General features: G+C 47.3%; 1 protein-coding gene and 1 non-coding gene across 6 annotated transcripts; one reads left to right on the top strand and one right to left on the bottom strand.

Moving 5' to 3' along the window:
- The first annotated feature begins 34,903 nt into the window (after window positions 1-34,903).
- Window positions 34,904-258,911, top strand: LDLRAD3 (low density lipoprotein receptor class A domain containing 3). 5 transcript variants are annotated; one of them, XM_064576631.1, is made up of 7 exons: window positions 34,939-35,018; window positions 93,271-93,468; window positions 104,064-104,210; window positions 141,066-141,191; window positions 156,692-156,826; window positions 253,718-254,063; window positions 255,936-258,911. In XM_064576631.1, exons 3-7 carry the CDS (start codon window positions 104,123-104,125, stop codon window positions 256,174-256,176), a joined length of 936 nt encoding a protein of 311 aa, XP_064432701.1. In that variant the 5' UTR covers window positions 34,939-35,018; window positions 93,271-93,468; window positions 104,064-104,122; the 3' UTR covers window positions 256,177-258,911. The 5 variants fall into 5 exon arrangements, with proteins under 5 accessions (XP_045749848.1, XP_045749850.1, XP_064432701.1 ...); XM_064576632.1 differs by lacking the exon at window positions 93,271-93,468 and adding an exon at window positions 56,298-56,475 and having other exon boundaries at window positions 34,942-35,018; XM_045893892.3 differs by lacking the exon at window positions 93,271-93,468 and having other exon boundaries at window positions 34,904-35,018.
- Window positions 50,467-50,539, bottom strand: TRNAR-CCU (transfer RNA arginine (anticodon CCU)). Its single transcript has one exon. It is a non-coding gene; the product is annotated as a tRNA-Arg (tRNA).
- Window positions 258,912-266,781: the final 7,870 nt, after the last annotated feature.

The raw sequence follows: 266,781 nt of genomic DNA, 5'->3' as shown, positions 1-266,781 counted from the left end.
TCCTCTTCCCTTGGAATTTGGAATGGAGACACTATCTAGTTGCATCAGTATCTTCGTGTGATTGGGCCTATAATATAAAACCTCCAGAATTGGGGTGCCTGGATAGTCAGTTAAGCGTCTGCCTTCAGGGCAGGTCATGATCCCAGGGTGCTGGGATCGACCCCGCATTGGGCTCCCTGCTCAGTGGGAAGCCTGCTTCTCCCTCTCCCGCTCCCTCTGCTTGTGCTCTCTCTCTCTGTCAAATAAATAAATAAATAAATAAATAAATAAATAAATAAATAAATAAAATCTTGAAAACGAAAACAAAAAACACCTCCAGCATCATCAGGCAGCTGTTTTTATGCCATTTGAGATGTGAAGAAAAAGCTGATGCTTGGGAAGGTAACAACGGAATAGATACACAGAGAGAAGTGGACACAAGTTTTGGCTCCAAGAGACACCTTGAAATTCCCCCCCAAACCCCCCATCTAAATCCAGATCCAAGCTAGTTCTGAAGAGTCCTAACCAGTACTGTGAGAACACGATGTCCCTTTTCAGGGATGATGGAGGATTCCCCAGCATTTGGGGATCATCATTAAGAACTTCCTGTTCCCATTAGTCAGAATGCTGTGTGTAGAAAACGGAAGACAATGAGTTATCCCTGTCCTAAGTCCGTCCCAGAACTGGTTACAAAAGTTGGCTTTGTCTGATTTAAATCCTCACTATTGGTTCAGTTTCTAATGCTTTAATTCTTTTCCCTAAAAAGTATTTAAACAGAACGCTCCACAGTACAAACAAGAAGTCCCTGCGAGACCTGAGCACTGAGGGGGCAGGGAGCGGAGTGCTGGACCCTGAGCTGGTTGCCTTTCATCCTCACCGCGTGCTATGCACCAATCAGGATGAAACCATTGCACCAGCGAGGACTCGGAATCTCAGAGAAACACACTGATTTTGTTAGGGTTCACATGGCTAGAAAGCCATTGGGGGATCTTAAACCCGGGTCTGAGAACCAAAACTGATGACTTTTCCACTATTCCATGTTTTATACATTTTTACAAAGTACCTTGATTGGAGGTCCTGTTGGGTAGACTCTGGCTAACAGCCTTTTGACCCTGGCTATGAGTATTTGCACAATCTAGGATGTTCTGTATATTCAGGGAGAGAGACGGTGATGTGGGAACCACATCCTAGCACCAGATCTCCGAAGGATCCTTTTGCCTTTCCTAAATTGAGCATTGCTTCATCTGGTAGGAAAAGAAAATAGCCATCTTTAACACCTTATTTATGGTGGAAAACCCAAAAGCCAGAGGAGGCGGGTGATGGGGTGCAAGATCCTTAGCTGGACCCAGAAACACTTTGCAGCCCTCTGGGTCCCATTGTCTCAGTAGGTGTATATTCTCAAGCTGTTGATTTTTCTTGCCTAATTAAAGCTGATTGGAGTTTCAGAGTTTGGCTTTGTGTTAGTTTTCCCCCATCTTTCACATACTCAGACTCACATACTGTCTGCTCTTGCCAGTTAGCAAGAACGTTGGAGGAGAGTTAGTCCCAACTGTTGCCAGCCCGGATGGGCACCTGTCAGGATGAGATTAGGTGGATTCAGGCAAAACCATTTACTTCAATGTGGTTTGTTCCTCGCAAGACTATCAACCAAATGTTTAAATCAAACTTTCTGAACTCCCCCAAACTGACACAGAACACAGCGCTACCCATCTGGAATATGTTGTAAATTGGAACCAAAATTTTACCCTCTCCTGCTGTTAACTCTTCCCTACCTTAGATGCCCTACCCTAGATAAAACAAAGCATATTGAATGCTTTGTTTTATCTAGATTTCAAAAGCAAAGGAGCTGACTTGTTTTTCTTCATTACACAGAAATGTTACATGCTTATTTTAATGCATTCCAATGTTACAAACTTAAAATGTAGAGAGGGGAAATTTGGATTGGAGTTTTTAACACAGTCGGTAGCCCTTCCTATAAACCTTGCCAATGTCAAGAACGTCTTAAGGAATGTTAACTACAGGAAAACTCCGATTTGTCAAATGTCAAAATGCCCACGGAATGGGAGGTTCCAGGTCATCTCAAGAGTTAACCAGAAAATCCTTTTCACATTAACCCTTGATGTTGAAAATCTTACCGAAAACTATGAGTCGAGTTTCCTGCCTTAGGAAGCACAGTTTATTTCCAATGCAATCTAATTCTTCTTTGATAGCTGAGGGTCAGGCTGGACCTTGGGCTAAACCTTCTGGACCCCAATTCCCATTGTCCAGAAAACAAAACAGGAGATTGGGTAGAATTTGTCCTTGACCCTCAGACATGTTTTTGAAGTTCCCCAAATAAGCTTTTTCTTCCATGTATTTTGCTCCTTTTCCCTTGTATAGGAAAAAAAAAAAAAAATCTGACTCAACTGAGAGTTTTGCCTTTATAAATTCCAATGAAATCAAGATTTTTACCATATTTAAATTTTCTCATCTAGTTCTAATGAAAGATGCAACTGCGGCCTCTGCCATCAGGAGTGAGGGGTCATCCTTCTCTATCTGGCCTCAGAGGAGAAAGGAGAAAGGAGTCCCTCCCCTAGGACCCCCCTCCACCTCACCCTCCCCCAGGTAGAAAGTAGATGGCAGGGACCTTGCATCTGGTCATTTCTTCCTAGATCATTTGTCACTGGCTGGGCCAGGGTTCCTGCACCTTGGCAATACTGACATTTGGGGGGACAATGCTTTGTTGGAGAGGCTGTCCTGAGCACTTTAGGAGGCTTAGCAGCATTTCTGGCCTCTACCCCCTGGAAGCCAGTGGCATTCCCCCAAATCCCCAGTTGTGACAACCAAAACTGTCTCCGGTCATTGCCAAATATTCCCTAAGGGACAAAATTGCCCCCAGTTGAGGACTACTGGTCTAGACGAAGGCACAATTCTTCTTCCCCCGCCCCCGCTCTTGTCAAGATTATGAGATTTCTTGACCTTGGCAAGTAATTTCATAACATATTTCCTGTGCTCTTTCACGGAAGAACAAAAATAATTCTCTGATGAAAGTAATATTTTGACTTGAATTATGTGAGGCAGGCCTTGGTAAAATAAAAACTGCAGGTTCTGCATTGTTTCTGGAAGGCAGTAGATTTGTTTTCTGCATCAAGCCTCATTTTGATTTTAAATGCTGAATCTTCATACTTTCCTAATTTCCCTGGCAGTTACTGTCATCATGGACATCAAGTCAATGCCACAGCCACAGCCTCTTGTTTTGGGCCGTCATCCTCAATTTCTTGTGTGTGTCTAGCTCAGAAATAATCTTACCACTGTTACTGCTTCCTAATGCTTAATAGATTTTTCAGCCATTGGTTTTTCAAATCCATTATTCTCTCTTTCCAGTGGGTTGAGTCGTGTTCAGATTTTATATTCTTAAAGAATACTTAGTTGATTTCAAAAATCTGCCAAATTGGTTAAAATTTGAGGGGTTAGTTTCATATCCCTGATTTTAAGCCTACAGAGAGTTAGTTCAGCTATAGAAAGAGGTAGAAGTTGGGCGCCTGGGTGGCTCAGTCATTAAGCGTCTGCCTTTGGCTCAGGTCATGATCCCAGGGTCCTGGGATCGAGTCCCGCATCGGGCTCCCTGCTCAGCGGGAAGCCTGCTTCTCCCTCTCCCGCTCCCCCTGCTTGTGTTCCTGCTCTCGCTATCTCTCTCTCTGTCAAATAAATAAATAAATAAATAAAATCTTTAAAAAAAAAAAAAGAAAGAGGTAGAAGTTAAATTTTTTTGGATAAGCAGATTTTCTGATCTTAATCAGAGTTATCCCACATATGTTGATTATCAATTTTCAAACAATTAAATTTTATATTATAATATGTGTATAGGTACATACACTCTCTCTTTCTCACACACACAATTTTCCAGATTCATCAGATTTTTTTAGTGTTATTCTTACTTAGATTGTAAAAAAAGAATACAAAGCTATGGGTATTCTCTGACTATATAAAAAATTTCCATGTACAAAGGCAGAGCCTAGGATATAAAAATTTAAATAGTTGTGTTGGTTCTTGCTGATTTTTTTTCCTATCCAAAATTTTCTATAAATTGTTGTTTATATAAATGACCTCTCAAGTAGCATATTGTCAGGGAGTTCACTAAAAATAAAAAAAAAACAACAACCCTAAAATGATGAAAATTTACTCATTATATCAACCACCAAGAGACCCTCACTATTAACATTTAGAAAACGTTTTTTTCCAGCCCGTTTTTTTCCTTTTGCAAAACTTAGATCACTCTACCCAAACAGCCCTTCACCTGGTTTCTTTTTATCAAGTAAGCGTGGATATAAATATAATCAGTGTATTCAAACTGCAGAATTTGGATGATTTGCAGTTCTTCATTATTCTGTGGCTAATGCCACAGTGAAAAGCTCTACACATAAATCTTTGCACACATGTCTGAGCTGCACTTTCAACTAAAACTTGAAAAGACAAATATAGGGTCAAGGGGTATGAATGTTTTAAGATTCACTACACACTGCCAGATTACCTCCAGAAGGCTGTGCCCATTTTCAGTCTTTTTATTGGCAATTCTCTTGAAGGGCTTCCATCTTGTTCCGTCAGCCTCCAAGTCTGTGAAGACATTTCCCATGGGACGTTCTTTGGATATGTCAATGTAATAAGATCCATCTCAAGATATCTGTCAACAGCCTCCCTGGGCCCATCTCGAACCATCTGTCAATGGCAACTTTAATATATTTGGGGAAGATGCTGATGCAGTTGCCAAAAACAAATTTGCAATTGAATCAGGTTTTCCAATCAGTTAAGTTGCAGAATTGAACTGTGTTAATGACATGTGACGATCTCAGTACAATATCCAGAGACTTCGTGTAGGGACATGTCCTTGTAGATTTAAGAGCAGCTGCATGGGGGTGGGGGGGGGGATGTGGATTACCTTTCACATGAATTCTGTAGGGCTCTCACCATCCCAACCATGTTGTAAACTTGGCAGCAAGGATCGACTGCCAAGCTTTAGCTTCGGACAAGACTGGGGAGAAAAACACCCCTTTGATGCAGGGCTGCATTACGTAGGAAGTGCTGCCTGCCACTGGACTAAAACATGCAGCGGATACCTTGTAGTGGGTATATATTCCATGCCACCCAAGGATCTCTGACCAATCAAGTAAGTGTGATAACTCATGTGCTCCCAGGAAATGGAAAGGATCAGCTTCCCTGCACCCTACAAAAATGTTCTATAGATTGGAAGGCGCTGTACGTATATGAGTTTACTATGTTTGTCACTGTATTGTTATAAGCTCCGAACTGGCTCTGAGATCTGGATATTAAAACATCTAGGAACTATCTGTTTTATTTTGGATGCACAAAATCGTAAGTGCCAGTAATTGCCTGGTATCACCTCCTCTCCAGCCCCTCCCTGGTCACTTGACCTCTCTAAAGAATCACGAAGCCCAAATTAGACTTTAGCTTTCCAGGGGTTGGCATATGCTTCAAGCATTCAAATGGCCAGAGTTGTCTCTGTGCTCAAATGTGACAGGTTCTTTTTGTTCTGTACCACTGGCTAATGGAGTCACTTTCTGAAGTGTCACAGACAACACAAAGTCCCCCCAGACATCTGCTGTTTCTTAGCTCACTGGACCATATGGTCCCCTTGGCATCTAGTCCGAATGAAACAAACCACCTAAGCCAGAGCAGGTAGAAACCACAAGCATCATACAACAAACAGAGCCCAAGGCCCATCGCCCTGCCACCAAAGAGCAGACCGGAAAGGCAGGCCTGACTTGAAAGGCTTCTCACTGTAAATCGCTTTACTGAGAATGGGTGGGACTTAGCCACCCTCAGACAACCTCAAAGCATCTTAAGAGCTTCACCTGGATGTGTCCTTTTGGGGATAACAATGGCCTGAATTGTTTCTGTATCACAAGGCAGCCTAAACTCAACAGATGGCATTCTCCTGGAATGGAGACCAGAATCTGGCCCATGTCATCTGCACGGGTTCTACGGTTCTATGCCCACCCTGAAGGTCGGGAGAGAAGAGTGGGGATTAGAAGACCTAAGATATATAAGGCACCTTTATTATTTCATGTAGTTGTCCCAATAATCCTACAAACCGGGACTTTTTAACTCTTTCACAGAAGAGGAACCTGAGGCCCAGAGAGATTGAACATCTCACCCAAGGTTACACAGGAAAGAATTGGCAAAGCCAGGACGCGAACCACAAACCGCCGGACTTTATTTAATGTCTGTTCTCGCCGTCACAGTATTGTGGAGGCTTGGGTGAGGAGATTCCTTCGGGATTGGCTTCTGAAAGGACCTTGTTGTGCCTACAGATCCACAATCTCCCATCTCTTTGTCAGAGTTGCTGTTGAGCTGGTGGGGGAAGTGAATGGAAACCATGTGAATCAGAGAGAGATCTAATCAGGAGAACTCAAGAGATTTTATCACTTTAATGAAAAATGGCTGTTACAAGACAGGGTATGTTGCTTATAAGTTATTGAAATTTTTATGTTAGTTTTTCTGTCCAAAGGAACCCATACTATTCTCTATCAAAACAAATAATTTGCATATCTTCTTCCAGGTTTTTGTTTAGTCTCAACTCCCACGACCTAGGAGCCTTGACCATTTACATTACACATAGAACTTAGAATTGCCTTTCATTTTTCTTCCATCCTGAATCAGTGTGGAATTCTAGACAACTCTAATATGTATGATTATGGCAAGAAGAGGCTGCCCAGAGAGGGTCCCGCTTCCCAGTCTTCTCTGCCTCTAGCTGGGCCCACGTTACTGGATATTGCCAAGAGACTGTGAGGTCATTGCCATTCCAAGGTAGGTAAGTAGCAGGTGTGCTCCTCAAACTCCCTCTCTCCCCTTCCACCTGGATGCAGCGAACCTTGAGGCTCTGGGAGAGTGATTCTCAAACTTGAATATGCATCAGAATCAACTGGAAAGCTATTAAAACACAGATTGCTGGGCACCACCCTGGAGTTCTTATTCCACATATGTGGTTGGGAGCCGAGAATCTGCACATTGTGTAAGTTCCCAAACGTTGTTGCTGCTGGTCTGGGAACCACGCATTAGAACAACTGCCTTAGGGGAATGCTCTAGTGAAATGCCTTCGTACTCCTCTGGGGGTATCTTAAATATACGGGTGCCCAAGCAGCTACTCAAACCAGGGAAATCAGAATCTCCTAGGGTGGGGCCCATGTATTAGCATTTTTAAAGCTCATCAGGTCATGACAAAGTAGGATGAAAGTTGAACGCCATTAACTTAAACTTAAAGTGGAGCCTTACATACACTGAAGGAACTTGAGTTCTTAAATCACTAAGTATAGGAGAGCAGCCCGTCAGTGAGAAGGATCCACCTTAGATTGTTATACGAATAAGAAGTAAACTTGTATTGTGTTCGGCTGTTGAAATTCTAGAGATGATTTGTTATCTTAGCCAGCATTATCGTAATTTGATAACATAACTATGAAGAACAACCTTTCAGAAATTCTTGTTTTACCTCCTGCTTTGTTCTGCTCTGAGAGAGTATGGATCTGATTAATTCCAAGACAGTTATTGGCTGACAACTTTCCAAAGGTGGACATTTCAACAGAAATAAGGTTACAGCACATGTAACATATGAATAGTCTCTTGTTCTCTGCCTTCCTTGTGGCCAGAAAGGCAGGGCGGCCCTAGATGCCCCTCTCCCCACCTCTTCACTTTCTCTCTCCTTGGACACGTATTCATCCTCCCACTGGAAGCAGATTCAGAGTCCTTGACTCTGTAACCAGATTGGGCCCAAGATGGAGTGGCTTATCCTAACCCCATACCAGCAAACCAAAACAGTTAATTTTCTGGGCTTAGCACTCCCAGAAAAGGAAGGTCTAGGTCAACTGACTGGTTATATCTGAGCATTGGAACCGAACAATGAAGAGAAAGAACATGAGGTCCAACCTTACTTACTTGAATTTCCATTCAGGTTTTGGACCAAAGCTCTCTCTAAAAATAACTTACTTACAGCTCCCCTGGGGCACTGGGGAGAGATGGGCTTGGTAGGCCAAGGCATGATTCAGGTGATTCTGGGTCCCCTGCCAAATGTCTTCATATACCATCACTTAGCTAGAAAGATGGTATAATTGAGAGGATACCAGAAGCACTTAAAAGGCATGGTGACCAAAAAAAAAAAAAAAAAAAAAAGATACGGAAGACTTTTACTGAGGATTTCAACCCATGTCTGTTCACTTTGAGGTAGGCCCAGCAATAACTTGAATAATAAACTAGACAGATTTCCCCGCCATAAAAATGTCAGGTTTAGATGGAAGGGAATGGAAAAGCTAACGGCTCTAAAAGTGTATTTTGCAGACTTTGCTTTCTCACGATAAATGTAAAGGGACCAATACCCTCAGGTGAGGATCACTTTCCTGGCTGAAGGGCTGTGAATGCCCTTCTTCAGGCAGCTCTTATTCTCAAAGCTTTCTCTCAATTTTCTCTATAGGGCAACAGGCAACTGTTTCAGCTGCAAGAAACAAAATCCAATCCAAGACAGTACAAGCCCGAAGTAAACGGTATTGAATAACGTATCCGAGGGTCTGGAAACAGGGCTTGCTCAGACATAGACTGATTCCAGAGCTCAGGCACCGTACTCAAGAGTCGGTGTCTCTCTTGTTCTTTTCCTAGCTTGACCGTAGTCTAAGACCACTGCTCCCTCTTGGCAGTAAGCAGGTTACCTGGTCTCCAGCCTCACACCTCGGTCGAGTCCAGCAAGAACATCTCCTTCCCAGAATTCCCACCGAAACCCTTATTGCCTCTCTAAAGGGCTCCAATTAAGTCACATGATTATCAATGAACCAATCGTTGGCGGTCAAGGGAATGCCACGCACTGATTGGCTGAGCCTAAATCACATGCTCCTCCCTTGAGTCAGGGCTCTAAACCTTCTAAAATCATGTGACGGAGAAGGGGGAAAGGGGTGGTGGAGTTGTAAGAAGAAGCTGGGACGGGTTCCGGGCAGCCAGAGAGCCAAAGAACCCCTAAGTTCCAGAGTCAGCCCCTGAAAATTCTTCAACTGTTTCCCTCGCAGAGGCAGTTCAGCAGTCCCCTCCGATTGCCTACGCAGCTTTTCCAACAAGTTGCTATAAAGGGAAAAGATGGAGGCAAGCATAAATAAGCCTGTAAAGGGACCACAACTCGGGCGCAAAGATCTTCTGAGAAGCGGAGAAAGCAACCACTGGAACTAGTCATTGTCATTTTCCCAGGCAGGGCAGCCACCTACACGGCGACTCAGGAACTGAATACCAAGGGCTGGGGATTACTCACCTTCGGATGAAGACCCATCAGGCAGAAGCCTCCTCTCCTGTTTGCCCGGGGCCGCTTCTCTCCGTCCATTCTCTTGACACACACATAGATCCTTTTATGATGCTCCATGGAAACCAGAGATGCAATGAATCAAAAGTGGTCAGAGGAACCATTGTTCTCCCTTGTAAAATAACTGAACCCTTGTTAATTTGTTGCCAGTCTTTAATTTCTCCCGGAGAGCTCCCCGTTGGACGGTGACTGTAAACAGGAAACCTGAAACCCTCTGTCATCGTCGGTATGACTGACTGTTTGTGGGCAGCTGCAGGGGCTTGCCATCACAGCGCGTGCCCCCGGGGTTGGACCCTAGTGGGGACATGAGCAGTATACATTTAAGATAGAACACCCGGGGGAGAAAGCAGAGGCTCAGAGATGAGGCAAGAAGCAATTTGAAGTAGATGAGAGATTTGCAAGGATGGTAAAATAACTCTTAGTTTTACCTGGGGTGCAGTCAGCATGACCCCACGCTGCGGCCGGAGGTGAATATAAAAATCCCTTAATTTCCCGTAGGACAGCCGGACGCGGACTCCTGCTACTGGGGATACTGGAGCTTTGGGGTAATCGAAGTAAATCGCAAGGCGGAGTATGCTTGAGAACTACTCCCACATGTGGCTCTTGCCCATGCCCAAGGGAACCCTTGTTACAAAGACGGCTCCCTGGGAAGGTTAGGAGCGAGGACTCTGGTGCCAGACTGTCTGGGCGTGAGTCCCGGCTCTCGCACTCAGTAGCTGTGCAGCTGTGGAGAAGTCACCTCACCTTTCCCTGCGTCAGCTTCCTCATCTGTAGCGTGGGCGTAGTAACAGTAGCTCCCTCCACGGGCTATTGTGAACATTAAATAAGTTACTATATGCAAAGTGCTTCCACGTGTAAGCTATCATTATTACTAACTGCAGAGGTAGACAGAGCAGCATAAGAGAACATAATGTATTATCTTCTGTTTTCTGGATTTATTTATCCAGGGGTGCAGGGCAGCCTCCATGGGGCAGCGGAGGCTAAACCCAACACCAGGGATCAGATTTGTATTTCCTTAGGGGTCTGGCACCTGCGCATCTACCAGTTGAGGACCCGGAGTCATCACTCTCCTTCGCTATGCCTGGATCTGCCTCTTCCTGGGAGGATTAGCAACCGAATGATCTCTGAAACTCTTCCCACAGGGCTGTGGTCTCAACCTTTAAACCTCAGGAAAGTCTTCATGGCTAACCACAATGGTCAAATCTATAGTTCTCCAAATCTGGTACTTTTCAATATAGATCTCCAAATCTGGGTTATTTTTGCTCCTGCATAGTGTAAACTCTGGGAGGATGGGGAGTGTGTTGTGTCCATTGGGCACTGTCTCCCTGTCTAGAACCAGGTGGGCACTGGATTTGTTTATTGAGGGAATAAATGGATGAGTGGATGAGATCAGCCTCAACTTTCACTGCACTTGGAACATCACCCTCATAGCCCAGGCTGAATTATGCCCAGTTCCATTTGCTCGGCAGTGACTGATGCGTGGTGCTCAGCCCTGCTGGTGCTTTCTGGAGCTTTTGTAGATTTCCACTCTGTTACCCCTGGTAGGGAGCCATCCCCCACCCCCCACCCCCTCACACGCCCAGAAAAACAAATTAAAGTGTAGTCTAAATCCATTCCAAGGAAAAACAAAAAAGGTTTTCTTCAAATAAAAAATAAAATCAAGCAGTGTTGTCTGTGAAAGAGGCACTTTACCAAATGAAATATTGCTCCTGGTAAGGACCAAATGCGTTACTGGATGCATCCATTGAAAACCTAGGCATTGTCTTCCAGGTTGATTCTGAGGTCTCTGCACTTTTCATTGCCTTGAGCCGTTTTGCAACATTGTAAGTTGTAGCTCAGCCATAGCAATACAAGTAATTCTTTTCTGTAGACATGTATATGAGTTTTCTGTTGCTGTTTAACAAACGCCCACAAATTGAACAGCTTCCTGTAACATTCATGTATGATCCTGGGTTTTCTGTGGGGTCAGGAGTCCAGGCGCAGGTTAGCTGGGTCTTCTGCCCAGGGTTTCAGCACACTGACGTCATCTGTGGTTCAGGTTTCTCTTCCTAGCTCACTGGTGGTTGGCAGAATTCATCTTGCTGTTATAGGACTGACGTCCCTGCTTTCTTGCTGGTGTCACTTCTCAGGTTCTAGAGGCCCCTTGCCCTTCCCTACCATGTGGTCCTCTCTAGCTCAGCAGTGTGCTTCTCAAAGGCCAGCAGAATCTCTCATACTTCAAATCTCTTCCTTTAAGAAGGGTCCAGTAGTCTTTAAGGATTCGATTAATTAGGTCAGCCCCACTCAAGGATAATCTCTTTTTTGATTAATTCAGAGTCTCGGAGATTTAATTACATCTGCAAAATCCCTTCACCTCTGTTACCTGCTGTAACCTAATCGTGGGGAGAAATCCATCAGATCCACAGTCCCGCCCATCCACAAGGGGAGGGGACGATCCGGGATATGTGCACCAGGGGCCAGGCATCTCAGGATTCTGCCTACCACAACACGCAAGTGAATTTTGAAAATTGTCCCCACCATCCTCCCTCCAGCCAGTTTTGCATCTATTAAGCAAATTTATATCAGCCTCTCTGTGTAGGTACCTGCCTTATGAATCCTGCTTTCAACCTGTCCTATCATCTTACTGGTTCCCTAATTAATGAATGAAGGAAGTAAAATCTTTGACACGTGTTCATTTTATATCACTATGAATTATGATTTTACCTTTAAAATTATTATCCTTTAACATCCCTTTAATAGTTATTTCATAGATTCTCTCAAAAACAATGGATGTGTTGCTTACTTTTACATGCATAATTAATGGGCTCTTTCCCTTTTCCGGAAATTACCCCAAAGACGTATTCAAATTGTACTTCTTGAGACCTAATAGTATTTGCTTCTTTGAAAGGATGATGTTTCTTGCTTTTTCTGATCTCACTTTAAATGGCTTAATCCTGGCACCCAGTAATACCACTACCATTGCCTGAACATTAAAGAGGGGTAGCTAAGAGCCTCACCTCACCACCTCTAGATTAATTTCCTTGTTAGGAATAAAAAGTATCAAAGGGCTCTACTGACCTTGTCTTCTGGAATCTTGGGATTTTGCTACTGGGAGGAGCAGAGGGTTTTCTCCTCTCTCTGTTTAAAATAATGTATTTTTTCCATTACTAGCAACAACTTTGTGGTGGTGGGATGGGGGGGGGAGTCAATAAAATTAGGTATTACCTACCTGTGCTTAGCAGGGTGCCTGATACCTAACTGGTGTTCAGTAAAGGCTAGCCCTCTGCTTCCTTTCTAACAAAGTGAAGAGAAGAAAGACATGAGGGGCTCCTGGGTTCCCTGTGGTATCCTAGGATCGTTTAAACCCCTTGAAGGCAGAGCATGATGACTTGTAGCCCAGTCCTGCTTGCTTTCCTAAGCAAAGCACAATCTTTCTTCTGCCGGAGAAGCAAATGAAAGCTTAATACCAGCTAAATAATACATAATAGTGGTATCATTATCCTGTCTTCTTCCAGTCTGCTAAGTTTGTAATGCATAAACGCTTATTGAATGAACAAAATCAAAGGATGCGAACTGTTGTAAAGTGGAAGGAAAGATTCTGATTAGTCTGGCAGAGTCCAAGGCCATAGGCACTGTATTCTGCTTCCCTTTCTCTAGTGGAGAGCCAGGCTGACATTGTGGACAATCATTACAAAACAATTTTCCTGTCCCAAGTTTAAAAGGCAGCCATCCAGACTTTACAACTGCCCCCCCTTCCCCATGCTACCTCCTTCTCAAGTATTGTCTCTCTTTGCCTCTGTCTTCCAAAGCAAAAGCTGTACCTTCATGGCTCCTGCCTCAAAGCCATTAACAAATATTGAGCATGTTTCAGCAAGGTGTGTCCTGGAGAGACAGAAAACCCACATGACTGCCTTTATCCATTTTTCATGAGTACGTGGTAAGAATGAAACAACAACCTAATTTAGAAAAAGCATTAAAGAAGGGACTCAAGATGGGGGAGGAGGTGTAGTTTGCAATGTTGAACTTGAGAAGGCGTTCAAGTGTGAGCAATGCAAATCTTTGCAATTGCCTTTGAATCCACTGTTACAGGTTACACTGTCAGCCAGCTGTATTGATTATTTTTATGTAATTTATTTGTTAAAATTCCTGCTAATGGACACTTCTGAATCATCTTCTGCATTTTAATGTACCTAATACCCATTGATCATGTCATTGGCTTATTGGTTACCTATTTTGCTGCCAAGTGATTCTCTAAGATTGCTTTTTTCATTATACATTTTCATTCCAGGAACAGCTTCTATTGTGTCCCATTACACTAATGGAAATTATTGATATGGAAATTACTAGGCCCTGAGCTTAAGAATGTTGATACACAATCACATTGCATTTCTTCAAGTTGTAGAACTGTTCTTGTATAATTAGCAGTAAATATTGACATGTTAGTGAAATTAGTGAATTTATGTAATTCAAAGCAAAAGACCAAGAAACATAGTTAGAAAGGAAAGGAAACTCCAGATATTTTGCATAGCTATGTATACTTTGGTAAAAATAAATGTAGTGAGTTTGGATTTGTGTTTAATACTCTGTGTTAAAAATTCTTTAGCATCCCTTAGTTAAATACAAGGGTGTTTTAGATTATAGTTGCTGTAAACATGCCCATGTTACAGGTAGAAAAGTTAGCCCCAGGGTAGCTAATATCTGCCTTGTGTTGTCCAATATGGTAACCACTAGCCACATTTGGCCGTTGAACATTTGAAATATAGCTAGTCTGAACTGAGATATATTGTAATTATAAAATGTACACCAAATTTTGAAGACTTAGTGTGAAAAAAATGTAAAAAATGTCATTAATATTTTATTGATCACATGTTGAAATGATAGTATTTTGAAGAGTCAATAACAATAAAGTATATTATTTAAATTAATTTCATTTCTTTTTTTCTCCTTTTTTTTTAAGTGTGGCTACTAGTAAAATTGATTACATCTCTGGTTCCCATTGTATTTCTATTGGACAACACTGGTCCAGCGCAAGTCCTAAGTGGGTAGCGTCTAGCACTGTGCTGTCCAATAAGGTAGCAAATAGCCACTCAGGACAATGATGTCCAAATGTAAATTACTTAAAATGAAATATAATTTATAGTTCCGATTCTCAGTTGTACCAGTCACATGTTAAATGCTATTGCCAAATATGACCAGAGAAAACTTACATCATCCCAGAAAGTTCCGTTGGAAATGCTGGTCTAGCACATCCCTAAGCAAGCACTGCCTCTCTGCTAAGCCATTGTCCATTGAGGCTGTGATGAAATGCAATGAGAATAAATGTATCATATTAAAGATAAAACGGTGCAAAGAGTGATAGCGTGTGGTTAGCAGGCAGGATTATTACATATGGTATTCATCCTTGGAAGTAGTAACCTCTAAGTGCGGCTCAGCGTGGAGCTTCAGACATGATTTTTATCCATCAGGGCAATCACCTAATTTTGACGGACAGAAAAGATAAAAAGCAGGTGGAATGTGCTGGAAACCCTTTGGATGCTTTAATAAGTTTGAGTGAACAAGAACCTCTGTGCCGGCCCTCGGCCCCTCTCTGTCAGGGGTCTGGTATCTGATGTCCAAAGAAGTTAGACTACGAAACACGGTCTGTTGGCCTAGCAGCCAGATAGCACCAACGCTTATGTTCCTGGGCCAACCGCCTACCTGATATTAAGGGGGTAATGAGAACTGTGTGTTTAGGGGTTGGGGGGCTGCAGAATGGGAAGGCCAAAGACTTTAAAGTAAGCACTTAAGGGGAAATGTCTATAAAGTCAAGAGTCAAAATTATTCTTAAACCAACACCCTCGGAATCACAAGCCAAAATTAATTTATTTAGTCTCTCTTTGCTTTTGGCCGTGACCTCTTTACCCTAGAGCCAGAGAAGGCCCAGGTTTAGTCAGAAAAATACGGGGAAGGGGGTATAAAAGTAAATGAAGGAGAGCTTCTCATTTTCTTTCTTTGGCACACACTCTTTTTCTCGATGGCAGGGCATGTGTGTCTGAACACATTTATTTGAATGCATACATGATGGAACTCCTCTGTAGTCTTGTTGCCTTTATTTTGTTTGTCCAGAAGTGAAGATATCAGGAGAACTATCCCTCATGAGTACCTGCATGTCATTATTGTACCCAGTTTTCAGAGGAGGAAACTGAGTCTCTGAGTGGTTAGTTCCACTGTCTAAGGTCACTAGCTGGTTAGTAGCTAAACCAGGAGTTAAGCCCGGGTCTCCCCGGAAGTCAAACTCTTTGTTGTACATCAAAATACCTGTCCTGGGGACCCGAGGTGGGACACAGTGGGATTCCCTGCCACTGGAATTAATGTGGGTATAAATGAGTTAATACTGTATATTGCTTCTGAGGCATAGGATTTAGCCTGTGAGAGTCTCCATGGCCTGGAGTACAGAGGCTAAGAATCCTTGTCACTGATAAATGATCTGCAGGCTCTTAATCCTGATTCCATATTACTCATTTGTAAAGCAGTTGGCATATTTGCACTGAGCAGATTGCTCTCTCTGCCAGCTTAGCTTCTCATGGCAGTTTGGGATTTTTTTTTTTTTCCTTTAAGATTTTATAAAGCTGAGTATAAAATGGGAATGTTTTCATAAACGCTTAAGCATCTTTAGTGAAGCTAATTTATAGAATGTAAATGTTCCTCTCTGGCAATTTAAACCCAAATTCCTCAGCAGTGGGGGGTTGGGGCCAAGAAACAGGAAACTGCTCTGTATCATTGTTCGTGCTCAACAATAAAAAATTAAATGGCCTAAAAAGTGCAAGCCAGAGAGATTTTTTTAGACATTCTTCTGGATCTGAGCGCTGGTGATGAACACACAAATTGGATGCTTCTTGTCATTTCTTCCCCCGGGGCCTGGCAGCTTGCCTTGTACCCCTGGGTGACTCAGCACACATGGCCAGCACCATCCTGAAGTCACCTTTGCCAGCAGCTGAGCTCACCGCCCTTCCCTCGGGAGCCCACCTTGGGCATGGCGTGACCAGGGAGCCCGGCGCCTGCGTTGTGCAAGAGCAGGAGGCCCTTCCTGCGACACCTGGCCCAAGTCTGCAGCGACGCTCCCACGGAGCTACTTTCTGCTTCTAGTTTATGTCCCCATTCTTGTTTTAGTGTCTGTTTTTGTTTGCAAATTATGAGATGGCATGAAATCTGCCTTCACTCTTCTCCTATGGAACCAAGCGGTATAGAAATAAGTAGATATTTTGTACATCAAAAGGGGAAGTCTTTTCCTCACTTCTTACCTATGGCTTTAGGACTCCATCCCCTCTTTTGTCCTTTCCCCTCCTCCCCCAAACCCAAACCACAGGAAACACGCTAAATCCTCTCTGAATGGGACGAGATGTTTTTTCTTTTAATTGTGCATAGCTGATGCCATCCTAATCATCAGATGGAGGGATTCTGGACACCGTATAACAGCAGAACTAATACAACAACGAACATTTAAGAAGTGCTTTGTTGGGGCGCCTGGGTGGCTCAGTCGTTAAGCGTCTGCCTTCAGCTCAGGTCATGGTCCCAGGGTCTTGGGATCGAGCCCCGCATCGGGCTCCCTGCTCCGCGGGAAGCCTGCTTCTCCCTCTCCCACTCCCCCTGCTTGTGTTCCCTCTCTCGCTGTGTCTCTCTCTGTCAAATAAATAAATAAAATCTTAAAAAAAAAAAAAAAAGAAGAAGTGCTTTGTTGTGCCGAGTCCCATATAATAGGTACCTCATCTCATTTCATTCTTACAAGAATCCTGAGACCAGCGCTGACATCATCATTCCTATTTTGCAGATGAGAAAACTGAGGCTCAGAGAGATTCCGTAACCTGTCGACAGCCACACATGTATGTGGCGTGGCAGGGTGGGCACCCTGGTCTGTGTCACGCCTACCACGTGCCTCAGTGCGCGGCAGCTCTGCTTTGCAGGTTGCCCACGATGAAACAGAACGACATTGCTCACGCTGACCTCCAGGCTAACAGAGACAAGACGACAAGGTAAATTCAGGTACAGCTCATTACATGACATAGCTCTGTATTTGTCCAGAATATGGTAGGCTCTGTTGCAGCAACAAATCCCAAAGTAGCAGTGTTTTAGCACGGCAAGCGTTCATTTCTTGCTTGTGCAAAATCCGCTGCGGAAGCTCAAGCTGTCTGGAGACATGGCGTGTGTGTAGATGCTTCCGCTGGGAGTCCCAGCTGAGTCCAGCCTCTGACTCATCCCATCCCAGGCACCAGACACGTGAGAGAAGAAGCCTCTAGATGATTTCTGCTCTTAACATTTCCAGTCACGTCTGGCTCGTCATGTCTTCCTAGCTAAGGCGCCAGACACCGAGGAGCAAGGTAGGCATTGTGTCCTGTATGAAGTTCTGGCCCACAGAAAGTATGAGTCTTCTAAAGTGGTTGTTTTGAAGGCAGTTGTTTATGGGGTGATGGGTAATCTCAGCACACATGCTGGATTTGCCTATGCTGCGGGCTGTACCTTTCCCTCACTCAACAAATACTTGCTGAGCACATTTGAAGAGCCAGACACTATTCTGGGCACACATCAGTGAACAAACAGATGAAGAAACCTGTGTTCATGGGGGCTTATATCTGACAGGGAGAACAGTTGCTGGCTTTTTCAAAAGATATATATTTTCAGTATGCCTTTCTAGGTACAAAAGTAATATTCACTTATTCTATAAAATTTGAGAAATACAAAAAATGTTTAGAAAATGCAAAACACTCCCATACGAAATAATAATCATCATGCAGAAATAATGCATTCTCTCTATTGTATTATCTTACTCTCTCCAAAACTGGAGTCAGATTATTATAGTCAGCTTTATATTCTACCCCCACCCCCATTTAGACAGTATTGCAAACTGTCATAGCCCATTTGGGCTGCTATAACAAAATACCTGAGACTACTGACTTGCAAACAACAGAAATATATGTCTCACAGCTCTGGAGGCTGGCAAATCCAAGATCAATTTGCCAGAGCACTCAGTATCTGGTGAACACCCAGTTCGTGATTTGTAGATGGCAACCCTTTGCGGTGTCCTCACGTGGTGGAGGGGACACGTGAGCTCTCTGGGGCTTCATGTATAAGGGCACTAATCTCAGCCCTGAGGGCTCCATTCTCGGGACTTAATCTCCTCCCACAGCCCCCTCCTCCTAATACCATCATCTTGGAGGGGAGAATCTCCACCTATGAATTTGGGTGGAGGACACACACATTCAGCCTGGAGCACCAACTTTTCTTCCTATTGCTAAAATGTGATTTTTAATCATATTTTACAGACTGCATCTTGTTCCAGATGGTAGCTATACCAATTATTTAACTATTCTGCAACTATCCTACATTCTTTTATTTTTTATTTATTTTATTTTTATTTTTTAAAGATTTTATTTATTTATTTGAGAGAGAGAGACTGAGAGAGAGAGAGCATGAGAGGGGGGAGGGTTGGGAGGGTCAGAGGGAGAAGCAGACTCCCTGCCAAGCAAGGAGCCCGATGCGGGACTTGATCCAGGGACTCCAGGATCATGACCTGAGCCAAAGGCAGTCGCTTAACCAACTGAGCCACCCAGGCGCCCACTATCCTACATTCTTGATTTCAGTTTTTCACTGGGGTAAGCAACGTCTTGAAGAAGAACAACCTTGAACGTGAATCTTTGGCAGCGTCTCTGATGAGTTGCTTCGAATGTAATCAGAGAAGTGGGATTACTGGTTCAAAGGGTAGGCGAATGTTCAGGTTCTTAAAAAATATTGCCAGGTTGCTTTCCAGAACGTTAGCACCAATTTGCATTCTCACCTGTATTTTATGGGATGCCGCTTTCATACTTGTGCCAGGACTCAGTGTTGGAGTGTTTCTAATCTTTGCCAATTTGTTACATTGAAGAATGGTATTTCATTTTAAGACTGGTTCACCGTCTAGGTTGCTCGCTAAGATGGAATTTGCCTAAACCAGAGTTGTCATCCCAGCTCTGGCTCCCTTAATAACAAGATAGGCGACCTTAGGAAGACTCAGTTTTCTTTCTGTCAAATGGTGATATTTATTCTGACTCCTTGGGGTACTGGGTGGATTCAATATGTTGAGGTTCATTTATTTATTTTTTAAAGATTCTATTAATTTATTTTACAGAGACACAGCAAGAGAGGGAACACAAGCAGGGGGAATGAGAGAGGGAGAAGCAGGCTTCCCGCTGAACAGGGAGCCCGATGTGGGGCTCGATCCCAGGACCCTGGGATCATGACCTGAGCCGAAGGCAGATGCTTAATGACTGAGCCACCCAGGCGCCCCATTATGTTGGGGTTTATGAAGTGTTTAATACTGCGCCTGTCACAGAACAGCTAAATGGCAGCTATTATTATGCAGGTGACAATTCAGCAATTACCAACCCATGAAGGGTTCCAGCCTTTTTTCCTTTCTCTGTGTCTTGGAGAAGATTCTGGTTTTCCTCCATTGTGTTTCTCTCCCTTTCTTCTCCTCTGAAGAGAGGGGTGCCATTCTTTTGGGTTTTTGTGAATTAGAATCCGAAAGAATGAAAGAGAAGGACAAAGAAACACGGTGGCCAAGGACAGGTGACTCAACACCCCGTGGCTAACAACAGAGGTTTCTGCACATGGGTCTGCTGTTGGCTGTAGGCAGGCCGATGGTGGCTGGGCTTAGCTGGGTGGTTCTGCTTTGGACTGTGGGCTCCCTGGGCTTGGTTCCAGGGTTTATGCTTGATCCGGGGCCCACATGGAATGAGCAGAAAAGACACAGGGCGTGCTGTCACAGTAGATCACCCGAGCAAAAGGGCTCAAGCCAAAACCCACAAGCAAACTTAAGGCCTCTACCTCTTTTGCACCTGCTAATATTCTATTGGCCAAAACAAGTCACATGGCCCGGTCCAGCATCAGTGGGGGTGGGAAACCTCCTCGTCCCACAGTGTGAGAGGGAAGGGAAGGAATATGTGCTGGATGAATGATCATAGCAAATGTTTCTGGGAAATTTCAGGAAGAGGGTGCTGGATAGTGTGCAGTGTATAAAGCAGGGAGGAAAGAAAAAAGATCATGACACGTGTTGGATGTATGTGAGATTTTACGAGTTAAAAACTTGTCAATTCGTTTCATCTGGTTGGCCTGGGCTTTATCAGATGGCACTTCCCCTTGGGACTGACCCAAGGTACAACGGCTTCCATAGCATCACATATTGGAAACAATCACTATCTTCTCTACGGCTGCATCCTACATGCTTCTTTCTCTTTGGGTGTTGTAGACCTTTCAAGCATTTCCTCTTTCTTTTTCTCCCACTAGGAGAAAAGTATGGGTGGTGGCTTCCTAATTGTGATTTACCAAGTGCCCACAGGAAATGTGTCACACGTCCCCTCAGCATCTCATTTGAAGGAGGGCAGACAGCACGCTTGACAGACCTTGTTGGACAGGAGGGCCCAGGGGCAGAGCATGAGAGCAGCCTGCTCAGTCTCAGTCATGACTCAGAAGCTCCAAATTCACTTACAGAACCTTCCAGTGAAGTAAAATTGGGAGTGAGCACAGGGCGTGAGGAGATAAAGCCAGAAGGGCTCTAATGAGAGGAACCGTGTCATTTCAGGATCTTTATCGCCTGAGCAGAAAGTTTCTCCTCGCCTCCCTGGAGATCATTCACCTGGAACCTGACAAGAGCCGAATGTCTCTGATCTCCAGCTTTGCTTATCTCTGCAGATGGCTGGCACATCACATATAGAATATTCCCCCACATTCCCAGTGCTATGAGGGGCTTGTTAATAAATTCATCCCAAATTGTAATTCTCATTCACTCTATCGGTAGACCAGCTGAACATGGACAAGACAGCTCTACTTATCTCTCTAAATGTATCTGTCTTTAACGTTATCCAAAACATTTTTGTTTTGTTTCAGAGGGAACAGTGCTCTTTAAAAATCCAAGCCAGGAAGAATCATAGACTGCGTCAAGAATTGCACTAAATGATGGGTCCTCAGCCTTCCTAGAGCTGTGGTATGGAGCATCAGTGGCCTCGATACCCAATGGGCTTCCACTGGAAATAATGGGCAATATTTGCACCTTTAAATATGTACGGATATTGGAGAGTTTGGGGGCAGGGAGTGGTGTGTAATTCTGTGTCAAGTCATTAGGAGACATTTTTCAGAGTTTTAAAAATCTACAGCCAGATTGGCTATCTTTCTCTATTTCCATAAAAAGAAGGGAGTGTTTATATAAAATCGTCCCTACTATTGTTTCTCCCTCACTCCCCCCCATCCACAAATAGTTGCTCTTTTTTTTCTTTTTGGAAGTCTCATTATAAGCAATATTTTCATGTGCTTAAAAGCTTAGACGCAGAAGTTGGATAACACAGGTTTGAATTTCAGCCATTTCTGTGACCTTTAATAAGATACTTTACCTTTCCATGTCTCTGTCTCTTCTTCTGAAAATGAGGAAAATAATAGGACCTACTTTTGGAATGTAAGGTCTACAGAAAACCTCTTCACTTGGCCCACCTAGGATCTGCACTGTGGCTACAGGGGAAGGTCCCCCCCTCTCCCCCGCTGAGTCCCACCAGCAGCGTCCACTGAGTGTCTCAGCTTTTCTGCCTCAGGGTCTTTTCCAAAGAGGGGCAACCTGGAAGTGCAGAGGTTTAACTCTCAACCAATGGGAGACAGGAGTCGGTGAGAAGTTTCTCATTCCCTGATTCAGAGGGATAATTTGAGGTGTGGTCTATGCAGACCCCAGAGGGTGCAAAATCGGGCCTGAGTCTGTTGCCCACAGCACTAACCAACTCAACAATGCACCTTTTCACTGACTTTTCTCCAGCTGTCATCATTATCGTCCCTCCCCCGCTTCTGCTTCCTGGGATCACCTCCCAATAAACTGCTGGCCCCCAAGTCCTTGTCTCAAGCTCTGTTCAGGGGGATCCCACCTAAGAAAGCTCCCAGTAAATATTTGCTGGCATTATTCTCATGGAAAAACCTTTCTATTCCCAGGAAAACTAATGTTGGAACCAAAATTCAAGATGCACATTGAGACTTTTTTTTCTCATTCGATGTTTTATTTAAATTGAAAAATATACAAACTGATAAACATTGCTTCATTTTGGACACATTTGGCAAATCCTATAAAATCCTGGAAACTCATGGAAACGATACTTCTTTTCCTTTCCTGGCACTTCTCACTCTTGCTTGGGGGAGGGGCTGGGCAGCTGGTGTGATGTAGGAGGCACTCAGGGGATTCAGTGCTATTTGCCAACTAGTCCAGAAGTGTTTTTTTATTTTTTAATAATTTTTTTATTCTGACAGTTGGCTGTCTAGATTGATGTATGCTGCCTGAATGTCAGTCCTGGTTGTCAAGATTGACATTAAGTTCTCTAAACTCTTTTACCCAATTCCCTTTTGATCCCAAATATTGTCATTGGCAAGACAAGTGAGGATGAAGATTCTATCCAGTGACCATAGAATATCTTTCCCCCTCAATGCAAAGCCAACTGGCCCATCCCAGTATCAACTTTGGCTTCACTGGCACCATGCTGTGACGTTCAAGCCAACTGACCTACGTGGTCAGCTTCTAGCATTACCACAGTCTGATCTTTCCCCCTTGGAAATTTTCATTGTAATTACTTTGGAGTTTTGTTGTGATAGGCTTCACGGTTATGTGGCAGGGAGCTGAACATTGTGGGGTGGGTTGGCACACTCCTTAGGATGGGCTAGCATGGGCAAATGTCCTCCTTGAAATCTGCTTTTAAATTCAATCCCTCCCTGGCTTGGCTACAAAGGCACAAGCATTGCCAAGGTGACTTTATTATGTGTATCCTGGAGTATATTCCCTTTTGAGTATGTAGCTCCATTTCCTGGAATTATTATTTCTGGTAGGATTGGGGTTGATTTCTGGCTACCTATTATTTTTCCAGCTGAAATGTTTTATTCGTCACTTTGTCATTTCATGAAGCTTTGTGAAAACACCCGTTTTCCTCTCAGAAGGTCGTTTTAGAGGGTGTTACTGCTCTCAGCTTCTCCATCTTCCAGGCCATGGTGGTATACAAGAAAGAGACAGGTTGCAGCGCTCACATAATTGACTATAGGACTTTGTGCTTAGAACTGGATTTTTCTGAGCTTTTGTTTCCTCAACTGTAAAGTGGGAATAAAGATAGGATAAAAGGGATCATGCAAATCGAAGTATGAAGCAATCTAAGATATTCTTTTATTCAGTAAATATGGAAGGAACTTTCACCATATCAGCCATAGTTCCTAGCCTTAGGAAGCTATAGTTCAGTGGGGGAAAGAACACATAGGCAATCTTAATGGGCAATTAGGATCAAAATCTTAAGTCCTACCAACAGGGATAAATACAGGGTATTACTAGAGCACGTGGGAAGGAGGCTTAACTCAGCCTTGAAGGCACGTGGAAGGCTTCTTGGAAAAAAACATGAAGATTAAGAGTTATTAATAATAATATTTAGTTATAGTTAGTAGGGTATTTACTGTGTGCCGAGTAGTATGCTAAGCGCTACTTCATTTAGATGTCACAATTGTGCCTATCTCATAGGGGTCTTTACCTCCATTTTATAGTTGAAGAAACCAGCTCAGAAAGGTTAAATAAATTACCCAAGGACACACAGCTAAGTGGCATGGTCAGACTTTGAACTTATTTATTTTTTATTTTTATTTTTTTAAAGATTTTATTTATTTATTTGAGAGAGAGAGAATGAGATAGAGAGAGCATGAGAGGGGGGAGGGTCAGAGGGAGAAGCAGGCTCCTCGCTGAGCAGGGAGCCCGATGGGGGACTCGATTCCGGGACTCCAGGATCATGACCCGAGCCGAAGGCAGTCGCTTAACCAACTGAGCCACCCAGGCGCCCCAGACTTTGAATTTAAATTTGATTCTAGAGCCCTTGCTTTTATTTTTATTTTATTTTATTTTAATTCAAGAACCCTTGCTTTTAACAAAACAGATTTTGCAAATCTGTTCATGCCAGGTCCCTGCTTAAAATCAACCATTTGTGCCTTCCTAATGTTCATAGGATAATGACTAAACTTACCATGACCTTATCATGACCAAAAATCTGCTGCCCACTCCTCTGGTCTCACCTTTCACCTCTCTCTCTACCCCCGACCCCCATGACAGTCAGCCTCAGCAGTAGCTCATAAAGAATGTACTCAGCTAAGCCCGAGCTTGTCCTGTGGACAATGGAGGCCATGGAAGTTTCCAGCAGATTGAGAAGGAGCAAGACAAGATCTGAGAAGTTTAGTTAAGAGAGTGTTGAAGCAGCTCAGCCACAGGTACATGGGATCTCAAGGAAGGGAGGGGCAGGAGGGAAGGAGAAGGGGTAAACTGGATTCAAGAAACATTCAGTAGGTAGAACAAACAAATGGTGGTAACTGGTCATGTTGGGGAGAGAAGGAATGCAAGGGGTCCATGCGGATTTCTGGCTTGAACGACAAGGTAGAAAGTTCTAGCTACATTTAAGGAGCTATGATTAATGACTGACAGAAGGAAACAGAAACAGAAAACACAGTTCTACGGTGTTTTCATTATATGTATGCTGAAGGGTCCTGGAAATTGTAAAAATTTCCCTTCTTGGTCTTTTTTGTTCTCTCCCTTCTGCACTGAAAACTGTAAAAAAAATCCTTTTTCTCTGCCCCCGGCCCCCATCCCACAAGTTGAACTACAAACCCACATAGTGGCAGCTCCAGATTAGGCAATCAAACAGCTCTCAGAATTAAGCTTTTAAACATTAAAATCAATCAAGCCCAAAGAATCTAGCTCAAAATGAAGAGGTATTTAAAAGAAGTAGGCTGAGGTGCTCTGAGAAAAACAACCTTCATTATTAAAGCAGAGTTTTCACAGTGCGGGGAGAAAAAATGTTCCAATATAGTCTGATTGAAAATGTAAATCTGTTTACCTTCCAGATGGTCTTTTTGGTGAGTGCTCTTATTAAAATCTACTGCTTACCTGTTTGTCTATGAAAGAGAGTGAGTTACTTGGGGAAGGTCATCAGACCCAGGTAGGCTAGAATCATTTTCTTGCATTTGTCACTGAGTGAATATCTCCTGTGACTTTTGGCTTGTTAGTTAATTACTATATAAATTTCCCTAAAAATGGAGGTCTTATTCAGTGTTGGGTTCTTTTCAGAAATCAAGTGTCAAATGTTCATGTTGCTTAAAAAGATGGTTTCTCTCTTCTCTCTTCATGTCTTCCACTCCCTTCTTGATCCTGTGGTACATTTGTCATACTGATATTATGACATTAAAATTGCTTTTGTATCAGTCGACTTGGATGCCTAGAATATCAGGTCAACAGGGTTTGGAGGCAGAATTAGTCTATTGGAGAAACTGGAAAGAAAAACGTGCTTCTTAAGTGAGCGAGCTTCAAGTGGATTTATATTCAACAGTGACATAAGGGTCATATGTTCATATACCAAATAAAATATTACCTGTATCAGCGCTGTTCAAAAGAAGTATGTTGTGAACCTCAAATGCAAATCATATATGAAGTTAAAACTTCTCTAGCAGCCACCTTAAAAAAGCAGAAAGAAACCAGTGGAGTTAACTTTAATATTATTTTATTTACTTCTCTATATCTAAATATTATATCTCAACATGTGATCTTATGGAGATCTTTTACATTCCTTTTTGTACTGTCTTTGAAATCTAGTTTGCATTTTATACTTCGAGATGTCATAATTCAGAAGAGACACATTTCAAAGTTCTCAATGCAGCTACATGTAGACAATTGTAGCTGGTGGCTACCACATTGGACGGTGTAGATCTATATAGTCCAAGGACAGTTTTTCCTCTCAAGTTAATAGGCCAAGAGTAGGCTTACACATTTAATGAATCTACCTTCCCCCCGTTTCCAACTGAGAAAGAAAAAAAAAAAAATGGGCCTGCTATGAAAACTGGCAAAATGGCTCTGATGATAAATTGCAGGTTAAATTCATTTTCATATAATTGTTTCTTGGTTCCAGGACTGGTCACAAGTGAAAAATCACCCTTTTTTAGAATATAGACAACTTCATTCAAGGGGCAGTAAAACTGAGGCATTAAAATAAATAACAAGCTGCATTTTTTTTTTTTTAATGAGAGGTAAAAATGTCATCCTTTCAGATGATGCAAGATTTTCATTAGTAATTGTCAGTAGATCTCTCTTTCGTAAGCTAGTGACTATATTAAACATGAATTACAAGAATTCTGTTGGTTCCCAGCAGGACTTTTCTGTAGGTTAGTAGATTTTTTTTAAAAAAGTGTATGTATATATATATATGTACATTTGTATACACACACACACACATTTGGCAGCTCTGGATGACTTTAATTTCTAGCTGGGAGGACTCTCCTGCTCAGCATTTTGGTGGTGGTGGGGGAACTATAATAATTAGATGCATTCAGAGAAGTTTTCTAGGAGTTGAATTGTGTTACATAATAAATCAAGTTCTTTTTGATGTGCTGAGCATCTTTACCTTTCTAGCCCTAAACCCAGTGAATGTAGTATCTTTCAAGCTGCAAACACATTCTGAGTTTTATGAATTGGAGATTTTTTGTTGTTGTTTTACAGAAGGCAGTAAGGTTCAATGTGGTGTTGTGGAAATTCTTTGGAATCAAAAGGATCTGGCTCTGAATCTCCATTTTCCCTGGGTTATTTTGGGCCAGTCACTTGAATTCTCTGGGCCTCAGATTCCCCATCTGTGCAAAGAGGTTGATAAGATTTGACTCAGAGGTTGTTGTGAAGGTAAGTATGATCATACATGTACGATGTCAGAAACAGACCCTTGATTAGTGACGATTCTCTCACACTGCCTTCCGCAGGCTACCAGGTGGGATGCAATGATGTTAAGTGTTCACAGGCTCAGTGTTTGTGGTGGTCGAGCTGTCAGCCAGAGCTGTGGTCTCATCTGAAGGCTTGACTAGGGGAAAATCTGCTTCTACGCTCACTCACGTAATTATTGGCAAGGTTTCGTTCTTTCTGGAGTGATGGATTCAGGGCCTTAGTTCCTCACTGGCTGTTGGCTGGAGGTCTTTACAGTTCTTGGCCATTGGAACCTTTCCATAAGGCAGTTCACAAAAAGGCAGCTTGTAAACAAGGGGGAGAGAGACAGACAGACAGACAGACAGAAGATAGGGGTGGAGAATAGGACCCCAAGTGTTCTTGTCACCTAATTTTGGAACCAACATCCCATGCATTTGGCAGTATTCTATTTGTTAGAACCGAGTCACTATGTCCAGCAGCACCCAAAGGAGGGGATGACATAGGAGTGTGAATATGAGGAAGGGGGATCCTTGGAGGTCATCTGAGAGGTTGCCCAACACAGATGTCTGCAGCTTTCACCTTCACGTTTCCTGGTATTCCTTCCCCTTCACACGTAGGTCCTAAGTCAGAAGAGCTGAAGAAATCGGAACTCTGAGCCAGGAGCTCTGGTAATTGCTTCCCATAGCCCTTATGATACCAGATGTTATACTCTGTGGTCATTGCTTCCTTTGGTATGTGTCCACCTCCCCAATTAGACTGTGAACTCCATGAAGATGGGGACACGGCTTTGCTCACTGCAACAATCCAGAGCCTAGAGCACTGTTTGACACAGAGCCGGTTCTCAATAAATGTTTGTCAGATAACTAAGGGAAGGAGTAAGGATCCTTTTGCTTTATACAATGACTCTAGGAGGCAGGAGCAACTATTATGCCCATTTCACAGGAAACTGAGGCTCAGACAAAGTGACTTTCTCAGCCTCACAGAGCTAGCAAGTGGTGGGACCTAGGAGTTCAAGTGTATCAAACTGCCTCAAAGCCTATTCCCTCAGTCACTTGATGCTGTGGTCTCCTGATTTTATGTTGGGGGAAGTCTGTGTGTGTGTGTGTGTGTGTGTGTGTGTGTGTGTGTGTGGTGCTTTTTGGAAGAGAAATAGTGTCTTCATCCACCACGTAGTCTCTCAGTAGGCAGCTTCCATCACCCACCCTGGTCTGGAGTGGAGCAAGTCTTCCTTGGCTCCATCCTCAAGTGAATTTCTGTGTTCTTCACATACAAGAAAGAAGAATGGAAAGCACATGAAGGAAAGAGGAGCCCCTGTGAAACCGTGTGCCACAGAGGTGACTCCAGAGGTAGAACTTTCTTTGTTACCTCTCTGCCTGATTTTTACGAAGCTAATGAAGCAAATGCCTCCTTGTTTGCAGGAAACTTTTTGTTTTGTTTTGTTTTGTTTTTTAAGATTTTTTTTTTTTTTTGAGACAGAGAGAATGAGAGAGAGAGAGCACATGAGAGGGGGGAGGGTCAGAGGCAGAAGCAGGCTCCCTGCCGAGCAGGGAGCCCGATGCGGGACTCGATCCAGGGACTCCAGGATCATGACCTGAGCTGAAGGCAGTCGCTTAACCAACTGAGCCACCCAGGCGCCCAGGAAACTTTTTGTAAATACAGTTTTTCCTTAGTCCTTTTAGTGGTTCTGCCTCTTCACTCCTCTAGATGGTTCTAATTCTTCTTCAAGTTTGAAATGGTCTTTTTGAAATGTGAAAGGCCCGAATCGTAGATGCTTTGGAAGAAAGGTAGTGATAATGACAATAATAGAAAAACAAACCATGATAACAACCAAACTAACATTTATTGAGTGCTTACTATGTACTAGGCAAAGTTCTAAGTGCTTTCCATGTATTCGTTCATGTAAAACATCTCATAGAACCATGAAGTCAATCCTACGGATGATTTTCAAGGCAGATGTACTAGTTATCTATTGCCACATAGTGAATTACCCTGAAAGTTAGTAGATTAAGGCAACAATACACATTCATGATCTCTGCCGGCTTCCCTAGATCAGGAATTTGGGAGTGGCTGGGTGGCTCCACCTCAGGATGTCTCCTGAAGGCAGCTTTCATCTGAATGCTTCGTTGGTGCTAGAGGCTTGAACCATTCCAAGACGGTTCATTCCAATGGCCGGCAAGTTGGAAGGAAGCTCAGTTCCTCCTCACGTGGCCCTCTCCGCAGGGCTGCTTGAGTGTCCTCACCGCATGGTGGCCGGCTTCCCCGGAGCCAGGCATCTGAGACACAAGGAAGAAGCTGCTTTGACCATTGTGACCCAGCCTTAGAAGTTACCCAGCGTCACTTCCACAATATCCATTGGTTGCAGAGGCCGTTCTGGGGGGGAGGGAACTGTACACGTGCGTGGGTACCAGAAGGTACCAGAAGGCAAGGGTCTTTGAGAGCCATCTTGGGGACTGGCCACCACCGCAGCTTTTTGTGATAGGAACCACAACCACAACCACAGCTACCTTTTCTTAAGCAATTGCTGTGTGCCAGGCATGTGCCAAAGAGTTTACATACGTTATCTCATTTCGTCTTTTTTTTTTTTTTAATTTTATTTTATTTTTCTCATTTCGTCTTGAAAGCAGCCCTAAGATCATAGTGTTCGTATTGTGCCTGTTTTACCAGTAAGCGAATAGAGGCTTGGAGGGGCTAATAACCTGCCCAAGGACAGAGCTAGGATGTGACAAGTGGAAAGAGCACTGGAGCATATCCCAGACCCTGGAGTTCAAGCCTAACTTGTGCGTTTTACCCGTGATGTGGCTGGGGCCGGCCGTGTGGAGTGATGGGACAATGTAGGGAGCTGGGGAGCATTGTACCAGTGACCCAGAGGAACGAAATCCCTTTGTCTCTCCATCAGCAAAGGGAAGCCATGTTGAAAGCACACATCCAAGGACAGAGTGTGGCACTTGGTAAATAAGTAACAAACGCAATCTGGTTCTGATTTTTATTAAACCGACTGTGAAAAAGACTTGCAACTGGCCCTCTGTGATCTGAACAATTAACATTAGAACATATCATGCTTTCCAGAAACCGAATGCCCTGTGTTTTTGATGGGATTCTAAAGAACTGAGAAAGAGGAGAGTAATGGAGTATAAAGAGTGAGTTCACCTCCTGCCCAGCATATATGGGGAGGAGGTTAGGAATGATTCAGTATGAAAACAACTGAACTTAAAGAGAGCTTTGCATTTGTTCAAATCATTTCAAGGACATTAGTACATTTAAAAGAAGTGAGAGAAGTACATTAAAAGGATTATTCACCATGACCAAGTGGGATTTATCCCTGGGCTGCAAGGTTGGTTCAACATCCGCAAATCAATCAATGTGATACAGTACATTAACAAAGGAAAGAACAAGAATCATATGATCCTCTCGATAGATGCCGAAAAAGCTTTTGACAAAGTACAGCATCCTTTCTTGATCAAAACTCTTCAGAGTATAGGGATAGAGGGTACATACCTCAATATCATAAAAGCCATCTATGAAAAACCTACAGCAAATATTATTCTCAATGGGGAAAAACTGAGAGCTTTCCCCCTAAGGTCAGGAACGCGGCAGGGATGTCCACTATCACCACTGCTATTCAACATAGTATTGGAAGTCCTAGCCACAGCAATCAGACAACAAAAAGAAATCAAAGGCATCCAAATTGGCAAAGAAGAAGTCAAACTCTCACTCTTTGCAGATGATATGATACTTTATGTGGAAAACCCAAAAGACTCCACCCCAAAACTGCTAGAACTCATACAGGAATTCAGTAAAGTGGCAGGATATAAAATCAATGCACAGAAGTCAGTGGCATTCCTATACACCAACAACAAGACAGAAGAAAGAGAAATTAAGGAGTCGATCCCATTTACAATTGCACCCAAAACCATAAGATACCTAGGAATAAATCTAACCAAAGAGACAAAGGATCTGTACTCAGAAAACTATAAAATACTCATGAAAGAAATTGAGGAAGACACAAAGAAATGGAAAAACGTTCCATGCTCATGGATTGGAAGAACAAATATTGTGAAGATGTCAATGCTACCTAGAGCAATCTACACATTCAATGCAATCCCCATCAAAATACCACCCACTTTTTTCAAAGAAATGGAACAAATAATCCTAAAATTTGTATGGAACCAGAAAAGACCCCGCATAGCCAGAGGAATATTGAAAAAGAAAAGCAAAGCCGGTGGCATCACAATTCCGGACTTCAAGCTCTATTACAAAGCTGTCATCATCAAGACAGCATGGTACTGGCACAAAAACAGACACATCGATCAATGGAACAGAATAGAGAGCCCAGAAATGGACCCTCAACTCTATGGTCAACTAATCTTCGACAAAGCAGGAAAGAATGTCCAATGGAACAAAGACAGTCTCTTCAACAAATGGTGTTGGGAAAATTGGATAGACACATGCAGAAGAATGAAACTGGACCACTTCCTTACACCACACACAAAAATAGACTCCAAATGGTTGAAAGACCTCAATGTGAGACAGGAGTCCATCAAAATCCTAAAGGAGAACACAGGCAACAACCTCTTTGACCTCAGCCGAAGCAACTTCTTCCTAGAAACATCGCCAAAGGCAAGGGAAGCAAGGGCAAAAATGAACTATTGGGACTTCATCAAGATAAGAAGCTTTTGCAAAGCAAAGGAAACAGTTAACAAAACCAAAAGACAACCGACAGAATGGGAGAAGATATTTGCAAATGACATATCAGATAAAGGGTTAGTATCCAAAATCTATAAAGAACTCATCAAACTCAACACCCAAAGAACAAAGAATCCAATTAAGAAATGGGCAGAAGACATGAACAGACATTTTTCCAAAGAAGACATCCAAATGGCCAACAGACACATGAAAAAGTGCTCAATATCGCTCGGCATCAGGGAAATCCAAATCAAAACCTCAATGAGATATCACCTCACACCAGTCAGAATGGCTAAAATTAACAAGTCAGGAAACGACAGATGTTGGCGGGGATGCGGAGAAAGGGGAACCCTCCTCCACTGTTGGTGGGAATGCAAGCTGGTGCAGCCACTCTGGAAAACTGTATGGAGGTTCCTCAAAAAGTTGAAAATAGAGCTACCATATGATCCAGCAATTGCACTACTGGGTATTTACCCCAAAGATACAAAAGTAGGGATCCGAAGGGCTACGTGCACCCCGATGTTTATAGCAGCAATGTCCACAATAGCCAAACTGTGGAAAGAGCCAAGATGTCCATCGACAGATGAATGGATAAAGAAGATGTGGTATATATATTCAATGGAATATTATGCAGCCATCAAAAGGAATGAGATCTTGCCATTTGCAACGACGTGGATGGAACTGGAGGGTATTATGTTGAGTGAAATAAGTCAAACAGAGAAAGACATGTATCATATGATCTCACTGATATGAGGAATTCTTAATCGCAGGAAACAAACTGAGTGTTGTTGGAGTGGGGGGTGGGGTGGGAGGGATGGGGGGACTGGGTGATAGACACTGGGGAGTGTATGTGCTCTGGTAAGCGCTGTGAATTGTGCAAGACTGTTGAATCTCAGATCTGTACCTCTGAAACAAATAATGCAATATATGTTAAGAAAAAAAAAAAAAGAAGAAGAAGAAGAAGGTAGCGGGAGGGGAAGAATGAAGCGGGGGAAATCGGAGGGGTAGACGAACCATGAGAGACGATGGACTCTGAAAAACAAACAGGGTTCTAGAGGGGAGGGGGGTGGGAGGATGGGTTAGCCTGGTGGTGGGTATTGAGGAGGGCACATTCTGCATGGAGCACTGGGTGTTATGCACAAACAATGAATCATGGAACACTTCATCTAAAACTAATGTTGTAATGTAAGGGGATTAACATAAGAATAAAAAAATTAAAAAAAAAAAAAAAAAAAAAAAAAAAAAAAAAAAAGAAGTGAGAGAAAGAGAGAGAGAGACATGTGGAGAGTAAGCCAAGTACACTAAATCATTCCTGAAGTTGAAGTTCATGTGCCCAAAAGGAACCTAAGGAAACAACAACATTGGTGGTGGGTCAGATCTGTTGTCCTACATTCCTAATGGTTGAAGGAAGTGAGCCGCTGACAGAGAAATTACTTGCTTTCTTGGGTATCACTAGCAAAGGCTAGGGGCTTCCTGGAAGAAATGCACCTACCCACCTATGCCTGAAGTCTTGCACACAATTTTAGGAACTTTAAAACTCCCTGAAGCTCATGGGATAGTCTCTCTACTGTTCATGGATTCCAGGGTATAATCCCTGAATGCTAAATGTTGTGGAGAATTTATTTATATTTTCCATACTAGACAAACTATTTTGTAACATGGAACTTGCTAAACTTTCCTACATCACATCACATTTTCTCATTACTTTGAACTGTCATCGGTATTTTTAAATTTTGAACTGATCCACTTCAGCTGTCATGTTTCCAGATTAGAGCTGACAATTAAAACATCACTGAATCTCAGCTTGCCTTCAGTGCATCCCCAATGTGATGCGGGATTCCCGGCTACAGTCTCCCTGACTCGTCCTCCCAACACCCACACCCTCTGAACTCCTCCAAACAGGTATGACTTATATACAGTATAATTAGCCCTTTTTAGGTGTGGCTTTTAGGAATGCAGTTGCATAGGTTTTGACAAATGTATAAAGTTCCCTTGTGCCCCTTGTACTCATCTCTTTCCCATAGACCCAGACCCGGGTAACTAGTGATCTGATTTTGGTCTCTACAGTTTAGCTTCCCTCCTCCTCCCCAGTCTTCTGAATGGAATCATACAGAATATACCCTTTGGGTATATTTGGATTCTTTTTCTTAGCTTGCTTTTGGTATTTGCTCATGTTGTTCCATTAAATGCTATAATACAGTTTGTTTATCCATTCACCAGTGGATGGACACACGAGTTATTTCCAGTTTTTGGCAATCGTTATTAGTTTTTTTCTTTTTTTGGGGGGTGAACTTGTTGGGGCAGCAGGACTACTCTGCAAACTGTGCAAAGTTACACAACTTTACACATTTAGGGAGGGTGAGGGGATGGAGAGTTGTGCACTGCATTCTTCCACCATCTAAATCCTTTGGCAGTTTTCACTAATGCTTCTTGGAGCTCCAACTGCATTCGAGCAGCTGTTCATTTTGCATCTGGGCGTATGCCTTTACATTTTTTCTTTTCCGCGAATCGGGGCCCCAATGTTCCATTGGTGTGGTATTCGAGATCCAGATGAAATAACTCTCTTAAAGGTGTTAGCTTCCCTCCTCCACGTGTGGTTCTCAGATGGCAGCCTCTCGGAACCACCTAGACGCTTGTCAGAAAAGCAGAATCTCAGGCCCCACCCCAGACCTACGCGGTCAGAGTCCCCATTTTAACAAGAAGCCCAAGTGTGTCAGACGCATAGTAAAGTTTGAGAAGCACTGGTTGGTATTCCACTCTTGCTACTAAAAATAAAATGCACATTTTCTCATAATATTTGGCCCTTTCTTCCAAACTTTTTCTGTCTCTCCCTGGAGTAACCTAATTTTGTAGTTAAGTAAAGAACTCCAGCTTGGGTCCGGGGGAGGGGGTGAGCGCCCCATCCTCCAGGATGGAGGAGCTGAGGGAGGAGGAAAAAGAAAGAGACGAGGCGGAGAACAGAGCCCGGGCTGTTGGGAAATCCTCGCAGCCCAAGCGGGAGGCGGCAAGGCCGAGGCGGCCGGGCGGTCGGACGCCCCCTCGGCGGCCCCTGCGACCGGGCACGCGGGACGGGGCGCGGGCGGCGGCGCGCGCGGCGGGGCGCGGGCCAAACTCGGCGGAGCGCGGCCGGCGGCCGGGCCGGGGCGGGCGGGGCGGGCGGGGCGCGCGGGCGGAGGGACAGCGGGGAGGGCGGGGCCGGCGCGGCGAGAGGCGGGGTCAGCGCCGCGGCCGCGGGGGCAGCGACGGCGCCGGGCAGCGGGAGCCGCGGCCGCGCCATGTGGCTGCTGGGGCCGCTGTGCCTGCTGCTGAGCAGCGCCGCGGGTGAGTCGGAGGGCGTCGGGCGAACTTCCTGCGGGGCGCGGGGCGCGGGGCGGGGGCGCGGCGGCCGGGCGGCCACCGCGCGCCCTCCCCGCGCCGGGGCTGCGTCTCCCGGCGGGCGTGCACGGAGGGCGGCCCCCGGCGCCGGGCTGGCCGGGACCGGGGCGAGGGGGCCGCGGCGGGGTGCGCGCCGTCCTATTGTGTGGGCGTGCGGGCCGGCTGGTGCCGAGGGCTGTGTGCGCGGGCGGGGCTTTGTGTGCAGCCCGGCTCCGGGGAGCCCGGCTACTGCCTCGATTGGGCGTAGCTCCAGTGTGTGTTTGTGTGTGTGCGTGAGTGTGTTGTGTGTGCTGGGGAAGGGAGGAGGGGACGGGAGGGGAGGGGAGAGAACTCCTCCTTGATCCCCTCTCCCCAGCCTCCCAGTGCTCCGCGCTGTGCGAGCCTCCCCAGGGCGTCTTCCCGCATCTCGCGTGCACCCTTGTGCCTCAGTTTCCTCCTTGGACGTCGGGCGGGTAGCATCGCCGCTTCTTTCCACTCCTTCCTGGGACTGTTTGGCTTAGGTAAAGAGAGATGAAGCAGGGCTGGACCTGGGAATTATTAATCTTTCCCACTGATCCTGGGAGCAGAACGTTTATTTGACATCCGACCACCCCGACTTGTCCCTCAGCGGGCGCCCGGGCTTCATCTGACGGCCCTTTGAACCTGGCATCACCGTGGTGGTGCATCCTGAGGTCCTGGGAAGCAGCAAGCCTCTTTCCCTTCCTGACAGCGTGCTGTCCCCTGGAACTTTTCTGCTGATGTGGGCACGCTCTGAATTCCAGCCCAGGAGCCCTTCCTCCTCTGCCCCGGCCCGCTGGCCACAGCTGTCAGCTGCCCTCCTCGGCTCAGCCCGCCCCCTGACGTTTATTTCTGGGCAGCTGATGCCCAGAAAGTGGGTGACAGGGCCCAATGAACTTTCTTCAGCAGAAGCTAGCTTGCCTGACTTTCGTGCTATCCACGTACCTAATTTATGCCTGATTTCCCCAAGTGCTTGTAGCTGCTTGCTGTGGAGGTGTTGGTGGTGCTGTGTTTGTTGGGAAGTTGAGGCTCACCTCCTTCTGAGCTGCCCCCCCTCAACATGTGCATTTGGAAAAAGAAATCTCCCACCTTCCTTGAAGTCCCCTGTCCTGGCCATCCTCCGAATCCACTGGGCAGCCTTTCCCCTCTCAGACCTATGACATCATCCCCGCTCCCTTTTCTCCTGGAGACCCCATTTTGATGTGGGTTTGCTGTGTCTTCCAGTGAGTGTGGAATGGTGGTGGCTACTGTGGGTTTTCAGCCAAGTCTGGGGGAGAGTGCCCTGTTTCTCCTGAACTATCAGGCCACACCAGGGAGGGAGTCCATAGGGGGCACTGGCAGCTACAGGTAGGTGTGAATGATTATGTGGGGGCTGCTAGAACAGGCAGCTTTCTGGGCATCTCAGATGGGAAGACGTGCCTGAATTCATGCTCTCCATGTACGGAGCTGTGATAGGTCCCATGATAACACCCAAGTAGGACAGTCTGGAAGCTGGCTCTTGTATGTGTCCTCCGAGTTGCCTGTGGCTCAGTGGAAACATATTTTTTGCACTTCCCAGTTGGTACTGGGTTGCTTTGGTGGAGTCTCCATGTCTGTAAAAATAGCTGTAAAGTTAATTTTGTCCTTCTCTGGTCAATGCTAGTTATTTAATACGTGTGTACGTATAAAATAGGGTTCAATAAACAGAGTGGGGATAGAGAGATTGGGGGTCATGGAACTGCCTGACTTGTCCCTGTGGTGGTTTTCCATTCTCTGGGGTCATTGCACCTGTGTGGCTTTGAATCACAGTTGCTGGTTTAGAAACTTCTAGGCAGGTTGGGGGAGTGTGCATTTTTCGTGTTACATCAAGCATCATCTTTTTGGCATGAATTCTGCATCGACCCACAGTGTTACCAGAAATAGGTTCGGTCACTTTTCTTGATGCCACTGGGTGCCCCTGGCCTCCCAGCCCAGAGAGAAGCCTGTGTGGTTCAATTTGGGGTTCATAGTGGGAACAGAGGCTCTACCCTTCTATCCCATATCCAGCTTCTCGATCCTCTTCTGGAAAGTTGAAACAACAAGAGAGATTATAAAAGCCAATACTTCGGACTGCTGTCTCCCCTTTGAGAGTTTGTGGAGAAAACTGGGGTCTGAGTTGAGCCCTACTCTCAGTTCTGGGTCTTTGCAGGGCTGGAAGGCCACCGACATGTCAAGAGCAATTTGGAGGCCTTTATTATTCAGGAACCTTCTCAGACACCTCTTTGTGTTTTCTTTTTCTTCCTTTGTTTATGTTGTTTGTGTCAGGGAAGTGAAGCATCGATTTTTAGCTGTTATTTTTTAATGTATCCTGTGAGAAAGACCCGGCCCATCCAATGTCCAGGTTTTCTTCACGCGGTGGATTTGCTGTGTTTCAGCGCACAAATGGTGAGATGTGTCTACTTTAGGTGGCCATGCCCCGCAGGTCGTCAGCCTCACCTCCTCCCGGGCTGACCTTGGCTTCCACTCCCTGACATTCTCTTTCTGTCAGTGAACACGCTTGACTTTCCCCCATGTGTACTCCCAGGAGTGTGAGTGCTGACCTTTTCTCCTGGAAAGATCTACTTAATGGCGTGAGCAGGTGGGTTGTATTACGATTTTTAACTAGCTGAGGAGCCTCGCGGGCCAGCCCCGGCACAGGAGGCTGGGCACTGTGCACCCATACAAATAAACACACCTTGTCGCTTTTCATCTTCAAAGAGATGGGACAAAGGCTCCCTCCTGGCCTGTGAGGGGTTTTTATCTGATGGCCCACTTAGGCCTCTGACCTTGATAGGCGTGGGGGAGGAGCGGCAGTGTGAGTAGGAAAGGGCAGGGTGGTCAGTTCCTGGCCTCCAAGACTGACATAGACATCTTTTTTTTTTTTTTTAACCAGAGTCCCCAGGGTAACTTGAAAGTGGGCTTGCATCTCACCTTCATGAACATTTTAGAGAATGTTGGCATTAGGAGAGTTGGTAGTCAAATCATCTCACGTGAAAGCGTTAACCTTTACAGCCTGGCCTGTTTGCATATGGGCACAGGGAGTAAAGGGGACCCCATATTTATGGCACATGTATGTGTGAGATGCTTTGCTTGCCACTTTAAACGCGTGATCTTGTTGAGTTTTTCCAATGATACTGTGTGGCAGGAAGTCATTTTACGGCTTAAGAGATCCTTTAGACCCAGGATGCCAGAGTGGAGGACTGAAGCTTGGATACTAACTCTGGCTTCTTGTTTGCAGGAATCATGCACGCAGCCTCCATGCCTTTCCTCCCACTTGGCTTTTGTGAATTTGACAGTCAATGAAATTGTTTCCCTAAACACCCCTCCTCCCTGAATCTGTTCACTTTGTGGTCACTGCTATGAACTTAAGCGGTTGGTGTTCATGGGAAATACATAAAATAAATCTCAGTCCTTGAGGAAAGATGGAACTTTTCAAAATAGCGTGATGTATGTATGCATGATGGGGAGGCATTATGCTTGGCAGGAAGATACCATGGGCCACGGTTGGATTTCTTGCCCTGAATTGTAGTCACTTGGGGGGTTTGTTTTCATTCATTGAGATCTCTTTGTATATATTCCCCCTTTCTTTTCTTTTCTTTTCTTTCTTTTCTTTTTTCTTTTTTAAGAAGGCTCCATGTCCAGTGTGGAGCCCACCTCGGTGCTCAAACTCACAACCCTGAGATCAAGACCTGAGCTGAGATCAAGCGTCACATGCCTAACTGACGGAGCCACCCAGGAGCCCTTTCCCCTTTTCTTATACATTTGTTATATTTTACAGTTAAGAAAATAAAAGCTACTATATGTCATGGACCGATGGAACTAGTCTTAGCGATGAGATAGTCCTTGGGGACAAATATAGTTTTTTAGATCCCCCAGGAGCTATTTTTGGTTGTGGTGTTTTCTTGTTTGTTCTCTTTTCCTCTTTCTCTCTCTCTTTAGAATATTTTGGAAATGCTTGGGTAGCTTTTTTTTTTTTTGCCAGTGTCTGTACCTGACCACCAAGGAGATTTTTAAGATGGTCGCTCCTGTATGTGTGTGTGTGTGTGTGTGTAAAGGGGCCTTTCTTTCTTTGTAACTGTTGTAGAAGAATCTACTTTTTTGGATACTGGGGAGAGCCATTAAAAATGTTGGCTGAGAGAGCAGCCAGGTACTTTGAAGATGCAGCATTTGCTTGTCGCATCACTTGCTTGACGTTGAATATTGCTTACCAGGGTAAGTGGACTTCTGTGATAGGGCGACTGCCCAGTCAGAGGGATGGCAGATGTTTATTTCAGGCCGGGCTGTTAGAGTTCCTGGATGTGGTTGTGGGGATTGGGTTGGTCTAGTGCAGAGTTTCCCAGCCTCTGTGCTCCATTTTGGGCTGCATAGTTCTTTGTTATGGGGACTGCCCTGCCATTCTAGAATATTTAGCAGCATCATTGGTTCTAGATGCCAGTAGCGGCTTCCTCCTCCTCCTCACCTCCCGCAGGAGGTTTGGTTTGTGCCAACCAAACATGTCCCCAGACGTTACCAAATGCCCTCTGGGGGCAGAGTCACCCCTGGTTGAGAACCCCTGGTCCAGTGTGAGCAAGCCCCCTCGCCATGCATCTTGAGCATTGTGACTGCTCATCCTAGAAATGTCTTCTAGATGCACTGGGTCAGGGTGGCCTCCTCCTTCCAAGGGATCTTTTAATCATCTGGTTTCTGCTTTCTGTTTCCACCGCCCCACAAGTTCAGTGGGAAAGTACAGTCGTAACTAGACATGCCCAGCACTGCCCCCTTTTTCTCTCACTTCCCCTTGTATCATAGTGAAAACTTCCGGAATTTTAGATTGTAGATTCGGTTCTCTGGGGAGAGACTCCACGAGGAAGGTGACGGCTGATGACCCAAGCCACCTGGTTCCCTGAATGTTAAACCGGGGAGGCTCGCCCTGCCTGGAAGTCAGCCTTGGGAGCTGTGTGTTGAAATCTTAACCCTGGAAGTCCCCCTTCCTCAGCTCTACAGAGCAGTCATTGTTCCTCTCGGCGCCCCTTCCCCTCCCCGTCATTCCTTGTCCCTTCCCATCAAAGGGCTTTACAACTTGAGTCGGTTCTGCAGGTGGCGGGGAAAATCATCGGCACCAGCGGCAAGTTGGTTTGGGGGAAATTTTCATCTTGGACTTTGTTCTCTGAAGTCTTTTTAGAGTTAGGCTCCATGTCGCTTTAGAACACTTGGATTCCTTTAAGACACTTTGCCTTCCAGCTGTCGTTTCTCTTTGTTCAACGTCCAGCCTCCCTCGAGTGTTTTCCTTCCTCCTCTCTTCAGACCAGCAGCATGCATTGTCTGCTGTCTTTTGTGCAGGAAGAAAGGAGGCACCACGATGAGGGATGCCGGGCCGGCAGGGGACAAGTGCGTGTGACCTCAGGTCAGGCACCTGCGCCTCCGATCCAGTCCTCTTCCGAGAGCCTTCCAGTGAGGAGGAGCTCTAGCTTCCCAAGCACGCCAGTGTGGGTTCCCTTTCGTCTTTGGATCAACTAGAAAATTCTTTCAAAGCTTTATTGGGCTCTTCATCAGCGCGGTACCAGATCGGCCCTGTCCACGCACCGCGCCGTGCTCTAGGGGCATGAAGCTGTGTCACACGTGTTCTTTGCCCTTGAAGTACCAGATGATCTGATGAGGGACATGGAGTTGTTTACCTTCTTTCTTTACCTGGGAAGGCATTCTTCTGCAAGCAGTATCTCGAAGGCGTTCATGAATGGGAGGTGTACTGATGCATCCCCGACCGTGATGGGAACAGAGCTGCGGGGACGTCACAGAGCCTGGGCGCATGTGGATATGGCATCTTTGGGGATATTTAATGGGTGGGTCCTTCTTGAACAGGTTTCAGAGGTGCTTCTTTAGCTTTCCAGTTAGAATATTGGGACACACACGTTGGTGTTCTGAGACTTGTATAGGTCTTGGCTTCTGGAATTTGAAGAAGACTCTTCTGTGGCTTGTGTGCAACAACCTTCTTTATTGATCTGTGAATATGTCATATTTCTTGTGTCTTTTTGTGGAATCTAGGTGCATAGTAAGGACTGCCCCTCATTGAAGGTTTGCTCTCTCTGGCAGAGTGCTGAGGCTGTACATAGATTATTTTCTTGTAATCTTCTTGAGTTGAAAACATGACACAAATAATATATTAAATACCTGCTCATTAAAAAATTCAAACAAAACAGGATCGTTAAAATAAAACATTAAAATCTTCCTTCGTCTTTCAGTTACATTCCTCTCTCCTTTCCTAAATTACTGTTAACTGGTACCTATCATTTCAGCTGTAATAGGGATTTATACATACACACAAGCACGCGGAGTTTAATGAGCTCATACTTGTTTGTATTTGTAGCCTTTTGACTTGTTGTTTTCACTTTATGTCTTTTTCATGTAAATACTTAAATACTATTCTGTCACTTCTGCTTTGAGCTGGTGAATTGGTTACATCTTCCTCCCACCCCCACTCCTGTTTGGACAGTTCAGTTATTCCAAAGTATTTGGCATTTCCTCTTTGCAGTAAGGCTTCAGCTCTTTGTGAGTATCTTCCTCTGTTAAGTGCTTTATTATTTTTTTTAAGATTTGTTTATTTGTTTTAGAGAGAGAGCAAGAAAGAGAGCAGGTGCTCACCTGTGCAAACAGGGGAGGGGCAGAAGGAGAGGGAAGAGAATCTCAAGCAGCAGACTACCTGCTGAGTGTGGAGCCCGATACGGGGCTCGATCTCATGACCCTGAGATCACGACCTGAGCCGAAATCAAGAGTTGGACACTCAACCGAGCCACCAAGACGCCCCTCTCTCTTAAGTGCTTTAAAGTTCTTGGCTCTTGCTTTGCAGAAAATTACAGAATTGCGTCATTTTTCCAATGACAGATATTTTCTTCCCTATCACTAAATTTATACTGTTTCCTTGCCTTTTTGTAGACATGATAATTTTTCATTTCAATGCAGAATTTTAGGGTAATCTTTTTTTTTTAAGGTTTTATTTATTTATTTGACAGACACAGCGAGAGAGGGAACACAAGCAGGGGGAGTGGGAGAGGGAGAAGCAGGCTTCCCGCTGAGCAGGGAGCCCGATGCGGGTCTTGATCCCAGGACCCCAGGATCATGACCTGAGCCGAAGGCAGACGCTTAACGACTGAGCCACCTAGGCACCCCTAGGGTAATCTTTTAAGAGACATTCTGAATAGCAGGTGGATCCAACCTCTGCCATAGTGTCAATGCACAGAACTGGACAGAAGTGAGGACACCATGAATGGCTGTGACCACGTTTACCCAGGTAGTGCCAGGACCGATAAATCCCAGCATCCGTCCACCCTGTGCTGTCACAAGATGCTGTTGGCTGTTTGAGCACATCTTGATTTCAGAAATGTTTTAATACTAAAGATAAATTAGGCACATCCTGATTTGAAACATGTTACAATACCAAAGGTATGCATTTTCTTGACCATCTTTCAGTTCTTATATATCTATCCATCTTTTAAAAGCAGCTTTAAAAACATCTTCTGGTACATGTATATACCATAATTCATTTAATGCTTCCTCAGTGCATGAATCTTATTTCATTTTCAAGCAGTTTATTCAGGTAGGTGGTATGCCCTGCCATTTTGTAGATGAAGAAACTAGAAGGCTAAGTAATTTTCCCACGTCCACAGCCGGTAAGAGGTGGTTTCAGAATTGGCACAGAAGACCTTACCACTTGGACCTGTGCTCTTCACCACTGGCTTTACTGCTAGGGACCTGTGCTCTTCACCACTGGCTTTACTGCTTTGGCATTAAATAGACACTCAAACTCAAGTTCAGGTATGCTACAGGAAGCAGGAGTACTCCCTAGCTTGTGCTAGACAGTTCCATCATTGGGTAGTGATGTCAATAATGATTCCATGCTTGTTGTATTAGAATGATGTTAGAGATCCATCGGAGTCAGAGGGTGTCCTAAGTTGATTTATTCAAGTGGCTTGTCTTTGGCAGATTTAAACTGATGTTCTGCCACTCCTCCCTTTGGAGAACTTGTCATTTTAGGTATTTAAATTGGCCTTTGTGGAGGCTTGTTTTATTAAAAGGGACAATAACAACAAGCAATTATCTCAACACCAGGCGACTCGCCTTTGAATGTATTAATGATGGAGACTTTTTTCTCCCCTGTTGATGGAAATATTTTGTGGGAATGCCAACCTGAAGCAATTTCTTTTTGGTCAGTACTTCCCTCAAATACTGCTGGGGCCAAAGATAAAGGCCCACTGTTTATAAAGTCCAGAAATAGGTTTTCAGACAAAAATAAAGTGCTGATTATAATGCCTCCTATAAAAAAGAAAAAGTGAGGTTTTTTTTTTTTTAATTTTTCTGACCCTGAGCTTAAAGCTTGTATGGTTCACATACGGGAGAACTTTTTCTGAACTCGTCATTGATATTATTTATTGTGGAAGGTGAAATGTTAATGTACTGCACTGGAAAGAAAGTAAAAAATAATTCGCCCCATCTCGTTGCCTCGTTGTGGGCAGTGGGTCGAGTCTTGTGAACAAGTAATGCCACAGGCCTGCCAGGTGTTAATAGCTCTAGGCAGAGCAGAGCGAACCTCAGGATTCCAAACTCTCCCATGTCCTCTCCTTTTCATGAGTCATTGTGATATCAGGAGACCGTTAATTGGGTGAATTGGCTGGTGCTCAGATCCAGCTGTGATTTTTGACAGACAAATAGCTCAGTGTGAAGACGAGGTTGTCTCTGGCCTGGAGAGAGGCCTGGAGAGAGGCCACGGAGAGGGAGGGCAGCCATTTAGCTTACTCTGGAACAGGCCTTTGGGAACTGGGTGCTGGAGGGACATGGAATTTATGAATAACTTGATTGAGGAGACTTGCAAACCGAAGGAGCCAGTGTTCCACGTGGGACACTTGTGTGTCTCTTGGCATAGAGAAATGAAAGCATAAAGGGTGTTTGATTTTATTGCATTAAAAATCCCTGCTTGTTATTATAAGGCCCAGTGAGGTTCGCTTTGGGGATATCAGAAGTGCATCGTCTTTGATGGCGGCCCTGGAACTTTCCTTCAGCCCCAGCCTTGAATCAGAGCAGTGTTCTCCGGGAGTCACTAAACTAATTGGATGTGGCTGAAAAAGGAGTTCTCATCATACTTGTAGCTCCATGGTCAGTTGAAAAAAAAAAAAAACTCCTCAATTGGTTTGGAAAGTTCTAAATATAACTTGTTTTTTATTATAAAAATAAAATGGGGGGTTTGGGGAACAATGGAAGGGTGACTAACAACAAAGGGTGTCTCATCAGAAAAAAATCCCAACACCGTAAAAAAATGTTGATGCCGAGAGAAACCAGAACAGAACTGAAGAAAGGGTTTCAAAAACAGATTTTGTGAAAGCCTCAGCATAAACTTGACTAAAAAGCACGATAGTAGCACGTGAGCCTGGCTGGCTGGCGGGTCCTGGGGAAGCAGGCCTGGAGAGAGTTGGTGCTAACTACTGTAGAAGAGATGAGGTTGAAGACATGGCCTGTGTCAGGAATATTCTGTATGAGTGAAAGATAGAACCAGCCTTGGAAGTGTTAGAGAGAAACATCCTGGTGGGACCTAGGATGGGCAGCAGTGATGCAGTCAGGTGGAGATTTAGCATGCCCCAAAGTCATTTATGGTGCCCAAGGAGGTGGTAAGGACAATACAGGAAAAACTAACAGATGTTGAAAATATGATAGCGATGCCCAGTGTTTGAATTATAAACATATCAGAGGAGTTGGAGATGCTCAGACATTGGAATATATAGATTCGGGGAAAGGAATACTGCCCAGCATCAAGAAGAGAGTATCGGGATCTTTTGAAGGTACTCATAAAATGTGACTCAGCCACAATCCTCAACAGAAAAAAGAACTCTTCCTTTCTTGCGTGATTAAAGTTCCACGGGGCAGAATGGGGTCAGGCAGATTCCTTGATGGCTGCCTTGGTCTGGTCCAGCCTCTGAGTCAGTGCTTGGCATAATGTCAGTCACACAATAGGATATCCCGTAAGTTTCCTGGAAGGATTGGAGGTGACACGAAGAACATGGACTGTGATTTTGAAGAAGAGAAGCAGGCGAAGGAAGAATGAACCTTCTCTTTCCCTAGTCAAGCTAGTTGTGCCCTTTGGTGGCACATCATTTCTACTCCGGATTTTGGAATGGTCTCACTCATTTTCAAAGACCTACAGAGATCTTTACCAGAGATACCCGTGGCTTAAAAAAGACAAAGAGGAAGAGGTCTTGGACAGGGAAGCAATGATCACCATTTTAAAATCAGGGGATAAATTAGACATATGTTGTGAGGCTAGCATGTGGCATATAAAAGGGTTTCGGACAGGTCAGTAAAAACTGCTCTGCATCTTAATTCCATTTGAAGGGAGTTTGCATAGTTTGCTTAATGAATAAGAGAAGTTACCAGGAGGAAAAGGTGAAAACAGTTGTGTTTTGTAAATATCACTGTTAAAAGTGTTAACTAGTAAGAAACTTAATGTTATCTTCTGGTCCAATTTCAAAAGAAATAAAAATTTGCTGCTGAAACCACATCAATGATTCCAGGAGGGAAGTGCATTAATAAATATAATCTTAGAGAAAAGTGGAGAGTGATATAAATACATCAGTTATAAGAATCAATGTAAAACAAACTGTCACTAAGTCTTACTGAAAAAAAAGAATCACCCAACTATTCATTGTAGGAGACATAGTAAAAATCAAGAGCCAGAAATAGAGTGAACAGTTAGGGAAATAAAATCCATTATGCAAGGGCTACTTTTATGGCATCAGATAAGTAATTTCATAGCATTAAGCATTAAGATAGATAAACAGGGTTACTGCATATAGCTAAAGGTTCATTAAACAATGAATATCTGATAATCCCATATAAAAAGACATGAAGAATTAGGAACATAATTAAAGGGTGCTTTAATTCATAATTGTGGAAGGTTCTTCAAGTATAAAATTAGCTAGTGCTTGCCAAATTTTGGAAGGTTAAAATACTTAAAGGTTACATAATTTTAATGTTTCAAAGGAAATGTCCATGAGAAGAGGGAACTGCAGACCGAAAGTGTGTGGGGGATGGTGGGGGGGGGCCTGACATGTTCCTCTGGACACTCGGGGCAGGTGTTCTTCCACACACCTGCTTCCTGGGCTCAGGGAAGTGTTTGCTAACAGAAGCTGTGGGCATAAAAAGTCCTCCCTGCTAATGAGATGAGAAAGTTGATTAAGCTTCCAGTTGGGCTGAGCAGGTCTGACAGCATGGTGGCTGCCCAGGGCCAGTGTCTGTGCAGGAGAGTTTCCAAGGGCAATTTAGGGCCTGCCGTAGGGATGGCCAGGAAGGCTTTGAGAAAGTTACTGAGAAGGAAAGTATCGTTTTGCTTTTATAGATTAGCAAGCATTGATAGTTTTTAAAGTATGAGCAGACATTTTCCTGGTTGAGTAGAGTGTATTTTCTCCTTTAAGATTACAGCGTAAGGATTATCATGTATAACTTTGCTACTCAAAGTATGGTCGGCAGGCCAGCAATGCCTGAACCAGCATCACCTGAACCAGAATCTACTTTAGCAGGATCCTCAGATGAGGGGCGCCTGGGGGGCTCAGTTGGCTAAGTGTCGGACTCTTGATTTCAGCCCAGGTCATGATCTCAGGGTCATGAGATCAAGCCCTGTATTGAGCTCTGCACTGGGCGTGGAATCTGCTTAAGATTCTTCCTCTCCGAGGCACCTGGGTGGCTCAGTCATTAAGCGTCTGCCTTCGGCTCAGGTCATGATCCCAAGGTCCTGGGATTGAGCCGATGCTTCCTGCTCCATGGGAAGCCTGCTTCTCCCTCTCCCGCTCCCCCTGCTTGTGTTCCCTCTCTCGCTTTGTCTCTCTCTGTCAAATAAATAAATAAAATCTTAAAAAAAAAAAAAAAGATTTTCCCTCTCCCCCTCCTAAAAAAAAAAAGAAAAATGAGATCCTCAGGTGATTTATGCACATATTGAAGTTCGGGGAAGTGCTGATGTGGTGCTGGGGTTATAGGCTTTCAAGGGAGTCAGCCTGGGTTCGCATCCTGCTCACCGCCTTGACCTTGGCCAAGTTTCTTAAACTTTTATCAACCCACCGTATCTTCATCTGTAAATAGGAATAATAATGGTCCTTGCCATGTGGAAATAGTTTAAATGAGATACTGCACATAAAGCATTTAGCTTTTACAATTGCCCACTAAATGTTAGTTGTTTATTTTAATAATTATTCAGGTTTATTATAAAAATTTGGAGAGGAATTTAGAAAAACACAAGTTACAGTGCTACAGACTAAAGACTGTTAACACATTGGTTTGTTTTCTTCTATTGTACATACTTCTGATCATGCTGGGAATGTATTTTCATATCTTGCTCTTTTCGCTTGTGAATATAGCATAAGCATTCTTCCTTGTTAAAGTCATGGGGGGCAACAAATGGTCTGACATCATTTGTCACCCAGAATGGCTGGGTGGCTATAAAAACCACCTAACCCAACCAAGTCAGTGGCGAGCTCTCTCAGCTCATTTCCTTGTCTGTACATAGGGGATATTATCTGCCCCATCTAATTTTATGTGGTGGTTTTGATCCCATGAGAATCGTGTATTCAAAAATATCTAGTAATAGGTAAGATACTGTTCACATCTATGTTATTGTAAGTGGATGGTGTTAACATGTAGGAAAAGCCAAGAAACATCATTCCCCGTTGTCTCCACAATTTCACTTCTAGGACTTTATCCTAATTAAATAGTTTTGAGATGTGTACAAACATTCAGCTACAGTGATGTGTGTGGCAGCCTGGTTTTCAATGGTGAGACACGGGAAGCAGACAAAAGACTCATTAGAGAGTGAGTTATCCCCTCAAATGCTAAAATACTATGCGGACAGTAAGACGGATGCTGTAGACCTGCTCTCTCAATAAGCTACCTCCTAGCCACATGTGGCTACTTCACTTTAAATTGGTTAAAATTAAATAAAATCAATCAGGAAGTCAGTTCTTCATTCATACCAGGAAGATTTCAGGGGCTCAGTAGCCTCATGGGGCTGTTGGCTCTCTTTTTGCACAGCTCAGAGGCAGAACATTTCCATCATCTCAGAAAGTTCTTTTGGATGAAGCTGCTCTTGAAGAATAGTTCTTACATGGAAAGAAAATTCTTATGAAACAATGATTCAAATTTGGAGGGAGAGAGAAAGAGGGAGAGAGGGTGTGTGTGTGTGTGTGTGTGTGTGTGTGTGTGTGTGTGGTAAATTGCCCCTTGGTGCATGGGGGGACACCATGGCATTTCTTGATTTTTCTAAATTTAGGCAAATCTGGCCCTGATAGTCCCCACTCATCAAAAACTTGAGATTTGGTGCAAGTTGGTTGTTGAATCTGCCTCCCCCTGTAGGTTCTCTCAGGACACTGTGACCTGACCTGGGCTTTGGTGTCGCTGTTGCTTTTTGTTCCAAAGCCTGTTGCCTGGCATTGGACCTTCTTGTCTACCCAGCACTTCAATCCATCGCGTCACATGAATTCACTCCCCATACATTTCACACAGTGATTTACAAGAGTTGGGGGGAGAGGAGACCTCTGTGCTCCCTTCCCCATTCAGATCGGTAGTGTTACTGATGGGGGCGGGGAGAAGGCTGAAACCATTCCACAGTAAACAGTAATAGTAATAACAAAATAACAACAAAATTCCTCTTGATTTACTTGGAAATCTGGGCTCTGCTTTTGTCTGGCTTGTGGATCCTAGCGGGCACGGCGCCGGAGGGCTCTGCAGAGGTAGTCCCTCCATCCCCTAGCCCTTCCAGCAACTTCTGTGCCCAGGCACCCAGGCCTCAGTGGGAATATACTCCCTTCACCTTGCCAGTGGGGTCAGCTGAAACAAATAACCCTTGCTCTGACTTTCTTGGAGATGGTATTGGTGCCCAAGCGATGCCCGTCTCCTGTTGGATTTTTAGAAATGATTCTGAGAAGGGATGGTGGCTTGCGGCTCATTCCTCCCCCCACAGCTAAATGCAGCCATTATGTGTGGAGTGTATGCCCTTGTTTACTGTCTGGTCCGACTGTTGATTTAGACCGTGTCTGTGTTTGCACAGTTTCCTCTTCACCCTTCAGGACCCTGCCAGTGAATCTCCTTGTCTAGAAAGCGGTCCTCCCGTGTTTGACCCCCAACCACAGAATTAAGTTGACTTTTTAAAAAATTTGATATATGGGTATACTGCAAAAACGATTACCACAGTAAATTCACTTACATCCATCACCTCACAGAGTTACACATTTTTTTTTCTCTCGTGATGGGAAGTTTTAAGATCTACTCTCTCAGCACCTTTCAGACGTACAGTGTGGGGTTGTTAGCTGTCGTCACTATTATTATAACTGGAAGTTTGTACCTTTTGACCACTGTCCCCATTTCTCTACCCCCACCCCTGACTTTTGTCAACCACCAATCTGTTCTCTATTTCTATGAGTTGGGCTTTCTTTTTTTTGGATTCCCCATATAAGGGAGACTCCATACAGTATTTTTCTTTGTCTGACTTATTTCACTTACCATAATCCCCTCATGGTCCATCTGTGGCTTTACAAGTGGCGGGATCTCCTTCTTTGTTAAGGACTGAGTAATATTTCTTTTTTTTTTTTTTTAAGATTTTATTTATTTATTTGAGACAGAGAGAGAGAGAGAGTACACACAAGCAGGGAGGAGGATCAAAGGGAGAGGGAGAAGCAGACTCCCCACTGAGCAGGGAGCCCGATGCGGGGCTCCATCCCAGGACCCTGAGATCTTGACCTGAGCCGAAGGCAGACGCTTAACCGACTGAGCCACCCAGGCGCCCCAGGACTGAGTAATATTTCATAATCTCACTTCCTCACGGCTTCCCCTGCCTTGCATTTGCCTCTGCTTTGCATTTTGTTGGACTCAGTTGCATGGTATTCCAATTTATTTGTGCTCGTCCCCTATACTTGAGTGGTTCTTAAACCTAGATGACTATGAGTAACCTGGGTGCTTTAAAATAACATGCTGTTTTAATTACTTTAAATTCTGGAATCTTTCAAACATCATAAAAGAACTCCAAGAATAATGTACAGATACCAATGGACCTATCACGCCAATCTATTGGATTTTTAACATTTGTTATTTTAATTCAGGTTTTTTTTTAAAAGAGAGAAGCAGAATCAGATCTGATCAAAGACTTCCCCTCATCTCAGGACTTTGTATTTTGCCCAGAGGTCACTGCTGTCCTCAAGTTGAGGTATATCCTTTCTGTTTATGTTTTAATCTCTTACCATAGTTGTGTGTGTCTGTCTCCAGTGCCTAACATTTTCAAGTGTACATAAATGCTATCCCACTGTGTATATTTTTCAACGTACTTTTTAGGTATTCTTGCAGTGTTGGGGTCCACCCATGTTGCCACATATAGATACAGTTTTTTTTTAAGTAGACTCTACACCCGACCTGGGGCTTGAACTCATGACCCCGAGATCAGGAATCACACGCTCTACCGACTGAGCCAGCCAGGTGCCCCAATATAGCTGTATGTTTTTAACTGCTGTAAGCTATTCCATTGTGTAAGTATACTGCACTTTGTTTATTCATCCCTTAACAAGACCTTTAAGCTGTTACCACGACTGGCCCCACTGCTGTGGAAATCCTGTGCACCAGAGCAGGACTTTATAATATTCTCGAGGTAGAGTCGCTGGATCAAAGGGTTTGCACATTTCTAACCTGACCAGATCTTGCCAGCTCACCTTCTAAAATGGTCCTACCCTCCACTGCCCCATTAGTGGTTACGAGAGCACCTGTTTTCACACGTTTCTCCTGGTATTTAGCATTTAGGGTTCTTAGTTTCCCAAGGGCACAAAGTGGTTTTAATGTCCTTTCCCCTAATGACGAGCCAGGGGAGTGTGGCAAGCTGGGGCCAGGCCTCAGCCCATCCCCGACTCCGCCTCCATTTGGATGTAGATGGAGAAGCCTGAGGGCCTTCCGCAAAGGCTGGTCCATGTTGGTGTGGCAGGAATTTCCAGGTCCGGACGTCCAGCTTTTAGGGCCGGCTGATAAGGGTAGAATGTTTCCTCTTGACATGGACTCAGGGTGCTGCTTCTCTGGCACAGCATCTAGAAGGCAGGCCCGTGCTTGACTCTCTGACGGCTGCTGAGACCACAGAACTGAGAGTGCGCCTTGCTGAGCAAACCAGCAAAGCCGTGGGGGGCCACTTTCTGGACCCTACCGCTGCTGGAGGTGTGGGGCGTGATGACCCAGAAGGCAGGCTCTTGAATCAAATGGTCTGGGTTCAGATACTGGCTGTTGACCTTAGGCTGGTTGCAGAGCTTTTCTGTGCCTCAGTGGGCTCTTTAACCCCTGATGAGGATACTGCCAGCCTCCTGGCATTCTTGGGGAGAATGGGCAAAGCCATGTCTGCAAGGTACCTCTTAGCCCAGTGCCCCTGGCTTCATCAGCACTCCTCCCACGTGCTTAACTAATCCATGCTCTGAGCCTGGGTTTGAGGGCTGGGAGTGTCATTTACGTCAGGATCCCCAGTGCCTACACGGAAGTGGGTGTTCAGTGAACGTTTGTTGAATGAATATGAGTTTCTGCCTACGTATGCGCATCACTTCGTACGTACAGCAGGTTACGTTAAGGCTTTTGAGTTTTATTCTGAGAGCCATGAGGGTATTTTTAACTAGAGACTATTGTGATCCCCTTTGTAGTCTTAAAACAAGAGATGAGGACTGTTGGTCCACTGGACATTTATCAGTCCTAAAATTTCATGAACTTGAAGTGAGGTTTTTCTGACTCATATTCACATGACTTTTAAAAAATATATTCTTCCCATTTCCCCCCTTCCTGAGATGTTTCTTCCCTGCCTTCATGGTCTTTTTGAAGTACATTCAAATGGCTTTCTTCCTGAAAATACCTAAGTATTTGGAGTTTGCCCTTGGGCTGGTCTACCAGTTCTAGGGGGTGGTCTCCTACATGACCTGGGATATATTGAAGGGTCAGTGCTAAGTGTGATTCTGGAAGCAGGGTCCTGAGAATTCTGGATATATTAGAGTTCTGCTGCACATTCAGATGGCTCACCTGGGTCTGTGGTACTGCAGTAGAACACTTTGTCCCATAGTAAGTTTTGTATCGAAGGGGGTATGCATACCCTGCGGAGCCATCATGCAGGCAAAGTGACTGAGGGTAATTTTCCATATGTTGGTTTGGTGCTGACTTCAGGGGAATGAACAGCTTGCTTCGGGGAGGGTCATTAAGTTTCCTGGGTTCTCTGGAGCACCTCCTTTTAAATGAGTTCCTAAGGTGAACTGAACAGCCTCAAAGATTTTGAAAGAGAAATGCCCTTTCTCTAAATACATTTAGAGGGACTGTTTAAAGGAAGCCCTGGTTGTTCCCTTTTCTATTTAAAGAATTTTCATTTCTTTGAGAAATGGAGGATGAGAGCAGAATGGGAAGAAATGGAAATCTCCGTGGACTTGAGTTATTTGCACACATTGGGTACTGTAAAAAGGCCATTTAGTGGATTTAGAAACGAGGGGAGGGGGAGGGGACAAAACAGAGTAACAGGCTGGCTTTGTAAAATAAGTAAATAACACTGCCACTTGGAGAAGGTGACTCGGATGAAGGTAGTAAAATAATGCGGTAAAGATTAAACCCAAAGAAGACAAGCAAAACAACCCAGAAGTCAGAAGTACAAGGTTGTCAGTGCTGATGGGAGAGCAAAGTAGTCAGAATTGTGGGGGGAGGAAGGGCCAGGCCCCAAGGACAATGGATTTAAATCCCATTGGATTCGAATTTTAGTTACCGTCCACAGGCATTTCCTGAAATGTGGGGATGGAAGTAAGTGTGTGTGTGTGTGTGTGTGATTTGGGGATGGAAGTAAGTGTGTGTGTGATGTGGGGATGGAAGTAAGTGTGTGTGTGTGTGTGTGTGTGTGTGTGTGGGTATGTGTACCCGTATAAACCGTGCTAGCCGTGGTCCTGGGAGGACATTTCACATGGTACACAGGAGGTCTTCATCCTGTATCAGCTTATCTGTTTTAAAATGATAGATCAGGGACTACGTCACTGGGGCTTTTCAGAACAGTTATTTATTGTTCCCTTATCTGTAAGACACTCTGGCAGGTCCTGCTGGATATCCAGTTTTCCCCTGACTTTAAGTAAGGAGTGCGGCAGGAGAGGGAGAGCGTGCCCATGGATTGGTCTCAGTAAGGCGTGGTGTAGTAGTGTGGAGAGCCGTCCGGCCCCAAGAGTGGCACGGACCTGATGCCGTGGAATACCGAGGAGGTCCACACTACTCCTGCTGTGATGGATAAACAAGGATTGGGAAGAAGGTGCTGATGCGGACTTGGAGGAAGGGGTGGGAGATAGGCTGGAACGCCAGGCTCGCATGCGCAGAGTCCCAGAGGAAGGAAGGTATGCGGTATAATTGGGGAACCCCAAAGATGACAGCTTTGCTGGAGTCTCAAGGAGCAGTGGGAGCCAAAGCTGGAGAGAGGGCATACTCTACGATGACTACTCCTGTGTTCCCAGTTGTTGGCATTTCCTGTGTCCCAGGCACCACGGAAAATGCTTTACTCAAGATCCCTAGGAGGGGTGCCTGGGTGGCTCAGTCAGTTAAGCGTCCATCTTTGGCTCAGGTCATGATCTTGGGGTCCTGGAATCGAGCCTTGTGTCAGACTTCCTGCTCAGCTGGGAGTCTGCTTCTCCCTCTCCCTCTGCCCTCCCCCCCACCCCCCTTGCTCGTGCTCGCACTCTCTGTCTCTCAAACAAAATAAATAAAATCTTAAAAAAAAAAAAAAAGATCCCTATGAGATAGGGACTGTCACCATCACTACTTGACCCGGTAAGAGACTGATGCTCAGAAAAGCCAGCAACTTGCAAGGACATGGGCAAAGGACAGGCGGCGGGCTCTGGGCTTTCCCAGCTGCCGGCCCCATGCTTTGGAGGGGGGAAGGGGTGGTGGTGAAGAGCATGCATGCCAGGGAGAGCTTGGGCTTGTGTGGTGGCCACTGGGAGGCCTTGGCCTAGATGGAAGCGGTGTAGCCAGACTGGGGTTGGGCAGCACGCAGGCTCCCGTGTGTGCGAGTGCTAGGAGGGCCCGCATGTGCTGTCAGATGCAGGCTGCCGGGGAGGGGCCTGGATTTGGCGACCTTTGAGCCAGCCATTTCCCTGGAATGGTGAGAGCCGAAGCTGGGTTTGTAAGTGAGGCTCAAGCAGTTGAGCTAGGGAGGAAGTGCAGGCCACCAGGCGTCAGGAGAGTCCCAGACTTGGATTTCTGGACCAGGAAAATGATGAAAGATAAACCCTGAAAGGGTGGGCTCCTGATGTCAGGTCACCTACTTTTATTTGATCAAATGAGAACAATGTAAAAAAAAAACCGAAAAAACCCACCCATTCTTTTATAAAAGAAATCACATTTTACTCCACAAATGTAGGAATTTCTCATCCTCAGAAAAAAAGATGGTCTTTTTAAATGGAACAGTTTACTTGTAGGGAGTTCCCAGCAATGGATCCTGAATGTCTACGATTGTTGCTGACCGGTGAACACCTTGCAGTGGACCTGGGTGTTCCCACACACAACATTTGGGACCCACTGGTAGAGGCTATTTTGTCCCCAGGCATGACTTCAGGGGATGGGGAAGGAAGCTGCAGGGCTGAGGGGTCGGGGGAGCGGGAGGATGCAGGTGCCCGGTGGCGTTCAGGCTTGTGGGTGTTTAGGATTTCGAGAAGGGTATTCTAGGGCAGGAAGGAGGGAAGAGTAGTGGAGGGGGCAGACCGACCATTTATTTAGCACCTGGCAGGAAGGCATTAGGAGACATCTCTCCCTTAATCCTTTTAAGAAGCCTTGGGGTGGGGGATGGGGCAGAGGTGCTGCTGACCCCTGTTTGCCAGGTGGGGACCCTGAAGGCACAGGTGTCTGGTGTATCTGAGTTGTCTGACGGCGGGGTCTGACGGTGGGGTCACGTAGTTGAGGTTCGCACGGAGCCTGACACCTTCTTTTATTTCTGCATGTGGGTCCCTAACTCCGGGATGGCATTGGCATGCCGTTTGGGAACCTTTTCAACGACTCATTTAATTTATTTGGAGTAACCGTAGTGAGGTGTGGAGGCACTTCTGATTCCCTTGGGGACTTGTGTGGTTGGTCGTCTTGTGACTTGGGGACCGTTTCGGTTGGCGACGCTCCTCAAGAGCAGGATCATTGTTTGGCAATTGGCTGATGGGATGACACAGATACACAGATTTCCACTTGGTGACGAATGGTCCTTTCTTAAAGGTGTCCAGTGTGTGCACCGCGCCCAGCTCAGCTTCACTCTTTTGTATGTGGGTTGGGGTCCTGGGATCCTTGCATGAAGGTGGCAGCTGGGGCTCCAGGGCTCTCGTTTGTCCCTCTCGTGAAACCGCAGCTCAGGGAGAGGGAAGGAGATCCCTGAGCAGGCAGGATTCGAACCCTGGCCCCAGCCCTACCAGCCCAGACTCTTCTCGCCTCCCTTCCGTGGAGGGGGGGTCTCTCTCTCACATTGGCATGAACCACGAAGCTCGTAAGGGAATCTTTGAACAGCTGTACAAGGACGGTTTCAGAATTTCAGACATTTTCCTCTTTTAATGGAAGCTCTGTCTGGCTAGTTGGTTAATAGGGGCCAGGGTCTCCCAGGCCGCTCACTTCCTAATTTCCCAGCAATATCCACGGAGAAAATCCACCCTGCAGGGAGCTTATGACTTCATGAGCTCAGTCAAAGTCAATCTCACGGCATGGGCAGCAGCTTTGATCGTCTTGATGGGTGTTTTGGTTTCCACCAAGGGGGGGAATGAAGAGAGGGGCTTCGCCCAGGATTTCTGCATCGCTTCACTGGCCTCACCGTCTTGCCTGGCTCTCCTGGGAAGGCGCAATGTGCCTGCCCAGGATTCAGCCTCAGCCTGGGGCTTTATCTCCCCTACAGCCTGAGGGCTTCCAGGCCTTTGTTTCTGGAAGTTGTTGCTCCGCTGGAAGGCAGCCAGATGATGGAACCAGAGGTGCACACCTTGAGGAAAGCTTTTTCTGCATTTAGAGGCGCCAAGGGGGCTCCTTCCTGGCAGACCTGCTCCTCCCAGGAGGAGGCGTGTGGGGCCCTCGTGCATGTGGGGGGTTTTCTCAGACAGACCCACTGATAAAGTATTTACATCAGGGTCTTGGTACCCAGCCCTGGTTTGTTTGTTTTTAAAGTCTTAACAACACATCAGCCGTTAGGATGCCGGCTTGTTAGCTTTTGGTTTCTTGCTTGCGGTTTTTGTTTTTATGAAGAGTGGAGAATCCAGGCCTGATCTTCTGAGAAGGAGCCTGCTGTGTGGGAGAAAACGAGTCCCTTGTGTGTCTAATAGTGATGAGGCTCCCGCTTGTCGGACGTTTGCTGTGTGCCCCTGCCTGCAGTGTTCTCGAGGCTTCGCCGCATTCTCGCTGCCATCTTCCCATGATCGTCCAGGTGGGTTGAATTGTGTCCATAAAAAAAAGGTATGTTCCAGTCCAGTTTTGAACGCGACCTTATTTGGAAATGGGGTCTTTGCAAATGCAGTTAGTTAAGAAGAGGTCATACTGGATTAGGGTGGGTCCTGATTGCAAGGACTGGTGTCCTTATGAGGAAGGGACACACAGACACACGCTGAGGACGATGGCCACGTAAAGACAGAGGTAGAAATTGGAGTGATGTAGATACAAACCAAGGAACACCGAGGATTGCCAGCAACCACCAGACGCTAGGGGAGAGGTGAGGAAGCATTCTTCCCTGCAGCATTCAGAGAGAGCACAGTCTTGCCGACACCTTGATTTTGAACTTCTAGCCTCCAGAACTGTGAGAGAGTAGATTTCTGCTGTTTTAAGCCATCTGGTTTAGGACAATGGAGCCCTAGAAAACAGTACAGTAGGGATTACCTAGAAGGGTATTAACCCCATTTTGCAGATGAACAAACCAAGGCTCAGAAGCGTTAAGCATCTTGCCCCAGGTCACTCCGCTTCTGTGTGGAGACGGACAGATGGGGTGATGGCATGATGGTGCTGCCAAGTCCACACCTTCAAGGGGGTGACTCTCTGATGCTCGCTATTTAGGACACCTGGGGTTCTTCAACTGGAGACAAAGACAGGGAGTCTCGAGCAGGGGAGTGTGGGGGGATCCATCAGGGTGTCTTAAGGGAAGGAAGATAGAGGACCAGAGGAAGCACAGGGGCTTAAACTTGTCTATTAATGGTTTGTTTTTAAATTGGCGATACATATAATGGTACAAAAATTGAAGAACACATAGTGAGAACATAGTTCCCTCTCTCGCCCCTGCTGTCTTGTTACCCAGTTTACTAGTTATCAGTTAGTTATACCAGTTCTCCAGCCCGGAGGAAACCAGTCCTCAGATCCTTGTGTGTTCTTTGAGAGCTAGCTGTTTAATATAGAATATATAACATCTAATACACAGAACATTTGTAGGGTCTTTATATCATGGGGTATGTGTATAATACTGTGTGTATATAACATCAATTTAATGTCTTTATAATCTACGTGCTTTTCTACCACTTGCATATATATATATTTTTTGATTTGAATTTTGTTGTTTTGAAAAAGAAACACAACCAGATGGTATGATATTCATAAGGTACCAAAGAACACACAGTGAGAAGTCTCCCTCTTACCTAATCCCCAGCCCCCCCTCATCTCCTCCCTGAAGGCACCTGTTTTCTGGTTATTCTTGTTGTCTATTTACTGAATATATCTCAGAGATCTCTCTGTCAGAACAGAAAGAGCCGCCTCATTTATTTTTATGGTTTATGGTATTCACGGCATTCTGTTATGTGGCTGTACCATAAATTATTTAATCTATCTGCTGTTGCTAGCTAGGATGACTTACATCTTTGCTGTGACAAACAGTGTTCTATTAAATAGCCTTATACGTAGGTTTTTTAAAATATCTAGAGAAGTGGAATTGTTGAGTTGAAGAGTTAAGTGCATTTGATGTTTTGATGGTTATGCCGAACCGTCCTCCAGAGAGTCTGTTCCAATCTCCCTGTCTCCAGCCATAAATGAGGGTGCTGATCTCCCCACTGCTTTCCAACCCACTGTGTTAGCAACATTTTATCGCAGTTGGTGCCTTATTTTATTTCTCTTATAACGAGTAAGCATCTTTTCTTTCTTTCTTTTTCTGGGGGGTGGGGGGTGAGAGTGCGAGAGAGTGGGGGGGAAGCAGAGGGAGAGAGAGAATCTTAAGTACGCTCCACGCCCAGCACAGAACCTCATGTGGGGCTCCATCCCACAATCCTGAGGCCATGACCTGAGCTGAAATCAAGAGTTCGATGCTTAACTGACTGAGCCACCTGGGTGCCCCTGACTGAGCATCTTTTCTTGTTGATGTACTTTAATTTCTTATGATTTGTGGGAGCTAGTTTTAAGGAAGTTAACCCCTCCGTGATTCAAGTGGCAGATAGAGGGGCGCCTGGGTGGCTCAGTTGTTAAGCGTCTGCCTTCGGCTCAGGTCATGATCCCAGGGTCCTGGAATCGAGTCCCAATTCGGGCTCCCTGCTCAGCAGGAGGCCTGCTTCTCCCTCTCCTGCTCCCCCTGCTTGTGTTCCTGCTTTCACTGTCTCTCTCTCTGTCAAATAAATAAATAAAATCTTTAAAAAAAAACACCAAAAAACAAGTGGCAGATAGATTTTCTCACTTTAGTTAGATTGATTCATCCTTTCTAGATGAAGAAATTCTTCTAAGTTTTCATGTCACATGCAGGCCTTCCTTGCCCAGATTTACATATTAAAAAAAACTCGTTTTCTTTTTTGGATTCATTTTTCATATGTCAATCTTTCACCCATCTGGAATTTATTTTGGTGTCATGTGTGAGTCAGGGATTCAACTTTATTTTTTGCCAGGTGGCTATCTGTGTGTTCCATTCATTTATTAAATAATCCCTTCCTGTCCCCAGACTTGACCTGCATTAGCTTTCTTTTGCTGTGTAACAATAGTACCACAAACTTGGTGTTTTAAAACAGCACACGTTTATTATTTCATGTTTTCTGTGGGACAGGAGACTGGGCATGGCATAGCCAGGCTCTGCAAGGTTCTGGTCGAGGGGTCAGCTGGAGCTGCGGTCTCATCTGAGGCTCAACTGGGGAAGGATCCATTTCCAAACTTGCGTGGTTGTTAGCATTCATTTCCTCACAGGCAGCTGGATGGAGGCCTCATTTTTTTGCTGGATGTCGGCTGGGGGTTGGTCTCTGTTCCTTGGCATGTCACAGCATGGCCTTTTGTTTCATCAAGTCAGCAAGAGAAAGAGGGGTCCTGCAATGTTCTGTAACATAATTGCATACATCCTGTTGCTTTGCCTTATTCTGTTGATCAGAAGCAAGTCATGGGTCCTGTCCGCATTCCAGGGGAGAGGATCACACAAGGGCTTGACACCCGGAGAAGGAGGAGGCTCTGCAGGGGCCTTCTTAAGGGTGTGTCTGCCAGCCTACCTTACTATACTTTAAATTTCTTTTTTTTTTTTTTTTTTAAGATTTTGTTTATTTCTTTGAGACAGAGAGAATGAGAGACAGAGAGCATGAGAGGGAGGAGGGTTAGAGGGAGAAGCAGACTCCCTGCCGAGCAGGGAGCCCGATGCGGGACTCGATCCCGGGACTCCAGGATCATGACCTGAGCCGAAGGCAGTCACTTAACCAACTGAGCCACTCAGGCGCCCTATACTTTAAATTTCTATGTATATTTGAACCCATTTCTGAAGCCCCACCAGCTTTGGAGGCGTGGTAGAGGAAGAGAAGGCTACATAAAGATGGGGAGGAGGTGCTTGTCTTTCCCGACTCCCTGCCATGAGCCTAACCAACCCTGGCCAGTTGCAGACTCTGTTTCTCTGAGACCTTTGGCAGCTGGCTTCATTCCCTGGCTGAACTTGACACAAAGGCTGCCTGCTACCTTCATGCCCACACTCTGTGTCTCCAGACTGAGTTAACCTAGCAACTGCTTGGGTGTAAAGGAAGTTTGCAGCTTTACTTCCATGCATTTGAGCTGGAATTCTGTTTTATTAGAGATTATGTTCATATTGGTGAATATTACCTTTTAGCTGCACCACTGCCTCGAGATGAAATCCAGTTTGATGTTGCAACTTGAAAGTGTTATCCCAGTAGAATGCAGTAATCGGACAAACTGTGTGTGGGGGTTAGAGATGCTGATGGATTGGTACCAGTCCTCTTCCCTGGAGAGCACAAGCATGCAGAACAGGCCTCTGGAAGAAGGATGGGAATTCTGGCAGCTGTGTTCTCTTCACACTTCCTTGTATCAGTTTTATTACCTATGGTTTGTTCCCCCCCCCCCCCCAAATACCCAGTTAGTTTCCCAAAGGTTGTTATGGACTGATTGGTCTGCTGGCAGTAGAGGGTTTAAACTGTAATTAAAAGATGATGGGGGCACCTGGGTGGCTCATTCGGTTAAGCGTCTGACTCTTGATTTAGACTCAGGTCAGGATCTCAGGGTCGTGAGATGGAGCCCTGCGTTGGGTTCCACGCTGGGCATGGAGCCCGCTTAGGATTCTCTCTCTCTGCCCCTCCCCCCCCATGCACTCTTTCTCTAAAAAATAAAATAAAATAAAAGATGATGGGTTGCAGCTACCACAAATAGTGTATGAACTGGTGTGCCTGTGGTGTGAGCTCGGGCACTGAGTTGCACAGGGTGGACAGGTATAGGAGGATGCAGTCATTCTTGATGGAGGGAGGGGAATGGAACCTGTCCATGGGCCAGGACAGAGAGTTGGCTTGGAAGAAGAAGGGGTAGTAAGGGATTTTTTTAAAAAGTGGAAGGGTGTGAGACCAAAAAAGAATTTTAGTGTTGTTCCGATGTGCTGATGCTGGTAAAAACTTCTCAGAACAAGTGAGTAAGGAATTGAGTGGCCAGGCTCAGGAGAATGGCTGTTTAGAATATGCCTTTGGCAGGGTTGGAGAATCAGTTGATGCAGAGAGGGCCCCATTTCGCTATCGGGTAGGAGGAGTTGGGAGAGCTTTCATTTCCCTAGGAGTTTAGGGTGCTGGCTGGGGAACTGAACTGGTCCCACAGTTGGGGACCATCAGGGTTGAATGAGCTGATGTTGGCAATAAACCTGTCAGGTAATTCTTTGAAGTTGCTGCCAGTGAATTGGATCATGGTAGAAGTTGAACTTGGAAGTGTATACATGTAGATCCTTATGGGCCTTCACAGTCAAGAAAAGGATTGTTAGAGGGATTAATTCTGTGGATCCCACTCTTCCAGAAATGTGGAGGGTCAGTGTCCTAGTAGGAAAAGGAAGATTGGTGGAGGTGACCCAGGACTTATAGGTGGTGGGGCTGGAAAGTTTGTCCCTTGCAGCAGGTGATGCGAGCTGGCCAGGGGAGCCTCTGCAGGGGGCTTGTGTATGGGAGAGAGGGATGGGGGGCCTTGGGAGAATGGATGATGGATGTTTACTGGAAACACTGGCAGATGCCACCAGGAGGGAAGATGTTGGTATGTCTTATGCACACTCTTTAACCCTCTCTTGGGCCAGTGGATGAATTTGGTTTCATTCATTATCAAACTTACCATGTTCCAGGCATTGTGGTAGGCACTTGGGTATCCTGAGTTGAAAAACACACAGTCTGTTCTCTCTAGGAACTCAGTGTAGTGGGTGTGGGAAAGACACTTTGAAGTATCTGAGATGATGTTGGAATAAATGGGACTTCTTTTCCTGGAAGAATCTGTTTGAGTTGAATTCTGTTTTGTGGCAGGGTGGAGAGTGACTTTGGTGGTCTCTGTGTTTGTGTGTGCATGTTTAGCTGTATCGCTTTGGCTTTTTATTTTTCTTGGACTCTTGGAAATATGTGTGCTTAGAATATATTTGTAAATGTGTTTTGTTTGGGTGCTCTCAGTCTATTGAAACTCAAGCCAAATTCAGTAACTTGATTTATTAGCATGAAAACTGCATTGCTCAGGCATGTGCTTAGCCCACTGAGTGACTTTCAGAGCTTTCTGGAGGTAGGTGATTCAGGGTGGCTTGATGGCTCCATGTATCAGGGACCCAGGCTTCTTTCTTACACCTTCTCTGCTAACTACTCCATGGCCTAGAGTGACTGCTTGAGTACCAGCCATGACATCTGAATTCTAGTCTGGAGGAAGGAGACAGACCCTTAGTGGAATGAGCTCCCTCTTAAGGATCCTTCCTGTAAGTCACATACAGGACTTCTGCCTACATCCGTTGGCCAAAATGTAGTCTCACAGCCACATTCTGCTGCAAAAGAGACTAAGCAATGGGCTGAGGTCAAATCGGGAGCCCTCCTAGTAACTACAGGAAGAAAAAACACATAATAGGGGGTATATGCAGGGGTTAATTATGAAGGGAAATAGAGCAAATACTAGAGTCTTACTTCTGAACTCTTGTTTTAGGACAAGAAAGGGTGCCGCGGTACCTGGCTTTGCTAGGTTAGTACATTACAGGAAACATGCCCGATCCTCCCGGGCAGCTTTGAAAGAAGAATGAGAGTTATCCTGGAGAGTCCAGGTAGGGAGAGACCCGATAAGGTGCCTTAAGGTTGGGGGGCGGGTAGGGAAAATGGACAGTGGCGTCGAGCCAGAACCCCACGTCCACTCTGTGCTGTGGATGCCAGTTTTCAGGGCTGCAAGGCTTCATGGAACATGCCCCAGGGCAAGCTCTTTTTATTGATTCATGACAGCTTATGATGCTCTGGGGTGATGCAGGGTAAGCTGGCCAGTTGAAAATAACCAGGAGCTCATTCACATTTTTGGGAGGAAGGGAAATGGCATTGAAGCATCTCTCCCCATTCCGGCAAAGGCAGAAATGCAAACTGTCGCCCTCTGTGAGCTGGATCCTGCCTTTCTCAGGCCTCACGCTCCCTCGAGGTTCGCATACATACGGCAGTGCAGAGCTGCTCCGTCCAGTCCCCTGCCCAGGGTGGTAGGGTGGTCCGGGGCTGGGCAGCCTCCTCCGTTCCGTTCGTGACTTTCACGTGACACATGTCTGGTACTGATGTGTGTTCAGTGTTTTCCTGCACACATCAGCTCTCCTTGAGGTCCTAAGCTCCTGGGTTCAGTGGGGGCTATTTCACACACATCCTCGGGTCCCCAGCACAGCTGTGCTTGGCGTCTGTGGCTGGACCCCGCGCCCTAGACTTGAGGGCCCCTCCAGGTGTCAGTCCTGGAAGGGTTTCCATGTTTTCTTAGCCTCATGGTCTCACCTAAGCGGGAGGCACTGCTTTACCCAGAGCAAATTATTGAGCAGGAAAAGATAGTTAAAGGTAAATTTATCACCAGCTGAGCCCTCCAGAGTCAACTCATCGAAACATTTACATTTTAAACACCCACAGTCAGAGTGGTTTTCCTAGCAGTCCTAATGCCTTGGGTGTTAGGGAGAGCGAGAAGGAGTTCTTTAGCTTCAATGCCGTTTTTGCTTTGAGGGGTACAGCTACTGAAGCACATTTTCTGTATCCATTCATCCGGTGATGGGTACTCAGGTTGCATCTGCATCTTGGCTATTGTGAACAGTGCTGCAGTGAACATGGGGGTGCAGATACCTTTTCAAGTTCGATGAGTGTTGGGATCGTGAGTCTCAGAGCTTCTGGTCCATTTGTTTTACGTTGTTGCTGTTCTTTTGCTCTTCTGAAGGCATTGGGTAAGCAAGGTTATATTGAGTCAAGTTAGCTCAAGTTTTTCCCTAGGTACCCTGCACAAGAGAGAATTTATAAGATATACCGGACCTTGTAGCTCTGTGCAGAGACATACGGTGTGGATGTCATACCTGGGACAAGGTTCCTGAGCCAGTGGCTGTCTCCTGCAGAGGGATCTCCTGGTCTCTTGATTCCAGCCTGCCTTGCAACTGTTTTGCCATATGTGTCCTTGTCTTGTCTCTTCTTATTAGCCAACTGTTTATCAATGTGGAGCTTTATCAAGACTGTTAGAGAAAGGTCCTATATCCTGTGGGGCCACGTGATTCGGTGGAGGCCAGCGGCGTGGGAGATGAAAGAGTTCACTGGAGGCAGAACAAAGGAGATAGAAGTTTATGGAAGACACTGCAAGGGAGTGGCCGGCAGGACAGCAGAGGAGAGACCCTCTGCCAGGAGGCAGTGGTGGGGGGCTGTGGTTAAAGGGGAAGGTGAGGAGACATGGGAACGTATGGGATTTTCCTTTTTTGGTACCTGTGTCCCAGTGTAAGTAGCCCCTTGGTCACCTAGGACTTAATGGTGGCTATTTTGAGGTGGGTGGCCTGATGGCCCTGTCTGGATTCAGTCAGGGGGTCACTGTGGACCCTTCTACCTTACTCAGATGTCCATTGCTCAAGTTGGTTGCCTAAAAGCGGCCTCTACTTATCCCTTCTCTAGGAGTGGCCAAGCTGGCTTTAAATATTGTTGCCTTTAAAATAACAAGGTGATAGAGATTTTTTTTCTTTTCTTTTTTTTATTTGAGAGAGAGAGAGAGAGTGAGAGAGAGCATGAGAGGAGAGACGGTCAGAGGGAGAAGCAGGCTCCCCGCCAAGCAGGGAGCCAGATGTGGGACTCGATCCAGGGACTCTGGGATCATGACCCGAGCCAAAGGCAGTCGCTCAACCAACTGAGCCACCCAGGCGCCCGAGATTTTTTTTTTTTAATGGAGCCTCTTAATTGAGCCTTAATTTCCATGGAAGTATTTTTATAAGATTTATAACTGTATTTAGTTGCTCTGTAATGGTACCACCAATTTGCATAATGCTGATCATCCAGGCAGTCCAAAGTAATTTATAGCTAGGTCTTCATTCATTACCAGGTGGCAGATAGTATCCCCATTCTGTTGCTGGGGAAATTGAGGCTTCTTAGAGAGAAATATATGACCCATAGAAAGTCAAACCACAGAGGGAATTACCACCAGGGTTCCCTGGCATTTGTCTTTCCTTCTCACCAGTGACTTTATCAGGATGGGCACAATCTCGTTAGGGAACTAACCTACTGGCGGTGATTAGTTGGTTTGAGTTACTCCTTTTAGAAATGAGATTACTGTTTCTCTTTGCATACATAAAATGGAAATTTCAATTCACTTTGCTCACCCACCGTGAAGGTTAATGAAGGAATGTGAGCTTTGTTAAGCAGTTTGGGAGAACGACAGTATGAGAAATGTTACGTTGTTAATGGTAAACTTGGGCTCTTGTAGGGCGCCTCGTGGAGGCGGTTTCTGGTTTTCCCAATTACAACACAGGTGCTGATAAATCCCAGTCTCCTTCCTTTCTGTCTAACCCAGCCGAGGACTTCTTTCAGAATATTCCCCTACAAACCAGATGTTTTGAAATAGCTTGTTGCCAAGCTGCAATTATTAGATAATAATTTGTAATGTTAAAACATTAATGGAAGACATTTATAACTGAGAGAGGAGTCCACTGGAAGGATGTAGTTATTGTTACCACGCTAATGTGTTTGAACAAAGACATTCGATGTGCTAATTGCTTGGCATTTAGGCAAGTGGACACGTTTTATTGGCCCTTTTGAACCAGTCCTGGGAACCTTCAGGACCCCCAGCCACTGGGGACCTCAGTTTGGAAGTTGCTGATGGAGACCCCTGGGCCACTGCTGACCCCAGGAGAGTTAAGGCATTATCATTTAGGTTTTGGTTTTCATATTGGTTGGGAAATTTCATGTAAAAAAAAATCTAGGAAATCTTTCTCTCGGGGGCCCATGGTCTACCTAGAGCTGTGACTGGTTCTTTCAGTTCTCTTTTCCCCATGCTCCGGGTCAGTAGGCCACACCTTGGGGAAATACAGACCTCAGTGGGAAGGTCGACAGGGAGGGACAGCCAGGACTCTGTAGGCAGAGTGACTTGAGCCTGGACCCCAGCTGTGTGACTTTGACTATGTCACTTAACCTCTCTGATCTCAAGTTTCTTCGTCTGCAAAATGGAGGCAGTATCCACCTCAGTGGATTATTGTGAGGACTACATGGGATAGCATTTATAAGAAAGGGGTATCACAGACTAGCACCCGGTAGGCTCTCCATATTGTTAGGAACAAAGTAACTCGTGGACACGGAAGATTCTGTTGGCAGGTACACATCCTGTTGAAAGATTTGCTCTCATATCCTCATACTTTGTAAGAGTACATCTCTCTAATGGTCATGCAGATAGTCCTAATACTGCGATGTTCCCCCCTCCCTTTGGGGAGGGAAGTCAGTTCCATGGGGCCCTTTCTTAGCCTGCAATTTGCCCAAACCGCCATCATCACAAGCCGCCCTCTGGCAATATGGCCTCGGAAATCCAAGGGTGTTTGGCGCCTCCCCCCGAGTTGGCATTGCCCTAGCTTCAGCTGTGAGCAGGAGCCGGCGGTAGCCCTGCCCTGCCCAGGCTGGGAACATGGTGTGTGTGTGGGTATTCGAGGCACGCTTGGGGCGCCTGTCAGAAAAGCTGCATTTTCTACTCTTCATTCTTCCATCGAAAGCTGAAGAAAGGTCCTTTCTTACTTGGCCTCATGGCCTGCGAGTTGGAGCTCTTTGGTCCTTCCTTCCTCAGTTTTATTTCCTCAACTTTTCTGGGTTGGTGTAATTAGTCCCATGTTTGGGGCCTCTTTTGTAAACTCTTTGAAGACAAGGGCTGTATCTACCCTACTTGGGACATATTGGGTGAAATAAAATGTATTATTAAAGTGAATTGTACTTGTTCCTTTTAACTTTCTGGCTACTAGAAACATAAGTTACATATGTGGCGTCACTGTGTTTCTAGTAGACAATGCTGGTTACAGCCCCCTCTCTCTGTCCAGTTAGTACCCTGTGTGGACCCACCTGGGTCGTATGGCTGGGTGGAGGGTTGGGGGCAGAGGTGGGCATGAGGTGCTCTGACTGGCTAGCTTAGACCACTGTAGTGAGGTCTAGTGAGTTGAATGGTCACCCCTCAAAAGATTTGTCTACCCCAAACCTGTGTGTGAGACTTTTGTCCTCCAGAATTGTGAGGGAATAAACCTCTGTTGTTGTAAGCCAGCCAGTTTGTGGCCACCTAGGTTTACAGCTCTTCTAGGAAGCTCCTACACTAGGAGATGGCTGCCCATTATCTCTGATGGAGGCTGGGGAGGAATCCCCGAAAGGAACCGGAAGAAGCTAATGCAAAAACTGGGCTGGGCTATTAAACTGTCACTGTCACAGTCCCCTGTCCCACCCTGTAGAATTATTCTGGAAATTAGAAGTGATGATATATACAAAGTGCCTAGCTTAGTTTCCACAGTGAAGGAAGTTTTCTTTATTATGGTGAAAGGTGCTCTGCCATTCTCCTTAACCTTGGCAACGAGATAGAGGGTGGTTGTGCCAGTAATTCTAGTAGTTTGGAGGTATTTCATGTCTAGGTGGCTCGTGAGGCTATCCTCCAGGTTTTTGGGTTATCTCCCCTATTTAGTTGCATGGGGAAGAGGAGAAACAGTTTGCTGATTATGAGGGTTTTTTTCCCTGCTTGATTAGAAATCTCCTTTCTTTTTGGTGCTCATTAAGTACTTGAATTGTATCGCTCCATTTTTGGGAAAATAGCGTTACTCTAGTTTACCTAGAGATTTTGGGCTCCCCTTAAGATGTTAGAAAAGGCTCTCACACTACTAATTGCAAAATAAACATTTCCAGCCCCATGTGCAACAGACATATTTGGCCAGTATTTATGTTGGTGGGGAAGAGAAAGAGTATTTGTTGACTGTCTACAGTACGTCAGGCAGTTTTGTGCAATCAGTTCGGTTAATTTCTCATGCAGGGCCTGCAGGGTATTATTGCTTGGTTGATAGACTCTCTGGGGTGAAATGACCTGTCCGGGGGCACATCCTCAGTGGGAAAACTGAGAGTCCTATTCCAGCCAGTCTTGCCTTTTCTCTGAGGAAGTGGTGACATAGCAGCAAAATGTGTAAAACAGGTCATCTGGGCTAGTCTCATTAGGTGGGAATTGGGTGGGGTGGGTTGTGGGTGGGGAGAAACTCTGTGCCCTCCCCTGGAGCCCTCCTACCCAAGCTGACTGGGAGGCATCTCTGCAGAGCTCATTTCGAGAATCATTTTTCCTTACTTGATGCCTCCCTCACTCACCTTCTCTCTGATTCTGTGGATCGTCCGTTGCATTTGTCCCTTCAGTTAACAGACTATAGCATTTCGAGGTTTTCATCTGAGATGAGTCAGAACATGAAGTAGGCTCCACGGGAGAGAGTGTTTCTGCAGATTCCATAAGTTGGCCTGCCGAGGTGGTAGAACTTTCAGGCGAATGGGATGGTGATGCTGAAAGTCCTCACTGGGGCCCTTTCATGCTTGGGCTCCACCCAGGCTCTGTGTCTTGGAAGGTAACCTGCTACTTATTTATGGTGGTATGCTCACATAAGGATGGATGTTAGAGAATGTATTAGTCAGAGTATGATAGGCCTTTGCTGCAGTAATAAATTTCCCCAATAGTTCATTGGTTTAACACGTACAAGTCTACTCTTCACTTACACAAAGACTCTGCGGGGGGGGGGGGGGGGTGGCAGGAATGGGAGGGGCTCTACTCCTCATGATGACTTTGTCCAGGGCCGATCAAGGCTCTCCCGCCTGGAACATTGGCGTAGCAAGGGAAGAGTTTGCAGGAGTTGTCATGTGCTGCTTCTTCTGTTCCTTACCCTGAAAGTGATAGGAATCACCTTCCCCACATTCCATTGGCCCAAACTAGTCAGCCTGGGAAGTGAGGGCAATGGGGCGGTGCAGATGGGGATGGTGGTATAGATGCCAAAGATGGAGGTGAGTACCACTCTTTGTCACAGATGGTGGAGAGCACACCTGTTGATGATGGGTTCATTAAATCCAAGCCTGTGCTCAGGCCCATGTACTTGAGAAAAAAATTTAAGAGCTGGGCTCCTCAGAGTCAGGGGCTGTATTTCTGTAAATCTCTTACCGGGCTCTCTTCCTCACACTTTCTCAGCACTCAGCGGATGTTGGTTGTGTTGAATTCATGAGACACTTAAAATCTGGGTCTGATTGACAGTGCCACTTCTTTTAGACATTGGGTTCGGGTCCACTCTGATCCAGGATGGCCTCTTCTTAACCTGATTACATCTGCAAAGACCCTCTTTACAGGTTTAGGTCACATTCACTGGTACTGTCAGAACTTAAACTTATCTTTGGGGGGTGGGGAGACACAATTCTGCCCTCTATGGTAGTATAGGTAAAGGCTTAACACAGTATGCACACACAGTAGGCCTTCAATAAATAATAGTTTCCATTATTCTTCTCAGGAGAGTGTTTGGGAAAACCCATGCGGAATTTTCTGACTGAATTTTGCTGTATTTTCAGACCTTTGAGGTTTATAGTATCAATAAAACCAGAGCATTTTCTGTTGTTGTTGTTGTTGTTGTTTTTGTAATGCACAGCTTTTATTTGCAATATGATGTTCTTCTAGGGTATGTATATGAGATGCCATGCATCTCAATTACGGAATGGGTTTGGCATTCAGATTTTGAGTGACTTTCTTTCGCCCAGTACTGTCGGTTTCCTTCTGGCACTTTTGTCTTGCTTAACGATGCAAAATGGAAAATGCACACAAATGGTTCCCCAAAATGAGGACTGTCGTTATTGCTTCTTTTACCTCTGGGGCCCCAAACTGCAGAAGCTTATTTACTGCAAGGCAATGAGGGCTCTAAATCTCCTGCCTCCATATATTACATTCTGTATTACACTCAAACATGGCGAAATTAATTGTGGCCAAGGCAGGGGAGACAGGAAAAACCTATAATGGTTTATCATATTTTGCAGGCTTTGTGAGGGCCATAAATTTAAGCATATAGGAATTGTATTTATTCCTTAGATTTCACAAATTTGTCATGTACCCTTTCTCTGAGGATGACAAGTTCTTTAAGACAACAGAGTCTCGGATTTTGAAGTAGAGAGGGGGCAGTGATGGAGATGTTCCCGGTGTCCCAGATGACCACAGAGTCGTCCCTCTCAAGCTCCTTGGGTTACATGGCTGTTAATAGCTAAATTATTAATGCAGGTTTGCTGGTGGAGGGAAGCGGTTTTGAGTATTGCCTCTCCTCTAACATCAGCTCTTTTATAGCCACCATTGTAGGAGTCAGATTTCATATGGAACAGTTTATAAATTGAATAGTGTGTGTGTGTGTGTGTGGTGGAAAGAGCTGCCGTCGCCTCCATATATCTTGTGAGTGCTCTTGTGAGTCTGAAACCTTGCGATGCAGGAATTTACATCTTGGAATTCGATCAACTTGGACCTGGCTCAAACAAGGAAATTGACCTATTCCTGAATTCTACTGATGGTTCAGCAGCTTCTGTCGCCATGGAAATGCCCTGTTTGGATAGCAAAGTTGCATATTCCAAGGGTTGAAATTGTCTGAAATGTTAGGTTCTTTTTTTTTTTTTTAAAGATTTTATTTATTTATTCATTCATGAGAGACAGAGAGAGAGAGAGAGGCAGAGGCAGAGGGAGAAGCAGGCTCCCCGCAGAGCAGGGAGCCTGATGCGGGACTCGATCCCAGGACTCCGCGATCATGACCTGAGCCGAAGGCAGATGCTTAACCGACTGAGCCACCCAGGCGTCCCTGAAATGTTAGGTTCTTTAAGATGATAGTGAAGCACTTTGGCCCACAGATTCCCCTGATGGCTGTGTCAGTAGGAATGCAGCTTTGATTTGATAATCTTTATTTTCTTTTCAAAGCAAAAGTCGATAGATTGATTTTAAAGAAAAATCATAGAATGATGTAGCTATCCCTTGGTATTACCCCTGTAGCCCGCTGGCATCAAACTTTGTTGACAGTGTCCGAAAGAAACACATTTATATGTCTGCACAAACATTTGTACACGAATGGTTCATAACTGTGTTTTTCATAATAGCTCCAAAGTGGTAACTACCCTGATGTCATCAGTAGATGGATGAGTAAATAAATGCGTTCTATACATGCAGTGAAATATTATGCAGCCATCAAAAGGGATGAAGTACTGATGCGTGTTACAACACGACTGAACCTTTAGAACATTATCCTAAGTGAAATAAGTCAAACACAAAAGACCACATGTTGTATGATTCTGTTTATATGAAAATGTCCAGAATTGGTAAATCCATGGAGATGGAAAATAGATGGGTGGTAACCCAGGGCTGGGGTGAGGGTTTGAGAAGAGCTGGGGAGTAAATGCTAATGGGCATGTGGTTTCCTTTTGGGGTGATGAAATATTCTTAAACTGATGTGGTGATGATTATGTAACTCTGAGTATACTAAACACCTCGAGTTGCATACTTGAAGTGGGTAAATTTTATGGTATGTGAATTATATGTCAATCAGGCTGTTAAAAATCACATTTGCAGGGCGCCTGGGTGGCTCAGTCGGTTAAGTGTCTGCCTTCGGCTCAGGTCATGGTCCCGGGGTCCTGGGATCGAGTCCCACATCGGGCTCCTTGCTCTGCGGGGAGCCTGCTTCTCCCTCTCCTCTCCACTTGTGGTCTCTCTCACTGTCTCTGTCTCTCTTTCTCAAATAAATAAATAAAATCTAAAAAGAAAATTAAAAAAAATCACATTTGTAGCACAAGCTAGATCATTTATATGAAGCTGAATCAAAACCTACTCTTTTGTGTCTGATACATTCTGGTTGATTCCAATCTATTCCATTCTGTTTCTTTAAAAAGTTGCTAGATGTGACCCACCACATTGATTTTTCCATAACCCTCATTTTTATAGATTCCTTTCCATTTTACTGATGAAAAACACTGAGTCCCAGAGCTTAAGAAGTGGGTGCAAGGTTACCCAGTGTATTAATGACTAAGTTGAGACCATAAGCTGTCTTCTCTGACACGCACACCAGCTGCGCTAGCCTAGAGGTCTTTTTAAAAGATTGAGCAGAACTTGGGGTTAAGAAAAGGTACTGGCAATGAATAGCCTCCTTGTCGACACCTTCACATGGAGTCTGGAGTGGTTAGGAAAGCTCATGCCCTAGAGGATGGCTGGTTGCATAGTTTTGCATCGAGCACGGTATTCAGTACCTGGAACACCACATGGCCACAGTGTAGGCAGGCAGCCCCACTTGTTTATTTTTCAAGAAAAGATGCTATTTTCTGAGTATATCGCAGGGTAAAAACTTCAGAAATTTCTTGCTGCCTGTCATTTAGACTACCTGGCTTCCCTAGCCCTTCCACTGAAAGTAAAATTCAAGGTAGGGATGGATAGAAATTTGAGAAAATACCTATAGGAAATTAAGGAGAGAAGGGAAGCTGGTGTTTCCCTATAGCTTGTGACCCCGTTTGTTGGTGTCAGTGAATTGTCAATGAACATGGCCTTGGCCAGAGATGCAGACAAGAGAATTTTCCTGGAGTAGAGGATGGGGAGGGAGGTGGGGGTGGAGGTACCCAGAGGGGCCTGGTCATTGTGTAGACTTGTACTGCGTTCTCTACAGGGTTCATTTCAGGGGCCCTAGGAGCCGATTTAGACCTGCTCTCCCCTCCTATGTCTATGGGAGGCCATTTCTTGGCCACGGCTGTTTTTTCACTACGTTTTGCTCAACATTTGGACAGAACTCTGTACCTCCTTGGTTAATTATTTGCATAAATATTTGCTTCATCCCAGCAGGGCCATTTCCTGTGTTAAAAAGACTCACGTGGATCTAAAGGTTTTTCTTTGCTTCTTCCCATTATGAATGCGGTGCTGATCCAAGGGGCCCACCTCAGGAACAGAAAACCTCCTGTGCACTCCTTCCGGGCTGGCGGGAGGAGGTGGGTGGAGGAGCGGCCTGGACTTCCAGGGGGCTGGTCTTCAGCAGGGCTCCTAGGGTTGCCCCCTTGGTGCCTAGAAGGGAAATCCGCCATTGGCTGGGTTTCAGGACAACAGCCAGAGGCCCCTGTGCGTGGTGGCAGTGTGGGGTGGAGCTCTGTTTCTGGACCAAGAACCGATGTCCTTCTTTGCCTGGGTTGAGAAAGCCAGGGGCTAGGAGCACAACAAAGATAATGAGAGCAGCAGGTATAAATAATACGTAACAAAACAGTAATGGTTAACCTCTTTTGGGGTCAGTCTCTTGTAAACTGTGCCACCTTCTTTTTTTTTAAAAAAAAGATTCATTTATTTTAGAGAGAGAGAGGGAGAGTGTGTGTGCACATGCAAGATTTGGGGAAGCGGCAGAGGGAGAGGGAGAAGCAGACTCCCCGCTGAGCATGGAGCCCAACGCAGGGCTCCATCCCACGGCCCTGAGATCATGCCCTAGCTGAAACCAAGAGTCGGGCGCTCAACCAACTGAGCCACCCAGGGGCCCCAAACTGTGCCAGCTTCTCAGCAAGAGAGGCTGAGATGCTCCCAGCTCTGGCAGACCTGCCTCCAGGCCCGGCCCCACCATCTGCTCCCGTGTAACCTTGGGAATGCAATGCCTCCCCTTCCGAACCTCAGTTTTCTCCTCTAGCACACGCGGACCGTGATATGCTCGCCTTGGGGGATGACGGGTGATGCGTGCCCAGCACATCCTGTACAGAATGGCCCGTATTCCGTGCTCAGAAATGATGGCTGTTTTTCTGGTTGGGGGGCACCTTTCCTCGTTCCCACTGGACAGATCAGCTGCTGAGGCCCAAGCAGGTTGTGCAGCTTCCACCAGGTAGTTCAGGCCTGTCTGACTCGACCTCTTCATTTACCGCTGTGTTTTCTGTGCTGGTCATCTGATGGCTACGGGTTGAGCTTATCGAAGACACCTGGCTGCCTTGTCTTGCCGGAGGGAATTGACTCTCCCAGGTGACCTCAAGGATGTTTGCAGGGGGAGGGCTGTCCCAAAGCATGTCCCTCCCTTCCCTCTTCCTCTGTTCCAGGCACTGCTGAGGCGGAGGAGGTGTTTTCCACTGCCCTTTTGAACTGAAGCACTCAGCTGATTTCTGGTCGCACACATTCCTTTGTCTTCCAGTTTCAGTATGCGTGTGCCTTCTGTTCGTCTCATCTGTTGGAGATTATAATCTGTCGTGGCAGATAAAGGCCCTTTCCCTCCCTCTCCTTTGATGATGGCAAACATTCCTCGGGGCTAATAAGTATTGGATGCACCCAAGAAAGAGAATAAACACATTTAATCCTAGATTGATTCTCTGAGGCCTTCCCGCTCTGTCTCCTCTGGGCCGGAGCATATTCACCCTTTGTCAGGCTTGTGTGCTGAGATCACTTAGAGCCTGGTGGACAAGATGATTAAAAACAAAACAACCAAAACAATTCTGGAATGAACCTCTGGAGAGGATTACCCTGAATTCCCTGGGAGACTGTCCTCGTGGGTCCAGGGAGGTGGAAGGTGGGGGTCCGGGAGCGTGGGGCTTATTTGTGAAGGCTGCAGCTCTCTGATTGGGGCCTGGGTCTGACGGCTCAAGGAATCCCAGGGACTCAGTGTAGTAGCGGTAATAGCAATTTAAAGCAGGCTCATTACCGGGCCGGTTATTGCTTTTGTTCAGAATGGCCCATCTAAGTCAGGCCCTATTAAATACAGCAATTTAACTGACACTTAGCCTCTTTAGGGAGATAAATTATCCTTTGGCCTGGTCACCTCCACTTTGAAATTTGATCATCGGTACGAGCCCGGGGAGAGTAGTTCAGGCAGATGCGTGGGCTCACGGAAGCCCACATTTCAGTCACTTGTTGGGCATGCATTTAATGAGGACCTACTCTGTACCCGACACTGTGGAAAGCCCTGGATATTTGGTGAAAAGGGAGATGGCGTGCGCCCTGCTTTTCAGGTGTTCCCAGCTTTTGTTCAGTCGTGAAGCAGTGAGTGGGCACCTAATGTGTGCAGAGCCCCATGCTTGCCAGTGTACAGGGGGCAGAATAATGGTGGAACGTGTGTACCACTGGGGCTCTTACCCTTTTGTGCCGAGGGCCACTGTGCAGTCATTTACCTGGGTACAGCCTGGAACCGACCGAGCATTCCAAGAGAGGTGCAGAGAGTGCTGTGCGCACGGAGGAGGGAGCGTGTGATTCTGTTGGCTGGACTGAGGAAGGCTTTATGGCAGAGGTGACATCTACTGATCCTTGAAGAAGTTCCCCCTGGTGAGAGGAGCTTAAAGCAGGGCTACTCCTCCGGGGCCCAGACTGAGGCTGCTCCGTTGCTCATCTGTCTTGACACTTGCACGGTCGCTGCTAGGTGTTCTCGGCTTCTCTTTGCATGCCTGCTGTGTTCTCATCCTACCCCACTCCTGCCTTCAGGCTTTGTGTGCACACCATCCCAGCCCCCTCTCCCTCCTCCTCTTCCAACTTAGCTCCCGTGTGTCACTGGCCAGCATGGGCCCTACTCCTAAAGACCCTAAGGGAAGAATTACGGGCCACCTCTTCATCTTTTCTGGGCATGCCATGCATGCCCCTGGCCCCTGGCAATCCCATCTTGGATGGAGGCCCCTTTCGGGTGCAGGCAGCAGTGGTCAGGGTCCAGCACAAGCGACAGTATCGTGACCCACTCATCAGGGGCCCTGGGCACAGCAACATCTAGGAAAGGTGAGTCATGTGTCCTGTGGGTCCAACCTTGTGGCTCAAGAGGTCTCTGCATGTACCTGCGGAGACGTGTGCGAGGATGTTCCCCGTGGCTCTGTTTGCATTCGTGAAACCTTGCAAACAGTCTTACTGACCATTTAAGGAGACTGAGTAAATAATAGATGGCGCCATCATAAAGTGGAGTGCTATCTAGCATAAAATGAATAGCCTAGATCTTTACACACTGATGTGGGCAAATCTCTAAAGAACTTTAGAGTGGGAAAGAGGAAAGATCTGTGATGTAGGCCACTTGAGTTTATTTTAAAACCTCAAAAACTGCATGTTTATTTGTTTGTCCATGTAGTATATATGTATACAGTGTGTGTATGTGCATCATTATATATATATGCACCCATATGTATGTTATATTTGGGTGTATATATAAATATATAGTATATATATAAAATGCACACGTGATTGAATTATGCATGTGTGGTAAAAGTAGAAAACAGAAAGAAGATACACATGGGGCGCCTGGGGGGCTCAGTCGTTCCTGCCCTCGGCGGGAAGCCTGCTTCTCCCTCTCCCACTCCCCCTGCTTGTGTCCCTTCTCTCGTATTCTCTGTCAAATAAATAAAATAAAATCTTAAAAAAAAAAAAAAAGATACACACCAGGATTGTCGTTACCTCTGGGATGATAGTTGGGAGGGGCCTCTCAACCATCCATCTCAGTGGTGTTTTATTCCTTAAGAAAGATGAAATATGGCAAAATATTAATGTTTGTGAATGTGGGGATCTAGGTATATGAGTCTACTATGTTAAAATCTCTACTTCTTTATATGTTTGAAATATTTCATACTGTTAAAAAGCACGTTTAGAGAATGGGCGATTATGTGGGGTGTCTAGAGTGTAGCTTGTGAGGGGGGTAAAAAGGTAGGTGAAACCTCAGTCATGGAGGCCGAGAGTCTTGTAGCCCGTGGGGTTCTGGATGTAGGACCTGGGGGGAGACATGGTGTGCGGACAGCGATGTGATCAGTCTTCAGTGTGAAGAGTCTCTGCGGGGAAAGAGCTCAGGGGCCCAGCGCTTGGGTAGGAAGCTGCCGTAACGGTCCAGGCAGAGTGGGGAAGAGTCAGATACAGGAGGGAAGGAAGGATGACTCAGACAGCCTTGAGGTGAGCAGCAGGACCTGGTAAAGCCAGGATGTGGATAATCACATTCTCGTGGAGCCCTTGCCTCTTGGAGGAAGTCTTGGCTGCTGACACGGTAGAACTGGTTTACCCAGACCCCAGGGCTGCGCGATCTAGCAGTTCAGTGGGACCTTCTCTGTCAGGAACATGCCCGGAAAAGCAGGTTGTGGTTGGAAAGAGAGCTTGGAGAAAGCAATGACTCTGAGGAGAAGGTGGTTGTCTTCCAGAGTCTGACCGTTCAGGTATTAAATCCATAATGTTTCGAGGTTTGAGTGTCATGTCGACGCGTGCTCACAATGGAAAGTACCTATCGTATTTCCAAGTTGCACGCTTGAGGCCATTTACCACAGAAAGGTTCTGTGGAGGGCGTCTTTAAAAAGCTCCATTTATGCATTACTGTGCATTGTCTTTATCAAAGAAATATCTTTTAATCGAATTACTAGGCGGAAATGGTCTCTTGAGAGTCAAAGTGCAGCCTGCTTTGTATGACAGATGGCCTCCATCCCCATTACAATTGTGAAAAATACCTCGGGGGACCTCCCAAAAAATTAAAATTGTGAGAAATAACTTCTATTGCTATTTTTCCTGTTACTTGTTGTTGAAAATTCAGTTAACTGCCCTCCTCCCTGCTTTTTTTAAAAGGCTCTGGCTCTTTGTCTTAGCACCCACCCTGGGCCATATTGGATTTTCCCAATCCAGGTGTCAGGCCCCTCCCAGACTGGGGAGGGTCCCCCAGAATCTTACCTAGCTGCAGGGCAGTAAGTCTCACCTCACAGAAGGGGCCTCAGGAGTTCACAACTGTTGCTCCAGATAAATGGCTTTCCGCTGATTTTTATCTTGGCCTGGTTAAGTGGGTCAAGGGCCCCTATGGTGTACCTACCCCATTGCTTCCCACTTCTTAGTAGAAAAGAATGGGAGAGCGACCACCTAAGTAATAAGGTGATATTTATACAACAGAAGCTCACAGTCCTCCTACATATTTATTAATATAAGGACAGCCATTTCCTATACAAGTTGTCAGCTTTACTCATTAGCCTTCTGGTGCAGTGTAACCTTGCACATGTTATTAGGTTACCGTACAATTTTGGTTAGGTAAAGCCATACACATTTCCAATTTTGGCAAAGAATGTGCAATTTCCTGGAGTCAGGATTGAGGTCGTGACCTTGAGGGCTCAGGAATTCCAAGCTTAATTAATCCACCAAATGATGATTACTGAGAGGAAATGTCCTATCGATATTAGATGCGCAAGATGCTGGTCTGGCTGTGACAAGTCACTTTTAGGAAGGCCTGATCTTAACGTATCTGGTCAGTCGAGGCAGTGTCTCCTCTTGGAGTGAGCATGTATCTCTGGAAGCCAGCCACGCTCCCTTCCAGAACCCTTTTCCGTGGAAATGTAGACTGTACGCAGATCTTAGGGAACTCACGTGTTGCTTTCCCCCCATACTACCTGCGTTTTCTCAGCCTTGCTTTCTGGCTACAGTGGAATCCCTTCCATCAGGAAACCTGTGAGCTTTCCAAGCAGGGTCGTGTCAGAGAGATTTCGTCTTACAGTAAAAAGAGTCCTGCCTCGTCTGCTTCTTGGAAGGAATGGGCTGTTTTCGGTGCCTTTGCCTCTTGTCTGAGAAGTCACACTCAGGGAAGGAGACTTCGTTTCAGTTCAGCTTCGATCACATAGCCTTCCTTTGGCTGGAGAGGGAAGGACCCCTGATTAGGGTCCAGTTACATGGTAGCCATCGAGAGAGAGCTCATTCCGGTAAAGCAGAAGGAGAAATGCCAACCGAGTAACTTAAAAACCCACCACCAGGGCGCCTGGGTGGCTCAGTCGTTAAGCGTCTGCCTTCGGCTCAGGTCATGATCCCAGGGTCCTGGGATCGAGTCCCGCATCGGGCTCCCTGCTCTGCGGGGAGCCTGCTTCTCCCTCTCCCACTCCCCCTGCTTGTGTTCCCTCTCTCGCTGTGTCTCTCTCTGTCAAATAAATAAATAAAATCTTAAAAAAAAAAAAAAAACCCACCACCAGCGGCTACGATAGCTGTGCTTTGAAAACGGCCAGCTCACTCCCCATCCCGCTGCAAGTACGGGCTCGGGGCCCTTGTGCGCAGTCCCATTTCATATAGTCCTCTAGCTCCAGCACTTTGGCCCCCTTTCACCCTGAAGCACATAGGCTGCCTGGTTATTGGGTTTACAGTTAACTCCAGTGAGGGGAAAAGAATTTAGGAGCTCTTCTAGAGGGGTTAAATTTTGGGCTCTGCTACTTAGGAGCTGGATGATCTTGACTTTTCCTGGCCTTGGTTTCTCATGGATGCAGTCGAGGGGATGGGACACCTCCCAGAGCTGTTCCAAGAATTAGATGGAACAGCTCCCGTGAAGGCACCGAGCTGTGTGCCCATCTGAGGCACTGAATGAGCGGGGGGGTGTTTTCTCTTTCCCCCAGAGCCCTGACGAGCATCTGCGGGGGTTCCTGCGTTGCAGAGCAGGACTTTGAGTGTCACACAGACCTGGTTCCACTACTCTCTGATTATGTGTGACCTTGGGCAAGGAATTTAACTTTCTGAGCCTCGGTTTCCCTCCTCCATAAAGTTGGCACTAGCTCCTTCCTGCCTCGTGCGGCTGTAGGGACAGATCAGTGAAAATGCAGGCTTCTTGCACGCGGTTCAGTGCCTGGCACGTAGGCAGTGCTCTGTTACATGGGGTGAAATCTGATGGGCTAGAGCCCATGGGTCCAGCCCTCACTTCGGGCCGCATCTGCCCTGCTGCACCTGATGTGCGTTCTTCTCCCCGCAAGAGGAACGAAGCTGCTGCTCTTACATCACCAGCATGTTCAGTTTTCAGCTCTCCTGGTCCCCTATTTGGGTCTCCATTCGGGTCAGTCCGTTTTCAACTCCACACAGAGGGCTTTCTATCCGTGGGGAGAACGTTAACAATCCCAATTCCGGAGTTTTGGAAAAGTCTCACCTCCCCAGTGGGCATTACTTATTTATGCTTTAATCTTTGCAGATTACTCTGAGTTGCTCTCAAGCTCTCCCGAAAGCCCCCGGTAAGTGGAAAACAGTGCACGCACCCGGGGTAATTAATGCGCTTTGTAGGAGCGAGGGAACATGTAATTTGCAAGAATGTGTGTCAGGACCCACCCTGCTAAATTTATACCCTGTAATTTGCAATGTTAGCTGGCACCACATTGGCAGATTGGTGAGTCTAGCCTACCTGCTTTGCAATTATAGCTGCTGGCCAGTGTTGCAGGATTGAGTAACTGGAGATCTCAATCATTTAAGTAAATGAGAACCGGCTCCCGGGACCCATCTGAGATCACCCTCTGGTAGAGGAGGCTGGTTAATGATGTTTCCTTTGTACCAACTTGAGATCCTCTGATGAGGGCAAGGAAGGAAAGAGGCCAAGACACAAGTCTTCAGGCTTCCCTGGGTGTGGGCAGACCGCAGGCCGTGGGAAGGCCTCTCCACGGCAGCACCCCCCGCCCCCCCCCGACGAGCCTTTAGAAAAGAGAAACACAAAACTAATATAACAGAAATGGTTTTATGGTCTGTTTTATGAGCTGCATCAGCTTTCATAATCGGCTCTGGGGAGATTCTTGTTAGTTCTTAAAACTGGAAGTCACTTTGCAGCCTCTGCAGACCAGTGATTTTTGTAAAATCCTCATAAATTTTCTTTTTCGGGGGAAACCTGCAGGAGAATCTTGTAGGTGGACATGCAGGCTTCTTGTTCTGTGGGGTGCTGCGAGGAGGGTGTGAGCTGGCTGGGTTTTCCCGTGGTCATGTTTTTGTGGCCGGATGAGAGAGTCGGGCAGAAGACAAAATGAATTGTAGGCAGACTCAGCCCTGGTATGAAGCCCGGATCCTCAATTACTACATGTGACCTTGGGCAGATAGTTAACCTCCCAGAGCAGCCTTTCCTCATTTGTGAAATGGAGCTAATGATTCCTTTGATTAAAGCTGTTATAAATATTAGATGTTTGTAAAGGCATCTGGCGCATAGAGAACACTCAATAAATGGTAATTATCATCAGAGCCATTTATATTCGGGGAGGGCATATTATTTATCAGTTGTAAAGAACGCTTGGCTACACAGACCAGGCAGCATTGGGAAACAAATTGGGTAGAATCCTCGATGCTCTCAAAAAGCCATTTGTGTGTCTACCCCGACGTCGGAAAACATGGGTTGGATTGAGTCGGTGCTGTCAACGGGAGGTGGGCTTATTGCTAAAGAGAAGCCTCCCTCATCCCAATTCCAGGGTGCTTTGCAGAACATGGGATTCCCATTCGGCCTTGGGACCGCCTCAAGGCTTGAAAAGTATAATGAGGACTAGAGAATCTGGAGAGAGCTTTTTTCCCCCAGGAGTTGGTTGAGCCCAGGGACCAAAGCTTTAAATGCTCCTATTTCAGGACACCTGGGTGGCAGAGTCACTTGAGTGTCCTGACTCTTGGTTATAGCTCAGGTCGTGATCTCAGGGTCCTGAGCGCAATCACAGCTCAGCACGAGTCTGCTTGTCCCTCTCCCTCTGCCCCTATCCTCAAATAAGTAAATAAATAATCTTAAAAAAAAGAAAGAAAAAAGAAAGAAATGCTCCTCTTGCAAGATTGGGTTTGCAAATGCATGGCCCATTGTGCGGGTCTCCCAGTCCTGTGGCGCTCGAGCATGGTGGGTGTGTGCCTGTGTGCCTGGGTCTCCTCCTACTAAACATTTATGGGCCGGTGGACTGCAACTGGGAAAGGCCTGGGTTTAACTGGCTCAGTATTAATAAGCATGTTCCAGAGAACTGAGGCCTTTGTTTTGTCTTCCTAAGAAATTAATCCCTTTTTACTCACTGCATTTCTACAGGAAACTGTGCTGTGTGCAGAAGAAGTACTGCTTTATTTTCCTTGTAGGCTTTCCAGCTTGGACTTTCTATTTCCGCTGAGGCCTTGTTTTTAAAAACATGTTTTTACAGCAGAACTACAACTGTGGAGATTATAGCGGTCTCTTACCACTTTGGTTATGAAAATAGTGTATGGTAGTGATTTTATTTCTTTTAATCGACCATTCTCTTGCCTGCCTTTTTCTCCGAGTGGGGCTGTACCAGATAGCTCCCTCCGTTGTATTTTTTTCTGCCTTCTCCAGCAGCCTGAGATCAATGCCTAAGTATGCACCTTCATTTTCCTCCTGCTTCCTGGTACCTGGTGAAACGGATCTTACTGTTCTAACGCCTGTCCTTCTCCCACATGCTGTTCCATAGTTGCTTTTCCACCTTTTTCTTCCTGGAACTTCCCTGGAGAGCTCATTTCCATATCTTGGCATCACTTCCTAGGCTCCACATCCCTTTTCTGCCCCGAGATGGACCTTGTTTCATTAAAATCAAGTGTTTCCAGACTCCAGTTTAGGTCCACTGGTTTGGGAACAGTCCTTATCAGCAAGACCTACGATGAATTCTCCTTGCAGAATTTTGTGGACCGTCATGGTCTCTTGGCTGAAAAGAAGACTAAGAAGATAGTACAGAAGATGGGACTGTGGTGTTTTTCACTCTCTTCCCTGAAAAAATCAGTTTCCAGTAGAACAGAGGTGGATGTCCCCCTGCCCTCGCCAAAGAGTTCTTTCGAAAGGGGTGAAGGTAGAATCGGAGGATGAAATGAAGCTCTTTGGAAAGAATGGATCTCCCGCCCTGTTCTATCCCATGCTTAGACCCCCATGAGTGGGTTTGGTGCTGCTCAAATGCACATGCCATTCCTTCTGTGATTGATTTGCTTACAGAATGTAGCAGAAATTTAATCCCTGCAGAAAACGCCATGAGTCACTTCATCTCCTGCATGAGCCTCTTTGTTCTTATTATTATTACGGAAAGAAGCACATCAAGAGGCAGGTCTAAGAAAACATAGTTTTCAGAAGGCTTGTTTTGTTTGTCTTACAAAAGCAGTTATTTTCCAGAAATCAGTAACCAGGATCAGGAATTTTCCAGCTTTGCACACATACCCACCAATTCCAATCTGATTCTGCTTTTTTAAAATCTGTGTTTGTTGCCTCTGGGGTTTTGAAGAGTTGAAGGAAACTAACTGGTCAGGATTGTGTACGGAGTGCTGAGGCCTCAGAATATGCCCCGAGTGTAGGAGATGGAAGGATGTCCTCTCCACGGGTGTATTTGTGTCTGGGTTTTGTGAACGAGCAAATCTGAAGCCCAATGTAACTTTCTTTATTGCTAATTACATTTTGGGATTGCCTGCCCCACGCTCTAGTGGTGCAGCCTAAGGAAATGCAAACAAAGTGCACCCTTAGCCTAAGCAACACGTGCAACTAGGGCAGTGGATCTGCTGCCAAAAATACCATCTGCTGTTTTCTAGAGCCAAAGATTGATGACTTGCGTTGTTTCCTCCTTCAGCGAATAGAAACTCAATGTATTTATTCATTTAACTTTGACCAACCTTTCGTAATATTTCTTGTTAGAAGGGGGACTATCTGTTGGTGTTAGTAAATTAAGGCCCAACTCTTTGGTTCACAGATAGACGCCTAAACATTTCCAGTAGCTTCCCACCCAGATTTTCTTACCATCTCCCCTACCCCGCTGTCTTCCTGTGTGGGGCTGTCACGTTAACCTACCTGAAGTATTACCTCATGTCACTCCTCTGCTCAAAAACTTGCTGTTGGGGGCGCCTGGGTGGCTCAGTTGGTTGGGCGACTGCCTTCGGCTCAGGTCATGATCCTGGAGTCCCGGGATCGAGTCCCGCATCGGGCTCCCTGCTCGGCAGGGGGTCTGCTTCTCCCTCTGACCCTCCCCCCTCTCATGTGCTCTCTCTCAAATAAATAAAATCTTAAAAAAAAAAAAAAAAAAGAAGAAGACACTGAAGAGACACAAGCCCAGGCAGATGGAAGGGGAGAAAGGGGAAAGCTCCAAGAAGCCAGAGTCTCTCCAGATGGAAACACTCAGAGGAGATCCAGGTCCTACTCATCTTAACTTGGTTTTTGCTGAGCACTGTATTTTGCTCTTTTGTTGCTTACTCTTGAGAAGTTTTAAACTCTGACAAAACATAACCAGGAAAAATCTAACCTAACAGAAAGGTAAGATATCTGGACTAAAAATGCATTCGAGGGGCGCCTGGGTGGCTCAGTTGGTTAAGCGACTGCCTTCGGCTCAGGTCATGATCCTGGAGTCCCGGGATCGAGTCCCGCATCGGTCCCTGCTCGGCAGGGAGTCTGCTTCTCCCTCTGGCCCTCCCCCCTCTCATGTGCTCTCTCTCTCTCTCATTCTCTCTCTCAAATAAATAAATAAAAAATCTTTAGGGCGCCTGGGTGGCTCAGTTGGTTAAGCGACTGCTTTCGGCTCAGGTCATGATCCTGGAGTCCCTGGATCGAGTCCTGCATCGGGCTCCCTGCTCTGCGGAGAGCCTGCTTCTCCCTCTGACCCTCCCCCCTCTCATGTGCTCTCTCTCTCTCATTCTCTCTGTCTCAAATAAATAAATAAAATCTTAAAAAAAACCCAAAAAACAAAAAAAACTTGCTGTTGGGGTGCCTGGCTGGCTCAGTCAGTAAAGCACGCAGCTCTTGATCTTGGAGTTGTGAGTTTGAGTCCCACGTTGGGTGTAGAGATGACTTAGTAATAGTAAACAAAGGACTGTTGCTGTTGGTTTCTCACTGTGCGAAGTGAAGCCTGAACTCCACAGCCTGGCTTTTAAAGCTTTTCTCAGCCTTTTGTCCCTCTTTCCTCTTCGTGACTGCTGGGTTTCCTGCCTCTGCCTTAGCTTAACGTTTTGTCTGGAATGTAGGTCTACATTTTACCCGCTCTGCAAAGCCAGCCTGGTTGAAAACTGTGCTGTGTAGCATTCCACAGTGCCTCCCTGAAATACATGTTTCCCTTTTAGTGATTCCTACATCCTACTTTCTACTCTTTTCTTATGGCATCAGTAGACCCCAGGTTTTATAATTACGGTGACTTAGGTGCACGTCCTCTCTTCTGGTTAACTGTAGGCTTTGAGTGTGCTCATATCTTGTACTTGCCACAACCTGAAGTATATTAGGTGATCAGTAAGTTCTTTTTGGGTGATTGAATGCATCAGTTAACTGAATGAATGCTTACCACAAAACCGGTAACGGGTCGATATTAAATATAAGCACCTTGTTCTGTGAACCCGGTACAGCGGCTCCGTGTCATTGTCAGAGAGAACATTAGCTCAGGCAGTTTGGTGGTGAGAACACAGCAGTTCCCCAGTTTCAGACTGGAAGGCTCTCCCACACTTCAGATATATAATTGTTAGGATTTGTGTGTCAGAAGTTCTGCTCTCCCAAGAAGACTCCAGTTGTGACTTTGAAAGGGTGGCATTGCAGCACATGCTTTCTTCATAATAAGGCGGTCTGTTTGTGCTGTCTTGGGAACACGATGGTGGTGGAGGAAAGAGTGTTTGGTGAGCCAGATGGACCTTGATCTGCAGCTTGTTTGGCATCTTGAACCTCAGTTTTTTCATCTGTAAAATGAGGATAGGATGTGGTCAGTAGGGATGCCACAAGGCACTAGCACCCAGTGGGTGTGCTGTGATGTAGGCAGGGAAGGGTGGCCTGTCACCAGCACTTGTAAGTGTGTGACTTCATCGTCTGCATAGCTGTGGTCCAAGAAGGTGGGCGGAGCCACAGCTGTTGTCAACACGAAATGCTTTTTTGTTGCTGCTGTCCTTGAAGGTAGTTTCCTCCTATTGAGTTTAATCAGTGTCTTTGGATCACCTCCCATCTGTAGTCTAAGTAATTAGAGATTAGGAATTCTGAATGCTCTATCTCTATCAAAGATGTGAACCTCTGGGAATTTTGAACCGGGGAAACACTGTGGGTGGAAAAAGTAGGAAGAAAGCACGGTGCTTGGGGCAGAGAATGGAAATCCATGGGATGTTTAAATTCCTATTTCTCTGTGACAGTTCTGAAGTTACTTCTTAATTTTGGACTATAAAAAGATCTGTGTCTACATTGGCTTGCCCATCAATGATTATATTTGGTGTACGTAGGGCTGGAGATGCTGTTCTTATTTGTATGGACATCCTGAGACCTAACCGGTCTTGTAAATGTTTCTGGGCTTTCTTCTCTCTTGTTCTTTAGTAAGTACTGAGGATAGCGCCTGATTCAGAGGAGTCTGGTGAAAGCAAATGTTTTCCTGAAAGTATGTGCTTGCTCCCAGGGTCCCTCAGCCTCTTGGCAGCTTGCTTATGATGAGGGACTTTGAAGGACGGGCGTCTTTTCCTTTGGATGGTGTTTTATAGAATCAGTTCCCTGCTCTCCTCCTCACATGCTTGTAACCCCCAAGGGAGTGCGTTCGAGGTTTGTTCCTTGAAGTCTTCCGGACTCTCACTGACCAGCTTTGCTGACCCCTGAGGCTGGACCTTCCGGGGCTCAGCTCCTCCTGTTTATGTGTTGTCTGCTAGCATCTGGAAGGCACCGGAAGACAGCTGATCAAGTCTGGGTTTACTGGAACCCCCTTTCCGGCCCCCCTTAATAAAGAAACTTTTTTTTTTTTTAAGTCTTCAGTTGATTCTTTCTTTTTCAGGCTTTCCTGTGTGATTTTTGGATCTGTGGCTTGCTGCTGAACTGTGTGGGTCTGTGATTCTTGGGTCGGGTGAGCGTGGCCTGAGGTGTTCCTTGCACATCTCACCACCCGCCTTGCTCTCAGTCTGAGCTTGGAGCAGGTCTTTCCGTGTTTATACAAGTTTGGGATTTTTCCTGGGGTGGGGGAGGTGTCAGGAGATTGAGTTGCTCTGGTCTGAAGTTCGAACAGAAGCTGTTTGTTTCGTGGGCACATAAGAAACTGATCTGAGAGAGACAGACAGAGAGGGGTGCTGGACAGGAACGTAATATATCTGTGTAGGAAACACAATACATGGTATTATCAACCTGGCCTTTAATGAAAATGCGGTAACACCGTTATATAAAACGATGGTCCCCGTTGTGCCAGATAAATCAGAGTTGCCGGAAGGATGCAATGGGTGGGTATCCCGATGATGTCTTCAGATCAGAGACTCCCCTTGGCTGGGTGGCAGTCCTCGCTGCTCCGTGCTTTCCTGCCGTGCCCTCCGGAAGTAGCAGCCTCCTTGCTGGTGAGCAACAACCAACTGTGCTTTCCTTGAGCTGAGGCTCTTCTCCCTGAACATCTGGGCAGTGGTGGTAGTAACTTGGCAGTGCCTTTTTGAAAGGATGATTGTAGCAAGGGAGGGAGGGAGCGAGAGAGAGAGAGAGGGAAAGAATCAGGTTCAGACTTCTCACTTAGGTTCAGGTAGAGATCAGCCTTCAGTTGCCTACTTTGTGGGCTCATCGACTATAAATCATTCTGGATCACTTTTCTCTCCATATATTTTTCTGTAAACTCTACGTTTGTCTTTTTGTGAAAGACAAACAAAAACCCTTTTTGTTTGACAAAAGAGGGCAACCCCCCAAACTAAACACATGGAGAAGTTTATTCAGACCCCAAGTATCCCTGATAACCAAGACGGACCCCAGGAGAGTTTGGGGAGTGAGGGCAAAGGTGACTGGATATGGTGTTGGCTTGGAGGAGGAGTCACACCCCTGGTTTAGACTCGTTTTGGATTGAGAGCTGGAGCAGCCTGGCAGGCCTTCCGGATGCTTCCTGCAGGCTCGTTCTTCAAACGGGTTCAGTAGATGGGACCGCAGAGCCTTGTGCCAGGCCTGAGAAGTTTGCGTGCTTGGGGTTTATCCGGGTGGGGCTGATGCCATTTTGGGCATTGGAGAAAAGCAGTGAGGCTGTTTTGATAGGAGAAAATGAGCAAATCAATTAAAAATAAATGCTGGACATTCCATTCCCCACTGCTCACACTGCCAGTCCCCTGCCCGTCACCACACTATGGCACCAGCGACCATTGGACTTGGCGTGACTTTGACGAGTGCATTTGCCAGTGGCTGGGGCTGTAGAAAAGAAAGGACAGAGTCAGTGCCTGGGAGCTAGCTTCCCATTGGAAATATTTCCTTTTAGTATTTAAGTAAACTTGTTACAGAAATTTAACATACATAGTAAAAAGGGCACAGATGTTTAGTGGGGAGCTCGGTGGATCTGCACGAGGTCAACACACCTTGGGGACCAGTGCTCAGATCAGGAAATAGAGCATTACCAAGACCCCAGCAGCCCCTCTGTGACCCCACCTGGTCCTCCCACCCCTCTTCTTGACTTCCCACATCAGAGATTGCTTTTGCCTGGTTCTGCACTGGCAAGACTGGGAGTGTCTGGTTCCTTTCACTCAATGTTAAAAACATCTAATTTCTGTCCCCTTTTCCAGGAGGTGGGTTGTGGGATGACCCTCCACCCAACTTAGGTTGAGAGGGTGACTCCAGAACCTTGGTGACCAGAGACTCCCCACCAGCCTCGGGCTCCCAGGTCCAGCGCTCTTGCTGTAGGCGCCCCCGTCTTCCAGCAGAAAGTGGGGCCTCCTGCCACCTGGATGATCCAGTGGTGAGGAAGCAGGAGTCCAGAGCAAGCTGTAATTGTGGGCTCGCAGTGAGCACAAGCACGCCTTGGAGAGACACGCTGCATTCCTCACAGCAGACAAATGAATTTCTCCCCCTCGATCAGAGTCCGAGCTTGGACTCCCACGCAGGCCGCCGATGTGGTGCTGGCAGGAGGGAAGGGCGGCGTGGGGCCGTGGCAAGGTGGCTCAGGAGCTCTCTTGTGGAGTGGAGCTGTGTTCCGAAACGGAATAGAAGGGAGTAAAGCCTTTGGGTTATTTCCCAGAATAACTCATTAAGAAACAGCCACGCCCAGGTTTCTCCAAATGATTCCCTATTGGGTTATTTATTTTTTTAGTTTTTTAGCTGGGGGCCAACACTTGGGGCTTTTTGTTTCATCATCATGTAAAAGGGCTTTCGCCCAACTTCTCTAAAGTTTCAGGGAATGCTTCGTCTTTTTTGAATGTTGTAGGTTGGCGACAAGGAGGACCTTTTCCTTTTGGCTTTTGCTGCTTAAGGTTAAAGATGCTAACAGCTGCGCGTGTGCGTGCGTGAGCCCGTGAGTGATTTGTTACCGTGCTTTGCAACCGGGTCATCTTGGTTACTTTTCTAACTTCTTCAGCCATATTTACCATGGAGATATTTTAAGGAATTCGTTTCAAAGGAAAGATGCCAATAACAACATACTCCTATTTTTAAGAGACTTTTCAGGTTCTTCCCTGAGAGTTTATGTTCTAGGACTTTGCAGAAATGAAGGTAAAGACAGGTGCCTGATATTATCATGTATATCTCTAGAGATCAACAGGAATAGCTTTTGTTATATGTATTGTTTTGCAGCTTGCTTCCCGCCCTCTGACCCTCTTGTGGATGTTCTTCCTACAGGCTGTGGTCTAGCACGGATACGGCGTATCAGGTTTACCTATCTCTCTCGGTCCGTATTTAACTTCTTATTGTTTTGAGCGTGACAAGTAGGTATATAGGGGGAGAAAAACCCTATGTGTTTCTCTATGCATTTATATATTCCTAAGCATGGATTCCTGGAAATGGAATCCAAAGGTAAGCACTATAAATAGTGCTGGGTACTGCCAAATGGCCTCAAGAGGGTGCACCAATTTATACTCTCACCGGTAGGATGAGAGTCCCAGCTTTCTCACATCCACACCAACTCTCAGAGTTACCCATCTTTTTAGCTTTGGCCTCTCAGATTGTTTTTAAAAATGGCACATCCACTTGAATTTGTTAACTACTAGTGAGGCTGTGCACTCTCCTTCTGTGTTTTAGCCGTCTTTATGTTCTCTGACCTGCTCGGTCATTTTCTTTATCCATTCTTCTTTGCACTTTTCTTCCTGATTTTTAAGGCGTTCTTTGCAGCTAGGGTTGCAGAGCATTGCTCTAAAAGATTGAGGAAGAACATCATCTTGATTGGCATTCCTGCCTCTCAAGTCCACAAAAGATCAGTAGTCTATCTTCTTCTTGGCACTGGTGAAAGGCACTGGTTTTCTGTTTGTTTTTATTTAATTAGGTGAAATTTTTCCTTCTGGCTGGAAAGTCCCTGCTGTCTGTAAATGCATTATTATTTGTGTAGCACGGGGCGAAGCGTCATGTGCAGAGGAAAGTGAGCGGTGCCAGGCAGGGGTTGGCGCCTGTCGGAGCTGATTATCGCCAACATTCAGTGAGAAGCTGGATCCCTTGCCTCATTTCTCTTGAAAAACCCTGGTCTCTCATGTCTTTAGCATAAAGGCGCATGATCGACAAAAGAAGGGACAGGGAGAGTCTCTCAAGCCGTGTTGGCAGTTCTGCTTCATTATGTTTCTTTATTCTGCTGGAATTTCCTAGATCAGGGCTACTACTTCAACTCTTGGCAGGTTCACGTTGGAGCCAGGATTCTTCTCTTCACGCCCAGAGCCTGGGGACAGTCGCCACCTTCCATACTGGTAAACAAACTGGACTGTCAGTGCCGAGGATGTCAGGGCTGCCAGGAATGGGAGTTGCCAGGCTCCTGGGTGTCTGGGCTCCCATGGCCATTGACGACGGAGGCAGAGCCTTGACCACACCCCTGTAGGCCCCTTCATTCCACCAGGCGCCCCTCGCTGCCTCCACTAGCAGAAGGCTTGCTGCTTTGCCTGGTCTGGAGCAGAGTCCCAGCCCAGAATGCCACGGTCTTTGGTACAGCTGTCATTACTCCCTGGATACGGAAAGAAACAAACCAAAGGCCAAGTGTAGGGTGCTGTTGGTTTGGGATTTACCCTGGGGAGAGGGGAAATCAGCCTCCGTGTGGATGGAGGCCTGAAGGCTTGACTGAGGCCGCCTCCAGCCCAGTATGGAGTGGAAACAGGGCTGACTCTTACAGGTGTTTTCAGCTGCTAGATGCACCTGAACCTGGTTCTGTTTCCCCGCCCCACGAACGTGTCCACTTGTGATTTCTTGTGAGCTGGCTCTGAGAGAATGGGTCATCCCGGAAGGTTGGATCTGTTTCCTGGGCAGCTGGGCCAGATCTTGCTGACAGCCCATATCATACACAAAGTTCTCTTGCCCAAGAGTTCTGGAGGCAGGCTCTTATCTACTCAGGTTATGGTCAGGTTCTGGTCGAAAGTGTTGGGCTATCTTTGAATATTTTATATTCATCCATGAAGAATGATTGGCTGAAGGTGAAGCCAAGCCAGGCATGAAGATTGCTTTGTAGAAAATCCCAGGGTCCATGGACCTCTCAGGAAAGAGAATAATAATAGGAATAAAAAATATTTTTGCTTCCTCCCCCCACTCTCATTTTTTAAATAAATGACTTTAGATCAAATTATTATCTGAGCATGAAGAAATATGTTTTTGTTCCATTAATCTTAAGCTGCATACAAATGTGGACTGTCTACAGGGTTGAGAAATAATCCTGACTTGTAGGAATAATCCATAAAATGTTTGGTGAAAATGATTTTCGTAATATTTTAGCACAAAGAAGCACCGTCGGCATTTCCAGTCCACCCACACTATTTAAAATTTCCTCATTCTCTTTTTCCCTCCCTTTCTCCATCTATCCATCCCAACAAACATTCTGTCTTTGGTTCTGGGCTACATTAGGACACACTTCTTCTGCTGGTGTAGAAGTTGCTCATGGTGGGGAAGATGAGCACACAGGCAACGGAGCACTGTGCGAAGCGAAGAGAGAGGTTTGCGGAGGTTATGTTGGGAGGTCTGATGGGAGCTTGTAAAGTCACCCGGCGGGCTAGGACTGAACTGTAGGATAGACTGGCCAGGACATACAGTCCTCCTATGTTGACCCTAGGACTTTGGGCCTTACCCTTAATGGGATGGGAGCCAAGAGAAGATTGGAAACAGTGAGTGACATGGTCAGATTTGCTCTACTGTTGGTGAAAGATGCCTTTTAGGAGTCGAGACCGGAGCCAGGAAAAGCCAGCGAGGAAGCCATTAATGCAAAACAGGCAAGAGAGTAGGATTCGAACTGGGGGGTTGGGAGTGGTAGAGATGGTGAGGAAGGATGGGGGTGGGAAATAGTTAGCACTGGTTGATTGATGTGGGGGGGGTGGTGAGGGAGAATGGGGGCTGGTGGTTCTCCCAACAGAAAAGCCAGTGATGGCAGGAAGAGCAGGTTGAGAAGAAAAATCAAGAGTTCCGTTTTGGACATGCTGAGCTTGTGCTAGGGATGGAAGGATCTTGAGCAGTAGGGGACGGAAGTGCAGCTGTGGGAGGAGGACGGAGTTAGCGGAGAGTGCTGAGCTGGAGGCTGAACCTAATGGCGGATGAGGCAGCTTTATCCAGGGAACACGTGTCTAACTCTCAAGCAGACGGGAAGCAGAACTGAAGACCATTGAGGGATGCGTGGAGGGAGAGGAGTCTCCAGGTGACTGAGGGGAAATGGTCAGGGAGCCAGGTGTGTGGGGGAGGCCGAGTTTCAGGAGGAGTGAGTGAGCCAGCCGGGCCACTGCAGTGGAGTGGTGAATAAAGTAAAGATTGAGCAGTAGCCTGTGGATTGAGCAATTAGGAGGCCACTGGTGGCTTCGTGAGGACAGATTCAAGGAAGTAAAGGAGGGTGGAAACCAGCTGGGTGTCCGGGAATTGAAGATGGTGCAGACTAGAGGATTTGCACCTTTTGAAAGGTTAGTCATGGTCTTGGGTTCATCAGGCCTCGGACTTCTTCCCAGTGTCTCGGTGCTGAGCTGCCTCTGTTCGCGGAGCGCTGTAGAAGCCTCAGCCGGAGCCTCCCTGTGGGGCACACTCGATTTATTGAAAATCATTTATCAATGAGCAGCTTCCTTCTGATGTCTCCTCTTGCCTGGTGGGATTCTGTTGTGTACCTTTCGAGGTGGGTCCCTTATACTTGAGATCACCCTTCCTCTAATTATTAATCCTGTAACTACACTAGAACGGTATGTCTTGTGTCAAATGGCATATTACGTGCCTACATTACATCTAGCCTTTATGTAATGGTAATTATTTAATAGTGAATAATAATAACTCTAACAAGTGAACTCTGGCTCATCTTATGTCCTCTGTCTGCATGCTGTCTTATAAAATGTGTGCAAATCCCAGAAGCTTCCACTGACTTTTAAGTTATTTTAGGTTTTCTGGTGTGAGGGGAACACACCAAGACCCCTTATGTTTTTAGCTCTGCCCCTGTGTGACTCTGGTACCAGATGGCCAGAACAGCCCTTGGGTTGCCCAGAGAGCTTGGCAAGGTTGTATTTGGTCCATTTCCATTTTATAGATGAGGAGACTGAGGCCCAGAGGGTAAAGCCATTCCCTGAGCTGGGGAGCGGTGGAATCAGAATTCAGAGTTTGTGGGCTCCTGGGCTGACCTGAGCGAGGCAAGCTCTATAATCCCTCTTTCATCTTTAATTCGATTTCTCTTCTGGACCGTCATCATAAGCTACTCTCCACAATCTGGAAAACCCAAACAGGTTAGTCTTCATGGTGTCAGCCCTTTGATTTACCAATTCCAACAAGTCTCTCTAGAAGGTAGATTGCTCACTCTGAAAGCTGTGCTCATTCGGATGTGCATACTGAGGCGGGGATGCCAGCAGTAAATACTGCTTAACTCTGGCACTTGCTAGATGTACAAACATCATTTGCTCAAGAAGTCAGCTAATTCCTCGTGATGGAGGGCGTGTCTTTGTGCCCTGAGCGGAGGGAGTGTTCCCGCGTGAGCAGATTGTAGAAGCTGGCTGGACTGGTTTAATGGATTAAACCTCTTAAGAAAATTTAAGAAGACGTACCAGTTAGTATGTATTCTGCCCTTGCTTGGTGGTAACAGGCTGGCGTTTGTGATTTCCCTGGCAGAGTTCCTCCCCTGATCGGAAGTGAGAAGCCAAGCCACCGTCCATTTGCTGAGGCGTGATAGAAGATAGTGGATGATCGGAGTGAACCCGAGAGGCCCTTGAGTCCCTAGGGAACGGGAGGCAGGTCTGATTCCGGGTGCCCTGGAGGTGACTTCCTCCAGTTGCAGAGGTGGATGGGACCGGCGGTGTCCGAGCACAGGCAAGAGCCTCTTGGGTTCCCAGGGTGTGGGAACCTGCCTTTTGACGGGCTGGTTGATCTCTGGGTCTGAAGTCCCTCTGTACTGAAAAAGGAGGAAGTGCCTTGAGTACCTGCCTCGAGGGGAAGTTTTCGGTTCTGTAGGGGAGGAGCTCTATGTAATCCCAGGTATTATTTTTAAATGCTGAGGAATGTATCTAGGACAGGCAGATGGCCAGTGTTTGCCTGCCATGGGGACTGGGTCTGTGTCCACAGAAGCAGGAATAGCAAGTTGAGAGTTAAAAAGGAACTTGGACATCATCTGTTCCTGCCTGATTTTACACATGGGAAAACTGAGGCCTGGGGATGCGGAGCAAGTCCTCCAGATCCTGATGGTGAGGCCCACGTACCTTTCTCTTTTGACCTGCGTCATAACCACGTTGTCCTGAAGGGTGGAGTCATGTTTATAGTTTGGCTGCTCTTAAAGATCCCTAGGGATGATCCAAGAAGTGCTACTTATTTCTTAGGAATTAGCAAACTGAGACTAGTGTGTGTTAGAAGAGACACAGTCAAGGTCACGTTGTGAGCTCCTTAGCTATGTTCTTAGAACGCAGGGTCTGTTCCCTCAAGTCTTCTTTTTTTGCGCCTAGGTGACATGCGCTCTTAGGCAGCCAGCCCCACTTGCCCGGGCTGTGCCCTTTCCAGGGAGGCAGGTAGAGAAAAGGGTCCTAGCCTCTGAGTACCAGTGTCAGTCAGTACCAGCTCTACGAGGAGAGTCAGGGAGAATGCATGGAGGCAAGGAAGGAGTAACCAATACCAGTCCGGTTTATTGAACCCCAAGTATCCGCCAACTACCCTATTATATTTACTTTATCCCTTTATCTATTATATGTATAGATTCTCTCTCTCTCTATCCCTCAGCAACCCTGTCCGGGAGGTGGGGTTACCCCAGTTTTGCAAGCGGGGAACTTTAGCTCAGAGAGGGTAGCTCACTTATCTGAAGTCACACAGCTATAGAGAGTCAGGCATTTGGCAGTTGTGGTTGGGCGGGCCAGATCAGAGCCGGGCCCCTCTTTGCTTGGCCTCCTGCAGCCCCTCGTGGAGGGGTGAGGGGGCAGATGGCTCGGGCTATTCTCAGAAAGACAGCCTCACCCACCCCGATGTCTCAGGGAGTTAGTATTTAAAAAATACCTGACCTTCTGGCTGGGCCTTGCTATTTTTATTTTCGGAATGTCATGGCTTAACGAGTTGGGTGGGTAAATCTATCTTATGAGACGTGTGTATTTTTTTTCCTCCACAATTTGCTGCTACTATTCTGCGACTGTTGCTGCCTTCAGCAAATGAAAAGAGCTCATGATAGACCGAATTTCCCAGATGGATGTCCTTGCATTGGCTCTTTTTTCCCCACTGTGAACACTTGCCCCTTTTTATCTCTCATCCTTTTATAGTTGACGGGGCTTTTGAAGCTAGGGTATCAGTGGTAAATGGTTCCATATGTCTTTCAGATATTTTTCTCAAATATTAGCATATTTTTTGTTCTTTGTAATAAATTTTATTAATGAAACATTTTTTTGAAGGACGGGGAAAAGTACCAAGAATAACACAAAGCCTGTGCCTTCCACCCGGCTCCGCTGAATTCTAATACTCCGTCATGCTTGCTTCAGATTGTTTTAAGGAAAGAAATCTTACATTTGAAGTTCATCGTGTCCCCTCTGATCCCATTTGCCAGAGGGTAACCACTCCCCTGAATTTGCTATTTTTCTTTCCTGTACATTAAAAATTTTTTTTTTTTTTTTAAGAGAGAGAGAAAGAGAGCACGCCCTTGAACGTGTGGGGGAGGGGCAGAGGGAGAATCTCAAGCCGACTCCCCACTGAGCGTGGATCCCAACACAGGGCTCAATCTCACGACCCTGAGATCATGATCTGAACCAAAATTGAGAGTCAGACGCTCAACCAGTGGTGCCACCCAGGTGCCCCTAAAAGAAATACTTTTGCGTCTGTATTTATCCATTAAAGTCTTAGAGTTTTCCAGCTTGATTTTAGTGATATTCTGCAACTGGCGCTTTTTTTTTTTTTTTAAGATTTTATTTATTTATTTGAGAGAGAGAGCAAGCACAAGAGGGTGTAGGGTCAGAAGGAGAAGCAGACTCCCCACTGAGCTGGGAGCCCAATGCAGGACTCGATCCCGGGACTCGATCCCGGGACTCCGGGATCATGACCCAAGCAGAAGGCAGTTGCTTAACCGACTGAGCCACCCAGGTGCCCCTGCAACTTGCTTTTTTTTCACTGAGCATTACGTTTCTCAGCTTGTGGATTCATGCCACCCCAGTTTGTTACATTGAAGCCCTGGGTAGTATGCCGTTATATGAATGTGTCCTGATTTTTTCATCCATTCTCCTTTTGATGAACATTCAGTTTGTCTTGCAATTTTATATCCTAACGGTACCAACAGCGAAGTTTCTCTTGGCTGCTCTCTCTCGTGCATTTCTCCTCGGGCCTGGGGTATGTGCCAGAAGAGGATTGGTGGGGTCAAAGGGTAGCAGCGTCTTCCGCCTCACAAGAAGTTTCCGGGTTGCTCTACTGAGTTACTCCGCCACGTGTGTGAGTTCCTATTGCTCCCCATCATCTCACCACTTGAAAATGTCAGACTTCAAATTTTTGCAAGTCTGATGGGTGTGAAAGAGAACTTTCTGGTTCCGTTAATTACTTTTTGATTACAGGTGAGCTCGAGAATATATTAAGTGGCATTTGAATTTTCTCATCAGTGAAAGTACCTGTTCATACGCTCTGTCCTGTTTCCTATTGGGTGGCTTGTATTTCCTGATATAGTCTTGGAAAATCCTAGGTAGTGATCTTTGTGGGTCATAAATGTGGCAGATGCAGTCTTTCAGTTAGTGGCTTACCTTTTAAGTTTGTTTGTGGTAGCTTTTGTTGACCAGGAGTTTTAGACTTTAATGTGGTCGTATTTATCAGTCTTTATACGGTCTATGCTGCGTTTGAGTCTTATTTCAGAAATCCTTCCTTACCCTGAGTTCATAAAGATATGATTTTCAGCCTAAATGAAGCTCATTTTGCTTTTCTGGCCTGATTCCTTGGTTTGGTTTGGTATTTTCATTTTCCACATTTACCCTGCCTAGGTGTCTCTGTGCTGAGCGCAAAGTAGGCTGCAGAATGGTCCCCAGGGACTATAGGGATTATGACAGCCATCCCCAGGCAGATAGGGCTGAGCTGAACCTGGGGTCAGAGCAGAATCCTTCTTGACCCTGTGGCTGTTTCTGAGAGGTGCTTAAGTGCAGGGTTGATTGGCCCTCTCTTAAGACTGGCTTATCAGCAAGCCTGATAAAATTGGTCATAAAGCTGTCCCCTGTCTCGTCCTTCAGAGTAGCTTCACTGCCCGATTTGCACTTCCTGCTGCTGCTGATTGCAAAGCTAAAAAGACAGAAGGCTTTCTCACCGGGGCCCGACTCCCTGGGCCTGACTTGCAGTCGGCCCTTGGCGAGGGCACCGGGGTGCGTAAGAGTTCATCTGGTGGTTCTTCGCTTCTGTCCCTTTCCTCCAGTGTGCTCAGAAGTGTCTGCAGAACCGATCTCATTTACCCATTGTATTTTGGAAATATAAATGGATTCAAGTAGGGTTTAGATAAAGTCGCAGAACGTGAGAGGGTCAGAATTAGAAGGGGCCAGATGCGTCATGCCTATTTCAGTCAGCAGGTGTTTACGGAGCGTGTGCTGGGTGCCTGGCACCTCACTAGCTGCTGACCCCACAGGGAGAGCAGGTTAGCTAAGAATGGTTTTAACATTTTTAAACGGTAAAAAAAATTCAACATTTGCAGTAGCTTTTGATGATAGGGAATACTAACTTTGAACCTTAGTCAAGTGCAACATTACCTGCTCCTTCCCCCCCCCCCGCAAATTCTTTTCTTTAGTAGCTCTGTATCATGGAAAATTGTTCTCAATTATTAGAACATTTTGAATTTCACCAATAAAAATTTTGTGGAATATTTTTTCCCCTCCTTTTATATAAGTACCTGTATATCTTTAACTTGGCCTCCTGTCCCACACAGCCTAAAATATTTGTGGCCTGGCCTGAAAAGTTTACAGACCTCTGTGCCGGCTGCTAGCTCTGTGAATTTGGGCAGGTTACTTCTTCAGTCTCTGTTTCCTTGTCTGCAAAACGGACTGCCTGTTTCATAGGGCTGTTGTAAAGGAATAAGAAGAACTGATGTCAGACTCCTGCCGTGTGTTGAGCGCTGCAGTAGAAGATGTTAGTTAAATCTTCCCTAGGGGAAAGTCAGTAATAACCAGTAATAACCAATTTCTTAAGGGCTCTTAAGGGGAGCCTAAGGAGGGACAAGGAGCAGGGTGTGGTGGGGCTCCATGCCCACCCCTGAGGGTCTGCACACGAGGAGCCTAGCCCTCCATCCTTGCCATCTAGCACCCCCACCCCCCGCCGCCGCCCCGCCGAGCTGTGGACCATGGACCTTGCAGGGGCTGCATCCTGAAGGCTCTGCAAATCCCCACGACATTAATGCCGTTCCTACATAATTTTCCTCATGAAATGCAATGAAGCATAACTAAAAAATGTAAGTAACAGCTTCAGGCCCTTAATGAGGCTATAAATATGGGACAAAAATAATTTATAAGGCTATTTCCTGGTGAAGAGCTGTCCTTTTCCTAGAACTCTTCACTCTCTCTTTGCTTGCCCCATCAATACTGGCCATTGGCTTTCTTTGCTAACTCATTTGGGGAAGGAAACAAAGCATTTATCATCTTGTAGGGGTTCCTGTTTTGCATTTCCTGCGAAGAGCAAATAAGAAACGTGTGAAGTGCAGATGCTGGGCAGACAGCTAGGCTCACTCGCTGCTCAGGTGACTTGCTCCATCCATCAGTTGTTCCTGCAGCAAAATTACACCTGATCTTCCTTCAGTGTCAGTGTAAATAGGATGCATTTATGTGTAAATGTGGATTCTGTGTAAATGAGACATTTTATACCTTCTCACCAGTTTCCCCGGGCTGTATCTTCCTTGAACAGATGGGTAGGCAGAGTTTGGGGCTACTGGCCTGTTCTCCCGGGGCAGAGCTGTGTGCAGAGTTAGAGCGAGAGACCTGGCTGTGCGTAGGTACTGGAAGCCAGAGGCTCACCCTCACGCTGGGCTCCCTTTTGATGACAGCCCGTAGGCAGCTCAGCAGGAAGCCATTTGTCTGATGAGAGCAGAATGGCTCTGGGCTGTGCTTGGGACAGATGTCTGGTGGAGCAGTGTGGAGTCCAGGGGACCTTTGGGGATTTTCCAGGCATGTTTATAAACAAATCACGGCAGACCAGCTCCCTTGGTGCTTTGCATCTTGCCAGGACATGGAACGTCTGTGCGTGTCGAAGAAGGGAGTCAACGGGAAAACAGATGCTGGTTTCCAGTGGCCCCATAGCTTTATGCCTATTGGCACCGGGCAGTGGGAAGAGGGGTGTTAATTCTGCGGGGAGGTTTTAGGGCGGCTCTATTTGAGAGCTGAAAAACAGCATGCGGAGCTGTCCGTACGTATGTTTGTGTCTTGCGTTGTTGTTCCTTGAGCCTGCAGACCAGATTGCCAGGAGACAGGATAAAAACGAAGGCAGCTGGACAGAAATCGGAAGGCAGGGCCTGTCGATAGCTTGCAGATGTCAGTTCTGCTCTGCATCGTGGCCAGGAGCGTCCTGGCAGTGGGGATTAGTGGAGGGAGAGAGCAGAGCATGTGGAGGCCCCCGGCCGGTAGAATAGATTTCCCATTTCTCAGCTGGAAAAGTCGACATCACTAACAGTGCACGTTCCAGAAGGGGAGTTTGGGTGGATGCAGCAGCTGTCTTGAGATTTTGCAGTTGCTCCAGTCTTGGCCCCCTCATCAAATATAAATTTGTGGGTGCCAGAAGTTTTGGAAGAAGCTGCTGCAGCAGGATGTTTGCCTTTGCCCGCTGGGGGAGGACTTGGAATTTTTTTTTTTCATTCTTGGTGCAGATGGTGGAGTTATTTTAAGTTTAAGTGATATGCTGCAGTGAAAATGGGCAACTCTTTCATTTTTCAGCTTAATGAAAAAAGAAAAGGGAGAAGGAGAAACCCCAGCTAGCCGACTGCGTGCTAATGCTTGTCTTTTTTGAATTCTAAATGTATCCCACGATGCTGAGGGATAAGTATTTCAGCCACTAGAAAGTCCTGCTGTCGGGCTGGAAAGATTTCTTATCTCTTTTAAAGCAGAAGGGGTAGTAATTTACCTGCACACATCCAGATACCCCTGTGTTCCTTATTTTTAACTATGTATGTCCAGATCCCACTCGCTTTCTTGGGGATGAGGCAGGGAGTGGATGGAAAGAGTGTGAGGGGTGGGAATGAATCATAACCGAACGCTTGGTTTTCTTCTTAGAGCACCCACAGACACCTGCTGGGGACCTACCGGGCGCCGGGGGCCAGGGATGCGCTGAATGAAATGGCGCCCCTCTGCCTTCCGGAGGGTGCAGCGTGGTGGGGAGGGAGTGTAGACGCGGCAGTAAGCACAGATGGGATAAAGGACAACACAGGACACTGTCAGAGTGAAAAACCGGGGGGACCCGCATTAGACTGGGTGTCGATGAAGAGGTCTCGGCTATTAAGTGATGGGAAAGCCGAGGGCTGAAGGACGAGCCAGAAGATCAGCCCGATGCATGAGTTTGCTTCGGGTGCCACAGAGTGGCTGGCTCAAACAACAGAAATGTGTTTCCACACAGGTCTGAGCTCAAGGTTGGGGTAGGGCTAGTTTCTCCTGGGGCCTCTTTCCTTGGCTTGCAGATGGCTGTCTTCTCCCTCCGTCCTCCCCTGGTCTCTCTGTGCGCGTCTGTGTCTCACCTCTTCTTATAAGGACACCAGTCATGTTGGATCAGGGCCTGTTCGCATGACCTCATTTTACCTTAATCACCTCTTTAAAGACCCTGTCCCCAAATATAGCCACATTCTGAAGTACTAGGGGATAGGACTTCAGCATATTGAATGGGGGTGGGGCGCACAGTTGAACCTGTAACACCAGGTGAACGGTGGGCGGAGGAACGGGGTCAGCAGGTAGCCGTGCGCGGAGTCCTCGGTGCTGGGAGGACACTCCTCATCAAGGAGGTGAGGTTGCAGAGGTGGACAGGCCGTGGAAACCACAGCACGAGTCATAGGTTTATTAATCAGGGCTCTGAGAGGCCATCGGTAGCACTCTAAAACCCCCCTGTGCTGTGAGGAAGAAGGAACTGGGGGGCATGAGAAGGGAAATGGTTTCCTCAGACTTCCTGAATTTCTCGGCCTCGGCACTATAGACATTTCAGGCCGGATGATTCTTTGTTGTGAGGGGCAGCTTTCTGCATTGTCGATGTGCAGCTTTCCTGGCCTCAACTCACAACCAAAAATGTCTCCAGACACTGCCTGTGTCCCCCGGAGTCGAGGGCGGGGCGCGGGGGGAGTGGGACAGAATGGTCCCCTGTTGAGAACCACCTCTTTAAAGGGGACAAGAAGACGTGGCGGTTTGGAATGGGATCATGCCACTTTAATAAAGCACATCGGATGGGTTTAAGGAAGATCTTCAAATTCAGAGCCAACAGGATTTAACTTCTCTTTGCCTTCATTTCTCCTCATGCTTTTGAGTTCGGTGATATGGTCACTTCCCTGGAGCGCAAGGCCCCGTGCCCCGTGCATGCGTCGCGGAGTTGCTCAGAAGCACAGAGCGTTCTCTGGTCCTGCCCCTAAACCTCCGCAAGCCCGTGGCTGGCAGGACCACCTGTGTGTCACGGGCGGATATTTAGTGTCTGTTCTACGCCCTCTCATTTGTCAAGTCCGGGTCCCGCCAGCCCATGGACTCTCGGGAGCAAGCACTTTGCAAACTAATCCAACCGATTTTCTGGCTCCGGAAATCTGTTTATTAGAGCAAGATTTCACAGTTGCAGTGACTTTTCCAGGGGGCTTGCCTTCGAGGAGCCAGCTCTACAAAGGCAAGGGTGAGTGATTTCCAAACCAAACAGAATGACAGTTACATTCTAGAGCCCCAAAGACTTCCCAGGGAGCTTGCTGGTGAAGCCCAGAGCAGTTGTGAGTCAGCAGGTGGAATGGGTGGGCGTTCTGGGTTGTGTATTCCGTGTCTGGCTGGGGTCCAGCACCTGGCCATCCCTCCAGGCTTCTCTCCTACGATTGCCCTTCTCCTGTGATTGCTCTTCCTGAAGGTGGTGAATTGGTTTCACGTTTTTCTCAGGGTTGGCGGTGGTATTTTGGAGTCCGGTCTTGAGAGGGAGTCCAATGCTGAGTGTGGGCTCAGGGGACACAGTGCCGTGACGCGTCATGTCTGCCCCGGCACTGGGGTAAGGAAAAGGGCACGATCTTTTTGCAGTCCCTAACAATCAGAGCTGTGCGGTTTTTATTCCGTCCCCTTCAGTGCCCTGGGCTGAGCCTCCCTGCGCTCTTTTCTTCGGGCCTGAAGGGCCCTGTGTTTCATCTCTCCCATCTGTCAACCGCCACTGTAAATGCCACCTCTTTCCTGGAACCTTTCCTTAACGCCCTGGTTTATTCTTTATCTGAAGAACATGGTGGGGGGGGGCATTCAATGGCTTTTCAAAGTGAGGAAGTGTCATGATCGATTTGCTCTTTAGAAAGGTCCTGCTGGCCACAGAGGAGGACGTTGGGGGGGGGGGGGCGGGGAGGCCAAGCTGGGAGACTGTGGCGTCATGCTGGTAGGGGTTGGAGGTCACTTGGGCTGGAGGCGAGCCTGTAGCACTGTGACCGGCATGTGGGGCTTGGTGGGGGTGGGGTGGGTTGGCCCTCCGTGTGGCGGAGCGAGGAGGGGTCAAGGAGATGTTCAGGGTTCTGGTGTGGGTAGTTGGGGCAGGGTGAGGCCCCTCCTCAACTTACAGCTTCTGTTCTAGAATTCTTCAGTGAACTAAGGAAGCTTATTTTCAGTAGAGAGACATGCACGTGGATATTAATTCAGTGCAGTGGGGTGGGTGGTCTATGAGGAATATCCGTGGCTGACGTGGTTCTGCTTGCCTGTGACTGTGTCCTTTCCAATTTGTTGTTACCTACTTGTTCCATTGTAAAATATTTTTAGCATGGCCTCGGTAGTATGAAAGCTACACAACAGAGTAAGGGCTCATTTCTGCTTGGAGAAGTTGGGGAATAGTTCATAGAGTAACAGATGTTGTATGCGAAAGGGTACATAGGGTTTTATTTGGAGACTCATAGGTAAAAATAAGAAGCTACGCATGAGAGACTATGGACTCTGAAAAACAAGTTGAGGGTTCTGGGGGGGGGGATGGGTTAGCCTGGTGATGGGTATTAAAGAGGGCACGTTCTGCATGGAGCGCTGGGTGTTATATGCAAACAATGAATCATGGGACACTACATCAAAAACTAATGATGTATGGTGATTAACATAAGATAATAAAAAAAAATAAGCTACGCAAAGGCTAGTGGCATGAAACAGAGGTCATGTCAGGGATCTGGCATGAGATGCTTCTCTTTGGTAAAGCTTGTGAAAGAGGATCATGGGCCCTGCTCTGCTCTTCTGGTCCCAGGCAGATCTGGGCATCCCTCTTTCTCTGCACCTGGCAGTAAGATCATTACATACCCTCATGCCTTCCCGGCCTGAAGGGGGGAGCCCCAGCGTTCAACTCGAAGTGGTTAGGACCTGCACAGGTATCTGGTCATGAATGTTCAGTAAATTCTTATTGAAGATTCAAGAGGGACCCGTGGAGGTCCTGGTCTTTTTCTCTCCTTTTCCCCTAAGACAACTTTACTTCCAGATGGCTCCTTATCTCCCGGCCATTGACCACAACTGGCTCAGACCGATGAGATCCGTCAGATCCTGGCTCCCTTGAAAATCTGCCCTGGGGTCCATTGGTGGATGAATTCAGCACCACTGCCCCCGTGACCTTGGCCTTCCCTGTTTGCTTTCCAGCCTAAGACTTGGCCCTTTCATGTCAGGGCCTTGGCAGTTGGTGACTGTGCTCAGTGGAGTGGGATCTAAATCTTGGGGCTTGGTTCTAAACCTCCAGGAACTCTTGGCAAATAGTCCAGTGACTTCGGAGTCCCCCGTGGGGGTTAGAAGGCCTGAGTTCAAGCTTCAGTTTGGCCTTTCCTCCCCATGTGACCTCTGGTGGGTTGGTGGGCTGAAGGAAGATGGTCTTCCGGTGTTCCTGCTGACTGGCCCAGGTTCAAATATTCAGTGGTTGTAGGGTCCCGGAGTCCAAGGCCTGGAAGGAGCCCGAAGTTCCTGCTGTTGGAGGCAGTGGGAGCCCAGTGCTCACTCCTGACTTGGAACCTTCGTTTTTAGCCACTGCTGATGGCCTGGAAGAATGTTTGGGTTTTACCGAGTTTTTCGACAGAGAAAGAAGAAAGTCCATGAGCACCTGCCATGTGCCGAGCACCTGCTACAGGCATTCCCCATATTTTTCCATTTAGTTCTCTTAGAGTGCCTGGGGTGGGGTGGATTGTCAGTCCATTGTGCAGATGAAGAAACTGAGGCCCAGGGAAGTTAGGGCGCCCACCGGAAGTCTGACGTACGTGACCCACGTCGAACAAGAGCCTGTTCAGTGGTGGGGGCGTGGCTCCTTGCCACCTCTGCCCGTCTGACCTCCCCGTCCCCTCTCTCCTGCAGAGAGCCAGCTGCTCCCTGGGAACAACTTCACCAACGAGTGCAACATTCCGGGCAACTTCATGTGTGGCAACGGGCGGTGCATCCCCGGCGCCTGGCAGTGTGACGGGCTGCCCGACTGCTTCGACAAGAGTGATGAGAAGGAGTGCCGTGAGTGGCCAGGCCCTTTGCCGGGGTGGGGGTGGGGAAAGTCCTGGGGCCGCGGGGACGAGGGCCTGATCTGGCTCAGACCCTGCGCACTCCGCATGCCGCAGGCTGGTGGGTTTGGGGCTCTGGCCAGCAGCCCAACCCTCTCCACCCTGTAGCTCTGCCAGGGACAACAGAGGACCCCTTCATCAGGCTCTACTAACCCCCACCCTGGGGCGCTGTCTTTTTTGCTTTTGCTTTACGTATGAGGACTCTGAGAATCCCAGGGGTGATGTTGTAGCTTCAGCATCTCCCAACTAGCAAGGAGCAGATCTGGATTTGAACTCAGGGCTGCCTGACCCCAAGGCCCGGGCTGGTAACCATCTTTCACGTCTTGTACGCTGTGAAATGTTCTTTCTGATTAAATAAGGCGTAGCGTCATGCTAGGTAGCCCACACGGAGCTGGTAGCGAGTAGATAGTAATTTGCTGCCACTTGCCCTTTGCTCTGCTCTGCTCCCCTTCAAATGGGCACCACCAGGAGCTGGGGGTTCGTTCTTATCCTCCCCACCCACCTCCTTCGTCAGCCTCTTTTCTATTCTGTGCCCTCGAAATATGCATGAGATTTGAGTCTGTGGTGATCTACAAGAAAGGAGGCACCGGATGGGAGTGAGGGCGTCTGGGGTGTCGGATGATCATGCTCCCTGCCCTGTAGAGTGTAGTTCTCTTCTGCTCCAAAGTTGGGCGCTGCAGAGTGAGCTTGGCCCCGGCACCCTGGCAGGCGGGAGTGACACCTGAAGAGTGCTGGGCCCAGGGTTGCCTTGTGGGTCACTGCCTTGGGGACCACACAGCTGGACACTGGTTCTTGTTTGGCTCGTCCGTGGGCTTTAGGCACCAGGCCACGGGGCCTCACTGACAGCAGAACTGTGTGTTCTGGCTCCGAATCTGCTCTCTTTCTGGAAGCCAGCTGAGGAAATGGCTGAGGAGAGGATGATTTGAACTCTCATGTAGCTGTTACTGGGGTTTGAGGCCCAGTCTGTTGACGCACAGGAAGGAGAACTGGGTTGGAGTCCACCTCTGGAGCCAGCCTGCCCATCCTCCTAATGCGCTCCCTTGGGCAGGCTGCCCACTCAGAGACTGGCCCTGCGTCTGTCATGGGGCCCGGTATCCCTGTTTGCCTGCCCCTCACTCTTCAGAGAAGGTTTGGGAGGGGGTGGATTAGGAATGTTTTTGTGGGGGGGGGAATATTCATTTTGTTTATTGCCTGTGACTTTTTTCCAAACAGACCCGTGTACATAATGCATTTTTATTTTTGCAGAATTTTAAAAAAGTATTCATGTCTGTTTCAGCTTTCTCTGTGTCCAGGTCTTCAAAATTGCTAAAACGTAACGTTTGTAATTTTGAGTTACACATGAGATCGTGCGCGTGAACTCTGTAATTTGTCTAGTTTTGAGCATTATTAAACACTCCACGAAGATGTGCGATGAGCATTTTTGGAATACAGTGTGTCTGTGAACTCTAGTAAATGCTGATTTTCTTTAGCCGAGCTGGGAGTATTCGGGACAGGGTCAGTTTATGAAAGCGTACGGGGTTTGGACCTGAGACTAAGTTTTATTCCCAGCTCTGTCAATAGCAGCTTTGTGATGTTAGGATACTCTGTGACATTCTGTGTCTTGTGTCAGTCCAGTTCCATGATTTCAGAATTCATGCATAAACTGGAAAAGGTGATGGAAAGAGAATATTAAAAAAAAAAAAAAGATGGGGCAGGCAGCAGCCTGGCGCTGTTGGGTTTGATTTGGAACAGGCTTGTCTTGGCTGTTCTCGGTCTTTTTTTTTTCCTCCTAATTTCCTACCCTTAACCCCCAGGCATAATAAAGACTTGACTGGCATTTATTTAGTGTTTCAATCAAAACATAATTTTAAAAACCGTGCACACAAACACACGCATTAAAGAACCTCTCCTCTGTTGCCTTTCTTTTTTTCTTTTTGTCTTTAAATCGTAACAACAGAACATTAAAAGGTTTAGGTAAGAGAGGGAAGGAAAAGAGGTCCTTTTCTAAAACAAATTCTACTTGCGTTTTGAATTTCTAACATATTTCTTCCCAGTCCAGGGGTTGAGGGTATGAACACTGGAGATAGACTGTCCATATCCCTGTGTTCCCTCCCACACCTCTGCCCAGATCACACGCTACATGATCTTAGGGAAGTTACCAGGACGTTCTAGACCTTCGCCCTGGGGAGGATTGAATGAGAATGCCTTAGCCTCCTGGTGCCTCAGTGTCTTCCTATCCAAAGTGAGACGAACAGGGCTTCTGGTAAGCATTGTTGTGAAGGTTAAATGCACGTTGAGCACACAGCACAGCGCCTGGGGATTGTAAGCAGTGTGTAGACATTAGCAGTCATGGGTCAGTCCATACATACTGTTTTATACAGGTGTTGTCATGGCGATGTGTGATGGAGTTACCCGCTTTTTTCTACTTCACATTAGAGGCCCTTTGCCAGATGACCATATTTAGCCTTCACGATTGTTGTTTTGTGAGGTTGCCTCCTGTCCCATCACGTTGGTGTGGTGTACCTACCCATTGCCCTGTGGTGGCTGTTTAAGTGTTTGGGGTCACTGAAGGAACTTATCCACACCTGGAGGGTAGTATACACGATGGCTTCAGCCCGAGCCAGGCTGGGCCCCGCTGAGGTCTTCAGGGTCCCAACTGCACCATCTTTCCGAGGGCCCTTTGAGAGGAGCTGCTGTGGAATTCAAATGCCACCTCTTTGTCCTTTCTTCGATTCTTTGGAACAGTGTGGTACTTAATGGGGAGGAGAGTGAAGGTGGCTGATTTCCTCGCCACGGAGAGGTGATTGCCTCAAGTATCCTGTGAAATAACTTTGGCATTTTGAAGATAGTACACTTAAAAAAGAATTCTTGCCCTTTCCGAAGGGTGAGGGAAGAGCCTGGAGAGCTCTGTCGTGGTGGGATATGAGGCGGTGAGAAGGATTTTCATAAGACAGGAAGAAGCTTTTCTTTTATCATAAACATAATAAAAACCACAAACTGTAAAAGTTGGGGGAACGGGGAGGAGAAAAACAACATCGCACCTAAAGTCTGACCTCTAACAGAACCACTGTTGGCATCTTGGAAGTTTTTATTCAGGGCTTTTCCCAGCTGAAATCACTGTGGATATGCAGTGTTATATTTTGATCTTTTTCTCCGGTAACATTTTGACCTTTTAACATTTTAATGTATTTTTTCATATTTCTCTATCCGTTTTAATGGTTACAAAAACCGTCCATTCACACGGTATCATATAGTTTATTGACTCGTGATTTGGCATTTAGGTTGTTTCCAGCTTTCCACTGTTAGAAATAGTGTTCAATGTTGTGAACGTGAGGGTGGACATGACTTTCCTCCTGTTTTGAGAGATTTTCTTAGGGTAGGTTCTCAGAAGTGAAATTACTGGGTCAAAGGACAGGAGCCTTTTTTGGTTCTTGAAACCAGTGCCTGCTTGTTTTGCTAAAGGTTGTATCAGCGTGTGCTCCTTCGCTGGCAGTGTGTCAGAATTCTGGTTTTATTTTAGTCTTGGCAGCATTGGGTAATATCTCTAAAAAATATTTTTTCTGGCCAATTTAGTAGAAAAGTTATATATTTTCATTTTTTTAAAAAATTATCTAAAGAAATTGAGTGTTTTCCCATAGCCTGTTTACTAGTCATGTTTCTGACTTTGTGAAGTATCTATTAATGGACTAGAATAAAATTTCCACCCGGGTTGAGTCATTAAATTTTCCACCTTGTGAATCTGGAGAACCTCTGCCTTAGAGTTTTGAGAGAAGAGGCTCATTTTGGGATAGTTTGAGTGAATTTCTGCTTTTGGTTGATAAAATGCCCTCAAAGGTCATTTTATTCAAATAACTTTTTTTTTTTGGTAGTAAAAGGAATAGAGATGTTTTAGAAAAACGTGGAACACACACGAAAGCAGAGATACTTTTAGAGTTTCCTCTGGGTTGCCCTGTCCCAGGCACTTTGCGCTATATTAACTCATTTGATTGTCACAAGCCTTATGAAGAAAGGACTGTTGTTATTTCCAGACGAGGGACCTGAGCCACAGAGAGATTACTAGAACTGGCCTGTTGTCCCAGAGAATAAGTGCCCATCAGCTTCCTCCACCAGAGACCACAGGCTTTCTCTACCTGGGTCTCTGTTATCGTGCCAAATCGGATTCCTCTGTATGTTACCACTACTAACCTGCTTTTGGAAAAAACCGAGAAACGTTGATGATGTACTTCTCTGCAGATGATTTCGGAAATGGCCATTAGCGCTGTGAGTCTTTGCAAGAAGAGACTGTAGTGTAATTACTGCTACACACTGTAATAATAAAGCAGCAGTCCAGATTTCCGGAACTTATGTGTGACCTGGAGTCACGAGCCTTAAGATCTCCTTCCAGCTTGGTGTCAGATTTTAGCTGCCATGTCTCTGTGTCCTGACCACATGGGGGAGAGGTCTTGGAGTTTTGAGTTCTGTGTCACGAAGTGCTCTTCTTTGAAAAAGGAAATTGATCGATGTCTTCGATCAAGCATGTACGGACTTTCACGTCTCAGGCTGAGTGTGTGTGCGCGCGCATGCATGAGTGCACGTGTAGGTGGGGGTGGAGAGGAGATGGGGATGAATTCAAGGATCTTGTCAAATGATAAAATTTTAATGGAATGCCAAGTCCAGAGACAGAAAAGTACAAAAATGGAACTTGAATTTTACTTGCTTTTACTGTTTACAGCCATTTCTTGAGCACGACTTTTCATTGCTCTGGTGTGATGGCAGAAATCCATGAGAGGCTTTGGAGGACAAGTTTGGAATAAGGGACACCCAAGAAATAAAAAGGGGGAGGAAAATAGGGTGGGGGGGACAGAAACTCTTTATTTCCTTTTTATTCCTTTTTATCATCTTTCTCATCTTCTGCCTCTAGGTGGCGCCACATGTAATGTTTTTCTTGTAAGCCTGCTACTGGGCAGGCAGAGATGAGGGCCCGGAACTGGAGTCTGAGTTATTATCTGTATCAAATGTCAGCAGTAATTCAGCTGTTCCACCAAGGCACCAGTACTTGGCTCACATGCAGAATTCCCTAGAAACCGGGAAGTGGAAATTTGTATCCTTATAGAAAGGGGAGATTTGGACGCAGAGATACAGAAGAGGAAAGACTCCGTGAAGACATAGAGAGAAGACGGCCATTTAACGCCAAGGAGAGTGGTTGCTCACAGCCCTCAGAAGGGACCAACCACCTGCTGACACTTTGATTTTGGACTTCTGGACTTTGGGGCTGTGAGACAATACATTTCCGTTGTGGAGGCCACCAAGTTGGGGCACTTTGTTACCACAGCTCTCAGTGGACCAATCCGGGCATCTACCCATCTCCCTTTTGTTCTTAAAAGATTGTTACGTGGTGGGGTGCCTGGGTGGCTCAGTCGGTTGAGCATCTGACTTAGGCTTGGGCTGGGATCTCAGGATCCTGGGATCCAGCCCAGCCCCCCTCCCGCCGCCCCCCCAACCCCCCGCCCCGTCAGTGTTCAGTGGGGAGTCTGCTGGTCCCTCTCCCTCCGCCCCATCCCCACCCCTCCTGCTCATGCTGCTGCACCCTTTCTCAAATGAATAAATAAAATCTTTTAAAAAGTTGTTACGTGCTGATATAACAGGTAACATTCACAGGCATCCCTGCTTCTGCTCTTTTCTTTAATAATTTGAAAGTAAGAAGCGTACTGTTATAGGATGGATTCTGTCCCCCCGAAAGATACGTTGAACTCCTAAGCTCCAGCACCTCAGACTGGGGCCTTATTTGGAATTGGGATCCTTGAGGATGAATTAGTTAAGATGAGGTCATCCTGGAGTAGGGTGGGCCCTTAATCCAGCGTGGTTGGTGTCCTTACAAGAAGACAGTGTGAAGATCTGAGGGAAGAGGGCGAGCTGACGGCAGAGGCAGAGGATCGGGGTGATGCAGCTGCCAGCCAAGGAACGTCAGGCTCTCACGGCTGCCACCAGAAGCTGAAGAGAGGCAGGAAAACGTCCACCCAGAGTCTTGGAGGGAGGGAGGCCCTGCTGATACCTCGATTGCAGTCTTCTTTCCAGAAATGTGAGAGAAGAAATTTCTGTTCCTTAAAGCTGCTCAGAGTACGGTACTTTGTGGTGGCAGCCCCGGGAATCTGATACACTCACTTCCCGAGGGCAGTTAAAACCATCTGGGCTGCAGCGGGCCCTTTATTACCCGCCTCCGGCCATGCCGCCAGGCCTCCCCGGGCCCGGGAGCCGTGTGAGATGTCCCTTTTCCTCCGGATCTGGGATCTGGCTAGCCGTTGTTAAGGGCTGAATTTCAAAAGCCTTCTGAAGACGTCGGGCTTCACAAAACAAAACTGGAACTTGAAAGAGTCTAGAGAATATCGTTGCGGTTTAACAGTCCGTCCATTAAACACTCGAGAACGAAAGCTCGCTGTCCTTCGTGGCATTCCCTGTGTGGGAGGAATCCACGACCTGTGTGTGTTTACGACACCTCTTTTCGAACTCCGTCTTTTTGTTTGTTCACATACTTGTTTTAAAACATCTTAGGTAATTCCGGGCGTGCCCCCCACTTCACTGAACGGGTTTCATCTCGAATGTGAGACCATAAATCCTGTAGTTGGGAACAGGGGCCTTGGGCCAGCCTCCACTTATGACCTCTGAGGCCCTGGGCACCATCTTCCTGACTGTACCTATTTCCTCATCTGTAAAAGGGGGATAGTGATGGTCCCTACGCCAAGGGTGATATTGAAAACAATAGTGCTGTGTCCAGGCCATAAGCCAGTAAGAAAGGGTCTGACCTTGAACAATAGGCACTGTTTGCTGGTACAGCTAGGGTGAAGATCAGCCCTGCTGACCACAGGGCACTGTTGTCGTTAACGAGCTAGGAGCTGGTGCCTGGCACGGGTTAAGCATTCAGTAAATGCCAACCGACATTATTCCCTCAATAAGCACTATGACATTCTTGCTGAAATCCAAGGCTGTTGTGACATTCCTGGCCTGTGCAATGCTGGACATTACTGGTCCAGCCCGCCCCTGGCCCACCTCTTCTAGAACCTCGCGTTCCCTTCTCCTCCACCCCCCCTCTTCCTGCTCTACCCTGGAGAACCTAAGCCAGGTCAGGACCTTCTTTTACTGGGTCAGTATCTTCTTTTCCCTTTAGAGAGTCTTGAACACACAGTTGTGAGCTTTTCTGAAATTCTCTTTAGCTGAGAGCTCCAGGGAGCCAGCCACACACCGCAGCTGGTGCAGAAGGGAAAGGAACAAATATTTGAGGGTCCGAGATGAGCCTGGCAGGCTCTCGGGGCTGCAGGGAGGGAAGTTTAGAGGGAGCTCTCCTGCATGCAGTTGGGGACCTCTGGTTAATGGACCTGCCATTGGCCCCCGCCTGTAGAGTGGCCACATCAGCTTGCTCCCAGCTCTGCGGCAGCCTTGCACAATTAAGCACCTAAGTGGATTTTGATGATGGCATTTTGCTTCATTGCTCGAACAGCCTTCTTCAGTCCCCGCCTTCGCTACACTGGCCTGAAACCCGCACCGTGCCCTGCAGCGGCCTGCAAGGTTTTTGGCCTAGAACTTGTACAAGAGACAGCCTTCCTGGTCCTCTTCCTGCCCACTCCCCCGGGCATGCCCCCTGTGCCCTGCACCCACGTGAGGAGAGGCTTTCAGTCCAGGTGTTGGGATCGCAGCCTGAATTCCCAGGTGGTCACCCAACAGCTACACACAGACTTTCTGGCTTGTCGAGCTCTACTTGACCTAACACGAATTTGACCTGCTGCTCACTTTTCTAAAAGGGCCCTGTAGCTCTTTGAAGATGCTGGCAATTTTTTACACCCCGGAGGGAAATACAGAGTGCTCTGAAACTCTCCGAGTATATCCGTTTGCTAGGCTTGCGATAACAAAATAGCACACGCTGGATGGCCTCCAACAACAGAGAGGCATTCTCTCACCTCATGGGTCGCTCGACGTCCAAAGTCAAGGTGCCGTGCTCTCTCCGAAGGCTCTATGGGCCCTTTCCACGATGAAAGAGTACTCAGAACTGCTAGTGGGTGTGTAGGCAGCCTGTGGGAGTTCTTTGCCTTGAAGCTTCTCGGGGCTGGGAGGGGCTCTTCCTGTACCTTGCTGGGAGCTCTCGGCCTTCCAGCCCACCTGGAGGAAGCGGGGAGGGCTCCCAGCCAGGCGGGGCTGTAGTCAGGTCTCCTGTGTCCTGGCCAAGGACACTAAAAACAGAGATGAGCTTCCAGTGTTTCTAAATTGGGAACTTGCACCTAAAAGTCCGGATTATCAGGTATTCTAGAAAGATCAGATTTCACGTTAGGATACTTTTCTGCGCTCAGAGAAGCTCCATCTGTCATGTGTCTCACCATCTTGTTCATGTGAAGGCTTCCAGTAGTTCTTTAGTTCTGAGACAGGCATCTTTTCATGTTTTCCCATCTCTGGAGTGGAGACGCCTCTTATAATGGATGGGATAGGAAAACACGGTGTCCTAGTTTTAATTGGCCAAGTTTTTTCTTTCTTGGTTGTATGTAAAACAGCGGCATGCCTTGCAATCCATGGTGTGTTGGGTTCAGTGAAATAGAATTTTCTCTGATTGTTAGCATGCGATGTCTCAGCCCAAAGTTGTGACATTTCCAAACCAACAGATGCACCATGTGTACGTTTTCCTTAGGGTGCTTGAGGACAGGATGCAGGTGCAGAGTCGGGGGCAGGGGTCTGGTTCTGGAATCATGCCGCCTGGCTTGGATCCTGGCTCTGTCACAGGTGAGCTTTGGGACCTGGGTGAGGTACTTAGCCTCCATTTCCTTAAATCCTGAGGAATTTCTATGCGGATTAAATGAGCTTAAGAACCTTAAAAACCTTCTAAGTAGCTGCTGGGACATAGTAAGCCCTCAGTAAATTCTAGCTGTACTCTTAGTGGCTGTGTGGAGTCACATTTCTGGTTTAGATCCCAGCTCCGCCCCTGGCTAGTCACTTCCTTTTGTGGAGCCTCAGTTTCTTCATCTGTGAAACGGGAACAGGTCTGAAAAGGGATGTGGGAAAATCCGACGTGCAGGAGCTGACGTCTGGTGCATAGCAGGCAATTAATAAGACCCGCTCTGCCATCTTCTGCCTTCCCCCCCTGTACGTGATTCCCTGAAAGGGAGAGTCTCCAGGGTGGCCAGAGAATTTTTGATCCAGGCTTCTCTGGGACTCCTGCAGTCATCAAACATGGCCTGGAAGATGCTCTGTAGCTTCTGCTTTCCGGCAGGTTGTCTAAGCTGAGGAAGGTGGACGGTTCTACTTCAGAAGTACTGTGAATGTTAAGGTCAGCAGCACATTTGTCAAAATGAACATCTGCCCTTCCCTGAACCGTTTTCAGAAGACGGAAGCCAGGGACCCCATGATGTTTGTTTTGAGGGGTGTGCTGTGGGGCAGCCCAGGATGGGGGATCCCCTATGCCAACTACAGTGCTCTTGAGCCCCCATCGGCCCCCCAGAGGGTGAGAAGGATCAGACTCTCTACCAGGGTCCTGATGCCCCCTCCCTTGGAACTGGGACAGGGGACCCCAGACTCTGGTTGGGGGAGAGGTTGAGGTGTAAGGTACTCTAGAACCTAGAGAAAAACGGAGAGGAATTTGTCCTAATTTGGTCTTTTCCTGGAGGAGAGCTGCTCTTTCATTTCTGAAGTTACCAGTACCCCCAGCTCTTACAAACTTTTGTCTCGTGAGTCATGGCTTCCCTCCCACCTCCCTGCTGGGGTCATTCCAGGCCTATCTGGTGCTGACAGAGAGACTCACGTGGCATCTACCAGAAACCCTGTCAGATCCCTTCTGGTTTCCACTGTCCCTCCCCAGTGACACCAGTTGCTGTTGGGGAATTGCCACCACTTTCTCAGGAACTGCCGATCCCCATGCCCATACTGTCACCAGTTGAGAAGTTGGTGGCATGGAGTCATCTTGAAGTCATCTTTTAAATCAGCTCCTGCACAAATATCAGCCTCACTCCATCTTGCCAGCCCTCCCCACCTTGTGCAGAGAACTCTGTTGTTATCGGCACTGCGTGCTGTCTTTTCCCTGCCTGCAAGGGGAGAATCTTAAGGAAGTGGCTCGGAGCTGGGGGTGTTCGAGTATTTCCCTCACGCTAGAATGAGTGTGGCCAGGTCGCCTGGGCCCCTGTCGTTCAGACACGCTCTTGGTGCTAGGACTTGGCTGTAGCCGCACCATGTTGTCAGTGGTAACAGGCTCCATAATGGCTAATAAAATTTAAATGGCTGCAAAATCACAGGATGTCAAAAAAAAAAAAAAAATTTTTTTTTTTTTCCTGGCACGTCGAGACAAATTTTGCTGATCCAAGTTAGGCTGTGACCGTGCAGTCTTTTTATTTTTATTTTATTTTTTTAATGCAGACTTGTGCTTTTATCTGCGACACAGCTAGTTTGCAATTGCCTAATGGCTTTTTAAAAAATTCAGAGACAGGGCGCTTGGGTGGCTCAGTTGGTTAAGCGACTGCCTTCGGCTCAGGTCATGATCCTGGGGTCCCGGGATCAAGTCCCGCATCGGGCTCCCTGCTCAGTGGTGGGTCTGCTTCTCCCTCTAATCCTCTTCCCTCTCATGCTCTCTGTCTCTCATTCTCTCTCTCAAATAAATAAATAAAATCTTAAAAAAAAAAATTCAGACACAGATGAGAAAGTAATAATTAAAAGAAGAGGATGTGGTGCATTCATGTAATGCAGACACGTGACCAGAGAGATTCGTTTGCTTGTAACACTTGAATAGTCTTTGATGGTTTAAAGTGGGAGAAGATGTGTGGGGGGGGGTGGATTTGAGGTCAAAAGCTAACTGTATACTCCTCTTAAAAAAGCATTTCAGGAACTTTGGGCTTTTCACATTGTTAATATCATGTCCTTTGCCCCGGTTCCTGCAAAAGGAGTCCCATAAAATGTAGGGAATGACTTAGGGGTAACAGGTTTTCTAGCATCGGTGGATGAAGGGAAGGGACTGAGATCAGTTCTATGTGGGTATTTCGTGTTCTACTGCCTGGAAAAGCATTGGGTTCATTCCAAATTAGAATATCTTCTCTGAGTCCTTTGGAAACGAGTGGCTTGCATGTACCAGAGTTGCTTATTTCTATCATCAATGCCCTTCATTTGGGGGAGGTGGGGATGAGGGTGTGGAGGCAAGTAGATAATCAGTGTCTCCGATTCTCAATAGGATTTAAATACGCAGGGACCCAAAACCATCTTGGTTCCTGTCGACTCCTGTTGGGTGGAAGTGTTGTTGGCTTCTCGAGTTCTTTTGGGATCTGGCAATAAGCTGGTGATGTTTACCAGCCTCCTGTGCTAAGAGAAAATGCTCAGAGAGGGTGGCCTGCTTACACAGTGATTTGGGGTGGTCACCCAGCGTGATGTATTTTTCTCTCTTGGCCATTTTGAACATTTTGGCCAATGAGTGGGGAAGCCGTGGCAGGAGCTTGCTCGAGCCCATCACCATCACTGTGCTGCCTGTCCCTGGGCCATTTTCTGTTGAGCTCCTGGCACAGCCTGCCCCTTGACGCTCTCCCAGATACTCACCATGCTTCCAGAGCCCGGGCAGCAGGCGGGGCAGCTGGTGGGAAACCGAGGGAGGCTCTGTCGCGTGACAGGGAGCAGATGGTCCTGATGCAGAACGTGGCGGGCCTTGGCCACTTGCTGTCTCACATTAAAAGCCAAACCAAGGCTGTTTCCAGCTCCCTGAGATGGAGGATAATGGCCAGTCTGATGCTGGGAAGGGGAAGGGAGACTGTGTCACCTGCTGCCCACAGTTGGGGTGTGTTTCTGGAGTACAGCAGTGACCGTGCCTGGTGCTTTGACTCAAGGCCGAACACCCTTGAGTGCCCACTCCCTTCCCCATGCTGCCACCACTCAGGACCTCCTCTGAGCTTCTCCTGAGTTGGAAATGGAGGTGAGCCCCTGCTCCCCTCCCCCTTCTCCACTTCTCGGTTAGCTTTTTCACAGCATGCTGGAATATGGTTCTAATGGTAACTTGGGGAAGAGCCTGTCTGGCCACCCTGACCTTGGGGACAGGCTGTGGAGTAGCAGTTATGACTCAGGCTGTATTACATAAGTCTGCTGAGACACAGACCCCAGGATGGGATTAGGCACCCTGGAGATTTCCTGGGGGCGGGAGCAGGAGAAGACAGGGAGAGCCATGATGGTTTAGCACCTGAACAAGGAGAGAAGGAAGGAGGAGGAAGGGGAAGGGAGGAAGAACCTCAGACTGCTGTGTGGGTCCACGAGTGGTTCTGCCAGGCCCATGGGATATCCTAGTTGGAGGAGTCCTGGGTCCCTCAGGGATGGGCCTGTCTTAGCACACCTGTCTTGCCCGGTCAGTGTCTAAGAGCAGCTCATGGGAGGTCTGGCTTTGGCCCAAGTCCTGCTCTACCACCTCCCAGCTGTGCAGCCCTGGGCAAGTTGCTGCACCTCTCTGTGCTTCCTATGCCATGTCTGTGAAATGGGATAGGAATAGTGGCGTTTCATTGGGTTATGCAGATTAAATGGCTCTCTGGAAAGCTCTTAGAACAATACCTGTCACATGGTAAACATTGAACAAATGCAGTTCTTGTCATTGTCCTGTGCTCGAAATTGTCCTGTGCAAAAGGCATGGTCACACAGTCGTAAATGCTGGCCCGCTGTTGTCTGACAGTCACCAGACTTACCACAATGACATGACTAATACCTTTCTTGAATGAGTAAGAGTGTCATAGTGTTCTCTCGATGGCTCAGGGGGAAGCTGCTCCACCTAAATTTGACAAAACCAAAAAATAAAAAAAACCCAAACCTAAACAACGAAGTTTCCTTGAGTTTTCTCGTGAACAGTGACTGAATGAAGCTCTTGGCTGTCACCCCCTGGGGCTCTTGGGCTCTAGGGACAGTCCCCAACCAGCATTTACTAAAGTGGGCTTGGTGGGTCACCTGACTCATCTGTTCACGTAGATTTGGGGGTGACTCCAAACAGAATCTCCAGGCGGGAGGCCCAGGAATCTGCATCTTCACCGGCAGCCCACAGGAGTCTTGTGCTCACTGCCCTGGGGTATGAATCTCGATGAAGGAGAAAGTTAGGACAAAGCTTGTCTTGTCAGCCTCTTAAGATATCAGGGAAGGAAGGATACCCAGCAAGCATCCCTTCTAAGAAGCCCAGGCAGGTGAGAAGCATCCCAGCTAGTGTGTTGGCCTCCAGAGCAAAACCTTCTGACCCCAGAGCGCCGCGCGATGTGATGGCCATGTGCGAAGGGTTAGTGATTGTTTGCTTTAAGGTGCTTTCCTGCGTGCTGTCTCCTGAGGAGAGCAGACGGATCTCAGGTACCATCCCCGCACTGCCCACGAAAGGCAATGCCTTCATCTCAGCCAGAAATGAGATTCTCAGCAAGAGGTGCCCAGCCTTTGTAAATCTCAACAAGGAACGCCAACAAGATTAAATCACCATTAACAGTGGGTGTCTTGGGGAGGTGGGGTAATGGACTACTCTTCTTTTCTAACATCTTATTATTTTTGCATGGGAGGCAGTGTGTGGAGTGCTTCAGGGGGCACGAGCCTGCCTGGGTTTGTCCTGGTTCCTCTGCATCCTGGGCAGGTTATTTAATCGCTCTGTGCCTCAGTTTCCTCATGTATAAAACAGGGAATAATCAAATAGAGGGAATAATCAAATACCTCACAGATTTGACATCTGTGTGTTTAGACAATGCTTAACACTTAACTTGAGAAGAATTAGTTACTGTTATTAATAATCACACCATCATCTTCGTGTCCATGCATCAGGTAGCTGTAGGATGATTGAAAAAGAAATGCAAAGAGTCAGGCTGCTCAGATTATAGGAACTAATGTGCGAAGGGTCTAGACTATCTGATATAAAGGCCAGTAGGAGTTTGCAAGGATCCAGCTGTCTGGTTTGGGGCCTGACTTTTCATCTCTACAGCGAGGGGTGAGATGCCTATCAGTGTTTGGGACTTTGTTTCTTGGAGTGCTAAGGGTTAGTGCCGCAGTGGAAGGAAGGAGGACAGCAGTGCAAAGGGGGCTTTGGACTTGACTTGGGCTCATCTCTGTGAGAGCAAAACAGCTACAGTTTTCTCTTTTAATACCTGGTGGGTTTGCATAAGATTTTTTTTCCATGAGGGTTCTGCGGTAAACAGACAAAATGAGTTGAATCCCACTGGACCGGTTCCCTAACAAGCCCCCATTCCCCCTTGGCTCCCTTCTCGGCACCTGCAGTTCCGAAGACAGCATCGTGATTGTCCTTTTCCAGGACAGAGCTTACTTAAAACTACCGTAGATGAGAGTCCTCGGAAATTTGTTTTGCACCATGAGCCCACATCTGCTTTTTGGGACTCTTTAGTGATAGCATTGGGGTGCCTTAGTTACTAACGAGTTCCCTGTTTTTAGACCTGCTCAGGCTTTGGGCGATTTCAAGTTCTAACTTCATTAATTGCTGGTTGTGTGACTGGGTGATGAATATGAGGATATAAGCAGAGGGTACTTTCATACAGTGAATGGTGGGTGTCAGGGACCTAATTGCTCTAATAATCAGAAGTGACTGGTGAATGTCTGCTTGGGATCCTCTTTTTTTTAAAGATTTTATTTATTTATTTGACAGAGAGAGACACAGCGAGAGAGGGAACACAAGCAGGGGGAGTGGGAGAGGGAGAAGCAGGCTCCCCGCAGAGCAGGGAGCCCGATGCGGGACTCGATCCCAGGACCCTGGGATCATGACCTGAGCTGAAGGCAGTCGCTTAACCAACTGAGCTACCCAGGCACCCTGGGATCCTCTTTCTTACCCCAGGAGAGACCTGTTCTTGGTTGCAGACAGTTTCTGGGCAGTGCCATTCTGGGCAATGTCCTTTCAGTGCCGTTGACCCTGCCAATGAGCCATGAACCGTTAGGAGCCAGGCCCCTTCGTGTTATGACAGGGGCTGCCTGGAAACCTTGTATGAGCTCATCCAAGAAGTTGTGGGGTCCCTTTTTAAAGCAGTCTCCCTAATACTAGCAGTCAGCCATCCTCACAGACAAGGCCACGGACATGGTTCCTAGAGCATCCCTCACGTCCCACTCTTCCCTTTGTACTACAGGGTGTATTTTAGAAGAAACACGAACCATGGATTGTATAACCATGCTCTGATACAAACCACATCTTGGCAAGTGTGAACGACTATGAATACAATACGTATGTGAAACATACTTCCCCTGTGTTCCTCCTTAGCGTTCTCGTTCCCGAGCTAGTTTCCCCCCGTGTTCTGCATTTCAGAAATACTTTGTTTTTCATTCCAGACAGTGGGAGGACAAAGGCAGATTTGTTTCATCACTTAATTTGCTAATTCTGCCAGGCTTTTGCTCCCACTGATCAGCAGTCCTCCTTAAAGTCTTCTATGTGAGGCTGGCCTTTGAGAAAATTACATGGGAGTGGTATCATATTTACCCTGTGTGTGACTGCAGAGGACATGAGTACAATCAAAACAAAACAAATAATGGAGGAAACAAAACAGTGCCTCTCTGAGTGAATTTTAGGGTAGGCTGGTATGCCACAGCTGAGCAGAGCAGGGGGTGCAGGCTCTTCTTTTGTTCTTGACTCTGCATGGAACGTAGGGCGTGTGATTTTACTTTATTGAGCTCTCCTTTCCTTCTACATAGAAACCTACTTCTCTGGCATCTTCCCAGAGCTATGGTTATTTTATAGGATTGACATCACCCAGTTCTTTGACTTCGCTGCTGATGGGAGTACAGAACTGTTAAAAAAAAAAAAAAATTAACAGAGGCTGCTGCTTACGAAGGCTGAAGATGGATGGATGGATGGAAGGATGGATGGTGGATGGATGGATGGATGGATGGATGGCTAAATGGATGAATGGGTGGGTAACTGGATGGATGGATGTATGGATGGATGGAAGGAAGGAAGGATGGATGGATGGATGGAAGGAAAGGAAGGAAGGAAGGATGGATGGATGGATGGATGAATGGGTGGGTAACTGGATGGATGGATGGATGGATGGATGGATGGATGGATGGATGGATGGATGGGTGGATGGATTGATGGATAGACTGATGGATAGATGGGTTGATGGATGGATCAGTGGATGAATTGCTGGATGGATGGATGGATGGATAGATAGACAGAACCTCTCATTCTATAACCAAATCCCTGCCCAGAAGCCTTCCTGACCTTCCTCTTTATTCTAGGTACATACCCTGCCTTGTTCCTGCTCCCATAACCCTTCTCTGCCTTTGACTTTTAAACCAGCAGGTGCAGTCAAGAGTGGTAGGTACCATCTTCTAGGTAATATTAGAAGCTTCAGGACAACCAGGAAAGGCCCTGCATACATCTTGTTCGCTGTTATCCCCACACCAAACAGTGTCCACTGCCGGCACATGGAAGATGCTCAGTACCCATGTGTTGGATGAACCAATGAAAGAACAATGACTGTTGACAAGAACTTATTGGAGCAAATCTGTGCTTTCCTTCTTGTATCCCTCTTGTACTACTGCTCTCTCAGAGCTGGTTTTCTTTTACTGGGGAGCCAGATGGGATTGCTAAGCAGGAATAGGATTCCTTCCACCTATAATACACACACACACACAACTTCTCCCTCAGGACTTCTAAAGGGGTCACCTGCCTGATTTGCTTTAACAACCTAACCTCCTGTCCTCCTTTTCAGCTTCCTCCATCCTAATTCCTCCTTGCTAATTAATCATTCTTCTGAGGGTAAATATTCCTCCAGGCTCTCTCCTTTTCCTTTGGGTCTCAAGGGGTGTGACCTCTGGGAGAGCCTTGTCTTTCTCTCTCTCTCTCTCTAAGCCTTTGCGTAGACACCTATTATTATCAGCTCAGTCATGGTATCCTGATATTTTGCTCGGATTTAAAGATGAGAGGCAGGGGCTAATGAGGGGCTTTCGTGCTCAGGAACACAGGGCACCCGGCAGCCTCAGCGGCTTCTCCATTTAATTCCGGGCTTACAGGGACACTCACTGTGCTTGGCCCAACCCCGGGGTGGGGGGTGGCTCACAGCACCTTCAGCCCACAGCCCCGGTGCCTGCGCTCAGAGGAGAAGCCAGAGCCCTGTCAAGGACTCGAGCCCCTGGTCTTCCTGGGGTTAGCATGCTTTGGGGCAGAGAACTGTTGCCGTGGGGATGCACTCTGGCTTTTCTGGGCCTTAGTTTTTTCATCTGTCAAGTGACTTTTGACCTTCTCCAGCCCCGTTACAACTACAGCTGCCTGTGATTTAAAATCGAATGTCCTTCCCTTTGTGAAAATGCAGAATGGTTTTCAGGCACCTGAACGAATGGGTTTAGGTTTGTTGAGGCTTATGCAGAATGGTGGTGAACCTAAGTGAGCATGTTACTGTAGGGGCTCTGGGGTCAGACTATAAAACTCGGAACTGTGGACCAGGCACTATACCCAGTCTCTGCGTGGCTGATCTCATTCAGTCCTCACAACCGCCCCAGGGGGTCAGTTCTACCAGTATCCCCATTTTACAGGTGAGGAATTGAGGCTTGGAGAAGTTAAGTCATTGGCTGAGGGTTTGGGTGGTGGAGTCACATTAGGACCGCCGACTGTCAGGCTTGAGTGAGCAGATTGACCTGTCTGCTCTGCTGCCCCCTGCAGGTAGGTGTGTGCCATGGCGGATGTGTGCCGAGAGGTTTCCAGGCTTTCGATGCAGGTTCCGGCCTTCCTGGTAACAGGAGGGCATATTGAATGCCCTGCTTATCCCATTCCCATGCAGGAAAGGATTGCATGTGAAGTGTCTGCAGTTATGCCTGATTGCTCCTCTGCCCGGAGGGTGAGGCAGGGGCCTGAAGCATCAGAACCTGGATGGAGGTTCTTTTCAGTGATTCTTTGCTGTCTTTGTAAAAATCAGCCGCAGGCAGATCTCAGGGCAGTCTGCACTAACTAGGTCTGGCAGGAGGGTGCCTGGGTACCTCTCCCCTCTGCCCCCAGGACCCTCCTTCCATTCGAGTCTAGAACTTCTCAAATGATATCTATATATCGAAAAGGCATGGGGGTCTTTGTCAACTACAGATTCTGATGGAGTGAGTGTGGTGGAAGGCTGATTGTCTGAATTTCTAACAACCTCCCCCCACCACCAAGGGTTGTCAAATGCGGGTGGTCTACACTGGGAGCAGAGAGGGTCTAGAGGCCATGGTTTCCAGGCTGCATCAGAATGATCCAGAGGCCTCAGTAAGCGGTTTCCCAGGACCTTCCTGGGGAATCCCAATCACCAGCTTGAGGATGGGACCCTGGAGCTGAAGGTGTGTCTGGAACTGCACTATGAGAGACATACGCACTCGGTGGCTCCTAAGCCTCTGTGGTTGTCAGAGTCGTCTGTGGATTCAGGCCATCCTGGCAAAGACGACAGGCCTGGACTGGGGCTAGGCCACTCTGCGTGCGTCCTGTTTCCCCAGGAGAGTCTGACCTGTCCTTGGGTTTGGGAGCTCACCTCCTTGTTTTGGCCCCAAACTCTCCCTCAGACCAGAGTCCTTCAGGATCCTGCTCTGTGCCTACTTTGTGACTTGGCCCTCTGCCATCTGGCTTTCGCATGCGCTACAGTAATGAATTTGCTCAGGAGAAGATGACAGGAAACCCCTGATTGTCAGATCCAGCGCTGAGATCTGACCTTACCTGGCCCCCCAGCCATGTCAGACACCATGGACCACATCCTTCACTTCCATCGTTTGCTTGCTGGGGTTCCATCCAGTGTCTCTGAGCTGCCCCTCTCCCTGGTGGGGAGCCCTTCTCGGGCTGTTTCCTGCATCATCATTCACCAGGAATAAATTCCTTCCTTCCCATCCAATATTTCCTTCTCCCCTCACCTTGGAGACCTCCTCCACTTCCATAAACTAGTGAGGCCCAAATAAATATTTCCTGAATGATCTTCCTGAACCACGTATCAGATCATGTTGCTATTCCCTTGCTTAAAACAGGAGGTAGAGGACTCTGGAGCCAGCCAGCCTGGGAACCTGCCCTGCCCCTTGTCAGCCAAGAAGTCTTGACTGAGTCGTTGAACTTCCCTGGGCTGCCACTTTCTCCTGTGGAGGAGGGGATGAGGCGCCTTATCTATGTAGAGTGAGTGCCTGCACTGGGATTGGTATACTGTGAGCACTCACTAGATACCTGCTTTGGAGGGTTTTTTTAATCCTTGCTGTGAGGAATATGAATAACAGCAGCCTTCCAGTGGCTCCTGGGTCCCCCATGGAGTAAGGGGGACTCTGGAGTGTGACTCACAGAGGCCTTGGGGCTGGCTCTACCTGTTTCCCCGGCTGCAGCTCCCCCCCACCCCCCTGCACATGTCCCCAGCCACCCAGGCTCATTCCCCCACCCCCGCCTTTGCACACGCTGTTTCCCTCTAGGACTCTGTCCTCCAGCACAGCCTTCAGCCTCCATGGTGCCTCCCCTGCCTCCCCCAGGAGTAAAGGGCCATGTTCTCCTTTGTGCTTTCCTCCGTCTCACGGGTTCTTCTAATGCATGTGTCCTGTACCGACTTGACTCGCTTATATGTCTGTGTCTTCCTTAGACTGTAAGCTCCTTAAGTCCTTTGGCCTCCCTGGCATTGGGTATGGCTGACTCAGTGGGCTGTTTGAATGAATGACTGTGTGACTGTGAAAATCAGCAGTGGGCCCAGTGTCAGACAAGGCAAGCACTGGTTTGAGATGATCTTACCTTGTTATGGACGAACACGTAGGAATCATCCTTGAGGCCTCCTTCTTGCTAACGCCCCCTCTCTGATCTCATCTGTTTGCAAGCCGGGTCAGCTCTACCTCTAAAGCAACGGTTCTCAAGCAGGGTGGTTTTGGCTCCCCTGGGTTATTTGGCAATGTCTGGCTGGAGACATTGTTGGTTGTCACAACTGGGGACACTGCTGGCCTCTAGTGGTGGAAGCCAGGGATGTCGCGGAACATCCTACCCTGTAAGGGACAGCGCCCCCCCCCCCCCCCCCCCCCCCGCCCAAGGACTGCTCCAGCCCCAATGGTCTAGAAGCTTCTGAGTCCCTTCACTGCTGTCCATCTTCCACACTCCCACCCAGCTCCAGGCACTATTGCCGTCTCCTGGAATGGCTTCCTGCTTCATTTGCCTCAACGTACTCCAAAGGGCAGCTGAGTGATCTTTTTAGAAAAGTAAATAAAATCACTCCCCTGTAATGTTTCCCCCATCGCTTTCACTTCTTCGCTGGACTGGGGAAGCCCTCCCAGACTGGTTTCTGCTTTCCCCTCCTCGCCCCCTGGGCACTCAGCTCTAGCCCCTCCTGGTGTCTGTCCTTCCTATTCAAGGGTCGCAATGCCGGTCATGGTCGTCGGTGTGTTTTTGTGATGGGCTCTCTGCCCAGGCTGCTCTCCCCTCTCATCCCTGCATGGCTGACTGCTTCGTGTCATTTAGATCTCACTGGAACTGCTTCTGCCTTTGAAATTCCCTTCCTGATTATCCAAAGCAAGTATGCACCCACTATCACATCTTCTTACATCTCCATGGAACACTTGGCACTGTCTGATTTTGTGTCTCTGTTTGTGAGAGCTCCATGAGGCCGAGACCCACCCCCTCCCCGCCCCGCCTGGTGCAGGGCTGTGTCCACGCCTGCCGAGAACAGTGCCGAACATCATGAGTTACCGTGGAGTGTGGGGGGAGCAGGGGTGATAGTAAGAGCTTACATTTATGCGGTGGAGCTAAGAAGTGCTCTAAATGACTTTCATTTATTGCCCACAGTCGCTTTATGAGTTGGCTACTATGATCACCACCTTCATGTTACAGTTGGGGAAACTGAGGCACCGAAATTATGTAACTTGCTGGAGATCGTGTTGCTAGATGGGCCCGAGCTGGAACTGGAGTGGAAGCAGTCTGACTGCCGAAGCTGCTTCGTCCCCTTACCCCACCACACTGTTGAGGAGATGAATGTGGAATACAAACGATGCATTCCCCCCGATCCTTCCTGAGCGCACACATGTTATGCCACCCTTTTCACAACTGGGATTTTGTCTGCTCTGGGTTCAAATTTTTGACTGTCTTCACATTTTGTGGTTTATTCCCTTATGTCTGGGTTATGAGGAGAGTCCCAAGACTGTCTTTTTTCTTAAATGGTTAGGTTTTGGTGTTCTGTACACTTGACTCTGACTCTTTATCATGTTTCCTTTGTTGTTTTGGCCACTAGGAGACTCATAGTAAAATTTGAGCCCTGGTGCTAATAATCCTGTAAGACTTTATGAAATGTATTTTGCCTACTACCTTCTTTTCTTCTGCTTTCCCCCATAACATTCCATTTTCCTTGTTTGTTTTTTTAAAGGTTTTATTTATTTATTTCAGAGGGAGTGAGAAAGTGTGATTAGTGGGGGAGAATATGGGGAGGGAGAGTGAGGAGGGGAAAGAATCTCAAGCAGACTCCAAGATGAGCGTGGAGCCTGACATGGGGCTTGATCTCACGACCCCGAGAGCATGACCTGAGCCAAAGCCAAGAGTCAGACGCTTATCTGACTGAGCCACCCAGGCACTCCCACTTTCCTTGTTTTTTACTGATTTTTTTTTTTTCCCTAAGCCAGCTCAAACAATTTATGAGTTGAGATGGCGCAAAAACAAATATATATGGAAAGTGTGTCCCTGGGCACATTAATCTCTCTGATTGTCAGTGTTCTCTAGGCAATGTGGGTAACCAGTGTTCTCAGTTTTTTGGTGGAATATAAATTGGATAAAGTCCACCAGAGTGCCTCAGGACCCATGACAAACATTTAATAAGTGTTAGCTTCTTTATCTTTCTCCCTCATTTACGGTAAGAATGAGGGGCTCTCAAGCTACTGCCTGGTCTAGTGGAGTACTGGAAGGCCCGGGTGGTTTAATATGTCCTATTGAGCCATTCCTATCCACTGCTAACTGGTGAGCTCCATTACAAAGACCCATAGCAAAGACAGCCCATCCTCTGGTCCTGTTTTTGGTACTGTTTCCACAACAGTAAATTGGTTTTTGAGCAGCAGGAAGATATTAGGTATAGTAGGTGGAAGAGTCCCTGCCACTGTGCAGTGAAGAGGTACATGAAGTGTAGCCTGACAAATAGAAAGCGCTTACTGGGAAGAAAATGAGTCAGACTCCAAGAAACTTTTTATTACTATGGCAACGGCCTATTTGGCCAGTCTCTCTTTGGCTAGAGCATAATATACCAGTGAAGAATGTCAACGGTTATGTCTCAATTGCTTATTAGCTCATAAAATGTCCTAATTTATATACTCATTGTTCCTGGAGAAAATCATCCTATTTTACGATGACCCAGTCACCCATTTCTTGGTCCTAAGCCACTTTGGGGCTTCACAAAAAAACAATAATTATAGTAATAAAAGCTCTTAGCCCTTACTGATACCAGGCATCTTTTCATTTAATCCTTACAACTACTTTGTAAGGTCGGTTTCATCATCCCATTTTACAGATGAGGGAGTAAATCCCAGGGCAGTTAGTTAATTTGCCCAGGGTCTCAGTTCTGGGAAGGAGCGGAATCAGGATTTGGATCCAGGTTCCGTTTGATTCCTAACCCTTTGTGTTTTGTTCTTCACCATTAATAGAGAGTTATTTCTTTCTTTAAATGAGAAAAGGCAAAAGTTCAGGATTGACTTTTTCCTAGTATAGGGTTCTCCACCCTTGAAACTGGTGACATTTTGGGGCCAGATAATTCTTTATTTGGTGGGGGGAGTGGCCTGTGCATTATGGGACATCTAGTAGTTTCCCTGGTCTGCCCACTGGAGGTCAGCAGCACTCACTCCTCCCTTCCCACCCACAGTACTTTTTTTAAAGATTTTACTTTTAAGTAATATCCACACCCAACATGGGGCTCGAACTTACAACCCCATGAGCAAGAGTTGTATGCTGTGCCTACTGAGCCAGCCAGGTGCCCCATCCCACCCCCAGTCTTGCCACATGTTGCCTGGGGAGCAAACCAGAAGAACTGGGCAGGAATTTGGCCAATTTAGTATCTTCCTGGAAAAGAGCAACTTTTTTCATTTCTGATGTCACCACTCTCTTGGATCTCAGAAGTTCTTAGAAAGCTTTGTTTCTTTATTTAGTTGTATTCAGAGAGGTATGCAGCTCTTGCCACTGCCTAATTTTAGAACATTTTCATTACCCCCAAAAGAAACCCCATTCTTCCCTCCCCTAGTCTCTAGGAGCCACTTTCTTTTTTTTTGTCTCTGTGGATTTCCCTATTCTGAACATTAAATGGAGTCACATACGATGTGGCCTTTGTGTCTAGCTCTTTCACCTAGCGTGATGTTTTCCAAGTTCATCCATGTGGGATCATGCATCGGTACTTCATCTTTTTAATTAACAAATACCATTCCATTGTATGGAATTATAGGGGTACAACTTCGTTATTTTGCATGTGGATGACCCAGTTGTCCAGCCGTTTGTTGAAAAGACTGTCTTTTTCCCTAGTGACTTTTTTTGGCACCTTGTCAAGCATCCATTGACTGTAAAAGTGATGGTTTATTTCTAGACTCTCAATTTTATTCTGTTGATCCATATGCATTTGAATCTGTAGATTAGTTTGGAGAGTATTGCTGTCTTACTTAGTCTTCTAATCCATGAATATGGGATATCTTTAATTCTTGAATATGGGGTGTCTCCTTTAATTCTTCTTTAATTTCTTTGGAGAGTATTTTATAATTTGCAGTGTACAGATCTTGTACTTCTTTTGTTAAATTTATTCCTAATGCTATTATAAGTGAAATTGTTTTAGTAATTTCATGTTTAGATATTTGATTGCTGGCATGTAGAAATTCAGTTGGTTTTGGTATATTCATCTTGTGTCCTACAACCTTGCTGAAGTTGTTTGTTCTAAGAGATTTTTGTGAAAAAAAAAAAAAAGAAAGGGTTTTTTTGTGGATTTGAGATTTAAAAAAAATATATATGCATTTACAGCTATACATTTCCCTCTCAATACTGCTTTAGCTGCATTTCATGAATTTTGGTAGGCTGTATTTTTGTTTTCATTTATCCCAAAGTATTTTCTAATTTTATTTGTGTTTTTTTCTTCCACTCATTGGTTATTTCAGTATTGGTAATCACGGCTAATTTTCACATAGTTATTTCGGTATTGGTAATTATTGATAATTTCCACATAGTTGTGGATTTCTCAGATTTCCTTCTGTTACTGATTTCTAATTTTATTCCACTGATTGGAGAACATACATTGTATGATTTTATCCCTTTTAAATCTATTGAGGTTTTTTAATGACTGAACATCATAGGTTTGGAATACGCTGGAGAATGTTCCATATGCACCTGAGAAGAACGTGTGTCCTGCTGCTTTTGGATCGTGACTTCTGTGGATGTCTGTTAGATGTGGTTGGTTTATTGTGTTGTTCATGTCATCTCTTTTCTTGTTGATCTTCGGCCGGGTTACTCCATCCATTATGAAAGTGGGGTACTGAGTTCTCCAACTCTTATTGTTTAAATATTGTTTCTCCCTTCAGTTCTATCAGTTTTTGCTTCATGTATTTTGGGGCTCTGTTTTTAGGTACATATAATTATGTCTTCCTGATGGAGTGACCATTTCTTTGTCTCTAGGAATTTTTTTTTTTTTATCTTAGCTTCCATTTTGTTTGACATTAGTATAGTCACTCTAGCTCCCTTGATTTTTGGGATAGTTTCTTTCTTTTTTTTTTTTTTTAAAGCTTCCTGGGTTATTGTAATGTGCAGTCAGGATTGAGTCACTGCTCTTATAGGATAAGTTAGAAGCTGAGGGTCAGTGTGTTGTTTTTAAAGCCAGCCCATAGCTACAAAGAGGTGATATCCATGGGATTATGTGACTCCCGTGACTGGTTTTGAAGGCATCATGGAAACCTCCAGATGGCTTTGGTGAAAACCTTTCCTAGAGCCAGATTTGTGGTGGGTTAAGCAGTATTTCCCTGAAGCAGTTGTTTTCAGGTTACCCCATGACAGATGGGATGTCCTCCTGCTCAGCTCATGTCTCTGAAGGCACGCCCTGTTGTTCTTTGGGTCTCCCAGCCATTTAATCCTCCATCATAGGCCTTTCTCTGGCACTCTTTGCTGATGTCTCAGTAACAATCCAGGAGAGAGTCTGAGCTCCAGGCTTCTTCTGTTTCAGTGGATGTGTGGGGAGGGGCACGTGAGGGGGGCTGTCAGAGACACTTCCAGGAGGCTGATCAGAAATCACAAGTCTGAAGGTAGAGAGTATGCACAGAAATGAAAGTGGAAGGGAAACCTCAGCGTTTACCAAGGGCCCAGAGGGTGGGAGGGGGTAGAGGCTCTGAAAAGTCAAACTTTCTTCTTTGGGCAAAGGTGATGTCCCTCATTGCCCAGTAAGATGGAAAGTGATGTAGAATGGGTTATCCTTTATTCATTTTTATTCAAACCTGAGAACTTTGATTCTCACATCCTTCCCTTCCCTCCACTTTTTTTTTTCTTTTTCATTCCTTCCCCCCTCCCCCCACCATTTCTTAGGAGTTGCCCTTCGGATATCACCTTTTCTTGGATGATGCCTTTATCAAAGTATTCTTTTTAAACTGGAAACTAGTCTGTTCTAGCATGTCTGTTCCCACATCTGTTTTTCATCCCAGGGACTCTGATCCACTGTCAGGAAGTTTTTCCTCCAAGCAGTGAAAAGCCTCCGGAAGCTAAGTTATCTGACCCACATTTATTTATTATCTTTTTAGAGCTTTTCCTCTCAAACTCTGTCTATAGAAGACTCAGTTGGGAATGTCTTGGTTTCCTGCTTATGGGTTCTCTGGAATTTTCATTCCAATATATAGAGACATATAAACATACCTTCATGCACATATGTATGTGCATCGCAAATAGCTAAAATAAATAACCTGAAAAAAAAAACAAAAAACAAACCTTTAGGTTATAAGATAATGTCCTAATCCCAAACTTGCTGACTTTTTTCCCCTTTCATTCTTAAAATTATTTTAAAGGGCCAGGACAGGCACTTTGAATCCCCTTATTGTTTATAGTACCCTTTTTCCTGAAAGCCCAAAGAATATTATAGACTTGGCTCTTCAGTTCCCTCAGGGCTTTTTGGGAGTGAGGAGGATATTTCCATGTTACAGAGCCTCATCATTTCCTTGTGAGTCCATAAAAATTTTCTTCATAAAAAACAGATCTGACCTGCCTCTTTCCTTTATAAAGATGTCCACTGGCTGGCTCCTGGGTTAAGTGTCCAGATCCCTTCCTGCCTCTCCCACCCCCATCTCCTGCCACATCCATGTCTCCACGCCCTAAACCTTCCCATATCTTTGCACAGACGGGCCCACCCTGTCGCAGCTCTGAGCTTTTATTCTCATCATTCATTTTGCCTGGAAGGTTCCTTCCCTCTCTCTCTTCACCAACACACCCCTACTAATCTCCTAGCCAGCTGACATGGTGCTCTTTTGTGCTGTGCATTCTGGGCCCACCAGACTGGGGCAGAAACTGTTTGAAAATGGTAGTAATAAATAATAACAGTAATAATAATAGCTAATGCTGTGTAATAATGCCGTGCAATATTATAAAACACTATATGCAATACTATATTTTGTGCCATGTTAAATAATAATAGCTAATATGTACTATATGTAATCGTAGCTAATACAGTATTAACCATCATAGCTAATACTGTGTTCTGCAGAAAGACTAAGCGATCATTGTATTGTTTCATTTAATCCCCACAACAACCCAGCGAGGTAGGTACTATTTTTTTTTTTTTAAAGATTTTATTTATTTATTTGCGAGAGAGAGAATGAGAGGCAGAGAGCATGAGAGGGAGGAGGGTCAGAGGGAGAAGCAGACTCCCCGCTGAGCAGGGAGCCCGTTGCGGGACTCAATCCCGGGACTCCAGGATCATGACCTGAGCCGAAGGCAGTCGCTTAACCGACTGAGCCACCCAGGCGCCCGGTAGGTAATATTAATATTGCCATTCCCTGATGAGGAAATGGAGGCACAGAGAGGTGAAATCAGTTGCCATAAATCATATGTCCAATAAGTGGTGGAGGCAGCATTTGAACCTTGACAGTACAGTGTTGAAAGGCAAATGTTTATACAGCTTATAAAGCACTTACCACATCTCATTGCAATGATCTGTTATTGCCCTTTGTTGTCTTTTTTTTGTTTTTGTTTTTTTCCTTCTTCTTGGCCAGGTGTTCCTTAGCTAGGAGCAGCTTGCTAGCAGAAGTTATGTTTGAATGTTTGATTCTCTTTGCAACCCCACTTGGTCCGATGTGTGGCATAGAGGGTCTGAGAATTAACATGAATGCAATGAATAACTGAACAAGTAAGGCCTTAGTCTAAACATTATTTTGGTTTCTACCTCATTTTTCTCAGGGCCATCCATATATGGGAAGAAGAGCAGTTTGTAGACCCATGGACCATGTTTGGGAGGAGAAGATACGATCAGATCCCTACTAGATGTCAAGCATTGCGCTGTTTTCTCTACATGCAAAATCTCATATTATTTTCCAACAACCGATGAGATCTGTGCTATCTTTATGCCCCTTTTACAGACAGGGTCACTGAGGTCAAGGGGGGTTCAGTGACTTGTCCAGGGTCTCAGCTATTATGTGGCAGAAAGGGCATAGAAGCTCAGATGCTTCTGAACCCTAAGCGCTTCTGACTTCTTAGCCCCAAGGCTGCACACCTCCTGTTCTTATGAAAGAGGAGATGTTTAGAAACTGTCTATCCGACAGTCTTCTGTTGAAGCTGTTGCAGCTAGATGCCTTCTTTCTGTATTTACATTCCAATGAGCTTGTGATCTTTTGCTCTCTTCACTCCCCGATATGTATCTCTGAAGCAGCCAATATGGTGTTTGAGGAAGAAATTGCAATATCTGATCGATAGAACTTGGAGTTCACTTCAGTAGTCACACAGAGTCGAACTGCTGGAACAAGCCAAGGGCTTTTTTTGCTCAGGTAATGATGAATGTGCAAAGGCCTGAATTCCAGGTGTGGATTTAGCTTTCTGGGGTGTTTGTCCTCTGCATCAGGACCACAATGAAATACCTTTTTTTCTCTCATAGGCTTCTTAGAGAATCCAGGCATATGCTTTTTTAAAACAGCCTGTTGCTTTTTATAAGGCTCTTTTTGCTTCCTTGCTTCCAACCATGAAGTCATGTTTGACTTTTCAAGGGAACCACGGTTTGACATTTTACAAAATGAACCAAGGGACTGAATATAGTAGCATTTTTAGATCCATTACTTCTTGCGCAGTTTTTAGCCAGTGATGCTACATGTAGGCGTTCGCTTTGGGGAAGGGAGGCGGGGAGCATTGTGCATGTTGATTCAAATTACATGAATTTTATCATCTGATGTTTTTTCTGATTTATACTTTGGTGTGGATAATTCTCTTTAGTGTGAGCTGCATTGCAGCTAGCTCAGGGCACATTTCTTATGAGAAATAAGGTTTTACATTTTTTTAATTAAGGAAAACATACCAGGCACTTTTTACTGATCTGAGAAACAAGTTCATACTGACCCCCTTTCAGTTCTCCCCATACCACATTGTTTCTGCCCCTGGACCCTTGCACGTGCTGTTCCTCCTTCTTGGAACAGTCCCACCAACACTATAAACTTTTCTCTGTGGCAGAGCTGTCTCCAGTGTATCCTTATTCTTTGCAGGTATGACACAGAGTTTGTGAATTAACATTAGTGGAATGAATAAATGAGCAAGGCCTCAGTGTCTAAACATTACATCGGTTTCCACCGTAGCTATATGTGAAGTGTCTTTGCTGAGGCCTGCTTTCCTTTCAGCAGCCTTTTCTGTCCTCAGACTCACTTTGAGATTGGGTGTCCTCTAGCTCCCCCATCAGAGCACTCCTGGCATTGCATGCAGAATCTCATTGACTTGTCTGTGTCCTTCGTCCACTCTCAGGGAGTATTGTTTGAATCACCACAGAACTGACTCAGTGCCTGACAGATAACAGGATGCTCAGGAATAGTTTGTTATTTGTCCAGAGGGGGCAGTAGACACTTTTTGGGCCCTTTATCCCTATTTTGTGTTGTGCACAGGTAAAGTGTAAATCCTTAAAATGTGGACAGAACTGGTTGAGGGTTTTAAAGTTCCAAAAGGGCCTTTTTGCTAGGACAGCAACTATTTGAATACGAGCCCGCAGCTTTTGTATGTAAAGCAGAGTGATTTTGTGTCTTGCATGTAAACATGGAGGAAGAGAGAACCTGTTGAGTTGGAGAAAGATCATCAAGAGGCCCATGGTGTCTCCTATGCTATCTGGGATATGAGTGCTAGAGTTGACGGGGGCTGGTAGGCAGAGGAGGCCCTATAGGAGCCTTGTAGCCACAATTCCTGGAGTGGTTGCTGGTCTATGCCATGGCAACATCAGAAAGAAAGGACTGATGAGGTCATTTGTTCTTGGGGCATAAGATATCAGTAGAATCTGTCAGGTGGGGTGGTCGCATGTGAGTGTTCATTGGAATCCTCTGTGCTTAATACGAATGCAGATTCCCCTAGGGGAGAGGTATCCCTGGAGATTCTTCTGCAGGAGGATCATTGACAACCTTCTTTGTTAAACACTGCCTCACAGGACAGGACATTCTAGAGAAATGTTAGCAAGCAGGACCGTCCTTGGAGTGAGAACCTGCCCTTTGTCGGGCCCTTAGAGGGGATAATGCAGCTGGGAAAGTTAGCTCAAGGAGCATCTCCCGAAAGGAGGGACACTTTGCATTAGCCCATGATTAGTGTAAACCAGGGAAACCAATTCCAGCAGAGATTGATGCTCTGCACCCGGTGCAAATTTTAAAAGATAAAAAGAAGAGTCATGGTTTCCTTGACTGGATAGGAATGTCTCCTACTTGGCAAAGTAATGAAATACACAGATGTTAAAATGAAGAGAGACAGAGATAAATGGAGAATAATAGAGCACCGGGTGCAGTGAAGGACCAACCTAACATAAACATAGAGGAACTGTGGGATGTTCTCAGCCTGTGTGCTTCTAGGAATATCATTGCCAGCAGGGGAGAATCGGCCTATCTCCGATGGACGATCTGGGGCCGGAGGCTGTTTCTGTGGCCAGCTGTGGCCAGAAGACGGTACCAGTTCCTCTGGGAGGAGGCAGTCGATGATCAAAAGGATGCCAAAATGTGAAATATGCATATCCTGGGACCTAGCAGTTATACCTTCAAGAGATACTGTACAAGTGGGGAGAATAACATATGCATCTATGTATGCATTGTTTATTGAAAATACCCCAAGTATGCATCAGTCATGGGACTTACGGGTGCAGGGTAGCTGCAGCCAGTAAAAGTGATAGTGTGGGCCCGTAGTTATCAACATGAAAAGATGTCACAATAGATTGGCAAGTGACAAGAGCAAGTTTCGAATAGCATCGTGTTTCATGGGTGCATTTAAGCAAAGCTATATGCTCAAATTTCTGTGTATTGATTTAGTCAGTAATTAACGTGTGCGCCAGGCACTCTTCTGGGCATTGGAGATCGAACAATGAACAAGACCATGGTCCTTAGCTATTCAGAAGGGAAGTGCTTGGACCAGCAGCATTGACATCACCTGGGAGTCTCAGGAATACAGAATCCCAGGCTCCACTCCAGACCTACTGCATTTTAATGAGGTCCTAGGGCGATCCATTGGCACACAGTGGTTCTTGAGACCATGCTTCAGGAGCACGTTTACCAAAATGTCCACGGTGGCTTTGGCTGGGTGGCAGCAATTTGGGGTAATTTTTACCTTTGTGCGTTTTCTCTGTAGTTTGAATTTTTCACAGTGAACTGTGTCATGAGTTTATGAAAGCCAGGATGTTAATTTTACAGAAGAGCTTAAGGCTCCTGCTTCTGGTTCTTCGGGCTGTCACAGGCACACACTGGCAGGATCCTGGAGCAGGAATTGGAGGCAAGCAGGGGGGTGGAGATCGTAGCTGTTGCTGATTTGGCCAACTACAGACATCTGGAAGAGAGACCCCAGATACCTGCCAAAGCCTGAGAGATGCTGCAGGTCTGATGAGCGAGCTCCCGGCTGTTCTGGCTGAACAGAGAGGCTCTGGCATGGTGGCTCTTGTCCGACTCTCGTGGAAGGACCACGTGGGGAGGGTCTGGGCTGGTAGCCACGGACGCCGCAACGTATAACTGCTAGGTCCCAGGATATGTATCCTCCAGGACCAGTGAGCAGCCCTGAGCCCTTTTGGGGCTGACTGGGAGCCACAGGCCTGATGCCTGGTCCAGAGCGTTTCTCTCCACGGCTTGGAGAGTTCTTGCCACGTGGTAGAGGGGCTTTCAGCCTCATGGGATCTCGGCCAAATCTGATCCCCGGGATGGGATTTGGCAGCTCATGACTCAGTGGCACCCTGCCTCAAGCATATTGTAATGGACAGAGGCTAGACTCGGGGACTGAGAACTGGATTCTAGACCAGTGTGATCCTAAATAGCTGTGTGACTTTGGGCAAGGCTCAGACTGCCTCCTTGGGCCTCAGTTTTCTCCTTTGTGAAAAGTGAGAATTAGTTACTGAGCGAAGCTGTGCCTGCAAGGATCGGGTCTTTGTTCTGCGGGCCTCACCGCGTGGCCACACGGGGACGTCTCCTGGTTCCCCTCTAGTCCTGACATAATCCCCAAGTACTGGTCCGAGGACTCTTGTGTTGTTTGTCCTGCCTTTTGGAGGCTAAAGCGGCTTTCCGTGGAGGACAAGAGTGAGCAGAGATGATCGCAGATGTGTTGGTGTGTGTCCTCGCTGGCAAAATAAAAAGTTGGCAACTGTTTTAGCCCTTGACGCACCCCCATCTCTTTTTTTTATTTTTTTAATTTTTTTTAAATTTACGGATCCGTGAAAAGCAGAACTGTGACAATCAGGCTCTAACGAGGGAGAGGACACGGATTGGGAAAGAAACCCACCCCCAGGAGAGCGCTGGTTCTTGTCCTCCCACTGGTGAAAGCTGCCTCCTTGGAAAGTTCAGGGAGCAGGTCCTCGAAAAACAGTGAAGTCAGGTCATCGGTGGCCTGGAGGCACCCTGCCCACCTTCGTCAGGGTGATATTAGACATAGTAGGCCTCCCACCTTCTGCCAGGGGCTGCTGAGTTTCACGTTGAAATCTCCCCCCTTCGGGGAAACGGCGGCCAGGGGAGGACTGCTGTCAGCGGCTGGCTTCTCTCACAGCCTCAGCCAGGTGCTGTGATCCGCCTCACAGGTTGCCTCAGCAGGAGTCCGATGGCGCAGGTGTAAATCGTAGCAGGACGGCCGCCTCTGACCGAGACCGCTGATGAGGCAGCAGGTCTCATTGGTCATTCTTGAAAAGGGGGCAGGGCCAAAGAGCTGGTTAATTGAAGGGTAGCTAATTCATTTATAATTACTCATATTCTTTTTCTTCGTCTCCTAAAGCCTAGTCCTTTGGAGCTGGACTGGGGCTTAGAAATATCTAAAGAGGGGCACCTGGGTGGCTCAGTCGTTCAGCGTCTGCCTTCGGCTCAGGGCATGATCCCAGGGTCCTGGGATCGAGCCCCGCATCGGACTCCCTGCTCGGCGGGAAGCCTGCTTCTCCCTCTCCCACTCCCCCTGCTTGTGTTCCCTCTCTCGCTGTGTCTCTCTCTGTCATATAAATAAATAAAATCTTAAAAAAAAAAAAAAAAAGAAATATCTAAAGAGGCAGAGGAGCGGATGAGTCAAGAGCAAGGTTTGAGCCTTGACTCTGTTTATTAGCAGTGTCAAGCGCCCTCACCTCTGGACCTCAGCTCTCCTATCTGTGAAATGGGTTTTTGTGAGGAGTAAACGAGGTGATATTTCTAAAACCCAGAGCATAATGCTTAACCCATCGTCAACATTCAGCCAGCTAGCTACTGTTACCCAGTCCCACTCTCTTTTACAGGCTCATCTGTGCATTCAGCAAGTATATATTCCCTGGTGTTGGCACTGTGGGGTACAGCTCCGTCGAAAGTGGTGAACGAAAGTATTTAAACGAGTATATGGTCATCATTCAAACAGCACAGCACAAAGTCATGTCCTTTCCTAGGAAGGAAAAGAAGGAGAAGCAGAAGGAGGGCTAGAGAGACCAAGGGTGGGAGTCCGAGTTTCTGGGTCCACAGTCCAGTGTCTGAGTAAGTGGAGGCATGGACCCTGCGACCCTGGGAGGGGGACGGGCAGGGTGCATGCAGGTCCCGAGGTGGGACTGTGGGCGACAGCTCCTGGAGGAGCAAGGAGGCCCGCGTAGCCAGGCAGGGACCCCAGGTACCTGTGCCCTAAAGAGGTGTCCAGAGCTGCATGATGCTGTGATAGGGGCTTTAGGCATTGTTAAGCTGCGGTGACGTTGTGAATGGAGGTTTACGAGGAAACAGCTCTCAGATGTCCAAGCCTATAAGCAGCCGATCAGCAGCCCCGAAAGGGTGGCCAGAGCAAGGCCTGCTGGTCCTCTCGTGTGAGCATCCGTCGCTGGGTCTTGCCTCTAACCATAGTTACTGTGGTGTTTGCTAAATGGGGACTTTCTATTTCCCACATCCACTCTCTGTTTAACCATTGGAATTCTTCTATAAGGAAATACTTCCCTTCTTCCCCATTTACTTATTTATCCAATGATTTATGATGCCGGATGGACTCACAGATATTTATTGTATTCTCTGGGGTATAGTCCAAAACTGTCATTATTTTGTCACTCAAGTGTTGTAGCTTTGGCCATTGGGGAGCTCCTTCAGGTTGACTCTTGTGTCCTCACATGCGTCCATCATATTTTGAGCACTTCTTTACTCTCTGGCAACACAAGACACTCCAGGTTCATCTTGAATTTCCCCCTGGAATTAACCACTTCTCCAAGGAGCCCTGGTTCCCTTTATTGGATAATGGTATTTAGAAACCAAGATCCGGTGCTGGGTGTGCTCATTTGCTATTGGAGTGTATTGCTTCTCGTCTTTCTTAGCAGATGGAACTAGAAAATATATGTATGTATGCTGACCCATGCACACACCAGATCAATATTTCTCTCTCTTGGGGCACCTGGGTGACTCAGTCGATTAAATGTCTGCCTTCAGCTCAGGTCATGATCCCCGGGGTCCTGGGAGTGAGCCCTGAATCAGGCTCCCTGCTCAGCATGGAGTCTGCCTCTCCCTCTCCTCACTGCTTGTGCTCTCTCACGAGCTATTCTCTCTCTCTCTCAAAAAATTAAATCTTTTAAAAAAATTCTATAAATATTTGTCTCTCTCTTATCTATCTGTATGTCTCTCTGCCTATCTATCTATCTTTACAAATCTTGACTTCATACTGATGCCTTTACTTCCAGTACAAAGCCTCAGGGATCATTTAGCCTCTCCACTTTCCTTATTTCTAACTTCTTCCTCTGAGAGTGAGAAACCTCACGGTTATTATTTGCAATATATTTACTTATTTGTTCAGTCCTAGTACACACAAAGTAGTTTCAGAACTGCTAGTCCATAACCCTGTGACAAATAAAAGTAGAGTGCCCTATTTGTGTACAATTCTCTTTTTCCTTAGCCGTATGGAATCCAGGCAAAATAACGGTTTCCCGAGTTACTTAGGCTGGTTCTCTTCTTCCCCACAGCCTTCAGTGTGGTGGGCTTACTCATCTATAATCCAGTCACATTCACTTTTGCTGTTTCTATCATATTTTGAGTGTCTGCACACATACATCCGTGTGGATGATTTTAATTTTTTACTGTTTGGGTGTGTGAAATATTGGGGTTCTAAGATTCAGAGCTATATAGACTCATCCCGCAGCCTCGTTCCAATCTCATTTCTCCATTCTTTCCACCCCTTTTCCACCCCCTGTATATAACCAGGCTCTTTAGTTTCTGATTTGTCCTTCCTGTGTTTCTTCTGCACAGATGAACCAATCCATGTAGATTTTCTTATATCCCTCTCTTTTGCTCATATAGAGGGTTAAAATATTATAGATACTCTTTTGCACTTTGCTTCTCCCCCCCCCCCCCCTTAACAGTATATCCTGGAGATCATTTCGTATCACTTCATAGAGATCTTCCATAATGATCTTTTTTAACTTTGGCGACCAGGAAAAAAAATTAGCAGACCAAGAAGTAATTTTTAAAATTCTATAACTGATGATGACGATGATAAATAGCATAAGTATTACCATTAATTGAGCATCTGCTGTATACCATGGTCTGTGCTAAGAAGCATTTTGTATAGATTATCTCATCGAATCCTTCCTAGAGCCCTGGGTGGTAAATGTTACCTCCAATTTATTGATGAGGAAACTGAGACTCACTAATATTTAGAAACTTGCCCAAGTTCATAAAAAGTAGAGCCACAATTTGAACCCAGACACTGTCTCCCAAGTTTGTGGTTTTGAAGAGCGCACCAGCACCATTACAGAAGTTCCAGGCTGAAACAAAGTGTTGGGAGTTTTTAAAACCTAGGCACGTCCCAGGCCTTAAAACCCTATTGATTGTGGATCACGCTTGCCAAAGTTGGCATGTTCCTGATGACAGGAACATGAAGGTAATGTACTACCTGTTTGTTCCCAAGAAATGTCCCTTCCTTCTTGAGGACCATGGGTCCTGCCTCTATGGCAGGAGATGAGAGCAACGCTAGTCAGGGCCTGCTACCTGGGATGCAGCAATAGATCTGATCTTACACCCTGTAATCACAAGCTAGAGCAGCCGGCACCGTTCCCGGGAAAGCCCATTACCCCGCAGGGCTGTTTGGTTCGCAGGACACTCAGTCAATCCCGAGTTACAGCAGCTTCTGTTAAAACTGTTTGTACAGCAGGAGTGGAAGAAGAATTTCTCTGAACTGGAGTCTGGCTTCTGTTGTGAGAAGTGACAGACTGGCAGAGAGCTTGGCTTCTGGAGTCTAGTGCCAAGGGCCTCACCCCAGTGTCCCATTTTCTAACTGTGTGGCTTTGGGTGAGTCACTTTACCCCTCAAAGCACACCTCTGACATTGGGATAAGAACCATACCCATCCTCGTCAGCGGTCCCCAAGACTGCCCCCAGGCTCAGTGATTTGCTGGGAGGATTCCATGAACTCTGCATATAGTCATATGACTTACGATGGTGGAAGGACACAAAGCAAAATCAGCAAAGGGAAAAGACAAAATGGAGTGAAGGCCAGAGGAAACCAGGATCAAACTTCGAGTCCTCTCCCAGTGAAGTGGTACAGGATGCATTTAATTCCCCAGCAGCAAGTTGTGACAGCGTGTGATAAATATTTTCTCCTGGGGAAGCCTGTTACAGACTCAGTGCCCGGGGTTCTTAGTGGGGGCTGGTTACGCAGGCGCTGTCTGCCCAGCATCTACCACAATCCCAAACTGCCAGAAGAAAAGCAGGTGTTCAGCATAAACTGCACCGTTCGAATAAACAGTTTAGGCACAGGGAGCCGTTCTTAGGAGAGAATGGTGCGAACCTTCCCGAAATCCAAGTTCCCGGAAGTCAGCCACGCGAGGGCCAACCTTGCAGGCAAGCAAGCCTCTTTGCAGGGTAGCCGTCTCCGTCCGGTGGTGTTAATTATTTTCTGCACACCTTGCCACTGGGTGGTTGCTGGGTGGATTGAGTGAGGGCATCCACGGAAAGCTCTGGTCACGCTGCCTAGAATGGGAAACACTTACTAAATGCAGACAATTAATTTGACAGTCAGGGAATGAATTGTGAATGGTTCCTTAGCACCTTCAGAGTGGGTTGCATCCATCACCCCTCGGCTCACCCGTTCGTTCCTTTGTGCAGCACATTCTGGCTGAGCCCTGCTTTGTGCAGGGGCCATGTCAGCACAGCAGGATTAGCCACCGCCTTCCTCGAGGATGCTGCGTGCGGGCTCCCAGTGTGGCTGGGCGTTGACAGTGGGTGGCGGGTGGTAAGAGGTCTTTGGGGACTTCAAGGGAAATGTGAAGGGACCCCTTTGCACGCTCAGTTGGTGGGATGGGTATGCCAGAGGTCAGAAAACGTAAGCTCCTCATGACCTGCTTTTTGTCCTGTTTTGCCTCCTACAGCCAAGGCTAAGTCCAAATGCGGCCCGACATTCTTCCCTTGCGCCAGTGGCATCCACTGCATCATCGGCCGCTTCCAGTGCAATGGGTTTGAGGACTGTCCCGACGGCAGCGATGAAGAGAACTGCAGTAAGTGCCAGGAGCGCCCGGCCGCCCTCCCTTGTTCATTCCGCTGGGCCCGGTGCCTCGGGCGCCGCCCCTCTCCTCCCTGTGCTCCTCACTCCCGTGAGCTCGGGTGTCTTCTCTCCTTACCCGCATCCTGCTTGTGCAAACATGTAAGCGCTCAGCTCCCATTTCGTGGGGACTCTCTGAAGTGCTCTGGGCCTGGGCCATACTTTGTTTTCTGCTCCGACAATAGCTTTGCAGGTGCAGGTGTGTGGTCCTCATCAACAGATAAGGCATCTGAAGTGTGGGGACGTCGGGGAGCTCAGCCAGGGTCCCACAGGTCATGAGGGGCAGAGTTGATTCTCTGCTCCTTCGCCCCTTCCTCTGATGGACTGTCCCACTCAACAGCCTGGCTTGATGTGCTGGTTTTCCTTCCCACTTCGAAAGATTTTTAAAAAGATGTTGATGTATTTTTATATATATATCGGAAGAAAATATTTTTGAAAAAAACGCCCATATAGTATAGAAAGCTAAAGTTCTCCTTGTTTTGTGGGACTGCCCCAGTTCCTTTTACTTGCTGTATAATATTCCAAGGCACCACACAGACAGACACACGCCCCCTCTTGTTCTCTCTGCCCCCCCGCCCCCTCGCCTCTTAGCAGTCTTGGTGTGGAGCTCCCACTCCATGGCCCGGAGACACGCAGTCCCTTCCTGGCCAGCATCTCTGTATCCAAAACCACTTCACACACAGCAGCGTCAGTGACCTTCTGGCTTCTCTTCCCCGGGACCTTTTGTGCCGTATCAGCTCTCCCAGCAAATGGCTTTGGAACTTGCAAAATATGAAAAAGCATAAGGGAAAATGAAACTGCCCAGAATGGCACCTGGTTCGGATGTGGCCTTTTTTGTGCCAGGCCTTTCTGTGTCTCTCTGCCTCCCTCCCTCTCTCTCTGTGTATGTATGCATGTATGCGTACGTGTATATACAGGTACATGTTATTCATTAGGATTGTTGTCGTTATTCATGTAATTGTTATTTATGTTATTAATTTTTTTTCAAAACATGTTGTAATGATTTCAGTGATTGCTTTGAGAAACTGACTTTCCCTTACCCTGTTGGTTCTGGTATAAGCCTCTGAAGAGGAGGGAGACCATGTCCCCTATTATTTATGCCTTTGCAGGGAATAGTCGCTGTGCCCACGCAGTGGGGACGAGGAGTATCGTATATAACTCTCCCGTGTGCCTTCTCCTTTTGCCTTAATTCATCTTCTGGCTCCCAGATGGCAGAAATATGGCTAGATTGCTGAATGGAGAGTAGAGTAGCAGAAACCCACCTTAGCAGGAGGAGGCAGGCACTCACTAGGTAGCAGCCTGATTGAGCAGAATGACTCTGGAGCTGAAAAGCCTGGCCCCAGATTTGTGTTCTGCCCTGATTAAGCTGGGTTGGCTGTGCTTTATAATCTCCTTGCAGAGTGGTGTCCTCGTCTCATGAATTGGGGACACCAAGAGCCTGCTTCCTGGGTCGTTGTGGCAATTAGATGAGGTGGTACCTGAAAAGTGTTCAGTGTGGTGGCTGGCAAGGGGTAATTGATTTTGAAAACCCCTGGTGACTTAAAACGAAGCTGTGAGTGATGAAGAGGAAGACCCTATTTACTAGCATTTTGCCTTTGGCTTAGGATGTCCAAGGATGTACTTGTTTTATATTTCACTAAGTCCTTTAGTAAGTGTGTATCAGCTTGATCTTAGCTTCCTGCTGTCCATGGGGATCTTATAATCTAAGGGGGGAATTTTATATATATATATATTCATATGTACATACTAGAGAATAATTCAATGGCAATAAAAAGCAAGTGTGATACATTCTAGTACATACATTCTAAATGATTGCACCATTCTGCATATTCTCTGCCATATTAAAGATGCTGTCTGATTTAAATGTTTGGAGATTGGTCTTTAATTGTCTAAATGATTTAATTATATCCATTCCAAATTCAATCATTGGGGATTAAGCCAGCATTTCCCTCTAGCATATCTAACATCTAAAAATACTGGGTTCTAATTCACTATTTTGAAACTGGTAAATAAAAGGAGAGAATCCAGCATTTATCCTCCTTTTCCTAGATGCTTTGTACTTGTGAGTAATTAAATAGCCAACAGATAGAAAAGGGTTTTTTTTTTTTTTTTTTAATTGAAGAATACTAACTAACATGGAAGAATGAGAGGATTAGAGTATCTGTTTTGTAACCCTGGTGAAGAAATGGATCATCAGTGGCTCCTGAAAGCATTAGATGAAAAATTGATGGGGAGCTTTACAAGGTATGGATGGGGCTGAACATGCCTGGGACCAGCCATCCATCTGTTCACTGAGAGCTCTGGATTAACACTCTACCACTTCAAGTAGAATGTAGAAACCCTATCACTCGATCTCTTTACGTTCTGGTCGTCTGAGATAGTACGTCTCCATACACTCAGAACCCAAACAGGCAATATTTTCATTTTTGCTTTCAAGTCTCAAATGCATTTTAAAGAACTCCAGTGGAGAAGAATAGTCTGTTATTCTATTTACCCAGAGACTTGCCATTTTGGTTGCTCTTCCTTCATTCCTGAGGTTCCAAGTCTCCTTCCGATATCATTTCCCTTCCCGCTGAAGCCTTTCCTTTAGCCATTCTTTTGAAGCAGGTCTGGTGGTGACACATCCCCTTGTCTCCCTTCATCCAATGGTGTCACGATTTCACTTTCATTCCTGAAGGATATATTTATTGCATATAGAATTCTGGGTTGACAGCTCTTTTTTAAAACGCTTTAAAAATGCCATGCCCTTCCTCTGGCTTCTGTGGTTTCCTATGAGAAATTTGCAGCCAAGCAAATGGTTTCCGCATAGAAAATGCATCATTTTTCTGGCTGCTCTGAAGATTTTTTTTTTTTCTCCCAGTCTAGCTCTCAGCAGTTAGAGTATAGTGTGTCTGGCTGTGGGGATTTCTTTGAGTTTATTCTGTGTCGGGTTCTGTTTGAATCTGTAAGTTTTCATCTTTTGCTGTACTTAGGACCTTTCCAGCTGTTCTTTCTTCAGATTGTTTTCAAGCACTCTGTGTCCTTAATGGGATTTGAATAACATCTTTGGATCTTTTGTGATTGTCCCTCAGGTTCCTGAGGCTCTGTTCAGTTTTTAATCAATTTTTTCCTTTCATTGTTCAGGTTGGATAATTCCTATTAGCCTTTTGTCAAGTTTACTTTTTTTCCTGTCCTCTCCAATTTGCTTTTGAGCCCGTACAGGGTGGTCTTTTTTGTTTGTTTTTTGTTTTTTAAATTTCAGTTACTGTATTTTTTAGTCTTAAAGTTTCCTTTTGGTTCTTTATATCTTTTTTTTTTTTTAAAGATTTTATTTATTTATTTGACAGAGAGAGACACAGCGAGAGAGGGAACACAAGCAGGGGGAGTGGGAGAGGGAGAAGAAGCAGGCTTCCCGCCGAGCAGGGAGCCCGATGCGGGGCTCGATCCCAGGACCCTGGGATCACGACCTGAGCTGAAGGCAGTCGCTTAACCAACTGAGCCACCCAGGCGCCCCTGGTTCTTTATATCTTACGGGTTCTTTGCTGAGACCTCCTATTTTCCATTTGTGTCAGAAATTTGTGTGATTGCTGGCTTGTTGGAGTCTTTCTGGAATAGCTGCTTTAACATCTTCGTCACATAATTCCAACATCTGTCTTATTTTGGCGTTGGTGTCTGTTGATTATCTATTCCCTTGAGAATGGAGATTTTCCTGATTTTTTGCAAGGCAAGTAATTTTGGATTATATTCTGGATATTTTGATGATGATGTATGACACTCTGGATTTTGTTTCAATCCTACAGAGAATGTTGATGTTTTTGTTTTAGTAAGCAAATGACCCTGTTGGGTTAGGCCCCGAATTCCTCACAGCCCCTCGGTGGGCTGTGGTTGTTTTTCCAGTGCTGTTTGGATCCGTGCTACCTCTTCACCTACTCTGGTCAGTCTGAGACCTGGGCAGTGGTCTGTGAGTTTGGTTCTCAAAGTCTTGGGTGGGCTGATTCGGAGCAGATCCATGCACGTGCCACCTGGGGATCCGCCTAGAAGTTCATAAATAACTTCATGGACTCCCGCTCCACGACCTCTCTGATCCTTTCCAGTTTCCTGGGACTCTGATGGGGGAGGGAGGGAATAGTAAGCCTACCACCACTTCAGCGATAGTTCAAATTTTGGTCTTCTTCCTCAGTTGGGCTGCTCTGGTTTACTTCGCAGAATCTGAAAGAGCCGCCATATTTGTCCAAGTATTTGGCTAGGTTTTTATTGCAGCTGCATTCAGGGAGAGAGTCAGGGCTGGTGTCATGAGTGCGTCTGACCCAGAATTGGAACCGCTCACAAGTCAGTCTGAGCCTCACAAGAAAAGAGACAGCCAAATGTTGTTTGCCTTTGGATGTGAGCTAGCAGGAACACACGTCATCACTGAGAGTTGTTTCTGCCTCTGCTTCCAACCTGAATCTGATTGAACCTCTAAATCTGCCCTAGGCAGTTCTGGCTGCCATAACAGAAGGCCATGGATTAGGTGACTTAAACAGAAACTTACTTCTCTTAGTCCTGGAAGACCAACGTGCAGGGTACCATCATGGCTGGGTTCTTGGTGTGGGCCCTCTTGCTGTTGATGTCCTCACTTGGCCTTCCTTGGTGCTCGCACACACAGGGAAATCCCTTGGCTGCTCATCTCATAAGGGCCCTAATCCCATCAGGAGAGCACCACCTTCATGACCTCATTTACCCCAGGCTCCTCCCAAAGCCCTCCCCTCCCCAAGACCATCCCATTTATTAGGGGTTAGGGTTTCAGCATATGAACTCCGGGGGACACAACATGCACTCTGTAACACCATCCATTAATTCACAGGAAATTCAGGGATGGGGAACATGTTGGCGGCCCCCTGGGGGACAGACTGCCAGATCCAGAATGTGGGAGATTTTGCAGGACTCCCATTTCATCCATTAATACATTCTAAGAAAAATTAGAGCAAGAGGGAACCTACAGACTGAAGGGGACTGAGAAACAAATCAGTGAAATGCCATGTACCAATCTTCTTTCAATCCCAACTCCAACAAACCAACTGTTTAAAAACACGCACACACAAAATTGAGTTAATTGGGAAAATGTGAATTGTGGTTGTATATTTGATGATGTTAAGGCATCATTGTTAGTTTCCTAAAGTGTGAGAATTATTATTTTTTTTGAGAGAACAGTGGGAGGAAATGTGTGTGCATGCACAGAGAGATGGGTGGAGGGAAAGAATCTCAAGCAGACTCCACAATGAGCGCAGAGCCTGATGCAGGGCTCAATCCCAGGACCCCGAGATCATGACCTGAGCTGCCAAACCAAGAGTCGGATGATTAACCTCTGTTGAACCACCTGGTGCCCCGATATTCTGTTTAATATTTTTAAAAAGTCCTTATATATAAAGATGTGTATGTACATGTACATATATAATATCTAATACCATATTAGATATTTATAATAATAATAAGTATAATAATGAAGTATATAAAGATGAAATCACAGGGGTAAGGGGTGGGGGTAGAATTGAAATAAAATCGTCAGTGAGTTGATAATTTTTAAAGCCAGGTGATCAGAACATGGGGGTTCACTATGCCAGTCTCTCTTTTTGGATATTTGAAATTTTCTCTAATAAAATAGTAAAAAAAAAAAAAAAAAGATAAAAGAGAGGTTTTGTTGGGTTATGTCTTGACTTTTCATAAATAACAGGAGAGTCTTTTTTGTTTTTTTAGATTACATTTATTTATTTGAGAAAGAGAGAGAGAGAGAGTGAGCTACGGAGTGAGAGAGTAGGAGCGGGGGCAGGGGGGATACAGAGAGAGAAGCAGGTACCCCGCTGAGCAAGGAGCCCGATGTGGGACTCCATCCCAAGACCATAGGATCATGACGTGAGCCGAAGGCAGACACTAACCGACTGAGCCACCCAGGCATCCCAGGAGAGTCCTGTTTTTAAAGAACTTTGTTTCTGTGGACACAGTTTCCCACCTTTTGCATTCATCAACTCAGGAGTGAAGATAAGCAAGAACTAAGATTTCCTCTTAGAGGCTCACATGCTGAGATTTTACCGCTTTGCTTTTTGTCCTGCCTCCCTTGGTTGCGTTCGGCTCCCTCTTCTCCCCTGTGCTCAGATGTCCTTGGCTGGAGGTGGGACGCTGGCTCAGCTGGCTGCACAGCCCTGACCTGGGTCCTCGTTCGGTGAGGATGGAGACTCCTGCCCAGAACCAAGATGGCAGGGTGACCTGGGTGACCTCCATGGACCACTGATTCAGGCTAAGGAGCTCCTGCTCTTGCTTTCAATGTAGCTGTGCCCAGAAGAACCACCACGTCCTAGACTATGTTTTTTCCACCGCTGACGAATTCTTGCCCGTCCCCCTGAACAGCTGCTTGGTTTTGCCAGTGTACCTGTGGTTTTTGTTCACAGAGCCCCTCAGTGCTGCCTTATTCCCAAAGCTCTCTTCGTGTCAGCCAGATTAGATGCTGCATTTCCTCGGTGGCGCCCTCAAGGAGTCAGGCCTGCATCGCATGAGCTGGGGGAGAAGGGGGGTTGCAGTAGGGGGACCCTTCCACCTAGTCTCCAAAGCCCCCTCATCAACGTCTCCTTAAAGACTCCTTCCTTCTGCTTAAATGACCTGCTTCCTTAGGGAAACACCCCTGGTTTGCCAGTGCTGGGCTGGCTCATTGTTGTGTGTGTTTGCACACCATCCTGGGCCTTCTCCAGATAAGTGCCACCGGAAAAGAGTGGCCTGCCCTGAGCTCCCTATAAAGAAATAACTCCTGGGCGCCTGGGTGGCTCAGTTGGTTAAGCGACTGCCTCTGGCTCAGGTCATGATCCTGAAGTCCCGGGATCGAGTCCCGCATCGGGCTCCCTGCTCGGCAGGGAGTCTGCTTCTCCCTCTGACCCTCCTGACCCTCCCCCCTCTCATGCTCTCTCTCTCTCAGTCTCTCTCTCAAATAAATAAGTAAATAAAATCTTTAAAAAAAAAAAAGAAATAACTCCATTCCTCCCCTGTCTCCTTCCCCTGCCTCACTGTCCTTAGTACTGCTTTGTGTTTATTCTGTCTTCCCTGCCACACCGTGACCTCCTGAGATGGTATTGTTGTCAGGTTCACAGCTGTATTTCCAGGGCCAAGTGTGCAGTCTGGCTCAAGCCTTAGCAATGCAGTAAATATATGTGGACTAAATCGCATTTCTCGTGCTTCATCTTCATTGCATATTGACCTGCCTGTCTCCCCACTAGAATGTAAGGTCTTTAAGAATACAGACTGGGTGGGGCACCTGGGTGGCTCAGTTGGTTAAGCAACTGCCTTCAGCTCAGGTCATGATCCTGGAGTCCCGGGATCGAGTCCCGCATCGGACTCCCTGCTCAGCGGGGAGTCTGCTTCTCCCTCTGATCCTCCGCCTCTCATGCTTTCTGTCTCCCATTCTCTCTCTCAGATAAATAAATAAAAAATCTTAAAAAAAAAAAAAAAAGAATACAGACTGGGTTTTTTTTTTTTTTTATCCCTTGTGCCTAGTAGAGTGCTTTATTTAAAGGGAAAAGTCAATAGTAAATGTCTGTTGAATGAGTGGGCCAACCAGCTAATCAGACAAAGGGTTAAAGCAGGAAGACAGGCAGCCAGGATGTATTCCTAACGTATGGATGTCTTGATCCTCTCCCGGGGTCTCAGATGTGTACCCAGAGGGCATATTTAAGCCATACATTGTTCATTAACCCCAGCTCCTACCTTTCTTTCAGATTCTCATCTTCTCTCCATAGTTTCTATGCCAGGCCTGTGCAAGATACTGCAAAGGATGTAGAGAAGGGTCAGATACAGGACTCTGGCATTGTTGAGATTACACTCAAGCAAGGGAGACAAAAATACTCACATCCAAATAATTATAATACCGGGTTGGCTGTTGGGAGTGCTGTGGGAACCAGTGATGGGGGGATTAGTCCTTCTGGGCTCATCAGAGGGAGCTGTTGAAGGAGATGGACCTAGGTGGATGGGTACCATTAAAAATTGGCCCTACAGTTCCATGGGGGGTTTTCAGGCTGAGGGCCCAGGCAGAGGCTGGGGGATATGCAAACTGCAGGGTGTAGATGATCGCTGAGCACTCCCTATACGTATGGCACATTTCTTTTTTTTTTCTTTTTTTTTTTTTAAAGATTTTATTTATTTATTTGAGAGTGAGAGAATGAGAGAGAACGCATGAGAGGGGATAGGGTCAGAGGGCAAAGCAGACTCCCTGCTGAGCAGGGAGCCCGATGCGGGACTTGATCCCGGGACTCCAGGATCATGACCTGAGCCGAAGGCAGTCGCTTAACCAACTGAGCCACCCAGGTGCCCGTATGGCACATTTCTATATGCTTTGCATGTACAATTTCATTTTAGGTTGGTAATATTATTACTCCCCTCCCCTTTTTAAAAGATTTTATTTATTTACTTGAGAGAGAGCGAATGCACACGAGCAGGGAGGAAGGGGAGAGGGAGAAGCAGACTCCTCGCTGAGCAGGGAGCCCAATGCGGGACTCGATCCCAGGACCCTGGGATCATGACCTGAGCTGAAGGCAGATGCTTAACCGACTGAGCCACCCAAGTGTCCCTGGAGATTGTATTTTATACCCAATGAGGAGCAGTTGAACCTGAGCCAGGTGCAGGGTGAGGAGAGGGAAAAGGTCAAACGTGGTTGGAGCCTGAAGAGCTGGGACATGGTGGTCCCTTTAATAGGAATGGAGTCACAGGAAGAGCGAGAGAGGGGAGGCCGTCCATTTCAGACATGCAGGGTGTGAGGTGAGGGGGTATTCAGGCCGCAGTGTCCACAGGGTATCAGGGGAGTGATGTTTATTGCAAGAGTAAAGGTCTGGGAAGCCATCCATGGGAAGGCGGTGGTTGAAGCAGTGGACTTGGATAAAAGGCAGGCGTGGATGTTGGACAGGAGGTGGGCATGTCCAGGAAGCCTTTAGAGGGAGGAGGAAACAAACTGTCATCAGCAATGAATCAGAGTTCTGCCACTGGCACCCAGTGGACTCGAGAAGGGTTTTGAAAATTCAAATCCTCTGAGTCCTTAGAGACTCAGCAGGACTGAGGACTCAGCCTCCTGCGTCTTGCCTGGAGTGGTAAGCCTCTCCCTGCCGGCAGAGACTCAGAAGAGGTGCTAGCTCCAGAACGTGGCCACACATGGGCCACGCTGGCCCAGTGGGCTTGCTGGGAGAGGCCTCGTGGAGCAGCCCCTGAAAGGAAGGCAAAAACCCTCAGCTGGCTGCACCCAGGCTGCCTCTTTGAAGGTCGGGGCTACAAGCATTTTCCCGCACAAAGGGAGTAGTGCTTGGTAATGGGACAGATGATTTGCAGAGGGGCTTGGGGCCCTCCATCCTGGCACAGAGGAAGGCTCTGGGCAGCCCATCTCCCCCAGCTTCGTGGTTTCCAGGGAAACTGGAGCTGGAAAGCAAAGCTCTCCCTGGAGGCCATGAGGTTGGGATGCTCGGTGAGGAAGTGAGCAGTAACTGCTAGGGGATGGGGAGCAGATGGGAAGCAAGGGAGCTGGCGATGAGGAGTTTCTCATTGATGTGTTTGATGAAGAACCCTTTGAGGTGGAAGAGGGGCCGGCTTCACAGACTTTAAATGGATTAAAGGCGACATTTCCTACATCCTGCTAGAGACAGATTGCTTCATTTCCTGTCTTGAACCCGGTCAGTTGCTTTTGGGCAACCGCAGTGGGCCCTGGGTCCTTCTCCTTCAGATGTGGTTGAAGTAAATGCTGCCAGTTGAATTAACCACGGAGCTTAACCTTAACTCCTTCCTCTCTCCCCCCTGGCAGGGAGAGACAGGTTCTCTTTCCTGAGTATTGTGGGCTGGGAAACAGATCCTCAGATCCCTGTGTTTGTTGTGCTAATAATAACTGAGGAGCTTTGGAGTCTGCTGTTGAGCTTTTGAAATCGACTACAGACAATTTTCTCCATTCTTGTTGAGATAAATAATGTTCCTCTTTCTAGTTAACTGAGTAAAGTAATACATTTCTTGGTGACTGGTAAACCTTCCCAAGGACAAAGAAAACATACATTTGGATCGCATTAAGTGTTGCTAGACAACACTGAGACATAACATCCTAATGTAGGAAGCATCTGCTCGGTTTATGAGCTCTCCCATCGAGCAGTTACTCCTTTAGGGTCCCAGGTAGGGTTCCATGGGACCACCGGAGCCCGTAAGACTCTACCCCTGTCCACCCAGAGCCTCCAGGGTTGGTCCGCCATTGTCCCATGCGCTCACCCTGAAGTTTGGCTGAGCCTGGTTGACAGGTGCAGAGACCTTGGAAGAAATATAGTGAAACTTCAGGGGGAGTTGCTCCTCTGGTTAAGCGAGTCTGCCCAATAACTGGAAGTGTTTATGCCTTGGAGGACCATGGTTGACAGGGATCTCTCTGTGATGTGTTGCATCCCGGTTTAATCAGTGTTTACCTTGATTGGCGATAGCACAGGGCCCTTCTTAGGAACGTTAATTTTTAGACGGGGCTGTAATACAGGGTTGCTTTTGGCTCCTTTTAGAACTTTCTGGTCTCTTTTGAAACTATCTTAGGCTGCTCTGCTTTTGGAATTCTTAAGGCAGCTTCTTACAGCTTTTCTGTCTTCTGCCATAGTTGTCTGCTTTTATTTCTTGCCAGCAGTTCGTCTGCGAAAGGCAGGCAGCAAATCCGCTCCCTTCTAATTTGCTGTGGTCTTGGCAATGCGAACGCAAGCCTTGTTGGAATTTACATAGGTGGAGAATCAATAGATCCTGAGGGAGGTGAAGCCTTGAGGGCCCCTCCAGGAGGAAGCTCCGGGCCCTTGAAGGGCATGCACTTTGCCTTTTTCTCTGGCTCGCTGCTGGGTTTGGGGAGTGTTCCTGTAGCCTCTTCTGCCTCTGTTTCTCTGCCCTCCAGTTGGGTGGTGGTGAGGATGTGCTGTTTTACGAGGGGCCGTCGATAAGGAGGAACCCCAGATGTGGGTGAGTGCCAGCATGGGCTTGTGTTATGTGAGCAACTGGCCATCAAAGTGTGGAAGATACTAAAAACAGGTGTTTGTGGGCCAGAGGGCATTTTGTGAGGGAAGAGTAATGGAAAAGGAAAGCAAGTGATCCCTGAAACATTTCTACCAGACAAGACACTTCAAAATTTTTAGTGCAATCTTTCAAACATACTGAAAAGGCAAAGTAGAATTAAATGAACACCTGTGTCCCCAACACCTGTTTTTTTTTTAAAGATTGTATTTATTTATTTGACACAGAGCGAGAGAGCACAAGCAGGGGGAACAGTAGAGGGGGAGGGAGAAGCAGGCTCCCCACGGAGCAGGGAGCCCTACGTGGGGCTCGATCCCAGGACCCTGCGATCATGACCTGAGCCGAAGGCAGCCGCTTAACCGGCTGAGCCACCCAGGCACCCCACCACCTGTTTTTATAAGTAAAGTTTATTGGGACACAGCCATGCTCTCTGTTTATGGATTTTCTATGGCTGCTTTGCATTGCAATGGCAAAAGTTGAGTAGTCCTGACAGAGACAAAGGCAGAATGGTTAGCAAAGTTAAATACTTAGAGGAGCTGGCCCTTTATAGAAAAAGTTGGCCACCTCCTGCTGTAGAATTCTGTTGTACCAATGTAGCACATTGTATCTGTTCTCTTGTGGGTGAACATTTGGGTCATTTCTCATTTTTTTTATTTTACAAACAGTGCTTCAGTAAACATTTTTGTTTTTTCGGGATTCTCCCTGGAGTGTGTAGTTGGAAGCGACATTGCTGGGCTAGAGAGCATGGACACCTTTTTATTGGATATTACTAAATTGGTCTCTGAGGTCGATCTCCCAATTTGCACTCCCACTGGTGGTCCCCGAGACCACCACATCCTTGCCAACAGCCTGGTATTTTAAGACCTTAAGTTTGGCCAGTCTGCTGTGGTCAAAGTGGTGCTTCATTACCGATAACAGTCAACGTTTTTTCCGGTTGTTATGGACCATTTGCCATTCCTCTTGTGGCACTTGCCTGATCGTGTCCTTTGCCCATTTTCCTACTGAGTTGTTCGTCTTTTTCCTCTTGTGTTGTGAGAGATCTTTATATAACCTGGCTACTAGTCCGCTTGATTATATGCGTTAAAGCCAGTCTGTGACTTGGTTTTCAGTCAGTCTGGATTCTTTATTGGAACTGTGTTTTAAGGTATCGTCAGTATTAGTTCATCCTGAAGATGTGTGTGGTCTGTCTGTACACGTCCATGCACACACACATATATGTAATGTATATGTGTGCACATATGTGCATGCGTGCACACAGATGACTTCTTTTCCGTGTGTGAGTTTGTAGGGTTGAAAGGGTGTGAGGCTGAAGAAAAGTAAGTAGATGCCAGCCCTGTCAGCAAGGTCGATTGAGCACAGATCCCCCACCAGGGTGTTCACGTACTTGTGCAGCTGCCCCAGCTTGGACCAATTAGAGCGCCTTTCCGTCGGAGCGAGCTGATTGCTGCTGACACTTTGGCTGCAAACACGTGACCCACAAGGTCCCAGGGAAGCTGAAGGCCGCCACCACGGGAGGCCGAAGGGTTTGGAGGGCTGCCTTGGACAGAAACCAAACGTGATTTGTGGTTTGAGCTTCCCCATTTTGGTTTTGGCTGAAATCAGACCTTGGTTTCATTCTGATCAAGTTGAACCGTCCTCTGGCCCACAGCAATTGAAATAATTAAAACTTATATTTTCAGGCCAGACTACTTTGGGTGACTTTACACTGGTCCATTATCTTTTTTAAAACCAAGAGCACTGGCTTCCTCTGTCCCTCTGTCTCCTCTGACCTTTCAAGTCAAACTTTCTGAGTTAAATAGTTAAAGATATTAAAAAAGAAAAAAACCCAAAAAACCTCTGCAGTCCTTTGGGTTTATGAAGCCCTGTGAAGTCTTTAGCCCTCGCAGCCCTAATCTGTGTGTATCTTAACAATAGCTCAGTGAAGCGTAGGGGGAAGATGTATCACAAATGCCGTCTTGCAGTTGAGGTCCGCCAAGGGACATCACAGCTGACTTGCCCCTGTTACCATCGCAAGCTCCGTGCTGGGCCTGGCACCCCGATCTGGTGCTCTTCCTACCACGTGTCATACAGGTTGGGCTCAGTTCATCCCCAACATCCAGTATGTCCCCTCCTCATCATCGCCAGTATTGCCTTATGCTGGGAGGGCCACGCTCACGGGACCGATGCAGACATAACTGGGGGAACGTGTCTAACACCCCCTGAGCATGTGCTGTGAGTCAGATTTTGCACTGCACGTTTGCTCACATGTCATCTCATTTGATGGACAAATTAATGCTCCAAGCAGGGCTGGCTTCACGGGCCTGTCACCTGCATGGTTATACAGGGCCCAGCTCAGCTTGGAAGGGGCCCTTCTTGAATTTTAAATTTTGAACAGCTGACCCTACATTTTCAGTTTGCACCGGGCCCCACAACTTACACAGCCAGTCGCATCTACAGGCAAAGACACCGAGGCTCAAAGAGGTGAAGTAATTTGCTCAGGATTACAAGCTCATAACTGGCAGAGCTGGGATTGCACTGATTCCTACTTTGCTACTTCATTTATTGAAAATAGAGCTCTGGAATGAGCCTTATTTGAATTGCGCTGCAGGGAACAGGGGAACAAGGTAAATTGTGCTGTGGAAATACTGATCTTCTGTGGAGATTTGCTTGTGTGTTGTTAAGTAGCTTTGCGTTGGCCTCCCACTGGCCAGTTGCTACCCACTTCCTTGAGGGCAGTGACCATACCTGTTACTTGTTTTGGAGGTTCTGGAAGTGCCTAGAACAGGGACCCTCACAGGGGTGCTGTTCAGGCTGACCAAGTAGGCTAATGGGCTTCTTTGATTGCAAAGAAATGGAGACCACTGAGTTCACTGTGGTGAGCCATAAAGATACCTGAGGGATTAAGAGGCTGGTCCATAGTTACAGAACCAGAGGAATCCAACACAGCTCTTGGACCACCAGATCATCCCATCACTCCCTGGGTAGCAGAGGTTCACAGATTCCCTGACTCAGCTCCTCCTTCTGGCTTTGCTTCTCTGTGTGTCTTACGCTACCAACCATTTCACACGTGACTCTCCCAGGAGATTCAGGTTTTGCCTCAGGCCCTTCAGAGGCATCTGGAGGTTAACCATGTGGAGTGAGGCATCACCTTCTGGCCATACTGGTATGGTACAGAGCGCTGCCTGGTGACTTGGGAGGAGGAGCTTTTAGAATGCGACAGGGTAAGTCTTATCCTGTCCCACTCATTGGCTGGCCAGTTTCCCAGGATGGTCTTTGAGTCAGCCATCTTAGAAATGAGCTCACTGCTTCCTGAGCAGGACACGCTCCTGGCAGGAGAAGGTTCTCAGGGTTCCCATGAGCTCACTGCTTCCTGAGCAGGACACACTTCTGGCCGGAGAAAGTTCTCGGGGTTCCCGTGAGCTCACTGCTTCCTGAGCAGGACATACTGTGGCTGGAGAAAGTTCTTGGGGTTCCTGTGAGCTCACTGCTTCTTGAGTAGGACACACTTCTGTCTGGAGAAGGTTCTTGGGGTTCTTATGAGCTCACTGCTTCCTGAGCAGAACACACTGTGTCTGGAGAAGGTTCTCGGGGTTCCCCTGAGCTCACTGCTTCCTGAGCAGGACACACTTCTGGCCGGAGAAAGTTCTTGGGGTTCCCGTGAGCTCACTGCTTCCTGAGCAGGACACACTGTGGCTGGAGAAAGTTCTTGGGGTTCCTGTGAGCTCACTGCTTCTTGAGTAGGACACACTTCTGTCTGGAGAAGGTTCTTGGGGTTCTTATGAGCTCACTGCTTCCTGAGCAGAACACACTGTGGCTGGAGAAGGTTCTCGGGGTTCCCGTGAACTCACTGCTTCCTGAGCAGGACATACTGTGGCTGGAGAAAGTTCTTGGGGTTCCTGTGAGCTCACTGCTTCTTGAGTAGGACATACTTCTGTCTGGAGAAGGTTCTTGGGGTTCTTATGAGCTCACTGCTTCCTGAGCAGAACACACTGTGGCTGGAGAAGGTTCTCGGGGTTCCCCTGAGCTCACTGCTTCCTGAGCAGGACACACTTCTGGCCGGAGAAAGTTCTCGGGGTTCCTGTGAGCTCACTGCTTCCTGAGCAGGACACACTGTGGCTGGAGAAAGTTCTCAGGGTTCCTGTGAGCTCACTGCTTCTTGAGCAGGACACGCTTCTGGCTGGAGAAAGTTCTCGGGGTTCCCGTGAGCTCACTGCTTCCTGAGCAGGACACACTGTGTGGCTAGAGAAGGTTCTCGGGGTTCCCGTGAGCTCACTGCTTCTTGAGCAGGACACGCTTCTGGCTGGAGAAAGTTCTCGGGGTTCCTGTGAGCTCACTTCTTCCTGAGCAGGACACACTGTGGCTGGAAAAGGTTCTCGGGGTTCCCGTGAGCTCCCTGCTTCCTGAGCAGGACACACTCCTGGTTCCGGGAGTTCTACATGGGACTTGCTGGCCTCCCTGGTGACCTGCTCTGTTTTCCCTTCACAGCGGCGAACCCTCTGCTTTGTTCCACCGCCCGCTACCACTGTAAGAATGGCCTCTGCATTGACAAGAGCTTCATTTGCGATGGGCAAAATAACTGTCAAGACAACAGCGACGAGGAGAGCTGTGAAAGCTCTCAAGGTAGGAAGCCTCCAAAGCTTTAAAAAAAAAATTGCATCACCACACCACAGAAACATCGAAAGCAACACCTATACCCCCTCCAGATACAACAGCCATGTTAATGTTTGCACTTTACCTTGCAGCCCCTCTACCCTTGTTTTTACCTCTAACGCACCTACCATTTTGGATTTCGTATTTCTCCCATATGAAGTAGCACGTATATGTTTTCTCTTCAAAACCGTAATTCGCCTCGGCTGGGTTGTGTATGGTCAGGATGCTCTACCATGGTTTTCTAAATTGTTGCATTGTTGGGGCCCACCTGGATTGTTTCCTTCCCTTGCATTACTTCTTCAGGATAAATTCTGCACAGTGGGACATCCGCACAGTTCATGGCTTACACCTCCACATGCAGCTGTTGGAAACAGTTTTTTCTTTTCTTTACAGGGGTACTAGCCTGGTCTGTGCCTGTCAGTGTCACCTTCATATCCCGGGCATTCACTGCTGTTCTATTTTTTCCATTTTTGCTAATTTAGTAGTCATATAGAGTGATAGCTTCCCAAATGCTTTAATTTGCATTTCTCTGATTATGAGCAGAGTCAACATTTTCCCCCGTGTGTTTGTTTACTACTTTGTTCCCTCTTGTGTGAATTTTCTGCTCCTATCAGGACTCTTGATCTCAGAGCAATTTTATGGAATCTGAAGGGATGCAGTTGGGGGGATGGGAAGGTGAGTTTTTTAGGGAGTCCAGAAGGATACAGCGGGGTCGTACCCTCCTCTGTTAAAACTGACCAGGCACTTTTCTTTACTCATTGACTTTTTTTCTGGTAAACACGTATTTTTTCAGTGATTAAAAAAATATATAAAGATTTAAAAATGTATATCCATATTAAGGCATCGTAAAAAATATATATTTCTAATGTTGTAAACTGATATGATCTGTATGCAGTCACTACTCTTTTCACTTAATATCCTATTGCTGTGATTCACCCACATTATTGTTTGTTGGTAGAGTTCATTTGTTTGGACTGTTATTTGGTATTCTTCTGTGTGTGTACCACAGTTTATAGATTGAATAAAATTATAAACCAGAAAAGCAAGAGGAAGGGGGCTAATTGTTTAGCTCATATGTTGGGAGGCAGGATGGATGGAATAAGCTCCGTGAAATTACAAGTAGGTCCTTTTCAAAGTCCTAGCCTTTATTTTTGCTGATGTTTATTATGTTATTAAAAATAAATAAATGAATGAATGAACGGGTCTTACGTAGGCCACTGGTGAGGGTAGGTCACACATCAGAGATTATGACCAGTCCAAGTCTATATGCCTGAGGTCCATAGACAAGAAAAGATAAAATGTTTATCAACATAGATTTTGCCAAAACTTGTGCAGAGAACAGCTCTGGGAGGTGAATCTTGGGTAGAATTAACTTCTGATTGTCCTCGTCTGGAAAATCCTCTCCTTGAGTTTTCCCTTTACTAGTGATTCTCAAAGTATCATCCCGAGACCAGTATCACCAGCATCATGTAGGAACTCTTTGGAAACACAGAGCTCAGGCTGCATCCCAGACGAACAGAATCAACCCAGGAAGTAAACCCAGCAGTCTGTGTTTTAACGAGTCTTCCAAGTGGTTCAAATACATGGTAATTCTGAGAACCACTGTTTTATACTAACTTTAGAGAGGTTTCTAGTCCTGTAATTTGCCTGGGAATTTCTTCTCTTTCGTTCTTTTTTTTTTGCTTTTTTAGAGAGCATGCACAAGTGAGCAGGTGTGGGGGTAGAGGGAGTGGGTGAGAGAGAATCTCAAGCAGGCTCCACACTCAGTGTGGAACCTGATGCAGGACCTGATCTCACGACCCTGAGACCATGACCTGAGCCAAAATCAAGAGTCAGATGCTTAACTGACTGAGCCACCCAGGAGCCGCTTTCTTTTTTTTAAGAGAGAGATGAGAATTCACAAGTGGGGAGGGGCAGAGGGAGAAGGAGAGAGGGAGTCCCAAGCAGGCTCCATGCTCAGCACAAAGTCTAATGCAGGGCTCGATCTCACCACCCTGATGTCATGGCCTGAGCTGAAACCAAGAGTCAGACCCTCAACCAGCTGAGCCACCCAGGCACCCCTTGCCTGGGAATTTCTAAACTGCTGATCGAATAGTAAGGTGCTTCTAGCCTTCACACAACGTCAAATTTTTATAAACCAAAACATATGCCAGTCTGTCTCCTATGGCATCTGCCATCAGCTGTGATGGATATCAAGTAGGGAAGAACAATCACTAAGTCAAGGAAGTATGAGCATAGATAGGAGGGCTGGAGGAACATTTTCTGTAAATACTATTTCTTACATAGTTTACTATGTGTTCATGTATCTTAGACTCACCAATGGTGCCGTGAGATGTTCAGCAAACGACCCCTAAGTCTAAAACTTGGTTTTGGCAGCATCCCCCTACCCTCCACATGCTTGTCCCTGCATTTTGCTGAAGCAGATTTTTTGCTCACTCTTAAGAACCATCTCTCTGATGGCTGGTTGAAATTTGTATTTCTAAGTCCAGCTCCTTTCTCTCTCTCTCTGCATTGTATTCTTGTATTATAAACACGAGGTGTAGAGTAAGTCAGAGGTGGACACATGCACACGAAGCCCAGCTCTTGGCAAATACATGATGTGAAGCTTCCCTTAGAATCTCAGCTTTGTGCCTTCTGTACCCAAATGACAGCCCTGTGGAAAGTGAGCTCTCAGAAAACAAGTCCCGTCGGGACGTGGGAGACAGCTGTCTGGTGCCTTTTAGTAAGACAGCCTCCGAGCAAGGGTGCCCGTTGTGGAGAGGCACTGATGCTAATTACCAAAGAACAGGAAGCGTGCCTTTTCCCCCCCTCGAATCCCACAGATCCTACCTAGTAGCATGGAGCCCAGCACAGAGTGGATTCAGTAAGTGCTGTATACTAGAAAAGATGTCTTTGTAGGGTGTTATGTTATGAAGCTGTGTTTATTTATTGATTTTTTGAGAAAGAGAGGGGGAGCAAGCGAGTGTGCGAGCGTGAGCAGGGGGGAGGGGCAGAGGGAGAGGGAGAGAGAATCTCAAGCTGACTCCACGCTTAGTGCAGAGCCCGACATGGGGCTGGATCTCCCTACTCTGAGATCGTGACCTGAGCTGAAATCAAGAGTCAGGCGCTTAACCCCCTGAGCCAGCCAGGAGCCCCAGGAAGCTGTGTTTAATTTGTCGTATTACAGTGTATATGTGTTTAAGCTTTGCAAGTTCAAGTATGCACAATCTATTAATAAGTATTTTACTGTTGTTTAAATAGAGTAGATGATTCTGTCATTCCCTCAATGGGAATATGCCCCACAGTGAGCATGAGATGAGAATCTGGACCTGCTGGCCCCTTGGCCGGTCTACAGCTGCATTCCTCCTAGGATGTGAGCATCCTCCTGCTCTCCGTGTGATTCTAGTACCAAAGGCTATGCTTTTCTCTATCATGTAGCTTCTAAATGTGAACTGGCTCCTAATTTTGGTGCTTGAACAAAGGAATACCATTGTACCAGTGCTGGGCGCAAACCTGACTCGTACTGGGCTTTTGAGAGACTGAGCTTCATGCAGTGTCTTCCTGAAGAATTTCAGAGGCATGTTGACTAGACAAAATATGGTCTTATACAGCACAGGGTTTGGCCCATTGGTCATCCTATTAACAGCGAACATTGATCTAGTCTTAGTATGCACCAAACACGGTGCTGAGCACCTTCTGCACATGAGCTCATTTAGTCAGAAAATATCCTATCTGCTTCTGCTGGGCTCCCAGCCCTTGAAAAATGCGTCTTTGCTTTCGATTGATGTGGGAAAAGAAAATTATATTTTATAATGTTTATTTGGATGGAGTGGAGAGAACTGGCCCAAAGACAGGAAATAGGGTGCTTGAAATACTTTTCTTCTGACTTGATGAGGGTATGAAAAAGCAGCGTCTCCACTTTAAAGACACCAGCTGTGTGCGCCTCTCCTCCCCTTCTTGCTCATCCCGATTTAGTCCCCTTCTTTATCCTTGGCCTTTAAAACTAACACAGACTGTCAGGACTTGGAAGTGGGAGTGGACCGTGAAAGTGCAACCATTCATTACCATACCTTTCTGTTCCATTCGGGATGTAACAGAGACCAAAGAACACTGTGGTGCAATGGATTTTTAATTGGGGATTCATTGATTGGAAACACAGCCTATTTACCAGGCAATTCCAAAAGCAGCCTTGCATGTGGCTTTTCTCTTTCTTAGGAGCACATCTGGGAGTCAGCAGGTACTGCCGGGAAGATGTAGGGTGTGGCCAGCACTCAGGTAGCTTCAGATATGTTGGATTCAATCCTAACTAAACAGATTGATTCTTTTCAACTTTGGATAAATGACCGAATGGGGTAGGCATCCTGCAATGATCCTTACCCCCTGGGTGAAGTTCACACCCTGGTATAATCCCATCCTTTGAATGTGATCAAGACCTTATGACTGGCATGATTTGTTTTTTTTTTTTTTAATTGTGAAAAAATACACATAATGTAAATTTACCACCTTAACCATTAAGCGTGTAGTTCCATGGTGTTGAGTATATTCACATTGTTGTGCAACCTATCTCCAGAACTTTTTCATCTTGCAGAACTGAAACTCTGTCCCCATTAAACAGCTCCCTGTCCTCCACTCCAACCCCTGACAACCACATTTCAACTTTCTGTTTCTGTGAATTTGACTCTATGACAACGCATGCAAGTGGAACCGTACAGTATTTGTCATTCTGTGACTGCTTAGTTCACTTAGCGGAATGTCCTCAAGGTTCATGCATGCTGTAGCGTGTGTCAGGATTTCCTTCCTTTTTAATTAAGGCTGAATAATACTCCATCGTATGTCTGTACCACATTTTGTTTATTCATTCACCCGCTGATGGACATTTGAGTTGCTTCCACCTTTTGGCTGCTGTGAACATGGGTGTAGAGATGGCGACTCAATTTGAGTAAAGAAAGTACAGCACAGTTGATTGCCACTTCCAAGATTGGATTAGAAAAGATTTTGGCGTCTGTTTTGCTTGCTCTCTCCTGCTTATGCGGACGGAAGCCGGCTGCCATCTTGCGAGCTGCCTCGTGGAGGGGCTCCCGTGGCAAGGAACTGGGTAGGGCTCTGATCCAAAGCCAGCGAGGACCTGAGTCCTGTCAGAGGCCGCCTGATGGAGCTTGGAAGTGGCTCCTCCAACTAGCCCAGGCTTGAGCTGTCTGTGGCCCAGACACGCACTTTGACTGTAAACTTGTAAGAGGTCTTGAGGCAGAGCTAAGCCACTCCTGGGATTTGGACCCACGGAAACTGGCAGAAAATACACGTTGGGTTTTCTAAGCCTATACATTTTGGAGTAATTTGTTATATAATAACGAATAACTAATAAAATGAATACCTCTTAAGTGGGTCCCAGTTCTGATTGCTGTCATCACAGAGAGAGCTTCTGAAGACTCAGGTGACGGTGAGAGGGTCGGGCCTGGGAAAGGACATGAGGCACATAGGCGATGCATACATACATGAGTAGCCATCACTCTGTGCACTAAGTAAATGGCAGATGCCAGTTTGAGCATCGTACCTGTATGTTCCTATCCAGTCCCACAAAATTCCCATGAGAGAAGGTCCTCACCCAGAAAATGACTCCCATTTCTAGATGAAGAGCTCGAGGAGCACACGGGTTGTTCGTGGTTCTCTTTTGTCCATGTAGCGAGTAAATGGTGAAGCCAGGATGGCAACAAACGAACATTCTTCATGCCACCTTGTGACACTGCCATCTGGTTATCACTCACCCGGGACCAGGAGCTCCAGGTGGTCTGTGCACACCCGGCCCTTGGTCCTGTGAGCTCGAGGGGAAGGCTGCATATGAAGGCTAGTGCGTTTCCCCTCTTTTTGTACTCAGGTTTTCCTTTCAGTAGGAAAGACTAATGATGCCTGTCCACCTTCCCACTCCATGAGAAATGCTGGAGAGTTAAGCATTTCTAAAAAAGCCACCAATGCCAAGATAGTTAATTGAGTATTTTGGCAATTGGGTTGCGGTTTCTTTATCTTGCGTGCTGTATCCTGGTGATAATGCTCAAGGAGAATTTGGAAAGCTGGTCGTGAGGTTTGGCACCTCCCCAGAAGCTAACAGTGACAGCTTTGTCCTGTTTCTTCTATAGAAGTGTGTATGTGTGTGTGTGTGTGTGTGAAAGAGAGAGAGAGATTGAAGGAGGGAGGGACAGAGAGAGAGCGAGAGAGAGCCAACAAGCAGTCCATACTGGTGTTTTGTCAGTGGGCAGGTCATGGGGTGCCTCTATGTGCCAGGGCTTAGGCTGCATACACAGGATACAGTAATGGCCTTGGCCTCTCTTGAATTTTGTCCTCCCAAATTCATATGTTGAAGTTCTAACCGCGCCCCCCCCCCCCATGTCTCAGGATGTGACCTTATTTGGAAATAGGGTCATTGCAGATGTAATTAGTTAAGATGAGGTCCTACTGGAGTCAGGTGGGCCTCTAGTCCAGTCTGAGTAGTGCCCTTATAAAAAAGGACACATTTGGACACAGACACGCCACGTGAACACGAAGGCAGAAATTGGGGGTGATATGTCTATGAGCCAAAGGGCTTCAGAGATTCCCAGCAAGCTAGCCGCAGTTAGGGGAGAGGCATAGAGAAGATCCTCCAGCCCTCGGAAGGAGCCAGCCCCGCCACCATCCAGCCTCCAGAACGGCGAGACCGTAAATTTCTATTGTCTAAGCCATCTGGGGTGTGGTGCTCTGTTCACAGCAGCCCTAGCAAACTCCTGCAGCCCCCAGGAAGCCACACTCAGGCAGGGCACAGCTATACGCCGAGTGTTGCAGTAGAAATAGGAACAAGGGGGCATGAAGTGCTGGAGAGTGACCAGAGCACCAGGGCCGAGAGAGAAGTGAAAGCCTGTGGCGTGTGAAGGGGATGGTAGTCGAGAATGAGTCCTCGGCAGAGGTGGGGGGGCGGTTGCCACTCTGCCTGCTCTTTGGGGTTGCAGAGCCGCGCTTGGTTCAGAGGACGTCTCCCAGCTTATATTTCAAGAAGCTCATTTCCTGGACTTGGTGGAAGGCAGGCCTCATTACCCCAGTCTCCACAGCAGTGCTGGAACTGGAGTCCGAGTCAGCACCCCTGCAAGTGTCTGACTGAGACCATCAGCACCTCTGTTTCTAGGACCTGAGGACAGTTGCACTTGTATCTTTCCCCGGCCTGTCCCGATGCCCCAGCCAACCTAAATTCACCAGCCACTGCCTGTGGGTGAGAGCTGGAGCCCAGGCTTCCAATGAATAAATATCTAGCCCCAGGAAGGAGGAATTAGGGATGGTGATTGCCGCTTGCCCTACCCTCTCAAACACCGCAAAGAATGCAGGAGAGCCGAGGGAATGCAGCAAGATAAAACCAAGTGACTCAACAGCCAAAGATCATTTCTAGAGAAATCGTGGAGGGCATGAGATGGGAGAATACTAGTTGTTATTGTACTTTTTCAAGTGTGAATGGAAAAGACCTTTCTATATTTAAAAAAATAGTAGTCTGCATTTAGGGGATCCAACCCAAAATGTCGCAACCTCCAATTTGATGGGTAGTCAGTATTGACTACAAAGCTTTGGCCACCAAGGGATGCCAAGAGCTATGCTAGACGGGCCCTAGGAAAGAACCATCACCGCAAAAAAACTCATTTGGCTTTGCTTAGAATAAAGCTGCTGGAGGTATTATTAATGGCAGGATTGTGGGAGCCTTTTTCCCCCTTTTAATTTGAGAGTTTGAGAGCCCAGCTAGGCTGGGAAAGGCAGAGATGCTGAGTTTGTTGGAAGGAACAGGAGGAGGATGGGAGACGTCTATTGCCATCTCTCTGTACCTGTGGGGTTTTCTTCTTCATAATTGAGTGTTTGCATCACGAAAGCTTCCTTTCCTTGAACTGAACTGTCCCTCATTGAGAAGCAAGTCGGAATGATTCTCCTCTCGAGACTGTAATTGCTTCCTGATCTCGCAGCCCCCCTGGTAATCTTCAGAGCTATTTCTTTAAGCTCCCCCATTCATTGCTTGCACACATCCCCCTTCTTTTGGCTCTTCTGGCTTCCGCCTCCATCTGTCCATCTGTCCCCCCCTCTCCTTGGCATGTGGGGACGTCCAGTCTGGACACCTGAGACAGCGAACCCCATGTGGGGCTTACTGCCTCTCTGCAAGTCTGCTTTGCAAGTTTTTGGAGCTGCTGCTTGATTATGCAGAGGACATCTGTCTGTCCCATCTGTGGACAGCTTGTGGCCCTCAGTTCCCCATATCCCCCCCCTTCCCCAGCACCCTATTACTTTCCTAACTCTTCTTGATACTCATTCGCACAAACTATTCGCAGAGTGCCTCCTGTTGCCTGGCCCCCACCCAGGTTCTGGAAGAAACACACAGCTAGATCAGATTAAAATTGCTCCCAGTCTGCAGGGGAGAAACAAAGCCCTGTAGATAATTACCCGAGAGTGTGATAAATGCTATAGAAGAGGACTGAGTAGCTCGCCGTGGGAGACATGAGGGCATGACTGGGACAGTGAGGAATGACAGTTTCCCTAGGCTAGTATGGCAGGACTTCAGAGAAGAGAAGTCTCTGCCCAGTCTTTAAGGATAAATAAAAATGGACGCAGAAACAAGCAGGAGGTTGGGCATCCAGCCAGAGGGGGTAGGGCAGGAACAAAGTGTGCATATGTGTGTGGGGGGGGTGGGGGTGCGTGGTGGGGCGGGAAGCTGTCAGGGTGGATTGGAACCGGCCCGTGGAGACCCGCTCCCTGCATGCTTCCCTTGGAAGGTAGAGTCAGAGGAAGACAATTAGGGGAAATGAGATGCTCAACCCTGATAAGGGATTTCATAGGAGGGGCTGATTATCATTGCATACAATGAGAATTCTGATTCTCTGTGGCTCTTCTTGGGCTCTGCTATCCCACCAAGCAGAAGTCTAACTGAGATTTGGGGAAACTATAAATAATAGATTCTGTGAATTCCCCAGGATGAGGATTGTTTGGGAGGGTTGATGACCATAGGCTGGATATTCCCCATCCCCTACCCTTGACTAATAGCTTGAGTGTCCTTCTCAGGTTATGCAGTCCTGTGATTATCTTTCTTTTTTGGCCCCAATGTGGTTATCTGAGAACTCTGGCCTGTGAAAAGTGGAAATGTGCCCTGATGTTGTAAGTATCTTGTCACATTCTCCCAGATGCTCCTGGAGGACCTCTTTCTCATTTTCTCCTTGTTGCTGTATGGAAACTCGGCAGGTTATCAGGCTGGTTAATCTATGGTTCTGGAATGCCACAAAATGACACAGAGCCATGTTCTCCTTCCGTGAGTTTTCTTCCTTGAGACCTTGTCCCTTCTGTAATCACGTGAGCTGCTCAAATTTGTACTGGTAATCAGCTTTTATTGAAGGTCTTCAGCAGGGAGCACTCTGCTAGGTGCTGTGAGAAGTCAAGAGAATTCCTAGGAGCTGCTCTGTTCTCCAGTAGCTTAACTTTCAGTTGAGAGAGAACCCAGGAATGCACAACCACCCCTTTGACCAACACTACCAACTTGAAGAATGTTGCATTAACCCTTGCATTTGAGAGTATGAATTAATGTGCTCTGTATTCTGGATACCAACACATATTAGATATGTTGTATTAGCTGCCCTAACCTGAGCTCCTTCCCGACTGTGTACTCCACTCACGACCTTTGGAAGGACCAGCCCTCCATGCTCCAAGACTGTTCCTAACCACCTAAGCCACTGTGGACCCAATGAAGCATGGACACATGACTCAAGGCCAGTCTGTTCATGGGCTGGCCAGCAGCAAATCAGAATGTCTCCCTTAAACTCAGATGCCCAGGGCTGAGTCCGCCTTAAGAGGCTGAGCAAGCATGGAAGGACAGGGCACGGCCACATGGAAGCCACAGCTGGGAAGGTCAGAATTCAGAGTAGGGGTGCACGTCTGCCTGGAGGACCTGCCTAAGAGGCCACAGGTGGCAGCCCTCCAGATAGAGAAAGAGATAGTGTTGGCTTTATTCTGTATGGCCCCCCAATTCTCTGCCCTGGTTCCCATGAGGCCCAAGGCCTCTGTCTCCCAGAGTAAACCTTCCCTTCCACATGAGCTGACTCAAGTGGACTGCAGGTGATAATCAGCATCAGCCATTCCTTGAGTCATGGAAGGCATATGTTTTGTATTCAGACAAGCAGCAGGGAACAGGAAGATGGGAGAGGCACAGAAAAGAGGGAAACATGCAAATTCCTTGGGGTCCTTTAGAATTCACATCAAGTGTTTCTTCCCTGATTTTTTCCAACATGAGGTTCTTAGTTTGGAAGACTGGTGGTGGTCCGGGAACTCCGTATTAGTTAGGAGATTGGCTAAGTACAGTGGCTAAAATAAGGTAGAGGTGATATTTTCAATAAGTTCCTTAAATAAGATGAAATCTCTCACATATTACACCCCAGAGATGAGCGGTCTGGGCCAACAGGGCGCTCGGACCTCCTCAGCGCTCCCAAAGCTGCTCCAATGGCCATGAATCCCAGACATTGGAAAGAAGGAGAAAACCAGGACGGGCCACTTCATCTTTATTCATAATCCAGTGACCTCAGCATAGTCACCTGCCCACAGCTAGCTGCACGAGAGGCTGGGGCATGTATTCTTTATCATTGTGGGTACTCATCTGCCCAGCTAAAACTCAGGAGTAAATGTTCTGAGAGGCAGAAGAGGAGATAATGGGTGCATGTTGGGGGAATAATGAGCCCATGTCTGCCACACACTTTTGCAAACTGAGCCAGGAGATCGAGGCTGCTTTATGCCAGTAGCCTACCCTGGGCAGTGGTTTTTTGCCTTGGCCACCACGAGACCCCAGACTCGTGTGAGTGGCATTAGTCACGCAGCCCAAAAGAGGACGCTCAGCGTGCGCTTTGCTTCCTGGGCCTCTCCACCAAACAAGCCTGAGTATTCTGGGGCAGCCCCTCGCCATCCCAGGTGCCTAATTGGAGAGGCACTTGACATGTTTGTTTCTTCTTTCATGGACTCATTTATTGTAAACCTGTTGTGTGATTCTTTGAGAGCCAAGCTTTTACCTTGATCTCGGAGTTTGATCAAGGCGATAGTTATTCTTCAAATGACAGGAACCTGACTTGTCATTTGCTTTTTTTGCAGAAGCCAGTGGGCCTCAGATCTGGCTCACTCTGCATCTGAAGGAAATCTCCAAGGACAGATGTTTTGTCCTCACTAGCTGATTTGTTAGGCAGCCTTTCCCGTGTGGCTCAGAACGTTTTATTTATTCATTTTTCCGACTGTTTTGGTCTACCAGTGCCTGCCTGCTTCCCTTCTGGAAATAGGCTGCGTGTATGGGGAAGTGACCGCATGATTGCTCCCTCCCCACCTCACACATCTCCATGCTATCCACAGTGAATTACTTCTCTCTCTTTCTCCCAACCACAGTGTGGCCATTTTAAAGTATGTCCACAAATTCCTTGCCATTCTTCTCATCAAGAACTGGAGCCCCTGTCCCTTCCCCTGGACACTGGGCCAGCGTTTGTGACTGTTTTGCCTAATAGAGTGTCGTAGAAGTGACACGCTCTGTGACTTCCACGGCTAGGAAGGCAAAGGGAGTGCAGCTTCCTCCTTGCTCTCTGGAAGAGTCCCTCCAGAAAGCTTCAGCTGCCATGTAAAGAGTCCACCTGCCCTCAGGCTGCCATATTGTAAGGAAGCCCAAACCAGTCTACACAGAGAGACCATGGGGAGGCCCGTGGAGAGAGAGCAGTGTCTGTGCAGCCCCCACATGTGAGACCCCAAGCCAGAACTATTGCTCCTTTCCTGAGTTCCTGAACCACAGAAACTGTGAGAGATAATCAAAGTCATTAAATTTGAGGATGATTTGTTATGCAGCAGTAGCTCATTGGAACCCCATTCCATCGGAAGGCATCTCTCTGAGCCATTGATTGAGCCGCTGATTGGCCCGAACCCTTCACTGGGCCCCTCAGTTCCCAAGAGAGCTTTCATGTGGTCCTTGTGTTCCTGAGTGTGCTCTCGCACATGGTGTCGAACACGTAGGCCAGAAAGGCTGCTGACCCCCAGACTCTGCTGTGTCACGTTTCAGTCACACGAAGCTACTCCTGGTCACCCCACAGTCACATCCCCCAAGCGTGATCACACTTCAAGTGTGATCCACGGAGGGTGTGTCAGGTGCTTCTCACAGAAGCTGAATCCTAATCCCTGACCCACAGAGACCTGGGGGACCTTTATTTTCCCTGGCCAGCCCTGTGCCAGGCACGGAGGAGAATATTAGATGGGAGAAAGTCAAAAGAAAAGAAAAGAGTCCATCAGGCTTTGGGTGTGAATTTTAGGAGCAAGACCTCTCCTACCCTCACCTTAGCGACTCTATCAGACGTGTTCACGGTACAACACTGAAGAGCTCAGACTTGGCATGCGGTCAGGCAGCAGCTCTACCTGCTAGTAGCTTTGTGGCTTTGGGCAAGTGACTTAACCACTCGGAGCCTCTTCAACACCAAGGTGAGAAGCCCTGCCTCCAGGATTGCGGGACGGAAAAGTGAGAGAAGGCTGCCGAGCACTTAGCTCAGAGCAGGTATTCCTAAGTGTGGATTGCATTCCCTGTGGGTCAGCAGCTTCCCCTGTACAACCAACCACCATGTAGCTGCAGGCCCAAGCCTTTCCCTCTCTGGAGGAGCACTAAATGTAGAAGAATCACGTGACCTCTCCAGGGTGCTCGGCCTCTGCCAGCTCACAAGGTTTTTCTCCTTCCTGCCTCCCACAAGGAGCCAGGCCACAGGCTTCGTTCCATCTGGCATCTTGCTTCCTGGCCTGACAAAAGTGGAAGTAGGCATGGAACATTCCAGAGGGTGAATGTTCAGATACAGGAGGGGGTGGAGCAGACCTTCTACTGGCGAGGCAGAGATGCTCAGCGAGGGGCCTCCGAAGTGTCTTCATGATAACGTTTCTCTGGCTACGTCCTTGGAGAAACTGTCTTACTGGTAAATAACAGAAGTGAATCTGACATCAGCCTTTGTTCACTCAACAAATATTACTGAATCTTAGGTACCTGAAATGCACCACTGAGTAAGAAAGGCCCCTACATTATGAGGTTCTCTCCATTTCTATGGACCGGCACTGGTTAAAAAGCTGTGTGTAAATCTTGATTTGTGTGGAGGACATTTACTTTGATTATTCAGGAGCAAGAACAAAGATTTGCCTTCTGGTTGCAAGAGTGATCTTTTAGAGCAAAAGTGGTGAAGTAGAATTTGGAAGAAAAGGGAGAAAAAAAAGTCTCTGGAGTCACTGATCATCCATTCTAGACGATCACACTCTGAGACATTTGGAAAAGACAAGTCACCTCAGACTAATTTATGGCGTGTTTTCCATTAGAATTGCAAAATTCGCACAGAGGGTGTTAAAGTACGGCTTCACGTCATATTTTAAACAGGCTATATTTAAAGCTGGAATATGAACTGAAACGTGAAACAAAAACTAGAAGGAACTATACTAATTTGCTGGATCCTCAACTAAGCTTGGTTCTGCTCTTGTCTTTTTTTTTGCTTCCATCCTTGTTCCTTATTATTTTTCATTAAAAGTGCTTTGTTTACACTTTGCAGTATCAGGGACCCTAAGGTTTGTTCTCAGCCCTCCACTCCTTTCCCAGCATAGGATACCCCCAGCCACAGGGGTTTTTAAATATATTTTCTCCAAACAAGTGCTTTATCAGTTTTACGATTTGCAAATATTTTCTCCCATTCTGTGGGTTGTCTTTTCCACTTGCTTAATGGTATCTTTTGTAGCACAAAAGTTTTTAATTTTGGTAAAGTCCGATGCATGTGTTTTTTTCTTTTGTTGTTTGTCTTTTTAGTATCAGATCTCCTAAGTCACTGCCTAATCCAAGGTGCCAAAGATTTATTCCTACTCTTTTTTCCTAAGAATTTGATAGTCGTGGCTCATACATTTAGGTCTCTGATGCGTTTTGAGTCTGTTTTTATGTGTGGTGTGAGGGAGGCGTCCAACTTCATCCCTTTGCCTGTGGATATCCAGTTGTCCCAGCCCCTTTTGTTGCAAAGACTGTTCTTCCTCCATTGAAATTGTCTTTGTACCCTTGTCTGCTTTGCTTTTAATAAATACACTACCTAGACTCCCTCAGCTATATTTCTAGTCTGGAGACAAATTCACAAGTAGCATGTGACAGTCCTTGTCTTCTAGGGATTTATGTTCAGAAAGAAGATGAAGCTGTGTGATGATACAGCAAACATTTTTTTTTTAAGTGGTCAGATCCTCCCTCTGGATGACTTCATAATACCACATTCTTCTCCTTCATAAAGGCCGTGTAGTCGCCTTTGCCAGAATAGTGATATTTTTACCCCATAGGTGGTGGTAGTTGTTGCCATAGTCGTAGTAAGTGGGGTCTGTCCTGTGCGTGTTTACTCTGTGCCAGGCACTTCTCTGAACGCTCTGTATGTGTCATCCATTTAAACCGTGAGAACCCCAGGAGGCAGTAACTATTATCTACATTTTATCAACAGGGAAAATGAGGCCCAGAGAGGTTAGTTCATTTGCTCTGGGTCAGTCAGCCGATAGGTGAAGGGTCAGATTTGAATCCACCACCCCAGCTCCAGACTCCAGCACGCTTTGACTCCTTCAGCAACGAGGCCGAAGTGCCTCTCCCATTCGCTGCCCTGTGCCCACTGCCCAGCACATAGTTGGCACTCGGTAACCATATGCCGGATACACAATGGGAGGAAATGAATAGACGGCTAGAGGAACAATCCAGACAGAAGAGCAGGGGCCAAGGGAAGGGAGGAGTGATTTATGGGAGCAAATTAGAGGAGTGAGATCCGTGCAGCTGGCCTAAGTTGAGCATGCTGCTGAAGCAGAGGTGTTCCGAGGGAGAGGGATCACCGCCTCACTATGGGAGGAGGGGAGGAGGAGTGACGGGTGGTGCAGCGCAGGGGCGAGGCTGGGGTGCAGACGTTGCAGCCCATGGCACAGTGTGCGTAGGAACAGTATGGGCATGCCATCGAGTAGGCACATACTCCCGGGCATCCCACGGCATCGTGGACAGGGTGCTGGCCTGGGAGGCTCCACTCCGGGGCTGCACGGCCGACCAGCGAGGCCTCACCGTGGGTCTGAGGAGAGGGTGCTGCACAGGGATCCCATGATTATCATTCTGGGGGAAAATTGCCTGGTATGGAATTCAGGAGAAGTGGTATCTGCCAGCAGTGTTCCAGCAGGGAGGGCAGGCTCTTGTGAACGAGCGAAGCGTGGTGGACTGTCAGAGGTGAGTCAGGCTAGGAATGCGGAGCTCTTGTACTTCTCTCCCAGGATGTAAGCCGAAAAATTTCCTCTGGCCTGCAGGGCTGAGAGCGCAGCAAAGCCAGGAGACCGACTGGCTTCCTGGAGAAGGCAGTGCCTGCCCCTGCGAACCCGTGAAGAGAGAGCAGCGATCACTAGTCTTAGTAAACACTCACTGCGTGCTGGGCTCCAGGCATGAGCATTTTATCCCTTACCAGAATCTATTGAAGAAGTTCCTCCTATTCCCCGTTTTACAGGGAAGGAAAATGAGGTTAGGGAGCTGGTGGGATTTTTGCATAAGGTGATTGTGATGGTTGAGTTTATGTATCCCTTCAGCTGGGCTAAGGATGACCAGAGAATTGCTGAAACGTTTCTGGGTGTGTCTGTGGGGCTTGTTTCTGGAAGAGGTTAACGTTTGGATCCGTAGAGTGAGTAAAGCAGAGGGCCCTCCCTGGTGCAGGTGGGTCTCACCCAATTCATTGAAGGCAAAAAGGCAGAGGAAGGGCAGATTCACTCCGCTTGAGCTGAAACATCCATCTTCTCCTGCCTTGAGACTTTGTGACATTGGTGCTCCCAGTCTTTGGGCTTTTAGACTCAGACAGGGATTTATACCCTTGGCTCCCTGGTTCTCAGACATCTGGGTTTGGACTGGAACTGTACCACCAGCTTCCCTGGGCCTCCAGCCTGCAGAGGGCAGATCATGGGACATCTCAGCCTCCAGAATCACCTGCGCCAGGGCTTCGTAGTGTAAATATCTATGTCTGTCTGTCTGTCCATCCATCTATCTGTCTTATCTATCTATCTAGGCTCCTATTGGTTCTGTTCCTCTAGAGAACCCTGACTGTCCAGTCATCCAGTAAATGGCAGAGCCTGGGTTTGAAACCCACACTCTTTTTTTTAGAGATTATTTATTTATTTATTAGAGAGAATGAGCTAGAGCATGAGAAGGGGGAGGGTCAGAAGGAGAAGCAGACCCCCTGCTGAGCAGGGAGCCCGATGCGGGACTCGATCCCGGGACTCCAGGATCATGACCTGAGCCAAAGGCAGTCGCTTAACCAACTGAACCACCCAGGCGCCCCTGAAACCCACACTCTTGTGATCTCAGAGCTGAAGTTCTTCACTACTGTGGTCTAAAGACACAATCCCTGCCCCCCTAGGATCTTGCCGTTTAGAGTGGGTGACCAGGTGAACAAACTGAAAACAACAAGGGAGAAAGTGAGGGGCTCTGGGTGAACCGCTTGGGGATGCTGTTCAAGATGGAACTGTGGCCGAGAAAATGGAGGCTCAGCGTGTGGCAGAGAATGGAATGGGCTTGCTCTGCACAGTTGAGAGTTAAGCGCTGATGAAGTCGCCTCTCCAAGACTCCGTTTTCTCCTCTGGAAAATGAGGACCAGACCCATCTCCTCATTTATTGTGACTCTCCAATAAAATAATGTTGTGAAGGGCTTAGCGTAGGGCTTGGCACGGAGGAAGCACTCTGGATCAAGAGGCTGCCGGGGGTCACGGTCGCTTCGTGACTACTGGTGCTGATCTCATCGAGGCACTGTCTTAGATGCCGGACCGCCGAGCAGGGAGGAGTAAGACCCAGCCCCAGGCCTCGAGGAATTTAGAGGCCAGTGAAGGAGATACGCAAGGGAATAGATCATTCCCGCACTGCTCCCACCTCTGCCTATGCACTCCCCACTCCCAGATTGTTAGTACTCAAGCCAACATTGTCAGATGAGTAAACATCAGTGAATATTTCAAAACGTGGTGTGAATTGCACGACGCGAGAATTCTACCCGGTCCACAGTTTGGGAGGGTTGGGTTCAGCTGATGGGGGCCAGGTTCGCCTCCTCCCTCCAAGCTGGGTTCAGGTTTGCTCCACCTGTTTCTCTTTCTTCCGGGAGACATGGGCCACCCAGGGCGTGTTTTTCTCCTGGCAGTGTTAGAAGTGCAAAAGCCCATCCCCAGCTGTACGAGCACATTTTAAGGCTCTGCCCGTGGCACACTGTGGCCCCATCGGCCAGAATAAATCACACAGCCAAGCCCAGGCTCCGTGGGGTGGGAAATCCGCTCTGCCTCAGAGAGCAAAACTGCAGGGTTACATGGCCAAGGGCGTGGGTGCGGGAAAGGGGGGAAGAATGGGGAACAGCAACGTATTTTACACCGAAGTTTGGAGGCAGCGGGTGGGGGGAAGGTAGGTTCTGGCCACAAATGCCTGCCCTTGACCCTGCAAATGTCTCGATTTCCAGGATGCCTGCTCAGCTGTGGCAGAGCACTTCCCTCCCCACCTTGACCCTCCGAGCCTGACACCCAGACTCCTACAGCGGCCATCAGAGAGCCGAGCTCTGACTCCAGCCTGTGCTGCCATTTACCAAGTCTGCCTCCAGCTCGTTATTTACACAGACTGTAAACTAAAGCTTAACTGAAAATTACTGTAAGCGCATCTGAGTGAAGCCGGCAGCTGGACCCTCACAGTGGAAAGCAGACTAAATAAAGGCGGGGGGGGCGGGGGAGGAATAAAAAGAAGAGCCGCAAATAAAAATGTCAGGGAATGCTTAATTCTATAAAGGTTAGACGTCTGCCTGCATAACCGTCCAAAGCGGCCGATGGCGATGGCAGAGGACACTGGCCTTCAGTTCTGTGTATGTGTTTATCTGGTGCCTGTCACCGTAATGGCCGCAAGCACTATTAATTAATTAATTAATTAATTAATAAGCAAATTAATTTTGCTTTGTTTCTTCTCTTTCTTGGCTCTACCCTGACCACTGCCTCCCCTGATAACGAAGGAAACGTATCAGATCATGGCAGAGACTTGGACTTTGAGAGGCAGAGTCCACCAAGGGAAACACGGACAAGCTCTTATGTGCCCGGCACTAGCCTAGATGTTTTTTGCGCGTGTAACTGACTCTTCTGATACTCACAACAAGCCTGTAAGATAGGTCTTCCTGTTATTTCTGTTTCACAGATGAGGATAGCGATGCCCAGAGGGGTCTAGTGAACTGGAACAGTCCCATGGCGTTGGAGTGTGTGGCGAGTTACGTAACCAGGGCCCTCCTGATTGGGCTCTGCAGGGTGGTGTTTTGGGAGTTCTTTTGCCGTACTTGGGGTGAAATCCGAACTCTTTACCTTGGATGTTCCCACTCCCAGGCGGTCTCCAGTCACATCCCCTGTCTGCTGGCCCGAGCCACACGGGTTGCATTTCTGTGTCTTAGGCATGCCGAGCTCTCTCCTGTTTATGGCCTTTGCAGGTGCTACCACCTCTGCCTAGACCCCTGCCCCTACAAGGAGCATGGCCTCCCCGGCCACTGTGTCTCAGCAGGCTGTCCTCCCCTTGGCCTTCATACTCTTGATCACAGCGTCCTGTGTGTTTCTTCAGGGCAGTTCTTAGATTTGTGTGTCAGTGATTGTAAGTCTTCCGTCTGGTCTGCACTCTCTCTGCAAGCAGGGCTCGTACTTGTTTATTCAGTTCTGTGTGCCCAGACTCTGCAACACAGGCAGGAGGCTGCTTCAGAGCATGGGCTCTGGAAGCAACTCCCTGGGTTCAAATCCCGGCCCCGCCGCCTGCTGCACACTGTGTGACCTTAGGTCCATGACTGTATCTTTCTGTCCTCTGTTTTTCCACCTGTAAGTGGGGATAATAATCGAGTTATTATGGAGAGTGAGTTAACTAAGCCGTAAAAATGCTTATAGTACGGTGCCCAATCTGCAGTAAATACCGTTGTTCATATAATTATTAGCAGCACATAGGAAATAGTCATGTAAATTCTGTAAATCCTTTTGGTAGAATTGGGCAGGTGATTTTGTTGGTGGAGAAGGATACTTTCCTACTCACCCCATGGGTAAGAGGATTCCAGCCCACGAGGAAGGTGAGGCTGGTGGGCTCTGCGGTCCTGTTCCGTCCCCTCCGACAATCCCACCGATCCAATCCGTGATGCCAGTTCAGTCCCCTTGGGAGGCATCTGATGGAAGGAGCTGCAGGCTTACGCCGGGGCCCAACCAGGGACAGAGGAAGCCAGTTTGGAGCTGCTGTGGCAGACTGTGCCTGCTGACCCAGGCGTGCCATGCCTCTGCTGTCCTTTCTCTTACAGAGCCTGTTTTGTACATTTCGGTCCCATTTTCCATTCTCGTCCTTGCCTTCGGCCTCCGAGGCTTTAGCAGGCTGCAGCTGGAAGCTTTAGAACGCTCCCCTGGGGGCATCTGGGTGGCTCAGTCAGTTCAGCGGCCTGCTCTTGGTTTCAGCTCAGGTCAAGATCTCAGGGTCCTGGGATCGAGCCCCCCGTTGGGCTCCTCGCTCAGTGGGGAATCTGCTTCAGGATTCTCCCTCTCCCTCTGCCCCTCGTCCTGCTCACTCACACACTCACTCTCTGTCTCTAAGATAAATCTTTAAAAAAAAAAAAAAGAACCCTCCCCTGCACTCCATTCCTTTCTTCTCCTCCCTTCTGGGGCCTCTGCTTCTGGCTCCTTCCACCCACCTCCACTAGCTTCCCAGGGGCACGGCCTCACTCTTTGGTGCTCACGCCTGCTGAGAGCAGGGTTTTCTTTCTCCGAGAGTAAGTTATCCCAGAGACCCTACCAGCCTCATTTCCCCTACTCCCAGCTTCAGGGAAATGGGGGAAGCCTGGTTCTCACAGTGTCAGGAAGAGGAGGCTGGTCCCCAGAGGAAGCCAGCTAGCTGTGGACTGTGGCTTCGGGGCAGGGCAGTCTGGTGCCCAGGTCATCCCCTGGGGCTGTCAGCCTTGTTTGGGCTTTCCAGTGGAAGCTCATTAACAGATCCAATAACAGGGTGCTGGGTGGTCTGAGTTGCCCTTGGGTTTCCATTCCCAGGGAACTCCAGTGCCCCTGCTGTTCTGCGGCTTGTCTGTGACTTTAATTTCCTTTTTAATTTCTGTTGAAAGGAAGAAAGAACTCTGTGGAATTTACAAAGGACTTATGTTGTAAGACCAGTGGGTGTCTTGAATGGCTAAGTAATTTGCGTCACCACCCGGCGTGAAACCCACTGCAGAGCTGATGGATCTTGTGAGCTGGGTTCTGTAAACAAAATCGTGCAGGAGCAGCCTGGAGGAAAAGTCACGAAATGTGCAGGTGGTCATCTCTGGTGGTGGATCATTGGGGACTTTTATGTCTGGTTTTAGACAGTTTCCATTTTTTTTCACACGGAGCGCATTACTTTCATGTTTTGAAAGAAAGATGTACATTCAAAAATAAATAATACCCATGCCCATGAACACTTGATCTTGTGAGCTGAATATATAGAAGACTAGAAAAATTACTCTTGGAAGCTAAATATACAGGTTTTAAAGCCTATCTTTGTTTTATTATTTATGCTAAGGAAATAGTAATGTAATAAAACTGCAGGTTTGCACGGGAGGTGGGGAATGGTTGAACAGGGGTTTGAAAGAATATCCCTTATGAATAGTTTATTGTGAAAGGTAAAATCAGGAAATAAAATCATACCCGAGAAGAAGGGGTTTTTGCAGTTCCATTTTTAAATGCTACAGTACGTGCTGTTTAACCCTGGGCTGGCTCCTTAAGTTCTCTCTGCCTCAGTTTTCCCATCTCTAAAATGGTATAAAATAGTCCTGGCCCATAAGGTTACTCTGAGAATGAAATTAATTCATGTTTGCGAAACCCTGAGAACAGGGCTGGCGTATAGCAATTACTCAGTAAAATGGTTGCTGCTGCTGGTTTACTCTTAGTGTGATATTTAGGCTTTGACTGTATTTTGTGCATTTTTGTCCATCTTAGAAGTAGCAGAAGTAGTTAACGATAGTGAATTAGGGAACATGGGTAGAGTTCTCACCTCGTCTGAGCCACCATGCTCCCTTCTTGATTTAGAGGGTCTCATTTGCTCCTCACTTCTACTCTGTACCATTGATTCTGTTACTGTCTTCACATTATAGATCAGGATGCAGGGGCTCAGAGAGGGTAAGTAACCTGCCCAAGATCACACACCTTGTAAGTGCCTCCTTGCCCAGGTGAAGCCGAAACGCCTTGCAGGGCTGTGGCATGCAGGTGCTAGTTTGATCGTCTAGGCCAGGGACACCCTTGAGCCCAGACTGTGAGGCATCCAAGCTTTCCTCTTCGGGCCCCTCCTGCTGTCCTGTCGTTCTCAAGGTCTCAGCCCCAGTCTGAGCGCTTGCTTCATGCCAGCCACTCTGCTGGGTCCTTTGCATAGAGTAACCCCCATGATCCCCCAGTGAGGACTATTGTCATTATCCTCACTTTGTGGTGGTGGCAAGCCAACGTGTAGAGACTCACCCCGGTTCACTCTTCCAGAAGGCGCCAGAGCTGAGTCCAGGTCCAGTGCCCATGCCCCCTTCCCCTTCGTGACCTGACTCTCCCACTCTCCCCCTGCCCTGCTGGTGGCCCCTCTCAGGAGGCACTTTCCAGCCTGCCTCTGGGATCCACACTGAGCCTTGCAGGTCTCAGCTCATGGAAGGCCGGGAGCCAGAGGGACTGCTCTTCCCACTTGAGTGTGAGGCACTTAGGAGGCTCTCTGAGACACTCTGGTCTTCCTGCTGTGCTTGCCCTGCCATCCAGGTCAATCCGGGTTTCACTGTGGGTCTCTTGCCTTTTGACACAAGTGAATTGCAAATAGTGAGACTGGGCGCAGAGGCAGCCGCGTTGGAGACTCGCTTGGGGCTGCGAACCTTGCTCTGGATGAGGACAACCTGTATCAGAACCTTCTCAAACCCGGGAGAGTCGGTATTTACATCAGGTGAGGGTTTCATAACATACGGAGATGGGAGCTGCCTGGCGGGGTCCTCTGGGGCCACGGAGCCAGCCAGTTTGTGAAATCCCTACTGTTTAGTTGCCCTGTGGCTGGAGGGCATTCTACAAAAGCAGGAGAGGGTAACTGACTGCATTTTTGTGCTTATTTAGTGAATGAAAATGCTGTCCCTGTTATTGGGGAGATTTGCCTTTTATTCCCCCCAGTTCTTTTTAATTGTGGTAAAGTATACAGAACACAAAATTTGTGATCTTAACTGTTTTTTAACTTACAGTTCAGTAGTGCTAAATATATTCACATTGTTGTGATGATTTGCCTTTTGAAATCCAGAAAAGAAAGCCAAAAATTATTTTGTGCAGGGAGGTAAAAACAAGCATATATTACTTCCTTGACCATCCTCGACTACTACTGACATTGGACTGGTTACCCACGTTTGGGTCGTGCATTCCAGTTTGCACAGTCTTTCCCACATCTTGCCTCCCTGGCCCTATCTGGGGAGTGGGGTGGGAAGGGTGAGGGCCCAGGGAGGCCAAGGTGTGGGGCAGCTTTCTTTCGAACATGTTCTAGCACCATCTAGTGTCTGTGGGGCCTTATGCCAGCTAGGGCGAAGGCTGTTGGATTTCCCCGGCATCCGGTGGTGGCTCTCTAAACCCAAAAGCCTCTAAAAGAGCACCGAGGAGATGTTTGTCTTTTTAGATCTGCCAGTATTTTTTTTCCGGCTCTGATCCCTTGGAAACTTGCTGCTGAAATCCGTTTCGTTAATAGTCAGAACAGTTTGTCCCTTTGAAGCTCAGACAGGGTGAGATTAATATGAACCTGATATTAGGCTATTAAGCATCAATTTCGTGAACCTATTTATAGAGGAGAGCTGAAGACAGACAATAAGGAAGGCTGCATTGAGGGGCCCCCTTTGCCAAGTCTACCCATTCACTGGAAAATGTGACCCAGTCACCAGTTTTTGTGCGAGAGACGAGAAAAAAGAAAAAGTGTGTGTGTGTGTGTGAGACACATCCACTCTTCGGACGATGTGTGGTTATTCTAATAGCAGTCATAAGAGGAAGAATGCAGTGTAGCTACACCTATATAATTCTATGTGCCCAACATTCTTCTAAGTGCTTTATTATGTGCCCATTTTATAGATGAGGAAACTGAGGCACAGAATGGTTAAGTAATTCGGCAAAGGTCACAGAATCACAGTCAGTGTGTTGTGATAGAGACATCTCTAAGGGCTTGGCAGCACCTGGGTTTTAGTCAGGGTCCCAGGTCATGTTGCCTTTCCATTGTTGTCCTTTGCTCTTGAGCTAGCTTCTGGTGGTGGCTGTGGTCTCTCCTATCCACGTGTCCTTTCTGGTGTGGAGCCCCTCATAGCCCCGTGCCCAGAGAGGACCCGGGCAGCGCTTGTTATGCAAACAAACCATTTAAGCTTGCTTGGGGTTGGGGGCCTGTTTGAAGGAGTTCCTAAGTAGAAGCCCGTGGGAGCCTGGATGTGGAGGACAGGGCACCAGTTTGGAGTCAGCAGGTCTGACTCCTGTCCTCGGCTCTGTCCCTTACCTACCACGTGACTGTGAGCAAGTGATTTCCCCTCCCATGGCTCAGTTCCTCCATTTGGGGACATAATACAATGAGTTTTATAGTGTTTTGTTGTTGTTTTTGAAAGGATACATGACATTATGAGAGCACCTTGTCCAGTCTCTGATACATGTGCGCTCATTAAATCTTACCATTGTCTACCCCCAAAAAAAGAAAGAAAGAAAGAAAACCACTCCAATTAAAAAACAGGCAGAGGACCTGAATAGAAATTTTCCCGAAGAGGACATGCAGATGGCCAACAGACACATGAAAAGATGCTTCACATCACTAATTGTCAGGGAAATGCAACTCAAAACCACCATGAGATCTCGCCTCGCCCCAGTCAGAATGGCTAGTATCAAAAAGACAAGAAATAGCAAGTTGGCAACAATGTGGAGAAAGGGGGCCCCTCGTGCACCGTTGGTGGGAATGTAAACTGGTGCCACCACTGGAAAATAGTGTGGGGTTTCCTCAGAAAGTTCAAGATAGACATACAATGTGATTCAGTATTTCCACTACTGGGTATTTACCCAAAGAAAATGAAAACATTAATTTGAAAAGATGCACGCACCCCTAGGTTCATAGCAGCATTATTTACAATAGCCAAGATATGGAAGCAGCCCAAGTGTCCATCAATAGATGAATGGGTAAAGATCTGGTATAAATACAATGGAATATTACTCAGCCATAAAAAAAAGAATAAGATCTTGCTGATCGAAACAACATGGATTAAGTCAGTCAGAGAAAGACAAATATCCATCCTGTGTTTTCACTTCTGTGTGGAACAAAAAAACCAAAACAGATGAACAAACAAAAAATAGAAACAGACTCATAAATACATAGAACAAACTGGTAGTTGCCAGAGGGCGGGGGTTGGTGAGTGAGGGGGATTAAGAGGGAAACCTGAGGGAAATCAGATTAAGAATTGAGAGACAAAAAGCTGTAATAAAGGGAATTAAGACATATAAACTTCCAGTTGTAAAATAAATCACGGAGATGAAAAGTACAGCATAGGAAATATAGTCAATAATATTGTAATACTCTATGGTGATAGATACATTAACCTTGATGAGCAATGAATAATATATAGACTTGCTGAATCATTATATTGTACACCTGAAGCTAATATAACATTGTATGTCAACTCTACTTCACTGATAAAATTTAAAAAAATTTTTTGCCTTTGTTTACTTTTGATCTGGAAAGTGAAACTTATGTTAGCTCTCCACCCATGTACTTCTGTTCTCTCCTACTGGGACACATGTGTCCCCTATCCCCTGAGAGGGCTGAGTCCATTTTCTACGTTGGAGGACAGAATGATCCAGCTCCGGGTGGACATGGGTTCTTTTTTTTTTTTTTTTTAAGATTTTATTTATTTATTTGACAGAGAGAGACACAGCGAGAGAGAGAGCACAAGCAGGGGGAGTGGGAGAGGGAGAAGCAGGCTTCCCGCTGAGCAGGGAGCCCGATGCGGGGCTCGATCCCAGGACCCCGGGATCATGACCTGAGCTGAAGGCAGACCTAATGACTGAGCCACTCAGGCGCCCCTGGACATGGGTTCTAAATGTCTGTTCTAGTTCGGAGAACTGAAAACTGAGAAAGTTGGCTTTATCAACTGCTCTCCTCTTTCCGATTTCCATACACATATATGCATATATATCTACATATATGTATGTACACACGTGCATGCGTGCATATCAGCCTGGATCCTTGTGGGCCAAGTATAACAGGAATGGTGCAAAAGGACATCAGACATTTGGGTGGATGACCAGACACTAGATTGTGTTGGTCTGCACGTCGCCTCCTACAATGCAAAATTATATCATCAGCTTCTTATGGAAACTGTGAGGAGGGAGATCCTGAGAAATTTCCTGTGCACAGGGGCTAATAAATCGAAACACATTGTACAGCTCTCATTCCTGCCGTTTAAGTTGTGTGAAGTGTCATTGCTGGTCTCCTTAATAGGCAGCATGTGTTGCAGGTGAACTAACAATATTAAGAAGCAGTTTCTTAGGTTCCTGTAAAAGCTGGGTTCTCCTACTCCCGTTTTCCCGTCCGGTGGTAGGCTGCCCCATCCCACATCCTCACCCGATGGGTCTGTTGTATTGGCACGTCTCCAGGAAGCGATTTCTAAATCCAAAGGTATGGAGCCGTGAGAGGGAATCTGAGATGTGTTTGTCCCGAGAGCCCATGTGGGGCCCCTTCTCAGGTCGGGGAGGAGGCCGCAGTCTAGATGTTCTCGTGCATGCCCGGCTTTCCGTTGATGCTGCCCGTCGTGGAGAAATGGGATCACCCCTGCATTCCCTGGGAGGCTCATGCAGTTACACTTGGACGCTCCCATCTGCCCAGAAGATCTGTCATCTGGCCCTGGCAGGAAGGAGAGCTTGGAGTGGGCAGGGTGGGGGTGGGGACCCAGGCCGTTCTGGGTCCCCAGCAAGGCAGCTGCCGCCCGACAGCATGCAGACATTAAGTGGGGGGAGACACGAATTACTCGGGTCCCCTCCCTCTCTCCGCACCTGGTCCCTCTCCCTCTTCCCCCGTGTTGGAGATGCAGCAGGGGAAGAGTGATGCTCGGAGGACGCTTGGGTGGCCCGAGGCTCCCACCTTCTTTTGACTCCGCTCTGCGATGCAGCGTCTCCACTTGGCTGTCGAAATCATGTGAACACAAGGTTTAGCTGTGGCTTGTCCTGGAACCTGCTCACTCCGCGCAGGAGTCCAGGGAAATTCTGGGGCACGTTGTGCCTGTGCCCTTGCAGTTCTGAGCCGTCTGACTCGTGGGAGACACATTGCCAGTGTTTGCCCTTTCTCAGGTGGAGTCGGACAGTCCACGACAATTGCCACTTGTGGCCTTGGGGGGGCGGGGGGGAGTGGGGACAAGGGACCTTTCAGTCCTCTTTTCCATTCTGAGTCTTTTCATTCACCCAAGTGTCTAACATGCTAACTTTTGTGCCCTCTTCCACCCATCCCCCAGCAAAATTCTGTGATTTAAGAAGTATGGTTAAAAAAAAAAAAAAAATTCAGTCATTTTCTGTCCTGGGACTATTTCAAGCTTTGGATGCACTTGGGTGCATTAGGAATCCCTAAGTGGGGCGGGGGTGTGTGGGTTGATTCCGGCATTTCCCAAAAGTATTCGATCACAGAATTCTCTCTGTTACATCTTGTGCATTGACACTGCCCAAAGTCCGACTCCCAAAGACTTTCTCGCATCGTCCCTTCTGGATAAGATACTCCTTATCTGTGCCCACGAGCCCATGCTCAATGAGTCCTGTGCTCACGGCAGTTTGCCCGCATGGTGTGCACTGCTGCAAGCCAGCTGACCGCTTTTAGGACAAACTGAGGCACGACACCCCGAGTGCCTACTCTGCACCGGGTAATTCGCTCGCAGTCTTGTGTAGACCTCACAACAGCCCCACCACGTAGATAGGCCTCATTATCCCGTTTCACAGATGTCCCCACTGGTGGACCGAGGGGTAAGCTAAGTTACCCAAAGCCCTAGAGCTAATAAACGGCAGAGCCAGCCTTCAGCAGAAACATTAGGAAGAGTCCATGGAACATAATGAAGCCGTACTGAGCCTCAGTTGTCACTGGTGTGTGACCAGGGAACAGGGCTCTGGGATAGGGCCATTCTTGGGCTGTTTGTGCGGATGAATGGAGACATCTTCATGCTGCCACAGCTGGGCACTTAACATCCTTTGGCCACCTGAATGTGTTTTAAAATGCAGGACTCGGTTCACATACCTACAAGTTCAGCATTTATCCACCCACCTTCTAATGACATAACCGTGTGAGTTCATTTTATCTACAATTTCTCTTGCCGGAATGAGCAGATTCTCTACAATTTGGGGGAAGGGGGAGAAGATTCTGAAAGCCAGGCACCCAACTCTAGCAGCCCCGGTGGAGAACTGTAATCACAGCAAGTTCGTCATCTGCAGTCAGCCTGGATCACTTAAATTGGTTTCCAAGAGGGCTTAAGGTTTATGAGAACAGTTCAGCAGAGCTAAGCTGGTATTAATAAGTGCCTTGTGCCCACAGACAACATTGTAGATCAATACAATATATGCTTCAAATTCACGTGATAAATGAGTACCATTATGACCTAATCAGCTAGGCTCATATTTTGAATGGATAAATAATAATTCCACCCCATAATCCTAGACCACTTCTTGAAAAATGCTGTTAATGCTGCTCTTCCCTGCTATACAGATGAAGGCACGGGGAGCAGAATAACCATTTACATATTTATTTGCTCCAGTGATGAGTGAACTGTTTTGTCTATATTCACAGACTTCTCTAGCTCAGCTGGGCTCATTATTTTTTAAGGTTAAATAACATTAGAATGTTCACCCTAAAGCAAAAAAGAAGCCAGCCTGTCTCTGGAGGGTGGAATTTACTGGGCGTAAGTAACTTGGGGGGCTGCCCCCTCACCCTTTAGTCTGTTGTGTTTGAGCAGCATCGGCCTGAGTACTTGACTGGAGGTGATGGCATTGGCTCCAAGCCTGGCAGTCACCCCAGCTGGCTGCCCATTGCAACAGGACCGTTGCCTTGGGGACAGGAGGCTGGGCTCTGGAGCCACAGAGACCTGGGTTCAGATCCTGGCTCTTAGCTTTCTTTCTTTTTTTTTTTAAAGATTTTATTTTATTTATTTGACACAGAGACAGACAGCTAGAGAGGGAACACAAGCAGGGGGAGCGAAAGGGGGAGAAGCAGGCTTCCCGCTGAGCAGGGAGCCGGATGCGGGGCTCGATCCCAGGACCCCGAGATCATGACCTGAGCCGAAGGCAGACGCTTAACGACTGAGCCACCCAGGCGCCCCTAGCTCTTAGCTTTCTTAATCTTTCTGAAAAGCAAGCGAATGAGGATGATCATAGTACCTACTTCTTTGGGAGCCTGGAAGGATTGGTGAGATAATGTGTCAAGTGCCTAGTGCAGAGCCTGACACATGAGGCAGGACTAGATCAATGTTAGTTTTCACTGATGGTTTTTCTTGACCTCCGGTACATCTTCTATACAGTGAAGTGATCAGACCATATCATGGGTTCCCAAAATGGGGCCCTCAGATTCCCAGGGTTCCATAGACATATCAATGGGGGTAGTCCACCTGGCATTTTTAGTGTGAATTAGAAACGCCTGGTTTTTTTTTTTTTTTTTTTTGCTCTTGGCTGGACTCTTGTCAGCCTCCTAGCAACGCCTGTTGTCTGATCAGAGGCTTGGATGGGCAGTTACATTTGCTCATGGTTAATCAAAAATGGGAATCAGATGAATTAGGACTTGATGCATTGTGCTGATAGGTGTTACAGCAAGATTGCTCCCTTATGTCTTACCTTGAACAGTGGCTGTGGCTCAGAAGATGGCAGCTGTTAGGACATGTGGTCCTTGCGGATGGGGTGGGGGCTGGGCAATAAAGACGGGTGAATGATGGTGGGAGGTTGGGAACCCATGGTCTGGGTGGTGCTTTCCACTGAGCCTTCTCTGAGTCAGTGAGTCCAGACAGTTACCCTCTGACCTCAGGTCATTACTTTTACTAGAAATCATGGCCATGTTTACCTTTTGCACACCCTGCCTGTCCTGTCCTCTCCCGCCCATTATCCCCCAGCTTGTGGCCTTGGCTTTAGCTGAATAAATGTCCTTAGAACCTCAGGAAAATGCGACACTCATATCTTCTCCTTGCCCTAGAAGGCCCTTCTCTGTCACATGCCCTAACACAGGGTTCCCCAACCTCCAGACTCCTGACACTTGGGGTGGCTAATTTTTCATCGTGGATGGTTGTCCTGTGCACTGTAGGATGTCTAGCAGCATCCCCAACCTCCACTACTAGGTGCCAGCAGCAACCCCATCCTCAGGTTGTGACGACCAAAAATGTCTCTAAGACATTGCCAAGTGTCCCTGAGGCACCACGCCCAGTTAGCATTTCACCTTCTCCACAAAGAATTCATTTCCAGCCCGCAGAATTCACCAATGAGTTCTAGATGATCCCAGCTTTAGTCTGTGCCTGTCTTCATTTTGTGTCCCCATCCAGGATCTGGTCCACATCTTAACTTCTCCATATCTCCAACAGAGCCGTGCCTTGCGTGATAACGATATTTTTTATAAGGGCCTCATGGCTTGCCCTTGCGTACCATGAATTGAGTGCCTGATATTTTCCAACCATTTCTTGCATATTTTCTCCCCAATTCTTTCAACAACCAACATTTTTACTAGGAGGGTGTCTGATGCTCAGAGATCGTAGGTCACTTACCGGTAGTCACACAGCTGATGAACTGAAGCTTGTACCCATTCCACTAAACTATAACCTCACCAGTTGAGGGAGGGCAGGGGTTCGGAGATTTTCTGCGACCGGTGTTTAAATTGTCTCGAGGAGATGAGAGTGAAGGGAGGCTGGGAGTGCCCTTTGTGAATGGATGTTGAAGAACTATGCAGAAAGAACAGGTGAGAACCTCTCATCCTCCCCAAAGCCTTGGCCTCAAGAAGCCAGAAAGAGCGACAGCATGCTCTCTAATTATAGAGTTGGGCACTGGGTGGTTATTGGTGCTGCAGCCCTGAAGGCTATGTCAGGAGTGGGGTCAACCTGACGTCCTTGGAAATGCCCTGGAAAGTGGCAGATCTCTTATTCCCTCTGGCAGCCGTGAAAAGAAGAGTCAGTAATGATGAGCAAGAGAAGAGGACTGATTTGTTTTGCCTTGGAAAGCTGTGTCTGTTACCTCCGAATGTGGCTTACTTGTTCTTAACAAAGGCAGTTCACAGAAGAGGAAATTCAGGTACCCGTAAGCCTAGGAGAAGATGCTCAAGCATTTCAGTAGACAGGGCAAAGCAGATCCGAACAGCGAGGGTCCTTTGTCACCCTGGAGTAAATCTTGCCATGTTTCCGAAGGGATGTGATTAAGGATTTTCTTGTCATCGTTGTTTCTCATGATGAAAAAATTCCAAACAATCTAAATGTCCATCAGTAGAGGATTCGACAAATCCTGTGGTGGAATATCATGCAGCTCTTGAGTTTTAAAAAGGAGCAAGGTGTGCAGTTTAAAAAACAGAGGTAAACCAGTGCTATTGACTAGAGATAGAAGTGTGTATGCGAAAGTATTTAAAGAAGGACTTTGAAGTTGCAAAACAGATTCAAGAAATTGATGACCTGGAGTCAGCAGGGTGGGCAGACAGAGCAATTGAGAAAGGCTGGAAAAAGAGACCTTTGGATCTTTTTTTTTTTTCTTTTAAAGATTTTATTTATTTGACAGAGAGAGATACAGCGAGAGGGAACACAAGCAGGGGGAGTGGGAGAGGGAGAAGCAGGCTTCCCGCGGAGCAGGGAGCCTGATGCCGGGCTTGATCCCAGGATCCTGGGATTATGACCTGAGCTGAAGGCAGATGCTTAACAACTGAGCCACCCAGGCGCCCCTGGATCTTTTTTTAATAAATGGAAAGTGACAAATGCTGGCTAATTTTAATTCTGGGTACTGTTGAATGTAAATACACACACATATTTATTTTTAATTTTTTGTGTATGTATTTTTTTCTTTTGAAAAAAATGTTTGTATTTAAATAAGGAGTGTTCTTTCATATGGAAAGAGCTGGTACAATCAACATACTTGAAAGGAGAAACAATAGGTCCTGATCTGGAGGGAAGGGCAGAGGGTGGGTGTGCCCCAGTGAATCCATGATTCCATTTCCCATCCAAGGCCAAAGCTTCCCAAAAAACATATAAACAAGCTGCACATTGGACCTTTAACCATCGTCTGCCCTTTCAAATATCTGGTCTCCATGGAAGGACCAGGAGGGAAGGCCAAAATGAAAACAAAAGGGAACAAAAACAAAACACAACCCTCAAGAGCAACAAAAAAACCTTTCAAATCCTTTGTATATTCTTTTAAAGTCTCCACCCCAAATGGAGATATGCGTGTTACCAGCCCTGCCTCTCAAGCTGGGCTGTCCTGAGGATCTGATGGTGTGAATAGATGTGAAAATGTTCTCTCAACTAGGATGCAAGGTGAAGGTAGGGCAGTGTTTATTTAATAAGAATAATCACCTATCAGGGCTTTTCTTTGGTCCTTGGCTAAGGGGCAGTTTGTAGCTTTTGGAGGCCTGGGAGGATTTGCAGTGATTTATACTCTCCATACCTTGAAGTTCATGTTCGTTTGTTTTGTAAAAACTCCCCAGAGCACACCGCCAAGATAAAAGTAAAGAGACAGCAGGGTTCGGATTTGTATGTGTGTCCTGGAAGGCTGGGGGAGGATGTGGGCGAACGGATGCTTCCCTCCAGGAAAATGGAGACAGCTGTGCTCAGGTCCAGGGGTTCTCGCTCCCCAGCGGTCACGTGCTCCGGAACAGAGCCGGTCGATGTAGTCAGTACATGCTTGCTGGGCTGCCGTATATGCAGGGCTCAGAGTTCAAGGGAAAGGGGAGCTTGGGGGGCGTGGGGGGTAGGGAGTGGGTCAATAAAGGGAGCAGGGATGGTGGAGGAGGGGATATCGGCTAACTGATATAGATGAAGGGCAGGGTGTTCAGAGAGTGGTTTCTATGACAACGCGTGGTATCCCCAGCCAGAGGAGACAGGCCTGGTCTGCACAGAACTCCTCCCGTTACCTGAAAAGGTAGCCAGCTGGAGCCGGCAGGGCCTGGGAAGTCGGCTGAACTGGGAGGAACAGGGCGGAAGGCAGGCTAAGACTCAGAGCATAGCTTCATCTGCATTTCTGAGGGCAATAAATTCTCACTGAAGCTGCAGTATTGATTTGCTCTGTGAAATTGCAGCATCAGTGATTTTTTTTTTTTTTTTTTAGCCATACGATTGGGACCTTTCCTTGAATCTCAGATAGGATGTGCAGGAGCTAATTTGTTCCATTTTCTGAGAAAAATAAATCTCTGTTGCTTGCTCCCAGCCCTCCTCCTTCCATCACTGTGTGGGGAAGCCATCCCACAGTATTCGGGGTTGGGGGGCTGGTTCTGAGCAGACAGCGTCCCACATGCGGCAGAGCAGCCCTGAGCTCAGGAACACCCTGAGCCTCTATCTGCTGTTTGTCCTCGGATGAAAGGGCGGGCTGCCGTCTAGACCTCATCCAGAAGCCCCCGCTGGATCTGTTCAGTGAGCCCCAGATGAGCTAGACGGAAGAAAATCCATCTGTCTGTCTGTGCGGCTCTGTAATTCTGCTGTCTGTAATTGTAATCACGTTCAGTTTAATAGCTACTGCTCAAGTCTTGAGGTGGAAATCTTAATAGTACAACTTGTTCACCTGCCTCCTTTAAATGTGGCTCATCATTAACTCGGAACGCTGACTACACGGCCTTTCGTCAAAGCTGATGGGGACTCGTTTACTTGATGGCGGTACACGCGGACCCCGCTGTCTGGTTCCCGGCCCCTCCTCGTTACACCTGGGGTCATATGTACAAATGTCTCCAGGAGGCTGAGCAGGTGGGCAGTGGTATGGCCGGCCAGGTGGGACCCAGGCCCTTGGGACAGCACTCACTCCATTCGAGCCAGGCTCCGCTGTGGAGGAGAGCGCTTGCTCTGTGTGTCGTTGCTTCTTCCAGTTTATCAGAAGAACTCAGAGGTTGGAATGTTTCTGTAAGGCTCTTGATTTTTAAAGACTGGGAATGGAAATTCAAAGTCTTTTCAACACATGGTACAGTCACATAAAAACCCAGCCTCCAGGCTCATGTAACTGCAGAGGGGGAAGGCCAAGTGACCCCAGTAGGATTTGAGTACCACTCAAAACGGAGCCGAATCTGTGCAACCTTTCCATTAATACACATAAAAAGTATTTATTAAGCACCTACCGTGTGGTGGGTACTGGGCTAAGTGCTTGACATTGCAGATTCATACCCAGCAGTGAGGTGGGTAGGATTGCAGAGGAGGAAACTGAGTCTCAGCTTGGGGAAGCAGTTTGCTTCGAAGCACAGGAGTGGTTGAAACCAGTACCCGAACCCTGCCCTCTTGCAGAGTCTGTGCCCGTCCACCACACCCTGCCTCCTGCAGCCTCGCTTCCTCTGTCTGAAAGTCACAAAGCATCCCCTGTCCTGAAAGAGAAAGCTCAAGTTTATTTTTGTTTTGTTTTGGGGTTTTTTGGTTCTTTTGGTTTTTTTTTCCAGTAGACTCTGTGCCCAATGTGGGGCTTGAATTAACCAGTCGCATGTTCTACTAACCAAGCCAGCTGGGAGCACCGCCCCCCCCCCCGAACTCACCTGAAAGAAAACTAAGCCTGGGGGCCCCCACCCTACCCCACTGGTAGCCTGAGGCTGGAACATCTAGCGTATGTGGCTTTAACCACTTCACCTTACCACTGGGCTTGGCGGACCTTCTGCAGAAGATGAATTTGCCGGATGTCTTGGCTGTTATCGTTAGCCCAGAAATAACCTCATGGGGTAGAACAGTCCGGTAGCTGGGAATGATGCCTTTTGCTGCTTCCTGTTTGAGTCCAGAGGGGATATCACTGGCAAAAGAGAAATGGGCATAAAGACCGTGTGTTCCAGCCTGCGGAAGAGCCTTGCTTTGCTTGGGCTGCCATAACACAATACCTGGGTTGCAAGGCTCAACAACAGAAATTTACATTTGCACAGTTCTGGAGACGAGACATCCAAGATCACGGTCAGGTTTCTCCTGAGGCCTCTCTCCTTGACTTAGAGATGGCCACCTTCTCTCTGTGTCTTCACATGGGTCTTCCTTCCGTGTGTGCGCGTCAGATGTCTCTCTTTACCTGTGTGTCCAAATTTCCTCTTTTTGTAAGGACACCAGTCAGAAGGGCTTAGGGCCCAGCTAAAGACTTCATTTTAATGTGATCACCTCTTAAAGACCTTAGTCTCCAGATATGGTTACAATCCGAGGTGCTAGGGATTAGGACTTCCAACATGTGGATTTGGGGGTAGGGGTGGGGACACAATTCAGTCCATAGCAACTAAGTAAATAGCCAAATGAATAGGAGCTGGTGAGAAACACCAAGGGACCCAAATTCATGTTCAGACTCAGCCTCCAGGTCAATTTCTTGATCACCCTCTAGCTGCTCATTTGTATAAACGTCCCCAGTGCTCTCACCTCTCCAAATTATTTTGAAGATCAAGCATCTGGTGAGTAAGAACTGTAACATGGTAGGGGGTTTTGCTGTTAGCAAATCATCAGTGGTAAGATGACAAATTGCTTGTGCATTTTTTTTTTTTAAGATTTTATTTATTTATTTGAGACAGAGAGAATGAGAGACAGAGAGAATGAGAGACAGAGAGCATGAGAGGGAGGAGGGTCAGAGGGAGAAGCAGACTCCCCGCCGAGCAGGGAGCCCGATGCGGGACTCGATCCCGGGACTCCAGGATCATGACCTGAGCCGAAGGCAGTCGCTTAACCAACTGAGCCACCCAGGCGCCCCGCTTGTGCATTTTTAATAACGTTTTCTCTCTTGATAAAAGTAATAATCCACACCCACTGTCCAGCTCTTCAGCATCACTGTAATAGTTCTGTAAGCTGCTTCTGCTCGTCATAGTGTATTGGTTTCCTACAGCTGCCATAAGTAACTACAAACTCAGGAGCTTAAAATAAGAGATATATTCTTGCACGGAAGTCCAAAGTCAAAGTGTCACCAGGATTGGTTGCTTCCAAAGGCCATGAGGGAGAATTCGTTCCATGCCTGTCTCCTAGCTTCCCGTGGCTTCCAGCAGTCTTTGGCATTGCTTAGCTTGTAGACACATCGCTCTTTGCTTCCATCTTTATCTGCCCTTCTTCCCTACGTGTCTCTGTGCCTCACATCTCCACGTCCCTACTCTCACAGGGACTCCAGTCATTGCACGGAGGGCCCACCGTAAATCCAGGCCTTCACTCAATTACATCTGCAAAGACCCTCCTTCCAAATAAGGTCACATTCACAGTGACCAGGGGTTAGGACTTGGACGTATCTTTTGGGAGACACAATTCAGCCCATTACACATAGTATCATGGGCATTTTCTTAAGTCATTAAAAATTCCTAACACGGTACATATGGTCCACATATCCCATCATAAGGTTGTGGTCTAATTTATTTAAAACGGCAGTTTATTTCATGCCAGGCTCTTGGGATTCTGACCTCTCCCAGCCCTGCAGAGCGGTACCCAGCTTCCCAAGTGCCCTGTGGTGCGCAAGTGTGAGCTGCCAGTTTCAGTCCATAGGTACCCATTCTTTTACTTCTTTCCCTTGTTTTCCCCATTAATATTTTATTTCTTTTTTTCTCTTCTGTAAGTGGTACAAGCTGGTATAGGGATTCTAGAAAACACAGAAAAGCAAAAAGAAAACAATAAATTGGGGGACCAGTGATGACATACGTGCCCTTAGTCTCCCACCCCTGTGTGGTTCGTGTTTGAACTTCTCCCCCATCATTCCAGGGGTTTACGAGGAAGGGTGTGTGTGTGCAGATGCTTTGCCCCCCATCCTGATGCACTCGCCCTGTATTTCCTCTCTGCATTTCTGTGCTGACTCTGGGGGCATCACCATTCATTTAGCAGCAGATCCAGTCTTTCTGTTCCTTAGCTGGGACTTGGCGACCTGTATTATTTTTCTCTCGCTGCCTACTTTAGGGAAATCCTTCTGATAGTTATATTTACTGGTGGGACCAGAGGGAAGGCGTGAGTCTGATAGCAGTTGTGATGAGAAGCGTGTAGAAGCGAAGGGGTTGGCGGTCTAAGTGGAGGTCTGAGAGATGGCCAAGAAGAGGGCAACAGGGCCATCTTAGGGTTTTCCGATCTCTTGGACTCTGGGTCCTGGTGACCCCTGGGCACTTGTGCCTGCGGGGGAGCTGCTTTGGGATGACTCCATCCCAGCAAGGCTCCCAAACCTTATCTTCCAGGTTCGAGGGACATGGAGAATTCAGTTGTCTTCTGCTGCCCACACATTACCATCCCTGTGAAGAATGGGCACCCCTGGCTCAAGTAGGCAGACAGTGTTGGTAATGAATTGAAATAACATTTTATCTCAAAGCTTTTGTGATAGACTGTGGTGGTAGGGGCTCTTGAAAGGGCAACTGAAGTCAGCAAGATGGACCCTCATTTATCCCTCCGCTTAGCCATCCATTCAGCTAGCATCGTTGACACCTCCTATGAACTGTTCCCCATGTTGTGCACTGGGATTGTAAAGAGAAATAAGATGTGGGCCCTCAAGAAACTCAGAGCCTAAAAAGAGGAACAGACCAAGGCTAACTGGGGAGTTCTGTTAAATACCAGTGTGGCAGATAAGGGGAGTATTTAACCGCCTTTGGGGGCCAGGGAGGGTGGGCTTTTTGCAGGCTTCTTGGCAGTGAGCAGGCATTTGGGACTGGGTGGAGAGAAGACACAATGTCAACAGACTCTGTACAGAAATAAGAAGATGGAATCTCAAATCAAATCTATAAGAGAATGGAAAGAGCCTGGAGAAGCAAATGCAGAAACTGCTGGACAAAATTAAGTTGTCAGAAAGCAAGAGGAAAAAAGAGGAAAGTATCAGCATGTGGTAAATAGAAAGGAAAGGACAGAATAACCCAATTTGGGAGGCCCTAAGAAGACAAATGATTCTAGAGACACCATCTTGGGCTGAGCCACCGACCTTGCCTAGCAATATCCGTGGGCTGGTGAGAGATGAGGATGAGAGGGAGTTTGAGTTTGAGCCCGGCTCCTGTTTACTTCTCATTAAAAATGTCGGAGCTGCGTGTCTGCTTCCATGCAGGTGCTCAGGGGTCCGTGCCTTGCAGCACTACCCTGTCCTGCCTCGCTCATCTCAGACGGTCACGGGGAAGAAAGCCATTGCCTGGGACTCAGCCACTGGGGGTGAGGGCATGAGCGCAGGGCCAGGGGTGCCGAGGCAGGTGCCATCCTTGCGGAGAACAGGGATTCCGAGGGGAGCCCCGCACCTGTCTCCCCCCGACCCCCGCATTGCTGAGTGAGAAGGTAAAGCCCTGCTTCATTTTCACAGTGTTGCTTTTCTGTACATTAGGCCTGAGGTGGGGGTAGGTGATGGAGTTGGGGAGTGCAGTAGGGGAGGCAGAAAGAGTGGGGGATCCTTTTCCATTCCCAGAAACCGCTTTCTTGAAATTACCACCACGGCTGCAGGTAGGGGTCATTTACCTGGAAACTGTGGTGTCACATTCTCCAGGGAAGAGCTATGCCACCTCCTAGTGGCCATGTCTGTCTTAGACACCCCCTATGCCAGGACTGAGAACATTATTTGTTGAATGAATAAGGCGTAACTGGGTCCTTTTAAAAATCCCCTGTTGGAGCTGAATGCCCATGTGTCCTACCTTCACAGTAGCTTCCTAATGGGGCTCCCGCCCCTCGGCCTCCCTGCCTCCGGTCCCCTTGACTCAAGCCCAGTCCTCATGATCTTGCTTTTTGTGCCAACTGCATAAAGCCGAGCCTCTTGCTCAATAGCGAAGATTCTCCAGATCTGTGCTGTTCACCACTGCCTGTAGGTACGCCTTGGTTTTCCACCTTTGGCTCATGCTTTTCCCTCTTCCTGGAATACCCTTCCAGATGCAGCCAGGCAAAAGATCTCCAGTTGTGCCAGTTCTCATTCAGATGTCTCCTTTCAGTGAACCGTAATCACACCTGGGAATGACTTCTGAATTCCGTCATGGCTCAGACAAATTAGCGCTCTCTTGGGGTATGGACTCACAGTAACACCACTGACAATAGGGGCCACTGTTCACATCGGATACAGGACAGAGGCACCGGGGGCCACGCTGCCAAGCCCTCTAACCTAGGTCATCTCAGCCCTGGGAACATGGATGCTGTTATCTCCATTTTACAGATGAGAAAACTGAGACCATACAAATTAGGTTTCTTGTGCAGAGCTACATAGTAAGTGATGTGGCTGGGCAGTAATGAACTCAGGTCTGTTTCCAAAGCCCATGTTCTTTCCATGACATTTGATTACCCTTCTAATAGATGCTTAACCCTGTGTGAGGTCAGAGTCCCACATCTGATTCCTTTGTAATCGTCCCTCTCCTCCTTTGAGCTTAATAAATGTTCATTGGCCAGAACTGTTCATCCTGTTGAGTACCACTTACACAGTCGTAGAGACTCATGGGTCTCTTATTAGCATGGGTTCAAATGAATAGGTCAGGCTTTAAAATCAATAAATAGAGCTGAAAGAAGCAAAATATACAATTCCTCTCCTGCAAAACCTGGGACACTTTAAGTCTGTTATCTTATCTCTTGGTTAGCATTACAAGGAAAGTTTGGATCATAAACTGAGGGACTGGGGGTGCCAAGAGTTTCTTAGACTTGACCCAAACCCCTGCAGCTGGGTGACTGGGGAGTGACCCCAGAGTGACCGACGTCTGCAGTGTCATCTGTGGACCTCTCTTCCCAAGCTAGCCCAGCAAACTCCGCATTGCTGCGTGAACTACAAACTGGCAGAACGAAGGAATGCTGACTTTCCAGACACCCCTGAAGGAACTCAAACCCCCTCAGAGGCTCACTGGGCCTAATGTGTTTGCATAGACCGTGTGGTTTTTGCTGGACGCCTGCTTTCCTTCTGGGAGCCTGGAACTGTGGCACGTGCTAGACAGAGGATGCCTGCATGACCAGCCCCAGTAAAAACCCTGGGCAGTGGGTTGCTAATGACCTTCCCTGATGAACAATATTTCCCATGTGTTGTTACAACTCATTGCTAGGGGAATTAAGTATATCCTGTTGCCTCCACTGGACAGGACTCTTCAGGGGCACCTGGGTAGCTCAGCCAGTTAAGCATCTGCCTTCAGCTCAGGTCATGATCCCAGGGTCCTGGGATCCAGCCCCAAGTTGGGTGGGCTCCCTGCTAAGCAGAAAGCCTGCTTCTCCCTCTGCCTCTCCTCCCCACTCGTGTGCTTGCTCACTCTCTCTCTCAAATAAATAAAATATTTAAAAGAGAGAGAGAGAGGACTCTTGAAAGCTTGCATCTGGTTTCCCCCGGACTTTTCCCCATGGCCCTTTCCCATTGCTCATTTTGCTTTCTGCCCTGTAATAAACTGTAACCGTGAATACAGCTAAATGCTGAGTCCTGCAAGTCCTCCTAGTCACACCTAGGGGTGCTCTGGGGGATCCCTAACTCAGGGAGAAAGGAGTTCTAAGTGCAGGGCACCATCAGACAGTCTTTTCTTCTCTTAAGGGAAGCGTGAAGGACTAGGGCTTGTGAATGAAGACTTTGGAGTCCTGCTCCCCTGGCAGTCCCGACTCTGTCATTTACTGTGTGTTTGGGGCAAGTTACTTCCCTGCTCTGAGCCTCCAGGTCCCCAACAAAGGGGATATTCATACCTGAGGATTCAGTGAGATGCCAGGCCTAGAGGAGATACCTGACCAGTGTGAGCTGTATGAGTGCAGGAGCTCTGTGTTGTCCATGCTGTGTCCCTACTTCTGAGGACAGGGCCCCCCGGCAAGGAGACAACCCACAGTAAACATGTGTTGAATTTATACCCCAAGAGTAAATACATGCCACCTCCCATTGCTGTGGGAAGCACATGGGTCCAGGTGGAACCAGAGGAGTGAGACATGTAAATTTCGTGTAGGTTTCTGTGTGACCACTGGCTAAACTCTGGTTGTTGTGGCAGAGAACCTCAATTGAATGCCTTGGCGGATATCCCCACTTCACCCAGATCTCCTGCCCTGGCTCATCCACCCAGATTTACCAGTGAGCCTCCTTCTCCCTGCAGGGGGCACTGAGGCTTCCCTCTGGATTACCTTGGTTTGTCTATTTCTGGGTCAGCCTGTAAAGTTGTTGTACATGTAGACCCAGTTAGCAAGTACGTGATCTAATTAGCCAGTCTTCATCTTGAATGGCTAAGTGGAACATCTCATCACAATCCCAGTGACCCATTTCCCAAATGCTCCCTTTCTGCTGTTTCTCTTCTCCACTTCTTGAAAAAAGGAGAAGGGAAGGCAACACCATTTGCATATTTGTTTGCTCCAGTGGTGGGCAGCCATTTACCCTCCCAGCCTTGGGGAGTTTCTCTGGCTTGCTTTCTTGCTAATGTTTCTTTTACAAGATAAGTAATGTGGAGGTGTCATCAAAGACCAGCAAGAGGCTGGGCAGCTGTGGGGAGGTGGGATTTAATGCCTGCCCTGCAGCACAAGGACACGGCTCCTCTTGAATTTTTAAACATTGGTTGGAGTTGCACCATCAGGAGGAGATGAGCAGGACGGCAGCCAGAGAAGGGGGAGGAGCTCAGACTGAGGGTCAGGAACCCCGGGTTCTGGTTTCATCTGCACTGCTCACTTGTCCTGAGACTGTGCCGGTTCCTCTGCTGTAAGTGATGCGTTGATCCAGAATGTTCGCTTACATTCCTGGCATTCTTTCAGAGTGTCGGTCTGGTCTTCAGGCGGAGTCCCAATTTTGGTCTCTGAGAATATCACACCCATTGGAAGTCACACTTCAAACGCCAGGTGCAATGAAATGGGAAGAATATACTCATCCTGCTACCACCCGTGTCCCCAAGCTGCAGGTGAGGCAGAATGGATAAGTGGCGACTCTCACCTTTAGTGTGCAAGAGAAGACAGGACCCCACATGGCACAGCCCAGGGGCTCTCCGGCCTCACCGATTACTTCTGTGCCCAAGTAGCTCCTAAGGCCCTGCCTTTATAGCCCTAAATCTACAATGCTCCACCTGTGATCACCTAAATGTGCGAGATACCGTTCTACTCTTAGAAATCACGCAAGAGATTTGGAGAAATCCTGCTGACAAGAAATCTGTTTAACACCGTCTAACCAGTGTGTCCTGAACTGAACTGACCAAAGAAGCCACCTCTGCCCTCCTCTGCAAACCTTTTCCAGAAGCAGTGGCTGGGGTCAAGCAGGTCACCTGGTCGGGAATCTGCTGTATGTTTCACCGTCCATGCTGGTGAGGGACCCTCTGTCAGGGCATTAAAGACTCCGTGCTTGAGGGGCTGGCTCATCAGAAGAGCACGTGAGTCTTGATCTTGGGGTCATGAGTTTGAGCCCCACATTGGGTGTAGAGATTACTAAAAATAAATCTTAAAAAGACTAAATGTTGGTGTTTCCTCCCCACCCCCCATATTCATATGTTGAAACCGTAATCTCAATGCGATTATGTGAAGCAGTGGGGCCTTCAGGAGGAGATTGGGTCATGAGGGTGGAGCCCTCATGAATGGGATTCGTGTCCTTGTAAGAACAGGCCAGAGAGCGAGCTTTTTTCTCTTTTCTCTGTGTGAGGATACATGAAAATTCAGCAGTCTGCAACCCAGAACAGGGTTCTCACCAGAACCCAGACATGCCGGCACCCTGATCTAGGACTTCTGGCCTCCAGAACCAACTTATAGACCCGTTTCTGTTGTTCCTAAGCCACCTGGTCTATGGTACTTTATGATAGCAGCCAACTGACTAAGACACAGAGGGACATCTGTGTCCATCCAATGGTGACCTCATTTGGGACAAAATTTTCCATGACAAACAAACGGATCACCAGCTGACCCCAAGCAGCTGCCCTATGGCCTCCTACGGCGCGTGCCTCTCCTAGGTGCCTGCCTCAGTCTAGCTGTCTGTGTGCTTCTTTCTCTCCCTTCTTTCCTCTTCCTTGGGCCTCTACCTCTTCCTCATTCCCCATTCTTCTTCCTCTCTCTCCCCACCTTAGTTTGAACTCTGCTAGGAAACGGGTGGCCTCTGACCTCAGGCCCACAATTCTTCCACGTCCGAACTGGTTTATTTGCCATCCTCTGGTTTCTCATTGATCAGAAATTAACTGGTGGCTGACAGGCTCTTCAGAGTAGATCGTGGCTGTCTAGGAAATCTGCTGATCTAGGAAGATTCTCAGATGTTGTTAACAACCCACAGAGCACGCTGTCAAGTGTTTGCTTTTTTCAGCCTGCTGTTGGCACTGGCTGCGTGTGATTCAACCACTCTGCTCTGTGTCCTTTCGGTGACATTCATTATTTATTCAGGTTGTTTGAAGCTATGCCTCAAAATGTCATTAAGAATTCTAAATTATTTGAGTTTCTTCCTCTTTTGTTTAAAGAATTGTAATTAAAAACTCTATTTTGAGACAACCCCGTTAAATAGTAGCACTGTTGACTTATGCGTCTGCTTCTGAGTTCATTTTTGCTGCCTGTTTTCTCCCCAGTCCCGCTCCACAGAGTTCTTCAGAACATGTCGGATTGGTGTCAGTTCCTCACTTTGTGACCCTGGACAGCCACTTAATGTTTTCGAGCCTGGGTTTCTTCCTCTACAAAATGGGCGAGATAATACCTACCTTGTAGATTGGTGGTAAGGATTAAATGAGAGATGCAGAGAATGCAGAGTACTTGGGACCGTCCAAGAGTATAGTTACCTGCAGGGGAGAGAAAAACTGTACATTCTTAGGTGATTGACAGGGGCCTGCAAATTAAACAGACAAAAGAGAGGTTAGCAGGAGAAAAAATATATTAATATTTTAAACTTCACGTGCATGGGGACTTCACAGAAAAGAACTAAAAATCCAAAGAAGTGTTGAGACCCGGGGGTTTACATACCATTTTAACAGAGGATGATAAGTTGTGAAGAAGTGAACAGACAAAAGAAAAAGGTATGGGCTTTTAGGGGTGGTAAATTGTGGCAAGGTAAAAATATGGGAAATTAATGATAGGTAAGTGTTCCTTAGTAGAGGGTGTTTATACAGACTCATCTCGGTGTCTTCTCTGTCTCTGCTGGTAAAAGTTGTTCTCTGCTTTGGTTTAAGTGTGGAGGATACCTCACAGGGGAAATGACGTCACCTCAACAGAGGGCAATTTAGGCCCTGCTTTTAGGCAGATGCCGGGGCAGGCAGAGGGCTCTTCCCATGTCTACCATTTCTCGGTTGCCTTCCGCTCACAATAATCCTTATGCCAAGTGGCATATTTTGGGGTGGCGTATTCTCATCCCCTTTATATCCATCACTTGAGGAGAAGGAAGGGTCTCTTGTTCACTCCTGTGTTGTCAGGGGTATCTGGCTTGTAGTAGATGGTCAGGAAAACGTTTACAGTTGGAAAACAGAGGAGTGGACATGTCTGTAGTAAAAATCCTCTATGGGAGTCTAGCCTGGGCCCTTGGAAGTCCTGGGCCTGTCTTCCTCCCAGCTTCAAGGTGCTTTCACAGTAGCTGGGAGGCCACCTGCAGGGTTCCAGGAGAAGGAACTTTGAGCTGGGGGGTGGGGGGGGTGGGGAAGGCTACATTCCTAGACAGGTCAGTACCTGGCCCTCCACCTCCTTAGCCATTCTCAGTGCTGGTTGCACATTGGAATCGCCCAGGGAGCTGTTTTTACAATGCTGATTCCAAGACCACCCCCAGAGATGGACTCTGCTGGTCTGGGATGGAGCCTTGCAGTGCCAGTGTGCAGCCCGGGTCAAAAAGCCTTGGCTTCTTAATTGAGAACTGAGTGGAGGTTATATGATCTCATTGAACGCTAAGCACTTGGAGGGATAAAAAAGAAGTCCTGTGGTTTCCATCTTGGTTGGGGCTACAAGATTGAATCAGAAGCAGTTAGTTCCCTCCGGGGGCGGGGGGTGTGACACCATCCCCAATTGAAAAGCAGTTTGGACAGACACGTGGTCACTGCACACTCGAAGTCCAAGTGTGTTCAGCCAGCCAGCTCTGCCCAGCAGGACTCTGGGTAGGGCCAGGTGCCTCGGCAGAACATGAACCAGGTGGTCCGGGGCTCCTGGGAACAACGCCCCCTCCCCCCCATTTGTCATTGTCAGCATGAGCTGAAGGATCTTGGATCTTCCCACGGCAGTGAACCTCACTGCAACGCATAACTTTCTGAAGACCTAGGATCTGTAAATACACACAGATTGGGTTTTGTTTGTTTACCCACACAAAGCTTTCTCTTGGGGGGAGGTTAAGTGAGGAATAGTCTCAGCACTAATACTCTGATGTGGCATTATTTGGAAACAATGACTTATTCATCAGCCACCTCCCTCCCACCTCATGCCACCCACACAACTCTTGGAATGACAAAGGAGGAAGGTCAATATTCATCATCTTCAGCACAATAGGGTTTCAAAGATTTTTAGCGTTTGATTTGTAATGTTTTCAGAAAGCAACATAAATCACACTGGTAATTTTTTTTTTACCATGTTAAAAAAGAGCGAGCGAGCGAGAGAGAGAGAGAGAGAGAGAGAGAGAAAAGGCTCAATTCATTTGGGAGAGACTGTGTGTCAGTCACAGCCTCTTTGGATCTGGTTGAAAAGCTGCAAATATTTTTCTGCACACAAAGTACATTCGAGTTTTGTTGATGATGTCGTTGTTAGTACAGATCTCCTCAGGGGCTCCGTGGAACTCTGGGGGAAGGATGAGAAATAGAGTAAGGGCTGTAATTTTCAGCCTGGAATAGAAGCAGCAATCTTAAGCAATTTAAAAAATTCTGTGAAGAGCAATCTGTTGGGTCTCCTGCTGGAAAGAGAGGACCTTGTTCAGGATACTCTGGCTAGTGCTGTAAGGGGCTGATGGGGTCTCCAGATTCTGCAGAGTCTCCTACACCCCCAGAGCTGTCACAGAGAACCCCCACCCCTACTTTCACCCCCCTCATGCCTTTAACTGGGGACATTAATAATTTCCTGCTTGGTAGAGGATATATTACAAAAACTAGAAATGAGTTGTCCAGATAAAGCAAGACCTCTGGGGGCTGCCAGACAAACTTGGTTTTGTTGGAAAAGAAAAAATCAGGGCGGTTGACTGAAGAGTTTCCCACACTGCTGCTCAGAAGCCGTGTACTACGTAGTGCTTTTGTTGATTTCTTAAATTTCATTTTATTTAATCATCATTTTTAAAAATCCCAGGTGAGCCATGAGTACTTGGGCAAGAGAACAGATGAATGTTGGTCAAGCCAGGGAGTTGTTTTCCAACGAACTGCCCATGAGTTAGAGCCCAATCTGTCAAGTGGGGGTCATGATAAGGAAAGGGAGCCCTGATCTGGAAGCAGGCTGTCCATCTCTGGAGGAAGGAGAGGGTCTCTATTTTACTCATTCCTGAGACCAGCAATGTCTGATGGGTGAGGAAGTGTCTTCCTCTCTTGGGGCTTAACTTCTTGAGCCTGCTTTAGAAGGAATCTGGATTTCTCTTGGGCAGATGCTCCCAGGTGCTAGGGACAGAAGACCCTGCCCCATGGGGGGCAGGTTGGGGCTTTAGTAGAAGGTGGCCTGTGGGTCAGTAGCTTCCAAGTTCTACTGACCCCAATCCACAATAAGAAGTAATTTTTACATCACAAGTAAACAGAGAGGAATGCATTCTATATGTCGTGCCCTGATATGTGTAATATATTCTTTCTCTTTTAATTTTACGCTGGCCCTGGCCCACTGTGTTAGTTTTCTACTTAATAACAAGCCACTGCAGCAGGGAATTCTATGAAGGGGAGTTTAGCACGTGAGTTCCTAGAGCTGCCTCAGCTAAACTATTTCCAGGAATGTTGCTGTCCAGGTGCATTCCCTTTGTGTTCCGTTGAATTTTAAAGAACAAGCCCCCTGCTGTTCCTCAAACATGGCAGGACTCTCTCACCCCAGGGCCTTTGCACTTGCTCTTTCTTCCAATTAGAACATGCTTCCTCCAAACAGCCAAGGGTCCATCTTCGATTCTTTCTCATGTGTCAGCTTCTCGATGAGTCGCCTGCCTGACTGCCCTGTTTATAATTGCAACACCCCTCCCTCCCTCACTCCTGCACACTCTTCCTTCCACTTCCCACTCTCTGGGGTTCTTTGGTGGTTGTTTGTTTCCTTCCGACAAGCACTATCCTCTGTAATTTATTTATTATACTTACTGTCTGCCTCCCTCTGCTAGCCTGTGAGTTCAGTGAGGGCAGCAATTTTTGTTGTGTTGATGTATTTATCCCAAACAGCTGGAGAAGCACCTGTTGCGTGATGGATGCCCCCACCGGAGATTTTGTTGAATGCATGAAGGAATGAGCATGTGACTAAAAGTCATAGCCTCTGACTGTGACTTTCTTGAGTTGAGGAAATTAAGAAAAGGCTGAGCCCCCACTTGGATTAGCATGGCAGTGAGGAAGAACAGTGGGTGAGACAGGGAGACATGTTGTGCCAGCGAGTGAAAATGCCCAGGATAAAGGGGACGTCAGGGACCCAGCATCCAAGCGACAAAGTCCTGTGACCTCTTCCCACAAAAAGAGCCCATCCTCGTTCTGAGGGGACCAGGACGTGATGGGGGGCCAACCTGGCATCCTCTCCTCCTGCCCCGGGCCTGAGTCTTCCTTCTCTGCATGTCTAGCATCTCCTCAGCAGCCAGTGCGGGGCTTTTGTTGGGACCCCCTTGAAAATGCTTGGTCCCGCACTGCCGCGTGTGGCTCCCGGTTGATAAGACCATTGTGGGAGAATTTATAATTCCGCGGCTTTAGTGGTTGTGACTGAGGCAGATAAGCAGCAGTCTGACAAAATTAAAAGCATCTCCCCTCCTGCCCCTCCCCTCCCCCCACCACACACACCTTCCCTTTTCTTGCCTGAGACACAAAGAGTAAGCCTGAGTCTGTGTGGTGAATGAATATTCTGATGAAGTGAAAACAATAAAATTCCAACTGGCCGCTCGGTGGGAAATATTGCAAGCCACCCCATCTCAGACCCCTCCATTCTGTGTGCAGGCCGGCCGCGAGGGCCTTTGCCCACCCAAACCTGCAGGAAAATTGCACTCACAGAAAGCCAGCGTGATTTTCCAGCCAGAGATAAGGCTGGGGAGGGGGGGAGCACATTTCCTTTAAGCAGTGCCAATTGGGCCAAATCCTCCTTCAAGTATTTAATTATTAGATACATGAATGCATATCCCGGCAGTTTTTTTTTTTCCTCTTAACCTATATTTAGCCTTGCAGCAAAATAAAATAATAAAATAAAAACACTGTTCCTGGGAGTTTATCCTTCTACTAATTAGGCTCTCAGAGGTCAGTTTTTTAAATGTTTGTATCCCGTTGTTCAAGCCAGGAATTCTGCTATCAGAGGAGAGGATCTTTGAATAAAATAATGCTGTCTGATTCCCTTTATGGTCATGGTTTACCTTTTTATAGTAATTTTCGGTTTGAGAAAGTATTTTCACAGTGAAGAATCCAAGGCTGAAAATGGACTTGTGTCCTGCTCAAAGCTAAGCAGTGAGTCTGTGGGAGCTTCTGGAGGCTGAATATGTGCCCTCACGGAGTGCCCGTCGCCCCATCTCTCCCTGGCCAGGGCTCCCTGTCTCTGATGTCTCTGTCCACTGGGCAAGAAGGACGAGCCCCTGGGGTGCCCAGCACTGGGTAGGAAGGGCCTTCCCTACATTATTAGCCCGCTGACTTCTCCCAAGAATCCTGTGGAGCAGGTTTTATTACCCCCACTTTCTGGGTCGCAACATGGAAATTCAGAGTGGCTCCATTGCAAATGGAAACCAAGCTTGGGCCTCAGAGCCCTTACAGGCTGGGTGCCACAGAAATGTCCCCAAAGGGCGGAGAAGCCATCAATATGTAGATGTCCTTACAAAGAGAAACACTAGTGAAAACAAAAACTAAACAAACCACACAGGCATAAATCCCTGCTCTTGTGGAGTCAGCCTACCTTCTAGTGATTCAGTTTGGGGATGGATGGATGGAATCCAGCCATTCGCAGAGACCAAGGCCATTTCTCTTCCAGGAATTAATAGCCAGCCCCTCTTGCTAAAGGGCTAGAACAGATGCATTTGCAGACACACACGACGTGGCTTCCGACCAGGGAAGTTTGATTCTGCCAGTAAATTTGGTCATGGTGGCAGCACATCTCCTGACTCGTCAGATGAGTGAGAACAAGAATAAGTTCTCTTTGAGGACGGAAGCCCAGGCCTTAATCAGTTTCGTACACCCCACCATACTTAATGCTTCCTGGGTGCTTACTGAATGTTTAAATGAACGAAACATGTAAATCAGTTAACATGAGGCTCCCTGAGAAGGGATTAACATCTGTCAAGAGTTGTGCAGTTCACAGACGGAGAAATATCCAGAATAATCATCCCTAGAGAGATCTCCGAAAATCAGCAGTGAAAGAGCTCAACGAAAACCATACATCATTCCATTACAGCCTCATACGTGTACAAGTAAGCGGTTTTGGCAACAAGATCAGTGTATAAGCTGCATTTAGCTTTGGTGTGCTAAGCAAATTTGCACCAAATATAAATTCCTGGCATGGTATTTTTTAAGGCATCGGGTGGAGGGGGGGGGGGATGCTGAGAAGAAGGAGTTGGAGGAGCATCAAAGCTATTTTTGAAAGTTTAATCTACGTTTTTAGAAAGATGCATTTTGAAGAATTGGAATATCAATCACCTCCCACCGGCAGGATTCTTCATCAAGGGAGAAGTGAGGGCACGTCCTATCTTCCTTGGGTCTTTTCAGATCACATTAGTACACTGACTTTTGTTGCTGCGTACCACATTTGAGAAGAAACCCTTCCTTGGCATCCCTCCCTGCCCTTCGCCTCCTTATTTACAGCCTGCGGTAGGCTTGTTCAGGGTGAAGGGAGAAGCCAGACAGAATGTTAATGTGGAGGAAGGACACGTGAGCCCTGGGCCGGGGTGCACATGTTGGAGGGGAGGCCCGGTCAGCTGTGGTTCTGCTGCTTGCATTAGCCTTTACCTGCTAGCCCTGGCATGCAGGGAGAATCGGAGCCTCAGCTACCAGCCCCTCCGCCAACAGCCAAGCGACAGCCCTTGAGCTCAGAGCTCCCCACTTGAGACTACTTAATGAGCCAGGGTCCCAAGCTCAGCTTAAGGGGGCGGGGGGTTGGGGGGTGGCCAATGAATGCTTGATTTGCTGTGGGAATGCACCATTCAGTATGGAGTCTCCATTTTTAAAAAACGTTGGCTGATACTACAGCTTCCCCCATTTCCCTTCTCTTGACAGTCTTATTTTCTGGAGTATTTCAGACATAAGGGATAGAATGGGGTTGTTGTTAGAACTGGATCCTCCCGGAGGGCGGGGGGGTGGGGGGGCTCAGCAGTTGTGATATTCAGCAGGACAAATGTGGACTGGAAGCCAAGCGGCATCTTCCTCCCCAGGGAGTTAAAGGTCTGCTCGCCACCTCGCCCACGTGTGTCTGCACAGGCATCTCCCGTGGTATCAGGGTAAGCCAGAGGCTAAAAGTGGGAGCAGAAAAGGCAATGCACATGCATTAGGCAGGAAGCCAGGGTGGATCAGGAAAAGGTCTGGAATTACGGAAGGCTGGAGATAAGCAGTTTTGGTTGGTTTCCATCATGGTCAGTTGCCTGCTTTAATGTCTGGATAAGAACTTGCTTGTAATTGGTAGATGGATTACTTCAATGTAAATGGAGCCTGAAAAGAATCTCTTTCCTTCCAGCAATTAAACATTCCCCCCATGGGGCACCTGGGTGGCTCAGTCGGTTAAGCGTCTGCCTTTGGCTCAGGTCATGATCCCAGGGTCCTGGGGTCGAGCCCGACATCGGGCTCCTTGCTCAACAGGGACCCTGCTTCTACCTCTCCATCCATCTGCGTGCCGTGCCCCCTGCTTGTGCTCTCTCTCTCTCTCTCTGTCAAATAAGTAAATAAAACCTTTTTTAAAAAAATAAACATTCCCCCCATGACTTTTCCACCATAGATATTCAGCAGACCCTTCCTCCTTGATGCCCAAAACAGAAATGTATGGTAGCCCAGCCTGGTTTGAATTAGTTTACGGGCTCCACATTAATGAAATTTTAACCTTGCTTGTGACAAGATAGAGGACAGTGACCAGTGTGGAAAAATGGAGTTTGGACATCGCTGGCGTGAGATACCTACCAACCAGACGTGGGGGCTCCTTTAAGTAGTCCTTATTTCAACAAGATTGTCAAGGCAGGCAAGCGTTCTTTCCTGGCCCTGGTACCCACCCCGTCCCTGCCATGCCCATTTGATAACCACGCAAGTAAGTACTTAGAACAGTTTTCCGGAGAGGGATGTGTGTGGAGTGATTCTCTAGGGTTTTAGTAAATATGTTTTACCTTAAAGAAAAAGAAAAACTGTATACTTGATATATGGATTGACAGAGGATCATGTGTATAAGTCAAAGTCTACATTGGTGGAACATGTTCAAAATGTCATTAATGAAAGTGTTTGAAGTCCACTCGTTCAGAGCCCTGAACGAGGCACCTAGATTTTGCTCCCTTTTTCACTTTGTCATTAGTCCCGAATGGCTTCGCTTTTCCCTGCTTTCCCCCAGTCCTGGCAGACTAGGTCAGGAAATTGGGGACCTAGAGCTTCTATAGTGAGAAGAGAAGAGGTCGGGGGCAAGACTGAGTTAGGACACCACCCTCCCCGCTGCCCTTCATGACATCTGGGTTTCAGAAGAGCCAGCGGTGGGATTGAGTCCTGTGGGGTCTCAGCCATGCGCTGTCCCCATACGTGAGCTCCCAGGCCGTGGAAGAGTTTACAGGGGCCTTACGGGGACTCATGGGTGTTGGGCGTGCCCACCCCAAGAGCTTGCATCCCTGTCCTGCTTTGCCATGCTGCTGCCACCATGTGACCTATTTAGGTCACCCGAGTGTTGCTTTATTTAAAATTGAACAGCATTCAGCCACTTAGAAAATATCCAATAAGCTCATCACTCAAACAAAATTGTTCCCTTACTCCTGCGCCCCGCATATGGCCTTAGATGGCTCCTCATTCCCAGAACCAACTGGCTTCCTTCAAGAAATCTTGGTCGAGCAGTGTCAAGACGCAAGAGATGATAGCTTTTAAGTGCACAGATTTGCAGAGAAAGGAGAATGCTGTGATTGGAGCTGATCTCTGGCAGGAGAAACGTCCAGTCCCATCCACGTCTGTCCATCCCTGTGAGCCTGTTCGAAGGCACCGCATGGCTCACCTCTTTCCGGTGAATGAACTTCAGCAAATGGAGTGTCTGACAGCTATTTGACTCATCCTAGAGTCGAGTAGTTTAAAGCCAACAGCTCTGGCTTTTCATTTCACTTCTCAAGTGTAGTCTTTTGGACAGATAGAGATGGTTTGCAAGCAGGCAGCTGACCAGAGTTTTCTGTGTTCCAGATCGGGAGGTTAGATTAGAAAATTCGGTATTTACAAATTTGTTTCACCTTGAAATTAGCTATGATTCGATCGTTACTGTTTGTTGAAGGGGACACCTTTCAAAATCTCACTTCTACAACTGACTTGCTTTACAAAAGCATAATAAGATCAGGTTTCCATTATAAAAATACACAAACTTATTATAGGATGTTTGGAAAATGCGGAAGAAGGAAACATTCACCCATATTTCCTTTAACCATAGATAATCATCATCAGCAATTGATATATTTAAATTTGAATATTTCTGTATTATATTCTTTTCTGTACATACGTAATGGAGGCTTTCTGTTCCTGCACAATGATATTATTTATTCAGTTTTGCATCCTACCTTTTCCCCACTTGTATTAGTAACTATTTTCACATGTTGTTGTAAACTCTTCATAAGCATTCTTAATGATGGCATGATATTCTATCAGATGGATGCACCTTATTTTAGTGAGCCACATTTAGGTTTTACCATGGAATTCTTGTACACAAAGCTGTAATGGTCTATAAAGCTTTGTTTCATCTTTTGGATGACTTCCTTAAGATAGATTTCGATAGGATTTATACCAGGTATGAACACTTAGGGCTCATTGCACTTTAATTACTAAATGGTTTTCCAAATGGATTGTATCTTTTTACACCCCCACAAGCAATTGGATAGAAAGAACCTTTTCACCACATCCTTGCCAACATAGAGTATTACCATTTTTAAATCACTTCTGCATTGCTAGGCAAGAAATGATATCTAATTGCCTTTAATGCTTCGGCTCCCCCTTTAAGTGTTGGTTGAAGCTTTATTTGGGAAGAACCTGCTGTATTTTGCATAGTTCATGGAAATTCTAGGAAAGGGCTCTTGAAAAAGGAAATAATTTATTTTCATTCTACTCTTTGAAAGCTCTCCTCTCCACCCCCACCCCACCCCCCCACTTTTAAGTCACCTTACATGAGGAAATCTATAACCAACTACAAGAGCAGGGACTTGATATTCTGAAGTATCTGGTGATTGATAGGGCCACCCAGTTCTCAGGCAACGAACGACCTTATTTGGATTTTAATTTCTCGGACTTCAACTGTTTAGTCAATAGCCATTGGGTGCCTGCTCTTTCCAGTCCTTCTTTCCTTCTCTCCTTCTTTCCTTCCTTCCTTCCTTCCTTCCTTCCTTCCTTCCTTCCTTCCTTCCTTCCTTCCTTCCTTCCTTCTTTCCCTCCCTCCCTCCCTCCCTTTGCCCTCCCTCCTTCCCTCCCTTTCCCATCCTGTGACAGTTTAGCTGAATGTCTGACAGAGGGAAATTAACTGGCTAATCCATGTGTAGCAGCCCCTGGTTCCTGCTCCTCTTCGTGCTGAACATGATTTATAGTTGCTTGGCAGGAGGTCAAAATCTGATTCCTCGGAGTGGGGGTAGAGGGGGAAATATTTGATTTCTTTGACACAGTTCATTAAAAATTCATACATATGGATCTGAAAATGAAACATTTCTCCATGTCAACATGAGTTACAGTGGGAGCCTAGAGAAGGACGTCAGTATTCGAGCGCGACACTGTCCCCAAGTAATCACATCAGCATAGCAGTGCCTCTATGAATGAAAGGAGAGAGGTGACCTGGGCTAGGATGGTGGAAATGAGATTTCTTTCTCTCTTTCGCCTAAGGGCTTTCCTTGTAAATAGGGGCCAGTTTATTAGAAAACCTCTCTATCTTAAAGAGCCAAGTTTATTCATTTATTCTTTTGTCCTCTCCTGTGACAAATATTATCTAGTCTCAGCTGTTGGTAAGGTGCATATTAATGAGACGTGACCTATTTTGAAACTCCCTGCTATTTCTACTTTATTTCTCAGTCCCTCTTCTCTGACCCTTTACTTTAGACTTGTCTGACTTTTACAATGTCTGGACTCCAAGCCTTTTATTATAAATGCCACGATAGTTGGAAGCATGATCTTCTAGTCCAGGACTACTCAAACTCCTGTGCATACAAATCACCTGGAGATCCATTAAAATGAAGGTTCTGATTCATTAGGTTCAGGATGGAGCCAGAGAGATGGCATTTCTACCGGGCTCCTAGGAGACACCATTGCTGTTGATCCAAGCATCACACTTCGAATAGTGGGGCCCTCGTCCATATACCTGTGCTGGATTTGAGAATGTTCCCCCAGAATTCATATCCATCCAGGAATGAAGAATGTGACCTTATCTGGAAATCATCTTTGCAGATGTAATCAAGTTAAGATGAGCATATTAGCATTCTCCAGAAACACAGAATCAATATCTATCTTTACGTCTATCTGTCTTTGGAGAGAGAGAAGAGATTTGATTAACTAATTTGAAAGAACCACATGATCGTGCGAGCTGGCAAGTCCAAAATCTTCACGACAGCCCAGCAGGCTGGAGAGCCAGGGAAGAGTTGAGATTGCAGTCTTGAGTCTGAAGCCACCGTCTTCCTGGGAGATCATCAGTCTTTTCTCTTAAGATCTTCAACTGATTGTAGGAGGCCCATCCGCATTATACAGAGTAATCTGCTTCACTCAGAGTCTACTGATTTAAATGTAAACCACGTCTAAAGAAATACCTTCAGAGCAACATCTAAGACTGATGTTGGACTAAAAGCTAGGTACCATAGCTTAGCCATATTGACACATAAAATTAACCATCACAACGAGGTCTTACCAGATTAGGATGGCCCTAAATTCAATATGACTGGCACTGTTATAAGAAGAAAGAAATTTGGACACAGACACAGAGGGCCATGAGAAGACAGAGACAGAGAGTGGAATGATGCATCTACAAGTCAAGGTATGCCAAGGATTACCAACAACCACCAGAAGCTAGGAAGAGGCAAGAAAGGATTCACTAGAACCTTAATTTGTGTTGTTTTAAGCCACCCAGTTTGTGGTACTTTGTTAGGGCAAACCTTGAAAACTAATACAGTATCCTAAGTCATAAGCCATTGACAAGCCTACGAACAGCATTGTTTGACTTTTCTGGAAATCTGCTGCATTGAAAGATAGACCCAGATAGACCAGAGTCTGGAAAGTGCACATACTACAGTGCTTCATAGAAGAGAAGTTCAGTGCTCCTGTGGCTGAGAAGGAACTGGTCAGGGCACCCCTTTTCTCTCCCCGACTCGAGAGTTGGTCTGAAAATGCTCACCTGTCTCCTCCTCTACTTTTTCTTTTCACTCTGCCCTCAGGTTAGAGGGCAGCCTGGTGACCGATGAGGAGTTAAATTTGCTTTTCATTTGAACAAACTATACTAATTAAAATGTACCCCACTGGGATTGCCATTTGCCATAAGTAATGCATATTTCATTAACATTTGCTTTAAAAACTAACAGGATCATAAAGTTAAGATTGCTTTAACCTAAATGCTGTCCAAACTTAATATGCATGATATAACCTCCCGGCATAGCAAGAAGCTTGAACAGGCAATTCTTGGTGCCTTACTGATGCTTGTTTTTAACAGGAGGAGAATCAATACCTGGGTGAGGGTTAGACTAACAACATGAGCTATCAGGAACCCAAGAAATAATTCAGGTTATAATATTAACAAAAGAACATTTTTGTAGGGGAACGGATAGATGATTTTATGTGGGTGGTTTTTTTCTCCCCTGCCTTGGGCACATTAGTTGGCATTTTCAGAAGGAGGTATTTTTATTATTTATTTATTTTTTGCCAGGAAATGTTTAAGTAAATGTCAGTTGTGATCAATAGGGTAGCCTCCACAAGGAAAGCAAAGCTGTAAATGTCACTTATTTCACTTTTCAGCAACAATTTTGTGTATGTGCGTGTGCGTGCACATGCATGCGCACCCCATGCTGAAGTCTGAAACCAGTGAATTCAACTTTCACTGGGGGTATCAATCAAAATCAGTGGTGAAGAAACAAAATTACTCTGGAAGAGTGGAGTTCTTAACAGTGATAGCATGGAGAAACCAAACTCCGAGATAATGTGATTTCTTAGCTACCTAATTCAGCAAATCAAGTTGACTCTTAGGACTGCCTCAAGATGGACCTCAGACTGAACACAACCCTCGTCGTTCTTTTTTTTTTTTTTTTAAGATTTTTTTTTTTTTTTTAATTTGAGAGAGAGAGAATGAGAGAGAGAGCACATGAGAGGGGGGAGGGTCAGAGGGAGAAGCAGACTCCCCGCCGAGCAGGGAGCCCGATGCGGGACTCGATCCAGGGACTCCAGGATCATGACCTGAGCCAAAGGCAGTCGCCTAACCAACTGAGCCACCCAGGCGCCCCCTCGTCATTCTTTGAGCTTGAAAATGATGCTTGTCCGAGTGTCGACAGTTAGGTCGAAGTGTGGCTGTGAAGAATGGTACATAATGAGTGACTCTGCGTTCCCGTGGTGAGACTCACTCTGCTTTTTCACTCCCCCCAAAAGAGTCTTCTGTGTCCTGACTCACGTCAGTACAGACTCTGGTTATCCAGCCTCAGCTAGACCCTTCCTGTACTGGGTGACACAGATCCTTCTTACTGATCTCCTACAAGTTGGTGGCCCATCTACTACCACAGTTTAAACCATCCTCTTCTTCGGTCTTCCAGCCCCATCTTGCAGAAATTCATGCTTCCCACTTTACAGAGAAGATTAAGGCTACCCAGTATGAGTTTCCTCAACATCCTTTCCACCTGGGGCTCTGGCTTTCCTACTGCCCCTCTCTCTCTACTGTGGAGGATCCTCTCCTTCCAGAAACTGGCACCTTTCTTTGCCCTCCATGGTTCATCTGCCAAGTGTTCTTCCCATCCTCTCATTCTCCCTCAGACCAATCCATCCTACACTCAGTGTCAGATTTATCTTTCCCAATCTTCCTCCCAGTGTTAACTCCCCACCCAGACCTTTTCCAAAGACCATCCCCTTTGCCTTTTAGAAGAAGAGTAGGCTCCTCACCCTGGCCTTCAGAGCTTGGACTCCAGTGGACTTCTTCATACCCTGTCCCCATGCCCCAGGAAAACTGGATTGATTATCGTTCCCCAAACAGATCTTGTCATTTCCCATCTTTCACTGCCCAGTGCTGTCTCCCTCCACATGGCCACCCTGGGGCTTTGATCACAGTAGACACTGTGAATGTTGGTTTCTTTCCCAAAATGCCACATCGAGTTCTGCATCCTGGTTGCCCACAGCATTGCTTGAAGGTCCCTTCCATCATAAGCCACAGCTCTTCTGCACCTGCTTCTTTGCCTCTTTCTGCTGCTTGTGGCTGGATGGACCTGAGTTGCCACGTACACAGTGTCCATGCTGCTTTTCTTTTTTCTTTTTTTTTTTTTAAAGATTTTATTTATTTATTTGAGAGAGAGAGCACATGAGAGGGGGGAGGGTCAGAGGCAGAAGCAGGCTCCCTGCAGAGCAGGGAGCCCGATGCGGGACTCGATCCCGGGACTCCAGGATCATGACCTGATCCGAAGGCAGTCGCTTAACCAACTGAGCCACCCAGGCGCCCCCCATGCTGCTTTTCTTAGAGTACCTTTTTTTTGGTGCCATCTCTTCAACATATATTGTTGAGTATCTGCTCTGTGCCAAACACTGATGTGGACACTGGACACACAGCAGTGAACAAAATGAGTAAAAGTCCCCATCCTCAAGGAGCTTCTATTCTAGACAGACTAGAAACATGATAAATAGGTTAGGAGGACATTGCAGGGAGCCCTGTGAGGCTGAAGCAGTGTGAGGGAGGAGAGTGGGAGGAGCCAGGATGGAGAGGAGCCTGGGAACCAGATGGTGAATGCACTGGGAGAGTGGGAGGGACTTTGGCTTCTCCTCCAGGGGAGATGGAGCCCATGGAGTGTCTTGAGCAGAGGAATGACATGACAAGGTCTGACTCCTGTTGTCACAGGATCTCTGTGGCCACTCTGTTGAGAACAGATTTTACAGGGTGATGGTGGGAGCAGGGAAGCAGGTGGATGGAAGCTTCTACAGTGATCCAGGCATGGGAGGGGCGCCCCCAGGACTGGTGGTGGTACCAGTAGATGTGGTGAGAAGTGGTTGGAGAGAATCAGGCTGTGTTTTGAAGTGGGTCAGTTAGAATTGCTTATGGATTGGGTGTAGAGTATGAGAAGAGTTGACAGTGACACTGACATGTTTGGCCTGAAGAAATGGCAGGGTGGAACAACCAATGGCAGAAATGGGGGGTGGGGGGCGGTGCATTGCAAGAAGGACAGATCAGGAGCTCATCTGGGGGCATATCACCCTTGAGGTTGAGTGTGGCCTCCCGTGGGTGATCTCTGGGACAGTTTGGAAACTCCACCACATACATGGCTGAACATTAACTTTTTAAGAATACAGGACTTGGGTGAAGAAGTAAGTCTTCCTCGCTACACCTGCTGCCCCGGGATAATTATTGCTCAGTTTGCTTTTTGCTTTTTTTTTTTTTTTCCAGATAATGTGTTTCTATATGTTATGCAAGCCCAGCCCTGAGCCAGTTAGGTGCTTGAGAAGCATCTCCTCACAATAATCTTCGTATCAAATCTTTGAAATGTAGGTACCTTTTTTCACATCATAGAGATGAGGAAATGGAATTAAAGGGAGTGACTTACCCAAGGCCTTGAAGGCAGGGGTTCGTGGTAGGTCTTCAGACACAGAAGCCTCAGCCCTTGACCACTGTCCTGGCAGCAAGTGCCCCAGGCTTTCATGAAGGAGCCTTCTGAAACTTCTCTGGCATCTCCTGCTATGGGGCTAGATGTGAGCTACTTTGTGTAGACCCTACCTAAATTAAATTAAAATGGACTAATTAAATGTTGCTTCTCTCAATAGACTGCCATATTTCTAATTACAGCTTTCCTTCTCTCCTGAGAAGGCAGCCCAACATTGTTTTGAGAAGTTGCTCAATTATTAATGGTTTGATAACACTTTGAAAATGTGAAGTGTCGTTAAATTGTTAATAAGAGGGCCCTGAGCGGGGGACGGGAGTCAGTTTTGCCTGCCTCCCTCTCTCCCTCTCTTTTTCTCTCCCTCATACACACGTACACAGCTTGAGCTCACAGTCAACCCAAAGCATTTGAAATAAAAGGTCAGGCCGACCAATCTTAGCTGCTAGGAAACATCTTATCCTGTCTCCCTAATGTTGGCTCTAACCCTTTGATCTGAGCCTGCAGACAACAGAAATGAGGAGCTTATCTCGACAGGAACCGTGGAAATGACCGGGAAGGAATTGGTGCACTGAGACTAACTCAGAAGGATAAATTGCTCAGCTTTAAACAGGAGGTGGCCTTGCATTCCACTTGCTTGGAAATGATCCCGGGATGGAATTTATGTCCGAGGCATGAAGTTGTTGCTTGTGGTCCAGTCCTTTCCAGATAGAACAAATGAGGTTTGAAACTATAGAACACTGATCACCAAGAGGTTTACAAATTTGCAGGTTTGGGACCTGGAAGGCACACCAGAAAGGGAGGGGCAGGGTTTAAAGGGACATAGGAAGGAAGTTGGGAAATGTAGACAAGAAGTATAAGGGCTTTGAGTGATCTTCAGAATTCAGTCCCCCAGGTTCAAATTTTTGACATCGTCTCAATATTTTTTTGCCCCCCCCATTCACTTCCACCCCATCCTGCCCTCCTTTAAGAAGAAAGGAGTAGGTTCTGTTCTTGGCAACGTCTGCTGCTTTATTAGTGCATTTGCGCTGCTGAGAGACTTGTTCGCTGGGCTTTAGAGATTCTACAAGCTCCTTGTCCACGCCTTCTGAAGTGGGGACAGTGGAAAGTTGCCAGCCACCTTCGGTTCCCTGTTGAAGCTCTTGCAGACCCCTGACAGTGGCAGGACTCTGTTTTATAGGGAAGAACGTGATGGCAAGTCACAAAGGCTTTCCCCCTTATCTGTCACCTTTTGCATCTTTGGGACACCATTCCTGGAATTACCAGGGACCACATGTGTCCTCTAATCATGCGGGCTCTTAATTATGATCACATACACGGACAGCCTGATATTAAGAGTCAAGCAAAGGAGAAGGCTGCAACAGTGGTGCCCAGAAGGTGTTGTCTTTGAAAAAGCACAAGGAGGGGCGCCTGGGTGGCTCAGTCGTTAAGCGTCTGCCTTCGGCTCGGGTCATGATCCCAGGGTCCTGGGATCGAGCCCCACATCGGGCTCCCTGTTCGGCGGGAAGCCTGCTTCTCCTTCTCCCTCTCCCACTCCCCCTGCTTGTGTTCCCTCTCTCGCTGTGTCTCTCTCTGTCAAATAAATCAATAAAAATCTTAAAAAAAAAAAAAAAGCACAAGGAATTTGGAGAGAAAATAAGAGAAGTCTGTAAGGTTGGGGTTACAATTCAGGAAATGGATTCATCATTTATTAAAAATGGCTTCCAAGTGTTTGAGCACTTACGGTGTACCAGGCGCTGTGCTGAGCTCTTCACGCATGCTGCCAGGAATGTAGATGGTGGGATGCTCATGTGACAGGTGGGACAGGTGAGACATGGAAAGGTGAAGTGAGCTAGCCCCAGACACACAGTGGTAGTTAGCTAGCTTTTGAGGGTTACTTTTCATAGGCTGGAGTGAGTGAAAGACAAGCAGCATGTACTTTTACCAAACACCATGTTAAGCATCAGTAGCAAATTCACACATGCTCAAAGCAAAATTTAAACAATTTTTTTCAAAATCATTTCCTTCGGAAATACACATGACCCTTGAGCAACACAGGAGTTAGGGGTGCTAAGCCCCTGTGCAGCTGAAAATCTGTGTGTAACTTTTGACTCCCCCAGAACTTAACTACTAATAGCCTATTGTTGACCGGAAGTTTTACCGGTAACATAAACAACACATATCTTGTATGTTTTATGTATTATATTCTGTATTCCTACAATGAAGTAAACTAGAGAAAAGAAGATGTTATTAAGAAAATCATACAGGGGGCGCCTGGGTGGCTCAGTCGTTAAGCGTCTGCCTTTGGCTCAGGTCATGATCCCAGGGTCCTGGGATCGAGCCCCGCATCGGGCTCCCTGCTCCGCGGGAAGCCTGCTTCTCCCTCTCCCACTCCCCCTGCTTGTGTTCCCTCTCTCGCTGTGTCTCTCTCAAACAAATAAATAAAATCTTAAAAAAAAAATACCATACAGAAGAGAAAATATACTTACAGTTCAATATCTATTTTTTTTTTAAATCCATGTATGAGTGGACCCATGCAGTTCAAATCCATGTTGTTCAAGGGTCAACTGCATAGAAATACTGGGTTTCAAACATGTTTTGGTTCTGCTGTCTAAACCCCAACTGAATTCAAGTACATTGGCCATAACACAAGGCCTATTACACATTCTGCCCAGCTGTTGTGGGTGAGAAGGGTATAGTCAAGGAGAGGTGAAAAACTTCATATAGATTGGACAAAAGAAAGAAAATTAACTTCTGAAGTCTGCCACCCAGAAGTTTCAATTCCACTACTTAAGTATAGGTGGCTTCCATACCTGTTAATGTTGCATATTCCTGGAACCTAAAGTATTCCTGAAGAAGCGACTTGGGTGGCATTAGGGCCCCAGAATCCATATCTCAACAAGCTCCAGAGGTGATTCTGTTGCACATCATAGTTTGAATTTCCTTTAGACCACCTCACTCCATGTCTCTTAGCTTCTTCTTTGTCTTTTCCATCTTTTTGTGCTGCTCTCTGCTGCATTCTGAGTAATTCCTCCTGAGCTGCCTTTCAGTTCATGCATTCTCTTTTCATCTGTTTCTAATCTCTTGTTGAACTGGTCTGTTGAGGTTTCGGTTTTAGTTACAGTATTATTTACTTCTAGATATCCTGTGTGATTCTTTTTCTAATTTATTGGGTCATTTTTTCAGTAGCTTACTATTCCCTGAACATGGATGTATTTGACCCTTTTTTTGTCTAAAAATAGCAAGCATGTTTATGATTTGGTGTGATAATTTTAATATTTGAAGTCTTTGTGGATCTGTGTCTGATGTCGGTTGTTCCTACTGGTTTAATCATGGCACATTGGTTCCTCAAGGGCTTGTTATTTTGGGCTGCCTATTGCTCATTATCCCTGAAAAATTGTTTGTGGGGATTCATTAAAGCCTGTGATAAATATGCCTTTCTTCAGAGAGATAGAGTTTGGCTTCTGCTAGGTGCCTGGGAGTATTCCAGTAAAATATCACTTCAATCCCAATTGATGAGGTTCCTGAGACCATCTAAGTAATGCAAACCCAAGGTACCCAGTCCACGAGAGGCTACCCGTGGTAATAAATTCCTCCATATCTCCCTTGTTGTACCTGTTGCAAAGATAACACTCCCTGCAGTCCCCTAGGCAAGGGGTAGGAGGCTTACTTCTGGTTCCTCCTGACCCTAAGAGTTAGCTCTTTGAGTCACAGTGTAAAGGAGGGGTCTCCCTTAGATTCCTACTTTGGGCAAGCCCTGGATCTTGACTTCAGTCTTTGGCAAAACCAAAACCCAAGCTGGTGCAGACCACCACTGCTCTTAGGAGAAAAGTTACCTTGGTTTGCCAGATGTCCACCCTTTACTTTCTATCACCTCTTCAATCATTTTAAGATGCTTTAAAAAAATATTTTGCTCCAGCTTTGTAAGTTATTTTTTTCCGATAGGAAAGTTGGTTTGAATAGCTAGCCCACCATATGACCAGAACTGGAAGTCTCTATGCTAGAGTTTGACAAGCATGCCTCTGTCCACTCTAGCCCACATTAATAGAGCAGAGGACAGAAGGTCTGCTTCTGGCCTGTTGTTTGGTAGAACGCTTTACCTGTCTTTGCCCAAATCTCTCACTTTTGTTCTCCCTAAGGTATCTCGGGGTATCTCAAATGAGATGGCCCAAATCTGAAAGCAGCAGTTACTTAAGTGCAATAAAAAGGTCAAATGCTGCTCTTAGAAGCTGAGGCGATGGGGATGCCCCAAAGGCTGGGAATCCTTAGATGCTGGGGATTCAGGGAGTTAGGAGCCCAGGAGGCCAGATGCACTGGAGCTAATATTCCCTCTCCTGATCGCTGGGCGCCTGTAGCCAGCGCACACGGTCTGATTGATGCAGGGCTACAGGGCGGCTCGTGTTCACGACAGAGACTGATGAATGCAGGCGGGAACGAGTGCTCCAGCTTCCGTCATGGAAGATCGGGTAGACAGTCCGCACCCGGGCTCCGTCGCTCTCGTCTTCATTATTTCCTCAGATGGGTTAATTGGCCTCTTGAGGTGAGATTTCCACTGGTTCTGAAGGATGCTTCACTTTGCCACATTATTGCTTGCCCTTCACTCTGCTCCTGAAAGTCACTCTTGAAAACACACATTCCTCTCCACCTGTGAAGCCTGATTTATCAGCCAGCTCCTCAGAGAAGAAACAAGAAGATAAAAACCTCTGGCTATAAAACACTGTTAGGCATTATGCTCTGTTGGTTTTGTGTCTAGACAGAGCTAAGAGACCCCTCTGTGGCCCTAGCAGTACCTAAAGATGACTGTATATTTACCTCTTTTTAGAAAAGAGATGGACTCGACAGTTTTATATATTACACAGAGGCCACGGAGTCTGGCAAAGAAAGCTATGGCCAGGAAGTCAGGAGATGACATTTTCAACCCTGGTTCTTCCCATCCTTCCCCAGTGAGACAGCGCACAGCCTCACGGGGTTCTAGTCCTGACACTTACTAATTCTGCGACCTTGGGCAAGTTACTCACATCTCTGCCTGAGTTCATCAAATATACGATGGACATAATGATGCTACCCATCTCATGGTGTTGCTGTAAAGATAAATCATGTAAATTGCTTTGAATAGAATGCTTGGCTATAGCAAGCACTCAATAAATGTGAGCTACCATGATTATTATGCTAGCCCAGAGCAACTCTATGCAGGCACTGTCAATGCATATAAAACAGTGCCCTGTATGAGTGCGTCACGGGAGCTAAGAGCTCCCGTTTTGAAAAAGGAAATTGACAGTGGTAGCCGGCTTGTCGGAGAGAGCTGGTCCACAGCCAAGGATCTTTTCCACTTAGTATACCCTTGCCAGACCGATTGCATGTGTGGTCTAGGGTTATGATGGTCATTGCCAAGAGACATAGGAGTTGCTGAGCCAGGAGACACCCATATTAGGAGGATCTAGAATCAGGGAGTCTTTGGGAAATGCAGACAGAAGGCTGGAGAGCACTGGGCAGGTCCCACACCGAGCAACAGCTCCTGACCAGTCGTAGGCTTTTGGGGTTGAGACAGTCAGCCCATTCCTGTGTTTGATCCTGGCTAATGAGCTTGGTGCCCCCTGATCCAGCCACATACAGCTAGGAGATTATGTTAAAAACGAATTCCCCATGAGTTGCCTGGGTATCTGCATTTTTTAAAAGTCACTGAACTGTAAACTCAAGATGTGTGCATTTCATTGTACAAAAAATTACAGGTTTTTTTAAATGAGGTTTTCCTCCCCTTAAGTTGGTAGTGGAGCCTGCCTAAATGCACAGGTTGTTGTCATGGCCTGAGGAAGGTCCTTTGTGGTCACCAGCTGTGTGGAGGTACATTTTTTGTGTGTCTCTAGCAGAAGTGTGTGACCTGCCCCAACTCCTGCCGACCCCGGCAGCTTCTTTAGCCGTTTCTCCACCCACACATCTTCGTCTGACTTCTTACTGCCTTTACTTTTCTTCCCAGATTTTCTCTTTGTTACTCTTGAATTTATATTTAATATTTTTTATGATCAAAAATAATATATCCATGTTAAGAAAAGAATTCTCAACCACCCAGGAGTGTATAAAGTAGAAAATGTACATCTTTCCTCGCCTCCAATCCCATTTACCAGAAGGGCCTAGCGTTGGTGGTTTGGTGAGAATGCAGCCAGGCCCTTTCTCGGTGTGTATCTATATCACAGAAATATTTAGGTATGTAGATCAATATGTATCCATATATAAGGTTTTGTTGTTTCACTCTAAAGATAAGCTCATTCACATGGCTCTGCATCTTGTTTTTATCGCTTAACAGATAGTGGTTAGCTTTTCACATCACCACAAATAGAGCTACCTCCCCACTCTTTTTTTCAATGGCTGCAATATGTCTAATTGTTTAGATATATTTAGCCACTCTTTTTTTCTATATTTCTAACCTGACGCAAGATGGACATATATAGCTCAGCTGAGAGGCAAACCTTTTGTGGAATGAAGCCCCAAAGAGAGTTCCATCTCACTTATCCCTTTTGGGTTAAACTACCTGGGATTCTGGAGTGTTCGTTTGGGTAATGTGGAGCCTGGCTGGCTTGAGCAATTGACTGGACAGTGTTGGTGGAGTGAGAAACACTATCCTGTGTCGTATTGCCTGTGTGACTGGAGGACATTCTTTTAAACGTCTCAAGGGTGATTTGTTTTTTTTTTTTTTTAAAGATTTTATTTATTTATTTGAGAGAGAGAGAATGAGAGACAGAGAGCATGAGAGGGAGGAGGGTCAGAGGGAGAAGCAGACTCCCTGCCGAGCAGGGAGCCCGATGCGGGACTCGATCCTATGACTCCAGGATCCTGACCTGAGCCGAAGGCAGTCGCTTAACCAACTGAGCCACCCAGGCGCCCTCGAGGGTGATTTGTAAGATGACTGGAGACAAACCTCTCTCCCCCCAATGACAGGCCGAGATAATATTACGTTGGATTTCGGGAGATGAAAGGGAGTCTCTAAGTAATAGCAAAGTCATGTGTTTCTGTAGCAGTTTATACTTTCTGAAGTGCTTTCACACACGTTACCCCATTTGATCCCACTTAGAACCCTGAAAGTGCATAGAAAGAGACCAAGGATAACCACGACTAGGAATCAGAGCTAGGATTTATCCCTCCTTTCCTACTCCTGGCCCACTGTTCTTTCCACACTGAAAAGAGCACCACGCCAGGAAGAGATTGCTCTCCACCACACAGACACCAGGGATCCTGGTAGGAGCGCTTCCCTGAAACCCAGGTGCCTTACATAGTTGGGGTTCAGGAGGACATGCTAGGACGACCCACCTCCAAGACTTCTGGTTTAAAATGGCAGCCTGGGCACACACATTTACCTCTGCTTCCTCCTGAAAATCCACTCAAATGGTATTTTAAGGGTAAACTCACAAGGACAGAGAGAGGAGAAGAAACAGCAACAGCAGTAAAGATGTAGAAGTTGGGGAACGGTTGCATGAGCAGAAACTGACTTAGTGGGCTCAGAAAATACAGTCTTCCCTGGCACGCAAGAGAACTCAGAAGCCACCGAATTCACTTCCAGAAGGCCTGGGGATGGGCAGCATGAGATAGCCGTGGCAACAGGGGTGTGACAGTGGGGCTAAAAACAGGAAGGTGGGTTGGAATTTCGATCGGGATGCTGTTACCCTTGCAGATCCCCTCCCTGCGTGGCGCAGCCTGCCTGGCAACTGCCCCTCCCGCACCAGAGCAGCAGGGTCTCTGGAACACCAGGTGTCAAGCACCTGGTTGAGGATGGAGGCTCCTTTCTGAAAATGGATTTAGTGCCAGTTGCCATAGTGATTGCTGAAACCACTCATCTTTTTCCTCAGGCCATTTCCCAGAATAGTCAGCCAGTTCCTTCCAGTCAGGAGTTTAGAAGAATCTTCTCTGGGGGAATCTCATTGGTTTAAGGGGTTGGAAATACCCAGTGAGACGGCCCAATGGAATCATAAGATGGTGAAGCCCGCCGTGAGCTTTTTAGTATCCACGCTTAAAAGTGAGCGGGCAGCCGAGAACCACCCACCACCTGGGGAAAGCCTTGAATATGAAAGACACACCACATACACGCACACGCACACGCACACACGGAGATAGAGAAGAGGAGGGAGAAGTACCTTACAGGAAGCAGGCTATATGAAGAGAACTTAAAAAAAAAAACTAAAAAAACTTAAAGATAGCTGAAAATCTTGCATTCTTGAAATAAAAACAGGATGCCCCCTCTCCCTTTTTAAAGGAGCCAATGGGAAGAAACCCAGAAATTTAAAATATGAAAAAGTCTTGACATAAATTTAAGGATATATCCCAGGAACTATAAAAACAGAAAAAAATACAAAATAAGATTGAAGGTAAGAAAAATGAAGGACATGGTTAGATTTACACCCAAATAATAGGACTTCCAGGGAGGAGAGAAGAAACATTGAAGGAAATTCCCCATGAACCAAGGACAGAGTTTCCAGACAGGAAGGGACCCACCTTAATGTTCAGATCCTTGAATGAGGATAAACCACACCAGGCCCCCCAGTATGAGATTTCAGAACATTGGGCCAAAAGAAGATCCTACAAGCTTCCAGAGAGAATATTCAAAAATAAAGAAATAGATGAATAGGGGCGCCTGGGTGGCTCAGTCGTTAAGCATCTGCCTTCGGCTCAGGTCATGATCCCAGGGTTCTGGGATTGAGCCCCGCATTGGGCTCTCTGCTCGGCGGGAAGCCTCCTTCTCCCTCTCCCTCTCCCACTCCCCCTGCTTGTGTTCCCTCTCTCACTGTGTCTCTCTCTGTCAAATAAATAAAATCTTTATAAAAAAAAAAGAAATACATGAATAAACACAGGTTTTATACAAAAGTTCAAGAATCAAAATGGCATCTGACTTCTTAATAACACTGGACGTGAGTCAACACTTCTGAAGCAAGTAATTTCAGATTCTCTACCATAAGGACATTTTCAGAAGTGAGAAGAAAGAGACTTCTAGACAGCCCTTCCAGAAAACTACCAATGAATATGCTCTACCAAAACGAAGAGTGTAAAGCAAGACAAAGGAAGACACAGGGTAGGGGAAATCAGAATCCAACCTGAGTGAGTGCAAATGAGGCCATCCGGGATGCCATGAAGGGCATCCCTCTGGTGGCTGTGTGGCTTCCGGGAGCCCCCATGCTGCCTGGCGTGGCTCATGCCCATGGAGACGTTTCTGTGAAGACACTGATAGAATCCCTAATGGATTGAAACATAGAGGAGGTTGACCAAGCTGGGGACGACATGTTTGGGGACAACACTGTGTCTGGATCCGTGAGAAATCCGTAGAACATGGTGGCAGGGAAGGTTGTATTCACTCCAGGGAAAACAGAAACTTTTGCCTGGAGGTAAAGTGTGTGGCCATAAACCGGGGCTAAGTCCTCCTCCTCCAGAGTGCTAAGTCAGCAGCTAGTTCCCAACCCTGAGAAATCAAGAGGTGGTCCTATCAGCATGTTATGCAGAGGTAGGGAGCTGAACAAGAAGACCCAACCGAAAATAGGGGGACATGATTGCTTCTGAGACAGGACGGTCAAAGAATATGATTTCCGTTATCACAGCCCACATAACTCTCTGACTCTACGTTGTGTGCACGTGTTCCTTTGATAAAAATAGAAATGGAAATTGAAGAACGTTCGGGGAGGAACAATTGGTCCGTAACCACGCTTGGGCTTACAAGTGTGCTGTCTGAGAAAAAGCTCCTTCGTGGGGTCTCCGGCCTCACCGCAGATGGCCTGGACGTGAACCACACGGCACCCCCCTCGTCTCCCAGTCCAGATCCATCTTGGTGATGGAAGCCGTGACCTGACTTTCTTCTGTGCAGCATAACTGTAGGGTGAGTGGTTTATTGAAAAATCCAATTCTGAGCATGTCGGTCTACTGCAACCCAGAAGAAGTGTCCGGGGTGCCCTCTAAGTGGGTTTGGGTCCCACACAAAGCAGCACAAAGGCGCCTTTGTGTGGTAACTTATAATTCTGCCCTGGTTTTCAGAGCAAAACCACATGGCCTGTATCTGCGGAGTAGGATAAGGATTTACTCTCTCTTCTCCCACCATCCGAGGCGAGCCTGGATTAGGTACATTGGTTGTGGCACATTCCTTACAAACTGCAGACACGGGATGTGTTACCTGATTCATCCCAGAGCACCTCTTGGGGTGAAGAGCAGAGGCTCTTTTTCTGAGACGGGATCCTGTGCCTGATCGTGGGCAGGCAGCCCAGCCAACCCCAGGGGCCACAGAGGCCAAACACTCTCGTGAGCATAATGGTTCGGGGCAGGAGCTTTAGAACCCACCCAACCGGGATTCAGATCTTGACCTTGCTGCTTCTCAGCTGGGTGTGACTCAGACTAAGTTACTTCACTTCCCTGAACCTGTGTTTTCTCTTCTGTAAGATGGGGAGAACCGTAGTCCCTACAGTGTAGAATGAAATAGCAGGATGTAAGGTGTGTTCTTAGAACAGTACCTGTCACATACTATGAGCTATTAACTCAGTATTAGGTTACCTGTGTCATATTGATAAAGTCACTCAATCTCTCTGAGCCTCAGTTTCCTGATTCGTAAAACGGGGGAATACCGCGTCTCCCGAGGCTGTTGTGAACATTCTGTGAACTGATGTGGACAAATTACGTGGCCTGTAATACATGGCAACTAGTAAGAGCTCAGGTCGGGAAGTTAATTCTCCCTTCCTTCCTTCCCTCACCCTTGGCCTGTCCTCACCCAGGCCTGCCTACCTCCTGCCTGGCCGCCGTGAGTCTCTCTCCGGGTCTCTACTGCAGCTCGTCCTCCACACAGTTGCCGGAACAATTCTTCAGAAACACTGGTTTTATCACTTCCCGCCCCCGCTGAAGAGCCCACGGTGGTTATAAAATCACAACATCCCCAGCCTGTTATTTAAAGCGTCACACAGCTGCCTCCTTCCCCGTCTCCTGCTTTACCTCTTCTCTGCCCGCATGGTCACCCTACTCCTCGTGCACGCTTGTGTGTCCCACCGCGGCGGGCTGCACACCGTCGCGAGCCCTCCCCAGCTTCCCTCGTAAGAACATCACTTGTTTTAGGAGCTGATTGGAAACTAATTTCCATCAGAAAGGCTGCTCTAGTCACTTCTGGTCGCCTTGGCTCGGCAGCGCGCCTGGCTGTAACGAGTGCTGATCTCGTGCAGTTTGGCTCAAACTTCCCCCTGAGCGCAGTGCGAAGGAGCATGAGGCTTTGGAGTCTGACAGGTTTGGGTTCCGATCTTAGCTGTGCTTCGGACTAGCGGAGAGACCCTAGGAACGTAATTTTACCTCTTCGTGTCCTCACTTGTAAAATGAAAAATTGTAAGCTGGGAATGGTGTCATTATTCCTAGCTTCCAGATGAGGACCTTGAAAAGTGAAGTGTTGTATGAGGTCATTATGAAATAGACACATAGGGAGCTCATTCAGTTAAGTGTCTGCCTTCGGCTCAGGTCATGATCCCGGGGCCCTGGGATCGAGTCCTGCATCGGGCTTCCTGCTCAGCGGGGAGCCTGCTTCTCCATCTTGCCCCCCTTCACCCCTGCTCATGCTCCCTCGTGCTCTCTCTCTCTCTTTTTCTCTCAAATAAATAAATCTTTAAAAAAAGGGAAATAGCCACATAAGTCCCTTAATATCACACCTGGCATTCAGTTGCTTACATACGAATTTTCTTCTGTCCATTGTTTCATGTGTGCATGTTTTGTTGCTTTGATACAACACTGGATCCTCAGGTGTGGGGCCTGAATATTTTGTTCGTGTAACTTACCCCTTTGTATCAGTCAGTGTATGCTAACTAATGCTGTAGTAACATGTGGGCCCGAGTCCCAGCAGTTTAAAACAACAGATGTTGATTTCTTGTTCACCCTGCACATCCATTATGGATTGGTAGGGCAAGCCCTTCTCATTCTAGTCACCCAGGGAGGTAGACCTCTCACATTTCATTGACCAAAGCAAATTCCCTGGGCAAGTCTAATGTTTAATGGGACAGGGAGGTCTAATCCTGATGTGTATCTGGAAGAAGAGAAGTTTAGGAACATTGGTCAACCCCCTAATGACTGCCATATCCTCCGGAAATCTACCCCTTGCTTTGCACGTGGAGATGCCTGTTTGAAAGCCTCTGTCACTGCTGGGTGTACAGATCTCTGCCAAGCACTTGGAGTCTTGGTGATGAGATACAGCCCTGTTCTGCAGGGGTTCACGGTTCCCTCCCTGATCCACAACCTTTGTCAGAAACCAAGAACAAACCCAGTTGTCTAAAGACTCAGCCGTTCCTCCAAGCAGTGAGGATGCACGAAGAAGAAAGTTGTATCCTGTCTGAAATTCTGACCGATATTCAGGGACCCCAGTCCTCTAAAGTTCTGTCATCCTCAACTCACCCACTCATTTATTCCTTTACTCAACAAATACTGTATCTGTCGAGACCTGCTGTATAACAAGCACTGTTGTGTTTACAACAGTGTAGTAATAACAGTCGTGTTTCTGCCTACTCAGATCTGACAGTTGGGCAGGGCAGGCAGGTTGCTGCAGTGCCTGAGAATGGACTCTGGAGACAGCCCACCCACCTGGGCTTGCATCAGTTCCTGGCAACCTCGCGCAAGTTCCTAAAACTCTCTGTACCTCAGTCTTACCGTCTTTAAAATGGGAATGATAACCAACCGTACTTATGTTATAGGATTATTATAAAGAGGAAGTGAGGCAGAGAACCCATAGAGAACATTTCATTAAGTTGTTGGCATGTGGAAAGCCTTGGCAAGGTTTCATTGTCATCACTACCATCCTCCTCCTTCTCACCATCATTGTAATAGTATTTAGGATGAAGATGAATGATGGTGGGAATGGAAAGGTGTTGCACCCATAAGGAAGGTTTTGCATTTTCCTATAAGAACCATATTGCAAATGATTGTTTGCATCACACGTTAGTCTCGCGGACCCGGAGTACCAGGTAGGGACCACCACTGTTTATAATATTGGGCTGGCTCCAGCTAATCCCTTGTGATTGGCCATGTATGTGACTCCAGCTGATCCACTGTTGTTTGTTGGCCTCTGAAGTCCCACCATCTAATCCCTTTTGAACATTCAAGTGGCTTTTCACTGCTAAGGTTCAGAGTACGGGAAGAACAGCTGAATCTGAACTGAACATTTTTTAAAAGGGAGAAAACGGCTAATAATTCTGAGAGCCAGACTCAAGGGCTGAAAACCGTCCCCGTGATACATCAGATGAGTGCCTGGGTGTGCTTCTCTATGGCCAGATCTCCGCCACTGTTCCTAGGGAAAAAAAATACATGCTGAGTCCCTGTGGGGCTCAGTCACCCAGGATGCTGGACCAGGCAGTGACACATGGTGGGTTTGGCAGGAAGGACAGGAGAGCCAGAGAAACACCACTGCTCATTCCCCATTTATGCATAAAATGCGGACACTTCCGAGTCTATACCTGCTCAAGTTCAGGGTCATCGAGTAAAGAAAGGGATGTCACCGTGCCACTGATATAGGCAGACATCCCTTGAATTAAGGACATACTAATGCCACAGTCCTAGTCCATCCCAGCCTTTTGCCAAAATATCCATCCCCCCGCCAAAAAAGAAAGAAGTATACCCCATCCAAAAAGCTGGCCTCCTTAAATCCTGACAGTTTGCTGCTGTTTCACAGCTGCCTGGTAGCTGGATCTGTTTCTAAACCCTGGAAGGAATCGGCTGCATCTGGCCTCACTGAGCTGTTTCATGTTGGCATGAGCCAAAGAATGGAAGAAATGGTAGAAAATGGGTCCTTATCTTACTCTAAGACACAAGGGAGTTGGGAAAAGTATATACGTTTTTTTCTTTTGGTTTTGAAATGATCAGAAGAGGGGGGAGTGGAGCATCGCGTTCCATGTGTAGGACAGGTTGTCAGTGTGGGGTGACTCCTGTAGGCTCTGAAGTGTGTACGTTTACCCGTCTCGCATGCTTAATGACGTGAGGCCACATCTCATCGGTATGCAGCCGGGCACTGACATTACACGCGCTAATCCTGAAACAATAAGCTAGAAAGGAGGCGCTTTCTTTCTTGGGTTGCAATGAATGGAGCAGCCTGAATTCTCCCAGTTTTATCTCCCGCTTACCCCCTGGAATGATGCCAGCGTGTTGGGTTTTACCCTGGGGAATCCACATCATGTGAAAAACTTAAATCAGGTCTGTCTGCCAGTACCCATGGTCCTAATCCGTTAAATATTTCTAGCTAACAATGCACAGGGGGCCCTTTAGCTCCGCAGACAGTCCTGTTCTGCCAAGACCATGCAAATAAAACCACTTCTGCCTGTTTTTTGGGGGGAGGACTCAGTAATTCCCCATGCCTACATGGTTTTACCCAAATCCCTCACGCAACATGCCAGGCACTTGGCACGTCTTAACCTTAGCAGTAGGATACCGCCTGTCCTCAGGGGCCGGGTTCTCTTACCGTTAGCCTGGGAAGGTTTTAAATGAAGGATTGTCTTTCCCTTTGATTAGCCACTTACGAGGAACCAGAACCTTTGACTTTATCCAGTGATGGGAACTTGAGTCCAGAGGCCCGGCTGTAGAACGTGGAAAGAAAAAGGCGTTGAGCCCTGTCTGCCCCATCGTCCCTTCTGGACTCAGGGAAGTGAAAACACTGGGACTTCTTGTAACGAATGAACCTCGTGTGGGACATTTTTCTTCTGAGCCAGGAACGGATGTCTGAAAAAGAAAATTTCTTTCCAGAAAACTCTGATTGGTCAAAACAACCTCTTTCATGCTGATGGTTCATTCTCAGGGGAGTTTTTTTTTTTTTTCCCATTCATCTAAGAAAAGAGAGACCATTTTGAGAATTCTAAAAAGTAATATGTGATCAACGTTTCAGTGACAGCTCTTTGTCGGGGACCCCTGTGTGCTAAGTGAAGGGCTGGATAAAAGTGTAGTTGTTAGGAACACGGATGCAGGAGCCAACGGCCGGGGTGCAAATCCTGGCTTCGGCCCTTAATCACTGTGTGGGGCACACAGCCTTCCCGAGCTGTGGTTTCCCCTTTGGTAAAATGGGGCTACCAACCATACTTTTCTAAAGTCCTCGGAGTAGTGCCTGGCCCGTAGTAAGTAATGTTGAACTGTCCCACGACCTTTGGCACCACTGTTGTTATTGTATTATTATTATTATTATTATCATTACTATTACTAGATGCTGGGAACAGAACTGTCCACAAGAACAAAACAAAAGCCACGTGGTCCCTGTCTGTATGGAGCACAGAGTTTCTTGGGCGAGGCCGACCCTACACACAAGATCAGAGTAAAACTGCACCACTAGAATGTGCCATGATAAGGGGGACGTAACTCCTTCCAGGGGAACACAAATGAGGAGACTTGTCCTAATCAGGAAGGTCATCTCAGGCCTCCCTGAGGAGGGGATGATTGTCCTGAGATCAAAGGAAGGCGAAGCATTAGTTCATTACAAAATAACTCAAAAATACAGGAAAATACCAAAAAACCTGTGATAATTCATCCATCCCATGATAACCGCTATTAACATTTTACTCAGTCTCTGTACGTGTCTTTTTTATGAATGAATAAAAATACACACACACACACACGCACGCACGTTTCCTCATCCCCAGAAATAGCATCCTGCTCTTAAAGAATATGTACTTTCCCCAAAAGTGCTTTCTTTCACCAAGCAGCATACCACAGACACCTTTGTGGGTCAGCCGTCGGGACTGACTTCCTGATGGCTGAGAGCCACTCTGGACCCTCCAGCTGGTGACGCAGCTGCTTACCGCCCTGGCCCAGCCCTCCCCCGCCTTCCCGCGAGGCAGGATGGTTGTACTGGAGCCGGCCCTTCCTTACACCCACCTGCAGCTCTTGTCCCACGCCCGGTGCCTGGGCTCCCCTCTATCTGCATGCCGCCCCCCCGGCCCCTGCAGGGAGCCTCCAGCCTTGCTGGAGCATATTCTCATGTGTAAATGGTACCCAGAAACTTTATGGCTCCCTCTGAAAACATACCTTGGGTTTGTCACCAGCATTTATAGGCTCATCTGGCCTGGGAGCCTCTGCGTAACATGTGGAGGAAGAATTTATATGCATGCCCATCACCTTATTTCTTTTTTTTTTCTTTTTTTCTTTTTTTTAAAGATTTTATTTATTTATTTGACAGAAAGAGAGAGACAGTGAGAGAGGGAACACAAGCAGCGGGAGTGGGAGAGGGAGAAGCAGGCTTCCCCGCGGAGCAGGGAGCCCGATGCGGGGCTCGATCCCAGGACCCTGGGATCATGACCTGAGCTGAAGGCAGATGCTTAACGACTGAGCCACCCAGGCGCCCCCATCACCTTATTTCTTAAAGTACCTCTCTATGTTGGGATCCTGAATTCTAAAGAATTCCTGTTGAGGAATTTGCTCTTCGGATCATAAGAGACTCCTAAACCTTATTAGTCTCTTGGAGGATGATTGTTTGTCTTGAAATTGCTGAAGGCTCGGGTCATTCTGAGTCACTTTTAAAGGAGATACTTTCATGGACTCAAAAAAGAAAGACCATCAGTGGCCTTGTGCTCTGTCAATTGACTTTCTAGCTCTTTCTCCTCCCCTTCTACTCAGTGATAGGTTGATTCATTCTTTTCCTCTGTGGCACAGTTGAAGACACGTCGGCTTTCTGGCTGAGGACCCTGTTAGCATATATATGCCTTCTGTCCCGTTCCAGGTGCGGTGACGGCTGCCGTCAGCATATGCCTGCCTTGGCCTTTTAACGGTACCCCGTCCAGCTTCCTTTGTGCCACAAAGACTTGTCTTGACTTGGTTTTCACTTCTCTTTTCCTTCATACTCTCACAGCTTCACCTTGAATCAGTCCACACTGTATAAGGTGAGTAACCAAGGTCCTTCAGTAATACCGTGGAATGGTGTCTTGGTCTGTTTAGGCTGCCCTAACTAAATACCATAGACTGGGTGCTTTAGACAACAGAAATTTCTTTCTTCTGTCCTAGTTGGAGAGGTGCAGGCCAGTTTGGTTCCTCTGAGTCTCTCTTCCTGCCACCTTCTTGCTGTGTCCTGGCATGGCAGGGAGAGAAAGAGAGAGAGCAAGCTCTCTGGTGTCCCCTTAAAAGGGCGCTGATCCTAGGAGAAGAACCCCCCCAGTGACCTTGTCCAACCCCAGTTGCCTCCCAAAGGCCCTACCTCCAATAGCATCACGTGTGGATTAGGGCTTCCTCATGGGAATTTGGGGAGGGGACACAAATATTCAGGCCATCACCAACAGTTTTCAGGACTCGGGGGTGAGAAAAGCACATTACTAAGAGACTGGCTGGTAGAAGACATCTGAACTGTCGGGATGGTAGGGCATCAAGAGGAGGATGGAGCAGGAACCCAGCATGGTGGAAAGAGAGTAGCCGCTTACTGGCTATGTGAACTCGAGAGACACACTTCATCTGTCTGAACGGACCTCTCCTGCTCTATAGAAGTGGGGCTGGGGATGCTGGATCGTGGGCTTGCCACGATTTATTTATGCATTGATGGGTCCTGGCAGTGTTCTTTATTCAATCAGTCAGTCAAGGAATCACTATGGGTTGATTGGGTGGTTGGTTATCTGTCATGTATCAGGCACGATGTCAAGTGCTGCAGTGAAATGAAACTCCTGTGTATGCCTAAGACCCAAGAGCAAGACAGGGTGGGCACCCAGGAAACGCTTCCTGTCAGGCCCCACACAGAACGGAGCCCAGGAACGGGGTCAGCAAGAGTGACCCAGTAAAGGAGTTAGTGATCGCCCAGTGCGGTGACTCTATGGGGAGAAAGAAATGGTTTCGTTTCGTTAAGCATGAAAGCGAAGTGCCCTGGGTGCCAGATTGCAGTGGGTCCTGAAAAGGGGAATCGGTAGAGACATTTGAGGGTGGAAGGTGGGTGAGGTGATAATGGGGGCCACGTGCTGTCCTTCTTTGAGGCTGGAAATGCAGTTACTATTGCAACATAGAACGATAAGCCCAAAGCCAGAAGATAGCCAGACCATTGGCAGGCCTCTCCACCCATCACAAATCTTGTCTCTGTTCCTAGATGGTAGAAAAATAGAGGTCTGAATCCAGGGACCTGCCTCTTATAGCTTGACACCTACAACCCTGCATTTGAGTTAGAAGGAATCATGTCACATTTTAAATGCACATCATAAGTCTGAGTGACCAGGTTTGCCATAATGGCTGGTGTTGGGGGTTTTGTTGTGTGGTTGTTGGGTTATGTTTTGGTTTTGGTGTGGGTTTTTTTTGTATCTTTTAAATTAATTTTCAATTAAGTTTTGAAAGAACAAAGTATAAAATTAACTAACTTGCAATTAATTTCAACAATAATTAGGCAAAAATTCTAGGCATGTGAAAGATGGGGAGCATGGATTTTTTCACTACTGTAATTACCGTGATGAATATGTATGAGGCCGTTTGGGAAAGGAACGCACAGCAAGCAGTTGTATTTAATTAAACTTTTAGCTGTCTTAGCTTGGGGAGCCTGTATTGTGTTTCAGTCTCCCAAACTATTAGCAAAGCCTCCCCAAACAGATAGCTCCCAGAATCATGAAGGAGAAAGTGACAGGTGTCTTTTTTCTAAACTCTCTTCTTAATTCTGTAGACTTCTGACTGTCTTGGACCCTTGGCATGGCATGCAGTGTTGTCCAGGGTGTGGCCTGAACAATAATACCTTAGATTATCATTTTGATGGCAAGTAAGCATAGCTCAACCCTGGCACACAGGCCACTTTGTTTTAATGTAGCCTGTGTCAAAGACCCTTCGTTGGGCATTCCTTGGGCATCCTTTTCTATAGCTCAGGATATAGGAGTTGGGTTATAACAAGCATATGATTAAGAACAACATCTCCTGGGTTGAGCTGCTACTGCAGGCCACTCAATATGCTAAGCCCTTGACATGCATTATTCTCTCTCATCTGGCTAGCCACTGAGATCTGAGACTTAAGGAACTTGCCCAGGGTCACTTGCCCAATGGCGGAGCGACACTTGAACCCTCCTCTTTCTGACCCTAAAACCCATGTGGTTTGCCACTCATTCACTCTCATGTTTGTCCACACTGGAAAAAAGAAAGAAATCCTTGAAGTCCTCACATGAGGCCACATGTGGAATTTATTCAACTTGCTTGTGTTTCTGAGGTTGCCCTCCTGCTATAGATGGACATCCCAGGGGTATCTCAGCCAGTAAAGCAAGGCCCCAACAAGAAGCTGTGAAGAATAATATCACAGAGGTGGTAGAGATGGGGGTACTTCCAGGGGCAGCAGCAAATGTCTACTGAGCTCTCATACTATTTGCCAGCCACTGTGCTACATACTTTATAACGACCAAGTCTGATCTTCTCAAACACGCCAGGAGATGGCTGCTGTTATGCCCATTCTACAGATGAGGAAAACTGAGGCTTGGGAGTTTATGTGACTTGCTAAGATCAGATCAGCAAAACTAATCATTGGTAGAGCCAGGATTCAAACGCAGGTCTGGCAGCCTCCAGAGGCTAGAGCCTGTCCTGGACATCAGAGCATCATCTTCCCAACCCTTTTTTGATGTCCAGGGGCAACTGCTCACCAGGTAGGAACACATGGCCCTACGAAGGCCATCTTCAGTCTTGCCCACTGGTGGCAAGAGTCAAAGTCTTAAGGGTTGGCAGTCTCGGGAGGTTTCCCCATTTTCGAAGGAGGTGATAGTTGGGTGCTTGTCAAGAACTTTCTAGAATCTCCAGAGCAAAGAATAAGAGAAATATAGAGTGTGTCTCACTGCAGTCGTTAGAGGGTCTTGTTTTTATTTTACACACAGCATGTTTTCTGAGGTTCCCATTTCCAAATACACAACCGCAGAAAGACCTCTCAGCCTTTTCCCCTCTCTGTTAGGTCCAGCTGTCTTAGTCAGTGACTACTTTTGATTTTTGAAGCATTCAGTCTCTTGGAGGTCAGTGGTGACTATCTGGAATGGTGTGTGATTTCTGCAAGCAGTTACAGCTCACCAGAAGGGCCGGGCTGGGCCCCAGTGAATGCTGATTCCATGGCCCTCTTCCAATTCTCATTAAGCTTGATGGCTTTGGTAAAAAAAAAAAAAAAAAAAAAAAAATCCCATCACCCACGCTCATACCAGACTGCCATTAGTTGAACTGGGAAGAACCTTTCGCCAAGTGAAGCAATTTCCTCATTCTGTAATTAAAGCAATTTGGGGCTGAATGTATTTATGGGCAGACTCGCTGAAGTGAGACCGAAGCGTGTTACAGTGTGTGTGTCAGAGGGAGACCAGGAGGCTCTGGGCACGACATCCTGGATATCTCCCCATCATAAACATGGCGTTACAGGTGGATCAGGTCTGAGCCGAGTCTTTATGCCGTGTCAGGGGCAGCATCAGGAGGTGAGGACCTGAGGCACAGAGAAAGTAAGCAGTTTGCCCAAAGTTGGAGAGCGAGCCAGCCAGTGGCCACCCTGACCGAGGTCCCGTCCTCCGCCTCCCGATCCCTCGCCTCTCCCAGGGTATGCAGTGGGGCTGCACTCATGGGGCTTCTCTCTCCTCTGGGCCTTTTGGGGTTTTCTTGTTGTCATCAGAGTCTCTTTGTTAATGATTTCACTTTTCCTCTGGTTCTTACGTTTACAAAGTTTTCCCAAGCTAGCGTTCCACCCTTAGACATTCCCGCCTCCTACCAGCATCCTGTTCGGGTCATTAGGTCACACTTACTTTGCAGAAGTCTGCTGAGAGCTACTGGCCCAAGGCTCAGACCACCTGCCCCTGGGCACCTCCAGACCCCACTTCCCCCAGGCTCCCAGCTCCCTTGTCCTCCTCATTAATAGGAGGCCAGAATTCCCTGGAACTAAGATTTATATGTTCCAAGCTCTGCCCAGGGCTCAAGATCAATGTTCAATTGTCCCATTCAATTTGCATTTGCCTTATTCTTAATTCAAACGAAAGCTGTGAGTTCAGGAGAAGGTAAGGTGACAAACCATGGTCCCTTCTTGGTCTCCACAAACTTGGGACATCCCTGAGAATCCCACCATCAGCAGGACCTCCCCCCCCACAGTTGACTCCCATCGGTGTGAAAGGCCCAAGGAAACCCACAGCTCGTCTCTGCAGAGCATGAAGGCCCAGGGCCTTCTCCTTCAACACGTCTGTTTCTCCTCTCTGCTTCTTGAAAAGTGACTTTCAAGGGTCAAGACAGTCGCGGGCTTCTCAGGGCTGGCCCTGTATTTTTTTTTTTTTTTCCATCGTTTATCCACAAAGAGAACCAATGATGGGAGAAATGCCATAAATGACAGCATCTTTAGCTTAAGACTCAGGGTTAAAGGAGCTTCAAGACCGAAGGAAGCAAGAAAATCAGCATCTCCTCTTATTCCCTTTTAAGTCTTGTATGGAGCGAGAAAGGGTTAAGAGCTTATTTATCTGCCATCAGGCAAGATGCTTCAGAACAGCTCCAGCCTCGGTCTGTACTGTGGAGACCTCAAGGGGAGTCTGTAATCATGCCTGATGATGAGTTTTCCTCCTCTGGAGCCAACAAAAAAAATACAATGAGCTGAGTCTTCCTTTATCTCCCTCATTTGTGTGTTCAATTAGTGCAACTGGACATAGATACTATTGCAAGAAAGCTTTGCTGGGAAGAGAGAGTGGCCAGCAAACTCTCAGAAATGATGAGTAGAATATTAATTGACAGGAATTTCGTTGGCTTCTGCCCTGCGGCTCTAGCAAAGGTTTGAGGTTGGTATTAACACCAGCATCTCCTTGTTGCTCTGGGTGAAGGCATCACCGGAAGGGACGCTTGATACATCGAAACAACAGAATTAAGCCCGAGGTCCCCAGCTCTTGGCCAGGAATTATCTCTTGTTTCCTCTAAACTTGGAAGTTCTAAAATTGGGGAGGAAAACCATGGGGAGCCCAGAGAACTAAATCCTTGTGAGAAAAGAGAACATGCATTTATGAAATACCAAGTGGTGATAATAATGCTTATAATGGCTGATACTGTGTGTGGTAAGCATTGTGACTGTAAGTGGATTCTAAACCCATAATTTAAGGCTTATTATTACCTACCGGTTCTACAGATATTATGAAGTACCCAATATAGGTGTGTAAGCCTGAACTTAGTGCTTGGAAGCAAGAGGAACATGCTATAAATGTGACTAAAATGGGAATCCAACACTCAAGAAATTTAGAAATTTATAAGAAATCAGCTGTGTCAGTAACTCTATAGCAAGGGAGAGAATAAGAAGTGCCCTGCGGGGGATCAGGTGAGGGGCAGTGGGAGGTTGTAGCAGAGAAAAGTTATTTCTAGTTGGAGGGCTGGGGGGTGGGGGAGAAGTCACGGAGAAAGTAGCTCAGTGGCCGTCTGAGCCTTGAAGGCCGCTGAGGATGTGGCTAGGAGGACATGTTGGGAAGGACACAGTAGGCCAAGAGAGCGACAGTCCTAAGAAGGAAGGGCATCTAGAACGATTTACCTGTAGCCCTGTGACTAGTGAGACTGCTCTCCACTTCCAGCAGTTTCTAAGACGTGAGTTGACTTAACCCTTTGTACACGAGTACCTCTTGCTGTGTCTCCTTAGCGCTCACAGCTGTTGGCCGGGACTGTGGTCTCATCTGAAAGCTCAGTGCGGGGGGAGCCACGGCCAAGCTCACTCGTGTAGCTGTTGGCAGGGTTCCGGTCCTGGTGGGCTGCTGGGGTGAGGGCCCCCACTCTTCGCCAGCCGGCTGGCAGAGGGAGGCCTCCCTCAGGTACTTGCCAGACTTCTCTAACACAGCTCCCACCGTGGCCCTCAGAGCAGGCGAGGGAGAGAGAGAGAACAAGCACCTAAGACAAAACAGAAGCCACAGGCTATCACCTGATATTGGAAGTGACAGCTTGTAATTTCTCCCATATTCTGTTCATTAGAAGTGAGAAAATAAGTCTGGCCCGACTCGCAGGAACGGAACTGCACAGGAGCTTGAATCCCAGGAGTAGAGAATCAGAGGGGCCGTCTTCGGGGTTGCCCACCACCCTGGGTGGGCAGGCAAGGAGTGACAGGCCCTGAGGTCAGAGAGGGCCTCGGGGGCCTTTGTAAAGACTTCAGGCTTTACTTTAAAACAATGGCTGAACTGCGAAATGACCCATTCCCAAGGACGTTTTTGTTGTAAAAGATGATAATAGGAAGAGATTGGAAGTAGACCCTAGGTGCCCGTCATGGGTTCTGGTTAAATAAGCAATAGCACACCTCTACAAGGAACACACCATGTAGCTACTTGAGAAAAGAGTTAGAGTCGGGGCGCCTGGGCGGCTCAGTCGGTTAAGCGTCTGCCTTCGGCTCAGGTCAGGATCCCAGGGTCCTGGGATCGAGCCCCGAGTTGGGCTCCCTGCTCGACAGGGAGTCTGCTTCTTCATAGGGGTGTGTTGAAAGGCTACAGGTTACAGGAGCTGAACCAGCCTGGAAAAGTGCCCTGTGGCCAAAAGTTGGAACAACCCACGTAACAAGTTAAATAATAATAGTATTGGATTATAGCTTGGAGAGTAAAATAAATATTCATGAGTCTATCTGCTGTAAATAAGTAACTGAATAAATAAGTAGGAGGAAGGGGCAACTCTTCCTTCCTGCTAAATTCCAGGTAACGAATGTAGAAGGCATGAGGGAAATTGAGAACCCCCATTAGAACAGCAGAGTCATAATTACTGCGGGCAAGATCCCTGATGAATACCAACATCAGTGGGGGAAAGTCTGAAGTCTAAGCAGAAAACAGGATAGTTCCATAGCGTCAAAGGATCTCCTCCAAGGTTGTATTATTAACTCCAAAAGGGAAAGCTGTAACTTGACAGTGAAGAGTCTGGGCAGATGCCTCCTTCAGTGAACCAGACAGCCGTGGTTATCGGCAGTGGATACATGGCAGCTGTCCCCTGGGAGGACACGCTGAGAAGGCACAGCACTTCTGCGATGGTCTTCCCAAGAACACATCTTCTCTTTGATCATGAAACTACGTCAGGGAAGCCCACGTGGAGGGACAGCCTACAGAATAACTTCTCAGTCTCCTCCAAAGGGTCAAGGTCAGGAAAGACCCAAGAAGCTGTCACAGCTCAGAAGGAGATGCTCTGGTTTGGGTGGTAGGACAGAAGGACAACATCAGTGGAGAAGTGGAAAAGTCTGAAAAAATCCTGGAATTTAGTGAATATAATCGTTCTAACGTCACCTTAGTCTCGACTGTCGTTCTGTGGTTGGGTAAGGCGTTAACGTTGGGGAAAGCTGGATGTAGGGTATATGGGAACTCTCTGTTCTATTTTTGTAACTCTCCTATAAATCCAAATCTACCTCAAAGTAAGTAAAAAAGGAGAGCCTGGCCTATAGTAAGGGCTGCATAGGTATTTATTAAATAGGCAAAATGGTACTTGGTTTTAAAAAAATTAGTGTATTGATGTGGTTCATTAGGTAAAAAAGAGAACCTTAACTAAAAATAATAGGTATTTAAAACGTGTACTGAAAGTAATAAGTATTTGCTAATATATGCCTGGACTTGTTCTAGAAGCCCACACAAAAAGAAAATGGTACCAGTGGCTGCCTCTGGGTAGGGGACTCTGGTGGCTGGGGGACAGATAGGGGAAACAGCTTTACTCTTCTCTGCAGATCCTTACTTACCTTCTGAGTTTTGAACCAGACATCTATTGCCTATTCAAAAAATAAATTAAAAAAAAATCTAAGCAGCCATGGGAGCTCTGAGGTTCCCTGGACTCCCTGTCCATTCTCCAGTAACTCCAGCCCCATGGCAGTGACCCAGAATCTCCTGACACCCTGGCTGTCCCGCAGGGGATGCTCAGTAAATGGTTAATGAATATGCACGTTTCTCTGCTTTTTGCCGATCGTAGGACTGATCACATCACTGATCACATCACGTCCTCTTATTTCTCTCCTTAAGGAGGCCAGCTCGGGTCCTCTGTCAGTGACAGGAGGCTTTGATTTCTTCACTTGCTGGTTTTAACACAGCCCCATTAGTGTTTAAAAAATGCTTGCCTGAGCTCTCTGGCCTGTTTTCGGTGTCTGGAAACATTTTGACAGGGATGCGTGGATTTGAAAACGGCCGTGGGGGCTATGTGATGATGGTCTCCTCTTTAAAGAATCAAACAGGGGGCGCCTGGGTGGCTCAGTCGTTAAGCGTCTGCCTTCGACTCAGGTCATGATCCCAGGATCCTGGGATCGAGCCCTGCATAGGGCTCCCTGCTCAGTGGAAGGCCTGCGTCTCCCTCTCCCACTCCCCCTGCTTGTGTTCCCTCTCTCGCTGTGTCTCTCTCTGTCAAATAAAAAAATTAAAAAAAAAAAAAATCTTTAAAGAATCAAACAGGTAACTGAATCCTCCATTGCCTCCAACCCTGTAGTTACCCATCTCTTCTGGAACAGGCAGGTTCATTGACCCAGTGCCCAGGAGGCCCTCTGGTGTTAGAAGGGATCTTCCAGCACCTTGTCTTAGAGAACATTAAAACCTCCATCAGTCTTCCTTTCAGGAAGTGGAAACACGAGACCTCCCAACACCTCTCAGAAGACAGGACTGGGCAGCCTGTCGGGGAGATGGCGATCGCAGAGAGCAAGCCGATCTTTAACCATTTGGGTAGTTCGTATCCTGGATTGACGCCAAATCTGTCATGTCCTCTGGGAAATCTCAGTCACTGGCTTCTACAAGCAACAAAAAACCAGAGCCAGGGGAGGCATGGTGGGAAGGGGTGTGCTTGATTTCTTCCTTGACGTCCCCATTTCTCCATCTCCTTTGTGCAGTTCTGTCAGCTTATCACGACTGCCGCGTTTTGGATATTAGAGTGACTTCCCAAAGAGACTGTGCCCTGGATGAAAGCAGCGGGTGTACCTCTCAGCGCATTGCTCATTACATGTCTGTCTGCTCCAGGGATCAAAATTAGACCCGTGTGGGCCCAACCGTCAGTAGTTGGGGCTTGGTGCGCCCTAGAGCCTGTCCTCAGAACTATGCAACTCGGCCACGGTAGCATAAAAGCAGATGGAGACTAGACGTAAAAAACAGCCATGGCTGTATTCCAGGAAAACTTTATTTCTAGAAGCAGGCAGCAGGCCAGGCCATGCTAGAGCACGGGGTGCTAGAAGGCAAATGGCTCAAGTCAGGTTGTCGAAGCGTCAGGGGCCACATCAGGGAGGCCTTTGGAGGCCGCTGTTAGGAAGTTGGATTTCGAGGACAAAGCAGCCATCTTATTTACTTCCTAAAAAAAGCTCTCTGCATGCCTTGTGGAAAATGGAGAGAAGCAAGACTGGACAGTGCGAAGCCAGCTAGGAAGTTCATATGGGAATCCAAGCAACAGATCGTGGTAACTTGTCCCAGAATCCGGGAGCAGAGTTGGCAGGACCTGCCCCTGGACACAAGTTGGTCGTGAATGGAAAAGGAAAGGCAGGACCCAGCTGGGACGTCTGGCTCTGGGGGGGCCGGGGATGCCCCTGGGGGGTCGTAACGGATACCTGATGCTATTTGTGTCCTCAGCTCCCACTAATGAGATCTCATCTGCCATGAGGACGGCCTGCCTGAGGTAGATTCTCCCTCTCCCTGGTTTTTAAGGTGAGCTTCCCCCTGCAATGCTGTTTGGGTATGATTAAGCAGGACTCACAAACTCATCAGAGCATCACCCCCCGCCCCCTGCATCCTGCTTGAGTTAGCAGGATTCCGCTTGGGCTGCTGACGCTGCAGTCTCCACAGACCCGAGCCTTATTACCGGACCAGAAACCAACTGACCATCGAGTTCAAAGAATGTCTGCTGAGCATTTAATTTTGCAGCTTGCACCAAAAACTCTAGGTTAAGAGAGACAGTAAACAGTAGAAAGAGTAATTCTGCACGGCCCTCCTGACTCAGCAAATTGCAGGAGGCTGGGGCTTCCATTGGAAGCAAGCACACGCACGCACGCGCACGCACATGTGTGCACATGCGTGCACAAGCATGCAGGGGCGGCCTCTGTTGTCAGATGGGGGAACCTGGGTTGCCTGAAGCCACTCTTCCTTCGCACAGCAGAGAGAGAGTGCCGCGGGGGTCTCCCGTTTGATGGTTGGAAAAATGAGAACATGAATCCCAGTCCTTGAGCTCATCACCAAGACCCACACCCCTCCCGCGGGGCTCCCACCGGCTTTTGCTTCCTGTGGTCTGCAGTAGAAGAGGCACCAAAGGTCTAGATTACCGTCCGTCCCTCCCCCTGCCTTCCACTGCGCTCGTCTGTTGACATTTTTAAAAGCCATGACACAATTGAACAGAGTTCTAAAAAGGCCACCCAGGCCTTCGCTCCAATTACCCTCAGCACTGAGTTTTGGTAGCGATCTGAGTTCCTAATAAAAAATGCCCTTTTCCACCTTAAGCAGCCAATTAAGTTCCTGATCCTCCAGCGAGTTCTGTAAGTGCCCTGTGCCTGTTCCTTAGCAGAGGCCCTTCACCAGCTCGCTCCCCGGGTTATCACTGGCACCCTCCCTCATCAGAGGCCGGGATCAAGCTCTGAGGGTGTGCAGCAGTCCTTAGCAGGCCTCAGAGAGCTCCAGGATCACAGGCGGTTTCCGCCAAGCCAGGATGCCCTCCTTGGCAGGAGCAGCTTGTAAATTAGGGGCCACTGGCAATGCTGTCTGTCTCAGTAGAGCCTGCTGAAAATGCAGGGCCTTTCAAGGATGCTTCCCTGCCCCCTTTGCCCAAGAGTAGGCATAAGTGAGGGGCGGGGAGGGCCCAAACCCCTTTGATCTCTTAGGAGAAGAACAACTGAGAATTCCCAGGAAGATGTCTGCTTCCATTTGTCTTCAGTTCTACAACTTTCTTGTGTCTTTTTCCCCTCCCCTCTCTCTCCCATTTTGCATCTGATCTCCTGGTGCTTGTCTCCTGGCCCTGGATGGTCCTAGAGTCCTAGCTCCCTCCTGGCAGATGGGTCCCCTGATTTCCCTCGAGCTCAGGCCGGCCCGGCTCCTGCCAGGTCCATCTGATGTGGGGCAGGCTGGCAGCATGGACCCCCCACCCTTCCAGTTAATTTTAGAAACTTGAGTTGCCATGGTAATGGTTCAGTGGGGTTTTCGTGGTTCTCTTCGGATTCAGCCATTTGCCGGTCTGCCCTTTAAAGTAAACTTTTTCAGTCCGCAGTTAAATTGGGGCACCAGATGTGCTTGGAATAGGGACCCATTAAAGGTGCTGCAGCCCCCATGAGACTTTTTTTGTTTTTTAAACAAGAAAGTCAGGATGGGTTGGGGATATTTTTGGTTTATAGTAGCCAAGACAGCTCCTGGAACCTTCCAAGCTGGAGAGAATGGGCCGAAGGCAGTAGAGGTCATCGGGGAGCTGGAGAGAAGTGGGACCCAGGGCCTGTCTGTGCAGTGAGCTCCTCCTGGTTAGGTCTCTGCTGTTCTGGGTCTAGAATCCCCAGCACTGAGCACGCGGTCTGCCCCGCAGTCTGGGCCGCGTAAGTGGATATATGAATGTGGTCCCAGCCTGACTCTCCTCCTCGGCTCCTCCCTTCCATCCTTGGAGAGAGTGTGGAAGTCTAACCACTAGCCCACCAGGGAGTGTCAGTTCCCTTCATTCCTTAGAAGGCCACAGCCTCTGTGTCCCTAAAATCCCGCCGTCCTTCCTGCCTCCCTGGGCAGTGGTCTTCTCTGCTAGCCTGCACTCATGAGGCCCTTTCTAACCACGTGAGGGGACCAGCCTGTGAAGATGCTAGGAAGTCACAGAAGCGAGCTCACCATCGGCTCACTTGGCTCCGATTTCACACAGTAGCCTCTAACGTTCATATCAACTCTGTGCTGGGTATGGGTTTTTAATCCGTTTTACAGAGGACACTTACAAAGTTGCAGTCAACTGCCCGAAGTCACTCAGGTGGTCTGTGGCAAAACCAGAACTCTGAGCCAGTCAGTCAAAACCCTAGACATGGACTAACCACCTTTTTAGTTGGGTCCCGCTCTCCCCATTTGTGCTCCACCTTCCCTCCCTATGAGAACAGATGGGTGCGTGGTATTATTAGCGACTATCAGGCAGGGTTGGGGGCAGCGGCAGAGTCCGGTCAAGTCTGCAGGGCTCCACAGGCTTGGCCTGGCCTGGCTGGCTCTGGGCACCATCGTGGCTACTTCGGGAGAGGAGCCCACGTGCGCGGGCTCCACACTCCCAGCCCTGTGAGGTGGTAGGTCTCTAGATGACTCTAGGAAGGGGCCATGATGCCCCCATGTAATTTTTGAGAAGGAAGGTTCTAGAAGGATGGGACTGTGTTTTTGTACACCAAACACTTGCATAATTCTCTACAATCCAGAGCTTTCTACAATCCTGAGCTGGCAGAGCTTCTACTTGTGAATCTCTGGGTGTTGGTCAGACAGACCAGGGCTCTAGTCTCAGCGCTGTCACTTCCCAGCTATGTGACCCCGGACTCATGACCTAACTTCTCTGGGACTTAACTTTTCTCACCTGTGAGGCTGAGCTCCTAGCCATGAAGCACTTGGCACATAAGGGGCTCAGTCTCATGTGGAAGACGCAGTGCTTCTGGCAGGAGGACAGCATGCTGAGACCAGACTTCGAGAGCCACCGGGGTTAGAGACGCTCTGCCCACTTCCTCCGGCACAGTTGTACAGAGCACCCTCTGGGGCACGGGGGATACAGGGATGACTGAGCAGAATACAGCTCTGCCCACCCAGAGTTAGATTCCTGTTGGAAAGACTGCATACAAATACAGTGGACATGACAGGTGGTGTCAAGTGTCATGAAGGAAGGGAAGGGCAGGGGAGGGGATGGATGGAGAGGCATGGCGGTGGCTCGGGAAGGCCTCCTGCTAACACTGACCTAGGAGCAGGGAGCTGGGTGGGGTAGAGTGTGAGCAGATGCCCGGGAAGCAGCATCCAGAGCAGAGAACACAGCAAGGGCAAAGGCCCTGGGGCAGGCATGTGCTTGGCATGTTCTGAAACCACAGAAAGGAGGCCAGTGAGTGTGCAGCACAAGAAGCCAGGGAGGGGCAGAAGAGGAGACCATGGTGAAGATTTGGACTTTATGCTGAGTATATGGCGAGCTGCTGGAAGGTTCTGAGTAGGGGAATGCCACAAACAAAGGCATTTAGGTTTCAGAAGGCGCACTGTTCAGCTAAAGGAACAAAGGCTAGAGGGTGAGTGGGGGTGGGGGAGAGACCACCACGGCGGGGACAAGGGTGGCCGTGGTGGAGGGTGTGAGACCACAACCGGCCAGCCAGGGGCTGGTGTGCGGGGTGCTCACTGGGATCAGCTGTGTCTTGGGCTCCTCTTTGAGGAGTCCTCATCCTGCCGGCACTGGGAGCAGTGGGAGCACTGGGACGGGGGCACCCGGGTATGCAAAACAGCCCTTCCCTCTGGGGTATGGGGGCCCCGAGTCGTATTGCTGAAACTTGCTGAAATCTCCAGAAGGGGGGAAGTCACTCATGTCAGTAAAGCTCCTTCTTGGGAGCCCCTCTCGTAATGTTTCTCTCTTCAGCCACTTCCCCTAAATTATTCAGAAAATTTTTGCATTCAGAGGCTCCAAGGGCGCCCACTGAGCAGTTCCCTGGGTAATCAGGTTTCCCAGGCAGGCGTCGCACCTGTGAGCTGATCTGCAGGAGCCCTGCGAACTCGCAGACCCAAGGCAGCCTTGGGCTTCACGCACATTTGAATAGGATCGGCTCCTGCCAACTCCGTCTTGTCAGGTGTCAGGGGGCCAGGGTGTCATGCAGCCCTCCGGGCGCAATCTCACGTCTCTCACTCAGCAGCTGCTGCACGGTCGAGGCTCCTGGTGCTGGGCCGGCTTCCATCGGGACCGTGCTGCTGAACCCTAACCGGGCACTGCCTCCCGGGGGTGGCGGTGGGGGCTGCTCTGCACCGAGAGGGGAGGGGGCTGAGGCATTTGCTTCCCAGCGTCCGCCTCCTAAGAGCCTAGCTGCAGCCAGAGAGCTTCCTCCCGACCATAGGGCCAGGGATGCCCCTATCTGATTTGTAAAACGACAACTTTCTGAATGATGGGAATGTGCTTTTTTGGAATATGATGGGGGTCCTGTCCATCTCAGCACCGAGGTTGGTGAAATAGCCACATCCGCTCGTGAGGCATCACAGTGAACATTTGCCTGGTAAAGCCTCTGAGAAGTCCTGTACTGTAGCTATCGATCATACCTAGGGTTCGTTGGGGCGCCTGGGGGCTCAGTCGGTTTTTCTGCTGGAAAGCTATAGCAGTATTTGTGAATAGTAACCGAGGCTTTGGAGCACGTGGGCACGTTACTTCACCTCCCTCGGTTCCCACTTCCTCTTCTATAAAGTGGTCTGCTCCATAAGATGGCGTATTTGTTGCCTAGGTATGCCGTAACAAACTAGCACAAACTGGATGGCTTAAAACAACAGAAACGTATTCTCTCGCTGCTCTGGAGGCCAGAAGCCCCAGATCAAGCACTGGCAGGGTTGGCTCTTTGTGGAGGCTCTGAGGGGAATCCGTCCTTGCCTCTCTCCTTGGCTTGCGCTGCACAACTTGACTCCCTGTCTCCACCTCACACAGCCTTCTCCCTCATCTGTTTGGTATCTTCTCCTTTTCTCCCTCTTATAAGGACACTCGTCACTGGATGGAGAGTTCAGCCTCATTTGGGATGATCTCATTTTGAGAGCTTTACCTTAATTTTATCTGCGGAGACCCTTACTCCAAATAGATCACAGTCTGAGATTCCAAGTGGACCTATCTTTGGGGTGGGGGGACATCATTCAGCTTATAACCGATGGTGGAAGGAATCTAAGAGTGAATACACAACACAGAAGATACGGCTGGTAGGGCAAGAACTGCTGTGATCATTATTATGGTAATATCATTATTATTACTCTGTTTTTGAGTCCAAAGCCAATATGGATGGTGGTGGTGGTTAGTATTATTAGTGTTATTATTTAATTCAAATCAGGAGTGGGATATAGGTCCCAAGGCAAATAGCGTTTCTCTCTCCAGCCCTAGACTTCTTTCCCCATACCTCCTGCGGGTTGGTGCTGGGAAGCCAAGGCAGAGTCTGAATGCCTAGCCAACGAGGGCCATGTGAGCCATTGAGGGGCCTTCATTCAAAGAATTTTACAAGAATCACACAGTGACACGGACAGATGGGTGTGTTGCCTGAAGGATTGGAAGACAAGAGGCTGAAGATGGGAAGACCTTCTAGGCAGTTTCTCTTCCTAGCCTGGGCATGGATGAGGCCATGCAGTTGGAGCCCAGAAGCAGAGACTGGAGAAACACCGCACAGTAGAAATTGACCACACATAGTGGTTCCATGTGGACAGAGAAGAGAACTCAAGACAGCCCGAATGTTCAGACGTGGGAGAACAGAGGGCCAGGGACATGACCAGCATCTGGGAGTCTGTCCTAAGAAATGACACCAGTGACCACAGGTCACTGACTTATTCAACATGTGTTGAGCACCAGGTGCAGAATGGTGGAGAAAGCAAGCCTGGCTCCACTCTTAGGGCTCTCACGGTCCACATGGTCTACCTGAATGGTGTTGTACATTGTTGGTCATAATAACAACAACAACAACAACAACAACAAAAACAGGAAGGAACCTAAATGTACATCAGCAGGGTGTTGCTTGTAAGTTGTGATGCATCTATGTAGTGGGATCCCACACAGCTACTCTTTAACAAAGGTGTGCGTGGATGAGGAAAGATGTCCATACACAGAAATATCTGTATAGCAGGAACAAAAGTACTTGTGTGTGTAGATGTGCATGGAGAATAGTTTTGAAGGGTACACCCTGTGGATCAAGAAACTACAGCCCGTGAGCCAAGCTGTTGCTTATTTATGTAAGGGACACAGCTATCCTCATTCACTGATATATTTCGTCTACAACTGACTTTGTATGACAACAGTGAAGTTGAATAGTTGTGAGGGAAGCTGTGTGCCCCACAAAGATGAAATATTGACCATCTAGCCCTTGGCAGAAAAAGGTTGCTAACCCTGGTCTATACCAAACTCTTAACTGTTTTGTTCTAGTAGGTTCGGGGGAGGGAGGGCAATGAACATTTCTATTTTGCTTTTAATTTTAATGGATTTTTTTTTTTATTTCCCCCCAACTCTTCATGAATTTTTATAATCAGAAAAAAGTTCAGTTTGGGAGATGAAGAAGCATACAGGACTCGCAATACCTGATTTTGACACTTACTATAAAGCTCTAGTTACCAGCACACTTACTGGCATGAAGATTGGTATATGGTTCAATCAAACAGAATAGAGAATCTAGAAATAGACCCAGACTTGTATGGTCAGTTGATTTTCAACAAAGGTGCCAAGGTAATTCAATAGGAAAAGATAGACTTTCAACAAATGGTACTGGAACAGTTGATTATCCCAAGGGAGGGGAGGAAAGAACATTGAACTTCACTTTGTACCATAAACAAAAATTAACTTGCAGTGGATCGGAGAAATAAATGTAGGAGCTAATGTCTTCTAGGCAAAGATTCCTTGGATAGAGTACAAAAAATGGGAAGCGTAAGAGAAATCATTAATAGACTTCATAAAAAATTTTAAGCACTTATCTTCAAAAAGGCACTGTAAAGTAAAGGAAGAGACAAGCCACCAAGCAGGGAGAAAATACTTGCAAAACACATTTCTGGAAAAGGGCTTGTATCCTAGAACGTATGGAGGATCCTTACTACCCACTAAGTCAAACGACCAAATTTTAAAGTGGGCAAGAGATTTAAAGAGACACTTCAGCTAAGAAGATCTACAGGTGGTAAATCAGCATGTGAACGGAGGTGCGACATCATTAGTCACTGGGAAATGCCACTGAACACGCCAAGGAGCCATCACTACGCACCTGCTAGCATGGCTAGCCGTGTTAAGTGCTGGTGAGGATGCAGGGCACCTGCGGGTACGCAGAATGCTGTGGCCGCTGTGAAGAAACAGGGTGAGAGTTTCTTAGAAAGTTAAATGTACACTTCCCGTGTGGCCCAGCAGCCTTACCCCTAAGGTGTAAACCCAAGAAATCAGAAAATATATGGCCATGCAACGATCTGTATTCCAGAAACTGGAAACAACCCAGTTCCTTCCCTGGACACAAGTCGTAATCCCTGCGTACAGCGGGGTGCGACTGCACGTTCTGAAGCAGGGCGGTACTGATGCTCGGAAACATGAGGAATCTCAGGAGCACCACGCCGGGCGGAGGAAACCAGACAACAGGCTCCATACTGTATGATTCCCGTGACAAAAAGTAAATCCATTTGGGCAGAAAACAGATGAGTGTTTTCCAGGGGCGGTGAATGGACTGCAGAAGAGCACGAGAGAACTTCTGGGGAGGGATGCAAAGGTTCCGTGTCTCGTTTGTGGTCGTGCTTATGCAACTGTTCCGTTCTGTGAAACTCCTCTCACTGCACATATTAAAAGGGGACATTGGATTGTGTGCAAATTATAGATACCTCAAGCGACCTGACTTTTTGAGATATGTAGTCTGGAGAAAAACAGACTTAAAAATTTTTTTTTTTTTTTTTTTTTTAAGGCACACAGGAGTTGATCTTTCAGAGGAGTGATGAGTCAGTTTGAATGGGACAGTGAACATTCCAGAACAGGACTCCAGAGGTCAGGTGGGAGGCGATGGTGCCATACTCGGGGAGTGGGGAGTCAGTGGGGGTTGTCAAGTGAGTGAGTGACTGTGAGGCATGGGCCCTGAGGGGTCCTCACATTACAGGGAGAGAAGGAAGGAAAACAAACAGACACGTCAGCCTAGGCAGTACCAAAGGTGGTGGACAATAGGCATGGTTTTAGAAGGGACAATGTAGTACCAAGAGTAGAAAGTAGAAGGGAGTAAATAAATCTCCCTTCATCGCTCTCCTCCACCCTGGGACCTGCCAGCATTAACAGTTCCGTGCGGCCACCTAGAAATATTCCATGTTGAACTGTTGAACTTTGCTTCTTTTCATGGGTCAAGATCTCTCTCAGATTGTTCCCCATCAGCATATGTAGAGCTGCCCTGATTTTTTAAATAGGTGTGGAATCCTGTGGAGGCACCATGGTTAATTTAGCCCGGCTGCCATTGGGAGACATTCAGATCATCCGTGATAGGGGGTGCTATTACAAATGATCCTTCAATTAATATGCATATTAAAAAGTTCCTTCTCGTGTGCGTGAGTCTATCTACTAAATAGATTCTCGAGGGTGGAATGGCTGGACCAAAGGACATGTACATTTTTATTTTGATGTGTATGGTGAACCCCGTCACCACCTTGGGTGATACCCGTTCACCCTCCCACCAGCTGCATTCATGAATAATAATTAACACCTGTCATCCCCAGACCTGGCCCGAAAAATGGGAAATTCCAACTTTGCCTTTGCCAGTGTGATAGGTGAGAAATTGTACCTTCTAGGAAATTCGATTTGCTTCTGGAGGAAGGAATGTTTTAGAAGCAAAGGAACACCACGTCTCAAGCGTCACATCCACCCCGCCCCCTTGCCTCCATCAGACCAGACAGCACCTCTCTGTGCATTAGGAAAAGGCACGCCTCCTCAGGACACTTGACTGCCACCTGGCAGGAAACTGTTGTGATAACTGTAGAAATCTGTGACGACCCTGAGGCGAAGAAGAGCCCCAGAGCTGGGGACAACACAGCCCGCCCTCCCACACGCAGCGGCGGCAGCTTCTGGCAGTTTCGAGAGCGCAGTGGTCTCTGGGTGGTGACCAGATTGCCTGCAATAACACAGTCTTAGCGGCAGATCCGGGACAGGAATTCAAGCTGTCTGACAGCAGAGCATGAGGGCATTCGCTTGAGGGACAGCCAGAATAAATGGAAACTTCATTATCCATGGATTATGCACTTAGAACTCAGGGCCCAGGCAACTCTGAGATTAGTAATTTGGCCAGCAGGCTCATTAAGCTCTTAAGAAAAGTGCATCTAGTTAATGAATTAATACAAGATGACATTTTACACACACAGCACAAACGAGACCAGGCACCACTGAGTTATGTAACATCATAATTTCTCGAGTAAATGTGATGGCCGCTTCTCGCCTGCCAAAGTGGGCCGATCTGGAGAGGGCCTGCTTTCGGAGACATAAATGAGACTGTTCAGATTTGCAGTCATTTCATATTCCATTCATTTTAAAGTGCTCCCTCTTGTATTCTTAAAACTTCAAGTGGTTACACAGAAGTCAGTGTTTTAAAATCTCTGGGCCTGTTTGTTTTCCAGAGGAAAATCCACCGGCTTTCATTTTCTAGGAGACACAGCTCTCTAAAAAGGAACTCACTCCATCCTTACTCCCTCCTGCATCCTGCCCCCTGCAAAGGGGACTCTCCCCGCCTCTGCGTCTGAGAAGTTGGTATGAGGATAATGGAAAGAATGTGACCACTCAGAATTAGCATGAGCCAGTTTGGGATGATGAAAAGTTCCATGAATGAACTCAGTGCCACTGAACCAAACCCTTAAAAATGGTGAGAATGGTAAATTTTATGTTATGTATATATTTTACCACAATAAAAAGGCAAAAAAGAATGAGCACTGACCGAGGGCAAACCTTTGCCAGGCACTGTGCGTATATATTGTATTTTACCCCCCCAAGGACTTGGCTACCGTGGTTTACCCACCACTGCCACCACCATTTTAAAGCTTTTTTTTCAAAAGATTTTGTATTTATTTATTTGACAGGGAGACAGCAAGAGAGGGAACACAAGCAGGGGGAGCGGGAGAGGGAGAAGCAGGCTTCCCGCTGAGCAGGGAGCCCAATGTGGGGCTCGATCCCAGGACCCTGGGACCATGACCTGAGCCCAAGGAGATGCTTAACGACTGAGCCACCCAGGCACCCCACGCCACCACCATTTTAAACTTGGAGGCACCCGAGGCTCCTAAGAGTGCAGTCCCTCGCTTGAGCAACAGCTAGAAGTGATGGCCCCGGGATTCGACCCCTCAGCTCTGCGCTGGAGATCACAAAATAAAGAGGATATTTTCTTTTAAGCCTGAGCTCTGAAACATACACGCACACACATGAGCTCCCACCCGCTTTTTAGTTAGCTAAACTGAGAGCAGACAGAACTCCACCAGCAACCCCCCGAGTGCCACAGCTAATTGTCTCGGGAAAAATCCCAAACTGCTTCCGTCCCTCCACTGTCTGCAGCATGCTCTGCATTTTGTTGAGGAGCTTACTGTACAGTTAATCCTTGAAACAGTGGCCTGCCAGAACATTGAAGCTTTTCACTCCTGGTTGAGTGTGACTGGAAAGAAAATGAACACAAAGCCTGGAGCTTGAGGGGGGAAGATCTTCATTTGTCGCAGATTTGGATTGTTTTGGGAATCAAGAGATGCTTATATCAGGAAAGAAGAGGAGATAGAGTGTTTCCCATTGTGTGGTTTTTTTGACTGGAGACCTATTGGTTAATTTACCTCTGAGTCAGTTTGCCATCTGGAAAATAGGAATATAATAATAATAATAATAATAATAATAATAATAATGATAATGATAATGATAATGATAGCACTTACCTTCCCAGAGTGTGCGAATACACAGATAATTTTCCCACTGAGTTGAGGCATGTAGTGAGGGCCTGCACCATCCTGCAGACTGACTGGGGATACTGTGACGAACAGAACAGGTGCACGTCTAGTAACGAGGGATTAGTAAAGCTTAGCACACGGCGGTCCCTGCTCCTGCTGTTGCATCACGGCTACGTTTTTCCTGTGGATCCATGAAAACCTCAGTGCGGCAGAGGTGGGACAGGTACAGGGGGTGGCCACCAGATTTGCTCACTTGGGCTGTATTTCGATTTTTCTTCCAGCTGGGCCACAGCAGTGGGTGGTTGTGGTTCCGTCTGCAGAGACAAGGGGTCCCTAGCTCTTGACGGGGAGGGGCTATGCTGGTTTCCTGGGCCAGCCTGCCACTGGGTCTTGGTTGCCAGGCGTGTCCCGCTGACTGGAAAGCCCCTCCCTCACCTGGGTGTTTGAAGCATGGCTTGTTAGTACACTTGGAGAGGGGGCTGTTGGCAACCTGTGTGGGTTGGACGTGTCCCAGACTTTTGCCTGAGGGCCCTGAGGAAATGCTTGCAGATTGCCTAGCGGGTCTGGTCAGGGGGTGCAGGACACAGTGTGAGGGGCAAGGCGCTGGTGTCAGACCAGTCTTTACCTCCTAACCCTGGGACCCTCGCCAGGGGGCTTGGACCCTCTGAGATGCACTTTGCTCCCCTTAAAAAGAAGGTGGCAGTTACTGCACCCGATGCACGGAGTTGCTGTGAGGTGAGTAGAGGGGATAAAGTGTGTGTCTGTCTGGAACATGTACCTGCCTGGCGGGGTCCGCTGTTGTTGGAAGCGCTCCGTCACGATTCACCCACTTCATGCTCACCACAGCCCAGCGATGTGGGCACCACGACTCTCCCCGCTTTACAGAGGAGGAGATTACAGCACGGAGAGGCTACCATGTTACAAGGGGCACCTAGTACGTTCCAGACGGCACAGAGGCAGCGATCTGAACCTAGTCTGGTTCCGGAGTCCCCGATATTCTCCGTGCTCCGCTGGCTCTTTATCTTGGAAGCTTGGCTAGGGCCGGGTGTAAAGTAAGCACACTGCAGACATAAGGAACCTCAGACGTGTACCGACCAGTGTTCTTCACTTCTGTGCACATTTCTGGTGAATTTCCAGCCCTAGGCAACCACTGACCCCTTTTCCATCTCTATAAATTTGCCTTTCCTGAACATTTCATGTAATAAGGGAATCGCACCATAGGTGGCCTTTTGTGCGTGGCTTATCTGGCTTGGCATGATGTTTTTGAGGTTCGTCCATGTTGTAACATGTATCAGTGCTTTTTATGGCCAAATGATATACCGTCGTGTGGCTGCCCCCCGTTTTGTTTAGCCATTCGCCAGTCCCTGGACCAGGGGTGGTTTTGGGCTTTCTGGCTGCTGGGAATCGGGTCGCTCCCAACACCTGCATGCACTTGCTGGGGCTGAGTCAGAGCAGGAGGGTGAGCCAAAGCGGTAAGCTCTGTCCCCTTCTCTCCCCCCACCCCCCGCCCGGGGTTTCTCAGAGCCAGGCAGCGGGCAGGTGTTCGTGACGTCGGAGAACCAGCTCGTGTACTACCCCAGCATCACCTACGCCATCATCGGCAGCTCGGTCATCTTCGTGCTGGTGGTAGCACTGCTGGCGCTCGTCTTGCATCACCAGCGCAAGAGGAACAACCTCATGACGCTGCCCGTGCACCGGCTGCAGCACCCCGTGCTGCTGTCCCGCCTGGTGGTCCTGGACCACCCCCACCACTGCAACGTCACCTACAACGTCAACAACGGCATCCAGTACGTGGCCAGCCAGGCCGAGCAGAACGCCTCGGAAGTGGGCTCCCCGCCCTCCTACTCGGAGGCCCTCCTGGACCAGAGGTGCGTGCTGGACGGCGGAGGTTTGGGGCGGGGAGGAGGTCATCGATGGGGAAAGCGGGACGCGGGCACCCAGCTGCTGGCGGTGGCAGCAGGGCCCTATGTGTCTTGGGTCCTGGCAGGACAGTTCACACGCAACCTCTTTTTTTTTTTTTTTTAAAGATTTTTATTTATTTATTTGAGAGAGAGCGAGAGAGAGAGAGAGAGCGATCACGAGCAGGGGTGAGCAGCAGAGGGAGAGAGAGAAGCAGCCTCCCCGCTGAGCAGGGAGCCCGATGCGGGACTCGATCCCAGGACCCTGGGATCATGACCTGAGCCGAAGGCAGATGCTTAACCCACTGAGCCACCCAGGCACCCGTATCCTCTCATTTAATCCTCTCTGCAGGTCGCTGGGGGAGTGCCTCAGTTTTTACAGATGAGGAAACTGACTCTGGGATTTTAAGCGACTTGTCCAAGGACATAGAGCTAGGATCCTGGCCACCTCAGAGCCCTGTTCCTGCCTGGTGATGCCACGCTGACCCATGTCCAGGCCGCTGGCTAGCCCGGCGCCTCACCTGCTACTGCAGAACAGTGGCCAGGCTGTATTAGAGGGTTGGTTTGTACTGTGAATGAGTGAATGAATGAGTGAATGAATGATGGGTTCCTTGCTTGGTTCCATTTATAAAATAAAGGAGGTAGCATAGAGCACTCTCAAGCTTTTTAAAACAATAAGACCCTCATTTCAAATGGGATTGTACCAGAAAGCACAACAGAGAGTCAAAAGGCAGAATTCTATAGTGGAAGCAGCTGGTGGACCTGAATCCTGCCGGCTCAGCCTCCTCCTCCCTTTGGTGACCTCCAGGGTATCCCAGAGAACCCATGTTGGAAGTTTGATTGGCTCTAGGTCCCCTGTGCTCTCCTCCTCTGAGCCCGGGGCTCAACGTGTGTGGCGAGAGGTATTTTGCGGGTCATGCACCCGGGCTGACTGGGCAGCTCTTGGACCCTCTCCTGCGGCAGCTCTTGTGTTATTTAATCTTTGTTTTTCCTCCTCATAAAAGGTGGAGGTAACATTGGAGGGCAGTGTTTAAGGGCATCTTTGCAAATAAGGGGAAGAGCCCAGGACCTCCCTCACCACTCAGCCTCTTCATTTGGACCAGCCAGTGTAGAGTCAAGTTAAAATTGCCGAATCCGAAGACAGAACACCTGGGTTTCGATCCCAGAGCAGCTGCTTACTAGTTATTTGTGATCCTACACAAGTCATTTCACGCCCCCTTGCCTCCGTTTACTCCCCCGTACGATGGTCATAAAAGTAACGCCCACCGCTTAGTGTTCTCGTGAGCATTAAGTAAGGTGGTGCAGGTAAAGCAGGTAGCATGGTGCTCGGCTCACAGGAAGCCTGCAGGAAGGGCTGCAAAATAAACTGCCTTTTCTGCGAAGTTCCTGCACGGCAAGCCAGTGTCCCTACTATCCCCTTCAACAGAGGGGATGGCCAATCGGAAGATCCCCGCTCCCCCAAGCCCAGCCAGCCAGGAAAAGTTGGCTTTCAGTAAGAACCCCAAATTCTGTGGACCATCAGAGGTTCAGCCTGATCAGCCGGCCAGCCACTCGGCCCCAGGGCCTCTCCCTGGCTGGTGCTGGGCATCCTCCCCTCCGGGCCGACCCGGAGGACGTGGTTTAGGCACTGCCCATTCGGCACGCGCCAGCCACAGCACCCCAACCTTTCCCCGCTCCCTCGGTCTTGTTGTAGGGGTCACCCTAGTCTGTGGATAGCCGTCCTCCTCGGGGGGCACATCGGCACCCCGCAGACAGGGGCGGAGGGGGGTTTGGCTCCTAACGCGTTGTCTTCCCTCTGCTCTCCCCTGCCTCTCCCGCCCCATCCTGCTCTCTCTCTTGCAGACCCGCGTGGTACGACCTTCCGCCGCCACCCTACTCGTCGGACACCGAGTCTCTGAACGAAGCCGCCCTGCCCCCTTACCGCTCGCGCTCCGGGAGCACCGACAGCGCGGGCTCCCAGGCGGCCAGCAGCCTGCTGAGCGCCGAAGACGGCGGCCGCAGCCCCGGGCAGGCCGGCCCTCCTCCCGAGAGCACCGCAGGGCCCAGGGACTCCGTGCCAGGCCAGGGCGCCGCAGAAGTCTAAATCGCCGCTTCCACGGTCCATGTGGGTCCATCTGCTCCGACTTGTTACCATCCTAACAACTTTCGCTCGTGGGAAGCTCCTCAGGGTGCCTCAAGGAGGGTGTCTCTCCGCTCCCTCTCCCACCCCCCCATCCCCGCCCCAGATTTCAGGGATGTCCTTTCGAGGGAGACCTGGCATTTTGCTGGCCTCTCGGGTGACCTGATGTATTGTGCATCTTGTCTGGGAGGTCACTCGGCCTTCGGGGCCCAGGATCATGACCTCACTTGTCATATTGTTCTTCTGTGCCTGGTGGCATCTTGCTGAATAGGCAGCCTCAGTGTGCAGGCAGCAGGGTAAGGCAGGGGTTGGGGAGTCCTCGAGAACGCAGTGCTTCCATGCCATGGTGGATGTTTCAGAAGGGCAGGAGACCCTGGACCACATTCTCTGTGGGCCGCTGCCTTGCAGCTCCGTGGGAGACGGGTTGGATGACCCTCCCAGGAGGCCGGCATGGATGGCCACCCTCGAAGAATCCGGGTGAGCGTCAAACCCCGCCTTGCACGCTCGTGCATGTTGTCCTCAGTTCGGCAGAGCGGTGGCCAGAGGAGACGTTGGCCAAGAGTTACGCCCTTTAGCCATCAGCAGGGCCATTTTGGTTCTCTGAACGACTCTGAAACTTGCCCGAGAATCCTCGTTTTGAGGGTTTTCTCTGGCAGCATCTGTCCTCAGCCTCATCCCAGGATAGGCAGGGAGCCCCTGCCATACATTTATCTGAGTTCTCAGCTCCTAAAATGCAGGCTATCGAGAGCCTGGGCCTGCTTAGGTCCACAGTCCTTCCCTGGCTTCTGGATTGTCACCCCTCCAGCTGTGACCTGCCGGGAGCCAAGGAAGGAGGACCCAACTTGAATTGGCCAAAAGTTGGATCTGGTCCTCTGTCCCTGGAAACCACTCCCAGCCTGTCTTGCCCATTCATGCAGCTTTCCACACTAGCTTCCCAGGTTACCTTAACCTCCAGAAGTCATTGTACTGTGCATTTGGACTTGAGGACATGGTGGTTCCTGACACGCATGAGAACCATATTCAGTACCTCCCACCAGAGCCCCTGGCTCCCTGTGCTGCACACATTTCCTGCCCAAGGCCCAGAAACCAGCACCCTGATTCAGCATTCATGTTAGGGTTAGAGTCAGGCTCAGGCTTCTTCTGACCTGCCATAGTTTCTCCTCTAAAAGACTTGGTCAGTAGATAATTTGGAGTCGAGATTTGCCATTCGGACTTTTTTTTTTTAATCTCTTAGAAATGCATTTGAAACAGTGTGTTTGTTTTTTCCCTTCTAGTTAAGGGATTATTTATATGTGTATAGGAAAGCTGTCTTCTTTGTTTGTTTCTCCTTGAGTGAGGTCCAAAGAAAGATGCGAAAGGAGATCACACCTTTGTCCCGCTGAGCCTCGATACTGAGTCACTCCAGACTGACCTGTGTGCCGGGCCTTTGTGCATTGTTGCACTTTGAGTTGCTATTTATCGAGTTCTTGAAGGATGCAGAAGGAGGGATGCCTTTCTCCCTCGGTTCATAGTCTCTGTGTTTATGCTAGCTTTCCTCTTTCTCTGTGCCCAGCCAGCCGCAGGGCCCACTCCCTGGAGAAATAGTAGGGAGAAATGTGGGCGTTCGTTGGCAAGAACCCACACTGATGGGGGACAAAACTGGAACCAGGCAGTGGTCACCCATTCAGGACTTCCTTACGTAGCAGAAGAAATGTTCAGTGACCTCGCTGATGCGAATTTCAGTGCAGCCTGCACGAGTGGGGGGACGACGTGACATTTAATGATCCTGTTCTCGGGACTTTTTTTTTTTTTTTAAACCAAATCCAAACTGTGTTACAGGAAAGCTAGCCACTTGGTGATTTCTTTCTGTCTTTTTTTACGTTAAAGAAAAGGAGCCTAGTTGCTTGCATCTTTCATTTTTTAAAATAACACGAGTTATTTTCTGCGTAAGCCAATAAAGAAAGAACTTTCGATGGGAGCCGGAGTGTGTTAGGAACTCTGGCTGAGCTTTTCATCTCCTGTGAGTCAGAATGGCTTTATTTCTTCTCCCTTTGATGGGCCCGTGCTTCTTTCTGGTATTTTGGAAGTTGTTTAGAGAAAGGGATTCTAATTTTAATTAATTGCGCAGTGAATTAATCTCACTCGCTTTTCTGCTTCCAGGCATCTTAGGAAAAACAAATGGTCTTAGTAGATAAGAAAGCCTATTAATGTTGTTTTTTTTAAATACAGGGACATTTTTATTATAGATGTGATTTTTTTAATGAATCTTTTTAAAAATCTATAAATAAGACACCAAAGCTGCAGGGGTTTTTTCCTGTTTTTTTCCCCCTACTCAAGATGGCAAATAAGTGGCCAGCAATATTTTTTAACTCATTCCATCCAGGCTATTTTTTTTATACATTGCCTAATTCTACAGCCGCCTGAAAACCATCTCTGCTCTTTTTTTTTCCTCAAATGAGACCAGCAAGTTCTTTTTATTTTCGTGTTCAAATTCGCATCCCTGTAACCTATAGCTTATCCCCTGACTCAGCCCCCGCCCTCCAAAATTGACTTTTTAAAAAAAATGCAACAAAGTGGTTGACAAGTAGTGTGTGGTGTTCAAAGTTGATGTGAACTGGAAAGTTTGTTGTGTGGTTGCTTTTTGTGTTTTGGTTAGGTTTTGTTTTGGGTTTTTTTAAATTTTTATACTTTCAAATAAACTTGCAGTTTCATTCTTTCTATTGGTGTGAATAGTTCTTAACCCATGTTTCTCCTCTGTGGCAATATGAAGAGTGAACAGTCACTCCTCGTGGCTTCTGCAGTGAATTTACGCCATAATAAAATGAGAAAAAGGAAGAGTGTAGTGATGGGACCTCAAAATGTGATGGGCGTTAAGGATTCCATAGCTCGTGGGGTTGAAATACAGAAGTGAAGTCATGGACACCAGTGAGTATCATGGGACCCAGAGTGTCAGTTCAGAAGATGAACACTAATTGCCGTCACTAGCGTGCCCTTTGAGGGAACAGGATAAGTGACTGTGCCAGCTGAAACAGATTCTGACCACATATTCAGGGGCACACTCCAGCTCTTGAACAGGTAGCTGGTCATTAGTTTGGAACCCCAGTGGCTCAGACTGGCCCCACCAGTGGTGGTAACATCTAGTGCTTTTCTCAGTCTCATTTTGGAACTATATATTAACTGATGCTGCACGGATAGTTTCCACAGAAAGTCAGGATGCCCAAGAGCTCACCCCACGAGCCAGAGAAATAACCCTGGCCTTGGCCAAGGCTGAGGTCCACATGGATTTCTAAACACAGAATGTACGGAACCAAGGTTTAGATCATGTATTTGTCCCCAGGTGTCTCAAAAAGAAGACTGGGCTATCAGACAGTGGTATCCCAAGTATATACCCGGCCATGTCCTGCCCCAAGTGTTCTAGAGGAGACCTTCCCAAGCAGTATCCTCCAGAGGTTTGTCAGGATATTAACTCCTTCATCTCTCCAAGTACCACTGTTTACTGGGTGCCAGGATGAGGAAATGGTTGAGAAGCAGAAATCAGTAAACGTTTTCTGTAAAGAGTCAGATATTAAATATTTTGGGCTCTGCAGCCATATGGTCTCTGTAGCCATGACCAAAGTGGCTGTAGATAGTAAATACATGGGTGTGGGTGTGTGCCAATAAAACTATATGAAAATAGGCAGCTGACTGGATTTTAGCCCGTGGGCTGGGATCCCCCAACCCTTGATATAAAAGAGCATTCCTACATTGGGGTCATGAATCCATGGCTACAGGCATTATGGAAGAGAAAGTATGTTAATGGCCTGGAATATTAGAACCCTTAAAATGGCACCAGTCTCCAAAAAATAAAAATAAAAATAGGAGAACTTATGAGGCAAGCAATTCAAGGACCTGTGAAATTAATTTTAATTGACCCTATAAGCTCTTTTCCAGTGACAGGATTAAGATGAGTGGAGGCTTTTCCAGTGAGGTCCCGAACAGTTGTTTTGAATGCAGAGGTCCTAGTCAAAAAATTACTCTCGCTAGGGATTCTCTAACATGAAAAACTGACACAACAGTCTGTCTTTCAGAGAAAGGTCCGTGGCAATGAGTGCTCTGAGAAGTATTGTCCATATTCTCCATTTAGCTTGCCGCCCTGAGGCAAGGCAGTAGATTCAAAGAGAAGAACTATAAAAAAGGAAGGGGCTTCAGATGACTACAGTGGAGGTGTGATAAGTGCACCCAGTGAGACCCTCAGGAAGAACGTCAGTGAGAAAATAAACGGACTCCCTTGACATCTTATAGTTAGGTAAGATCATGGGATCACCCCCAATTACCCCCAGGTGATAGAATTCCAATTCATAACATGCTTAATTGTATTAAATTTTAGAAAAGATATATTGGCTAATGCAACTAAGACCAAGGTTGTGGAACTGTTGGTTTCAGGTTGGGCTGGATCTAGTTGCTCAATAGCTGTCATTAGGAATCTGTTTCTCCCTCTCAACTTCAGAGCCCTGCTTTGCTCAGCATTGGTGTCATGGCCTTACGTTAGGTGAAAAAGAGGGGTCCCAGAAGATCTAAGTTTGCAATCTCAGAAAAAGAGATACTATTTCTTCTCCTAGAGTCTGTAGAAATTCCCTTAAATGGAGTTATGACTGATCATCCTGGGTCATATGGCCACTACCGTGGGTGGGAATCAGTCTCTTGATTTACAGTCCTGCCAGAATTACATGAAATGGGAAAGGGGTGATTCCCATATGGGAGGGGCTGGTAGTAGACAAAATACTAATATGTCTACTGTAGAGCCTCACCAAGGAATGGGACCCACAACTGGCTGGCACAATTTCTGGTACACATAAGAAAACGCATGTAACTTCAAGCTTCATGCAGCGTAGGTCTGAAAAGAGCAGAGGCAGTGTTAACAGTGAAAATTTCAGGACACAAGAGCCTTTCTCTAGCCTGCCTCTAGGAGGTAGGTCAGTTTCAGGCCACAGGTACATTGGGCCTGGGTTAGGTATGCTTTTATGAGATCTTCATCTGGTGTAGGTCACATGGATAAAGCCATATAGGAGGAGTTCCACCCTAAGGAAGCCTGAACTGTCTTGTGGGCTTCAGGACTGTCCCCAGACCCCTGGAAGCATAGAAATGGTGCAGTTATCCCACCAAGAGTCATCCCCAACTTGCACAGGATTTTTAAGTTGATGGATCAAAAATACAGTCCCATTTTTCACCCTTGTTACACTATGCAAAGACTTAGACTCGATTATGCACGCTGTTAACTAAGCTTTCCAAATTAACCCTTTTATCTGTCCCCCACCCACCTAGAACTAGGATGCATCAATATCCAGAGAACCACAGCTTGGAAATTCTGGGACAGCTGGTGTCACAGGAGCTGAGAGGTTCAATCCCCATCACAGTGGGGCTTGAAGGCATGACCATGGGGGACTGGGATGCAGTATTGGGGCAAGCTTGTTTATTTCAACATGACTGATGCTTCAGACCCAGTCTGGGTCTGTGGACTGAGCAAGGATGATTCCTTCTAAGTTCCAGTACCAGGCAGTATTTGCCATTGCTGGGCTTTTAAGTTCATCCTGATAAATCGTCCCAGTGGGCCAGCAGAGGAAAAGGTACATGGAGAAATCCTATGGACTTTTCTCTAAAATGGAGCACACACAGGCAGCATTTATGGGCCAGACCTGGAAGTGGTCACACCCCTCCATTCACATCCTTGCCCAGGGTCTGGTCAGTCTCACAGCCACACCTACTACAGGGAGGCTGGGAAGGTAGATTGGATACGTGTCCTGGAAGAACCGGAAGTGGATTTTGGCACCAGCGACCAAATATATGTTCGTACACTTCTTTCCTCCCATAAAATACGCTCGTCCCTTCCCCAAAGAAGAAACCCAACCAGATTCTGAATCTAACCAGATTCAATGTCCAGGATCGTGAAAATTTCTGTCCAAAGCAAATGTGGCTCCCCTATTAGGACGATTTCTCAACCCCACATATCTTTTATCATTTGTCTTCTTAGATTGCCTTCCTTCAACCTAATGCTCAAAATACTTGAATAACTTTCAAGTCACTCGGAATAAAAGTCAAAATTGTGGTCTGCTAGACATTTACACCATCAGCCACCATTACCTATCCAACTTCATTTTCTACTGTTCTCCTCCTCCCTCTCACTGCTCCAGCTGCCTTGGCCCCTTTGCTAGTTCTGGAACCCACCAGGCACACTCCCCACTCAGGCCCTTTGCTCCTGCTATTCCTATTACCTGGAACATCCATCTCCAGACACGTGGGATACTCTTCTCCATCAGAGAACCATCATAACCCATGTCCCTTTAGAATCTTCATATTGCCATCTTGGCGACCTCAGCTGTGGCCACTTGGAGACCCTTGGAAGAGAGAAATATCAGAGCTCACTCTTGACTAAGATCTATTTACCACTTACATGATTTGGGGGGATTCCTAGACCAAAGTGGTACATGGGAACTTGGGAAGGAGCTTTGGGGAGTGTATTTGAAAACTATGGTCTGGAAATATAATTTGGACCAATGCTAATATTATCCAAGGGTCAAGAGGTGAGCCAACTTAAGAAATACCTTGACTTTAGAGATAATACACCGGACTGTGCAGGAGAGGACCTAGGGATGGAGGTGGTACTTGAAGACAAGTCCACAGGGGGCCTGCTCTTTCAGCGACCCTGCATGACACGGGACTCTTTTGCAGAAGAACTTGAACCAGACCTTCCTCCTGGAGTACGTTCTGGTGTATCAGCCTGTGAATCAGCTAAAGGGCACACTGACATGCCTGGAAACTTCCTAGGATCACCAATCCCTGTTCGGAAATGGTGGCATCCTGGGGTCAGGGACGAGGCGCTGGCATCTAGCTCAAACAGGGAAGAGTTATAGAGTTATCATAGAAAGAAAAGAAGGAGATGGCTTCCTTCTAAGTGAAAAGGCAGCTGCTTAAATAACTCACCCCTCCCGTTGGAATCAGTTGCTGGGAAATGACTGAATGTGAGTGTCTTGACCCCACTTGCTGGCTCGGCTTAAATCTAGTGAGTGGCTCGTTCGTGAAGATGACGTTCATGTTTGCCTGGTGTGTGTCTGCTGGGATCTGTTAGAGCCCACAAGCATTACAGGAATAAGGGATTGAATGTGGAAATGAGGGCTTACGCGGATGTGGCAAGAGCTGTCCGAGTGATGGCCTTACCAATGTCGCGGGCCTCATGCAGGGACGGGGAGAAACCGGAGCTTACAAGGCAGTGGAGAAGCCACGTTAACTCCAAAATGGCGCGTGACGGGAGAGCTCACAGGACTGTAAAGCCATGAGCCAGATCTCACCCCCAAAGCCCCAAGAAGAACGTTGCCGTTGCCCTTCTGCCTTTCCTGCCTCCCACGAGCTCCCTTCATGGGCACACTGGGCCTGGAGCCGTTCGGGGAAGGGGATTCCGGGAAGCACGGTTCCCAACCTCAGGTGAGAATGGAGCCAACGGGCCCTCAGCCCACTGGGGGGCCAGGATGTCGGGCCAAGCAGTTGTTTCCAGAACAGACCCTCCATCCTCCAGGTGAGATTTCTTATTATGTAGCAAATTGGTCCAATGAGGGTTGGACCTTAAGTTCTTTGTAATTCATGAGGAAAGGGAATTTCATTTTTGACCCTTAATTTTTCTAGGTATACCCAATCGTTGGAGTCCATCGTTTTCAATGCTGGGATGATTCCATTATATTATTTGGTATAATTTCTGGTAAGCTGTTTGGACAATTTGTGTCAGGAAATAGGAAAGGCTTTGCTTTGGAGTTACTTTTACTAATGATCTGTTTTGACCCTGAACAGAACTTCCTACTGCCCACGGAGGGTCCCAAGGAAACTCAAAATGGGATAGTTGTGGGTGTTGCGTGAGTGGCTTCCTGCAGATGGGAGTAAGATCCATGCCTCCTCCCCTGAGAGAAATGGCCGGTGGGTTGGCCCTAGGTTTGGCTGTCAAGTCAAATAAGTTGGAAGCCAAAAAACATTGGAAAGTGTAAGGCTTCTGGCCCCTTCCCCTGCTCACTAACACCTCCCAGAAGCAAATTTACTAGGTAAGAGTCAATCGGGTAAACATAACAATCGGGCCATGTCAACCAGAGAACAGATCGCTCGAAGCAGGAACAAGAGTTCAGAGATTCCAGAAGAGTCAGCCTTGAAAGGGGAATGCGCATCCACTCTCTCCCACCCTTCCGCTTCTGTCCTACTCGTCCGCCTCTCTCTCTCCTCCCCTCTCCTTCCTGTCCTCCCTCCCAAGCTCCGTTCCTTGCTTACTGAGATTTACAGATAGGTCTTGGGCGCCTGGGTGGCTCAGTCGTTAAGCGTCTGCCTTTGGCTCAGGTCATGGTCCCAGGGTTCTGGAATAGAGCCCTGCATCGGGCTCCCTGCTCCTCGGGAAGCCTGCTTCTCCCTCTCCCACTCCCCCTGCTTATATTGCCTCTCTCGCTGTGTCTCTCTCTGTCAAATAAATAAATAAAATCTTAAATAAAAATAAAAAATAAAGATAGGTCTCTTCATGCTCCTTGGAGCAAGTGGGGTGACTCAGAGCCCTCCGAGTGTAATCTGCAGTCCTGATCCTCCCCGGGAAGATCCAAAGTTTTACATTTGGGAGATAGAATGTAACAGAAGGCTCTCATTTGGATCTTAGTTAATAGCCATGTTTTACTTATTGACCTTTACTGGGGAGCCTATACTTTGAAAAATTACCAGGCACTTGCATTTATTATCAAAACTTTTATCTTGGGTCCTTGCCTCTGTACCCATCACTGAGTTTGCAAACCAGAAACCCAAGGGTAGTATTCAATCCATACATACATTTTCATCGGCTTGTTGACTATTTTTTTTGTTTGAATCTGTTGCCAATGATTAAGGTTCAGGCAAATTCACATACATATCTGGATGTCTGGCTTCTTTGGAAGAACCATAAGCCAGAGCACATTGGGCTCCCTTCCAACACGTTGGGCTTGCCAGCGCTGAGGAGCCCCTGGCCTGTTCGCATGGAATGTTTGCTCATCACGGCCATCGTGTCTCCCTCCCGTCTCCCATCCAGTCCACTTCACTTATTTAATTGCTTGCCTGGCCCCTGTCCAACTTGTTAGAACCTGGAGGGAGCAAGGCTGAGGAGCCGGCATCCAAATTTCTACCAGCGGTGTCTTTCCGGAAAGAGCAAGTACCGGGGATGGAGACAGTTGCCAACTTTGGCACTAATTAGTCCTGTCACTTTCTGGGCCTCCATTTCCCCTTCTGGAAAATGCAAACCTAGGTTCTGGCAATGGACGTTTGTCATGCCCAGCATCTTTACTTGTGGGTGGTAAGAGTAGACATACCGGGCGCCTGGGTGGCTCAGATGGTTAAGCGTCTGCCTTTGGCTCAGGTCATGATCCCAGGGTCCTGGGATCGAGTCCCGCATCGGGCTCCCTGCTGGGCGGGGAGCCTGCTTCTCCCTCTGCCTCTGCCTCTCTCTCTCTCTGACTCTCATGAATAAATAAAAAAAGAGTAGACATACCGTGTAATCTACCGTTGTAACCACTTCCATGTGTACAGTTGAGTGGCGCTCAGCACATTCACGTTGTCGTGCCACCGTCACCACCATCCATCTCCAGAAAATGTCCATTACCCCAAACTGAACCTCTGTCCCCACTGAACCGTAACGCCCCCTCCCCGGTTTTCTCAGCCCTGGCACGCACTGTTCTACTTTCTGTCTCCACGAAGAGTCCAGGGACCTCCTAGGAGCGGAGATGCTTTTCTGGGTCTAGTTCATTTCACTCAGCACAATGGCCTCAAGGGTCTTCCGTGTGGCAGCCCGTGGCAGGACTTCCGACTTTTTAAGGCTGACTCAGATTCCGTTGTAGGTTTCTCCCACAATCAGCTTATCCATTCATCCTCAGACGGGCGTGACGACTTGTTGCCACCTTTGGGCGCTGGCGACTAACGCTGTGTTTGAGGGTGTGCAGGTGGACCTTTGAGTCCATGCATTCACTTCTTCGGGGTGTATACCCACAAGGGGAGCTGGCCCCGCACCCTGGGGTGTAAGTCCCCTCCTAGGAGTCCTGCCTCCCCAAGGAAGAAGTGACTCACTTGTGCAAGCTCCTTGGGACCTAGGACCCTGATACGTGACCGAGGCTCCGCTCCTAGGACCCTCACTTGAAGACTCCCCTTGGAAGAGAATGAGGTGAAGAAGGAGGCACCATGCAGACGGAATAATTGGTTCTGAGGTGGCAGAGGAATGTCCGGCTCCAGGCCGCAGCAGGGGCAAGCACCCAAAGGTGCCCAGCGTCTCTGGGGCAGCTGTGGTTCCCGTGTCAGGAGCCCCCCACCCCCCAGCAAATATCGCTGGGGTGGTGTTCTCCTACCCAGCCCCAACCCTGATTCTCTGTTCCTCCCACAGATTCTCCAAGCCACTGACTCAGTGAATTCCTTTCCTGCTTAAACCAGCAAATCTGCATGGTAGCAGGGACGGAGCCCTGGATTTCGAGTCCACAGACCTGAGACCAAATTTCAGCCCAGTTCCTGCCCCTCCACGTGACTTCACACAGTCAGTCTAACCAAAGCTCAGTTCTTTGTCCACAAAATGGTTGTAATCGT

Source organism: Mirounga angustirostris, unplaced genomic scaffold (genome assembly GCF_029215605.1).
Source record: "Mirounga angustirostris isolate CCGP_5_RB_7025 unplaced genomic scaffold, mMirAng1.0.hap1 SCAF_13, whole genome shotgun sequence".
Taxonomy (NCBI): domain Eukaryota; kingdom Metazoa; phylum Chordata; class Mammalia; order Carnivora; family Phocidae; genus Mirounga; species Mirounga angustirostris.
Note: the sequence above shows the minus strand (reverse complement) of the source record. Positions and strands in the feature narration are given on the sequence as shown.

What these genes read in the sequence shown, in the direction of transcription:
- LDLRAD3 (XM_064576630.1), top strand. Translation starts at nt 37,421, where the DNA reads ATGTCCAGGTTTTCTTCACGCGGTGGATTTGCTGTGTTTCAGCGCACA. An exon ending in TGTGTTTCAGCGCACAAATG is followed by an intron (nt 37,473 to 104,063) that starts GTGAGATGTGTC and finishes TCTCTCCTGCAG; the next exon opens with AGAGCCAGCTGCTCCCTGGG. An exon ending in GAGGCCCTCCTGGACCAGAG is followed by an intron (nt 254,064 to 255,935) that starts GTGCGTGCTGGA and finishes TCTCTCTTGCAG; the next exon opens with ACCCGCGTGGTACGACCTTC.